The sequence below is a fragment of the Carcharodon carcharias genome, chromosome 6 (assembly GCF_017639515.1).
Source record: "Carcharodon carcharias isolate sCarCar2 chromosome 6, sCarCar2.pri, whole genome shotgun sequence".
NCBI classification, from domain to species: Eukaryota; Metazoa; Chordata; class Chondrichthyes; order Lamniformes; family Lamnidae; genus Carcharodon; species Carcharodon carcharias.
In genome coordinates, this window is record NC_054472.1 from 60,222,431 (window position 1) to 60,510,788 (window position 288,358).

Consider the following 288,358-nt stretch of genomic DNA (forward strand, 5'->3'; position numbering starts at 1 on the left):
GAAAACCCTGAGATATTTTAAAGTTCTGTAAATAAACTGTTTGAATTTAGCACTAGTGTCATCCAAGCATTGTTCTGAGATAAATCAGATGAATAAGATAAACAGCAAACCGGCAAATGTATAACGCCTCTTGCCTTTGTGAAGTGCAAGAGATTGTTCACCCTTTTACAGCATTGGTCCTAGTTTTGTCTGTTGACCCCATGGCTGCTAATCTCTGCTGCAATCTGCATCTAGGCCACCTTTGTCAAGCGAGAGGGTCTCCTGCTGTATCACTGGGAAATGGGACCTTCTGCTGTTGCCAAATGGCCTGGAGGAGAACCTGCCAGAGGGCATTGTTAAAGAAAGGGGCCACCTGTTCTCAGTACTGAGACATGTAACCACTTTTGAATGAAGTGACAGTAGCTGATCAGGATCAGTGGGTGGAGGGAGATGCCAGCAGCTCCAGGGATCCAAGTGTGGCAGGTGGGGAGGAGCTGGCAACAGCTCCAGTTCAAATTCCTATTCTCAGACAGGCAAAATATTGCTGTTGGCTGGCAGGATGTGGATGCTGTCTGGGTGCCATTTAAATAAGGCGCCTGGACCTTCGACCCCATGAGGTACCGATGAGGCCAGCAGCTTCTTGCGCATCCCCACCTCACAATTGGCTGGCTTCTCAACTCTACACAGCTATTGATTGTCTGTGGCCAGTCATCCAGCCTCCAAGCAGAAGTCATGTACACTTCTGGCTCTGCCATTTGGACACTCGCCACTGCATCTATGCAACTAAGTTCTCCCTATGACCCACTGTACCTGTAGGAATCCATTCACTGCAGCAAACCTCATTCTAACTGGCTTCATAGTAGCAAGGTGGACATGGTGGCCCTGGCAAACATGGCATTGGTCACCTGGGGGTGGACACAGTAGATTGTGAAATCCTAAAGATGTCATCTGCAGATCCCTGAAAGGAACCAGAGGTGAAGACTGCAGTTACCTTGACAGCCACAGGCAATACATGTCCAAATGGTCCACTTCGAAGGAAGTCTTATTCCAGGAGGCTGCAGTGATCAGCAATGACTTGCTGAGAAGCTCTGAGCCTCCTGAAGCACAGGTGCTCAGTCCTATCCAGAAAGCTGAATACTCTGTGTTGGGGGTATAACCACCTGTGAGCTGGTGCTCTGTCTTCATCCCCTCTGCCTGTGGAGCAACATGTGGCTGAGGAGAAGGCTGTTGCTACTGACGCTCCTGATACTGTTGGTGTTGCTTTTCCTCTTATTCTTTATTGGTGGTCCAAGGAAGAGCTGAAGAAGCTGCTCCCATGCTGTGAGCAGGCTGACAACTGAGAAGTGCACATCAAAGTCAGAATAAATTAAAGTAGCAGAAATGACCTCCAAAGTCTTGGAAATCGCCTCTTAAGCAGTGGAAGCACATTCTCAGAATGAGTCCTCTGACTTCACATAGGCAAAGAAACAGCGGCCCTGAATCAGTATTTAAATCTTTCTCAGAGATAAAAACAAAAAAACTGCAGATGCTGGAAATCCAAAACAAAAACAGAATTACCTGGAAAAACTCAGCAGGTCTGGCAGCATCGGCGAAGAAGAAAAGAGTTGACGTTTCGAGTCCTCATGACCCTTCCACAGAACTGTTCTGTGGAAGGGTCATGAGGACTCGAATCGTCAACTTTTTTCTTCTCTGCCAATGCTGCCAGACCTGCTGAGTTTTTCCAGGTAATTCTGTTTTTGTTTTAAATCTTTCTCGTCTGTCATTTTCACAGCCCCGCCAATCCCTTGTTGTAATCTTGTTGACACTGGCGAGTTTCAGTCCGCTCGAGAAACTCATGTACTAACTGTTAAAGCCAAAATCTAGGGTTAAATCTTCAATCAGTTGGCTTTATGTATCTTTAAATTCCGGATTGCCTGTGCCACCCAGATTTCCAGGCTACTTAGAAACATGCAGCAGTTAAACTGGGAAATTGGCAGACAGGTGCTGGTTTTCAGACACACTGACATTTTTAAATGTTTTAATCCTGTGCACACATTGACACCTACGCAATCTTCCTCCTGCGCCTCCCCCCACCCCTCCACACAGGAAAAAAATTCCCCCATTGGTTGAGAGTGGATAAATTCAAAAGGTAGCCCAGCTCCTTTTATGTGGAGGTGGGGGTCTGGGCCAAAGAGGGTGGGAGAGGAAGCTGATTGCTGATGTGTGCACTAGACACAGGCCCCCTCTACTCACAGGAGTTAAAATCATAAAACACTGCCGATGATCATCCGGTCATGGCCATCCCAATTTAATCAGGCCTCTGCCTGCTTAGCAGAGGCAGCCTCCACCACTGGCGGTGAGCTGCCTTCTTGAGCCACTGCAATCCATGTGGTAGGTACATGCTGTCAGAATCCCAACAGTTAAATGCGCAGAGTGTGAAAGTGGCGAGTATCCATCCTGCCATTTTAAATACTCGCCTGCCTGTTTGTATATGGTGATCTGTGTAAAAATCAGGACTTTGGTGTATTTCTTCACCGTTCATTAGACAGATACTAGTGACAGAATCAAAATGCAGGTTAACAGTAGCTTAATGTGGAAAGTGTCATTCACAAAAGGTAACAGGCTGGCTGAAGACAATACTGCTGGGGAGAAGATTATTGATGAAGTAAAAGGTTAAACAAGAAAGGCAGGAGAGACCATCAGGTGGGAAAAACAAGAAAAACCCTGATTTTGACATGAGGTGGAGTTTTCAGGGCAGGGGCCAATACTTTCCAGATGTTGGAAGCATGAGAGTTAAGAGGTTTTATAGCCCAGCAGAAACTAGCAAGAAGTGGCAGCTAGCTGATGGGCATGACTGGAGATTGTGGAGGTTCAAGAGCATCTCAAGATCGGGTTGGGGGGGGGGGGCGGGGGGGGGGGGGGGGGGGGGGGGTGGTGGGTGGGGGGGCGAGGTGGAAGGTGGCAGGGTGGGGGGTTGGAGGTGGGGTTAGTGGAGCTACAGGGCACAAAGGCCTAAATGTTTCTTGTGGAGCCTGGGGAAACACCTTTGCTCTTCCGTCCCCACCAGGAAATTATAAAAGTAAAAATTCACTCACTCTTCAAGGCCTCTTCTGGCCCTGGCTTCTCTTCTGACTAGTTTGGCTTTGGAAGAAGCCACAATAAGTTGCCACATAGGCCTCTGGTGATAATTGTAGTCGGGCCCTGATGATGTTATCAGAGCCTGATCTGCATGCTTGAAGTATGGTCCTGATGGATTCCAGTGTGTGTCCCTGTTAGCTGCACAAAAGAGTGGATTTGGTGTTGTTAATCCCCTAGTCTGTCCACCTGCTGGATTTCCACCAGATGGGCAGGGTTAAAATTGGTTTTAAATTCATTTGGAAATGAGAAAAATAACTAGAAAGACTAAGTGGGAACAAGAAGTGAGGTAACAGGAAAAGGAAAGAGACAATTGGACAAAGAACTGATTGAAAAGGGGTAAGGAAACCAGAGAAAAAAGGGTGGAGTGAGAATGGAGGATGCAAATTGAATGAGAACCATCTGGGGTAGAAGGTCAAGGAGCAGGGGATTCTTGGAAGTAAATAGTTTTTCTTGCTTTCAAAGGATGTGGGCGTCACTGGTTACGCCAGCATTTGTTTCCCATCCCTAATTGCTCCTGAGAAGGTGGTGCTGATCTGCCTTCTTGAATCACTGTAGTCCATGTGGTGTAGGTACACTCACTGTGCTGTTAGGAAGGAAGCTCCAGGATTTTGACCCAATGACAGTGAAGAAATGACAATGTAGTTCTAAGTCGGGATAGTGTTTGGCTTGATTGGGCACTTGTAGGTGGTGGTGTTCCCATGGATCTGCTGCTCTTGTCCTTCTAAGTGGTAGAGGCCATGGGTTTGGAAGGCATTGTTGAAGGAGCCTTGGTGAGTTGCTGCAGTGCACCTTGTAGATGGTATACACTGCTGCCACTGTGCATTAGTGTTGGAGGGAGTGAATGTTTAAGGTGATGGATGGGGTGCCAATCAAGTGGACTGCTTTGTCCTGGGTGGTGCCGAGTTTCTTGAGTGTTGTTCGAGCTGCACACATTCAGGCAAGTAGAGAGTATTCCATCACACCTCTGACTTGTGTCGTGTATGTTATGATGATATAAAAGCACCAATTATTAATAAGGGATTGTGCAACCAAATTGTGGGTTCATTTATTAATTCTAGGCACATGTGGACAGAAAGCTTGGGGACATCAGAACTGTGGAGTTGTGTGTCTGTGTGCTGCTCCAGGTTGAAGTGAAACTGAGGCTGGATCACATGACACACTTCCCTTAAAGGCATATTACAACATCCTCCTTTCTTTTTAAAGAGCCTTTCCTCCTTCTAATGAAATATCACTATTTAAAATACATACTCATGTTTAGTTACCAGCACATAAGTGTATAGGGCTGGTGAATTGATGAGTCTCTAAAGCGTAAAGGTAATCTGGTGGTACCTCCAGACCTTGTAATGGTAACCATGTCTAGAGGTTCTTTAATTGCTCACAGCAACCTGTGGGGTTGGCATTCTTGGATGTTGCTCCTTTTTGCATTTGGGAACTTGTCCTAGATGCAATAGGACAGTACGGTGGTTGAGGATCTGGAATGGATCTGATTTGTCTTCAGTTACATCTCACCATTGCATCTTTGTGTGTAATGACTTCATAGGACCTTGGTTCCAAACAAATCTTTGTCACCTTGGCTGGTTGCCACATACCTTCTGTGGGATCCTGAATGCAAGCTTGTCCCAACTGTAAACTTGGCAATTCTGTACGTGCATTTTTATTATGCACGTTGCTCATTTTCTTTTGCAGTTTTAAAAGTTGCTCTGTGGTTTCTGAGAGAATCAGATGGGTAAGGGTAGGTAAACTGGTACTCACTGGTACATCACCTGCTCTGCAGGTAATGGAATAGTTGCACTTAAAGGTGTAATTCTCAGGTGTAACTCTGCAATGTGTAGATCTTGCTTCGTCTGTCTATATTTGAGAATTAGGGATTTCACCATGTGAATCATTCATCCAGCTAGGCTTTTAGGTCTAGGGTAATGAGGAGAAGAAGTCGTGTGATCAACATTCCAATTCTCACACATATCCTAAAGTGGCTTGCTGGTAGATTGTGGACTGTTATTCGTGATGATCTCTCAAGGCATACCAAATATACTGAAAATAGCACTTAGAGTGTGCACGACAGTTGTGTTTGACGTATTGTGCAATTGTCAAATAATTGGGTACTTGGTAAAGTAGCCGACGATGGCGATGACGTCAGTGCCATGGACACAAATGATGTCAGATGCGTTTTGGGACCCAGGATTGGTAGAAACTTCATGCAGAATTGATGGTTCTTTGTGCTGACTTGGCATATGCCCTTGACATGCCTCACACTTCTTGACAATGGCTTCAATGTCACTGTTCATATCTGGTCAATAGACTGTCTCTCTTGTGAGTCTTCTCATCCTATCTGTGCCCATGAATGAGTGATGAAGTTTTGAAGAATATCAGGTCACGAAGACTCCGGTATGATGACCTGCGTGCACTTACATGGTTGATCAGTGGACGGACTTGCGTTCTCCTGCAAGTGTAATGTTGCAGCTCCCTTGAAATTGCCAATTTTGTCGAAACATTCTGGATATTTCAATGTTGGATCATGAACTGAGGTGATCGGAATAGTTTCTGAGGTTGATCTGCCTTGTAATGTCTGACTAATTCCATGGATTGTCACTAGTGTGCGATCACGCATGCTGGTAGACCTGCAATCACAGGGCCTTTAGTCTCTACGATGTAGAACAACTGTGACACCAGGAGAGATTGATTGTACTACCACTCCAGGACTATGGAACCTGCACATGGAATTAGTGAACAGTTGATGATGTGAAACATGTGTTCACTGCTTTTGATCTTGCGGTGCACAGCATCATCACTTTCTGGTTTGTCAGTCACGTCATGTACATGTTTCCAACGGGATACCGGATGGCCATTCTGATTGCTGAAGGTACTCGCTGTGCAGACTGTTTGGATCATTGCTCTTTGTAGCTGCATGGCCTTTGCTCTAGTGCACTACCTCTTCCAATGGCTCTTTCTACCACATGACTTGCAGAATTGATGGAAAGGTGGGCATTTCCTTGGTGCATGCAGAACACCTCACCTTCCACATGGCTTGCTAGGCTTAGATGTTCTAGTAAATGTGTCAACAACTGGAGTTGTGCGTAGGATCTGCAAGTTTCATCACCCTGCGAGGATCACCTTATACTTACATTCATCCTTGAATTGCTCTTCAATGCTATCTGTTTTGGGCTTGTCTAGCAGATCTTTCTGGAATGCTTCCATGGGACTGGAGGTGAACACCAACTAATCAATTCTGTCTGCTAGCTCTGGGTCTAAAAAATCACAGTATGTACCCTTTTCTCTGCAAATGCTGACAAGGTGGTCTATGGATTCTGTAGGCCGTTGTCAAAAGGACATGAACTCTAGTCGTGAATACAGAAGTTTAACCTGATTCTGAAACCGGTCTTCCAAAGTAGTCCATATCCTTTGGGGACCTTTCAGCTCTTCTGCTGTTAATGCTGACTTGTTCAGCCCCTATGGACCTTCATTTTCAATTGCTAGGCATATTTTTATGGCTTGCTTTTCTGGTTCAGACATTCATGATTCAAGAAACCACAACTCCATACGTTATTTAAAGATTTTGAATTTGGATAGTATCCCCAATTATCTCTTCTTTATATTCCAGCTACCAGCCAGAAAAGGCAGAGGAAGAGCTCCAGCCAGCACCACAGCCCCAGCCCCCTGACCTCCTCAGATAAGGATGGAAGACCCAACTGTTGTAGATCCTTCACGCCGTTCAGCTGCACCCTCCACCAGTGCTTTACATGTAAATCGGTGGGTCCTAGTTCTGGAGTAGGCTTTGGTTCACAATTTGGTGGTTACCTCACCAACATTTGTTCAGCAGCAGAGGATGTGTTAGCCGAGGTCTCTGACACTCGAAGGACTACTGGAGGTCATGTCCCTGCAGGGTTCAAGACTATAGGTGAGAATCTGGAATCGGCCCTAAGAGAAATGTTGTAGATGCAGAGACAGGCAGGGGATCATCAGGCAGAGTTGTCAAAGGCCATCACCAGACTTAAACAAAGGATAAAGATGTCCACCTCCATTCTATCTGATGTCATGGCCCTGGCATGTGAGCGCATCAAAATCTTCATGGGAAAAGTAGCGGCCACCATGGACACGCAGGTCCAGCTGAACACACGGTTTCTGCTAAATTTGCGCTTGGACCTGGACTCCATTGCTCTAGCAATGCGTGCATTCCAGCAGTGGCTAGGTGAGAGGGGAATGAGGCAGTTCCGCCCCCCCCCCACCCCGCCCCATGTACCCCTTCTCCTCAAAGAGTCTGGGAGGGGCACTTGGGCATCGAAAGGGAGGAGGGGTGCCTGCCAGAAACCATGGGGCATCCACCCAGGAGTCTGCCACTCCAAATCCCCTCTGCCTGTGGCCCCATCAACTCCAGCAGATCATGCCAAGGAGAGTGCATCTGCTCCAGAGCAGGAGACCCTTAGCAGGCCGGGGCCCTTACAGAATGCTCGACAAAGTCATCTCAAACAACAGGGATAGAGGCTGCCTCTGCCTCTGCCTCTCCTGCAGATATCAGGGTTGCATCTAGATGTAGTGGTAGGGTAAGAAAAATTAAGAAGTTTTGAATGCACAGTGGTGACATGAGTGGTCATTCATTGTATATAATCCACACTATTGTAAATATATTTCTCTTTTATCTCTCCTCAAGTCTCAGGTATTGAATGGCTCATCAATATGATGCAACGTCCCACGTTCATTCAAGGGTACCAAATGATACCACACCTCCCCACACTCCATTTTTATCTCCCACCTTATCCTTCAGTTCCATGGTATCTCATTTAATCTCATCACAGTCAATTGCCTTTATTTCCATATCAGTGGCATAAACAAAGGCACTTCCTTTATGAAAATGATGGCTGGACAATAAACATGTAACCCTTGCATCTTAGGCAGACATTACGTGACCTCATGAGAATTGTACATGATTATCCTGCTGCTGCCGCAATGAAGTCTGTTCTTTGTAGATGTGACCCACGTTGGAGTCTTTCCAGCCAAGCGCACTTTGCAATAGCCTTTATTTTATGACCACAAGGATTTGGTAAAAGTATTATTCATCATCAAGCCGCATAGCTTTCGTGTCTCCCTACAGCATTATTTTGTTTCCATTTTTAAGGCTGAACATTACTCCTTTATTAGCTTCTTCTCTCCCCAGGCATGATCCTGAGTGATGGAAGTTGGTTCCACTTGGTGACATTTGAAATGTCTGCTTGACAGGAATGAATGTGTCGTGTTAGAGGTATGTGCTCATCCTGATGAAGCCATCCAATTACCTGTGAGGATGTTACTTTGCTCCTGGCGTTGCTTCATGGAATCTGTCTGTGAAATCACAGAACATCAATCTATCTGGAATTCATTACATGACTGTGCAATCAGTGACTTTGGGTTCATAGCAATGATTGACCTTTGTGAGATGGACAATGTCAAGGACTGCAATGGTATGAAAGCAATGCTATGACACATTCCCTGAGTGCTCAGCAGTATCTATTAAGTGACTACATTATCACTGCTGTGTCAAAACTGACTGGACCACGAATCTCCCAAATGTCAAGGCAATGCAGGATGTAAACTTGGCAGGCTTCTCATGAATGCAGGGTAATTAGTGTTTGTCAATAATCACACACTGATCCTGCTGAACCACTCTCTGTGAGTACAATGCTAACACAACTTGGAGCTTTGCCTCCATGCTGTTGTGTGACAGATTACTGCATCCTACATCTTGGGGCTCAGTATCAAGATGCGGCCTCGACATTAGTCATGCATGAGAGCTGGCATTTGGAGAGATGGCGATGTCCAGATGCAGCTCTGTCTACAGATGGTGAAGTGATAACCATTGACGGACATTTATCCTCTTACAGCTGCCTTGCTAAGCTGCTATCACACTGGTATGAGTGCATCTATGTGTGCAATTGCGGCTCTGCCTCTTGATGGCTGTATTGCCCACTTACTTGTTTGTGCCATGTTTGAAAGGACTGCGCTATGTGCAGTTGCTTATGGATGTGCACTGGTGGTATGCTTATCCCATTACACAGCAGCCACATGGTCCCTAGAGTACTGCGCCTTCCAAGGATGACCACATCATTAGGATTCAAGGTGATTTATGCTTCATTGTGATCGTTGTGAGATTGATGACCTTTAGTGTGATGTTGAAGATGACAATGAAAGTCTTGTTGTCTCCCCTGCATCGAAGCATGAAGAGAACTGCACTCATATCAACCTGTCTTCACCTTATTCCTCCTGGAATCTTGTAACTATGAGGTTGTCAATGGCAGGTCTTCTGTGTCGTGCCCATGCAGTGGCATCCTCATGTGGCTCATTGAATCTTCAAATCCACCCCTGCAAAGTCCTCCTCTTCCGAGCAGACATATAGCTCCTCCATATCTTGCTGTGGAAAAATATCCCCCCCCCCACCCCAACAACCCTTTTCTGCAGGGTGCAGCAAACAATGCTGATGTGGGATACCCTTTGTGGTGAGTAACAGAGAGCCCCACCTTATCAGTCCAAACATCTGGAATAAATCTTTAGGAGGCCAATAGTCTGCTCTATTAAGGACCTTGCACCTGAATGTACAGCATTGTATCTCTCCTCAGGTGCACGCTTTGGACAACAAATGGCTGTCATTAGCCATGTATTTAGGGGGTACCCCTTATCACTAGGGAGCCAACTTTCTAAGCGCTGAGGGCCCTCAAAGATCTGTGGCACCTACAAGTGATTCAGGGTGTAAGAGTTGTGAGAGCTCTCTGGGTACATGCACAAACATGCATGATCTGCTTTCTGTGGTCACAGATTAGCTGGGCGCTTAGAAAGTGAAATCCGTTTCTTTTAATTAATCCCACAGGCTGCTGCCAGGGAGCTCTCAGGGCCACATGTGTTCAGTCGATGGAGCTCTGCACTTGTGAAAAGCCTGAGACCGTAGAATATCCCACAGCTCTGACAGCCTGGCTTGCTTCATCCATGCAGAACTGCATGTAATGGTGAGCTTTATTGAAAAGGTCACTGGCCACCTCCTTGCATTTAGATGTTGCTGATTGTGAGATTCTTCAGAGCTCCCAAGTGGAGCCCTGGAAAGATCCAGTGGCAAAAAAATTCAGTGCAGCAGTAACCTTAAGAGCAACTGGCATTGGATGCCCTCCAGGTCAATGCGTTGTGCATTCCTCACGAAGAATGTGGCAAATATGAGCGACTACATCCCTAGACAAGTGAAGGCATCTGGCTGTCTTCCCTCTTCCCTCCCATGTTCCACCACCTCCCTTCCCCCCCACCCCCACTGAGTCCTGCCTCTATCTTTCCCCGCCCCACTGGTATTGCCTCCTGTGCCCAGCCTTGGCGCAGTTTCTGATACAAGCACTCAATCTTACAACAACACTCTTAAAGGTGGGTGAAAGCAATGTCTACGTGCCTCAAAGTCATTGATGAACTGAAGCTTGGCAGGTACATGCCACTTATATACAGTCGGAAAACAGGCCATTCTAATTGTCCAATGGCATGGTGCTTAATTTGGAGGGGGGAACGTAATTCTGGCGAGTCAGTCTTTTAATGAGCATTCACGAGATGCAAATAAATGCAAATGTGGTTCCCAACACAGATCAATGGGAAACTCGACCCCCCTTTAACCCGCCATCAAAGCTGGGAGAATAAAATTCCAAACTAATTTCCCACCAGCGGGAAAGTGACTTTTTCCATCATGTCAAATTTTGTGTCCCCACCTGCCATTATTCCCACCACTGGCAGGAAGGGAAAATTCTGCTCATTGAGTTTTCAAGGATACATTATAATTGTAAAAAATACATGATATGAAGCATGCTGGATATCTGCATAACTGCATACCATGCATGTCATACACATCTGCTGCATCTCATAGTATATAAAATGTATGCCATGTTTTCAAATGTCAAACTTGGCAAGTGTACCTCACACTATCTGGATTGGTTTAACTGTCATATTCATATAAGGTTAACTAAACAATGCTGGCTGCTTAGAATATTACTGAACAAGAAGGAAAGTAAATAAGAAATCTAAGTAAATAAGATGCACTGCAAGAATTCAGCAAGGCTCCTTAGACAACACCTTCCAAACCCACGACTACTACCATCTAGAAGGACAAGGGCAGCAGATAGATGGGAAAACCACCACCTGGAAGTTCCCTTCCAAGTCAATCACCATCCTGACTTGGAAATATATCACCGTTCTTTCACTGTCCCTGGGTCAAAATCCTGGAACAGCCTTCCTAACAGCACTGTGGGTGCACCTACACCACGTGGACTGCAGCAGTTCAAGAAGGCAGCTCATCACCAGCTTCTCAAGGGCAACTAGGGATGGGCAATAAATGCTGACCCAGCCAGCGAAGTCCATATCCGTGAATAAATTTTTTAAAAATCTACTGTCCACAGTGAACATGTAGGTAGGAGAATGATTAATGAAGAATCAGCACATAGTTAAGGTCCTTTATGAGAAGTGGGGGAGGGCATTGAAATTGGATCTGATTGTTATGAAATATACTTCATCTTCCTGCTTTAGTAACCCAAGAATAAAATAACAGAATTAAAGTTTTGAATATGGCAAATAAGTTCAAATGTAAATAGTTCCCAAAACGAATATCATTACAAATCCTTAATTTGCTCTTGGGCTTGGGCTTGAATTCTACTTTTGTCCCAAAGCTGGAAATTGCCTAATCTTGATCGCTGCAGATTTCTAATTCATGTTCACAAATGTGTATGTTAGAGGGATGCAACAATAATAATCTTTGCAGTTGCTCTTGTTGGCCTACAATATCAGCATGCATCACGACATTATGTGGCATTCAAACATAAATTTATTAATATCAATGGTGATGTGTCATTAATGAAAAAAATAAATAAGATTAGGTGGGGTGAGAATTTCTTCAAAGTTCTTCTGAGCTTTTGTTGTAACTTCATCAGAAGATCCACAGAAAACCTGAAGAATTAGTGTAAACAGCTGTTATGAGCTATTTATGTCTTTTCTCTTGCAGTTCTGCCAATCTTGCACCGAAATTATGGCAGAAGAATCCAAATACCTTTCTCAATGGGAGAGATTAGGGAGAAAAAATATATTTTACAATCACGTCAATAACTGAAAAAGGGAGTTTATGGATTGATGGTGGGAACAACGAATTCATAAAGCCAAGTACTTGGATCTCCAAGTTAGGGGTGGGGGTGGGGGTGGGGAGGGTGCAATGAGGCCAAAAAGATTGTATAGTATAGATAAATGAGAATAAGAGGATTTAGGGAGTGTAGAAAAAATAAAATTAATGTCATCTTAACAAAGCGTTAAGTAAGTAGTATTGCGAATATTATACTTGTGAGCTCTACATCTTTCAAAGTTATTAAGGGGTGTAATATTTTTACCTTGTATGAGTTATATTGCTTCAATAAGCTTGTATGATCATGGCAGGTGAAATGCATCAGAAATGACCATCCAGATTCCAGACTCCCTGTGTGTAATTCCATATGGAATCTACAAGCATAAAAGAGTAATAACAAAATCACATTTCCCGTTCTCCTGTAAACCAATTTGAAACTAGTTACAGGTGAAGAGCTTACACTGAAATAGGTTTTGAACTGATGTTAAACTTGAAACAGGAAGTGTGTGTTTTGATTTCACAATTTAATTATCCACCTCAGTAACACATATGAACAATTGATATGGACTGACTCCTAATAAATCTGTAATCGGAGCCATGGCCAGCTGTAAATGGGTCTAGGTGTGCACAAAACCACAGAAATGAAAATGTGATACACATCCAAGGCCTGTGTAATGTAAAGAAGAGCTTGTAAAGAGTTTTGTGTGAGCTGTAAAGTGATGACAGATTCACTTCAGCATGGCAAGGGGATTACCTGTTATTTTCTGTGTCTTTTTAAAACAAGGTTTCAAGGAATTAGAAACCTCACAAGCTGTAATCTTTCAAGGTAGAACGCTGTCCATGACAGCTTCAAGTACTTAACTCTTTCTTCCCCGAAGAAACTAGAATTGCCCTTTAGGCCACAATTGAAATGAGCAGTTGCTGCTCTTTTCCAACTGTGATATCGCTATTCTGACTCTAATAATAAAGTACCATAGGGGAACGTCCAGTATGCAATTTAGCACACTGCTCTTTATTTTGGCATAAAGCAAAAAGTTTAGAATGAACAATGTGGGCATAAAGTTTCCCAGGGGTTCACCCGCAGAATTTCACCTCTAAGTTCCTAAAGGCCACATTTAATTCAGGCTTTTTGGTTAGTTTTAGGTTGCTTGATAATTATAGCATAAATTTAAATTGGAGCAACATCAAAACTAGGCAATCAATTATTGAAAAGTCAGGAGGCAGTAGTATTGAAAAGAATTTTGCTGCTATGGAATGAATGTAACACGGCAATCATCAACATCATAATATAGAAGACCTGCTATCTTCCATCTTCTGTTAAGAACTTACCAGTTACAATTTTTAAGTGTGCCCGACAACATTTTTCAGATCATGGAGTAGACAAGCAATCTGCTCTGTGGCCTCAAAAAGTCATGCATTTTGGGTTTTATTTTGCAAATTTGCAAGGTAAAGGCACTGTCTGGGGCAGCACGACATGACGTGGATGAAAAGTTACTAGGATCAACTCCCTATTTGATCTACATTTCAATGATCTCAGCCTGGGAAGCTATTGGGGCAATATAACTGCTTCTGCACTTGCCAACACATGATTACATTATGGGGTCAGATGTGGTTCAGTTAGTAGCATTCTTGCCTCTGAGTCAAAAGGTTGTATGTTCAAGTCCCATTCAAGTGATTTAAGCATAATGTTTAGGCTGGCATTCCAGTGCAGGACTGAGGCAGTGCTGGGCATTCGGAGATGCTACCTTTCAGATGAAACGCTAAACCAATAATCTCTCTGTCCTCTCATATTGGTGCAAAAAATCACATGGTACTATTTCAAAGAAGAGCAGGGAACTCTCCCTCATCAATATTTACCTGTCAGCTAACACCCAGAAACAGATGACCTGATTTTGTTGTGTGCAAATTGGCTGCCTTTTTTCCTACATTACAACCACACTTAAAAGTATTCAATTGGCTGTAAAGTACTTTGGGCAGTCCAGAGGTCATGAAAGGTGAGTCGTAATGTAAATCTTTCTTTCATTAAAACAGGTCAGAGGCTGGGTATCCTGTGGCGAGTAACTCACCTCCTGACTCTCCAAAGCCTGTCCACCATCTACAAGGTAGAAATCAAGTTGTGATGGAATACTCTCCACTTGCCTGGATGAGTGCAGCTCCCACAACACTCAAGAAGTTTGACACCATCCAGGACAAAGCAGCCCGATTGATTGGCACCACATCCACAAACATTCAGACCCTCCACCACCGACCCACAGTAGCAGCAGTGTGTACCATCTACAAGGTGCACTGCAGGAATTTACCAAGGCTGCTTAAAGAGCACCTTCCACACCCACGACCACTACCAGGGCAAGGACAGCAGATAGATGGAACACCACCACCTGGAAATTCCCCTCCAAGTCACTCACCATTCTGACTTGGAAATATATCACCGTTCCTTCACTGTCGCTGGGTCAAAATCCTGGAATCGGCCCCCACCCCCCTAACAGCACTGTGGGTGTATCTACACCACATCAACTGCAGCGGTCAAGAAGGCAGCTCACCACCAGCTTCAGAAGGGAAACTAGGGATAGGCAATAAATACTGGCCCAGCCAGTGAAGCCAACATCCCATAGATAGATAGAAAATCAGAGGCCAGCAAGGGCAGGAGTGGGGCAGCGGGGGAAAAAGTCATGCAAGCTCCCTTGCTCTTGATCACTATTCAAAGGCTCCAGTTGGAAAAGATGTACAGATGCAAAAGCAGTATTAACTTCAAATGTGACTTCCTTGCAATTGAACAAGTGCTGACTAGATTCACACTTTGTTACAAAACTACAATAATTTTCATATTATTGTGGGCTATTGTAAAGTAGGTTTATGGGGTGAGTATGGAGGATTCTGTCTGTGAGTGATTTAATTGAGTTGAAGTCAGCTAGACTGCAAGCTTAAAATTATCAAAAGGAGTTAGGTGTAGAAGGGTACTTGAAATGCTAATGAGTAAATGTGGATGAGGTCTTAGCATATAAAGTGTGAAGGAAATTTGCATTTTTAGATAAGTGAAGGAGTTGTTTTCATTTCAAAGGATGGTAAGAAGCTTACAACTGGCAAGATAAGCAAGGCCAAGCAGTGTGTTTATTTTCCCCAAAAGGAAAGAAGTCATGTTGCCAACATGAAAAATTGTTATAGTGCGGGAAAAGTAAACAAGTACCATTATCAGTGAGAGCAAAGGAGATATCTGCTTTTGTAATTCTAGATGGACTATATCAGTTTACAGTTTGCCACTTGGTATGAAAAATGCATCAGCAACATTTCAAAGACTGGCAAACAAAGAAATTAACAGGACTGAGCCATTGTGCTGTTTATATTGATAACTTGATAGTTTTCAGTCAAATGTGGGAGGAGTACTTACAACACCTGAAAGAAATGTTTGATTGACTGAAGTAAACTGATTTGGTGGTGAACTTGGCTAAGAGTAAGTTTCCAAAAGCACAAGTTACATATCTAGCCCATACCACTGGACATGGTAAGGTGGCTCCAAGAGCTGTGAAAGTAAAAGCCATCATGAATTTCACCATGCCTACAACAAAGCAAGGAGTTTTGAGATTTCTGGGCATGAGTGGACTTTACTGGAAGTTTGTACCAAATTTTAGCAGTGTGATTGCTCCATTGACTGAACTTTTAAAAAGGAGCCATATGTTTCAGAGGACACAGGGGTGTCAGAATGCATTTGACAGTTTAATAGCTGTATTGACTATGACACCAGTTTTGGCAGTCCCTAATTATGCCAAACAGTTTAAGTTGGTAGTTGACACAAATGATGTAGGTATTGGTGCTTTATTGTTGCAAGGTGGTGAAACTAGAATTGAGAAACCAATTGGATACTTTTCACGAAAGCTGAATGTACATCAGAGAAGATATTCAACCATCGAAAAGGAGAGCCTGGGTCTGGTGTTAACATTGGAGCATTTCAGGGTTCACATTGCAAGCAATTCATCTGAAACAATTGACCACAATCCTTTAAAATTTCTGGACAAATTTCAAGACCAAAGTGCAAGAGTCATCAGATGGAAATTATTACTGCAACTGTTTAATTTACAGACTATACATGTGGCTGGATGACTTAACCTAATTGCAGGTGCATTGTCAAGAGTTTGAATCTCAAAAGAAATTGGACACTGGACTGAGATGACCTCTGTTGATAGAAAGGATTTGTAAAAACTGTTATGTTAATATACACACCTAGTAATGTAATAGCTTGTGTATAAATAAGTATAGTAAGTTCTGTAAGATGGGTTGAGAAAATGAAGTCGTCTTTTAAAATTATGATTGTTCATTTTTTCAAAAGGATGGAGGTGTCTCGAAACTATAATAATTTTCATAATATTATTATGGGCTATTGTAAAGTAAGTTTATAGGGGTAAGTATGGATGATTCTGTCTGTATGTAATTTTATTGAGTTGGAGTCAGCTAGACTGCAAGCTTGAAATTATCAAAAGGAGTTAAGTGTAAACAGGTACTTGAAATGCTAATGAGTAAACGTGGATGAGGTCTTAGCATATAAGGTGTGAAAGAAATTTGGATTTTTATATAAGTGGAGTTGTTATCATTTCAAAGGGATGTTTACAACTGGCAAGATAAGCAAAGCCAAGCAGTGTGTTTATTTTTCCCAAAAGGAAAGATGTTATATTGCCAACACGAAAGATTCTTATATCATGGGAAAAGTAAATTTGCAAAGACATATGGAACAATGGAATTTAAAAATTAAAGAGAGAGAAACATATATAAAGAGGAATGAAAGGTTACGTTGGGGGAGGGGGGGGCATATAAGATCTAACAGGAGTGTGTGAAACAGCCTTGAAGAAGCCTCCAGCCATTTCTGCAAAAGTCTGCTGTGTCCAGTAACTAAAGTTGGAGAAAAGCCTTTGGAATTCCACTGTCAAGTGGGTGCTGTGGTAATTTTCTGGCTTGCTTTTTAAATTTAAAATCTATTTTAGACTTCTGCCTTAAAGGGGGTATGTAGTTGGGAGTTAGGTTAATTAAGAATTTTAGGATTCTTTATAGTATTCTTATGTATGTGCTTGAAATCTTTTATTTTGTTAATAAATATTTTAATTTAACTTTTTAAATCTCTAAAGGTCTTAGTTGACTCATTACTTCTGAATTCAATGCACACATCTTCTCATAATAAATACAAATTGCAAAACCATTGTAATAGCATGGCCAAGTTTCCCTTATGGATTTGGTCCACTAGGCACGCATCACCTGCCATGTCATAACAGCTTGATGAATAATCATTTGGGCTTGGTATTGTCATGAACACTTTAATCAAAGAAAATGGCTTATCTTCAAGGCCTAAGAACATTCTAGAAGAATTTGTGTTTTAAAAGACACTGAAGATGCCTTGCTTACAAAGGGATGGTATAACTAGGGTATATATTAACAGCAAGAATGTTGCAATGACAGTTTTGCTTCATGTCAATGCTAAATTTTGCAGTCTTAATCCAGATTTAGGCCCAATCCGATCTAGAATTAAGTTGAATGAGTTTTCATCCTGTAGAGAGTTTTACCCTGAATTTCGGCCATGACCCATGTTCTACATTTCTATGTTTGCCATTGTTTGATTTTTCATTTCATTAAAATGAAAGGGCTGAAAATCCTGGGCTGGTGATTACAAATGCAGAAAACCCTGGCTTACAACATTAACACCACCAGACCAGTTTCATATGAATGCCATTGATATAGTGTAAATGCATCTTTAGCTAGAGCAAAAGCTTTTGATGTAGTTCTTCATCCACTTAATACTTAATTGACCAACTATTAAAAAGATGAAGATCAGAAGCATGTCAATATGCAGCAATTAACATTTATTGCACAAAATGATATAGTCCACTGAACAAAGTATTTATCTCACAACCTATTTGCGAGCGACAAGAGATAACAAGTGACTCTGAGTAATAATGAAATCAGTCTAAACTTTTCCTATTAAGTCAGTCAATATGCACTTTCTCTAAATATAGGTTAAATAGATTTGATCCATCTGTCCGTTTGATCAAAATGCCTGATCTTGCATGTGTGGGTGAGACATCTTTTGTCCTGTATGAAGCTCTCTGCTGGCTTGGTGTTGGCTTGTTGAAGAGTTTTGATTTAGATAATGATGTAGGTAAATTATAAATGTACTTATAAAGGTAAATGTACTTATGATTTTGCTGTACTAGTGCATAGAGGAATCCTTCCTTGGAATAGCTGCAAGGGAGATTTCTGAAACAGTATTTTTATATTACGAGTATCCAACTTGTTTGATTTTAATGCTGGCATATATGATATATGGGATACAGGTAGGTCCATTTCTTTGGAGTCTGTGTGCTGATACGCTAGACTTGCATAGTAATCTCGTAGCTATGCAACTACTGGGGGAGAATTTTATGCTGGTTGGGCGGGCGTGCGCCCGACCCAAACGTGCATAAAATGACTCACGATGACATCAGGCGCGTGTCTCAATGTCATTGCGCACTCGTGTGATGTTTCGGTCGGCGGGCACGCGAGGGAGTCGGAGCCGCACCCACCATTAATTAAGAGGTCAGATAAGGCTCTTGACAACCCAATTGATGGCGATTTAACTTTGCCCATGCGATTTTTCACTTGTCGCACGGGTAAAATTGCAGGCGGGCAGCCCATAATTTGCAAAACCTCATCCACGGACGGGATAAGAAGGCTAAGCAGCATGCCAATGTGAGTAATGAGGGGTTTTAGAGATAGTTTGCTGCTGGTTGCTTATTGGTACTTGGAAGCTTCATCTCTTTTCGGGGCTTCATATTAGCATTTCCATGTTATTTCAGGACTCATTGATGTCACTAAGGCCCCCAGAGGATTCGGACCATGTGGACCCTTCCAGGTATCAGAGAGCCTTCTATTACCCTGGTAATAGGGATTGTGGTCTCCGCTGGAGGCACCTCCTCTGAGGAGAAAGAGAGAGGCAGAAGGGAGAGGAGACCACGTGTTCCAATGTAGTTTCCAGGGGAAGGACCTGTGGGAGGAGAGGCACAGGCATAAGGGGCACAGGGACAGTAGGAAGTGCAAGGTGGAAGGGGCAACAGAAGATGCCACTATCCAGCTACCAGGGTATACAGGCGGCGATGCAGCTATCTCAATATGTCCAACTTGCAATGCTGAAGGAGACTCTGTCTGTCCAGGAAAACCATGACCTCCATTTGTCAGAGGATCAGGCCTGAGATCAGCTCCGACTGTGTGAGTGGACACCCCAAGTCAGTGGCTCTGAAGATCAAAGTGGCCCTCAACTTCTATGCCTCCGGCTCTTTCCAGGGGTCAGTGGGGGATCTGTGTGGAGTCTCCCAATTAGCTGTCCATAGTTGCGTCAAGCTGGTGACAGGCACTCTGTTCATGCGGGTATTGAATTTCCTTCATTTCCATATGGATGAGGCCAGCCAGACTGAGTGAGCCAGAGGCTTTGCAGCAATCGCTGGATTCCCCGTATCCAGGGTGCAATCGACTACATACATGTGGCCATCAAGGTGCCAGCGGGTCAGCCGGGTGCCTTCATCAACAGGAAGGGATTCCACTCCATGAGCGTGCAGATAGTGTGTGGCCACAGGATGTAGATTCTACAAGTCTGTGCAAGGTACCCAGGCAGCTCCCATGACGCTTACATCCTAAGACACTCCCAAGTGCTGGGGCTCTTCAGTACTCCAGCCCGTCTGGATGGATGGCTGCTGGGTGACAGGGGCTATCCCCTCAAAAAGGTGGCTCATGACGCCTCTCTGCCATCCAAGAACAGAGGCGGAGCAGCGGTACAACAGGAGCCACGTCTCCACAAGGGCGGCGGTAAAGAGAACCATAGGTCTTCCCAAGATGCGCTTCCGATGCCTGAACTGTTCAGGGGGTGTACTGTAATACCCCCCAGAGCACGTGTCACTGATCGTGGTTGCATGCTGTGCACTCCACAATCTGGCATTGTTAAGGGAGAATCCACTGGATGAAGAGGATCTTGACACAGCTCCACAGGCCACAGATGATGAATCCAGTAGTGATTCAGAAGAAGACCACTGTGAGGAGAATGCTGAGGGTGTCCCTCCAGGAAGGCAGGGATGCCTTGATCCAATGCTCCTTCAGTAGGAAGCCAAATAAGAGCTACCATCTCATGGCCAGAGCTGCCGCCACCATCCTGGATCACAGAAATAACCCTTTTATTGACCCTCAAGATACATTCAGGGCCCTGCAGTAAAACTTCGAGCCACCCACATCCAGCATTACCTATTGGCTTACCTTGCACCTACGAAACAAATGAAGCATACTCAGGCCAATAACACAAAAGCAAATGTAATCTAATGTTGGGAATCATGGATGATTAAACAGAACAATATCAGTTGTTGATGGTCACACCATTAAAAATGTTTTAAAAAATGGGAGAACAAAAGATCGCCTGTGACCAGTCCGTTGGTGTGCTTACGTTTACGGGTGCTATGTCTAGTGCTCCCTCCACACTGGCACCAGCATTGGAGACAGCCTGCTGACTCTGATGTCTTGTTGGCCTTGATGACCTTGGCGGTCATGCTATAGCCAGTGGAGCATGTGCTGGCCCCACCTGGGAGGGAGCAGCCAGTGCCACAGCTGGCATCTCCCCAGTTGCCGCAGCCTCATCAATTGCCATGGTCACTGGCGGAGGAGCTGCTGCCGTCATCCAGAACACCCCATGCAGAGTCTGCAAAGACGACAGACAGCTCGTGCATCAATATGAGGCCACCTGAGGTCAGTGCCTGTGTGAGGGCTTGCGGGTCTGAGCACAACCCTAGGAACCCCTGATTCTGATCCTGGAGCTGCCTCTCCATGAGAGTTGCCACTGTCTCAATGGTTGAGGCATTGCGCTCAGCCATGGTAGTCAATGCAGTGCTCACGTTCTGCGGGGACTCCTCCACAATGGAGACCATGGTTCGCATCCCCTCATGGATCTCCGCCAGATCCTCCCACACATCTTGCTGGACATCCAGCATTTACTACCTAATGGCTGACTCCAGAGTCTCATCATCAGCCTTCGACTGAGCATTGCCCTAGTCCCCAGCAGTCCTCCAACTGCTGGCGCCCTGGGCACTCTCTGACTCTGTCTGCGCCTCAAGCAAGTGTGAAGTGCCCTCACCAATGTGCACCGAGATACTAGCTGCCAAACTAATGCCCGCCAAGGTGCTGGTATCTGCGTTGGTGCCTGTTTCAGAGACTGGGTGTGACGCAGGTGCTTGGGGAGCATGGTGATCCTCCGGGGTCAGGGGTAGCTCCTGGAGGTCCTGCGCTTAGCTGCTTGGTGGCAGATCTAAGGGAGAAGAAGTACTTGTCATTAGTGTAAGTCACCACACGGTCACTGTGCATGCCAGGCACCCTGGCGAGACAATGGGGATCTGCATCATGGTGTCATTGTCTTTTACTGATCAATGAGGAATCCAGTCTGGAGGCTCCCATCAATGATGAGACTGCCCAAGATTGCTTGCAGCAGCTGAAACTCTCACCTCAGTGCACTGCATTCTTACTTTCATCTGACATCCCAGCCTCACTGCAGCCAGTTGACCAAGGTGCATGGTGCCTTTCAAGCTCCAAGGTCTTTTGCTCGTACCTGGAGAGGATAATGAGGTGTGGGAGCCCTCCGCCAGTCCACGGCCTCTCAATATTATTCAGGGATGTCTTCTCCTGAAAGGACAGAGGAGCATTGATTAGTCCACTCTCTACCTGCAGCGTCATTGCAGCCTGGCCAATCCCAGCTGAGGAACACCTTGAAGGGCAGGTCCGAGTCATGGCCCTCGAGCCATAAGGCACTCAGTCAAAGCAGCCAGGGCTCAGCCCCTTGGCCAGCTCCAGCGTCGTTGACAGTTGGCACTCAGACTCTAACACCCCTGAACTGCATGGAGGATGGCCAGCCCAAAACAATTCAACACACTGACTCATGCCAACATGATACTCACCCTTCCTGAGCGCAGTACCTCACTGAATCACTTCTGGCACTGCACCCAGGTGCACCACAATACGTTGTTGCTGCTCACCCGGGCTGCCACCTCCTCCCATGCCCTCTTTATGAGGTGCAGTGGCCTCCCCCTACCATCTCTAGGAATATCCCTTCTGGCAGCATGTCCTCCAGGAGGGTGGCGAGGCTTCCGTCAGAAAAACAGGGGGCTGAGTGCCCAGCCGACCTCACCTCCTGTCTGCCATCTGCAACTTTGTTTGCAGTCATGTCGTTGTAGCAACTCTGACGCGGGCAGCTGCCCTGGGGCTGCCTGCGCTGTTTTCGAACCGACCGCCTGGTCGCCATTGGATCAGGCAGACAACAGGCCCCCGCCCCTTCTCAGATCTTCTGCAGCTGGCGTTCACGCTGGGCGGGCCTTAATTGGCCCACCAGCCTGAAACGATAGTCATGGCCCTATCACGGGTGGCAGTCAGTTTCCCAAACGCTCCCAGTCACCCCCCCGTCGAGCCAGCCCGACAAGGGCAAAATTCTGCCACTGGATACAATCTTTCTTAATGCCTGAAGAGACCTGTACATCCAAAGTATTTGTTTTCTTGACAGGTTAGGGGACATTTACCCTGAGTTTCATCATTCGCCTTTAATTATACAATCAGTTGCTTTGATTGAGATGTCATTCAGGGCCTTTGATTTTAAATGATTTACTATTGTTCCATTGGGGGACATAACAGAATATGCTCACCGTTTTAAATTCTTAAAAGATACCTTTTCCTTCACCCAGGTTCCAGAAAAAAATGTACTAAACAACAAATGTTTCTCTGGCAACCATACCTGGTACCAATAAACAATCAACCTAAATTAAGGCATGTGAGGAATTTTTTTAAACTTCCTTAAAACAATGCAGTGGCTTCTATGGTGTCACTAAATGCTACATCACCCAAATCAGCAGTAGTTCATTTTGGTGTTTTTTTTATATTCATTCATGAGTTGTGGGCATCTCTGGCAAGGCCGGCATTTCTTGCCCATCCCTAATTGCCCTTGAGAAGATGGTGGTGAGCTGCCTTCTTGAACTGCTGCAGTCCATGTGGTGTAGGTACATCCACAGTCCTGTTAGGGAGGGAGTTCCAGGATTTTGACCCAGCGACAGTGAAGGAATGGCGATATCTTTCCAAGTCAGGATGGTGAGGGAATTGGAGGGGAACTTGCAGATGGTGGTGTTCCCATCTATCTGCTGCCCTTATGCTGGTTCCTGCTCAATCTCCTCATTCTCTACTGATCACATTCCCCTCTGTTCCACTTTTCCTCCTCGCCAAGACCTAAGTTAGTGCTGCTACCAGCAATGTAGCAGCTCAAAATTGAAATTGTATTATCATGTCAATGTCAATGTTAAGAATGCTTTGGGCATATCCATTCCAGTGTAAGGATTATACCCTGTGCTCACTTGATGCCAACAAGTCAGTGCAGTGACTCCAGACCCATAGCAGTGTGGCTGACTCCTGACTGCCCTCTGAAAAGACCTCACAAGTCACTCAGTTCAAAGGCAATTAGAGATGGGCAACAAATATCGGCCTGGCCAGCGACACCCACATCCCATGACAGAATTTTTACAACTCAATATCTTAAAGTATTAATATATACTTCCCATGCCACAAATCAATTGGAAAATTCAAAATTGATGTTGTAAGGTCCATATCTGAAGGTTTGGCAACATATGGCAAAAATAATAGCTCAGATTTTGCTCAAGTGGGGCATATTGTTGCATGCCCTGTTAGTTAAATTACGTTATGCATGTTTAGGTTTTAAAATGTTATGTCCACCAAGTTCCTGAAAGTGTGAGCTGCTAATGGCATGGTGAGGGCAACAGGACATTTGGGATCTTGGTGAACAATAAGACCAATATTGTATTCCCATAAGCAATGAGGTTTGAGAAATAAGCGTGAGAAAGAGATGAAACTAGATGTGTGAATTCCATGTCAATTCCAGTATTGAAATAGAAATAAAGAGAGGTAAAGAAAGAGTGGATTGAGAAAGAGAGAAAAAAAGAGACAGAAATAAAAAGTAAGAAAAAGGTAATTTGGACACTAACTGTTATCCCTCCATCTGTTGGAGGAATACACAGTCCAATTCACAAATGAATAATGGCGATGGAACAGTACCTAGTCAATGCAGTCAGGAGTGGAGGGGAGAGGAAAATCAAAGATTTTTAAATCTCCTGGTACAATTCACAACCTGGAGGAATGAAAATCTATACGTTCGCTATCTGGTCAAGAGAAGTTGATTGGCAGCCATTAACAATGATCAAGGTCATTAAAAGGTATTATGCTATTAATTACTGGTCTTAAATTTCTGTTGTGAGTTTAATGGGCAGCTAACGTACAAATGCAGCAACTTCATCAAGAGTTTAAGTGTGAGTTGCCATTTTTGTGAAACTAGAAACAGTGCAGTGAAAATTAGCCACAACCTGTGTTGTTTTGCTATTCACATGGAATTTCGTCCTCACCACATGTTGGGAATTAAGAACAGCATGCGTTTTTCAGACCCATTATTTTTTCAGCAATTTCTGGCCAGTGAATTAGGCAAATTTTGTATGCTTCTTTTAAAAACTTCTTTTGCCCTAATACCATTCCTAACTCCATCTAGAGGAAGGGGCAATCTTGACTGTAAACCATTAACAATCAGCAAATAGGAAGGGCACCACTTTGGAGCCTCCAGGAGTCAAGACTGGTCTTACTTGCTTTTATTTTTCTTTTCTGCTCCACTCCTGAGGCCACTGACTCATGCTGTGTACAGTTCCATGGTTGCCATTTACTCTCTCGTAAATCATCCCAGTGACAATTCTTCATACGTGAACTAGGCTGTGTGGCTGTAATTTTATTAGCATGCTGAGGAAGCCTCTGCCAGGGCCAAATGAGAGTCTCGAGCGAATGGCAGGACCACGGCAGAGATTTTACTGATGGTGGCCAATTGCGAGGTCACCATATGAGCTCCCTCCAGTTACAAATGGCAGCCAGTCTCTCAAAGCTAGTGACACAATCAGACATCTGTCAGCTTGGCAACCGATAACAGTGGCAGCTGGTGATGCTGCAGAGAAGAGATGGCGCCTTCATGTTGAAGCACCCACGAAGGACGGGTAAGAAACTTTATTACTGTGCCAGGACCAAGCAAGCAGATCCCAGGTACTAAAGGGGTGAACCTTTCAGTGATGGATTTGAAACCATGGGGACTGTAGGGGATGGTGGTGATGTGTGTCAGCTTCACCTCTGCCTTCTGAGCGGTTCGAATCACTCCCGCTCCCTAGGTTCTAGACCTTGGACTTATTTGGGGGTTATGACAAAGTGCAGCAGACAACTGGTTTTGGTGCAAGAAAAAAAACTGAGTTTATTGAAGTCACAAATGAACTTATAACTTTAGGATTACACTGAGATCATACAGACCTACAAAGTACACTTAGTTAAGAATGGGGAACACAAGGCATATCGTGGGAAAATCACGCTACTAATCCCCCTACCCTTGTCCCACCCCCAAAACCTAACTAAATTGAACTAGGAGAGGTCAGGGATCATGCTCACCAATCAGGGTTCCTTGACAGTTCGAAATCCAGCCTGGTAAGCCGGTTGTAGTTTTGGGGTACATTCTTTGTGTCCTCTGGGGCCTGCCATCCCCATGTAGTCTTGGTCTGTGGAATCTGCGAAGGTTCTTCAGTTGGGTGGAGGGCGGGGTTGTGGGTGGTCGATCTTCGTGGAGGGCCGTGGTTGCGGCTTTGTTGTCTTTGGTTGAGCCTGCCACCCCGTGCCTCTCGCCGTGATATTGCCTGCGGGCCTGCAAATCTCCAGATCTCCTCCCTGCTTGGCTCAGCTCCCTGCTTAAACTCGGCCTCAACCACTCCCAACTGCTCACTGCCCTGTGTCAGCTTTCAAAACTGCTCACCCTTCTGTGTCCCTGCTCAAAAAAACTGCCTCCCCTTTGTAACTGTCGGCCCAGTTATACTGTTTTTTTCAAATTTCTTATCTCAATCCAAATCAAGGTTAGTTCTTTGTTTGATTTTGGTGGAGTTCCCCAGGTGATTGTTGTCTCATTGTTTTTAATGCGCTCGCATGATGTTTATCATTGTCTTCCTGCCCCTGTAACCAGTCTTGAACTGAAAGCCATTGTATGTGTGGAGTACTGATGGGTTCGCATAATTGCATTGATTGTTGTCTTCCTGCCTTAGTAGTTAGTAGCGATTATTTATGCAAGATTTTTATGGGTTTTAGTTTTGTGTCTTTCTCTGGGTTGATTGTTTTAAAGGGAAGAATGCATATTCTGTCTCCTCTCGTTGTCTGGTTTCAGGTAAAAGCCCAAAAGTCATATCCTTGTTGATGATGTGAAAAATGTGGGAATTTTGAGAACCCGTCAGACAGCCATTGGCACCAGTGAGCCCATCTGTCGGACATGGAGCCTCCTGGAAGGAAGGATCCCCCTTTGCCCAGAGAATCACTGGGAGGTTGCCTTGATGCACCTGGTGGTTATCTCAAGCAGTAGGGGGCCATTCTGATGTCAGTAAAATTCCAGCGGGGCATAAAATGGCTGTTAATAGACCAGTTAATTAGATTAATTGGCCATCCACCACAGGTTGGTGGGCTGCTCGGCTAGCACTGTTCCCATCTTTTGAAATATCCCGTGGTGGCGGGAAGATGTCCTCCCGATGTCTTCTGCCACCATTTTACCAACCCTCTCATCTCCTAGCCTGTGTGTCAACAGACTATTTGATGAGGGGATAATAGACAAGCTCTAATCTCACCTGAAGTCTATGTGCTTTACATTAGGACTCTATGGTTAAAGCTCTCATTGATTATTCTTTTATTAATTGAGGGAACATTAAGGTCAGCTATAATAGCCAACTGCTGTCCCTGTTGAGATCACCTATCTCAGTGCAGAGTGGAAATCAAATATCTATTCTTTGGCTTTTTCCCTTCTTTGAGGCCTAATGTTCCATAGCCACAATGTATTCTACTCGAATACCAGAGAAATGTGTGCTCTGGACAATGATGCCTTTTCGATGCCAGTAAATGGATGAGACTAGAGAATGAAGCCAGCATTCACTATTTTTTTCATTTAATCAATTACTGACAAAAATTATATCTCCGAAATAATGAACAGCTTTTTAATACAATGAAATATTTCTTGTGTTGAGCTTTGACTTGTGCAGGATATAATTCTGTATGCAGCACTTTGGAAGTTTGCTTCTTATTCAACACCAAATTGCTATAGATTTTGAAACTTTTGAACTGAAACAAACTGTATGTTCACTTAGTGAATAAGGAACTCAAAGGTGTGCATTTATTGGGGTTGTTAACATGCCAGTGATTGTTTGGGTGCAAGGGAAGAATTGCATTCTTAAACAAAGAACAGAGAGGTAGCTTCCATGCTCCATTAGTAGATAAAGAGTAATCACTGTTTTAAATACAATTTCCCCTGATGGGTTAATGGTAAACGTACTGTGCAGTGTTGTATTAAGCCACACAGATCAGATGGTTTGGTCTCAGGCCTGTGTTGGGTTAGATGATCTCAGACAGATTAGCAGTTGGGGTGCTTCATTTGATGTCAGTACCACTGAATTAAGGATGAGAAGAAGTAAGTAGCCAGGGTTCCCATTCAGTTTGCTATCCTGCCTAAAATGTCCATGGATTTCTACAGAGGAAGTATTAGTGTTCAGTTCTTCACCCACAAATGTTGAATAACCTGCCTGTCCTCACTTTTTAAAAAAAGGCTGTGAATGGGGTCTGTGAAAATGTACTTTGGAATTATGCGAAAATCTGCATGTGTTTTTTGACTAAACAAGTTTTCTTTGTTGCCTCCTGTGTTTCCACCTTTTGCTACTCGAGAGGTTACAGTAGCTTTTTTTCATCATAAGCATCAACGGTGTCTCGGTGGGTAGCACTCTTGCCTCAGAGTCCAAAGGTTGTGGGTTCAAGTCAATTTACCGCTGACACTTCAGTACTGTGCTGAGGGAGAGCTATGTAGATGGATATGCAGTCTTTTGAATGAGAGCTTAAAGTGAGGCCCTGTTTGTGCTCACAGCTCAATTTAAGTGATTCCGCAGCACTATTTCTGAATAATCAAAATGACAAAAACACATTATCTGACCATTAACACTTTGCTGTTTGTGGGATCTTGCTGTACACAAATTGGCTGCTCTGTTTTCTGAATTACAGCAGTGACTATGCTTCACAACTACTTCATTGGCTGTGAAGCACTTTGGATGTCCTTTGCTGGTGAAGGGCACCATTTAAGTCTTTCTGTTCTTTTCATTGTGCCCAGTTGGTCCTTCTGATTTGCAACTATAGACAATAAGGGTTAGGAGGCTGGTGTATAACAGGGAGGGGCTGTTACCATTTTATTAATGCTCAGATGGAATAAACTCTGACATGATATACTAACATCAGTATGTAACACTGAGATGATAGCTGATGGACAAAATAGGCTGTTTGTCTATGCTGTAATATTCTATAATTCTTACAGCTCCCATCTGTCTCCCCTTCCTGTGGCGCTCTCCCCATAGTCAGCCTCCAGTGGTCTGCACTGAGCTCACCCCCATATCTGTATTTATTCAGTACACCCCCTCCTTGCCTTTTCTTACATTACACATAATTTACTTATGCTCTTGAATCATTAACTCTACAGTCACAGTCATGCCTGCACTAACCTAACCTTCACACAAAAAACTTCAAACTGGAATTTGTGGATCACAATCAGGATTGTGATCTGATTTTCTTCTCTCTAACTCAGAGATATTGATGTTAGCTTTAGCACCCCACTGCCATCTTGGCTGAGATCAATTAATACAGTATTGACCAAGAATTGGCCTTCCTGAGCTCCATGGGATAGACTTTAGAAATTATGGTCACAGTGTGAATTTTGTCCTCGTGGCCCCAATAATACATTGTGTTTTTCTGTTTGAAGCACTATGGCAGCAGTGTTAATTTGTAAAATCGCCTGTCCATCTCAGAACCATCTTATACAGTGCATTGACTCACTAATCTCTTGAGGAATCACCAAGAAAGATGAGCTTGACTAAAATATGTAATAATGGCTAATATTCATGATTAGGAAATTACTGAAATGTAATAGTTAGGAATGCATCTGTCTATAATATTTTATATCACAATTACCAAAATGGAGCCTGCTGAAACAGGCTTGAGAATGTGTCTGTTTATTGAACTGAGCTTTGTTCCTTCTGGTCTACATGAGTTGAGTTATATAGCACTTGAATAATGAGGGACGAAACAAAGTTAAATAGACCAACAGCAGACAGAAGCACATGAAGTCAGGATTAAAATCAATGTTCTGATTGAGTGATTTCACATCACAGGGATAAATAATCCTGAATTGATTCTATAATGGTGCACTGTGGATTTTTGCTATCAAACTATCAGACTCCCCCTTTCTGAACACCTGGTATACAGTAATATACAGATCATGTTCAGAGTACCATGTTATTTGAGGATACATGAGAGGTTTGTAGAAAGAATTAGTATTCACAGTAATTTAATTGATAGGTATTGAGAACCTACAATGCTGCCAGACCAGTCTTCAGGCTTTCATGCAGCAGAGGTACATGAGCCAACACTTTCTCCATGATCTTTTAGAAAATACCGGCCTAAAGTATATTTTATGACATCTGATGTTTCACATTTTCAGAGAAACAGTCCCCGGACCATCCTAATAGGGGTTCCTCCACTCACTTGCCTGAAATCTTGTGAACACCACAGTCCTTTCGGGTAATGTTCTGCAAAAAAAAGTGTATTAAAAGAGATCTTAGTAAAGAAGGACTTATGAAAAAAGTGGCCACGAAATGTTTACAGATTTTCAATGGCTGAAATGATTGGTCACCAGGACAGCAGCTTTCTGTAGCATTATTTCCAGATACTGGTAGAAAAAAAATGTCCATTTGCTACTCGTGCCATTGACAGCTTCATGTGAAACGTACCAGGCCTGATGCAGACAGGACCCTGGAAATCCTCAATCGCACACTGACAGGATGCTGTGGAACAGAATCAGGCATTTTGTCTTCTGTTGCTGTCATTGGCATTAATTCCTTTTTATTTGCCATGCTGAAATTACCTTTCACCCTACATACCAGTCTGTGGTCATTTCTTTTAGTGACTTGAATAATTAACTGCGTATCTAATGGAATAATTGAACATCCACCTCCAAATAAATCACTATGTGTTTGTTATTTCACAACTTTCCTTTCTTACTCCTTGCCTGTTGAAGATGGTGACATACACCACAGTACAATTCCTTGGGCTATCCTGCGAGAACCAAGGTAAAATGTGGCTCTTGGTGAGCTATTCAACTATAGAAGCATCACTATAGATTCTGGCCCTGTGATTTCCTAATACACACCCACAGACATTCACTTTTAGAAGGAGCCACTGTCTTGTGATTAATTGTTAGGGCAGGAACCTTGACGGATTTTTTGCCCTCCCTAGCTTGGGGACACCAAGGCCAGTTGCAGCACCTCCACTGTTATTCTGATTGAGATCAACTAGTTTAGGATTAAACCACGGATTAAATAAATCACCACTTGTTACATGCAAAACCACACCTTGATAATATATCCCACCAATCTATCATTTTATATATTTATAGTGTGTTGAATGGCTGATGTTGTATCACAGTAAATCAACTATACAAGTGAAGGGAAACTTGTAATTAAAAACAATGGATGAATGTTGGAGGAGGACAGAAATTACAGGTTAATTCTAGTACACACTGTAACATCAGAAGGTGAAAACAACAAGGTCATTTGTTTCAGACAATACAGTGAATACTAAATATGTTGTATAATGTACAGTTTTGGAAATATGGCACAGACACTTCAGAGGAACTTACAAGAAAATATACATTCTTTTAATGAAATCTTCTAAAAATAAGGATAAGCCAATACTCACTGATAAGACAAATTTTGCTTATCTGTGAGGCAACTACTCAAATTAGTCAGTCTTAGGTTCCATAATTTTACTCCATACTTATTCTACTGTACAGATTTATCCTGGTCTGAGTCATATTTTCTAAATACCAAAACAAAAGCAAGTTGAGAAAAGCATCACATAACATTTTTACTGTAGAATATATGTTTTAATATATATGTTTATATATGTGAAATACATTAGGTCATGCGTTCTTTAGAATCTGTTTTCTCTTGCTAATTTTCACTTTGCAGCAATACTGACATTGTCCAATAAATCTGGAATAACAGTGTGATCTGACGCCTGGAGTTAATGCTGTTTGGTGTTTGGGTCTTGACTCTGCACGGTGTATAATGCCAGTGCAATGTCAAGCAACAGTTCAGAGGGTTCATTTGAGGTCCAGGACATTTTTAAAATCTGCTTGGAGTCAATTTAAATCTTGCCTGCAATTTCAAAACGTTTACATTTGGAGAGATCCCTGTGTTTTCAGGTAACCACGAATGTCCAGAGTTGTTGTCTTGACAGAGAAATTGCAGTCGCAGTGAAACCATGTATGTTAGTCTGGACCTCAAAACTGCCGTCACCCATCTCAGTATGATGTAGCTTTCTTCTGTTCAGGGGAAGAAGGAAAAACACATTATAGGGCCAGCTTTGTACTATGCAGAGAATGTAACAAGCATCAATAATGTTGTCTGTTCACTACTCCAGGGTCATCCCTCAGTTTATTTTCCCCCCTAATAACCATCTTTTTCAGCAACCCCTCCCCTGCCGCTTCTGCCCTCATTTCCAACAATTGCAAAGAGCCCATGAACTTCTCTGTTAGAATATTGAAATCATCTATTCAGCTGATTTTGCTATCTTTCTACTTCCCCTTGCCCGCCAAGCCAAACTTTCCTGAAGGTTCTCCTACCCTAACCTCACCTCTCCCTCTAGTTCCTCTTCTATTTTCCCTAATGTCCTCCCAAAGTTCCACGACAGAACTCCTCTTTTGACTCTATTCCCACTAAACTGCTAACCACTCAACTTCCTTGCCCTTATGCTAGCTTATATTGTAAAAAGTTCCTTCTCCCTTTCAAATCTGCCCTTATCAATCTCCAAAAATCCACTCTTTACACCTCTGCCTTGCAAACTAACATCTAATCCCCAAGGATCTCCCTTTATTCTCCAAAGTCATTGTAAGTGTTGTTGCCTCCAAAATCTTCCTTTCTGCCTTCCTTTCCACAACTCTGTTTGAACTTCTGCACACTGGTGTCCACCCCACATTACAGCACTAAAGCAGCTCTAATCAGTCATGAATTGCAGCCACTATGACTGGTGTTTTTATAAACAATCTCTTCTCATTCTTCTTTACTCATTGCAACTTTCAACACAGTTGACCATATTGATAGGGATTGTCTTCAGCTGGCTTTACTCTTGTTTATTCAGTCATAGCCAGGGAATCCTCTGCAATAACCTCTCTTCCCACTGCAATCCTGGAATCCCTCAAGCATTTATCCAGGGCCCCCACCATTTTTCCTCTACTCACTGCTCCTCAGTAACATAATTGAAAGCACTACATCTGATTCCCATAGACTCATGACACTTAATACTCCATCACAAAGGCCACCTACTTCCATCTTTGTAATATCACCTATATTTGGCTGTGTTTCAGCCCAGCTACTTCAGGAGCCCTCATTCATGACTATGTTATCTCTAGATCCAATTATTACATTCCTCTCCTGGCAACCCCCCACCTTCCACACAACATAAACTTGACCTCGTCCAAACTCTGCTGGCAGCATTCTATGGCACACAAGCCGTGTTCACCAGTTACCCCTATGCTTGCTGACTTACATTACACCAATCAACCAGTTTAAAATTCTCACCTTCTTGTTCAATTTCATACATGGCCTTTCCCCTCCTCATTTCTATAACCTATGTAGTCCTATATTCTTTGGATCTCTGCATTCCTCCAACTCTGGCCTCTTGTGCATTCCCCACTTCTGTTGTCCCCACCTTTAGCCTGTGTACCTTCAGCTGTCTAGGCCCTAAGTTCTGTAATTCCCTCCTTAAACCTCCTGGCCTCTTCAGTGTTCTTTTTCCTCCTTTGAGATGCTTTTTAAAACCTATTTCTGGTCATCTGACCCAATATCTCCCACTTTGGCTTGGTGTCAATTTTTGTCTGATTAATCGCCTGGGTGTCACACTTTAGAAAAGATGTGAAGGCATTGGAGGGAGTGCAGCAAAGATTCACGAGAATGGTTCCAGGGCTGAGGAACTTCAGTTATGATGATAGATTGGAGAAGTTAGGACTGTCCTCCTTGGAGAAAAGAAAGCTGAGAGAAGATTTTTTAGAGGTATTCTAAATTATGTGGGTTTGGACAGAGTCGATAGGGAGAAACTGTTCCCACTCATAAAACAGCCACGAGTGAGATGGCACAGCTTTAAAGTAATTGGCAAAAGAAGCTAAAGTGATATGAGAAAAAACTTTTTCATGCATCAAGGGAGTTCACTGTCTGAGAGTGTGGTGGAGGCATGTTCAATCAAAGCATTCAAAAGGGAATTAGATTGTTATTTGAAAAGGAAGAATGTGCAGGGTTAGCAGGCGAAGGTGGGAAAATGGAACCAAGTGATTGCTCATTTAGAGAGCAGATGCAGGCACAATGGGCTGAATGGCTTCTGCATTGTAACAATTCTGTGATTCTGTGATGTGCTTTGGGATGTTTAACTATGTTCAAGATGTTATATAATTGCAGGTCATTGTTGTGGTCTTTTATCCATGATCCTGGCCTGAATCTTTCCTTCAATGTCAGAACCTCTATTTCCAACCCTAATTATACAAAAATTACAAACTTACCTTCCTCTGAATTTCTAGGACAGCCTTTCGATGGAGCATCCTGCAGGACTGTATCAGTGCAGGAACCCTCAGAGGGTACAGTGGAGAGAATTGGCACAGAAATCACATATCCCTTTTTCCAGCACTAGCTGCCGTATTTTGGTAAGTAGAGTTTAAAAGCTTCTTTCAGAAGCTATGGAGAGAAGGTAAGTGGATATGGGGATACGGTGGGTAAGGTATGGGGTAAGGTGGGTAAGGTAAGTGGGTGAGAAGATAGGGTGGGTGAGGGGGTAGGATGGGCAAGGCAAGTTGGTAACAGGATAGAGTTGGTAAGAGGATAGGCAGGTTGGCAGATGCGTAGGTGGTATGTGGGTAGGGTGGAAGGATGGCAGGTGGGTGAGGTGGTAGGGTGACAGATGGGGAGGGTGGCATCATGCAAGTGGGTAGGTGAGGTGGGTTGGGGGTAGTTGGGCCAGGTCAGGTCAAGAGGGGTTGTCAGATTGGTGGCTAGTCAGGTTGGATTGGGGAGGAGTTGAGTGGCAGGGTCTAGTCAGGTCAAATTGGAGAGCCAGGGGTTGATTCAGATGGTGGGGGCTAGTCAGGTTGGATCAGGGGCTAGTTAGGTCAGGTCAGAGGGAAATTTGGCTGGTGGGAGCTAGCCAGGTTGAGTTGGGGACTAGTTGGGTTGGGTTAGGGTGAGTTGAGGAGGGAGTGGGTTTGGAGGGAGTCGGTGGTGAGGGCTAGTCAGGTCGGGTTGGGGGCTAGTCAGGTCAGGTAGGGGAGGAGTTGGGGGGGTCGAGGGGAGTTGAGAGGGGAGTTGGAATGGTGTGAGTGATTGGGGGCAGTCTGGTATATGGTTACCCAGGAGCTAGACTAGGGATTTTCTATCTAACATTTCCTGGTAACTATCCAGGTGAACAAGTCGGAACTGTCCGAGGTCTTTGACCCTAACTCAGAGTTCAAACTGCATGGGCAATTCCCATGGAGTTCTTATGTTGGGACTTCCAAGGGGTCCCAGATATGCCCAGCTTCTGTCCATCCGGAGACCGGAAGAACTGGGCCCGTGGTTATTTGTATCTAGGCATGACCTTTTTTTTGCTATTTGTCATATGCATTGGAGCAAGCTAAAGCATTCACATTCAATCCAAACATAGCACCGTCGACACAAATAGCCCCATTTTGCATTTGTGTGAGTTATTTAACTTTGGAGGACAATGAGTCTACAAGCTTAAATAAAATCAGAAAATGTTGGAAATATTCAGCAGATCTGGCAGAGAGAAACAGGGTTAATGTTTTGAGTTAAACATGACTCTTCAGAACTCCAGCATCCCAGAATTTTGCTTTTTATTTCAGTCCACAAGCTTAATGCTTTACTACCTATAAGATTAAGACTTCTCACACAGGCCCATTTCATATACAGATTCCTCTGGGAGCTATACAATGGTTAAAACTGAATAATTTTGCTGAAGGTATGATGCAGTGTGATCCATTCAAACCTTTAATCTGCTAATCAACTTTCAGATATGACAGTGACGCTGCTCTTAATCAACCCTTTACTTTATAAAGAAAATATTTTATTCGGAATCGAAGGGAGTATACGTTTTAAACAACTGACTCAGCAAATTTCATCTGTCACATGGATTTGCATAGAGTTGTTTAACCGCAGTCAGCTCAGATTTGCTTCCTGTTCTAAACAAGCCCGAATTTGCCCGCAGATAATTAACAGAAAGACAATGAGGATAAACTGGAAAACTTGGGAGGATGAGCTACCAATCGAAATCAATATTATTCAAGAATGAGTGAAGAGAAATGGGTAGATTCTGTATAAGGGAAAATGAAGGAAAATCGAAAAGTGTTGGGAATGTTGAAAAGATAGCAACGTAGGGCGTGGGCAGATTCAGGGCGTCGCTGGCATCAGTGCATGCAAATCGGCTTCAAACATCTCCAGGACTCCCAGGTGACAGCGTCTTCCTGAGAAGGATTAACATCCTGAAAGAGGAACACGCCATAGCATATAGTCCAATAGGAACTACTTCTTCTCGAAAAAGAAGTTATTTTTACTTGATTGCAAATGCTGGTCTGAGGGCACTTCCAATAGTTAGGAAGTTTAATCCTCTCTTAGAGTTGAGTGAAATGTTGACAAGTTAAAATATGACAGAAAGCGAGTTTCCGTTGAGAATCCTTTTTAAAAAAATGTAAAACCAAATTTCACGGAGTCCCATTTTATAAGGAGTATTATTGAAGACTAGAAGTTTGTAAGAAAGCCTGGTGTGTCCTGCATGACATCAGAAGGAAAAAACTTGTCATACTGACACGATACTGAACCGGGGACACAGACTGAGGTACAGGCACCGGCTGTCTCGCCAGGACAAAACTCAGGGAGGTTTCATTGCTCATCCTCCCTCAAATGACAGGTCAGGGTCAGTAACTGGAAAGCTGCAGCGAGTCTGTAACTCTGTAATCACGTTACTCTGGGCAACGAAGGGTTACTGGGGGTATCACAACATACATAATCCCTGATAAGATCAACTCTACTTTTGATAGAGAGGAAAATCAAACGCACGGTTTGAACCTCCGATAGGAGTATTCTTATCGGGAGATGAAACTCTTAATCTCAAAATAGTAAAGGGGCACGATAGTGTAAGTTATATAATTAGAAGTTGCATTTAAACGGGCTCAAATTTATACTTAAATAATTAAGTTGCAAATATTGAATACTTGGCTTTCCCAATTAAAATTCATGCGATGGAGATTTTTAAAGCTGCGTTTTGCACTTGAATTAGAAAAGAGTTAATCAGCTCAGCGGAAAAAGCGAGAGAGAAAAGGTGAACGCTTAAGTTGAGAACAATGCTCCTTTTCTTGTGGCCAAGATCTTCCCCATGAGCAACTGTTGAGACGTGATTTCCACACAGATAACCCGCCAACAGCTCTCTCTCGCTGCAAGCTCGCCCAGCTCTGGCTCTTTCTACTGTCAGCCTGTTCTTTTTTCGGCTTTTAAAAAAAAAACAGAAGTGTGGCGCCCCCTTCCCCTTTCCTGAGAGGGAGCGAAGGGAAAAAGAAAGAGCAAATCAAAAAAAAAGCCAAACAAGTCATTCCGGGAAGGCTGTTTTCTGTGTGCAGAGAGAGAGAGAGAGAAGAGGCCCGATGGCGATGGTCGCAGCCCATTGCTGGTGTGTAAGTGTGTTGTGGGGCGGCGCGAAGGCAAAGGCATGTCCGCTGTTTGTATTCGCGCTGAATGGTGTCTTGGAATGACGTAATGCCTGAAGTCGGGGTCCTGACAAGCGATAACATTTGTGATAAAGGCCGGATTGAGCCAGAGCCCCCTTTCTCTCAGACATATTAAACACACACACGCACAGACATTACACACAGAACCTCCAGTCAGACAGACACAGGCAGCGCGTTTGAACAACCGGCTCAGGCTGCGCCTTCCCCTCTCCTTTCTCTCTCTCTCTCTCTCTGTCTGTCTCCGTCTCTCTCTCTCTCTCCAAAATCTCACTCTGCAAAAAAACTCAGACGGTTCATGGCTCTCACCAAAGCTCCACCATCTTTCCAGCTGCAAAGATTATTGCCATCAAATCAACAGGTAAGAGAGAGAGAGAGAGTAGGCGAAAGCTCGCCCCGAGATTAAAGGAACAAAGATCTCTTACCGATTTTTGATTCTCTTCGCACAGGCTCTGTCTGTCCGTCTGTGTGTGTGTGTGTGTGTGTGAAGGGCAGCTCGCTGGCTTTAGATATTTGTATTTATTGATTAAGGTAATACTTTCAGTTTGGTTCAGTCAACAGATCTCTTTACATTTTTTTCGAAGAAAAGAAAGAGGCAGACTTCTCAGATTTCACATACATTCCCATTTCCCGTATTTGTTGGGTCGGGAGGTCACTCGAGCAGGCATGAGAAATGGTTCCTCGTACGTGACAGTAGCCTCCAGTAGCCTTAAGGGTCAAGTTTAGCAGGAGGAGACGATGATTTCAAGTACGTTCGGGATACTCGCCGGGTTTCGCCTTTTTTATTGTTGTTGTTGTTGTTGTCGTTGCGCTGCCGATTTAGCGGGAAAATGGGAATAAAAGAAATGGATGGCGTTAAAAGTGTCTTTTCAGTTCCAGATGTCAGAGTGAAAGATCCCGTTCTGAATCTATCTGCTGCGCCAGGGAAGTTTGTGAGTGACGTGGCCGAGGTAACACGCTGAAATGCATCTGAGTGGACTATTTCATCCCTATTTGTCCAGATTAAGCGGCGTTTATATAAATATACATACATATTATAAAATGCAGGAGAGTAGAAAGCTCTCCCCCCACCCATTCTCTCCCCCCCCCCCCCCCAAACACTCTTCTGCAGTCTTTCCGACTGTACGAGTCCTTTGCGGCCCATCTGGCGGGACCCGGGAGTAACATGGTTGGAGTAAACTTTTTAAAAAGTTGTGTTAAAAGTGTGTGTGTGTATGCTGAGTTGAGTTGTATCTGTGTCTATGTGGCTAGACACCATCCTCCGGTGGTTTAATTTCTCCAGACAGGGACTGACAGTTTTTTTTTCTCAAAAATCTCGGATGCAATGCCAAGTAAAAGCTTTGAAAGTACAGACAGAAGTAATTGCAGCTTTTGACTTAAAGGGTTGCATTGGCTGACACGGGCAGGATGGGCCGTTTGCGTTTTCTTAGCCACACACAGTAAAATGTGGCACCAGTAAAACCCGGCTTATTATGGCAGTTAGTTTAGGATGTGTCGTTCAGAAGTGCTATTAAAATGTTTCCTGCTGATCGGGGCTGGATGTAGCCGGCGAGTTCTGTTAAAAGCTGTTTTGTGATTGCTGGTGCGTTTCATCTCACTACAACTTTGACACATCTCGCTTTTGTTTTGATTTGCACTTATTCGTCCTAACTGTGGGGATATAAAATTGCTGCATTAGCACGCCGCAATCGCCCCTCACCCCTCCGCCCCTCAGCTCCCCCACACCGGCCCCAGATTTTCAGGCAATAGTTTATTAGCTGTTGGTTTCTATGCTGCGACAAAGTTGGAAATTCGTGGAACTTTTTATTGTTTATTTCTCCCCAAGTGCCACTTAAGATGTTTTGAGCCTCAGAATCCTGATTTACAGGATTTGCAGCTTTCGCTTAATCGGGGAGTTGGACCGAACGGTTCTTGGGTGTTACTGTTTCCACTCGTGCACTTTCTGAAGGCGTTTCATTAGAGTAACTATTGTGTCTGACAAGAACGGCAGATGTAATCACTTAACGAAGCCACTCCAAATGAGTTTTGTCACTCAGAGGTACAAAAGTGTACATGGCACATATGAACAGCAGGGCTAATCCGGTAAAATAACTGTTCAGAGCGTTTCACCATTGACATTAAAGCGTTGATGTCTGATAGAAGCTTTCCAAAAATTTAAAAGGTACCATTTAATGGAGGCCAATGCTGGTGTGGTTTTAAAAAAGAGCTTTCAGTTGTATTTGTGAAACTGGCTTTGAGAAAAATCTCCACTACCTTGAGTGGGCCCGGACTGTTCAGTAATACTGTGTAAAGTGAATGTCACGTTTGCATTCACATGAACTATGAGCCTATTGAAGGCTGATCTCTTTGCAAGTCTTTGTGTCCTTATCACAGGAAATGTTGCGGAAAGCAGTTGTTCAGTCGAGTTCCTAGCACGTGTTGATTAACGATTCTTGTCTCCCAGACGTGATCACTTCTGGCTGAGTTTTCATTTGAAGAGCAAGAGAACGGTCTCAATGGCAAATTCCCAATTACGCCAGAGCACATTACAGCAATAGTATGGCTGTGTTAACAGCATAAATAGATAAGATAGAATAAGAATAGATAGGTGGGTTAGCTTGCAATGATCACTCTGCTATAAGGAATATTGTGTAATTTGATGTTATGATTAATGGCAAGTTTATACAGTGCTTGATCAGATAATGAATACAGGCATCGCTGGGCCAATCTGGCGTGTGTGGAATGAACAAAAACTTGTATTGATTTACCACCAAGATCTGTATTGTACTATATCAGCCCCTTAGCTTCGCAATAATATAAATTAAACCACAATGAAGGGCTGAGATATTGAAATACAGTTGCCAAAATAATATCCTTATGGCGGGTGGAAAATGCAATTTACTTGATCCACTAACAGCCTGACTCTGAATTGCTTGTTGCAGGGACAGCTCTCACACATGTTTGCATCAATAGCTAGGATCACTTTTTTAACATATAATTTTGTTAACATATTTTATATGATTCATAATCACGTGTGTGAATTCCCCTACTAAAATGTACAGTAAATAGCCACACACGTTTTTTTTAATAGCTCTTATGTTTGCATATTTATTGGTAATATCAGTGCATCATGGGGAGGGCGTCGTGTTGTGCGCACTTAATTGCAGTGCACAATGTGGTTGTTTATACTTTGACCATGTGACTGGTTATAATGGCAGTGTCCAGCCCAGAAACAATTTGGGACTTGCTAAAGTTTGCTCACAGAGCCAAACTAGCAATGCGCATGTTCCCCCGAATGGATATGAGCGGATCTGACTATATATTTATTATAATGCCAGTACATCTATAGAGTACATAAAGTAAGCAAGGAGTCTCCAAAGTTAGGGCTGCCCTTGATGGGCATTGGTGGAAAAAAGTTGGTTGTTTTGACTCGAAACGGTGTAAATTTCCACTTAAAATGTCTTGCTGTCATTCTAAACCTGTTGACTTTCAGCCTACAACATCAGTTCCTGGCTCTTACACACTATTGAAGTGAATATTCGTTCAAGTTTAGGCCATCTGGAGAGATTTATTGGCACCAACATAAATAAGAGACACTGGAAAGTTGTGGAATATACACATTTTGGGAGTCAGCGTGGTGGGATAGTCGAAAAGGAAGATTAATTGTTTGAAATGTTCGTTAGATAACAGACCAAGCTCACGGCGACTGGCCTTTTGAAATCTTTGGAAAGTTTTTTTTTGTGTTGTGGTAGTCACAGTCATCTAATAAAACTTATTCAAGCAGATGGTCTGTGACGTTCTTCCAAAGCTGTGCTTTACCGAGTTACCCATTTTATTTGCAGTTTCTGGCTTATTGTCAGGACACGTAATATAGAGAAAAAAAACCCACCCTGGCTGGCTTTTCGTGGCTGATGATTTTATACTTGGGTTGGTAAACGTTCCTCAGCGTTAACTAAATACCATCAGTACTGAGAATTTGCATCAAATATAGTGTCTGCCAAGGAAAGAGCTAACGTTGAAATCCACGTCAGAAGGTAGGCCCGACCAGCACAGACTCGTTGTTTAAAGGTCTTGATTATTTTTTGAACAGCCATTGAGATTGAGGAAGCCTACCTTGTCCCCTCCCTCTTCGGAATGAAGAGTGGTATTATCCACATGTTCCAGTGATTTATTAAACTACTTACTGTGGCTGGAACATGTTAACTACTAGTTACCATAGTTATTGTCACTGAATAGGCACTAGTCGCCGGGAACAGGGAGTCAATTCAAATTTATAGTCAAAGTACTTGCCTATCGGTTTTATTAATTCATTCGAAATAAATAGAAATGCCGACATGCGAAGCCGACATGGGATAAAGCTGTTCATATTCTTAAAGGAAAACAGATCCTTTTAAGTTATTATTTCAGGGGAACGATGGTAAACGGCTCTATTCCTAAAGAAAACCTCCATCCATCTGTCAGTCATCCACATCATTTTGATTTGCTTTGGTCTGTCGGAGGGACACTCTTTTAAGGTCTTTAGAAGTACAGTTTGGAGCACTGCAAGGTATTCTCCTGGAAAGTCGCAGACTTTCCTAAGGGGACTGTTAGTGCTTTAATTCGTTGAAACGAGAATGCGAGGAGGCCGGGCTCCCTGTACTTTCACCGATAGGAACTTTAAGCGAACATTTCATTGCTGTGACAGTTTTCTTTAATATATTTATAGGTCTCTAGCCATTGAGATACAGTGTACGTACACACGCAGACACTACATGTAACTGCAATTACAATTTTCTCAAGGAGATTTAAAGTAAAGCAGATGTATTGTGGGTTTAATTGTTACTGCTGGAGAGATGCAGTGGTGTTTGCTTAAGAACTCCTTTCCCCTCTTCTGTCAAAATTCCACAATAGATTCATCTGTGTAAACTTGGGTGGGTCCGTCCCGAAAACATATCCCTGCAAAACTATGTAAATAACCACAACAAAAGCGTGAATAACTTTTTTTAAAAAAAGAAAACGGATTAGGATGACACGGAAACAGAGCAGTATCTTAGAAGTGTTCATCCACATAAGGGAAAACCGCCTTTGCGCTGCTCCAAGTTTAGCCAGAGAGCTGGGCAGCCTTTCTCTCCAATCTTTTGAGATATTTCAATGACCTTAAGAGAAGCATGTGTTCATCTGTATCTTTCTCTTCCGCACAGATATGGTCCGGAAAAAGAATCCGCCACTGAGAAATCTTGTGAGCCAAGGCGAAAGTGAGAATTGCCAGGTCTCTCAGCCAGAAAGTGCCGTGAACCCGGAGGCTGCAAAAAACTCAGGACTGCCGGATCTCATGCAGGAACACAACAACCAACAAGATGCTTTAGAGTCACTTAACAAGGAGGAACTTTGTCTGCGTGTCGCAGACGTCGCCGGCATCAAAATCGACTTGAAAAGCCCCGCACTGGGCGAAGGGAATGGCTTCAATTATGAAAGCCACAAGAAGGGAGGAAATGTTCCATCCTTCCCGCAAGATGAGGTGACAGACAGAAATATGTCTGCTCTCTCATCTCAGGCTGCTGCTCGAGTCTGCGAGGCCTGGAAGTCTCCTGGTAGATCAGAACCAGATGATGGCGATGGCAGGAGCTGCAGCGTCTCTGGAAACCTCTCGGAATTAAACCACAGAGCTCCAGAGTCACCCCAGAGTGGGCGGGAGAAAGGGCAGCTGCTCGGGGGGGACCCAGCCGACCATCAGAGCTCAAGCCCGGGCTTGGTGCCTTTAGAAAACTCTCAGGTGCTTTCAGATTGCACTGTTGCGCTTGATCAATCCAAAAGTGAAAACCTGACTGATAACCCAGACACGGCGCCCCTGACCCCAGAACTGCAAGACTTCAAGTGCAACATTTGTGGTTATGGCTATTATGGCAACGACCCAACCGACTTGATCAAACATTTCCGCAAATACCACCTCGGGCTGCACAACCGCACCCGCCAAGATGCGGATCTGGATACCAAAATCCTCGCATTGCATAACATGGTGCAGTTCTCCCAGTCCAAAGACTTGCAGAAACTGAGCCGAAACGCGGGCTTGCTTACTGGGATGTTGCAGGATCTGAGTACTCAGCGACCCGCCCTGTTAAATGGGACCTATGATGTGCATGTAGGTATCTCAGCCTAGCTGAGCCCAACCTCCAAGACTTGATACAAACCTTTTCCAGGCAGGTTAGGATCGGGATGCGCTGCCTGGGAGGGTGGTGGAGGCAGGCTCAACTGAGGCTTTCAGAAGAGAATTGGGTCCTTACCTGATAGGGGGCGGGGGGGGGGGGGGGGGGGTGGTGGGTGGGGGTGGCAGTGGAGGTGGAATTGTCTCTTCAGTGGACCAGCACAGACACGACGGGCCTCATGGCCTCCTTTTGTGCTGTAACCATCCTGTGATTCTATGGTATGGCAAGTGGTACAGATAAAACTCTGACTGGGCCGACCTCTTTATAAGGAATATCAATATACCGCAGGGTGGTTGGGGGAAGGGCGAGTCATCAGTACAGTGGGATTTTAGATAATCATTGGAGGTACAATGAAAACATGTGGGGATAATCCAAGTAGAGAACATAGTATGTGGCACAACTGTATTTAGTGTCAATGATATAAAGTATACAGTGACAAAGTCGAACAATATTAATTTCACACCACTGGTTCACTGTGGCTGAAAATACATCTTTTTCTCCCTGTAAAAATATCTTTGTTTTCACCGAATGGTTAGTGTATTTTGAAATCCTACAATTAACTGCAGAAGCCTATCGCCACCCTCGATACGAATTTTGCTAATTGGGATAGATCCTGATCGTTTTCATCTAAAAAGCTATTTACATTTTATTGCAGTAATTTGTTTACTGACTATACAGCTTGCAAATCGGCTCCGAAGGTCGCTGTTAAACGGATCAGACAACATAAACACCATTTCAGTCCATTACTGTTAATGAAAAGCTGTCTCCACTTAATTAATTCATTTTTAATATCAATTTGTCTGTAGTTGCCGCTGAATGCTCACTTCAGGATTCACTGCAGTGAACTAGCTGGTGATGACACTTCTAGAAAGCAACCGAACTTAATCTTTTAGCAATATTATTTAGACGTGTCCGATTCGCACACTTGTCAGTTCAGAGAAAACAATCGTTTTTTCTTTGCTGAGGATTTTTCTCCGAATCTTTGGTTTCTTTTGGCTATTTGGTGCAGTTTCCTAGCTATTACATAGGTTGCTGCATTGCACAGCTACATGTGGAACCGGCAGGACACTAATAACTGAAGAAATCCTAAATAGGAAAGATTAACGGGCAGTTCCTTGTTATTAAACAATATTTTTGAGGCAATTATCTATTTGTTAATTTTTGTGCCGTTTGATGAACACTTTTGAACTAGTTTTAAAGCTATTTCCCCTAAGCCGAACATTTGACCATCTATTTTATCCAATGTTGGAATCAATAATAACTCAGAAAAGAACTCAACATCTAAGGCCTGTGGTAAACTTCAGAATGCAGGGGGAAGAAAGTTTCAGTTTAAAATAAGGAAGTAGCAGAAAAAGAGAGCCTTGTTTATGAAATCTCACTATTGGCATCAAACGTGCACAACAAAAAGACATGCATCGTTAGAGAGTTGGGATATTCAGAAAGCATGAAATAGGCAATTAGATTTTTGAAAAGTTGCTCCGCATAAGTTAAATTGGAGGTCGTTCTCCGCCCCACTCGCCCCCCTGCCATTACCGAGTAGTTACAGTCACCCTGGCCATGTCCGTCTGTACCCCATCACAGTATCATTGAATTAGATTTTTTGAGCCCGTCAGAGTGCAGTTTTAAGTTCAGTCCTTCATCACCGTATTAATAGGCCACACCCAGTGCTTGTAAAATCGGTTCTCAAGATGCTCTTTCTGTAACTAATGACTGCAAACTATTATAAGTCTATGGATGCAGCCAATAGCACCTTTAATCTTCATTAGTTATACCAATGCTTAACTTTTTACGTCAGTAACCTCGACTCCCCACTTTAATTTGTTAACTTGTGCCATTGAAAGGGTTAATAAAAAAGAAATGAAGACCATTTGACCAAAAGGGTAGCTGTGTAGTGCCATTTCGTTCCCCCTTTTCCTACTCTGACTATACAACCGTTGTCACACTTCTATTTTTGATTTCTTATAAACAATGGTAAAGAGATCATGAGAATAGCAGGAAGAATAACGAGGCCGGTTGATGTACGGAAACATCTAAATAAGACAAAAATTGATAATTGGGACTAATAAGCACTCTAAACCAATAGACATTCATGGCGACAGTGTACTGAAACGTTACAGCTTGTCAAACTGTCGGTATCATAAAGTTTACAAATAACAGCGACGGAAGGTGATATTTTCTGGGAAACGGCCACATTGTTGCTGACATCTCAAGTTGCAGAGGAAAGCACATTTGTCTTTTGTTTCCTTTTTTTTCTCCAGGTTACTTTGGGAGGAATGTTCATTGGCATCGGACGCAAAACACCCGACTGTCAGGGGAACACCAAGTATTTCCGGTGCAAATTCTGCAATTTTACATACATGGGCAGTTCTTCGACTGAACTCGAACAGCACTTCGTATCAGCGCATCCCAACAAAGTGAAAAGTGTGCCTTCTGCTCTAGAGTCGGGGAAGGATGCCAACAAACCTGAGAGAAACGCCAGCAAAGGCACCCCCGTGACAGAGCGCCACTTACCTCGTCCAACAGACCCAGAAGACATGGGCAAATGGCAGGACAAGTCCACAATTAAGGCCACGGATGACACCCCCATTGGCTACTCTGTGCCCATCAAATCGGTGGACACCTCCAAACAGAATGGCATGGACGCTACCTGTTACTTCTGGTGTAGGTTTTGCAGCTTCAGCTGCGAGTCCTCGGACACCTTAAAGCTCACGGATCATTATAACAAACAGCACGGGGAGGATCAGCGCACTAGCTATTTTACTAGAGATTTCCCGGACAAAGTTGGCAAGCAGGGGCCCACACTTCACCAGAACGACTCTTCGAAAGAGCGTCAGGCTCTCGGGGCTAATAAATTCGACGGGGAATTCTCGGTTAAAACGGAGAAAGGCACAAGCTCGGCTCGAAAGACAGACGCCACCAAGTCAGCGGAGGAGAGCATGGTCACCAGTTATAACTGCCAGCTGTGCAAATTCAGGTACTCCACCAGTCATGGGCCGGACGTGATCGCTGTGGGACCCCTGCTCCGCCATTACCATTACATTCACAACGTTCACAAATGTACCATTAAACACTGCCAGTACTGCCCCGGGGGACTGTGTGGCCCAGAAAAGCACCTGGGGGACATCACCTACCCGTTCGCTTGCAGGAAAAATAATTGCTCCCACTGCACCCTGTTGCTCTTGCACTCGTCCCACGGGATGGGAGGGAGTGCCAGGGTTAAGCACCAGTGTGATCAGTGCTCATTCACAGTTCACGATGTAGATGTGCTCCTGCAGCATTACGAGACCATGCACAGCTCTCACACCCCGGGCAAGGCTGAGAATGGCCAACAGGGAAGTGACGGGCAAGTGACCAGCGAAGAGGCCGAAGAGCACTGTTGTACCAAATGCGATTTTGTTACTCAAGTAGAGGAAGAGATATTCCGACACTACAGGTAACATTTTAAATGCTCCCCTATCTGATGAGTTGTCTCTGCACTGAACCTAAACTATGACAGGGGGCGGGGGCTTAAAAATTAGTACCGGGAAGAAGAGGTACCCAAAACATGCAAAGTTTAAATAATCTCCCTTTGAAAAACATCAAAACAGAGGAAATCAGATGGATTGTTTTTGGTGATGCTCTATCGTTACTCTGTCATCAGATTATGATAACTAGCTACAGTTCACTAAGATAGCTCGGTGAGTTTTGAAAACATGTCACCAACGCAAACCTTAGTGCATGCTCGGGTATGCAGTGTATGCAAGTTGGCTGCTCCTTAGGCTAGAACTAACCTCGGTTATAACTGAGGTGAATCCATGAAACGCTGTAAAGGTTAGAATGATACTGACTTGCTCTCCTCAATATTGGGCGTTATCTCTTCGTTTGGTCCAACTTCCCTGAAGTCCAACAGATTTTTAAAAAATGTACTTTATCTAACTTTAAAAGTTTGTCAACTTTAAAAAACACACACACATTGTGCGGATTCCTGTTAAAAACGTTGCAAGGAATGGATGTTGCTTTTAACTTAACCCTCAAGTTATCTTTTTGTGTGCCTTAGGAGGGCTCATAATTGCTACAAGTGCCGCCAGTGTAAGTGGAGCGCCCCGGGCACTCAGGCATTACTGGAGCATTTCAACACAGCCCACTGTGCGCTCCCGGAGCCGCCGGCGAGCAGCAGCAGCACCAGCGGTGGTGAGTCCCCACCTCCAGCGGCACCAGCAACCCCCACAGCCGGCACCAGCAACCACAACTCCCTGGGCGGCGAGCAGGAGATGCGGCACCGCACTCCCACCCCGCCTGACAGCGGCAGCAGCAGTAGCAGCCACCCTCCGCCAGCCGCCGAGGAGAAGGAGGGGCGAGGCTGGGCCGACACCTCCAGGGAAGACACGAGGAAGGCAGGCTGGGGCGTCAAGGAGGGCGCGGCGCCGGGGGAGCCGCACAAGGGCAGCCCCTACCCGGCTCAGGCTGCCCTCGGCCTCCTGAGCGCCTCCCCCGGCGGCAGCAGCAGCAGCGGCGGCGGTCAGGAGAGCCACAAGAACAGCCGCAGAGCTGTGGAAGAAACAGATGCAGGGCGGCCGGTCTATGGGATGCAGGCCGCCGACCCCAAGGGCTTCCCAGCTGGGGTGCAGCAGCTCCCGGGGGCAGGAGGAGGAGAGCGGGACAAGCCCCGGGCCCTCACCCCACAATATCCAACAAGCACCGAACTCAACAAGGCGAGGGAGGAGTCACAGACTCTACTGCGGGTAAGGCTGGCTTCGGTTACTCTCAACTTGTTGCTTGTTACCTACATATACACACACACGCACATGAAGATGTAAGTGCATCCCATGAACTGCTTTTAAAATGATACTTCCACAAAGGGACATTATTCGTTCTAATTTATCAAACCCTGAGACACACTGTCAGAACACATTGGTGAGCAGTCTGGAGTGAGGAGCATACTCAATGCCTCTAATTCAGGAACAGAGAAGGTTATTGAACAGCCCCTTCTCAACTGAGATAGGCCGAAGCTGGAATTTTCTTGGTCGACATGGTTCAGTCATTGAAGAACTAACAGATGACCAGAGCAGATTGGATCATCCAATAATTAAGGAGGCCCATCATAAAATCTCAGTTGCTCTAGCTGTGCCCCTTCCCCTGAATTACTCTTTCCACCAAAGTCATAAAATCTCAGTTGCTCTAGCTGTGCCCCTCCCCCTGAATTACTCTTTCCACCAAAGGAGAGGGTGGCTTTCTGTGACACACTTGTTTACTGGCATGGGGAAGGAATAAAATGCACCTTGTAAAGCTAAAGGGGGCACATCATTATTGTATTTTGAAGGGAGATGGGATAACACAAAGTTGCAGTGTTTGTCACAATTTTAATGCATATATTTTTTATTCTTTCATGGAATGTGGGTGTCACTGGCTAGCCTAGCACTTATTGCCCAATGCTAATTGTCCTTGAGAAGGTGCTGGTGAGCTGCCTTCTTGAACCACTGCTCTCCATGTGCTGTAGGTACACCCACAATGCTGCTAAGAAGGGAGTTTCAGGATTTTGAACAAGCAGCAGGGAAGGAACAGCGATATAGTTCGTCAGGATGGTGAGTGACTTAGAGGGGAACTTGCAGATGGTGGTGTTGCCATGCATTGCTATCCTTGTCCTTCTAGTTAGAGGTCACAGGTTTGGAAGGTGCTGTTGAAGAAGCCTTGGTGAGTTGCTACAGTGTACCTTATAGATGGTACACACTGGTGCCACTGTGTCCCGGTGGTGCAGGAAAGAATGTTGAAAGTGGTGGATAGGGTGCCAGTCAAGCAGGTGCTTTGGCCCACATGGTGTCGAGCTTCTTGAGTGTTGTTGGAGCTGCACTCATCCAGGCAAGTGGGGAGTATTCCATCACACTCCTGACGTCCCTTGTGGATGGTGGACAGACTTTGGGGAGTCAGGAGGAGAGTTACTCGTTGCAGGATTCCTAGCTTCTGACCTGCTCTTAGAGCCCTAGTATTTATATATCTGGTCCATTTCAGTTTCTGCTCTATGGTAACCCCCAGAATGTTGATGGTGGGGGATTCAGTGATGGTAATGCCATTGAATGTCATGGGGTGATGGTTAGATTCTCTCTTGTTGGAGATGGTCATTGCCTGGCACTATGATGATGACATTACATGCTTTATTGCAATGATGAAAAGTAAGCCAATAATTACTATTTTGATTGTTCTCTAATTTGTGTAACCTTAAACAAACTGTTATAAATAGCACATTATAGCAACTTCAGGAGCTTCTCACTTAAACATTAAGGACCGGGTGGAGCTAAGTTTTTGGAAGAGGTGGAAGGAAGAAGAGGGGAGCAAAGGCTTCCTTTAATGCACCTACTGTTCCAATGTAATTAAATAAATTTGGTTATTGATAGGGAGAGAAATCATTAACGTTGACAGGAAAGTTATTGTTCGTTTGCCCTCCTGGTGTTTGTGACTTAAACATGTAAGGAATTTTTGAAGATATTTACCTTTTTTTGACTTGGTACATTGTTCATCTCATTATAAAATGATGACGTAGACCAGTATGTGACAACTTGTGTTTATTTGGCACCTTTAACATAGCAAAACGTTCCAAGGCATTTCATAGAAGCAAAATTTGACACTGCACCACATTAAGAAGTATTAGGATGGATGATTAAAAAAACTTGGTCAAGTAATTAAGTTTTAAATAGTATCTTAAAAGAGGAGTGAGATATATAGAGGTGGAGAGGTTTAGGGAGGGAATTCCTGAGCTTCTGGCATTGGCAGCAGAAGGCATGGCCACCGATGGTGAAGTGATTTAAATTGGGGGTGCTCAAGAGGCTACAGTTGGAAAAGTGCAGATATCTTGGAGCTTTGTAAGGCTGGGGGAGATTACAGAGATAGGGAGGGAAGAATTTGGAAACAAAGAATTTTAAAATTGAGGCTTTGCTTAAGTGGGAGTGAATGTAGATAATCAAGCACAAGTGATGAGTGAATAGCATTTGGTGTTTTTGATGAGCTCAATTTCAATTAAGGTAGAAAGTGGGAGACTAGCTAGGAGTGCATTAGAATGGTCAAATCCACAGATAACAAAGGCATGGCAACAAATGAACTGAAGTAGGGTCAGAGTCAGGAGATGTTTTGGAGGTGGAAGCTTACAGTCTTGTTGATGGTGTGGTTGAGTGGTCGAATGCTCACCTTGGGTCAAGTATGACACTAAGGTTATGAACAGTCTCGTTCAACCTCAGTAAGTTGCCATATACAGGTATGGAGTCGGTGGCAAGGGAATGGAGTTTGTGATGGTGATTGAAGACAGTAGTTTCAGTCTTATCAATATTGAATTGGAGGAAATTTCTGCTCATCCAGTACTGGATGTCAGATGAGCAGCCTAATAGTTTTAGAGACAGTGAAGGAGTTAAGAGAAGTGGTAGTGATATATAAGTAAACTTTCAGTAGATTTTCATTTCACTGCAGTTTTTTAGTGTATAATAATGTTCATATATGATGAAAGAGTATATGATCACTTTTCTTGGATCTCTATGTTCTTGATTACTATAACTCACTTTCAACTTTATTGTTCAAAGTAAACAGTTGGATTGTCTTGTGGAAATAACTATTGTGTTGTAAGGTATTCAATATTCTCTGCTGGTAATAGTTATGAGGTCTCAAAACTAATGAGTATAGTCATTTGGTAGTACAGAATTTCAGTATTGCTGAAAGAAAAGATTTTTATTGAAGCTTTTCATCTTGCACCCATCAGGACAATGCGCAAGAAAATACCAATGTCAGGGGAAACAACTTTTTTTTACTGTTTGAGAAGAGAGTGCTGATTTGCAAATGGACTCTGATTTGTAGGGGCATTGCCACGGAAAATGCATAGTTGATTGTGACTGACAGTTAACTGCCAAGCATTGTTTGAAATTTAAACCAGGTAGCTTGACTCTGGTCAAGACATTGTCCTGGGGAATGAACCTGCGAATGGCTGTCACTTATTTTGTTTAGCTGAAACAGGCATGAACTGGAAGCTACATATATTAATACACAGGGCCCTGTTATTTGCAGACAGGAAGAACAGGTACACACATTGCACCCGTTTCAACTGAACAAACTAAGTGATAGCCATTTGCTGGTTCTTTCCCCAGGACAATGCCTTGACTAATCAGAGTCGAGCTGTCTGGTTTAAATTTCACACAAATCTTGGCAGTTAACTGTCAGTTGCAATCAAGTGTGCATTCTCCGTTTGAATGTCTCTACCAATCAGAGTCCACTTGGCAACCAATCAGCACTCTCTTCTCATACAGTATAAATATGTTGATTCCCTTGACATTGGTATTTCCTTGCAAATTGTCTTGATGAGTCCAAGTCGTTCATGAATGCTACCATCAAAAACATACTAAACATAATACAAGCAATTTAAATTAGGCTCATTTGTCTGATGGTAATCTTTATGATGTGCTTCCATTTTCCATTGTTGGGCCAAAGGTTCAGTCACCTGATTCCATTTGACATGGCTTTAAGACAATAATGGTGAACGTAGGTACTATTGAAAGAGACAAAAAGTCTGTACCTTCAGGAACATTTTTTGATCAAGAGCATAACACTATACATTGCAAAATCATTTTTAGCCTAACACAAATCAGTACTATTGATTGTTATTCAAAATTCTCTGATTTTGCAAATACAGGGAAAATGAGAAGTGATTCATTGCGGTAGTCACTTTCAACAGTGATTTGTATTTACTTAAGGTTATTTATGTCTAGACTGGCAACTGTTCGTTTATGATTTCATAAATGTTGCACTGCTCTTTAGTGGATATCAGCAAGAAAATAGTTGATAGTTGTAACTTGTCTCTTTTTTGTTTTGGTTCAGACATGGGCCACCTTGTGAAATTGTGTGCTTAAAAGGTTGTGAAGCATGTGGGGAAAAATGTTCGAAGTGTAAACACTTGAAAGAGGGATCCTCCACTAACATTATTACATATACAGATCAAGGGATTACAAAGATTGCTACTTTTGAATATAGCAAGAATTTTTTTTACTACTTTTAATTTTCTTGAGTATTTTTTGTTGAAATGATATGTGAATTAAAGAGGCAATTTTGAATGATACTGAGCCCAGTGGTATGGTGGGGTGTGATTAGCCTACATAATTGAAACAGCCAACTTCCTGAAGCTTTCTGGAAAAATTATTGTACCAATCAGATGCTCATTCTTTTTCTCCCATCCTTGTGCTCAGGTGAATTTCTTTGCCATTTGTGGTTTCAACAAATGTTTTAAAAATAGGGAGACAAAGCAAAAAGGCTCATTATTTTCTTTTGAAGAGTAGGATTTCGCTGGTGAGACTGAATTGAGAGAAGATTCATTTTTTGTCAGTCTTATATCAGTGAATAGCTTGTTGGATAAACATTCAATTTCAAAATATTCCTTTATTCGTATTTTCTAATTCAGAGAAGTGATGACAAAGTATAAAAGATTGTTCCCCTAGCTTTCTCTCCTTTCCCCTGCCAATGGCGAGCTCTGCTCCCATCTTAGAACCAGATCACTCTAGGCATTAGCAAAGAATCTCACATTGTCCTTAAAAAAAAATGCCATGTGAAATTAGCCAATTTTAATAGTTTAAGATTTTGGTTTAACATTTAGCACGATACCATTGAGAACAGAGACTAAGGGCAAGATTTTAGGTTTTGGATCAGGACCTTGATGGCAGGGTCAAATGGCGTTCCTGATCCCACATGGTGTTGGGAGCAGTCATCTGGTGGTGATTTTCCTTGAACTGGCCAATCTGTGGCAGAGGATGTACTTGTCATTCAATTAAGGATGGTGGGTGGGCTCTCTAAACTGGAGAGCCAATAGGAGGCCCCCTAGGATGGAAAGGGATGCAGCAGCAGAGAAGGGAGAGAGAGAGACTGCCTCCATCTTGAGATGCTCTCTCACCAAATTTGAAAATTTTTGAATTAAAAATTGGCTACATCTATCGGGCCACCATTGTGGGACCCCTCAATAGGGTGGCCTGTGGCCATTTGGCCTTCGATAAGCCTGTTACTTGGCTATCTGCTGGTTTTGGATGGGAAACCCTTCCACCGCCCACGATCCCACTCCGGAAAAACAACTGGGGGCAAGATGGTGTTGGAAAACCAACTGGCACCTCCAAATCATCAGGATGAAAATTCAGCTTTAAATGTTCCTCCTGGATCCTCTTCAGGGATTGTAGTAAAGAAAGAGCTTGCATTTATATAGTGCCTTATTTGTTTGAAAGGATGTGCCTCATGTCTAAATTACTTTTTGAACTGTATTTGTTGACACAGTTTGAGGTTCCTAAGCTCATCACAGCATTGAAAGTCAGAAGAGAAATGAGAGTAGCTAATTTCATCATAGAGGGAGCATTTAACTGAGTATTGCACCAGTGTCTGTGAAATTGAGGTCAATGGGACTTTGATTTCACTTTTTTAAACAAAGATGACAACTCCATCAATACAGCATTCTCTCAGCTCAGAATTGGTGAGTTGGCTTAGTTCTGATAGTTGCTTGAACTCACAACCTTTACTGGAAAATGCAAACGTCATGATGGATTTTTTGCAAATGAACAGGAATGTGATATCCTGTCTGATGAGCAAGATGGTTGTGGTTGCCTCAACTGTCTTCATCAAATGTTTTCCCCCTATCAAAACGTCATAAGTGGGCCCATATTTTGATGATTATAAAATGTTTAGCCACCTCCATAATAGAGCAGTCTATAACAGCATACATGTGATGACTAGTTGAGTTCCGCAGTGTTGGGATCACAACTTTTCACTTTATACATTAATGATCTAGATGAAGGAACTGAGGGCATTCTGGCTAAGTTTGCAGATGATACAAAGATAGGTGGAGGGACAGGTAGTATTGAGGAGGCGGGGAGGCTGCAGAACGATTTGGACAGGTTAGGAGAATGGGCAAAGAAGTGGCAGATAGAATACAACGTGGGGAAGTGTGAGGTCATGCACTTTGGCAAGAAGAATAGAGGCATAGACTATTTTCTTAATGGGGAGAGAATTCAGAAATCTGGAGTGCAAAGGGACTTGGGAGTCCTAGTCCAGGATTTTCTTAAGGTTAACTTGCAGGTTGTGTCAGTAGTTAGGAAAGCAAATGCAATGTTGGCATTTATTTTGAGAGGGCTAGAATATAAAAGCAGGGATGTGCTGCTGAGGCTTTATAAGGCTCTGGTCAGACCACATTTAGAATATTGTGAGCAATTTTGGGCCCCGTATCTCAGGAAGGATGTGCTGGCCCTGGAGAGGGTCCAGAGGAGGTTCACTAGAACGATCCCAGAAATGAAAGTCTTAACATATGAGGAACGTTTGAGGACTCTGGGTCTATACTCGATGGAGTTTAGAAGGATGAGGGGGGATCTGATTGAAACTTACAGAATACTGGAAGGTCTGGATAGATTGGACGTGGGGAAGAAGGTAGGAGAGACTAGGACCTGAGGGCACAGCCTCAGAGTAAAGGGAAGATCTTTTAGAACAGAGATGAGGAGAAACTTCTTTAGCCAGAGAGTGATGAATCTATGGAATTCATTGCCACAGAAGGCTGTGGAGGCCAGGTCATTGAGTGTATTTAAGACTGAGATAGATATGTTCTTGATTGGTAAGGGGATCAAAGGTTACGGGGAGAAGGCGGGAGAATGGGATTGAGAATCTTATCAGCCATGATTGAATGGCGGAGCAGACTCGATGGGCCAAGTGGCCTAATTTCTGCTCCTATGTCTTATGGTCTTATGTGGATCTCTGAAAGACAAAAGACAGGTGACAGATAACATTCATGCCACCATAAATACCAGACAATTACCATCTCCAACATAAAGAAAACAAATAACCTTCCCTTGACCGTTAAATATCATTGCCATTACGGAGAACCTGATCTTTCAACATATTTGTGAGCATCATTGACCAGAAGCTTAACTGGACAAATCATATCAGTGGTCCGGTAAAAAGGGCAGAGGCTGGGAAGAGTGACTGAGCACCTCATTCCCTCAATACTTCTTGAGAATATCATCAACACATTTGCATTGGTTCAAGGAAGAGGCTATTATTACCTTATCAAAGCAACTGGGGATGGGCAGTAGATGCAGCCTCATCACCAGGATGGTCCACACCCTGAAAACAAGTTAAGAAAAATATTTTGCACATAGGAAGGCCCAACAAACAGTGAACCGAAACGAATGGCCAGTTCATTTGTTTTGGCAGAATTAGTTGAGGGAAGAATTTTGATAGATACCGCGTGAGTATTTTGCTCTTTTGATTGTGTCATTGGATCTTTTACAACTATCTGCATAGGCAACAGGACTTTGATTTCATATTTTGTTTAAAAGATGACAACTCCTTCTATACAGCACTTTCTCAGCTCAGAATTGGTGAGTCAGCTTAGTTCTGATAGTTGCAACCTTACTGAACTCACAACCTTACTGGAAAATGCAAACATCATTAAGGATTATTTGCAAATGAACAGGAATGTGATATGCAAAGTGTGTTCTGTAATTTTTACCTGAAGTTAAATATTTCTATATGACGCTGCATAGACAAGTGTTTATTTAAAAAAAAGACAATCAATTCTGTGTTAACACACTGCTTGTCATTAATGATCACTTTCTGTTGGAATGAACAAGCACATTTTTGAAACTTGCTTTACTATTGCGACTTTGGAATTCTTTTTCTGAATTCTGAGGCGGGATCATTGAATATTTGTAAGGCAGAGGTCGATAGATTCCTGTTAGACAAGGGAATCAAAGGTTATTGGGGGTGGATGGGAATCTGGAATTCAAAACACAAACAGATCAGCCATGATCTTACTGAATGGTGGAGCAGGCTCAAAGGCCAAATGGCCTACTTCTGCTCCTATTTCGTACATTCGTATGAGAGAACAGTGATCTTGAGGGAGAATGAATACAGCATGAGTTTGAGCTATCGTATTCCACATGGGGTATATCCTCCATTTCCTTTGACCTCTGAAGGTGTTAAATCACATTAGAATATGGTTCTATTGGTACCAGATACACGCCTGTACCATTGACCGCTATTATATAACTTAGACAGTGAATGATGATAGTTAAGCCTGAATCTGGCTCCACCCAAAATCCACAAGGTGCATTTTATAGAAAATATGAATATAGTAATATTTTGAAATTGGGGTTTCTTGGTAGACAATAGAGTGAGAGCTCTGCTAATTCTCTCCTCCGATGGGAGGAAGCCAGGTTAGCAGTCCGATAATACTAACTAAGAGCAAATGCAGAGGATCAAACCTTGCACCTTCTGGCTCTCTGGCTTAAGTTCCACATTTTGTGTTGCCAGTGGGACAGGAGGGGGTTTCAGGGGGAGGGGGCAGTCACTGGGAAAAGAAGTCCAGTGTTACAGTGACACAAATTTCTCTTGTTTCTCTCAAAGAGTCAATATGTGATGACTGCATTCCTCTGTTTTGTATAGCAGGGACTGACTTTGTGATTGTCAGAATAAGAGAGTGTTAACTGTTTGCTTCCTTTGGGAATTAACACTGCCATGGATGGTAAATGGTGTCTTGCATGACAAAAATTGCATCATCCGTGCTGTTTGTCTCCATGGTGCCTCTTATGGTTTCCTATTCAAGAAGGTTTACATATCATCATTTCACCAACTCTTGGTACTATTTTCTGATGAAATGCAAGGGAGCAAGAATTCCTGTAGCCCAGAGTCAAGCTGTTTTATGAGTGGTCTGATAAAAATTTTAATACACAGATTGTTTGGATCAATTGGAATTGATTCATAAAATATCAATATGTAACAAATTGTTTTTGTTTGGCTTTGTGGTTTCATTGGAACTCCTGTATGAAAGCTTTAATATCTTTGCTTTAAGCTTGATTAGACCTTTGTTTACAGAATATCAAAAACAAAATTATAATAGGTTTGTTTTTGACTGGAAGATCTCAACCCAGGTATACTTGGCATTAATATTTACTGATTTTAAGTGATATATATGCACCTACATACACCAGCAACCTTTTTAATCCAATTAATTAAAAATTTCCATTTTGGCTAAATATATTTGCATTTTGGTTGTGTTCAGGACCATGAAGCCCTCAGTTGAAAGTCACAAAATGTCTTTTGGTTAGCTTTCAAAAGGATGTCGAGAACTTGACTTTGTAGTGTACAAAGGAATAGATGAAATTGCAGATTTTGGGTTCAGATTCCAACAGACCTGTAATTAATTTAACCAGACCTTCATATATACTTCGTGACTGAATTTTTAGTGCAAACCCACCCATGTGTGATGCTTGAAGTGCCAGTATTAAAAAAAGTGTATAAGGATGAAGTCCTTTCAGTTCCAGCCAAGGTATCAGCCTTGGTTCAGTAGTAACACTCTCATCTCTGAGTCAGAAGGCCATGGATTCAAGCCCCACTCCAGGATTTGAGCACATAATCTAGCCTGACATTCCATGTAGTAATGAAGATATGCTAAACTGTCAGAGGTGCTGTCTTTCAGATGAAATGTTAAACTATGATCCCATCTACACCCTTGGGTAATGTTGCACAGCAAAATCTTGTAAGTGACTTCAATAGTCTTGTTTTCCTTGCCTAAGAATGCTTTGGGTGACTGTTCCCATATACTACATATCATGGCACAAAGCTGAAGTTAGTTTGCAATAGTGGAAAATGTGTAGTCGTTTTATCATTCTTCTGGGTGTGGGCATTGCTGGCAGGGTAGCCAATTATTGCCCTTGAGAAGGTGGCAGTGGACCTTTTTTGAACTGCTGCAGTCCTAGTCCTATCCAGCATTTTGATACAATGGAGTGCTTTGCTAAGCCACATCCTAGGTCATTTTAGAATCAACCATGTTGCTGTGGAGCTAAAGTCACATGTAGGTCAGACCAAAGAAAGTTTATTGTTTCTACAGGATATCAGTGAACGTATTTTATTTGCTTTTATTTTTTTCTTTATTCTTTCATGGGATGTGGGTGTCACTAGCAAGGCCAGCGTTTGTTGCCCATCCCTAATTGCCCTTGAACTGAAATGGCTTGACAGCTAAAAGTCGACCACATTGTTGTGGGTCTGAATTCACATGTCGGCCAGACTGGGTAAGGACGGCAGATTTCCTTCCCGAAAGGATGTTTGTGAACCATTTGGGTTTTTGCAACAATCAGTGATAGTTGTAATGGTCCCTGTTATTTAGACTAGCTTTATATTCCAGATTTATTAATTGAATTTTTAAATTTCCCCAGCTGCCATGACATCATGACATTTTGACTGCTTTATGAACACATTTACTGAGAGCAGCCCTGTATCTCCAGATTTTATTTAACTGAACTCAAATTCTCAAACTGCCATGACGTGGCTTGAAGTTGTTCACAGGATTATTTTTACAGGCATCTGGATTACAAGGCCAACAACATAATGGCTACACTACTATACTCCTATAACTGCTCTGTTTTATTTTAGTGTTGCATACAAGCTGATGTTGTATGTGTTTACCTGACAATTGACTGTCTTTGCCTTGGAAAATTGCTGGAGGTTTGGCAGGCAGTGAAGCAATCTGCTGTGTTTCAGCGTCTGAGAATTAAAAGTTCAGTATGAGTGGGGATGGTGATGAAACCTGAAGGGAAAATTTGAATCAGCAGCTGGGATTTTATTCTTTTCCCTTGTGCCCAATTTTATTTTCCAATCCTCAAGGATAAAGTTTGATTACATGTAGACATCATCACTGTTTGCCTGTCTTGTTTCATGACGAAAAGAGAGGCTTGCATTCACATAGTGGCATTCGTGACCTCAGGATGTCCCAAAGTGCTTTCCAGCCAATTGAATATTTTTGAAGTGTGGTGACTGTTGTAATGTTGAAAACACAGTAGCCAATATGCATTCAGCAGGGTTGCACAAACAACAGTGAGGTAATTACCAGATAATCTGTTTGAGTGTTGTTGGTTAATGAATAAATGTTGGCCAGGACACCAGGGAAAACTCATTGCTCTTCTTCAAATAGTAACATAGAATATTTTACACTTGCCTGAGGGGTTAAACAGGCCTCCGTTGAATATCTTATCAGAAGGACTGAACCTCTGACAGTATAGCACTCTCTCAGTACTGCACTAGAGCATCAGGTTAGATTTTGTCCTCAAATCCCTGGAGTAGGTCTTGGACACACAACCTTTTGACTCTGAGACAAGAGTGCAGAATTGAAGGGCATAACTGTAGCTATGCCATAGATATCTTTTTCAAAAGTACCTAAGCAGCAATAGAAAACACTGAATTCACATCAATCAGTAAACTGTGCTGAGTTGCATTTCTGTGAAATACTTCATGGTTCCTTGAAGATGGCTTAGCACCACATCCATTATGTTAGTTTCTGTTGATAGATTTTACATGTGAAATAAGAAAGATCTCATGCAGCCCTTCCATAGGATTGTCAAAATACATTTTATGTTAAAGAACACAAGTCATCTATTGATCAAGTCAGCAGGCATTAATATGAAGAAACATTAATGCATTTCAAAACAACTTGCAAATAAACAATAGAGGGCTAAGCAGTGATTTGAAAACTTAGCTGCATCAATCATTTTAATCATTTCTGTATCTGTTGTAGCACAAGATGCAGCAGAACATTCATTATTATTGCATTATTAAACTGCTGTGTGACACTGCCTCTGAACTGTGCTTAGTAAGGTATAGCATTTGCAGATTATTACAGGTCAGAGTATGGATTGTGAATTTAGTCCTTGTGCAATCTATCCAAGTCCCAACGCATTAGTACATTAATTTTGTTATCAATATCAAATACACTTTTACACATTATGGAGAGTTTTCATATTAAAAGATTGTAAATAAACAATAAATTAAGTAATATGTAGGAAAGAAGTATAGGTGGTGTATAAATGCTGTGGCTATTGGAACTCTTCAGAAGCTGGGTACTCTACGGCGAGTGACTCACCTTCTGACTCCCCAAAGTACCTCCACCACCAAAAGGCACAAATTAGGAGTGTGATGGAATGCTATCCACTTTCCTAGATTGGTGCAGCTGCAACAACATTTTAAGAAACTACCTGTTTACCCAGAACAAAGTAGTCCACTTGCTCAGCATCCAATCCACCAGCTTAAGCATTTACTGTCTCAATCTCTGGTGTACCCTAACTGTTGTATGTACTACCTACCATTTCACAAACCCGCGACCTCCACCAACTAGAAGGACAACGGCTAAAGGTTCATGGGAACACCACCACCTCCTTGTTACCTACCAATTCACCATTCTGACTTGGACATATATAAATATTCCTTCAGCCTGCTGCATTGCAATCCTGGAGCTTCATATCTAACAGCAATATGGAAGCATCTTCACCAAACGGACTGCAGCGGTTCTCAAAGAAGGCTCACCATCACTTTCTCACAGGCAACTGGGAATGGGGCATAAATGCCAGCCTTGCCAGTGACACATATTATGAGAATTCTTTAAAAAAGATACATTACAGTGATACAACTGGTTGGTGCACTAGTGTGTTCCTCCATAATCCCTTGTGTGGTCTCTGCTATATTGCGTAGCTGAACTGCAAAGATGAGGCAAGATGCTTTGGTGGGGGTAGCGGGGGGTGGCCCAGGAGAGGGACATTTGAAGGGTTGGAGCCTGAAATGTATACCAGTTGAATAATTTTTGTCACCTTCCTCCATGTTCCTTGGTGACTAATGTGAGACTAATTGCAAAATGGAGCTCAAGAATCATTTTTTGTTTGAATATTAATTTGCCTTCTAGGTTTAACACGGGAGGTTTCAGGTTGTACTAAAATAACGGGAGGACAATTGTGCAGGGTATTGGCACATTTTATGGCTTCTCAACCTTCCTACAGGACAATTGTAAATGTTGTTTCCAATATTTTAGTGAGTTGGTGGAAGCTGTGCAGACATCTACTTTGAAACATGCTGCAATCTATTCCTGATGATTCAAAATGCTTTCTTTCATTAAAAAATATAAATGATCTAGTAATTTAAAGGAAGTGATGTAAACAACACAGGAAAAGAACACTACAAAAAGAATGAAGTTATTGATAATTCAAATGAAACGACTGTGGATTAGGAGTACCTGCAGTTGAAAGTATGGTAAACCCAAACATTTAACTTTTTAGATTGAATTTTGGTGGTTCAGTAACTGATCAGTGCTAATTTCTGTGTGACTGCCAGGATAACCAGGTTCATAGCACGGATATCATGATGAACAAATTTTTGTACATTGATAGCTGTGGAAATAATTACCATATTTAAACAATTGCTACAATAACATGACTTAGTCGTACCATCTGACTACTTTAAAACAGTTTTCTTTGCTTTTCTGGCTTGAACAAAAGAAACAGACATACACAAAAAATAACTTTAAAAGGCTGATTCAGAGATTTTTTTTCCTTCCTTCCTTAAATACTTTGGCTCGGATTTTGTAGTGGTCATGGTCGAACTGTCTGCCGTCAACCTGTTTGCCATGGTTCATTCATTCGTTCACATGTGCTCTGCCCAAAGGCAGGTCTTTGGCTCAGTGCCTGCTGGTGCCCCATCCTGAGCTGTTTCTTTTTGACAGTTTTTGTCAGTGGTGGTTTGTCATTTCCTTTCACACTCAGGGGCAGAACGAGGAGGTAAGTTCCATGTCTACCTCAGCCGGATTGGGAATCAAACCTGGGCCGTTGCTGTTAGTTTGAACTACGTGCTAGCCATCAAGTCAACTGGGCTGTCCCACCCCTTTGTCATCATTACTCCTCTGAAAGCGGTGGCAACATTTGGAGTCTGCACATGCACAATTCAACAAAGAAATCCAGAAGGTGTTGTCAGTGATTCTGTGTTTCTGTATAGGGTGTGTTACTGAAGTCCCCTAGATTGTACTCAATTGGAAATCATTGAACTGACGAGAGCTTGTCCTCTTACATTACTACTGTTGCTGCAAACACCGTTGAGAAAGTTACACCTTGTTGACTGAGGTGTAATTGAGTTTTGAACAGTATACTAAGTTCACAATTATTGCTGAAAAGCCTTTCCAGCCCAGGGAAACTAATTTTATATTTGTGGAATGTCACATTTTTCCATTATTTTAAAATTCACCTTTTTAAAAAGATATTTCGGCTTCTACCATAATTCCATGAGTTTGTCCCAATAATTTATTGCTCTATCTGGAAAATGTAATTAAAAGGATAAAAGTGCCTTTTACTTCTGGGCTGTTTGCTCTCTAAGACTACTTCAGTGTGATTGGCTGCTTACTGTACGTAGATTATTGCACAGAAACAGGCCATTCAGCCCAGCCAGTCCATTCCGGCATTTATGCTCCACCCGAGTCTCCTCCCATTTTTCTTCCTCCTCAATCTCATATTTAACTTTCTATTCCCCTCTCCCTCATATGCTTGACTAGCTTCATCTTAAATGCAAATATACTATTTGCTTCAACTAGTCCCTGTGGTAACGAGTTTCACATTCTCACCACTCTTTGGGTAAAGAAGTTTCCTCTGAATTCCCTATAGGTGATAGACCTGCTGGTGGATGCCTGCAGATTCCCTTGACTAGGCGCCAAATTCAAACTGATGACTGGAAAGGGAAAATCCATGCCACAGTGATCATTAGGCCTTTAGCTGCAGCTTTCTTCTAGGTCAACAGTGATTGCCATTGCTTCGCTGCTGACTGTGAAATCCAGACCAATATAATTCCGTGCAAATTAAAGTCCTAATTTTGTTTTCATGTTCTCACTGGTGTCCTGGCTTGTGTAAATGTTACAAATGTATAGCCATTTAACCCATGTGTCAAATCTCTGAAGTGGCTCTCTGCTCAGACCTATCGCTCTGCTGTTTCCTCATCATTATAATTTTTTCTTTCCCAAATTTTTTAACAACTTCCTTTTTTTTCCATTTTACAACATCATTTTGGTTTGGGATTTTACCATTTGTTTCAGGTAGGATATATCTTAACTTCAGTTTAATTTCTATCTTCATTTTTTTTTGGTGAATACTTTAAAATAATACCCAGTGGAAATTTTCCTTTGTTCATTTTATCAAAATCTTTCATAATTCTGAGCAGCTCTAAGAGCCTGTCTCTTAATCTACTCTACCCAATGAAAAGAACCCCAGTTTCTAGACTGTGTCCTCCCTCCCAGGTTTTTCCTTAACTAAAACCAACTGGCTATCTCAGGATCAATGAGTGATTGAACCCAAGATCCTCCTTTGTTTGCAAGACTACATTTCACACCACACATTTTGTATTTGCCAATGAGCCATCAGGGGAGCCTGGATAATACCTTTCGCAAAATTGTTTTTTGTTTCTGCTCGACTCGGTTGTTTGTTAATGCTCTTGATGCTGAATGGGATTATTTTGGGTTTCAGTTCCGTACCAAGACTTGAATGCACAATTTAGGCTGACACACCATTTCAGTACTAAAGAAGTGCTGCGTTATTGCAGGTGCCTCCTAGCTGTTCAGGTGGCGTTTGAAGGCACCATGGTGGTATTCAGAGATGAACATGGAAATGAATTGATTAACTGATCCACCATCATTACTAATGTTCATTCGATATAGCTGGGGCAGAATAACTGTTGCATTTGCATGCAAAACTGCAGTCACTACATTCTGAATGTAATTAATTATTAGAATTTTAAAATTTGTTGTGTATTTATTTGTTTTCTGTGAATAAGTGCACATTATATTTTACCTTCTGATATATTTTATGCAGTCAGTGTCCTTTAGGTAGAGTATGCTGTCATACATTTTGCAATCAAGATATAACCTACAAGGCAGTTCAAGCACATTGTGTATGTCACAGCATTTTTTCAATACTTATATTAAAGTTCTTTAAAAAGCAAATTGCCCAGGCAATGCTTGAATTGAACATCTTTTGTACTCTATTGATTAACATCAAAAAATGTTGGTGTCTGTTGCTCAAAGAATGGAGCTGTTTGCAAAAGCCCCCATCATATTGAATCACTTTCATCTGTATCCATTTAGACTGCAGTAACACAGATATATACAAAAGGCAATCCTGTCACATTTGTTTTATTCATTTATATATTCTGCATTGGTTCTGTGTTGTAGAGGAAACTTTGATAAGTGGAGTCAGATCTACTGGGAACTGCTTTTGAGATCTGTGCCTGAAATCATTTTTCTCAATACCTTAACAGCTGTAAAATAGAGTACATTTTCATCCTGTCTAGCCAAGTTAGATTCAAACCCCAGCACCAGAGCGGAAAGAAGAGTGCTGTAACTCATTGCCTCATCCAACCCTTATATCATATCAACTGTGTGCTTTGAAATGTTTTCCAAAACCATCTTTGCTCTATTGAATTTTAACCTTAAATCATTGGACCAGCACAGGCCATGTTCATCAGTTGATCTCCAAGGAGGTATGCAGGCCATGCCTTTGTAACATTGAACCATTTTGAATTTAGCATTCATTTTGATTGTCTCATAAGTGGACATGGAAGGAAGAAGCCTTGCTGCTTTCACGACCTCAGGATGTCCCAGAGATTTACAGTCAAATGAAGCACTTTTTGAAGTGTAGTCACTCTCGTTATGTAAGAAATGCGACCACACAGCAATGTGATCATAAGCAAATAATTTGTTCCTGAGTGATGATGGTTGTGATAAATATTGTTCAGCACAGTGATAATTGTAAAGTTTTTCTTACAATTTTAAGATGTTAAAACCTTTTTTAACATTGGAAAAGGAGGAAGAAGGATGTAGCTCAGTTGTAGTGCCATTTTGTGATACTGCTCTTGTGTCCAGCCATTACCTGCCTGATTACTGTTGATGAATGGAGCAGCGCATCAGATGAAGTTTATGTAAAGGTGAACTTAAATATTCTATGGCATAATTTAAAACTACACAAAATAATTTGAAACTAAAACAACACTTCTGCCCAGTATTTATGATAATGGAAGTCTTGAAGAAGTCAATCTGAAATCCAGAATAGAGGAACCTATATTATACTGAGGCACAAATGTAAAAAGGATCAGATAATATGTACCAAAATATTTGAGTGCTTCTAAATATTATCAGAACCCTTCTATCCTTAAATTTCACTCCAGCTTTATTTTGCAAAATTATACAATTTTTCTTTTCCTTCTAAATCATTTTGCCCCATTCCTTTCAGTGAGGGAGATGTTGTACCTCAGTAGGTTGACTGTACAATTTTTTTTCTCCCACATAATGGAGCTAACTGCTGCAATGAAGCACATTGGAAAAGGCCAGCTGAGAGGTAGGAAGAGTCACAAAGTCCAAAGTACTGATGAATTAGGGTTGTTTGAAGTTAGCAGTACAGGCAAGTTCATGAGATGTCTGCTCATTATTGCTCTTTCTTGCTGGACCTCACTATTATGTCACCTAATATACAAGACAAAATGAAACCTGGGATTTGAATTATAGTCGAAAACTCTGCAGCTAGAGCTGCCAAAACAATTTAAAATGTGTTAAGTTTAGAGTTTTTTTTATTGGAGCAGTTTCTCTGCTTTTGTTTTAAATGAAGCTTTTTTTTTCTGAAGCACATAATTAACTTCAGCATGTTCCGATTTGTTTTCTCTCCAGTTTTTTCTTTGAAAGCAGGGTAATGCTCTGGGGACTGGGGTTTGAATCCCACCATGGCAGATGGTGAAATTTGAATTCAATAAAGATCTGCAGTTAAAAGTCTGATGATGACCACGAAGCCATTACTGATTGTCATAAAAACCCATCTGGTTCACCAATGTCCTTTAAGGAAGGAAATCTGCTGTCCTTACCTGGCCTGGCCTACATGTAACTCCAGAACCCACAGCAATGTGGTTGACTCTTAAATCCCCTATGAACAAGGGCAATTAGGGATGGGCAATAAACACTGGCCTAGCCACCAACGTCCACATCCAGTTTTTCTGAATCAGCTCAACCTCAGGCTAACTTTCTGGGGTCACCGGTCTTTCTAGGATTTTGGATAGCTTTCAGGAAGAAAGGGAGAAATGCAAAAAAAAGTGGAGCCACTGCAGTGGTGTTGTCAAGAGTATGCTATAGTGCAGGCTTGTTGTTTAATATTACTTCTTTATTAGTGAGGGAGCTGTTTGCCTGCCATGTGTCTTATATCAGAGGTCATTGTATACAGGCTGCACCATTTACAAACAAGTTTCATAACAGCATGTTCTATGCATATACAGATTTTTTTCATTTTCTTCTTTCTCAACTTCTGATCAGAACAAATGTTTTTTTTTGAGCTGTTGACCACTGTTATCCATGATCTAAGGTGGCCTTGGACCACTTCTGTCCTGTAGCTGGCTCTGTTATTATCCATTAACGTTCCTTAGGCATTCAACAAAAAACCTCAATGTTTTAATAAGCTGTTGTGACATCTTACTTCAATAACACATATGGTTATGGCTATAGGATTTTCCTTATGTGGTTTTAAACAGTTCCCTTTGTTGTTTGTTTTTTATAATAATGTACTGTATTTTACAGATTACTTTGCTTCAAAGCAAATAGCTATGAACACAGTGATTAACAATAAATGGAAAGTGGATGCGAATCAAATGAATTTTGACTAAAAGCATTTTGATGGGGAGGGAGACAATCTAGCTGTCTTAAATTTGCTCTTGTCTTGGTGTCCTTCAAAATATGATGGAAAGACTCTGGCAGTCTAAACTTGCACTTAATTTTAATTGTGAAAGCAATTTAACTTCACAATTTCAAACTGCAAATAATTTATTTTCAAGTCACAAAATAGCCTTATGCCCTTGCCTACACTATAGAAAGCCTGTTGAGTTTGTACAATGCTGAAAACAGTATCCGAATAGAAGCTCTCACTTGCTCTCATGAAATGGAAAGGAGTGGAGGTGTTGGGTCTGAACAGATTCCAAGTGGAGTCTGAATGACTGACCAATGCAGCCACGTCACTCAATAGCTATTTGATTGCCTCCAGAGAAACCTGTAGGACCTACTTCTGTCTTACCTGAAGTTTCCCCAAAATGCAAGAGAAAGTGACAAAAAGCAGTGATTTATAGCAGTAATATAAGTGTTGGGAACATGCTTGTAGTGAACAAAACTGCCAGGAAATAGAAGGTGGCCTAGTTCTGGAACTTAAAGAAAAACAACAGAATCTTGTGGATAGATTCAGAAAGGACCTAATATGTCACCTTCCCTCAAGAATATCCTGTCCATAGTTTCCAAGAAAGGAATACTTCGCTCCAATTCTTTGGAATTCTTCCCTTAAATCCCTCTGCTTGTCTATCTCAGCCCACCCACCGCCCCCCCCCCCTTTTTTTTTTTGAATGACTTCACCTCTTCAACCAAACTTCTGGTCTTGCCTTTCCCAGCTGCATGTCCGTTTAAGATATGCTTGAGATTTTTTTAAAAAATTGTTAAGGCCATCTAAATTCGAATTAGTTTTGGCAGTGTCATTGCCTTTTTCAAGCTGGAAGGAGGTGGAGAGAAGATCATCACAGTTGATTCCTTGAAGCCTACAACATTTACTTTCTAGCAGTAGTCTCTGAACATCAGTCAGCGGAGAGAACTCTGGATGATGCACTTTTCTCCTTCCTAACCTGGGGAAGTTGAGGCTAATTGTGGTATGTCACAATTGCCCTGGCTAAGACGAGAGAATTCTGCACAGATTAGGGAGCTGCAGTTGAGACTTCCCTGGAGTCTTCCGTACCTGCACACTCCCTGTGTTGCATTTATCGACTGAACCACAAGGCGTGTTTGAATAAAATTGAATTTTATACACTGTGAGCGTAATTCTTTTTGTAAAATGAATGTTTCATTCATACATTTTAAAAAGTGGGAATTATTTCCCGGCCTACCTCCTTCCATCTTGCCTTTGGCCCTTCTGAAATGATAAACTAATCATGTCTCGTGATGCTGCGAGGCTGTTTTCTGTAGCTGGGGTGTCCACAACTGGATGCCATAGTCTCATGATAAGGGGTCAACCATTGAAGACTGAGACAAGGAGAAATTTCTTCACTCAGAGCATTGTGATTCTGGAATTCTCTACCTCAGAGGCTGTGGATGCTCAGTTGTTGTGTAAATTCAAGACTAAGTTGGATAGATTTTTGAACACCAACCTAGTGGCTAGGGCAGAAAAATATGTTGAAGTTCAGCCATGATCTTATTGAATGATCGAGGGCCATATGGCTCACTCCTCCTTCAATTTCTTACCTTGTTACTGGAGCTACTTGAGAGGTAAAGTTAGGTGGTGCTGGAGAAGAAGCATTTGACATCTGCCAGTGTGTTTGAGGGCTTCTGTGTGGTCATTAGAAGGACTGGAATGCATAGTCCATATAGAAAGTATGATTTAATTTAAGTTTCCTTTTTATATAATTTGGCTACTCATTGTTCATGCTCTTCTAATAATGGGACAGTTTTGTTTGGTTATTTTTGTTTGAGTTCATGACAATGGGGCAACCTCATGTCCCCTTGCTGGTCAATTTAAGGAGTTGTGGTGAGGCTGCTGGGGATGGGAGGGATATGTGCAACTTCAGCTCAGCCTCCTCCAATTCCAACCCTGATTAGCTACACTACACATTACTTTGGATTTAAAAGAACGACAAATTGTTTGATATTAGCAGTATCACCACAATGTCTAATTGAGACATGTGGTTGATTTAAAGCAAATTTGATCCAGTTAGAAACAGTTCCAGTCAGAGTCTGGTGTGTTTAGAAAAGGGTTTAGCATTAACAAATCTTATTAAAAATACTAATACCAAAGAACCACTCATATGGATAAAAGAGTCCTGTGATCAGAGGATTTCCCTACGGTTTATACTCAAAGCTGTTAAATCCCTAGTATATTGGCTATTTTTAATCATTAATGTATGAATACTTTAATTGTCCATTCCACTTTCTTTTAAATGTAGACTTTGGCAAGGGACAATTCAATTAATTTACCTGTTTCTTAGCATCTTGAGTGGCAAATGAAATGGTTTCCATTTTGGGCATTTTTGTTTCTGATTAGGTTTGGAGCAATGTGTGCTGCTTTTAATGTTAGAAAAACTTCACTTAGCAAAAACCCACTTCTGAAAACTGCCTGTTTTACACCTTTAACAATCAAAAGTACAAAAATTTTGTTTAAGAAAGGATTCCGATGGAGCCCATGGATGGGCATTACAGAATCACACAGTGCAGAAGAGGCCCTTCGGCCCTTTGAGTCTGCACCGACATGTGAGAAAATTCCAATGTGTATTTACAAAGAGGTTGGGAGATTTATGATAGCACATAGATTAAAGGTTTATAAGTTTTATCAAATTTTAGTTGTAAAATTGCAAGCTTTTTTTTTACATGGAAATGAAAGGATTGAAGCCTGCAATCTATTCCCTCCCTGGAAATTGTCATGGTGCAGCTGTTACCCAATCAGTGCTTAAACACTCAACTTTCATAATTCCATTTTTCCTATTGTTGCTATCTGAAATGGCCTGTAAATGTAAGGCATGTTTGCGTGTAGCCGCATCATTCATAATGATTTGAGTTGAGGACATTTTGTAACCAGATTAGTATAAAAATAGTAACCATGATTTTAATGGGAATAATTTGGAAAATCCTGTCATACTAACTCAGCTAGAAATTTCAGGACTGGATGGATTTTTCTAAAGCATATTTTCATGCATTATGAGGGAATTTTTGTATTAAGTTACTGCTTTAGTATAGCTGCTAACTAAATGAAAACATATGCTGGGACTCATTTATAGATTTGGTTGTGTAATTACACACAACAGGCTTGATGTATCAAGGCAGAACTTGCTTGAAGCTGGGGAACAAAGCAGTTTTCAGTGACGAGGCATAACATTCTCATGTTATAGGAATTTCTGAAGCATTGTTCATTGGCATCACTACTCTGGAGTAGGTAAGGATGAAATAACTTAGTGGAGCAAGGAAAGATTGTGATAACCCAGCCAGAAGTAGGTGAAATCCTGACTCAACTCTCGAGTAACTGGTTACTTACTAGGTCAGTTGACACGTTTAGCCTCAGGGGTTAATATGCTGCCACCACCAATGATCCTAGGACTCCTAAAAGCATGTGAACACAACAGACACACAACAGGCTAGTTAGTGATTAGTTGATTGTTTCTTGGGCACCTTGTACATGTGATTTCTTGGTCCCCAGTGAAAATCAAAGGATCATTAGTCTTATTCATAATATATATTTTTCTCTAAAAATACTTGTATCTTTCTTGAACGATGTAGTTAAAAGTGAAAATCGTGTAACTGGAGTAAATGAATTGCACCAAGTGGCTGAAATGTGTGGCAACTCATTTAGTGTTTCAATATTCATGAGATCTCTAAGTATATCTGAATTCATAAGTACTTGGACACCCTAAATGAATTGGATAAGAAGAGAATCGTTTACAGAGTTGAATGCTCCTGCTAATGATAGTAACTTGTAGAGCTCTGCAATGATTGATTCACAATCTATAATGTTTGCACATTTTGTTGGACTTCCCTTTGAGTAACTTGACATATAGGATGAGGACTTAAGATCTAAAAATAAATTTAAGCTCTATTATCTGTCTTACAGACAGCTGTGAGACGATTTTTAAGTATCTGTTAGATGCTAAATTGGCTATGAAGCCAATGCATGTGCACAAATTTCATATGTGGTGTAATTGTATGGAATACTACACAAGTAATTGGATATATCCCAAGAGATTTTATTTGGTTGATCTTAAGGCTGTTATGCTGGGCCATTAGTGCATAATTATTAGAACTGTGAGGAGAACTCATTAGTGAATTCGAAAATGACTTGGGGTGTGAGAAAATGAGGCACACCTGGCGAGACTGCTACCATTTAGGAGAAAGATATGTAACCTTGTTTGCTACATTTAGTATAAGAGCAGGCTTGTTGGAAAGAATGTTTTTATTCCTTTTGTTTTCAAATGCTATTTAAAAATTCTGATGAGTTAATATTGAAAGCCATTGTTCTTTGCACAGTGTGCGTATCTGAGTGACATTATTGGAAAGTACTGGCAGATTTACCGTTTTCTGTGTGTAGTTGAATACTTGCATTTAATTTTGAGGAACCCAGATAGTGCCTGTACCTGGCCCAGTACTGAATAAAGAAAATGCGATCAAGAATGGTCTTCAGCGTGTTAGCAAAACTGTTGAATTGATGAAATTATACAGCATAATTTATACCTTGAATTGATGACTACTGTCTGATTATGACACAACATCAATAATAAATTAAAAAAACAACTGCTGGGAAGTGGCAACCAGAGAACTGGAGATGATTGAACATTGACAAGTAACTCTAAGGTGCCCTTTGAGAATTCTCTGCATTAATTCATGTAATTGAGCTGGGCCAGGTGTGTTATGAACACAGCTGTTTGGTTTTGAACTATACAGTTGTTAATGACACTATTGCTATCTAGATGAAATGGGGAAAAACAAGCACCACGTTACTTTTTCACCACCCAACAGCAACCCCCCCCCCAAACTCTCCCCACCATGCTGCCTAAATTCACTAATGCTACAGCTTTAACCGTGGTATCTGGAGCATTTATTGACAGTGGTGCAAGCGAGCAGCTGTTATGTTGACTGCGTGTGTTGCTCCTTACTTGGAGGAAGGTGGAGTATTTGAACACAAGTTCACCGGGTTCCAACTCGTCATCAAACTTCTGAAGTTGGAAAAGGTTCAACAGTATAATTGGGTTTCTCTGCTCTTAGAAATGTAAAGGTGCTCCTGCAGACTCCTGAGTTTTTAGAAAATCACACTGGAGCTGACACACAATACTACCAGTGCAAGACTCTGCTAGATGCTTTTTTTCATTTGATGCCAGACTGTTAATTGCTTAGAAATCGTCAGCGAAACTGCATGTTTGTACTGAACATTTAAGTCTGTTACAGTACAAATGCCAAATTTGCAATGTAACTGGATTTTAGTTTCAGAATTTTGCTAAAAGAACATTGTCAGAGTTTGTAACCCTTGTAACTTGTAGCCCTAGTCAAAATGACATAATAACGACAGTATAGAAATAGGATGCTAGGCTCAAAGAGTCAATATTGATTCTTCTCCTTTACATGAGCGATAGTCCTAATCCCATGTGCCCACTCTGTTCGCCTATTCTCCTTATTCCCATTTCCCCCAACCACCTAGTTACCATGCTGACATGGCCCAGTGCTCCTCCTGCTCTCCTGCCTTAACATTACTGGAGGTTTAGTAGAAAGCCCTTTTATACAAGTAAACGGGGTTTCTGCCACAGTTCATCTTCAGTCCCTAACTTTGGTAATGGATTCCATGACATCACAACTCTCTCTTGATTTGTGCTTTTTAAAAAAAATAAGTTGTGCTTGAAAACAGCACTGCTAAACTTTGAAAACCACTGACAGAATTGCACCCGATCAACTATTCAGCACTTTCCTACAATTGCCCACTTGCTTCTCAGTTAAGTTCCCCTCTTTACCTAGTTTCTTCACTCCTTTTTTTTCTCTCTCTTTCTGTTTGCTTCTCTCTTCTTTGTCGTCTTTTGTCCCTTTCCCTTCTCCTGAAGGCCTTTTCTCTTGCAGGGATACGTTTTCTTTCTTTTTCTGTGTCGGAATAATTTTGGATATTCAGATCAGAAGTGGACACACAAATTGTCAATGTTTTTCAAACAGTTGCAGTCAGGTTTTAATTGCATTAGGTGACATTTGAAGGACTATTCTGTATAGCCTGAATATTTGACACACCATTCCAAATATTGAAGATGAAATATTTGTGCATATATTGCAGTTCTGTTTGAACCAAAAAATGCTCTGGTATTCACAATCAATGTGGCATGCTTCCAAATCAGAACAGAATCTACCAGTTGTACAAACAATATGCTTGTAACCTGTTCTGCTATGAAAGACCTATTACCTCACGTACCTCCCAGGTGTGGGGTGAGTTGAAGTCTATCTGAAGAAGGAAAGAATGCTGGTGTGAATTCTTTGGTTGTTGATATCACGTTTGAAAATCATTCAGTGTTGTTATCACGATGCAGACCATTTTCTGATTTGTTGCATTGAGTTATTGTTTTAATCTTACAGCAGAGAGTGATCGGGTCACCAGGCACTGAAAAAAAAATAGCTCCTAGAGTAAGCTAATTTATTCAGTGCCTAGTACCACTTTAATGTTGCTGGGTCATTCCCACAATGTACTAAGTGGGGACGTGTAAGTAAAACTGAGGTCAACACTGAATGTGAACTGAGTTGACACCCTTTAAAACTTCAAGTTATACTTGATGACCACAGCAGCTAACACACGATGTTCAAGAAATCAGGTGCATATTTTAGTTGTGTAAATGTATAACTATATCTTAGTCACTGAAATCTCTACTGCTGCTGTGTTGTCTATTGTTGGACTTGTGTAGTTAGCAGCATAAAATCTGCTGATGTGGCATATTTTCTTTGGCTGCATGTTGCTATATACAATACAAATTAGAGATGTCTAATAGGGGAGGAGTTTCTTCAAACTGATTTGTCATGTTATATTGTTGACTTTTTAAAACTGTATTTATAATTGTCGTTTTGCATTTTATACAAATCCCTATTCAATTTTTTTAAATTGCAGAAGCTTGTTAATTTTGTCTGTCTGTGTCCTTAACACAGTTTCCATTGCTACTCAACTCCTGCCTAGGCTATTAAGACTGCCAGGCTCAATTTCTCCATGTAGTTCCTGTGAATTTTCCAAAATCTATTCTTTATAAGGTCCAAGATCATCTAAAACTTTGCTGTCTCCATCTCATTCTCCTGTTTCCCATTGTTGCTGACCACCACTGTTTCCTAACCCTCAATATGTTGAATTCAAGCACACCCCCCTTTATTTAAAATCTCTCCATTGACTTGTCCCTACCTCTGTAAGCTCCTCCAGGCCTATGTCTCATTCTAAGCAAGCTAGTTTTCTGGTGTTGATGTCCAATATATCTCCCCTTCCCCCTCTCTAGACGTCATCATCTGTGAGAGAAGATCAGCTGCCTTATCTCCGCTGCCTGGAACGCTCTCCCAAACCTGTTTGCCTTTCTACCACCCTTTGTCATAAAGTCTTTCTTTGACAATGACTTGAGTTACCTCCCCAACAGCTCTTCTACTTCTCCCCATTTGTTTCATCCCTGCAAAGCATCTTGGGGTGTTCACATTAAAAGTGGGATAGAATTGCAAATATCCTTGATCATGATGTAGTAATATTATAATACAAGTACAATTATTTTTCTTAGACACTGCATATTGCCTTAAAATAATTTACACATACCTTAATTCCCCCCTCAACCAAAACCAAATTATTTTCCAATTGAGGTTTCTTCTACAGTTTCTGCAACTGTTTTCAGAACCTATCTCTATAATAACAAATATGATATGTTTATAAATGTGCAGTTCATTTTTCAATGCTATTAGACCAGTTGGATTACAAAACCAAAAGCAAAGTGGCCAGGACTATTATCTGCACACTGTTGTTGAAACTTAGACCAGGCCTGAATGGCAAAAGGAGTGGTGATGTAGCATTAATACATGAATGTTCTATCCTTCCACAACGGCCTCAGGCAATGATGAGAAATGACAGTTCTCTACTGTTGCGAGTCTATCTTTTGAACTCCTCCAAGTCACTGACTAATCTTCATATAACTTATGAACAGTGTCACAAGAGATGATCAAGCAATTATCTGGTACATCATTATAAACATTGATTACATTTAAGGGTCATAATTGAGAAATAACCAGATAAATACAGAAGTGACTGTGAATATGTAAAGTGTTATAACTGAGGGACGATAGTTCACCCTGAAAGCTCCAAAACTAGAAAATGGGTGGCGCCCTCTTAAATACCAGAGGCTAGTGGTATGATACATTTTGCATTAAGTTGACTGATCAACTTGTGATTAACGTAGTTGTGTTCAATTAATAAGCTTCTAGAGGGTTTTAAGCTAAAAGCAATCCATTCTAATGAGTCTTTAAAAAATATTTTTTGTAGGCAAAGCAAATTGATTTGAAACTGTTTTGTGATATTTGTCTCTGTAGTAAAGCAATAGACATATCGCTATTACTTCTCCAAGTGACTGCTTATGTGGGATAACACACATTTGACATTGTAGCATGCCCTAGCAATGCATCGAGGGGCTGAACTGATAGGATCAACTAAGAGCAAAACTTGAATAGCTTATCAATGTCATCTCAATCCCAAGATGTGTTATTGCCTTTGTAATGCTACTTAGAATGTGTTACTCTTGTGTGGGCTTATAGTTCTTCAGCTATTTCTTCCCACTTTCAGTTTTCCATTGATTGTTCTTCATTTTCTTTAACCAGTAGGGTCTCTGGTGATCACATGAAGTCTTAGGTTGTGTTATGTTATTAGGCTAGCTGTAGTATTGTACAATATAATTCGGATGGAAAGTTAGTATTGTTTTACTGGGTGATACAGTGAGTATAAGAACCTTGGAATATTTATATTAGCATAGCTGTATCCAGTAGATAACATTTTTTAAAAATTCAATTCAATTTAAGTAAGCTAACACCTCAGGAAGTCTTTCACAACAGTCTTTCTTTAATACTTTAAAGGAGCTTAGTTGATTTTAATGTGTGCCCCTTTGGGAAAAAAAAACTTTAGACACATTTACATTGAGGAATTGGGAGAAAAAGACTTATTTAACATCTTAAAATGTCACTCAAAAGCATCTTGAAGTGTTTCAAATACAATTATTGTGAAGTTACTGTTACACAGGCCATTTTGTGCACAATAAGTTGCCACAAATACCAAGGAGTTAAATAACCTGTTGAGCTGTTTTTAGCTGTGTAGTTTAAGATGACAGTGTTGGCCTGGATGTTAGGAGAACTTCCTGATCTTTTTCCAGTTGTGCAGTGAACATTCATCTAAAGATCTGGAGCAGGCCAATAGGACTTCAGCTTAATTTCTCAATGAAGGTTGGCATTTTCTACAAAGCACTATTCCTTCAATGCTTCACTGGTGTGTTGACCTTAGCCCATAGCTCTAACTTGGAGGCTACCAAAATGAATAAGAGCTGATTTTTGGACGCCATCTGTTTTTCTTGAGGAAGGCAGCAAGCACCATGCGATTAAAAAGAAGTGATGTTAGCACATAGAGTTTGTGCCTAAGTTTATATGTCATTTTCCCAGAATCATAAAATAAATACAAAATCTTATTTTAAGTTTAAACTCTGCTAACCTGCAATCAATGTTCCAATTAAAATTGCATTGTGCGTGTAGTCTGCTTTCTCAATGCAAGGCAGCTTTAAATGTTTTTATAGTGACCACACCACTTGTGGTATTTAACAGGGAATAAGGCTTGTGCAGTACTTCCCAGACCGCTGTGTGCACATAGTTTAACAGGAACATTGCCTGTAGTGTAATCAAACTGCAGACTATATCTCTAATATTATTCCATTGTCACTTCTATGTCATACTGAGGACAGTTTTTCAATCCATCAATCCAACTAAACAAATTGACATAGATGTTTCTAGGAAGCCCGACTGTATACATGCAATTTTAAATAAGTGCATAATATTACTGTAAACAATGGTGTAGAAAAGGTGCAAGTTGGTTGACTGAAGGGTGCAGATGGCAAATATAAGGCTGGAGAAGGTTGCAGGAGGAATGTGAGCATGTGAAAGTTACTGAAGTTGAGGCAAAAGTTTTAAATTAAGTTCATTGGCACTGGCTCATGGCCGTCCAATCACTGAAAACAAGGATATTTGAAAAGTGGGCCAAAATACAAGCAGTTGAGTTTTAGATGAGTCGGAGTTCTAAAAATAGAATTAATTTAATGAAAAGTGGCTAACGCCGTGCATACCTCTCTTAAGGGTTGGATAGCTACAAACCCCTTGGTTAGTAAGCTGAAGAATCTGTAGCACAGGGTGCAAATGAGGTTGAGGTTTGTATGTATTGCTAAATGTCCCCACTTTTGCTACATTAGTACTACTGAGGTGAAACAAGTATCAGATAAATGTATAGAGTGAGCTTGCTGCAGATTTGGGTAGAAAAAGCTTAGAGATAATCTTTTCCCCTTTCTCCAGCACTTTGTTGCACTAACGATGGTATGTTTATTATCGAGTACAGCTGCAGCTTGCAATGCAGCACCAAAGTATTCAAAATGGTATTTTCAGCCAGTAATGCTACCAAAAACATTGATGCTGCATTTCAATGCCCTTTCACAAGGATGGAGGTGGAGTGGTCATGTGTGTGCAATCTCTAATGGATTCTTGGCAAGCCTGCCATAGGAATGAAATTGTGTGCTCCCACAGTTCTTTCCTCCTTTCCGAGGAAATCGTTTTGAAGGGCAAATGTGGCTTCTGTCAATACTGAATTGGAAATCTGTGATCTGCAGGGGGCATTTACCAATTCAGCATTGATGCGTGTAGCATTCCACAATATAATTCAGATGCAATGTCAGTAATTATCTTCCGGCTTCAGCTTCTTCACAAAGATGGGTAATTATTGCATAAAAGAGCTTGAAGAAAGGTAGTTTTCTTACTTACCATTCCTGTATTGTTGCATTTTATACTTTGGAAAAATGCCAGGAGGCACTGATAACTAAGGGAAAATGAGGATAATTGATGCACCTACTCTATATAGGTGAGGTGAACATGAAGTGGAACCTGGGGCACATATGAAATGTGTGATCCTTTATCCAAATACTGACCTACCTGTGAAGGCTGCACATCCAAATATTCTAAATCGTATTTTCTATTCATAAATGTTGAATACCTCAACAAACCTGCTGTGTATTTGCAGTATTTTCTGTTTTTATTTTGATATATAATTATTCAATGAAAACTATACTGCTGTTTATCCATACTGCAGTGTTCTCTCGTCAAAAGTGCTGGTCACAAAATCTGGCCTGTTGTGATGTTCCTAGCATCGCGCAGTGATGGTGAGGCTTGGTGTAAACGATGGAGCCTCAGGAGATCAGGCTCTAATATTTTCTTCACGTTTCAGAAGCTCTTCTATGGTGTCATTATGGCTTTTGAATAATTTTCTTATGGTCCTATGCAATATGACAGGAAGGGGATGATATGTTAGGGCAATGTTAGGATGGAGTGACAGAAAGATACATTTGACTGAACAAATAAACATTCTTATTTGCATGGTTGTAATGTTTCTATGTATGCTGTAAATACTAACGTGCCAATTTAAGCACCCTTTCAACAATTGAACAATTCTATTTATTATATATGAATAATGTATATAATATTTTCAATATTTTGATTGTGCTTTTTTTTTCTTTGGCACCTTAGATTCTGTTACGTTTAGTTCTGAGCTTTTTAAAAAATTTTTCTTGAGATGTTGGAAAAAAACAAATTTATTGCCTGTATCCTAGTTGCTGTTAGAATGTGGTCTTCTGGAACTATTTCAGTCCCTGTGATGAGTGTGCTCCCATGATGGTTTTAAATAGAGACTTGTTTTTGCTGTTGTGTTTTGTAGTCCCTTTTTTCTGAATAACAGCTTGTGAGGCAACTTCAAAGAGTCAACCACACAGAATGGGCTAGTCTAACTAAACCAGATCAGGCAGAAATGGCAGGTTCCCTTTCCTGTAGGACATCTGTAACTACTTGACAACCTTGCAGCTTTCTTGGTCATTTTTCAGTTGCTAGCCCGTGGATTTCTAGATTTATTGAATCCATTTTACAACTTGCCAAAGTGGGATTTGGAGAGGATGTGGTGGAGAGGCTAGGGAGAGAGCCTATCCGTTCTAATGCACTGGCGGTTTTGCAAGAGAAATTGATTTCGCTTATAACAATTGCTTATGTTAAGCTACTGTAAAAAAAAAAAAATTGCATGACATTTGAGTTTTTGGGACGATTCTAGATTAGGATTAAATCATCTGGCAGGAGGAGTGTTTTCCTGAAAAGTTAACACTTTTTTTGGGAATGGCAACACTCCTTTATAGATTACAATGTTTATTTTAAACTTGCTAATAACATCTTACATGCAAAAGCTGCTCTAGATGATCATTTTTGTCAATTTATGGAAAACCACATCTGTAGCTGTTTTTAAAAATCGTTATTTAGGAGCAGGAGTATGCCATTCAGCCCCTTGAGCCCCTTTCACCATTCAGTTAGATCATGATTGATCTATATGTTGACTGCATCTACCTGCCTTGGTTTCTTAACCTTAATATCATTACCTAACAAAGAACTATCGATCTTAGTTTGAAAATTTTCAACTGACCTAGCCTATTTGTGGCACAAGCCTGATATTACTGAGAGTGTTGTCATGGTCCAAATGTTTAACACACTTGCTTCAAAATGCTTTCTCTGCTTTCTTAACAGAGATATAAACTCATTTCATAAAAAGCAGACTGGTGGCTTTATTAAAAGAAAATTTGATGCAGAAGTATTAAACATTCATACAAAACCAACGGTCCTAGTAAATTCTAGGCTATAGTCTGCATCTTTGAAAGGGTTAATGGATTTTATACTTGAATGAGCTTTTGAAAATTACCATATGCTCTTGTATTTCTTATTCCACTTTTAAAATGAGACCAGCTTTTCTGACACATTTTTCTGAAAGTAATTTTTCAAAGCTAGAAGTTAAACTTTGTGCTTAAACTATAAATACAATAGAGCTGCACCGTAACTAAGTTAAAAGCTGTTAAGTAGAATTGCCAAAAATAGTCTACATTTACAATATTTATTTGGTTAGCAGTGACTTGAAGCAATATTAAGTGGTTTTTTTTAAATAGATTCCACATTTTATGAAACTGATCTAGATTTATTTTTTCCATTGAACAAGAGTCTGACTAAAAATGAAGCAATAATCAAATGATAAATTTTGTTTGTTTTTAATAAAACTCTGAAAGTCACACCTGCAGCCAAATAGAACTTGACCACAACAATAGCCCTGTGCACAAAAATGAGTGAGCGAGAGATGAGGTTTTCTGATTTTCAATCCCATTCAGGCTGGTTTGTTCACAAAAGGTGGGATTGAGGGCGCAGGTTTATCAGTTATTGGGGATTGCCAAGCACAGTAATCCATTCAGTGCTCAATCCTTCCAAATTTTCACAGAATGCAACTGTAACACTGTTTGTGTTTTCCAAGACCCGGGTCTAGTTCATTCAAGTGATGTACTGGATTGTCCAAGTGCACAGCTTGCAGTTTGTTGAACAGATCTCAAATCTGAAAAAAGGAAGAGAAATTCTGCTGGTGATTCCACTGAACCAAATGGACAGAACTGCTAGGTGGATATAAAGTTAGCAATAAAGATGTAAAGGTTGTGTTTTTCTATTAAAGGTGACTTAGAAATGCAGGATCATGGAGAAAAAATGTAATGGATGAACTGGAGCACCTGTACAGAATAATACACCTGGAATGATAAAAGCTAATAACAAATACATTTCTTCTCTGAAATACATGACCCGAATGTTGTGTATTTTACATTGCAATTTGTATTACAGGTAAAGCCCCTTGTAAAAGATGATGAGCATTAACTACAGTATTGGTGGAGTAGTAAAATAGCTTCTCTGTGCATCATAATACTGACAGAGCTTCAGTTAATTCATAATACTTTCACAGGCCTCTAAGGGTTACTGATTTGTGTTTTTTTTACATTGGAAAGTCAACCAGTGGTCTTAGTAGACTTACTGACATGAAGGCAGTTAATTCAATTTCAATTCATGTTGTTTAAACTAATTTAATAAGATGTGTTAATACAGAAGCAGAAGATCATTCCTTTTTAACACTCTAAACTTTCTAGTTTGGTTTGCCTGATGCTTATTTTATGATTTGTGTTGTTGGTAAAACTGATTTGAAGGAGCTGTACCCTCCAAAAAAAAAATTGCCAAATGAACATAACTAATAGATGAAAATAAAACTAACAATTAAAACCCCAGAAGTCCTACATTTCAGTTCAAAACAACTTAGAAATACAGAACTGGAAGACTGGTGGAGAATAATGCATCTGGAATGGTTGGAACAAATAAAATATTCCTGATCTAAAATGCATTAATTAGTTTGAGAGGCAAGTATGAAGAGGTAGATTTTGTTTAATATGAACTGATGTATTTGAAACTGAGTACCTTCATGCTTATTGATCTATTACTTGGAAGTTTATTTGGACATTTTTGTGATGGTTAACAAATGTGCGGATGTTGAAATGTGGCATTGGGATGGCAGAAGCTGCAGAACAATCTCTGTTGACTGACTGCTCTAAGAGGATGTTACTGTTTACAATTTCTAACTTCAATTGAGTTAAAATGATGGTGCCACTTAATTCTTTTTCAAAAAATAAAAGATTTTGAGTGAGTAGATGGGGAGACTGCTTTCACTGACACTAGCCAGAGGATACAGATTTAAGTTAATAGGCAAAAATGACAGTGAGTTTTTTTTTAAATCAATGAGTAGCTACAGTCAGGAACACGTTGCCTAAAAGAGTGGTGGAAGCAGAGTCAATAGTAACTTTCAAAATGGGATTAGAGATGTACTTTGAAAGGAAAAATATGGAGGGCTATGGGGAACTAGCAGGGGAGTAGGGCTAATCAGTAGCTCTTTCAGAGAGCTCGTACAGGCACAAAGGGCTGAATAGCCACTTTCTGGGACTGTGATTCTGAAAGACTGTACATTGCAACGAGACTTTTGAACTTATGCCAAAATACAGCAGACTCTCGATACGATGTACTTTTTGGGAAGCAACCAAGTAACATATGCACTGTGAGAGAATTACATTGAGGGTGCACATTATAAGTTATCTCTGGGGTGAACATCACTTTGATATTAATGTTAAGATCTGGTCATACAATTTGGATTTTGAGATTGATTTATTTTTGAAAAGGTAGGCAACCTGACCCAGCCACATATGTCTGTTTGCTGTGTCATGGTTCCCAGCATGTATTGTAACCTGTTAAGTACTAAAACCCCTTGAGAAAGTGTTTCATTATCTCGCCCCCTTACAGAACATTGTAGGATATTAATTTTCAGCAACATCAATACTGTATTCCTCCTTTGTTTAGCAGCAGTATGAACTCTGCTTTCTTTTTAATGTGATTGTGTCTTCTCTTCTCATCACTTTTATAACAGTAATCAGTGACAGCATTCTTTCATTTTAACCATTGTAGAGTTTAAAAAGAGAAAAAAAAACGTTATTGAGATGTATAAAATGTTTTCTTGGGTCATTGTTCAGTGTAGAGTAGATGCAACAATAATTTAGCTTCTCTGCCAATGCTGAATAAACGCCACTACACTGCAGGGTTTGCTAACAGGTTAATTATGACTCTACTTAATTTGAATCAAAAGATTGTGATTTTAATATATTAAATTTAAAAGTCACTGGCTAGAGAATAGTTAATTTATGTACCTGGCATGATGGCATTTGTGAATTGTGACATTTGCAAAGGAAAGTACAGTGCATTCTTTCTACAGTCTGTTCTTGAGATATATATAAAAATCCTTATTTCTATATTAGTGATTTCACAGTAATTCAACAATATCCCCTCACGGTTTACAAGTGTTACAAATATAATACTGAATGCTCCCTGTATAATGCAGGGTTTTGTTTGCACTGGTGAAGCTGTCTATAACTCACCCAGGACTTAGTTTCTCTTGAGTTTGTATGCTCAGCCTCGCCTGTGGCGATAAAAGTTGTATGACATGGAAAGACACATGATATCCTCTGTCTAACTCATGAACAATGAGAACACAGTTTCTGTGGCCATTGTTTGGGTGGAATTTAAAATGGTCGCAAAACACTTTGTGTGACGGTGAGTGCGGTCTGACAATTAATCCACTTGTATCACTCTGTTGTGGTCTTTCAAAAAATATTTTTCCCTGTAGTGTCAACTTTGGAATTGACTGAAGTCAGTAACAAAGAAAAAAACAATAAAAGTTCGACTTTGTGAGTTGGTATCATTTTTCAAAAATTGTGCGTGGTAAATGTCTTTTTTTTTTTCTCCATGCAAAAGACCTTTTCACCTTGTGTACTAGATTTTTAAAAAAATGTGTTTTAATGTGGGTCTGGCAGGCTTGCCTGCTTTAAGGCTGTGGGGCAGACCCGCACAATAGTGAAAAAAAAATCCCCATTTGGAAAGTAGTTTTTGGGCTGATTGCTGTCCGTCTGGTGCTTTTTTAAACCAACCTGAAGTAAGAATTCTGAAAAAGATCCAAAATGTAATCTTTGTAATTTTTTTGTTTTGGGAATATACTTCAGAATTTTACAGAAACCTGACTCATTGCCCAGTTGTAAATCACAAAGATGTCCAATTTTTACTTGTTTTTTTTTACTTGCTCAGAGTCTTATCAAACCATCCATCAACTGTAGAATTATGGATAGCTGGGAGTGATTACAAGGCAATAATCTGATTTGTGCAGTTTAAATGCATCCTATTGTAAAAGAGTGAGATTGGATCATATTCTCAAAATCTTTTCCTGGTATTTTTGTAATGTATACGGTATTCATTTGGATGTGAAGGGAGTGGGTGACATTCAGTTTTTGATCACTTACTGTACTTGTGAATTGGAATGATGCTCATGCAGTATGTCATTTTGGCTCAGTTGATATAATTCTTTCTACAGCTCTTGCGTTTAAGTTCTGCTGCAGCACTTGAACATGCCATCTAAGCTCATGTATGTCGATGTTGCTGGTGAGGTTGGCATTCATTGCCATTGCTAGTTACCCTGATACATTGGTAGTTAACCTTCTTGATATGCTGGTTGTGGTTTGACACAATTGAGTAGTTTGCTAGGCCACCTCAGAAGACATTTGAGATTCAGCCTCATTTGTTTGGGGCCAGGATCACCTGTAGGATGGCAGGTGTCCTTCCCTAAAGGGCACTAGTGAAACAGTCGGGTTGTAGCAACAGTTCGATAGCTTCATGGCCACTTTTACTGACGCCAAAATTTTATTACCAGATTTAAAAAAATGGAAATTGAATTCAAATCTCAAACTACTGTGGTGGGATTTGAATTCTGTTCTCTGGGCTATTGGTCCAAGTCTATTAGTTCAGCCACATAACCGCAACACTACCGTATCTCTTGGTGCATTGTCAATGATGCAGCCAATCCCTTTGCTCTATCATTGGCAGCTGTGCCTTCAGCATTCCGGTTCTGAGCTCTTGAATTTTCTCCTTAAATTCTCCACCAATCTCTTCTCCTGAGACCATCTTTAAAACTCACCCCTTTGGCCAGGTTTTGTCATCTGTCCTAATGTTTTCTCCTTTTGCTTGGTGTCAGTTTTCATCGAATTGTCTGCTATGGGACATTTCCCTTTGTTAAAAGCGCTATATAAATGCATGTCATCATTGTTGTTGTTGTTGCTTTGAAAAGACCAGTCAGCCTGTTCATGTGATTACATCTTATGGCACTCGTTGAAAAAAAGCAGGGAACTCTCAATGTCCTGGGCAGTACCACCAAAAATGATTTGTGGTTTGTGAGACCCGCCTGCTTACAAATTGATTTTTTTACATTTGCCTGCCGAGCAACAGCAATTATTTTAATTCATCGTATGTGAAGATCTTTTGAGATGCCCTTTGGATGTAATGAGGGGCTTTATAAATGCTGAACGATTAACTGAGAAATCTTGTGGCTACAGTCAGAGTTTGTAGCTGGGGGACAGTATTGGAATGGATAGCAAACAGGCCACAAAACAGAAAACATAGGGCTGGATTTTGATTACCGAAGGTACTGAGATTTCTTGACCTGCCAGACCCACCTCGGTAAAAAGTACCCCCAAACACTCCAGAGACTGTCGGGGTAGGAATGGGGGGGGAATAAGGGTGTGGATGCCGGATCGTGTTGGGCCTGCTCAGCTGGAAAAAGAGCTCAGGCGCCATGGAAATGGGGGGTGCTGAGGCAGGCTGATTGGAAGGCCTGCCTTTGTTCTCTGGGGCTTTGTCCCAGCTGTTTTAGAAGTTGTTTGGCCCTCTAGCCCTTACCTTCACACCCCTCATGGCCCTCCATGTCAACCTGATGCCAACTCATGCCACCACTGATCCCCATGGCCTGTCATCTTATACCCATCATGCCTATCCCATAGCTGCTCACCCAGTATCCACCATGGGCAGCCCTTAGCAGCCATATGCAGATGAGAAAAAAATATAAACTTCTACTAATCTAACACAGCTCTCACTCGATAGTGAAAAAAGCTCCCATTCATAAAGCCCATCGAAAGCTTTTAAATTTCCTTAAGTGGTTAATCTCTTATAAAAACAAACAAACTTCTATTTAGACCCCACATCAAAGACAGCTAATCCTTTAATCTACCCTTTAAACAGTTGATTAAACTGTAAACTCAGAATCCCCTGCTGAGATAATTGTAGCTTTTGAACCTCGGCCATAATTGCATAATAATAGCTTTTGGGGAAATGTCCACAAAGAGCTTTATTGAAACTGCATGGCCAGATGCTAATGTTTTTTTGTAACCTATGCCTGTCGATCAAAGCAGTCCAACAGAAGTTTTTTTTAAACTCTGACAACCGCAGCAGCCTGTTTTTTTATAAAGTTTAAAAGCAGGGTATTTAAAAAACTTCAGACCATGCCAGTTATACAACCTATCCAGCCCTCAAGTGTATATATGGCTGTTCCTTCTATTCATGACTCTCACACTGCAGTTTTAGGTCTTTGCAACAGCCCAGTAAGGCCTGTTTGCATTTAACACTTGAGTTCTAACAGACCTGCTGAGTTCAAATTTCCCTCCTGTGTGAATCATGCCCTGCGCCTTTCCCCTAATGGTAAAAATGGGGTCTATCAGAAATGGGGTCAAGACTTCAACATTCGGGTCCTCGGAGTCTTCCCGACTCTGAGAAAATCCGGCTCGTAATTTAAGGCTTAATGGTAGCAGTTGATGCTGGGACCATTGTTGTTCACCATTTACATAAATGATTTGGACTCTGAAACCGAAAGCCTAAAATTAGTATCTGTAGATGACACGAAATTGGGGGATATATACTGAGGGAGGCTGCTACAAAACCCAAGAATATGTTAACAAACTTGCAAAATGGGCGTGTATTGGTAGATCAGTTTGTGTCTTTACATGAAAAGTGGTACACTTTGGTAGGACAACTAAGAAGGCCACCTATTGCTTGCAAAATAAGAGTTTAAATGAGGTATTTGGGGTACAGACCTGTAAATTATTAAAGCAGCAATGCTGTTTAACGAATCCATAAGTGCAAACAGAGCACTGGAAATTCATTTTAGAGAAAGTTTTAAAAACTAACACATTGAAATCTCCACTGCTATAGTAGTCCTTCGCAGTAATATTGTATGATGTGCAGCAGCATAATGTGATTTGTCTGTGGCTCCTTCATTAATGAAGACACCAAATAACATAACTCTCTATAACAAGTCCCTTGCTATTTTGTGCTTTTAAAAAAATATATGGCTCCGAGGAAGGGTATGAGGCATTTTATTAGCATAAATGAAATACGCACATTGCAGGCACATGCTCTTTTCATGAGATGTAACAATGCAAGCTGCATTTAAAAAGCCTGCAGATGAATGGGAGTGAAATTCAAACGATGTGCATTGTTAGAAAATCAATAATTGAAACTATAAAGGGTTTAAAAATAAAAAATAGGCTTTATATTATCCAACAGCTGGGCCAGATGTGTCAAGTGGATGGTTTAAATCATTTTTGCTACTTTGGTACCTATTCCATGCACAGTATCTGGTATTGATTGTGCGACACAGGGTGCAGCAGTACATGAATTATATGCTTCATTTCATTGCGAAGAAAAATGTGCAAGTTGCTTGGTGCTTTAATCTGGTTGTACTTGATGCACAATCTGATCAAACTATTGAAGTGCTCTCCCTCACCTTGTGTGAGTGAAATCTCTGCTCCCTGGAAGAAGGTTCCTCCTTTTTCCTTAGTTAGTGAGCTATACTGTTGTTTAAATGTACTGTCACTTTTTTATGGATTACCTTCATCATGTTCCTGAATCCTGTACATTAGGCAAATAGTTAAATCTGTCATTGTGAAGAAAACGTACACTTTTTCAAATGCTGTGACAGCACATTCTTTGTCAAGCTGACTGATGTATCTGCGGAGCATTGCCCTAAATGTGTATAAAAAGTATTTGAAGTAAGATTTGGCAGGGTATGCAAGAATTGAATCGCTGCCAAATCTTTTTTTTTGCTTTAGTGTTACTCTGTTCTATGACAAATTACAGATGGATTATTGGCTCAGGTTCCATACAGTTCCTTTCTGTCCTTTCTCCACACCCCCCCTGCTTTTACCATTATTTTTTTTCCAGCAGAACTACAGCTGATGGTTATGAACATAGAAGGTATATTATGTTTCATTGTCAATTACAGTTTGGTGCTGTGAGGTTTACTCTGACCCAGCAACTCCTCTTGTTGGTAATAATTCAATGCAGTTGCTACTGGTTTGGTAAGTCCTGCAGTGAGTGCCTGGACCTTCAGAGGCTCTGAAGCACAGAAAGGCTGACAGCTAAACTTGTAACACTAAGCTTACTTTTACCAAGTTGTATTTATTGTTGATTCTAATTAACTTTCCTGAACTGAAAAGTTCACTTCTTTCAAAGTAATTTGTCGTGCAATAGCTTTTTCAGAACCATTTATCATCTTGCCCATGTTGATTAAAGGGTTTTTAAATTTTATTCCTTAAAACGCTTCTTGATAGTCATGTTTGGATATCATCCAGTCTGGTTCAAAGATCTGATATGTGTTCAGAACCACAATTGTCATAATTGATGAGCTAAGTTTCTTTTGCAATGCATTGCATTGTGAATCCTGCTTAAACAAATAATCAAGTAACTTGTCAATAGTCAAGTTCATTTGCAAAAAAGGTTTCGGTAACTTTGCAGTGCTATATGCAAGTGTTGCTCAACCTATTTCTTGTCTGCTGTTTCTTTAGGACTTTGGCTTCTCTTTGCTGTCACTAATGGAATCATGTTTATAGGATGGTTAGAATTTGAAAAATTGAAACCATAGCCTGAGTTGCGAAAGACACAAAGTGTTGTGTGTTATGAGCACAATCCTTCAGTTCCTCATGTGAGGGGTGGGGTCTGGGAATTAAATGCAGAAACCACCACCATCTATATAAGCATTATTCATGAAAGGAGCTGTTTTGTCCAACTGCTGTGCCCAATAAGAATTGGCCAATGAAAACAACAGTTTCTCAATGCTTGACGACCACTTTCAGCACCCCTCCTGTTTTTCATAAAGGGTGGTGCTTCTGCTGAAAAAGGATGCACTTATGGAATGCTGTACAATTGCTACTAATATTAGCGGTTCAAACCCTATATGTTAGGTGTGCCCTAAACCTGAGCACAATAGAGTATAACATGGAATGGCAGTTTACAAAACAGAGTACTGATTTAACAGGCATTTGCAAAATGTTCCTTAATGACTACTGACCATAATTCTGTATTTGAAGCTGCCTTTTTTTAACTGCATAATGGGATTGTGTATATATTTTTCATAGCCTCATTAGCGGATTATGTAAGCCCATTGTTCTGGGTGAAATGGATTGCACACAATATTTGTCTTCTCAATCGGCTGATACAGATAATAAAATATGTACAAGAGTTGTTCTTTTTGTGTGTGAAACCTTCATTGGTTTAAAAAAAACAGTATTTACTTGAATCTCATTCAATTGGCATCATTTGTCTATTGTGTGTGTGTGTGTCAAAATTTGTGTCAACATATATATGCCTAGATTATACATTAAAAATCTGCATGCACTTTCTTCTGTCTGTGCCTTTGTCACACTTTTTTATGTCAACTTTTTTCTGTTGTAAATTCTTGATTCCTTTTTTATTATGGGCTTTGCTTATGCAGACTTCTCACTGTTCCTGCTGCATCTGGACACAGTTTCCAGTAATGAGTCAAATTAAAAAAAAATCAACTACCTTGTTTTTCTTAGTGACCGAAATTCCTAGTGACCAAAATGAAGGTTTAAGTTACATATTTCAGAACAAGGTAATTTAAGTTATCCATTGAATTGTCATTTGTAGCTTTTAATACCTTCATACGATTGAAGGAAATGTGACTTTTCCCAAAAGCTTGGACTTAACTTGATATTTTTGCCCAGAACTGAAATGCTTTAAGCTAGATTTGTGCACTCTGAGCGTATGTAATTTCCATCCAGCTGTATCAACAACAACTTGTATTTATATAGAGCTTTTAATATCATAAAACATCCTAAATTGCTAATATTCTTCTTAAGCTTCTGGTTCTTTCTTCCCATTAGTTTTTCTTAATATAATTTTGAAAAAGAGTTCATATTTTGAATTTTTACTGAGGTGAAATATGATTTCATTTTAAATGGTAATAAATGTGTGTGATAGGATGGAGATAAGTGACACTATTTATTATATAATATAAAAGCAAAATACTGCAGATGCTGGAAATCTGAAACAAAAACAGGAAAAGCTGGAAAAACTCAGCAGGCCTAACAGCATCTGTGGAGAGAAAAACAGAGTTAACGTTTCAAGTTCACATGACTCTTCAGATAATATTTATTATAAGTCTGCTATAACTTTTGTTTTGTGTTCCATAAAATTCAAGATGTATTAAGCCTAGGGAGAGTCAGAGACTGGAATTAGAAGGGGGAAAGAGAGCTTTCCCATAAATTTTAACAAATATTTGACGTGTTGTAATTCAGTATAAGTTAATATTTTACATCCTGCCCGCAAGTTTTCTTCCATTAATTCTGGGCTCTTTCTCACCAGTAGTGTATCTGCCAAGTAGTGTCGTTCCTGCTGTGTGGGTGGCAAACTGCCTTGTCTTGCACGCAACAAAACAGTGCCACATCTTTCACTTTTCCATTGTTGTTTTCCTTCAACTGCTTGATCTATCCCTTTTGTTAGGATTATCCTTGTCCACGGTGCAGTCTTTCCTTGGCTGTTGACCAGTTTCCCATTTTGAACCTCAACTGGTTAGCCCATTCTTAGTCTCTGCTGCACCCTTATCAGTTGCAAATCACTCTTGGCTCGTACTGCTCATCCTATCAGCCACTTGCCATTCTCCGCTTTGTGTACGACCATCAGCCCCTTCTTTGGCTTTGTAGGCCATTATTTCTCAGCAGCGTTCCCTTACTAACTGACAGCTTCTAGTTCAGCCGATTCATCTATGGGATGGTGGTCATGGGGGAGCAGGATCAAAAGGCTTTCTAAGTGTTTTTAATTCGAACTGCTACAACCTGGAGAAGCCTTGACAACTTTCAAAATCCTGATTCTGTAGAGTGGGGCTGGGGGTTCTGAAGGTTTTGTTTTTATTCTTCCAACTATAGTGGACAGGGGCTGTAAGGGGGAGCTTTTTGTATTTACTTTACCTATTGCAGAGGCCAAGGTCCAACCATTTCTCATTGTCTCTTTGTCCTTACCCTTTTTTTTAATCTCCTGCCACCTCCTCCTCTTCCCAGTAGTTTTCACTCCCCTCTTTATCTTTCTATCTGCTTTCTCCCCTCTTCATAATGTTTCGGTAATGGGGCAGGTTGAGAGGAGGTAAAATCAGTTCAATAATCTTAATTCTGATGACTCTTTCATCGTGTGTTCAACGTCTACATGAGGTTCTTCGGGGTTTGTCTGCTTTCCTTAAGTAAGTTACTCAAGACTGTATTTCGTTAAAACCTTCATTTATTTACAGCTCTGTGTACATCTTAGGAGCTCTGGATGAGGTTGGTCTTCACCTCCCTCCAAATTTGTTACTTGTTATATGTCATTACATCATAGTTACATCAGCTTCATATGCTTTTGATGTTAATCCTCCAGCCTATATCTCCACCTGCTCCACCCCCGTCTTTATCCCAACTATATTCATGCACTCCTTTACTCTACAATAACTGTTCAGCAACCTTGTCTGGAATTACAGATGTCGACACTGAGGGAGAATAGGGTTTGGCTGTAATGCTATTCACGCCGGATTGCATGTACAGTCAAGGCTTACGCAAAATAATGGTCATTTGGATGAAGTATTGGAGGCTGCTTTTTGCCTGTTCCTCAGCCAAAAATGAGCACATTTGTGAGACGCGGAGGAAACAGACGAGGAAAAGGAAGGGCAATAAACAACAAAATATCTCAAAAGAAATCCTATAATATTGTATTGTATTATGACAGCTGACAGCTTGTTTTTAAAAAAAAAAAGTCAAGTCTTTTCCAACCTCTAACTGATGTTATGAAACCCAATCCTAAGCTTTTGGTGAAAAGTTCAACTGCCATGCCAAAAATAGGAACAGGAGTAGGCCATTCAGCCTCTCAAGCCTGTTCTACTATTCGGTGAACTCATGGCTGTCTAGATTCTAACTCCTTTATCTACCTTTATATCCAATAAAACCCTTAGTCGGTAAAAGTCGATCTACCTCAGATTTAACATAATTAATTGAGCTAGCATCTACTGCTTAATGGGGAGAGTTCTGCTATTTTGCCACCATTACCAATATATCCTTTCTAAGGTGTGCTGTCCAGAACTGTATCTTAATGGGGCAACAGTTGAATTCAAATAGGCAGAAAGGTGCTGGCCTTATTATGTGGAATAATAAACACTTTCTGCAAATAATTTGTGTGAAATTGATTTGTTTTTTATCTTTAATGATGCAACCTGTTTTAAAATAACTTTTGCACCATGAAGAGGCAACAGGACATTTGACTCAATTTGGTGGTACACCTGATAATTACATCATGATCAGTAACTCATCATCTGGATGGTGGAAGAAGCTATGATACGAATGCCCATTAAGGTGGGATTTCAGCCTGCCCTGCGCATTAATATCAAAAACAAAAACAGAATTACCTGGAAAAACTCAGCAGGTCTGGCAGCATCAGCGGAGAAGAAAAGAGTTGACGTTTCGAGTCCTCATGACCCTTCAACAGAACTGATTGAATATTAGAAGAGGGGTGAAATATAAACTGGTGGGGTTGGGGGTGGAGGGGGAGCGGGGGGAGGGGAGAGAAGTGGGGGGGTGTGGTTGTAGGGACAAGCAAGCAGTGCTAGGAGCAGATAATCAAAAGATGTCACAGACAAAGGAACAAAGAAAAACAGAATTACCTGGAAAAACTCAGCAGGTCTGGCAGCATCGGCGGAGAAGAAAAGAGTTGACGTTTCGAGTCCTCATGACCCTTCAACAGTTTTTCCAGATAATTCTGTTTTTGTTTTGGATTTCCAGCATCCACAGTTTTTTGTTTTTAAAGGAACAAAGAAGTTGTTCTCATCTTCCGACTAGGCACTTTACAGCCTTCTGGACTGAATATTGAATTCAACAACTTTAGATCTTGAACTCCCTCCTCCATTCCCCACCCCCATTCCGTTTCTTCCTCCTTCCTTTTGTTTTTTCTAATAATTTATATAGATTTTTCTTTTCCCACCTATTTCCATTATTTTTAAATCTTGTATGCCCTGCTAGTCTTTCCACCCCACCCCCACTAGAGCTGTACCTTGAGTGACCAGCCATCCATTCTTAATTAGCACATTTGTTTAGATAATATCACCAACTTCAACACCTCTTTGTTCCTTTGTCTGTGACATCTTTTGATTATCTGCTCCTATCACTGCTTGCTTGTCCCTACAACCACACCACCCCCCCCCCACCTTAAACCAGCTTATATTTCACCCCTCTTCTAATATTCAATCAGTTCTGTTGAAGGGTCAAGAGGACTCGAAACGTCAACTCTTTTCTTCTCCACCTGCCAGACCTGCTGAGTTTTTCCAGGTAATTCTGCTTCTGCTTTGGATTTCCAGCATCCGCAGTTTTTTGTTTTTATCTCTGCACACTAATATGTTGTGTTACCACCCTGATGCTTAAAAAAGATGATCTCTTACTCTTATTGTGACAGCTGTTATGGTGCGCAGTTATAATATTACAATTTTGTTTAGAAAAATTGTTTTAGAGGCTATATTTAAAAAAAAAAACCTTTGGACTGAGTTTAAAGGCTGCGTTTCAAAATGGCTCCAAGCTATCAGACTGAATTGTGGATTTCAGACTCTTCAGAGAGGACAAAAGGCAATCCTTAATTGAATAATGGTTCACTATGGTCTCGTCCAGGAGATAACGAAGTTTGATTGGTGCCTCATTGTAAGAATGTCATTTGTGCTTTGGTTAGAACCAAAGCTAAGAACTGGACATGGGAGAAGGGCTGTTGAACCGTTGATGCCTTATTTGGAAGATGACTTGGCATTTTGTACAGGTCACATGATAACAATGGCCATCTGAACTTACTTGTATAAAGCATTGGAAAGGCAGGAAGCTGAAAATCCACAGAGAATCATCTTGAAGAAGCTTCAGCCCAGGGAGTGACAGGCAAAGGCATCTAAGAATAGCTACTGGTCTGCTGGTTAAAGTGACCAGGCATCTAAAAGTGGCATGTCTGCAGAACAGAAGTAAGTAATCTTCTCTCTTTTTAAAACCTGATTCCGCCTACTGAACTCACCTGTTCAAACAACCTTTGGCAATTCAACAGTGGAAGCCATCGCAGCTGCAGAGAAAACTTTACAACCTCAAGACAGTCACTTCTCGACTTCAAAACATCAGGCCTGCACCGATTATGGACTAATCTTGATTTATGTTTATAAGTATCTGTAATTAATCTTTGTGTGTATGTGTGTGTGTGAGTGGCATCATTTTCCTTCAGTAACCTCCAGTGCAAGAGTGTAGAAATAAACTAACCTTTTCTTTTTAAGTAATAAAGGCTTTGCTGCTGGGTTATTTTAAATTGAATTTCTCACTCCATGGGCAAGAAAATACATGCATGCACATACAAATACATTGCTTCCGGGTAACTTTAGGGAAACTGCTTCAAGTGTCTGGGTCACAACCATATTTGGACTGTTTACATTTCGATTCCAGGTTACCTATTGTATTTGAACAGAGACTAAAAAGAGTCATTTGTTCCATCTGCAAAACCTTAAGATATGTGGTACTGATGGATCAGGATCTGGAGGATAGCTTTATGTTCCAATCTGATGACTACTCTGATGATGAGTTTGAAGCTTTTGGAACCATTTTCAGTCAGAAATGCTGAGTAATGCATCATTTAATTGACCACCTCCTCCACCAACTATCTCCATCAATCACAATCATACCTAACTTCGTTGCTTCACGTTATTCTCACATATTTAGCACTGCTGCAAGCCTCACACCCAGATCTTACAAATTGCGCACACTGCCAGCACTTCATTTGTGACAGCTATATTAATCAAATAATTTGCATCACACTCACTGACACACTTGCTCCTCTGTTGCAGGACAAAGTGGCATATAACCAGAGATAGCAACACCTAACTAATGGGGGACAGGCACGGTTGTATGAGGAGATGGCACTTGCCATCATGGGAGTGGCTATGACTGAGATCAGTATCAGCGCTGAAATAATCAAAGATGATATCTTTCCACCTAAACCTTCTCTCATCGCACTTCCCCCCCACCCCCAATCACACAATCTCTTCTGATTTACAACCTACAGGTGGTGAACCTCTTCCTTCCCTCTCCCTTCCCTCTCCCTTTCCTCACCACGACCCAACCCTTGTGCCTTTTTCCTTTCAGGTACCAAAGAACTGCCATCTGACCAAACTGATAGAAGAGAAAGAGACGGAAGAGCAGGAAGATGATAATGAAGAAGAAACACTGCCACTCACTCTGACACTGTCCGTACTTAGAGGCTGGCTTAAAGGCAGAATCTGCACATGATGAGACAGTGGGCATCAGTTGCCTGTCACCACTGCAGAGGGCAAGAGTAATGCAGGTGCTAGCTTGCAAAGGGTGAGGCTGCACATGATTTCTGCTGCAGAGGACTTGAATGAGGACTTTGATGAGGAAACCTACAGAAGAAGATGGGCATTTACACTGAAATGCTCAGTGCATTTCTGATGGGACAGCCCATCCTTTGCAATGTGGAATTGGTGTGCAACTCCCTTAGCACATTTGAGGACTCTGCCATAATGTGCTGTCTGATGGTCGATGTCTCAGTTTCCATTGCAGCACAAGCAGATGCCAACCAGTGCCTGAGTGCTGCTGTGGCACCTCAAACTGAAGCCTTGCAAGATCATGCAACCTCAGACTGTTGCCACACTGCTGAATGGGTCTTGGTGGGGTGTCACCATGATTCAGCAAACTGTCCTCTAATGGATTAATCAGATTGCTGAGATGCCCCCCCTGGGGAATGGTAGTGGTTCAGAGGAACATGAACCTGTTCTCTCAGGATCACAGCATTCATGATCCCATCACTGCAACTTTGCCAGTGCCTTTGCTGTTGCCTCTCAGCTAGCCAGCCCAGACTGCCACCACTCTTGGCAGGATGGTGTAGTTCAAAGCTGGGCTTTGTGGGACAGAACTGCTTGAGGATGTCTCCCCCAGTGAAAGTCAGCAGCCTTACACCAGCCATGCTGCAACCCCTGGGGTAAGACTGCATAAGAGTATTAAGCTAGGCAAACGCATGTGGATGACAGGCATGAAGGGAAGGGAGAAGAGTCATTAGTTTACATTTATAGGCACTGTGACATGATTTGATTTATAAATTTGTTTCAAAATGTCTATTTTGTGGTGACTTTTTAGTTTTGTGGCCAAGTGAATGCTGTGATGGGCAGTATAAGGGGTAAAGTTGAGGTTGTGTTTAATAGATGAGTTGCGCCCAGACAAAATGGGACTGTGTTGGTTATCTCTTCCTTTTTCCTCAGCAGCTCGCCATACAACTGGGGGCAAGGGTTATGCCATCACGATGGCAAGGTTGTGCAACACATAGCAGACCACCACAAATCTTGACATGTGCTGCTGAGTATGGCAAGACTCCTCCAGTGTGGTCCAGGCAGCAGCAGCTTTGATTAGGCCCCCCACCCCAATGGTCTGCATGATCACACTCCTTGTGGTGTTATGGATTTTGTTATATTCCCGCTGCTTGTGCATGTGTGGGATGTGCATTGGAGTCATGAGCAATGCGGTCAATGGATAACTCTTGTTGCCCAATAGCCATCCTCTGGTTTATCATGGTAGCTCAAATGTAGATAACACAGCAGGCTGCCACAGAAAGAAGGCTGCATGAATGTTACAGGATACTGGGCATTGACTTGCAAGATACGTTGTGTATGATCACACACCAGCTGGACATTGAGGGAATGGGAATCCCTTTTGTTTCTGATACATCTCAGAATTGACATGTAGCGCTCACAAAACGATGTAGTGATTGGCACGCTGCGCCATGGGAAAGCCTGCAATCCTTACACAGTAATCTGCTCACTCCTCCTCCCCCTTCTCCCCCCTGGCAAGAGAGAATGAAATCTATTCAGTGGATTCAGAACAGAGTGCTAGTGACCATCCTTTTGCAATAGTGGAAAGCAAATTGTGGGATGCTACAAATATCACCTACTCCAGCCTGGAAGAAGGCAGGTGCATAAAGTTTTTGGCCACCATTGCTTCATGACCACTGGCAATGCCATTCTCACCCTGCTCTGATGCTGCAATTTTGACTGCAGCAGTGAGAACATTTAAGTGAGGATGCCCTTCATGAACTGAAGAAGCCTGACACACTGTTCCTTACTGAGGTTCAGGTAGAATAATTGCCCCCTGAATATGGCTTCCTTGCTGAGAGCCCACCCACCCTACCTCTTTCCTCTTCCAGCAGCTTGTCCTGCTGTCTGTTGCCTCTTCTCACTCTCCCAGCTATGTTGTTGTCCAAAGGGAATGCATAGGACTGCATCCATTTCAGGGAGCCAGTGGTTTGTACAGAATTTTTGAAGTCAGGACAAAGTCCGATAGCATGTGTCACACCACTCCACCTTTGAACAATTCTGGAAACCATCAAGCACTTCTATGATCACAGCAGCAGCCAGTATAAAATCAATCAGCAACTAACCTGAAAGTAGTTGATGATCCCTTTGAATGGTGCTGGTGGTGGCCAGGGAAGGGGGTCCTCCTGCTGAGCACATGTTAAGCTGTGCAAGGTTAAGAGATTGCATTAGCTGATGCTTTAAGTTTCAGAATGGCTGCATGGTGTCTGGTCAGCATTACGTGGTGATTGTTGCCATGATCTGCCTACTCTGCATTCTTCTGGTGCACACACTAACACCCTCGCCAAAAATTTACAAATGCTGCAGAAGCCATTTTGGAGGCAAAAATGGCACTTGTGGCCTCAAAGAAAATGTGCCCTCAGGAGAATTTTGCACTCTTGTTTTTTTTTAATGTCACTAACATTTTAAAATGAAAGTTTTATTTTGAAAGATGTGAAACCATTTTAACATTTTTGGTTCTGGATTTTGTGTGTATTGTATCTCATGTTCTATTTACAACCCTGTCACAATCAGCCATTGACCAGGCCTCTTAATAAACAATCCATTGGCCCTACGAGATTTTTTATATTGTATAAAAATTTTGGAAGAATAATAATAAAAGTTATAAACTGTATTAATGTAGATGTTTTTCTTTTTTGGCTAAAGCTGCTGTTTTATAGTGAGTTAGTTCAAGTATTTGTTATATGATGTTGAACTGTGGGTTTGAAAGTGTGTAAATCATGTCGATGTTGCAGTATATTTTGTGCACACTTCTGATACAGACAATATGGTGATGACGGACTGTACTACTTTGGGGAGATTGGATTAATGCATGTTGCGAATGCGTGCTACATTTACATCTTTGAGCAACAATGAATTTTCCTTTTCAAATATTATTTCACAGTGACCTTTCTCTGCTGAATTTAAAGTTAAACAACTTGTGTGGGTTTTATGGATATATATGAGGTCTTGGCAGAGAGGTATTGATTGAGAATCCTGTCAAAATGACCACTTGTAATAACAATTTAACCTGTTTTTACTGGTGTTGCTGCTGTGCTAGCTGGAACAAATGTTGTTAGAGCACAAAATCCAATTCTCACTACAAAGGCAGATTCAGTATCCAATACTTGTCGCATAGCAGCGGTAGAGCTGTGCTAAAAGCCTTTTTTGTATTTCCAGCCAGATTACTTTATTATCAGAAAAAAAAAACAGAAAATGCTGGAAAGTGCTGGAAACACTCATCCGGTCAGTCAGGACCTGTGGAGACAACACATGGGCTAATGCTTCAGATATAATTCTTCATCAAAAAGTTCTGAGGAAGAGTTTACACCCAAAAAGTTAACTTGCCTGTCCTCTCTCCACAGATCCTGATTGATCTGCTGAGTGTTTCTGGCATTTTTTTGTTTTTCCTTAAGTTTTGCAGCATCTGCAACTTTTTGCTCTTTGACCTCATTTTCAAAGTGCTGTAAACCTGATCAAAGTAGTTAAAAGTGAGGAATGTAAATATGTATTTTATTTTTATATTGTATTTGTATTGAGAGGTGTTTGAACTAGCAAACCAGAATAGAATGATGGGCTTATTCTGTAATTACTCCAAGACATTCCTTTTATTTATGCTGATGACCAGCAACAACATTGTGAGATGGTACCTTGAGTTTTTTTTGTATAGCTTTGCTACTCACTCCTGCTGTTAACAAATAATTTGGGCGCAACCTTGTGCTGTGAAAATACTCTAGAAGTGCTTTGCTCTAGTTTGACCATTTCTCTTGTGGCTTGGTGGTTTGATCATTGCTAATGAATAACAATGAAGCTGCCAAAATCATCCTCAAAGGTTGTTCCGTACACTGGTGACCCATTGATGTCTGATTGGAAAGCTTCTGAAGAATGTGAAGGTTTTTGGTACACCCTGTGCTCAGATTCCACCATGTGTTGGTCACTTGTAGAAATTTGGACACGAACAATGTCAGAAGTTGTCTGCCTGCAAATCAGAATGTTTGTTGAGATTTCAACATAGGAACAGGAGTAGATCATTCAGTTCCTCAAGCCTGTTGCACCATTCAGCTTGATCATGGCTGATCTGTGTCTTAACTCCATTCACCTCTCTTAGGATCATTAGAATAGTTGTAGCACAGGAGGAGGCCATTTGGTCCATTGTATCTGATGGTTCTCTGCAAGAGCAATTTATCTCATGCCATTCCCCTGTTTTTTCTCTAAAGCCTTGTAAATTCTTCCTCTTCAGACATTGATCCAAATCTTTTTTTGAAAGCCATGATTTGAATCTGTCTCCACCACATTCCTTCCCTCCTCCCAGTGTATTCCAGATGCTAATCATTTGCTGTGTAGACGAGCTCTTCCTCATGTCGCTGCTTTGGTCAACCACCTTAAATCAGTGTCCTCTGGTTTTCAATCCTCCCACTAATGGGAATGCTGTCCCCCTATCCACTCTGTCCAGAACCCACATGATTTTTAATACTGCCTTGGTTTTATATCCCTTAATACCCTTCCCTAACAAAATTCTATCATGTCAGATCTGAAATTTTCAATTAATCCAGCTTCAATAACGTTTTGGAGGAAGAGTGTCCCGATTTCCATGACCCTTTCTAAGAACGAATGCTTTCTAAAATCGCCCCTGAATGGTACCGTTCTTATTTAAAAGTTGTGCCCCCTTGCTGTGGACTCGGGCACCAACAAAGCAAGATAATATTTTACTCAACACAAATGGCCATATATGCATGTGTCTAATTACATTATCATGTACAACACCTTAGAAATCAATGCATTTGCCCCCTCCCCACAGGATCTTGCTCTGATAACTTGCTGCACTCATGAATCAATCTTTAAAATAGCTTCCAAAAGATCCCCCTCAAAGAAATCCTAATCTGGGCATTATGTTTTTAAAACTTGAAAGGGGGCTTTTTTAACCATTTAAAACATTTCTATATGTGTGCTTATCACTTCATAAATGTGTTGTGAAAGCTTTCTCTGTCATTGGGAATGTTATCTGGATGATCCCAAGGGTGGGATCTGAGCCTGAGCATGCAGACACTGGCCTCTGGTTAGATTTTCATTACGCACTGAAGTGTAAAATTTACTCTCAATGCCACTGCCACGGAAAGAATGTTAGAAGGTAGAAGGCTTGGACAAAGCTTCGTATGCCCCTTCTCACAAAAGCTGAGTGCAGTTTTGAAATTGATGAGATTTTATGTGTGACAATATGCAGTTGGATGTATTTAGGTTGAAACTTGAAATAATAAATATTAATAAATTCCTAGTGTTAAAAAAAAGCTACTTTGATCTGTAAATATGGTACTTGTATTTTTGGCATTCCACGTTTGGTGATATGTATGAATGCTTCTTTTCTTGCTCCTTTCTATTCTATAATTTCAAGCTTCAAACTCAAGAAGACTTGATTTAAGAAATGGCAGTTAAGACTATGCAACAAGCAAATATTTAAAAAAAAACACTGACCCAGCAGACTTAATCTGGTCCTTCTGCATCATGAACAAGTGACACCTTTGTATTAAGTTGCCGGGACTGCCATTCTTGTTTATCAACCCTCCCGAAGGGAATGTCAGCATGAGAGTTAAGTGTGCAGCTACATCACTGCTTTGCTCCAGTGTTGAAGTGGAGCAGCATGCATATGTTCCTGCACAGATATGCAAATCTTCACTCACCAGTGACAACATCTAACCTGTATCCTGCAATAATAATCAGCTGGTGGAGCAATGTCTCTCTGCTGATACTAAAACAGTTTGATGTTGCTTTGCATTAGTTATACACCTAAAGTTGATCTCCTGGCAAGCATTAAAATGGTAAGCTGTGTCAAGCTTGCAAACTTAATTCTTGTTTTATTGCACATTTTGATCTGAAGCAAAGCTAAAACTGCATCAACAAAAAATTTTGTACTGAACAGGCGTATTGATGAGTAACTATTAAGGCCATTTGATACCTGAACAGGCTGTTTTTGGGCAGTTGAACACAGCATAAGCTGCACCCTACCCTCACAGTAGTACAATGCATAGTAAATGTGTTTAATCATTAATACTGATTTTGGAGAGCATGTGATATACTTTGATCATGGCTTGTAGTAATTGATTATCCTTTTAAATTCTAAAACTGGGTACAAAACCCTCTGTGCATAAAGTGAAGCATTGTGTAATTCGAAAAGGAGCCTGTTATCCTACATTACAGGATTGTGTGTAGATGAGCAGTTCCCTGTGCGCAGCTACAAATGAACATCTGGATTTCATATTAATTCCATGTGTGAAAATGAGATCAGACCAAATAATGAGTAGAATCAATCAGACTGCAGAGGCTGAAAAAAGTGAAATTTGTTAGATAACCCAAACTGGCAGCACCTTCTATGATTTTGACAGCATTTGACTAAATTTAGTCCCTGTTTGTCCCTTAACTGCTAGTTAATTCTGGCCTCCCTTTACTGCACACATTTTCTTTTAATATGCCAGCAACACATTTATCAAATTGCCTTTTCTTGCAGACTGTAATTGTATTAGACAAACAACTGAGCTTGTGGTCTTTTATGCAGGAATGCATTACTTCTTTGTTCCATGCAGTTTTTCCTGAGCTTAGCCTTGGAGCAGTTTTATTGAAGAGACCTGTTTCTGGCTGGGCAATTGAACAGATGCTGATGAACGAAGGAGAAGCAGAATTAATTCTGAAGATTCCTGTGGTTGTAAACAGTAGTTCAGTTGAGTAATTACGCATTCTGAAATATCTGCTGATATGCTGCTGGAATTTGACTGACTGCTTTGAGATCATTTTCAGTGGAAGTGACTTATAACCTATCTTGATGGGATGTGTGGGGTCCACTCATTCCCCTTTTTAATACATATAGTTTGCTAAAGAAACAACCTATATCTAAGTTCAAGAGCATTTATCACCCAGTGTTAATTTGGACATTGAAATGCTACACCTTTTTGTAATCTATTTCTGATTTGCAATACAGAAGCCATGATCCAATATCACTGTTCACATTGTGCACATTGTGTACACTGGAGTCAAACAGAACCGCAGTCATAAAGGAATCACATCAACCAGTGGTTACAGAACATAAGTGACAGCCATTGCATAACTAATGTAGTGAGTGATACCAAGAGCTACGCAAGTCCTTGGTTATTAGTGAAACATAAATCACCTGGCACCTTGCTCATCCCTACTTTTAATTGTTCCACCATTGGTGACTGTGCCTTCATTGGCCTAGGCCTTAATTTCTGGAATTCCTTCCCTAAACCTCTGTGCCGTCTGCCTCTCTTTCTTTCTTCCTTTTAAGATGCCCCTTAAAACCTATATCTTTACCTGTTCTAATATCTTCTTACGTGGCTCAGTGTTAAATTTTGCCTTTATAATGCTCCTGTCAGGTTCCATGAGATGTTTCATTGCCTTAAGGGTGCTATATAAATGCAGGTTGTTACATTTTCTCTATATACAATTAAATGAGCAATAAATTATTTATGAAAGTTTAAAAATTATTTTATCTTTTATCACTCCTTTTAGGTGAACTAGCTGTTCAGGTATTGAGTGCCTGTGTGATAAAGTTCGTTTTGCATCATTATGTTTGTGACTTGATTAATGTCGGTGTTGTTTTTTTCCCTTTGATTTTATCTCTTCCTCTCCTGAAGGTGGTGACCCGTGTTGGGGTACAGTTCTATGGGTATTGGCAAGTCACCTGGGCCATGATCAAATGGGCATTCTCTGAATCTGGACAATGGGCCTGGGATTGTTTTTGATGTGGACGAGGCACCATGCCAAGCTTGATCCTGTTAGGTTACAAAGTTAATGCATGTTTCTGGGAGAGGTTGCTTGATAGTGATCTTTTTCTTTCCCTCCTCTTAGTCCGGGGGCACTGAGGCTAATCATGCCAACTCCACCACAATGCTAGAAGAGATCAGTTAACTCACTATAGACTAAATATCAACCCTGGGTCCTTGCCAATCTGCATGGCTCAGTATCTTGCCATATAGCACCCGATTATAGTTATTTTTATTACTTTTGCGGTTGTGCACACATGACACTTATAAAAGGTCTGGATGATTACTTGTGGGAAGTGTAAAAGCATCACTTTGGACCCTACATCTGTTAATATCTGGATTCATGTATTTAAGCTAGAATACTTATTGACTTGAGAAATGTGATCCTTTTGGGGCGAAAACAATTAGGTTCCTGTGGCCTAAAGGCATGGTGTCAACTTCCACGCCACTTCTTTGTTGGCATGTTATTTCCATAATTTTTGTTGTTTATGGGTCTCCTTTTAGGTTCCAGCTGAGGGCACCCAGCTCTACCTCACCCCCACCTCTCTTGACTCCTCTAAATGTCACCATGTTTATCCAGCATCCAGTACTGGATGAACTGATATTTCCTCCAATTAAATTTTGGGAAGACTGAAGCCACTGGTGCCTGCCACAAACTTCGCTCCACCACCAATTTCATCCCTCTCCCAGCAAATTCTCTGATTCAGCCTCAGAGTATTCACATCCTCAGACCCATATTTGACCTCGAAATGAGCTTTCAACCACACACCCATGCTACCACTAAGACCATCTGTTTCCACCTCTGTGACATTTCTGCTCCTGCTTCTGTTCTTCTGCTGCAGAAACCTTCACCTGTGCCTTTGTTACCACCAGACTTGACTTCTGATGCACAAAGTACTCCCAATGCTGGTATTCTAATGCACCCCTGGCTGGCCTTCCACATTCTTCCATCTGTAACTTGAGGCCATCTAAATCTCTGTTACCCCTGTTCTAACTTGCACCAGATGCTGATCACCAATGACCTCTGTGCTTGCTGACCTATACTGATTCCTGGTTAAACAATACTTCCGTTTTAAATTCTCATCCTTGTTTTCAAATCCCTCCATAGCCTGGCCCCATCTCATCTCTGTAATCTCCTCCAGCCCAACAACCCTCTGAGATATCTGTGCTCCTCCAATTCCAGCCTCTTGAACATCCCCGATTTTAATTGTTCTACCTTTGGTGACTGCTTTCAGCTGCCTAGGCCTAAGCTCTAGAATTCCCGCCTAAACCTCTTAGCCTCTCTATCTCTCTTTCTTCCTTTGAAACACTTCTTAAAACCTACCTTTTTGACCAAGCTTTTGATCTACCTAATAACTCCTTATGTGGTGTCATATTTTGTTTTATAATGCCTCCGTGAAGTGGCTTGGGAGATCTTATTATTTTTAAGGTGCTGTATAAGTACAAGTTGTTGTTTCTGTAATCTTTTGCGTAATGTCTTCAATGCATTGTACATTACAGTTACTTACAGCTAAGTGTCAAAAGCCAACATAGGATTGTGTAACCTACCCAGTTATAGTATGTGAGTCCGATGACTGGGTCGCATTTGTAACTCAGTTGTTGCATTGAGAACCCTACCTTGAGGATATTGTTAGCATTCTGGTCTGAAGGGAGGAAATATGTATTAATGCTGAGTTTGTCAGTATGAAGTGTGGATTAATTTTGCATTGCAAAGTTCAGAAAAAAATTAGAAATATGCTATTGTTTATGTTTACCAGTATTATGTGTGTTAATTCTATCCTTCACCCCCTAGCCAATTGCCCATCATTCTTAATTTCCCAATCGAATGCGGGTGGATAAATGAGGCACAGGGAAGTGGTAGAGCATCGGGATTGGGGGAGCGGGCTGCAGCCTAGACTCACTTCACTTGGAATTAGTCTCTCCTATCTTCCCCCCCACCTTATGGGGCAAGTTTATTTTTTATGTATGCCCCCCAACCTCTTAAAGGTCAACATTATTTTTGCAGAAGTTAGTCCTGATTATTGATGGTGACATTCTCATTCTTAATCATACATTTTAAAACGTTCCCACACTCGAGTCTTGGATGTATTCATGTAATATTTCAAACAGAATCACTAACAATATCCAATTTTTTGATGGAATTTGTGTAAGATTATAATCCAGTTCAAAGAAACTTTTATTCTTGTTCATCACATAGCTATCTCCTTTTTAATTTATTTATTTATTAATTCATTCATGGGATGTGGGTATTGCTGGCAAGCTCAGCATTTATTGCCCACCCTTAACTACCCTCGAGTACAATAGGCCTTGTTAGGCTATTTCAGAGAGCAGTTAAAAGTCAACCATATTGTAGTGGATCAGGAGTCACATATAGGCCAGACTAGGTAACGACAGCAGATTTTCTTTCCTATAAGTAACATTTTTATTATTTTTCAATAAGCTTGAAATACAGGGATTTCAGAAGTAAAATAATTTCTAAGTTTGTCCCTTGTTTTATCCCTACGGTGTTAATGTTCTGACTTTCAAAATTTGCGCACCAATTCCTGATTTTCTGATATGATTTCAACAGCATTTTAAGACGATGCTCTTTAAGGACCAGAGAATTATGATGTACTATGCAGAATAAGATCCAACAGTTTTCTAACAGTAAATTGTCCACTTTACTCATTGCAGGAGACTTAATCACAAAATGCTAGGGAATATCATTGCGGGAAGGGGCTGTGATTTGTTATTGGGAATAATAAATGGACTCTTCATGCAAATTATATAACAATATTACATGTTCAGGTTAAATTAGTTCTTACTAACAATAAACAGGTAGCTGTAACTACGCTCAGAAAAGTGTTTTTAAGATTTCTTTTTGTTCTGTATACTGCTTTCTTTGGAAGACTGCCCTTGGAATGTAGTATTGAAAGGTCACATAAGAAAACACACTGTTGCCCTGGAATGTGTGCATTAGTCTTAGATTATTTCCTATTACCAGATTATCAGTGTGACCATTGGCTCACAAAAGGTTTTCGGAGTATGTTGCTTTGCAACCAGCTCAAACCGTGGGAGAGAAGTACTGCAATAGTTTGAAAGGAGAGTTAGCTGGAGTTGCTATGGTTACTCCTGTTGGAAGGAGTATTGTAAACCGAGGCACTCTTAACTGAGGTGCCACAGTATGGGTCAAGGCTTTGTGCATGAATCTGTATTGTAATTGCTACAGAGCTCTTGTCAGAATTCTACCAAAAAACTGTTTCACTTGTAGGAAAATTAAATAGCAGTAAGCATCTATAAATCTAAAGAACCAGCTATTAGTTGCGTTCAGTAACAAAATTGAGTTTTAACTAACTAGAAATTTAGTTGACTCGTTTGTTGGAAATATACTCATTAATGGATGATTCAACACTCCTGATTAACTAAAAGTGCAGCATTTTCCTTTAAGAAGCTATACTGAAGCCCTGTATTGCCTTTGTCTTTCTCTTTTTCTCTTCGGTCCTGTAGGCACTGGCTCACAGGCGCACAGCAACATTCCGCCTCACCTAAGTTGCCATTCTTCATGTGTGAGCCCGGGATTGTGAAGGTCAGCAGGCCATTTAGCAGCTAGTGGGGACATCCCAGCTTAGCCTTGTCCTGTCCTTATTTATACCACATGCACACTAATCAGTAAGGGCTATGGAAATCGGGGTGGGGGTGGTGGAACCTGGCTAATTTTGTTTCCTTTCAACCTCCCCACCCCGAAGCCCGGAGAGTTTTGATGTCATTTGTCATGACTCTGCTGCTCACCACATGAAAATCAAAGGGGTCAACGCTGACAAGGGATCAAACCTGAAACCCGTCTGTTTCGTATAGTCCAGTTTCACACCCGTGCTGATTTTACTTGGGGCTACTTGAGTCTCTCAAATGTCTGTTTAGGAACCTGCTATAAGCTGGATATTGCTTTAATGATTTTTTTATGGTTTTTCCTTAACGATGTAATATGGTTAATTGCTTCTGCTGGGCAAAGCTATTTTTCAACTGACATTTGCACTGGTTTTACGTGATGGAGACATTTGTGTTTGTATGGGGGAAGGGAATCAGAATTACTGATAAACCTCTGGATTTCTTTTGTGGATGCCAGTTAAAATGAAACTGGTAGTCTTAGCTCTAAAGTGGCTTAAAAATAAACTGCCAGTCACTTCTGAGATCTAATTCTGAATGAACAAGTAGCAATTTGTGGGACGGTTGGGTACAGCGGCGAGCAAAAGGTGCAGAAAATTTTACAGCAAAGATGTTGCATTTGCTGTGACCAGCCTTTTGATGTTTGCTTGCAGCAAGATTAAATGGCATTTGGCATTTCTAAACATGTAGGGCTACCCACTCAAATTTGTATGGCTATAGTTTGTGCAGTCACAGTTTTACAGCTGGTGGTGTAGGTGGAGAGGTTCAGAGGATCATGGGTGATGCAAAGGGCACCAAGTTAAAGCTGTGGAAATCTGTTCCTGCAGTTCAGTTCTCTTGTGTCAAAAGGTTTTTGCCACAAATTTTGGTAGTTCCAGGGTTTCAACTTAAAATTGGTTTGCAGTGTTTTTATCATTCTCCAATTTCCACCAGAGGCTCCAATACGAGTAGGTAAAATTTGTTCCCATCTCATCTCCAACTGAGCTGGGTGACCCACCCACTGCTGATAAGTTGTTACAACATTGCAGTGCTTCACTGGAAATGCACAAAATTATGAATTTTTTATCCCTCATTCAAATTTTAGCATTGGGTACTTGTTACGTTTGCTGTTTTTGATATTTTAACATTTTACAGAAATCTTACATTTCAAATTAGTTAATACGTAATTTTTCTGCACCAGTGGTGAATTGCCTTGAATGAATTGTTGAATTAATAGGCAGCAATGTTGAAATGCCTGGAATTAATTCTTCCCAAATGTTTAATGTAAACAGAAACTGCTGGAAATATGCAGCAGGTCTTTGGAGCGAGAAGCAGGGTTAACGGGTGGTATTTAATGGAGGTGATGGGGGTCTTGCCTGCCGGTTGGAAAGCTGATGAGAGCCCTGCGTTGCAACTTTTCAGGAAGGCCCGTTGCATTAAGTGCCACTCAGGCTTTTAATTGGATGGTGATGGGCTTTAGTTGGGATCAAAGACCCTGGTGGGGGATGGGGGGGGGTGGTGGATGGGGGGGGGTGGTGGATGGGGGGGGGTGGGGGGGATGGGGGGGGGGTGGGGTGGGGTGGGGTGGGGGTGGGGGGTGGGGTGGGTAGGGGGGGTTGGTTGGGGGGGGGTGGGGGTGGAAATGCTGCCCACAGAGCTGCTGGCCAACCTGAGGCCAGCAGCTCTATTGAACCGGGAAGGTGGTGGCGGTGGTGTTCCCAAGTGTCTGCTGCCTTTGCCCTTCTAGGTAGTTGAGGTCATGTGTTTGGAAGGTGCTGCCAAAGGAGGCTTGGTGAGTTGCTGCATTGGGTATTGTCGAGGATGCACACTGCTGTCTCTATGCGCCAGTGGTGGAGGGGGATAATATTTAAGATGGTGTGTCATTCAAGCAAGCTGCTTTCAAGCCTCTTAGTGTGTTGTTGGAGCTGCACTCATCCAAGTAAGTGGAGAGTATTCCATCACACTCCTGACTTGTGCCATGTAGATGGTGGATAGGCTTTGGGGAGTCAGAATATGAGCTACTTGCCTCTCAATTCCTAGCCTCTGACCTGCTGTCATCATCACAGTATATCTATGGCTGGTCCAGTTCAGTTTCTGGTTGATAGTAACCCCCAGGATTTTGATTCAATGAGGGTAATGTTCTTGAACGTCAAGGGGAGATCATGAGATTCTCCCTTGGTGGAGATTGTGTGGCGTGAATGTTACTTGCCACTTGTCAGCCCAAGTCTGAATGATGTCCAGGTCTTGCTCAATTTAGGCATGGACTGTTTCAGTATCTGAGGAATTGCAATTGTACTGAACACTGTGCAATCATCGGCAAACATCCCCACCTCTGACCCTATGGAGGGAAGGTCATTGATGAAGCAGTTGAAGATGATTAGGTCTAGGGCACTACCCTGAAGAACTCCTGCAGCAGTGTCCTCAGGCTGTGATGAGTGGCCTCCAAAAAACTCACTAATTTCTTTTGAGCTTGGTATGACTCCAGCCAGTGGAGAGTTTTTCCCCAGATTCCCATTGACTCCAGTTTTCCCAGAGCTTTTTGATACTACATTCCCAGGGCTTCTTGATACTACACTTGGTCAAATGCTGCCTTTATGTCATGCGCAGTCTCTCTCACCTCACCTCTGGAATTCAGTTCTTTGTATGCGTTTGGGTCAAAGCTATAAATGAGATCTGGAGTCAAGTACCACTGGTGGAACTCAAACTGAGGATTGATGAGCAAGCTATTGCTGACTAAGTGCTGCTTGACAGCATTTGTCGACAACACCTTCCATCCCTTCATTGGCGATTGAGAGTAGACTGCAGCGGTAATTGGCCAGATTGGATTTGCCTTGCTTTTTATGAGTGTGGCATACCTGGACAATTTTTCAAATTGCGGGGTAAATGCCAGTGGTGTAGCTGTAGTGAAACAGCTTGGCCAGATGTGCGACTAATTCTGGAGCACAGGTCTTCAGTAATGCAGCTGGAATGTAGTCAGGGACCATAGCCCTTGCTGTATCCAATACCTTCTTACAGTCCTTGAGTGAATCAAATTGGTGAAGATTGGCAGCTGTGATGCTGGGGACCTCAGGGGATGATAGGGAAGGATCATCCACTCAGCACTTGTGGCTGAAGATTCTTGCAAATGCTTCTTTGCACTGTCATGCTTGTCTGCCCTATCATTGAGGATGGGGATACTTATGGAACCTCCTCTTCCAGTTAGTTTCTCAATTGTCCACCACCATTCACGACTGGATGTGGTAGGGCTCCAGAGTTTTGATGTGATCCATTGATTGTGGGATTGCTTAGCTCTGCCTATCACATGCCGCGTCTGCTGTTTAGCATGCATATGCTGCGCTGTCCCTGGGTTTGATGGACCACACTCCTGCTGCTGACTTCCTTGGCCCCTTCCATCCATGCCTGCTGGTTTGAGAAGCTGAGTTTTTTCTCCCACACTTGGGAAACATCACCTCACTCAGTTCCTCAGATAACTCAGCATGATCTCCAGGTAAGAGTCTGAGATGGTGGGGGAGGGGTGCAGTTTTCCCAGGGTGTCCTTTCCATTGCTTTGGTTGTTGTAGCCTCAGGAATCAATGTGCACTTAGTCATTCCTGTGATCCCTTTCCTTTCACAGATTGCCTGTCATGCTGCCTGCTCTCACTGACCAGAAAACTCAGAACTGGGCAGCTATTGCGATAGATGAGTTAAAGACGAAAGGCAAAGCCCACTTTAATTACAAAATGGCTTCCTGATCCATTACTAGGATCCCCTCGCCTCGCTATTTGCAGATTTTGCTGCTAGACCTGCTGAGTATTTCCAACATTTTGTGGTTTGGTTTCAGGTTTCCAGCTTCCTGCAGTATTTTGCTTTTGCTCTCCCTATATCATTGCTGTATTTTCAGCTTTCCCATTTCCTTTATATATGATTTTCAATCAAGGCAAAAGTTTAAGCTGACGTGACTGCACTAATGGCTCAGCAGGTGAATGCACCGCAGTGTTAGGGTGCGGACCAGGAAAGTGACGGGCAGTGGAAGGCTATCACGATCAGCCTGAGTGATCCTGGACTAAAATCATGAGGGATTCTGCTTCTGCCCAATGACCTTTAATGGAGCATTATGATATGTGAAAGCCAGAAAAGACCAACTGGTGCATCAGTGCGGTGATTGTCTGTGGAACTGTACTCCAACTTAAATGGCTACTTTTAGGAGGGAAAGGTAAAGAAAGCAAGTGTTCTACAATAAAATCAGTCTTGTTTCTAATGATGCATACATACTATTAACTGTAGCATCGGTGTGATTCAGTGCTGCTTTATAGCCAGGCTGCAATTATAGTGTAAGAACAAACTGACTGTGTAGCCAGGGGAGGAATGAGTTTTTCCAAAGGAGGAATTCTGTGTTTAAGTCAGTTTAGGCCTTCATTCTGACTTGTACTCCAACCTTAGCATCAATACAAAACCGTAACTGCCGTGACTGACACTAAATTGGATTGTGAATGCACTGAAAGGTGCCCAAGTGATCAGGTTCAATGTCAACAAAGCTGCCACTTTAAGAAGAATGCTTTGATCCAAAAAGCATAGATTTTTAAAAAAAATTCAGTGATTAGATGAGTAATCTGCTCCCAGTCCTCTTCCGAAAACACAATGGGCCTGAATCTTCCCAGGAGTGGCAGTCATCGTCAATCTGCACTCGCTTTCCTGCTCCGCCTTTCTGGCCGGGACTTCCATTCCCAGCTTCCCCAGAAATGTATGGCATACCTGAAATGGGATTGCTTCTTGGCAATGCTGGATTGTCAGGTGGAAAACAAGCCACAGCCTCGTTTTACAGCACTAGTTGCTGTACTCTGGTAAGGAAAGAATTTAAATGTCCCAAAGCTACTTTGAAAAGCTACAGAGAAGGTAAGGGGTAGGTTGGTAAGGTAAGTGGGTGGGGTGAGTGAAGGAGTAAGGTGTGTAAAGATGTCAGGTGGTGAGGGTAGGGTGGGTGAGGTGGCAGTTGGGTAGCATGGTAGGGTGACAGGGTGGGTTGGGTGACAGGTAGCTGGGGTGGGTAGGGCGGGAGGTAGGTCAGGTTGGGGTTTCAGGTCATGGGGTAGTCAGGTTTGGTTGTTGGGGGTCAGTTGGCAGGGGCTGGTCAGGTTGGGGTGGGGGGGGTCAGGTTGGGTCGGGGTAGTCGGCTTTTTTGGAAAGCTACAAGGAGGGGGTAAGGGGATAGGGTGGGTGAGGTAAGGGGGCAGGATGGCAGCTGGGTAGGATTGTAAGTGGACAGGTGGCAGATAGGTGAGGTGGGTGAATAGACAGGTGGGTTTGGAGGTAGTTGGGTTGGGAGGGATTGGGAATTGTCAGGTCGGTGGGAGGGGAAGGAATCAGATGGTGGGGTCAGGGGCTAGTCAGGGGATCGAGAGGGGAGTAGGGGTTCAGTGTGAGTGATTGGGAGTCTATTGTATAGTTACACGGGAGTTAGACTAGAATTTTTCATTTCCTGGGTAACTATCTAGATAAATAAGTCACAACTGACTTAAATAAGTCTGACTCTAACTCAGAATTAGAGACTTTCTTAAAGTGTCCCAGGGAGCAGGGGAATTGCCCATTGAAAGTTCAAAATTCCTGGGCAATTCCCATGGAGTCAGGGAGTTGGGACTTCTGGGGGGGTTCCTGTAGCACTTCTTCTGGTATACATCCAGAGAATGAAAGACCTGGGTGTTTGTTACAAAGTGAATAAAAGCAAAAGCTGCTATGATTTTCCTCAGTGTTACAGCACTCTTTCACCTAGCCTCATGGGGTGGGGGTTGTGCTGGGTGGGGTGGTGGGTAGGTGGTGGGGGTGGATTTGCAAGTACACTCCATGTGTTGCCTTTTTTGTACTCTTTAGGCTTGAGCTTTCCACCGATCCAAACCACCACACCAGCCCATTAGAAACAATACTAACGTAGACTTCAGTACACAGATAAGTTAAAACAGATTTAAAGGTTGTAACATTCAAAAAGGTTCTGCCTAAAGCTCTTGAACGTGCAGTATCATTCTCACATATTTACAATCTCGAACTATAGTTTAACATGAAATAATCTCTCCTGCACATTGCAAAGATGTTTGAATGAATACTCCACAGGGTTGTTTGTGCTGTTTAGTATAACACAGTAAAAACTAAGCATATATGGAAATAAAAGCAGAAGCCTTTCAGCGGGGACACACGTGGTAAAGAATCATCCCCTATTAGGTACCTGCCAAGGGGAAGAAAATTACAGTTGGTTTGTATTCTTCCCACAAATCAAGTCTGACTTCTCTGGGAACGTGACTTTGTATTCTCACCACGGTGACTTTTCACTTTTTTCCCAGTTTCTATTGTGACTCAAATTGAGATGATAATTTTGTTCGAACTTTTTGTCACAAGGCCCAGCCTATTGTTTATGCGTTATGGCTTACCCTGTATTGCCCAGTTTTTCCAGAAGTGTTTTCTCTCTCTTTGAAAGAATGAGAGGTGCTTTTAAGTCACCAGATTTCACTTTCTGGTAACTGTTATCCTTGTATTTTAGCCAAAATAAATATTTAGTAGTTTTAATTTGAATAGTTTTCCAGAACCTCTTCCAAGCTGAGGTTTGGAAATTTGGCTATGCAGTGTGGATTTTTCGGAAACTAAATGATTTCCTAAAGTCCCAAAATGGCAGGCAGAAAGAACGTGGAGTGCCTACTGCCATATTGGTAAAGGCTAAAAAAAAAACCACGTGCAGTGCCCATGTCTGAAACAGGCATTGTTTCCTTCACATCTCCAAGTAAGGGTCCTTATGTCTGTTTGAGCCATCTACTGCAAGAATAAATCATCCTGGAACAGCTGATACTTGCAAGGTAAGTTTGAAAATATACTTAACTGAATGTGGACCCAGGTGGAGATGAATAAACCTCCTGACCGTATTTTCACTGGGCTGCTGTTCTTCACAATCCATCTTCCAAGACTTGCAGGCCTCTGCTTCAGATTTCCAGTATAACCTGCATTTCCCTATAACTGATAAACTTAGTATTCTGGTTTTTGACTTGTGCATAATTTTGCATGCAACAGACTGATGTTTGGACCAATCTGTCAACTTTCGTACAAGGACAGCAGTTGCTACGTTTAAGTATTCTCTTGGCTTCTCAGATGCATGCCTAGGTCCCTCAGCCCCTACTTAAAAAAAGACTTCTAACCTTGTGGATATCAACTCTTGAGCTTTATTAGTTGTTCTTTCAACTCGCCCACAATGACCTCTACTATAGTCAAATCAAAAAAACTTCCTTTATTTACGATGTTTTGTTATAATCATTACCTTAGACCTTACTTGTTCTTGTACCATTAGTGAGTTGTGGAATTTTTACATATTACACTGCTTCAGATTGTGCAACACCTATTAGTTAAAAAGTGAAAGCTTTTCATTTACCTTTCTACTTGTGTGTTGGTTCAGTTCTCTGATTTAGTCTGTATTTTGGATAGTTCCCAAAATGTTTTTAGCACTCTGTTGTAGGGATTTTTTTTTTAAATAATCAGCTTTTTTGTTCTTACAAGTCATATATAACCTGCTCTTTATTATGTGATTGATTATCTTGTGATTTTGAGGTACATTTTAGTATTGAGTGATCCAGGCACACATGGCCCACAATTTTCTGTACATTGAAATGAATGGACAGAAAATCATGAGCATGATTTGCGTGTCGGGAGGACTGATGTCAGCCATGTACTCCATGCACTTTGTACTTCCTTTGATCAACTACTTAAATTTCTTTCTGCACGCAAAGAAAGCATCTAAGTGGAAACCTACTTTTGTAGGAGGCTGTTATCAGTGGTTTGGACTTAGTAAGATTGTTTAATAGTGTTCCAAACGTTCTGCTTTAGATAATCACATTGAGAAACATATCAGTGTTTTTCAATGTTCTGTTTCACAGGAACTGGCACAGGCTGAAACTTCAGTGAATTGCATAACCCATGTCTTTGTCAGACCACAAATGGTATTTGTAAATGAAAGCCGTGAAGACGAGAACCAGGAGATCGATGTAATACTTAGGGAACGGCAGCAGCTCACCTCAGAAAGCATTTGTTAATGTCCTGTCTGAAATTTCACCAATGGAAACCTTTTTTTTTTAAGTTTAATAATGTTGCGTGAGTCTTGTATCTCTGAAACCTTTGCATGGGGCTTTAGCAGAAGAGGTGTTTCCATCCAAGATCATGATGTCATAGTACATTTGAAAAGGTAGCAGACTTGAAGCTCATGATTGTAAACATGATGCTTATGCTTGAATTAACTCCACACACCAAAGCATTACAGAGAAGTGCCTTATAACTTTGGGAAAAGTTCTTCAGAGTCCAGATGTCTCCAGAGTGGTCCAGCGGCTAGATTTTGCATGTTTTGACTCCACCCCTAAACCTGGCAAACTGTAGGAACTCTGAGTGCCTGTAACTCTGTAAATCTCTGGTTTTGTTAGAATCATAGCATGTTTACACCATAGAAGGAGTCCGTTTGGCCCATCGTGTTTGTGCTGGCTCTCTGCATGAACAAATGAGCTAGTCCCACTTCCCTGCCTTTTCCCTGTAACTTTTGCAATTTTTTTTTCAGATAATTACCCAACCCTTGTCTTAAAACCGCAATTGAATCTGCCTCCATCACACTCAGGCAGAGCATTCTAAACCCTGATCAGTCACTGTGTAAAATCATTTTCTCTCATGTCGTCATTGGTTGTTTTGCCATTCACCTTAAATCCTTTGGTTCTGGACCCTTCCACGAATAGGAACAGTTTCTCCCTATCGACTCTGTCCAGACCCCTCATGATTTTGAGTGCCTCTATCAAATCTCCTCTCAACCTTTCCTTCTCCAAGGAGAACAGCCTGGCTTCTCCAGTCTATCTACGCAACTGAAGTCCCTCATCCTTGGAATCATCTTTGTATATCTTTTCTGTGCCCTCTCTAATGCCTCCTCGTCCATCATAAAATGTGGTGGCCAGAATTGGGCATAGTACTTCAAGTAAGGCTGAATCAGTGCTTTTTAAAGGCTCCCTTGCTTTTGTATTCTATATTTCTATTTATAAAGCCTAGGATCCCATATGCTTTATTAACCACTTTCTTAACATGCCCTGTCACCTTCAATGATCTGTGCACATGTACCCCCATCTCCCTCTGCTTCTGCATGCCTTTTAGAATTGTACCCTTCATTTTATATCACCCCTCCTCATTCTTCCTGGCAAAATGAATCACTTCACACTTCTCTGCATTAAATTTCATATGCCATTTGTCTGCCCTTTCTACCAGCTCTACTATGTCCTCTTGAAGACTGGCGCTTATCCTCCTCACATGCCCTGTCTACTCAAGTGTAAGTTATTCATGTAGATGAAGAAAAGTGGTGATCCTAATATTGACCCTTGGGGTCTTCACTATATACCCTCCCCCAGTCTGAAATATAACCATTCACCACTTCTGTCTCCTGTCACTCAGCCAACTTCACAGCCATGCTATCACTGTGTCTTTTATTCAATGGGCTTTAACCTCGCTGCCAACCCTGTTATGTGACACTTTATCAGACACCTTTTGGAAGCCCATGTACACCTCATCAACTGTTCTGTTACCTCATCAAAATCTCAATCAGGTTAGTTAAACTCTATTTGTCCTTATGAATTCCATGCTGGCTTTCCTTTATTAATCCACATTTCTCCAAGTGATTGGTTGTTAATTTTGTCCCACATTACCATTTCTAAAAGATTCCCCACCACATAGGTTAAATTGACTGGCCTGTAGTTGCTGGACTTACAATTTTGTTCAAAAAAGGATATCAGGGTAACATTTGAAATTCTCCAACCCTCTGGCACCACCCCTGTGGATTGGAAGTTTATGGCCAGATCCTCTGCAAATTCCACCCTTACTTGCCTCAGTATTCTTAGATGCATCTGATCTTGGTGACTTGTTAATTTTTAAGTACTTTCTAACCACCTCATCTTTCAGCATCACTTTCCTTGCTAAAGATAGATGCAAAGTACCTTAATCATGTTCTCTGTCTCCATAGGTAAATCCCCTTTTTGGTCCTTAGTTGGCCCCACCTTTTTAATATTTATATGCCAGTGGAAGACTTTTGGATTACCTTTTATGTGAGCTGCCAGTTTCTTCTCATACTTTCTTTGCCTTTCTGTTTTTTCACTTCCCCTTTGAACTTTGTATATTCAGCCTGGCCCTTACTTGTATTATCGACCTGACATCTATCATATGCACCTTTTCTCTGCTTCACCTTACTCTCAATCCCTTTCATCATCCAGGCTTTGTTTGTCCTGCCTTTCCCCATCATGAAAATATATCTTGACTGTACCAAAACTAACTCCTACTTAAAGGCAGCCTGATGTTCGATTACAGTTTTTCCTTCCAAATCTTCGATTCCAATTTACTTGGGCCAGATCTGTTTTCACTGGATTGAAATTGGCCCTCCCCTATTAATTATTTTTCTCTGGATTGCTCCTTATCCTTTTCCATAGCTAACCTTAAACTTTATGAAACTGTGAGCACTGTCTCTAAATGTTCCCCTGTTTACACTTGATCCACTTGATCTGCCTCATTTCCCTGAACCAGATTCGGCAATGCTTCCTTCCTCATTGGGCTAGAACATACTGATTTAGAAAATTCTCCTGAACACACCTCAAACTCTTGCCCTTCTCGGCCTTTTGCATTATTACTGTAGAAGTCTATTTTAGGATAAAGTTCCTCATGATCACTATTCTATTGTTTTTGCATCTCTCTGTAATTTCCAAGCAAATTTACTCCTTTATATCTTTCCCACTAGTTGATGCCTTTTAGAATGCACCATGTAGTGTAATGCAATCTATATTATTTCTTAGCTCAGACCAAATACATTCTGTTCTTGATCCCTGTAGGACTCTCTCTCTCTCTTTCTCTTCAGCACTGTAGTATTCTCCTTAAGCAATACAGCTACCCTCCACACCATATTTCCTAAACACCTTGTGTCCACGAATATTTAGTAGCCAGTCGGAACCTTTTTTGAGCCAGGTCTTCATTATTGCCATGACATCATATTCCCACATAGCTATGTGCACCTGAAGCTCATCAACCTTATTTACTGTACTCTGCACATTGACAGATGTATGAAGTGAACCTACTTTAGAGTTGTTGCATTTCCTCCTAGTCTGACCCACCTAATACCACCTTATTTCTTATTCTAGTGCTATCTGTTCATCCCAATTCTTTGGGCACCTTGTTTCTCCTCTCTAATGTTATCTCCTGGTTCCTACACCCATGCCAATTTAGTTTAAACCCTCCCCAAATAGCACTAGCAAACCGCCATGCCAGCAGGTTGATCCCAGCTGTATTTAGGTGCACTCCTGCAGAACTGGTCCCAATGTCCCAGGACTCTTTTAAACCTTCCTTCCTGTTGTACTATCTATCCAGCCACTTATTCATCTGCTTTATCCTGTTTTTAAACTCAACAGCGTGTGGCTCTGGAAGTACTCTGGTGATTACAGTCTTTGATGTCCTGCTTCATAGCCTCTTTCCAAGCCCCCTAAAATCTTGCTGCAGGACCTCATGCCTCTTTCTAGCTTTGTTGTTGGTATCAATAGGGACCACAACTGCTGGCAGTGTATGTCCTGCCCTCCCGCCCCTCCTCGGAGAGCTCTGCAGCCTCTCCGTGACATCCTTGACCCTGGGTACCAGAGAGGCAACATACTAGCCTGGATTCATTGTTAAAATATTAGGTGTGCAATTATGCACCAGTCAGTTCATTGTTCCTAATTAGCCTTTAAATGTTCTCATTTATGCATTGTTGCAAATTAGCACAAGGAGTCTGAAAGTGCAACTTAATCAAAGTCTTTTCAAAGACGAGCACTGTATCGGTACAATCATGCTTAGGCAAAACCGAATTCTGACAATCTGTTTCAGTATGTTTGAAGAGATTTGGGCAAAACTTGTGGGATAACTTGAACTGCACTTGTTAAGGAAGCTCAGATTTCATACAGGACGGTTGCAAAGACATTATTAAGCTTTGCAATGTGTTTGAGGGCAAGAAATAACATGAAAACATGATTAAGAATCTATTTTGGGAGGATAGTTACAGTATTTTGATAAAATTATCATCAATACATAGTATTTAACTTTCATAATCTGGTATTGAAATTAAGCAGCTGGCATTATTTTACATAATAAAAAAGAGTTCAACTTCAAACAATGTGTGCAAGGAAGCTGCAATGATTGTTTAAAGTTGTGTTCAGTTTTACAGTTAAGTGTTGTTAGTGTTCATTTTGGTGATGAACAATTTGATAAACATTGTGAAAATATTCTTGGAATGAAGGAGAGCAAGTTGGGGAGCATTTTGGGAGTACTGACCATAAGATCATCAAAATATAGCGGAAGGATAGAAATCGGGGTGAGGGGGTAGTCACACTGAAAGGCAAGGGCAAAAATACTTGATTGGGATGGGGTTGGGGTGTGAGGGAGGGGAAAATTACAGTAAAATAAATCGAAGGAAAAGTTAGTAAATCGTATGATGGGTCAGGTGTACAAAATAATTTAACAGGAGATGAAAAAGATACAAATGAAGAATGTTCAAACAAGGGAACAAAAGTTGGTTTGTCATGGTTAAGTGGTGACTTTTGCTCGCATTTGAAACCTAGAATCAGAACTTAGCAATTTCAAGATGGATAATAAACATGAAAGCCAGGACACAAATGAAGAATTTGCCAATGACCCCAAACTAAGAGCCAGGCAAATTGTGATTGGGACTGAAGGAGCACATAGGTTAAGTGGCCAGTGCAGAAAAATATGAAATAATGTATTTTGAAAGTAAAGAGACTGAAAGCAACTTAAACGGTCAGATTTTATATGGAGCTAAGGGATCTTGGTATGCAAACATGCAGGCTTTTAAAGGTTGAAGTGCAATTACGGCTACAAAGAGGCAACCTGATTCCCTGGTTTTATATCTCCTCTCCCTCCTCCTCCTCCTCCTACAGGTACCATGCCCTGGAGACCATGGGCTCCCATTGGATTGGTCCATGAATATGTTTGGCACAGTACTGCAGTGGTTTGCCTTTGCCTTCTGCAGTATGACTGACCTGGAAACTCTCCCACTCTTACCGCCTGCCATCAGGCATATTGGAAAGATCTACAGGCTGATAATCAGCCTGCTTGACCACATTATGAATGCACCTTCCATAGTCATCAAGTCCTGAAGTGGCACTTGAACTTGGTTGTATATCTAGAAGCATAAAATACAAAAACATGGACATCATAATTTAAGCGCCTCTTTTACAGGCCAAGCATAAAAGCAATGGTTTAGGTGCAGCATGGTTTATTTAGGATATTAACCAAGATGAGTTACAGTTATAAAAGGAGAGACTTGAGAAGATAGTATTTTATTTCACTGGAAATGAGGTACGAGGTGATCTGAGAAAGGCATTGAAGATTAAAAAAAGTTATGATGCAGTAGCTATTGTTTACTTTAGCTCACGAGGAGAGAGCACAAATTTAAGATAATCATGAAGAATTAAAGGGGAATTTAGAATAAAATGTTAACATTTATTAGACTGCTTTGAGGATGTAGCAAACAGGCTAGATAAAGGGGAACCACTAGATGTGGTGTATTTGGATTTCCAAAAGGCATTTGAAAAGGTGCAGCGTAAAAGTTAAGTACACAAGATAGAGCATTGGAGGTGATATATTAGCATGCTTAGAGGACTGGCTAACTAACAGGAAGCAGAGTCTGGATAACTAGATCATTTCCAGAATGGCAAACAGTAACTAGTCGAGTGCCACAGGAATCATTGCTGGGGCTGCAACTATTTACAATCTACGTTATCGACTTGGATGAAACCAAATTGGAGCCGAATTTGCAGACGGTGTAAAGATAAGTAGGAAATCAAGTTGTAGGGAGGATAAAATGAGACTGCAAAGGAATATAGATAGGTTAAGTGAGTAGGCAAAAAATTTGGAAGATGGAGTACAATGTGGGAAAATGTGAGGTGGTCCACTTTGGCAGGAAGAATAGAAAAGAATATTATTTAAATGGAGACTGCAGAAATTTTTTTTACTCATTCGTGGGATGTGGGCGTCGCTGGCATTTATTGCCCATCCCTAATTGCCCTTGAGAAGGTGGTGGTGAGCTGCCTTCTTGAACTGCTGCAGACTGTGTGGTGTTGGTACACCCCCAGTGCTATTAGGGAGGGAGTTTTAGGATTTTGACCCAGTGACAGTGAAGGAACGGTGATATATTTCCAAATCAGGATGGTGAATAGCTTGGAGGGGAACCTCCAGGTGGTGGTAGTGTCCCCATGTGTCTGCTGCTCTTGTGATTCTGGATGATGGTGGCCATGGGTTTGGAAGGTGCTGTCCAAGGAGGCTTGGTGAGTTCCTATGGTGCATCTTGTAGATGGTACACACTGCTGCTACTGCACACCAGTGGTGGAAGAAGCAAATGATTGTGGATGGGGTTCCAATCCAGTGGGGTGCTTTGTCCTGGATGGTGTCAAGCTTCTTGAGTGTTGTTGGAGCCGCACTCATCCGGGCAAGTGGGGAGTATTCCATCATACTTCTGACTTGGGTCTTGTAGATGGTGGACAGGTTTTGGGGAGTCAGGAGCTGAGTTACCAAGAGGTGAGAGGATTCCTAGCCTCTGGCCTGCTCTTGTAGCCCCAGTATTTATACAGCTAGTCCAGTTCAGTTTCTGGTCAATGGTAGCCCCCAGGATGTTGTTGTTGGGGGATTTAGCAATGATAATGTCACTGAATGTCAAGGGGTAATGGTTAGGTTCTCTCTTGTTGCAGATGGTCATTGACTGTGTAGTGCGAATGTTACTTGCCACTTGTCAACCCAAGTCAGGATATTGCCCAGGTCTTGCTGCATTTGTACATGACTACTTCAGGTCAAGTGGTGCTGAGTATTATGCAATCATCAGCGAACAGCCCCACTTCTGACTTTATGATGAAAGGATGATCATTGTTGAAGCAGCTGAAGATAGTTGGGCCTAGGACACCACCCTGAGGAACTCCTGCAGTGATGCCCTGGAACTGAGATGATTGACCTCCAACAACCACAACCATCTTCCTGTGTGCTAGGTATGACTCCAACCAGCGGAGAGTTTACCCCTCAGTGTGGCCTTGATGTCAAGGGCAGTCATTCTCACCTCACCTCAGGAGTTCAGCTCTTTTGTCCAGGTTGTGTCACCAAGTTGACACCTCATTTTTAGGTATGCCTGGTGCTGCTCCTGGCATGTCCTCCTGCACTCTTCAGTGAACCAGGGTTAATCCCCTGGCTTGATGGTAATGGTAGAGTGGGGGATATGCTGGGCCATGAGATTACAGATTGTGTTTAAGTACAATTCTGCTGCTGCTGATGGCCCACAGCGCCTCATGGATGCCCCGTTTTGAATTGCCAGATCTGTTTGAAATCCATCCCATTTAGCACGGTGGTAGTGCCACACAATGTGATAGAGGGTATCCTAAATGTGAAGACGGGACTTGCTAGGCCATTTCAGAGAGCATTTAAGAGTCAACCACTTTGCTGTGGATCTGGAGGCATATGTTGGCCAGGTAAAGGCAGCAGATTTCCTTCCCTAAGAGACATTAGTGAACCAGGTTCATTTTTACGATAATCAACAATGGTTTCATGGTCACCATTCAACTTTTAATTCTAGATTTTTATCGAATCCTAATTCCATCACATGCCTTGGTAGGATTCGAGCTAGGTCCCCAGAACATTACTCTGGGTCTCTGGATTACTAGTCCAGTGACAATACCATGACACCACCGCCTCCCTCACAGAATGAAGGGATCAGGGTGTCCTTGTACAACAGAATGTTGGCCTTTATTGCAAAGGGTTTGGAGTACTAAAATAAGGAAGTCTGCTACAACGTACACGCATTAATGAGACCACATCTAGAGTTAGTGGGTGTGTAGTTTTGGTCACCTTACTTTAGGAGGGACAACATACTTGCATTAGAAGCAGTTCAGAGAAGGTTCACTTGGCTTACTCCTGGGGTGAGGTGTTTGTCTTAGGAGGAAAGGTTGTTCAGGTTGGACTTATACTCATTGGAGTGTAGAAGAATGACAGGTGATCTTATTGAAATACGATTCTGAAGGGATTTGACAGGGTAGATGCTGAGAGGTTGTTTCCTCTCGTGGGGGAATCTAGAACTAGGGGGCACAGTTTAAAAATAGAGGGGTCTCCCATTTAAGATGGAGACGAGGATGAATTTTAGAGGGTCGTTAATGTTTGGAATTCTCTTCCCTAGTCAGCAAAGGAGGCTGGGTCATTGAATATATTCAAGACTAAATTGGACAGAGTTTTGATTGATATGGAAATCAAAGGTCATGGGGCAGGGAGGAGCAGCAGAGGTAGCAAAATGGAATTAAGGCCATAATCAAATCAGCCAGGATCTTATTGACTGGCAGAGCAGACTCGAAAGGCCAAATGACCTACTCCTCCTATTTCTTATGTTCTAAACATTTTTGAAGTTTAGCCTATAATTTTTTTTCAAAGAAATTTATAATTTCTTTAATGTAAAGAACAGTAAAGGGCACAAAGAACTCAGAGTGAATTTAGACTAGGTGGATGGTGGACAGAAAAACTCATGCAGGTGTGATAAACGGTGTCAGAATTACCTGGATTTCCAGCATCCGCAGTTTTTATCTCTGTGATAAACAGTGTGTTTTTATGCTGCATCAATCTATGATTTGGTAAAAATACTGGAAGTCGGGATCAGTTCATCTTCACTGTCTATATCATACTTTATGCCATGTCCTGCATGACTAGCTTTCCTGTGCCCCAATGCCATCCTTTCCTATCTCTGGAAGTTCCTCCTCCCCATACCCTCCTTTCCTATAGCCCTTGTGCATTTACACACACACACACACAGCCCACCATTGATGTCTATGCCTACATTACAGGAGCTGGAATTCCTTCCCTAAACCCTTGTGTCTTTCCATCTCTCTCTCCTCCTTTAGACTACACTTAAAACCCACCTCTTTGATCAAGCTTTTGATCACCCCTTCTGATATCTGCTCCTTTGACTCAGTGCACATTTTCCATACATTTTTGTAAAGTGCCCTGGGAGGTTTTTCTACATTAAAGGCGTTATAAAGATGCAAGTGGTTGTTAGGGTGCCCTTTTCTAATCAGTTAGTTTTATCTGGAGCTTTTGAAGACAGTCTGTCTGCAACTTATGAAGAAAGTTAGTCGAGTTAAGTAATTCCCATAGTTGACTGCAAAATGGGAAAAAAGACACACTAAGATATTAATTATAGTTATTGTTTTAGCTCTTGACTTGCAAATTATTTTTGGCAGTTATCAGTCATGAGCAAAGCTTAACCACTGTTGTAAATGTAATGTTACTTTTGCCACTAAAGTTGAGACCTTCTGTTTAGCTGTCCTCTCTGCTTTGCCCCCTTCCCCTTACCGAAAGAGCCAAACCTACCCCTAGCTACCTCTGCCCCAGCTCTAAACATGAACCTTTCTCTCGTTTCCCTTTGGCCACCCCCCACCCCGTCTCCCCCCAACACCCCATTACCTCTGTGAATTAAGTTTTTTCACAAGGCCCATCTGTTACACACGTTACTTCATTCCCGCTAAACTGCTGGCCACCAAACTTTCCTTCCTGCCCCCACCCCTCACCCCCTGTCAGCTGATACTCCCTCGTCTCAGGTATTACCCCGCCTCTCTGCAAAGTGCAAACCATCAGCATCTCCTCAGAAGAACCCACCGTCAATCCCTTTGTCCTTGTTAGCCACCTTCGCATCTCTAACCTCCCATTCCGCTCCAAAGTCCTTGAACATGTTGCTGCTTCCCAAATCTGTGCCTGCCTTTCACGCAACTCTGTTTGAATCTCTCCAGCTGGATTTCCTCTCCTCCTCAGCACTGAAACAGCCCTAATGAAAACCACAAATGACACCCTCCATGTCTAAACCATGGGGTACTACCCCGTCATGCTTCTCCTGAACTCTCTAATCTTCTTTAGCCCTGAAATCTCCTGGGATTCTCCATTCCTTCTGATTGTGCCCGTTGTGCATCCCTTCCCTTTGCCTTACCATTGGCAGTCATGCCTTCAACCACCGAGGTTCCACAACCTCCTTAAAATCCACATTTTGACCAGCTTCTGGCCATGTCTCCTAATGTTACCACCTTTGGCTCAATGCCTATACTTGTCTGATTATGCTTCTTGGGATGTTTTCTTGTGTTAAAGGTACCGAATAAATGTAAGTTAACATTCTTTTGTTCATGCACTGTTGAGTAAACTTCTTTGGCATTTTAGCTTAAAATAAGGTTTTGTGTGACTGTTACTTTGCTGCTTTCACAGTGGAAAAGATCCTATGCATGTACAGTATAAATTCAGTCAGTGAAGTAATGTTAGGGCAGATTGAAACACTTCTGAGGACATGGGAAGTGAGGGGTCACTTATGAGAATAATCTAAAACTTAGAAGCTAAAAATATATGGAGTAAAAAGAGTAAAGATTAAATTTAAAACACATTATAGTCAAATAGTCTGCTAACACTGACTCGAAGTTCACATATACCCACCTGAGTCAGGTAAGGGAGGCTGGCCAGCATTTTATCGCTGAACAAGAGAATATAGAATTGGGATGAGAGAATGATGAATCCTTTGCTATATTATCCATGTTCTCTTGTTAAACCACTCGGGAAGGAAGTACTTGACAAATAGTAGTTACGTAAAGGTACAACCCAGTTGATTTTGGAAACGAAGAACACAATTTCAAACTCGTAACTAAATAATACGCTGCCATTTAAAAAAACTATCAACATTAAAATTTTCAAAAGCTCGAACAACACATAAAGTAACACATAAATATTTGTGTGTTATTGCAAATAATTTTTCAATGTAACTTTATTTAAATTTTTATTTAAAAAAATTGCATTAACTTCAACTAATACTTTGAGACGTTATCATTGACATCTATATGATTGTAGACCAACAGTGATCAAAATAATAACAGAGTATCTCGTGTCAGATTTCCTTTTAATATTCTGCTTTCAAATTATAAAACTGAATGGAATATTAAAATTATATTTTAAAATGTTCTCATCTTCATCCTTTTATATTGATCTTTAATTACACGATGCACTGATGCCAACATTAGAAAGCCACTGAAAAATAACTTCTGTAATTACAAAGTTAGTTAACAGGTAATTGACCCACTTTAATTGTTTTATTTAAAAACATTCTTTTTTTGCCTGTCACTGTATTCTTACAGCTAATATTGAGGCCCTAAAATAGGTATGGAATCAAATTGTTCGCAAATTAAAATTATTTAATGATTTAATATTTAATTTAGAAAAACATATACTTGCTCTGAAGCTCATTCTTCGAGTTTAGAAAATTGTCTAGTAGAGCTACGTGCGCTGAATTTGTATGTTTATAAAATGATTTAAAAATCAACCAAAAATTGTCACCAGTGCTAGAGCAAGTCACTTTGACTATGATTCTGCGTGATTTTGAGCTCCAAATTTCTGCACGAGGACAGCTGGGAAGACAGTGGGTGCTTTTGAACATGGCTCCTGCAAGGGGTGCAAAATCAAACTGTGCCACTTCTGGGTGACGCCTAGCAACCGCTTCTGAACAGACACTGTTCAACATCGATTGCATTGTGCCTCGATTGAGGAATAGAATGGTATGACCTAGCTGTGGCACCATTAGAATATAAACTTTGAAAAAACCAGAGTAAATTTATTATAACTAAATATTTAAGCACAGGCTATGAACCTTTAGGTGAATAAAGGGAGTATATATAATGTGACTTTTGGGTCCCTTGTTGGAAATTTGAAACTTTAAAGACAGATTGATTTTCATTCACTCAGGGTATGGAGTAAAGACTAGTAAATGAGGTTGAGGTACAGGTCAGTTGTGATTTAGTTAACTGGAGGAACGGGCTGGAGGGCTGAATGGCTTGCTGCTATTTCTCTGTTCTCCTACTCCTATAATCTGCATTACATGTGGACACCAGCAAATTTAGTGTTGGAAATTGAAATGTTAAAAGATTAGAAAAAATGTTGTTTTATCTACACTTCCAAGTACCCACAGACCCTTTCACCATTGTAGACATGTTCCTCAAGCTGGGATCACAGACAACTAATGCCGGTGGTGGATTTGGGAAAAAGGAAGATTTGGGCAGAAGTAGTTAAATATATTCCACTTGAAGAGCAAGTGAAACATCTGCTCCCCTGCCACTATCAATTCCAGTTACTGGTTGCTAGGAAGTACAGAAAATTAGCTTGAGAATGATCTCGCTGTAATTTCTCCCACCATTGTAAAGCAGCTAGCTTCTGTGCGCCACAATAGTGTGATCAGAGTGGAAACTTGCTTTCAGATGCAAACCTTTAGTCTATGATGCTAGACGCTAGAGCTCAAGTATACTGCACTACTTTGGGGGCATTGAATTCCATAGGGGCTGTCCAATCTTCTGCTGTAACTCTGGCGGTGCCTCTGTTGAAACAGGTTAAGAAGATGTCCGCTTCTGCTGTTTCTTTAAGGGTTCCGATGGTCCCTTGCTGAAGTTATGGCAGGAGATTGGGACTTTCCACTGTTTCCCCCCATCCCCCCCACCCCCCCCACCCCCACCAGTCCACCAGCCTAGAAATTCATGATCAAAACGTCACTAAAACATCAATTGCATGTGATGCAGGTCTCGCACAGAATAAATTGAGGATAAATTCCATTCGGATCCAGATGCAAATCAAATTGGGAAGCACACAACAAATACTTTTAACGTTTAATTCAACTCAGAGTTAATAACACTCCTGTTGGAGCTTAGAAATTTACTCATTTAACTTCATAAGATGTTTCCCCCAAAGAGTATTTACATCCTTTTGTTGGAAATGTGAATTTGACGAATTAACTTAAATTTAATTCACTAACTGAAAATGACTTTCACACACTGCCATATTGCTTCACAATATTGGTTCTTCTCTTTAATTTATGCTTAATATTTGCATCAATATGTTTTTGTTTTTATTTCTAAATATGTGTTGTAAAATTATCCTGAGTGGGAAAAAATATATATATATAATTTGTGTTTGTCAGCACACCTTTAATCCAGCCAGGAAGAGATGCCGTTTAGCAAACCGAATACGATGACATGTTGCTTTCGGGCTGAACTTGGGCCTTCTAGACTAGTGTCAGGAATGTTTACATGGCAGTTAATGCCATTTAGGTAAGCCTAAGTCATCTAATTCCATTCCAGATCCCAGTGTAAATAAGTCAGGTCATACACATTGAACATGACTGGGTTAGGAGAAGGAGCTGGGGTTTAGGGCTCTCAATGTTTATTTAATGCTGTCAGGTGATGCTGTGTGTTTGCTGAGCTTTTGGTAAAAGTGAGAAAATGCTCACTTTCCAAGTTTAAATTTGAATTGCAATCAATAAACCTGCCAGTTTATTCCCACCTTAGGAAAATTTTGTTGTGCATAATTGATTTTCAGCTTAGCGGTTTCAAAGGTCCTTTTGTGTGCTGTTGACATTCTTATGATGGCCTACAGCATGCATCCATGTTCTGAGGCCTATTTACCCATGATCTTGCTTTCAGAAAGAAAGAAGTAAAACTCCTGTATGGATTTTTTAGTTCAACCAATATTTTGCTTCCGTTCAGCCACCCTGCTTTACAAACTCTCTGGATCCCTTCAGTTCCCAGTGCTTTTGAATAGGAGCGTCAAATGGTACAACACTGCTGCTTACAGTGCATACAAATGACTTGATGGTGCCAGGGAGCAAAATAAAGCTGTCTAGGTTTTCAGATAGTACCAAATTAGAGAGGGGTGGGGGGTGGGGGGGTTGTTTTGAAGGATGGGTTTTATTTCAAACAATAGGGATAAGTCAAACTGAGTACAAAAGTTGGAAAGATGGGTTAATGGCAAATGGCATTGAATCTGGACAGGTACAAGGGAGTAAGTTTAGGGAGTAAGATTGGGAATGTAAACTAAGGGGCCCTAGGCTACAAGACACAATGCCAAGGATCCAGGAATATTAGTAGATAGCTCACTGAAACCAGCAATGTGGCAGCAGTGGAGAGAGCTAACTAGATTCTGGGATATATAGCTCAGGGGAAGGAACACAAATCCCAGGAGGCAATAATGGGTCTGAGCAATGTATAGATTTGCACAACAAAAACAGAAATGCCTGGAAAAACTCAGCAGGTCTGGCAGCATCGGTGGAAAAGAGCACAGTTGACGTTTCGAGTCCTCATGACCCTTCAACAGAACTAAGTAAAGATAGGAAAGGGATGAAATAAATAAGGGGTAAAATATTTCACCCCTTTCCTATTTTTACTTAGTTCTGTTGAAGGGTCATGAGGACTTGAAACGTCAACTGTGCTCTTTTCCACCGATGCTGCCAGACCTGCTGAGTTTTTCCAGGTATTTCTGTTTTTGTTTTGGATTTCCAGCATCCGTAGTTCTTTGCTTTTATCTCTGTATAGATTTGCACAGCTGGAATGTAAAATTCTGGTCACAGAATCATAGCAAGGACACCCTGGCATTGGAGGCAAGGCAGAAAAGAACAATACAGCTGGCAGTGTTAGTCTGAGCCATGCCAAAGAGCCTGGGATAATTCACTTTGGAAAAGATCAGGTGGCAGTCCAAGTTTCAAGATGTGCAAGGGAAAAATGAATTCTACCCCATTAATAAATTTGAGCTTTCCACAAAATCAGGGACACAGGCTCCAAAACAGAAGAGGAATGTGTATCGGCATTTCAGATGTAACTACTTTTATGCAGAGGGTGGGGCTGATGGCCCAAGGTGGCAACTGAGTAGAGAATGACAGGCTAATAGGATAGATATTTAGAGAAGTAGGTGCGGTTGAGAGATGTCAATTTTTTGCACTGGCTGGATGGATGTCAGAATCTTTACTGATCCTGTTCTTTCTATTGTATTGCAGAGCTGTTTCAGGAAGCAGTTCTGCAATACTGCCTCAAATCCCAAGTGCTCTAGTAACCAACCTGTTTATGTTGTTGGGTGGATTCCACTGCAGTTGTTAATAGTAACAACAAGCACTTGTTTTGAAGTTTTGGTTTGCAACTGTATAGCTGGCAGCCACACCTTCCCCAATGGCTGGGGATGGACCATACAGTTTGGAGAGCCAAAAATGACTTTGTTCGGTGGGGTGTGTCAACTTTTTATGGGTCTTTGAGGGGTATGGAACATCTGTGCACATTCCAACTCCTGATGTTGCTGGCAAACTTCATGACTGCACTGGCCTGCTGTGTTGCCCTGGGTGATGCAAGCCCTTGTTCGATGATGTGTGCATAGTGAGCTTCTCAGGCCAGCAGTGGGCAGCTATTTTGTTTATTTGTGTATAAATCTCCACCTGGCTGACCTGAACTCTGGAGGCAGCGTTGCTTCCTTGACTTTGGCATGCTGGAAAGCTCAACATATAATAATGCATATCAGTAAAAGAAAGACTGGATATCTCCAAATAACCTTAAAAGATTAACATGCTCTTCTGCTGGAGTTTTGAAGAGTAAGAGGTGACTTGATTGAAAGATGAAAGATCCAGCGGGGTCTTGACAGGGTCGATGTGGAGAGGGTGTTTCCTCTTGTGGGAAAATTTGGTACTAGGGGCCACTGTTTAAAAATAAGGCGTTGACCATTTAGGACAGATGAAGAGAATTTTTTTCTGAGAGTTGAGAGTCTTTGGAACTCTCCTTCTCAAAAGGCGGTGGAAACAGAGTCTTTGAATATTTTTAAGGCAGAGGTAGGTAGATTCTTGATGAGCAAAGGGGTGAAAGGTTATCGGGGGTAGGCTAGAATGTGGAGTTGAGGTTACATTCAGATCAGCTGTGATCTTACTGAATGGCAGAGCAGGTAAAAGGCTGGCCTACTCTTCCTAATTTGTATGTTTGCATGTTCTTTTTTTTTAATGCAAAACATAGAAAACCAGCCAAAACTCTGAATGCTCCTTTTAAAAGATAAATGTCCTTTTCCCCCCTACCACCTAATTTCCCCCCTCACAAGCCACTGCCAGGTTAAATGGGTTTGTTGTGGGAGGATCTGTAATGCGGAAGGGGCTAGGATGGATGCTGGTGACATTGTTCGTCATCTCATCTTAGCCCCTCCACTGCCTCTGACTTGCCACCCTGCTTGCTGCCAATCAGCGCTGAATGAGCAGAAAATTCCTCCAATTGAATTTCAGGAAGACTAAAATCATTGTCTTAGGTCCCTACCAAAAACTGTTTCCTGACCACTGACTCCATCCTCCTCTCTAGCCACTGTTTGAGGCTCCTTTTTAGCAGTTTCAGCATTCTGTTTGACCTGGAGCTGAGCTTTTGACCCTGTATCTTCTCCATCACCAATTCCGCTTCCATAATATCAGTTCTTGCTGCCCCTGCCTCAGTTCCTCTGCTGCTGAATCCTTCATCCTTGCACTCGTTACCTCTGGACTTGACTGTTCCAATGCAGTCCCAGCTGGACTTGCACTTTCTACCTTCAATGAATGTGAGCTGATCCAAAACTCTACTGCCTGTGTCTGAACTCCTCTCCATGTCCTGTTCACCCATCACCCCTGTGTCCACCGATTTACACTGGCTCCCCTCTGGCAATACCTCGATTTAAACATTCTCACCCTTGTGATCAAACCACTCCATGACCTTGTTCCGTTCTACCTCTTCTGTAGATACAACCCTTTGAGATACCTCCACTCTCCTACTTCTGTCGTCTTGTGCACCCCTGATTTTCATCACTGCACCATTGACTACCATGTCTTCAGCTCCCTATAGTTCCTAAGCTCTAGAGTTTCAGGAATCGGAGGAGGTTAGTTAGCCTTATAAGCCCAGCTGGGACTCCACCTCGTGGTCTTTGGGTTCTGAGTCATGCAGTGAGTCATGTGACTTGCAAAAACCAGTCTCTTGCTGCCTCCTTTTAAAAAGGAAATTATGCCACCTGATATAGAAGTTCTGTTTTGCCAGTTTCCATAGCAGCTATCCTGCTGAATAGCATTGAAAAATAGTTGGGTTTAGGAAGAAAGAAAAAAAGCAGGTTTTCTTTGTGCTTCAAAATGATTCAGGTATAGAGCAAAACAATTTCATGTGCCATGACCTGCAAGGAAAGCTTTTGTTTGCCGCTGCCAAATGTAGGGTTGTAGTATTAATGGAAATTAAACTATGTTACACGATTATTAATTTGGGCTTTCTTATTCATGTCAGGATTTTTAAGCAGAGAAAGTGTTTTCATTTAGTGTTGGAGATTTGAAAGGTCAATTTTTATCCCTTGTCAAGGCTCTGGGGAATGCCACACCAACAAGACTTTTTGGGAACCTCTGTCTTGTAGGCTTACCGTGTTTCTCATTGGAACAATGATGGTACAACATCAAACTCATGTTGGTGTGTTGAAATGGGTTTTAGATACCTTTGAATTTCTATATTTTTTTTAGAACTTTCTGTTGCTTTTGGTGCTGCACTAATAATGCCTTGGGTCCTGTATGGTGACTCTCTTAAAAGTGTGCGACTTATATATTGATAAGTAGCATTGCAGTTCTGGATCATGACATTAAGAATGCTTAGCCATGACACACTGAATGGAATATGCCATTTTTGCTGGACCATAAGACTCACCAGACCTTGGGATGCACCAGGATTTTAAAGGGAAATGCTTGGGCATAAGACACATGGTCAGTTTAGGTGATTTTCTTTTAGGAGAAATCTGCATCTTATGGTCCAGCAAATGCCTAGTTTGTTCTCCTAAACTGATCTGTAACACAAAAGATAGCGTGCAGCCTTAAATATGCCTGTAAACTTGGCACACTGATTATAATGTTGTACTGTCCGGACTGAAAAACATTTTTATTTGTATATTTATAGATTGTCCTGTTTTGTTGCACATGGGGAATGAAGACTTAGTCCAGAAGACAGGAAATTAGATGGTGGGCTATGAGGAAATTTGGAGTGGGTTGCGTAGACATTCAGTCCCCAATTTAAATTCATGCACTCTGTCCTTATTTTATTTTCCATTACAAATGACCATGTCCACTTTTATGGTGGAAACTGCCCACGTAAGCTTTTCCCATTGAAGTTACACCTTCCCTTCAGTGGAGGAGGATGGATGGTAGAGGAGAGGATATTGGAGTTGAGCAAGTAGTCAATTCAAAGGCAAAGAGGCAGGGGAGGGAGTGATTTTTGTAGCCTAGCGCTCCGCCCCTCCTTTCCATCCAGCCCCTTCCATCTCTTTCTCACTTCTGTCTTCCCTTCATTGTATCCCTTTCCTTTCAGCCTGGTCCTCTTCGTCTCTCTCTGCCCCTTCTTTCCTCCATAATACCACCTTCACCCTTGCTAATATGTTGTGTATTCTGTTTCAATCTTCAATTTGGCTCTCCTTATGGATAACAGTTTATATAATTGCTTATTTGATTTGTGTTTTGTGTGGCTAGTTTCCATTTTTGATGACACCACTTGGACATTAAGTTTCCTGTGTTGCTTTGCCTTCCTATTTTTGGAGGAAGGGTGAGTGGATAGTATTTGATTCAGTGAGTAATTTCAGGCAAGTGCTATGACAAGGGTAGGATCAGATCTGATGAGTAAACCGTCAGAGACCAGTACATTTAGGAATAAGACTGTCACGACATGAAAGCCATTGCAAATAGAAATCAAAGAAATAAGGATCTTTGCTGAATTAAGGTAGGAAACCATATGAAGTTACCCAAAAGATTATATTTACTAGGCATTGAGCGACATTACAGAAGCTAATAAGGTCCCATACAAAAAAGCATTTAGAAAACCACCAAGTATAACCTGACAATGACAGAGTTTGCAGGTCACAGAGATTGGAGTATTAGATCATTGTTCAGAGAAGGGGAAGAGGTGCAAACCATAAAAGGTACAAATAAGAAGAAAGAATTAGCATTTACAAAGCATCTTTCATGACCACAGGACAGCCCGTAGCCAGTGAAATACTTTTCAATTGTAGTCTCTGTTGCAGTACAGACAAATGCTGCAGCCAGTTTGCACACAGCAAGGTCCCACAAACAGCCACAAAATGAATGATCAGATAATGCATAGTGATGTTGAGTTAATTAAGGTATAAATATTTGCCACTAAGCCAAAGGGAACTCCCCTGCTCCTTCTCTTCTAGTGCCATTGGATTTTTTTACATCCAGCTGGAGGGGAAAACGTGATTTGGGCCTAATACCTTGCCCCAGAAATGGCATATGCAACCAGGCAGCGCTGCAGTGTCAGCCGAAGTGATGTGCTTATGTCTCTTGAATGGGGCTCAAACACGTGGCCTAACTTGGGGGGAGGCTCAAGGGCTATCACTGAACTGAGGCTGGCACCGACGAAAGAAGAAACCGGCTGAAGGGCAGGAAACAATGAATACTTGTTAGAGGAGCACTGAACAGGGTGCCTCCAGGCTTGGAGCTGGGACACGACTGTTTCTAATTTATTTAAAATACTTGGACTTAGAAACTCAATCAAAAGTGGTGAAATTTTCATTTGATCATTTGATTTTCATCTGAAATCAGAAGAGGGGTAGTGCAATGATTAGAGAATGAGTTGGGCAAGGAATGCAATCTCAGGTGAAATTTAATGTGGGTGAGTGTAAGTGTTACTTGCAGGAAGGGTAAGCTGATGACAGGTACACCCTATGAATGGTGTTGATTTTAGTGAACACTGAGCCTGAAAGAAGCCCCGGAATCTGAGTCAACTTGATTCTAAATATGACTGACTAATACAGGTCATGCAATTAAAGCAAAAGGATGTTGGACTAAATCATCAAAATAATAGAATATCAATCAGAGGAGTTAAAGGTCAAACATTATTGTGGCAGAGTTAGCCTACACCTTTAATATTCTCTCCAGTGTCTGGTCACAAGAAATGAGAGGCACTTAAGTGCTGGAGTTGGTGCAGAGAAAACATATGAGGCTAACTCCTTGTGGCAAAGGTCTGCATCATGAAATACAATTACAGAAACGTGGGCCCATCAGCTTGGGGAGGAAAAATCTGAGAGGTGATTAGAGGTAGAAAGTGAGGTAAAGATATAGAAAAAGTGAACTTGAAGTATTACATTAAATTAAGCTACAAAGGTAGACCGAGCAGATGTGGGTTTAAACAAGTAAAAAATTATTTTGGGACTGATATCAGGAAATTCTGCTTTGCATTGAGCATGATTAACCTGTGGATTATATTTGCAGACAGAGCAGTAAGGGAGTCAAGAACATTGGGATAATTGAAAAAATTGGATGCCATAGCAGTGGGATGTTAGGGTCTCTCTGGATAGTTGAATTAAGATGAGTCAAATGGCTTTCCTCGTCAGTAATTACCTTGCAATTTTGTAAATGAAAACATCATTTATATATTTAGGAGGCTGCTTCTCATTAACTTTGTGTGAGGGGATTGTTTATTAACTATATGGTAATATTCACCTTGTTTTGCAACAAATATCAGATTAGGTAACTGAATATAAGTCATGTGCAGTCATGTACTTGTGACTCAGCAGACTGGATAGTTCTTGACTTTCAAAGTGGCCAGTTATTGAGATTCTAGAAGCCCTTAAACTGAAGAAGGAAAAAGCCTTAGAAGTCAGTAACATTACTTTCCTCGTTCTGCCCGTCGTATGTTCTATGTACTTTATTTATGCCAAGGCAAGGACGGGTAGGATTTATTCCCACAGACTTTGGGACCTGACATCTAAGTCAAATGGGGGCTTGCACTATGTGTGAGACACTGAGAAATTGGTCAATTGGTGGTCAGAATTTGGGCTTGCTGACTAGTTAAGGATGGTTTGCAGGCTTTTGAAACTGGAGGGGCGAATAGGAGGCCCTCCATCTTAGAAGGATCAGAAGCTTGCCTTCCAGGTAAGAGAGAGAGGATGCTTCAAGATGGAGGTGCCGTGTCTCCAACTTTTTTCACTTTTAAGTTTTTAAAAAAAAAAGATTGAACAGCCAGCCCACCATTGTGAAGGGGAGCACCTCCATAGGGCAAGTGCAACCGCAGCTAAGTCCAGGCTGGGGGGCAGTGGAGGGGGGGAGGGGGAGGGGGGGTGGTGGGGTGCGCCTCAAAGCCTACCTTAAGCACTGGCTCCCTGATGATCTGCCTGGAGGCTGGGAAATTTCCAGTCTGCTTCTGTCAAGAGGCCTTAATGGGCCATTCACTGCACCAGTCCTGCCCCTGCTGAACCTCCACTGAACTCCAGAAAAAAAAGAGCAAGAGTGAGATGGAGCTGCCACTTTGGCTAGTGGTGAGAATTTAGGTGACTGCTTGCCTCGCTGCTTGCCTCCCTACTCACCTTATCAGGGCTGAAAATCCAGCTGTTTTGTTTAAATTTCAGCCAGGTTTTTGGAGGGGAGGGCAAGTGACCTTTAGAATTCTGGAAGAACAGGGGAGATGAATAACATTTTAAACCCTCTTTCAACAAAGTCTTCTACTCCAATACAAAATGGTGGAGGCAAACAATAATCAATGTTTATACTGTTAAGGCTAGGTAGTTATGATACATAAAGTGTGATTTAATGAGGTGCTGTAGTAACTTTAAGGCATGCTGTGCTAGCCTAGTGAAATGAGGTAGGCATATCCTGGGCAGTCCCCATAATTGGGTTCCCAGACATTGAAAATCATTATTATAGGAAAACCATCTCAATCTCATTTCAATAGCAACGTGTTACTTGGACTGAGGGTTGTGGCATTTTCTTCATACCTAACCACCTAACATCACAAGGTTTGCAATTTCGAGTTCAGCAACTTGCTATAATGAGATCATATGTTAATTTAGTTGAGGCTTATGCATCAGGAGTTTCATCTTTGTTTTCCTCTGGAGTGGAAAATGACGTGTGTAAAATCACAGATTCATGAAAAGTAACTATCAATTAGAAGTATGCCTCATTCAATGTTTTGATGTAAATATTCAAGGCTTTTTTTCCCCCACATATCCAGGTACATGGAGAATATTCTTGAGTATTAAGAATTTTTAGATATGTTGTAATGCTGGGAAGAAAAAGTCCAATAAAATGAAAGATGGAAGATCGTAAAATGGGTGTTATCTGGGTTTATCTGAAGTATACAATTAATTTTTTTTTTTACAACACTGCTTACAGATTGAAAGTTTCTGATTGTGTAACCAATGTGATTTTGGATTTGATATTTATACTAATTAATGTGAGTTAAGGAAAATATAAAGCAAATATGCAATGAGTTATTTTTGACAATGAGTCTATTGCATTCTATCTCTTGTCTGACTACTCTGTCTTGCTCCCTTCATTAAATGCATCCCTGGAGATAAACTGGCTTTATATTCCTAATGATTCAGTGTCAGCTACCTTGGGAAATCATATTTCAAGCAATCAAGAATTTGTACAAAGTAATAAGTGAAAGCACTTTTTCAGCTTCTACTAGCCCTGTAAATACCACAGTTCTGTGGATCATTGTGATGGTGAAGTAAAGCTATGTATTTATTGTGGCTCGACTCTAGTGTTGCCTAGTTGTATTGAAGATGTTCCTCGGTGGGACTATAAGGAAAGAATAAAGAAAATATATTAGTGACAAAAGAATTATCATTTAGTATTAGGAATCTGGAAATAAAAAAGCATAAAATCAATTTGAACATAGTTGGTAACGATATTAATGATGGCTACTTACATAATTTTATTTATTTTGGAGACTGTACTTACATGACTTGAAATAATTTTGTTTATTTTCAAACAAGTGGTTTGGCAATCTTGGAAATAAACTCTTTCTTTAGCCAGATAAGTATTAAGCATAAAAAAGATAATTCTTTAAAAGTACTGCATGAATATTCTGTTAAAATTACCCCAATTTTTTTTAATGCACTTACAGTGAAAGTTTATTTCTGCCTAAACTAGGAACCTCAACACAGACTATTTCTCTAGTTTGCTTAAAGGAGGGTGAGGGATAGGTTCCGCCCCACTTTTGGAATTGCAAAGGTCATCGACCTGAAGGAAAAGACAAATAAAATTAGCTTTTTTTTAAAATCAAATGGAAAGTTTTCCAAAATAACCATCTTAAATTTGATTTTAAATGTTTTTTTTCTTGGATTACTCACTGTGGGGAATTATCTTTAAGAAAAAAAATGAGATTAGACAATTTTCAAACAGTAAATAAATGTAAATTCGGAATGAAGCGGCCAGATTTTGACGAGGTTAATGCAAAGCTACAGTCAAGGGCTTTGCTAATTAAAAAAAAAAGGGTTATAATACATGGAAAAAAGCTACACTTGCCACCTGGGTAATTACAACGAACAGCTGAGCATACAGTAAATTAGCTGCAATACACAAAAAAATTGGCTTATAATTTATTATGGTAATTCTTCTGGCAAATTAAACTTCCAGAATATTTGGCATTTCTTATTTATCTTGTGATGCTGAAGAAGTATTTTCTTGCCCCATGGAACGGTAGGCTCCAGCACAGGGGATTTAATGTTCTTGCAGTGGAAAAATATGTTACAAACCTGACCGACGTAACCATCAGAACATGTTGAATGTTGCAGCATAAAAATCATATTACTGAGGCCTTAGCATTCATTTAGAGAGTGAGTATAGAATTGCAAAGTCTTGAAGCCTAATGAATGTTAAAATTAAAAACGGTCCTTGATTGAGTTGAATTTGGATGTACCAGATGTAAATCATGACCAGAATAGCCATATCCCCAGCACGCGTCAAGGATTTACCAATGTAGCAGACAAACCAGTTCAAAGACTGATGCATTTAAGTAATGTGCTAATGGACAGTAGAAATGTTTCATTGTGGGTAAAGATATACCATTTGGAATGCTTCCCAATTTAATTGAAATTTGCTGAGGTAATTTTTATGTGAAATTTGGGATGAATCGATTGGAGCTGAAAAGAACTTCATGCAGGCTAAGAAAAATTAGAACAATTGGAGTAAACTCTCATGATCTTTAAGAAGTTTTTTAAATGCCTTTTTTTTTAAATGCTGCATGTTTTATTCAGTGAAAGGTTCACAAATGATAGGTTCTCCAAAAATCTACATTTCAAGTATTTGCAATTTAGTAGTAGGGAACAACCTAAATGTTATACATTTTGTTCCTGTTGTACACCATTGAGGAGTTTAATTCTGTGATTATTGCTCAACATTCTAAATATACATTTTTGTACAAAACAAGTTGTACTTGAAAATGTCCAGGGCAATCCCTTGCTCTTTATACATCTTATAATCCTTAAGAACATTATATACTGCATTCAACTATTTAAATATTTATGCCACTAAATATAAATCTGCTGCCTTTCATGCTCTGTCATATAACACCCTGGCTCCACTTCGTCCCTTCCATTTTTGTTTTAAATAACTTTTTGAGAAGTTTTGAGACAGCTGCATTGAAACTGCCCTCGCATTATCAGCTTTAGCATGATTCATTGCTATTTTGGCTTCTTTTAGCTATTAATGTTCAAGTGATCGTTCCTGACTTTCAGAAATTAGGATATAAATTTTTTTTTTAAATGTATTCAAATTGTCGGAACATTAGATTTAGTGTGAAACTTCCACTTTTAGAAATTGGCTATTAAACTACCTACCACTGGGCATTAGTTTCATAAAAAAAAAATCAGTCTGCATTGCAATTTTATTTTAGCAAACTGCTGTAGGTTTATTTCATTGATTTTTGTTGGCTAAACGTCAAGTGCCTCAATTGATTGTCTTAATCATTTTGAGCTGCAACTTCTAATGATGGGTGCACTACATACATTGTGGCCAAGTGGTCCGTCATGGCATTTTAACCTGTTATTTTACTTTTTCAAGAACCTGTTCTTGCTTGAATTACAGAATATTGAGAGTACACATGTAAAGCATTATGTTCTGATGGGTAGAGGAATTAGTAACGGTAGTGTATCCCAGCGTTCTGGAAATGAGAACTGTGTTCAGATTTTAATAAAGTAATTAACTGCAAATTCATTCAGTCAACATTTACAGCTAATTTAATTTATACACCATAAACTCTTTCCAGAAAAGCAATATTTTACAATGAAAAATGTTCCCCCTCTTCAGGATCTCAAACTTGCTTAGTAACAGTTATTAATTGACCTTGCCATCTGCCCTTTTTAGACCTATCCTCCATCATCTTCGTAAATATATCATTGAGAATGCTAATTTGTGGCTGGAGAGACAAGTTAACCAATATTGTTCCCTTCCTTCTCTCTTCCCTTCCCCTTGTTTGGTTTATTTGGTTTTGTTCTAAAATTGATCTTATTTTCTGATGTACTGCTAGTCAAATAGCTGAAACATTTGATATCCATTCCACACCTTGTAATTTTAGAAGAAATTATAACAATGTCCTCTCCTTTGTTTTGTTTTCTTGCTTAATTTTTCCTTGCCCTTATTTTTACTTTTTTAAAGAAAAAGTTCCTATATTGCCAGTTGTATTCTTAGATTTGCTAAAGCTGGTTAAACACAATTAATACTGGGCCTGCTGGTTGCCTTTCCATCAGTAATATTGATTTATTTCCAACTTTTAACCTGTGTATGGAAAATAAACAAATTACAAGGCTTCCTCTTAAAGTAGAGAAGATAGTGTTTTGGTATGAATTAGAAATGTAAGTTGCGGTCTGTATGTGTGGTAAGAAATAGGTGGGGTCTTTGTGATCCATCTGTAAAACCTTAATTTTAAAACAAACTATTGAACCACAGCTAAGCATTGGTGTCAGCCTTCCTGATAGGCCTTGGTTGACTTTCGAATATATATTAAATTAATCAGACATGCAAGTCATATTTGCAATTATGATTCCAAAATTCAAACAATTTTTAACAAATAATTGACCCTTGTGATTTACTTTTGTTGCCAAATTTCATACAAAAGAACATTTTATATTAAAATGTTTATCAAAATGATATGCATTTGAGAAGGTATAGGTTGATGGTTGAAACGCATGCAGGTACCTCAGTGCTGGAAGCACATAGCTCTAAGCTGCCTTAAATTAATTAAGAATGTAAAACTTTTAAAAATAAACGTATTCTGAATGATGAAACTCTATAATCATCCTTTCTATAAATAATGATGAGTCTTACTGAACATTGCCATTGAATTGGTGTTTAATGCTTTATTGCAAAGTTAGATCCAGGTATAAATTGCTCTCTCATATACAAAGGATGTAAACCATACTTGCAAATATGGCTTGCATATCAGCTCAATTTAATATATGCTCATAAGTCAACTGATAGTACGTTGAGAAGGGTGAGAGAAAAGGATATTTTTCAAGCATAACTGTATATTAAACTATCACAATGTATGTAAATTGAATCTAAGTGGTGGATTTTTGTGGAGTCTATCTGACTTCTGGATGTGGAAGTCCCGTTCCCATTTCTGGCAGATCTCACTCTTGCCAACAGGGTGACAGAGATCTGAAGCTATTCCAATCCTCAGCCTTTTAAATATGAAAAAAATAAGCTGCAGCTGTCAGTTGGAGTGAAAAAAAAAACAAATGCGCTGCTGGAGTTTATTGATTGACAGGCCATCTGGTGTAGCTCAGAAAAAAAACAATTACCATCTTCCTGTAATGTCAATATATTTCATTGTTAACATTCCCCAAGGGCTGTTACTACAGCTGAACTCATTATGAATATGTGGCTAAGTTTCAAAAGCTCAAAAAACACTTATGAGTGCGGGGTGAGTTCACATTTTGATTGACAGTTTTAAGAGACTAATGATTAGCTGTCTTTGATGTGGTTTCTGAATAGAGGTTTGTTTGTTTTTATAACATGTTGACCATGTGAGAGGATTCAAGTCTTTGAATGAGTTTCGTGAAACTTTTTTTTCATATATTTTTAGAATTTTAATTTTCATTTCATCGCCACATGGCTCCTGAGGTTTGCCCGTCGTGGATACTGGGTGAGTGCCTATGGAGGTGTCATGGGGGTGTATGAAGGCACCGGAGTAGATGCGGGTTTAGGGATGAGGGCTGGAGGGCCCAACAGCCTTTTATAAAACTGGGCTGAAGTCTCAGAAAACTGAGACAGGCCTTCTACGCAGCCTGCCTCAGCACTTGCCTGCCTCGGTGGCTGTCTCGACTCGAGCGTCCTGCTACCACGGTGAAAGTCCAGTCCTTTCTAAGTCTTGCATCTTCAAACAAAAGTAGGGGTTTGCCATTTTTCAGATCGGCAAATTACAGTCACAAGTGACATTTATCATTTGTATGTTTATCACTGCAGTTGTATCAATAAACTGATTTTTACTAATATATCTAAATTTTGAAATTGTATGATCTGCTTACTTTAAAGCTGTGATCCGGAAATTAGTTATTATTAGCAGCACTCGTAGCGATAACATACATGTATATTAAGATCCCAATGTTAGCAAAATCATACATTTAAAAAAAAATTAAAATGCTTTTGTTTCTGAAGGTGGAAGTTTTCTAGGTATATCTCTGCTGCTTAACAAATCAATATTTATAACATGCTTCATTACATTTTAATATTTTATAGCACACATTTCATGTTTGTTACCATCTCCTCGGTCTGCAGTTCATCTCTCTTGTTCTTTAAATTAAACATTCTTGGTGGACGTAAGTAGCACAACAGAATAAAATGCACTTTGGGGAGAAAGCAGAATCCCTCTATAGTGTTGTAAGGCTCAACATCTGGTGGCTGTTGTATGTCAGCTGGAAGTTACATCACTTCCCACAACTCCAACTGCAGGCAACTTTAGTTTGGATTGGAACAATAATAAGTGCTTCTTTCTCTTTTTAGAAATGTGAATGTCCAACAAGAAATAACAAAATCAATTCAAGGCAAGCTATCCAATCTTTTCACCCCCATCCCCAAATGTATTTGGAGCTCATTGAAACGTTTTTAATAACACCCTCTGGTCTGCTTATCGAGTGTAGTTGAGTATGAAACTTCTGATGTGAGGGGGTGTGTTTGAATATTCATCTTGGTGTATGGAAAGTGACCATGTGCTCTTCCTCTGCGGTAGTATACACAAGTTATAGAGCAGTGCCGTTAAAATAAGAAACTGACCTGGAGTCGAGGGCATAACCTCAGTCGGGAATTTTGTCACTGCGTTTGTCCAAGAATGTCCATGTGGCCAGAAATCAGTTTTTTTAAAATTGCAAACAAATCTTTTACTTTTGGAGTAAATAAATATGCAAAATGACAGGTAATTATGGCTTATTCTGTATTTCAAAATGTATTTTGTGTTGTATATGCTGTGTTTCAAATTCATGCTGGTGGTCTTTTGTAAATTCTGTCTTGCAGCAACTCCAGCAACTGTCTAAAATAAGTACAGTATAAATTCTCTTGAATGATAACCCAATTTGCTTATATGAGCAGATCTTAAACTCAATTTCTATTTCAGTCAGCATCAATGCAACCATCTCTTGCTGTATACAATAAAACAAACTGTTAGCTTACAGTACATTGCTGTCTGATCTGCAGGTTTTACAATAGTAAATTTAAATGACTATCTTTGCTTATAAAATTTATATTTTGTTCTTTGAAGTAATGTAAAATATAACATTTGGTCACAAATTAGTTATTGATATTTTATGGGCTTTATTTGGTTCAGGGATGGCTAATCCTATTATTTTGAATTTCTCTTGGCTAACCACCACTGTGGCCTGGGAAGTGGGGGCAGTTACAGATATACTTCCTGTTCCCATCCTCCAGCTAAACTGCTCTTGAGGAAGCTACATGTGAGTATTAAAGTAAAAGCTCTCCTGTCTTTTTTTCCCTACACTCCTGCAGCAAACTGTTTGGCCTTCACTAAGAATCTGTCTGCAGGGGTATGGTGTTCAGACAGTAGACAGTGATCATGGCTACTGCCCACACCGTGACTTTGTACATTAAAGCTCTAAGACAATCCCCCTGTCACAATTCATTGGAGATGCTTTTCTTAAAAACTTGTGATTTCGAGTAACTTTTCTTATCAATCCAAATTTTGTAAGAATGTGGAATATTTTATTTATTGCTGTCCAAAAAATGGACTCACTGTCTCCTCCTGTACTTCCTACTCCCCCTTACCCCCCCCCCCCCGCCCACTAGTATTTTCTCTACCACAAGACAAGTGGATGACCTATTACTGGAGCTGGCTAGTAGAAGATGCAAACGTACTGCAGGTTGAATTTGACTTTGGATTTTTTTCCACTAATTTGTGTACTTGTGCTATAAGGAACATTTTCAGAGGTAAGAAAACATGATTCCAGGGATCATATAAGAACAATATACAGCATAACCTGCCATTTGAGGTAGCGTTTTGCTACACGATACAGAATACAGAAATCCCCAAGTAGGCAGAGAAATATACTGACTACGTTGTGGCCAAACATGTTTCAGTGAAGGTCGAAGTTTTCTGCCTTTCTGGAAACATCTGTTTTGAATCGACCTGTAAAAAGGCACATTCATCTGATTAGTGTTGTTTTGCAGGAGAAAAGAAGGTATTGTGCTTTTTGAGGTTTGGGGGGGTGGGGGTGGGGGGAGGTGGGTAGTTGTGGGGTGGGGGGAGATGGGTAGTGGTGGGGTGGGGGGAGGTGGGTAGTTAGTGGTGGGGTGGGGGGAGGTGGGTAGTGGTGGGGTGGGGGGGGGAAACCATGTTTCAGAATTTAAAAAAATTTGTAGCTCAAATTGTCCCCTTTTTTTTGAAAATTAATGAATACCCTATATCTTTGGTCTTGTCTACAGTTAGTAGATTTTGTTCAGACAACCTTGGGAACGTTGCAAGTACTGTACATTAGATTTTCTAACCTTTTTACTGAAATGGTTGACACGCTAAATGCCAAACTAAGGCTCGTAGTTTATCAGGAGCTGTCCAAATTAGCACAGCTGCACTAGGACCAGGTACCATTTTTCATTGGAAAGGAAGTTTCATTAAAGCGAGGTTCATTTTAAAAACCTTTTACCTTATTGGCAAAGAAGCATTTTTGACTAACTTGCTTCTTTCAATGAGGACAGAAATTGGATAGTATTTTGGACTCTAGTGATGATTGTATTACATTTGACATAACACTCCAGGGAAAAACAGATTAAGATAGACATCATTATCATAAATTCCTTTTAAGATTGGTAGAATTTTTAGTCTTTGTCCTGCAAGTTATTATTGGAATATTTCTTATGGAAATATATGTCAATTGACTAAATTTTATAGACTGTTGAATCCAGTCTATATTTCATATGCCTAAAGTACTTGAAGCTCCCACTGACTGCTGCTGTGTCCCATACACTCACAGGACTTTTTTTTGCTGCAACGGTAACTGAGTTTATCATAGCAAAGAAAATTGCTATTGTATGGACTGTGTTTCAGTTCTTGTTGTGGTAGATCAATTACACAACAGAATTAATTTATCTTCCTTTTTCTTCAAAACAAGAGACTCCCATTTCCTCTTCTGAAATGTAATTTTTTTTTTGTTTGCTGAAGAGATACCGGCAAAGTGATAACATCTGGCTTAAGCGGATCACTGCCAGCTAAAGAATGGTTTCCTCTCTGTGGGCCTGACCAGTGCCTAATGTTGTGCAGATGTGCAGCCAGGCCTGACTGTAAAAGTTATAAACATTGTCATAACATTGTTTGACTTCTCTAGTATTTCCTGTCTTCTGCTTAGCACTTTATTACTCACTGTGGCATGCTGCCAGAAGAATGCGGGAGAGGGGGGTATTAGGCTGGAAAATTAAAACAAGTCCAGAATTCAGACGGTTTCATTTGAGATGTGAACTTTGATAACTCTCAGATGGTGAAATGTAACAGTTTAATTTTATAGAAGGATTTGAAAAGTAAATTTAAGTCGGAGGGGGAAAGAAAACAGTACCAACATGTTTCTCAACCAGGGCTACTGGCTGTAAAGCCTTAGAACAAAAGGGAGGTTTTAGTTAAGGCCAGTTGATTCAGAAGCTGGAAAGACTTTTAAAAACATGTATTCATTTCCTGAAATGTATATAGTTCCTGGGCAGAGAATGAGCCTTTCTTTCTTCACTTCCATGCACTCACTCTGCTGCTCCAGGCTGTGATTAGGCAAGGCAACACAGTAACACATAACGGAGGAAGTAAAAATCCACCCAGGCAACAATAGATCTACTTTTAGAAAAAATCTGAAATAATTGTAAAAAGAGTTTTTCCTTTCTCAATATTGCTTAAAACAAACGGCACACACCAAACTCCAGTGTACACTTTATGGGGGCAGAGCACTACATTCATTGCTTATGATTACATCAATCAGGAAGCAGTAACTCATGAGAGACTTCCCTTAAAAATGAGCTGATGTTAATTGACAGTATGACTGCTTTTAGATTGGTTAGTCTGGTTATTTTAGGCCTTCAAATGCAGTGAATTGAGAAATCAAAGTTCCTAGTTTTACCTTCTGTACCTAATAATATGTTTGCAAATTTGAAGTTGGAGAACATTATGGATAAAGAAGCCTTACTTTTTAAAAATAGATTTTGCCCAGGAGAATAGTGATTTCAGTTGTTGAGCCATAGCTCTGTGGGCCAAAACCTGTTGGATCCTTAAAATTGAGCTGCATGTTGCTTTTGCTGCTTTTCAATACTCATTTTGCTGTGTTTTATGGCCACTGTCAGCTAGACTGGCAGCAGTGCTCCCAGTTCCCCTTTTCCAGTAATGTGGTTTTATTCACCACTGCTCTGCTTCATGGAGACTGCCAAAGTTTAGGGAGTTGCGGGATGGGTGGTTGGGTGGGGTGTGGTGGGGGACTTTGATTCTTCCTCCTCTCACTATTTTCCCCCCTCTCTCTCCTCCCTATTCACCTCAACTGCCTATTTCTTCCCCTCTCACTCCTCCTCCCTCTCCACACAGTCTCTCAATTTGCCTTTCCCCCAGTATCATTCCAAATCTCCCCCGACTGTCTCTCTCTCTCTCTGTCTCTAACCCTCCTCACCACAGCCCCTCCTTATCTCTCATTCTCTGCCTATCTCTCCTTCCTTCACCCCCCTCCCAACCCCTCAACATGGGTCTCTCGCTCACCTCCCCACTGTTTCTCCTTCTCCTAAACGGTCTCTCTCTTCCTCTTTTCCCTCCTGCCCCCCACCAGTCTCTTTCCCCCCTCCTAGTTTCTCTCTCTTTCACTCCCTCCTTTGCCCCTTTGCTCCAGTGTGTCTCCCTCTGTTTCTCTTTCTCATCCCCAGCCTTTCTCTCTCCTCTCTCCCTCTCCAGTCTCCCTGCCCCCCTTCTGTCTCTCTGTCTGTCTGTCTCTCTCTCCCTCTCTCCGTGTCTCTCTCTCTCTCTCTACACACACTCCCTTTCCCTCCAAATCGTGTGTGTGTGTGTCACTTTCCACCCATTGTCTCTCTTTTGACTCTGCAATCGATGAAGACTCACAATGGACCTGTACGTTCTCTGGTGGAGTTCTTTAGTTGCCCAGTGGATTTTTCTTCTGCCCTTCCAACCTCCACATCTGCACTGGAGCTTCTTTTTAGGCAATTTCCAGCTGTGCCTTCAGTTCAGGTGTACTCCAGGCAGGGCAGAATGCTGTTCCATTAATTCTTCAGATTCCAGGGGCCTTTATGACTTTCTCTGGGGTTTTGAGTTCTATCACTAGCTGCGACCAATTTTTAAGGTTGTTAGGTGTCTCACTAAGAGGTCTGGAGGCTTGTGTGGTCGAACATGAACTGTTCATTGTTAACACAACTATATACATATCTCCAAGGTATAGCTTTCTCTAGGTGTGATCTTCATGTCGACTTCTCACACTCTTGTCAACACGCAATCTATTATCATGTGAGTCTCAACATCACAATGCGGGTGGTACTGCCCCCTAGGACCACATTAACATTTGCTATGCTGAACACCCTGTTCCTACATCATCTGAAAAGCAGCACCTCTAACATTGCAGTACTTCACAGTACTGCATTGTCAGCCTGGATTTCGTGCTCAAGTCTCCCAAATATTGCATTCAGTACGAAAGAAAAACATTAGTATGCCTGTTTTCTTTCCCCATGTTAACTCCTGGTGTAGCTGATAATTAACATAGTTTCAGCACTGTTAAATGCACACTGGCTAATCTGCATTAACGTTGGACAAGTCTGTACTCGTAGTTAACACTGGCAGAAGAAATTTTGTTTGCATTCAATTTTATTTGGTTTCTTGTCAACACCTTACTGCGGCAGCTGTTTCTTGCTGATGACTTGACCCTCTCTATTTTTGTATAACGAGTGTTCATGCCAAAATTTCACCTTTGGTGTGAGGATGAAACTTATGCGCAAAGAATGTGCAATAATCACCTTATTGGCTCCAGAGGCTTTGCATTTTGAAGGAATGGTTGTGGCCTTTACACAAGGATTTTTAATGAGCAGTCCACCTGGCACTTCTGTTAACAGGCAACTGCTCACATAACCGGAGTTTTAATGAGCAAACTGATTTATATCAGGAGTTTGGATGGATTGATGTTTTATACTGTTTGGAGCAGTATTTAATTGATTTTGCAGATAATCAGGTAGACAAGTGCCTTTAACAAAAGGAACAGTTACACTTCCCAACTATGTATACCTTTTGTTATGCATGCATGCTTGATATGAGAGCTCATCACGCTCAGTGAAAAATCCACGCCTGCTCTTCTTTTGAAAATAATGGTGTGGCGCTGGCCTGTATTTTACATTTTAATCTCCAGCAGCGACTGTAGGTAACACCTGCTGCTCATGAGCTGAATGGGAAAATTTGTTTTTGATTAAATTTGTACCTGTGCTACCTTATTCTGGTAGGACCATGAAGCAAACGGCCTCTAGAAAGAGAGGGACAGGACTTGGTATCGAAATGAATGGTAGATGAGCCAGACTCTGCACTTCTAAATAAATATATAAAATGCTGGTAATGCTCAGCTGGCCTGGCAGCATCTGCGGAGAGGGAAACAGAGATGATGGGCAGAATTCACTTCCACCCTTGGGAGCAGGCTGGGAGGCATTAGGGAGGGGGCTCGCTGTTGAGTTGGGAGGGGAAGCAGGGGAGTAGAGTGCTCATCGCCTTTCCAGCTCCCTCCGATTCACTTGGGGTGGGGAAGGTTGAGGATGGCCTTCCCACTCGAAGGTAAATTGTGGCCCTTGTGGCCAATTAATGGCCACTGAAGGGTCTCATTTGCTGCCATTGGCATTTTGCCAGCAGCAGGGAACCTAAACCGTGTGGGAAGGCTGCCCAGAGAAAGCTGGCAGCCTCCTTGTGGCCTTGGCTAGGGTCCTTCTGACCAGGTACCTTATGCCCATGTGGCGGGGGTCCTCTCACTGCCAGGGCCGCACTCTCAGCCCCCAACTCCCTCAACAATGATGCTTCCCCACCACCCCCCCCGCAACTTCAGATGTTGCCAGACCTGCTAAGTATTTCTGGCTATTTCAGATTTTGCTTTTGTATTAGTGTTGTAGCAGAATTCTAAGATATCTGGGAAACTCAAATAGAAAACCATATGATTAAATATTTAAATATGTGCAGGGACCATAACTGTCATTAGAGACCACAGGACAAAGTCTAAGAGCTGTGCACTTACTCATACTCCATTCATAGCTATTTTGTAGTGAATCACCAGAGTCCTGGAAAATGAGTTACAACTGAAGCTACAGTTTAGGAATTTTGAAGTACTTATAGTGAAAATGCCCTCATATTAATAACAGAAGATACAGATAAACATTCCATACTCATCCTGATGAGATCCTGTTTCACCCTGTCAGCCAGAACCCTGTTCAGAGCCTACTTCAATCATTTTTCATCTCTCTCTAGCTTTAACCCTGTAGCCCTGATCTAAACTCTGGGTTAGGAGTAATATTGGGTGGGGATGGGGGAAGCGGGGTGGGCACAGAAACGCCCATATATGGCTTCGGTCTGGTCCAGACAAATCTTAAGTCCTTGGACTTATTTAAATGATGTAAGGTGAACTCCTGCCTGAACCTGGTGAGAGTGACAAGGGTGGTCAGTGAATGAAAGTGGGGTTTCAGGCGATGGAAGGTCACTGCTGGGAACCCAAAAATTGTGGGGGAGGTGGGCAAGGGCAAGGAGGTGATTGCAATTGGGGTAGGGGGAAGGCAGACTGCATTAAGGGAGGCTCAAATGTTTCTTGTGAAGCATTCTTGACACACAAGAAAATCTAATACAGACATTTGCAATATTCTCCTGTTAACCTTTTCAGGCCCCACTCCTCCTTACTGCCAGTTTTCACTCGTGGCTCAGTCACTGGGCAGCACTGCCGCAACCAACAATTAACATCAAGTTGGACCCTGAAAGACATCATTGGACACTGATATTTAAGTGTTTGAGAGCTCAGCCTGCCTGCAGTTGGCCTTGACACTGTCAAAATCCCAGGTGTTAAAATGGCGATGGGCACATATGAATTAACGGCTGTAGCACCTGGCTGCTAGTTAACCCTCTGTCTGTTCCATTCCTACCAGCAGGCAAAGTTTAAAAGGGGCCTTTTGTCACCAAATTATTATTAAAATATAAGCATCGGATACTCTGCTGTTTGTTACACTGGTAAAAGACAATTAGCACATTTGCTCAGCCCAGTGGGATCCAGTCAGGAATTCAAAAGAATGTTTAGGCTTCTAACATGGGAAACCAATAGTTAGATGTATTAGTACACATTTACAGAAATCCATGGCATTTAACAATAACAGCTGCCCAGAAAACATGACAAATTGGACAGGATAAAAGAACCATTTAGGTTGTGCTCAGATGAGAATTGAAAGCTCAGACATCTTCCCTCAATTCTGAATGTTGCAAAGTGCTAATCTGCATTTGAAGCCTCCATATTGCAGAATTACTGTAGGAAGCAGTCCTGTCATCACTCCTCTGTTTACATCACATACTGGTTAATCAACAGCAGCCAGTATGTAAGAGATGATGGAACCAAGGTCTCTAACAAGCTAAGTAGAATCTGCTAGTGGGAGTGAGGGTTGGAAAGTATACTTTAAATGTGACACAAACACACTGGCTACTGGATTTATTGGGATATTATCTCATCAATATGAGAAGCCCAGAAAGGGGAAGGGAGAATAGCAAGTAAACTACCTCTCTTTCCTTGTTCCCCTCACCCCCACACTACTACCAAAACCTTAGTAGAATTGTCAGGTTATAACAAGTTGTGCCTCTATAGCTGATTTGTAGGATAATCCTGCTACCATTTGATACGTAAGTGAGGTGTGTAAGACATCAAGGGGTGACTTGATGTGCCATGCTATGCACTACTGAACAAGTTAATTTGTTTGACTTGTAGGATGCCATATTACAGTAGTGTTGCAAAGGTATTAACTTTAGCTATGCATAATAGAATCTAACTTTGACAATTAATACAGAAGAACAACATATGACCTTTTCAAGCTGCTAACAGGCAAATGATGTATGGAAGCCATTCAGGTGCAGCTCCGCTGAATCCAGAACAAATTGGTATTTGTTTAATACCGATGCTTTTACAAGAAACCTTTTCAGTGTGTTTTCAACCAACCTTTGTGATTGTTAAGCAGTGCAAGCTGTTGTCTTTCTATTCTCATCTGAAAAAAAGCACCTTTTTATCCCTGAGTATAATGAACAGAGATAGATGTTAACTGACTCTTCTGTGTCGGAGCACACCATTGAATGTGGTGCAAGACTGAAGAAGCATCCTCAGTGGATAACAGAAAGTGGGCTGAGTTGATCAAGAGGTGCTTTGTTGTTTTCATTTAATTACCTGAAGTCACAACTTGTAATCAGATACAAGGCCATCTGGAAATGAATAATTAACAACTTTTTCTTTCCTGAGTCCAGGACATCCGCTTAAAGTATATTAGAAAGAATAACTCTTTCCCCTTTGACTTTCTGTAAGACTTACTACATCCCTGCTTAGTGTGCTGATAAAGCCTTCTGATACCTGAAGTTATGGAGCAAGAAAGGCATTTGACCTTACTGGTGCTCTTTTTAGTCATTACTCTTTATAATTCGAACATTACTTTTAATTCTTAATTAGGCATTAGATCATATGAATCTTCTGTACATCTGCCTGTCTCTGAAGCTTGTAACAAGCCCACTTATCACACAGATAATGGTTTCCTGACATCTGGTTGATCAAAGGAAGCCATGTTTGACCCCATGAGTCAGTTTCCTTTTTAACTCCTTGATTGCTGATATAAATTTAGTAAGATTCTCAAATACGGTGCTATTCAACATTCATGTTGCCATCACCGGCACAATAATTTAAATCCCTCTTCGCACATCTAATTTATGTAGCTGTGTAAAACATTTGGCACCAGCAGTTGTTGGAATGATAGTTTGTTCATGAATTTGAATCTAAATTCAACCATCAACCAAAAGAATGAAAATTAGGCCCTTGAACTTCTAAATGTGGAAAATACGAAAGTATTGGATCAGTTTGTCTTGAAGCCTCTATCTGAAACTTCTCCACATTGCCTTGCTTCCTTGTGTTTATTTTTCATATTCTGCTCATCCTTGAGCACCACAATTGTTGGCTCACTTGTGAAATGAAGAAATGGATCGAGAGTTATGAGCGGCTCTTTTCGTCTTCCACCCCTTCTGCGTTTTTACTCGTGCCGTTTTAAAGAGAACACACACATTTAGATTAAGATTTAAACATTAGACATGTTAAATTAAAGCTCATTTTGTTCATAAAAATTATGAGCCAAAGGTTCTGAAAGCCTGTAAGGGACATCAAGTTGGCTGCATAAATCATGCTTGTATTTGGAAAGAAATTCCTGTTGTATCCCAACCAAGTACTATCCAATTTAATGGCAATCATGAGATAAGACTTCCTCTGTTCACAGACTGTAGTGAAATCGTAAATGTGAATATGATGTGTTTACGATTTCATTATAAATAGTGAACAAAGGAAGCCTCTCCTTTCATCCCTCTTTTTAACTTAATTTGAAATGCACGCTTAATTGATTTATGATTGTTGATTTATGATTATTGATATATATGCTCTTGGCTGTAACAAACAATAGACTTTTGATTTCATTCTTGCCTCCAGGTAATGCATATAAAGTAGTTTTGCAGTTTCATTCAGAATGGAATGCATATTTCAGTGGAAGCCATTTGTGACTACTTTTCAACTTAGAATATCACGTCCAGCAAATAGAAAAGGAAAACAGAAAATGCAGGAGAAATCAAAAAAGATAGATGGTTTCAGGTAGAATCTTCCTCAGTGCGTATATGGATCGTACTACTCTATCTACAATAGTACATTTATTGCTAGTCATGAATTTAATGGATGACATTCTGAGGACATGATGGAGGTATGCAGCCTCAGCAATGTGTGTGCAGCAGTGCCAACCACAATTAGTGTTGCCAGCCCTCCAGATTGTCCTGGAGTCTGCAGGGATGAAAGATTTGTTTCCTAAACACGGCTGCAAGCAAATCTTAAGGGCATTTAAAAAAAATGTTTTCATTTCATTTTCTTTGGATACTTTATTAATTATAAAAGTATTGGAGAAAAGGGTTTAAAAAAAAAGCTGCTTGTCGGGACAAGATGGTTAGAGATCATGTGATAAAACCTGCAGGAATACTTCCAACCAGAACTGGCAGCCCTAATTTTACAAACTTTGAACCTACATTCCCCAGTGACCATTCAGGACTTGAATTTAAATTAAGTCATAACAGTAGGGCAAGCGGGCATAGGTTGAAGGGCCAGTTTAAGAGTCATGTCATGAAATTTTTGCAGCAATTTACAAGACAGTTGAATGCTGTACGGGACTGCAGGTGGTTGTCAGCCAATAAGCTAAGATGGTCTGAATGGACTTCCTTATCCATACTTACTTAATCATCTTGTGATATACTGAAACTGTGGTTTTGAATTACAAAAAAGTAATGTCTTACAATAGTGCTGTTGCTCAGGGGGTTGCTAGTGGTTGAGCAGTGTTAAAAAGGTTTAACAACTGAAAATGATTCACAGACAAGTATCAATGAAAATGATTCACAGGCCATTTTTATTGAAATATGATGTACTGAGTTTAAATTATGAAATGTATCTTGATTCGAGTTGTAATGCGTGTGAGCTTTTGAGACAAAGCAGACTTCCCTTATTTGAAATATAAATTTCAGTTCAAGAAGTTTGCAAAATAATTGATTGCTGTAATCTCTGAATTTGGGGAAGTTGAGATATATTGTGTGTCCAAGCTTCTATAATTTACACATATTTACAGTATATCTAGTAATGACTATTATTACGTGGCATGATGTGTGACAGAATGTGACAAGGCTGACTCACTGAAATGCAAAGTTCGCAGTCATTACCCTTGAAGTGCAGGATTAATAACTGACAAAGATTGTCAAGATTAAAGAAATAATATATATTAGCTTTTATTGGAATAATTAATTAGCATTTTCAAATCGAGCATTCTGTCATTCTGACTTTAACTGCAAACTTTCTCCATGTTTCTCATGGCTTTAAAAACACTTGAGAAGCTTGACGCCACGAAGAACAAAGCAGCCTACTTGATTGGCACCCCATCCACCACCTTCAACATTCACTCCCTCCACCACTGCAGCAGAGTGACAGCAGTGTGTACAATATACAAGATTCATTGCAGCAACTCACCAAAACTCCTTCAGCATATGCCAAACCCATGACTTCTACCACCTAGAAGGCCAAGGACAGCAGATAGATGGGAGCACCACCATTTGCAAGTCCCCTCCAAGCCACACACCATTCTGACTTGGAACTATATCAGCGTTCCTTTACTGTCCCTGGGTCAAAATCCTGGAACTCTCTTTCTTACACCACATGGAGAGCAACAGTTCAAGAAGGTGGGCTCACCATTATCTTAAGGGCAATTAGGGATGAGCAACAAATTCTAGCCTTGCTAGTGACGTTCATATTCCCCCCCAAAAAGTCCTTCTACTAACCGTGGACACTAATCCACCTGAATCCATAGGGATTTCAGAAACTCTCAAATATGCACCCCACATCTGCATAATGGAATGCCGGCCAGCATTCCAGTGTAGTCCATGTTTGCTTCACGCTTAAGCCCAGCAGTGCTCTTAACCTGAAAAAGGAAATATTTGAAGGTGCCTGTTCAGAATTTGGGTGTCTTGAGTGCCAGGTTTTAAGCAAGAATTTGCTTGATTTGTTGAATCAGATTACTTTCAGCGTTTGTTTCCAAAGCCTGCCTATCTTTTAATTGTTTACAAGCATGACTGATTCACTTCAACGTAAATCAATAGGGAAAGATTTGGAACAAATTGACTGAATTGCGATTCTCCTTTCAGATACAGTGGGGGAAAAAACATCTAACAGGGTGGGGGGAAAAAATGTTCCTACTTGGAAGGAACCTGTCAGTGGCAAAATGTTAACCCCTGGACATTTTACAAGGGTCCAGTTACCTGAGCAATGTTTGTTAATAGTAAGTTCACACCACTAGAGGCCCTCGGTGAGCTATGTAAATAGTTGCGCTTCCTCTGGAGTCAGAGCCCAGGTTCAGAAACACAACAAAATATTTCACAGGCTCTATGGGCTTGGTACAACTTTCTTCCCCAGCAAAAGAAAAGCCACGTGGAATATCTCTTTTTGCATGAAATCTGTGTAAAATTTCAATTCATACATTCACTGAGCATGTTGTTTAGAAGAGTATAAAAATGTCTGGGATGATGAAAGAACATCTATACTCCATCAAAGCTCATCCTTCTGGTACATTAACTCTTCCATTATAGCATGTAATTGTTTTCTGAATAACCCCAATATTTTGGCCTTTAGCTTGCTTCTTAGATTACTCTCAAAACTTGGCACTTTTTAATGGAGATTTTTTTTTCCTGGTGTAACCTGCTCCTCAAAACAATGTTTTTTGCATTAGTTATGGAATTACTCAATAATTTGAATGAAGCAACAAAAATAACATACAAGGTGGGACTTTAGGGGAGAAATTGTCTCTTGTATGCCAATTTTTTGGGTGTGCTCCGGGCTCCCCAACAGCACTATGGGCTACTGGTTGCCCATAGGCCCTCCTGGTTCACTTCATCCACCCCTATCTTGACCGCCCTGCAGAATGTTCCGGCATCAAGGGTTCCCTGCAAGCCTCAGACCATTGTCTTCTGGTGCATATTCACTTCACTAATGCTATTTTGTGTTGTCTTTTCTCTTCCGATTTGGTGCAGTTTTGTTGCTGCTAGCTTCTCTCATCTGATACCTTATCAAATAGCTTCTAGTAGTCCATATCTCATGTAACAAGCTGATAAGTGGCAAGTAACATTCGCGCCACACAACTGCCAGGCAATGACCATCATGGATAAGAGAGAATCCGACCGCTTGACATTCAACAGCATTACCATCACTGAATTCCCCCATCATCAACACCCTGGGAGTCACCGTTGACCAGAAACTGAACTGGACTATCCATATAAATACTGTGTGGCTACAAGAGCAGGTCAGAGGCTGGGAAATCTGGGCGAGTAACTCACCTCCTGACTCCCTAAAACCTTTGCACTATCTTCAAGGCACGAGTCAAGCGTGTGATGGAATACTCTCCACTTGCCTGGATGAGTGCAGCTGCAACAACATTCAAGAAGCTCAGCACCATCCAGGACAAAGCAGCCTGCTTGATTGCCGCCCCATCCACCACCTTAAACATTCCCGCCCTTCACCACTGGACAGGAGACAATCCAGCTGCTCACAGGCAACAGTGCCTTTAAGATGTGTGCATATGTGACTGTGCGGCAATGCAGCGAAACAAATGGGCCGTGCACAGTAAATGGAAATTAGAGGGAACATTGCTTACATTACTTGCTCAGGGCAATTCAGGATGGGAAATAAACATAATAAGAATAAAACAAAATCTGTAGTTATTTAGGTTGGAATTTAATGTCCTCCCATGTGGCAAATTAAGTGGCAGTGTGGGGCATTAATCAGGCGGGTGGTGGGTGGGGAATCTGCCACCTTCTTGCCTCTGCCCCAAATAAGTCGATGGAGGGAAGGCACATGGACGCCCTTCCCTCCTGGCTACCAACTGAGGCCCTTAAGTAGTCAATTAATATCCACGTAAGGGTTTCATCCTGCCTCCACTGATATTCACCCAGCAGCGGGTAGGGTATTTGCCAGGTGAAAAGGTCAAAAGGCAGACCCTGTTATGGGTTTATGGGGGATGGAGTTTGGGAGGGCGTGGGCCAATCGGGTAGGGGGCATTGCTCCCATCAGGAAGGGGTCTGCTGAGTACTGCCCCTGCTGCTTGACCCTCTTCCCTCCCTCCACCCCACCCCCTTCCCGTGACCCCCCCCAACCCCAAGCAGTCACCTGTGGCCTGGGTCCTTCGACGATTCTAAGCCTCAGGTGGGTGCATCACTGGCAGTACCTCTGCTCCCTGGAGGCACTGTGGAGCCTCTAATTGGCCAGCAGCTCTTGGCAGGTGGGACTTCCACCTCAGGAGTCCTTGAACTGGGGGATGGCCTGCTGCTGACCTTTAAGTGCCTGATTGGCACTTAATGCCAGGGGCCTTCCCAAAATGGACAAAGCGGAGCTTTTAGCTCAATACTGTTTCTTACATCATTTGTTGATCATGGATGTTTAAGTGCACAAGTGGAACTTTTCAGAGAATGTACTGGTTTTGTATTGTACCGTAAAACATCTTTGAAGATTTCCCACTATTTGTCTGTTGGCTTACCCATTAACAGTTCAACCCAAGTTATGTTGGGAAATTTTTCATTCTTCGAAGTTTGCCTTGCTTAATTTAAAACCTTAATTAGTCACACACACTCTGCTTCTCAAACATCATGTCAAATTCAGTCATCATATAGTTGCTATTCACAAGATGTTCCCTGATTGTCAGATCGCTCTGCTTCATTGCTCATCTCTAAACCTAGTTTTGCCTTTTCTCTTGTTGCTTTTAAACACCCGGTTCCAGAAAGCTGTCCTGAATATATTTTAGAAGTTCATTTCCTTTACTACTCGAGCTTTTTTGCTTCTCCCAGTCTATGTGAAAACGAAAATCTCCCACTATAACCACATTATTTTGGCCCAGTCTCTGTGTTTATTTATCACTACTGTTTATGGATAACTTCCACCAGTGTCTTGCATCCTTTACTGTCGCTTTGTTCTACCCATCCTGTTCCTATTACCTGATCACCTTACTGAAATCTGTTCTTTTCACTGCTGTAATTATCAATATTGCTATCTCTGCTTCTTTCCCAATTTCCTTTTCCTTTCTAAAGATCCTATAGTCTGGAATATTTAGTTCCCAGTCATTCCCAATGCTCTGTGATGGCCACTATGTCATACCCTTAAGCTAAATTTGTGTTTCTAACTCACTTGTTTTATTTTGTATACTACATGCATTTGTGTATCAAACTTTTCTTTAGTATCTGTGCCCATCCTGCCCTTTTGCCCTGAAGATGTATTTCCTATATTTTTTGATTTATCATGCTTTGGCTGTTGATACTCTTTAAATTGCAATGCAGGCAATTTTGTATGTTTCAATTTTCCATCACTGTTTTATTTTTAACAAATATTTTATTATTACTTCCTTTAACCGTTTCTTTTCCTGGAATATTTATGGTAACTCTATTACTTTTTGTTCTATGGTCTTTGCTCTTATCCCACTTTTATTGTCTTTAGCTTGTTATTATTTCCACCTCGTTATTGGTTTACTTTTCTCACGGTTTCATTGAGGTGAAAAGAGCACAGTTTGTGGCATTGTTTTCATTAGCTTTTAACCGTGTGGTTAAAAGTTAATCATCATGTGAACGAGGGATTACTTATGTAAATTAGGTAATTTATGTTAATTGGTGCCTGGCTTTAAAGATGACAGAATTTGCAGTGTTAAACGTACAAGACTGATACAAGACTGAATTTTTGCTGTTATCCATTCAATCAGTCATAATTAGCCATATCACTATGGAAATCATGAATTGTGTTTCTCCAATTTTGCATGTGTGTTCGCCCTTCAGAGTGAAATTGTGAATGCTGAATGAAACTATTGGGCCTAACTTGCGTGGTTTGCTGGCAATTAAAATTAGGTTTTTGGTAACCAGTTACAGTAACGGTTAAGCTTCAGATCTGACAATGAAGTCAGTCATTGAACATCTGACCTGATTTCTCTTACGTGCGCAACTTATACATACTATAAAGTGCCTCTGTATTACCGGGCTTTCATGGTTCTTTGTGGGCCAGTGACTTCCATGAACTGGCTTCCTGTCTATATCAGAATACTAGTCTATACATTTGTCTCCACGATGTAATATTCTGATCGAGATTGCAAACAAAAAGGACCAACTCTCTGCATTTATTTTCATGGAATAGCCAGCCTTAACCTGATGACAGATTGAAAGACACATGTTATCCCTAGCACATTCTGCCACCAGATCCCCCCAGCTCACACTTTTGATCGCTCAGAGTGCAGCTAACTTAGAAGGCCGAACAATTTATTTGCACTCGGCTACATTCCTATTAAATAACATCCATAATTTGTGTTTTTGTAAGGCTGCTGGTGGGATATAATCGGTGATGTTTGTGTTCTCCAGCTGGAAACATTTAGAGTGTAAATTAAGCATACAAGACAAAGTACCTGGGTAGTGTTTTTCTAAAAGAACCTTAAAAAGGTTTCATCATTGATCACAACTAACCATTGTTTAAAAGAATGAGCTTTTCATTCTGATCAACAGACAGCATTATTATGAGTTTTTACAAGAAGGATCTGGCAGGATTTGAGCGTCTACAGAATTCCCTGTGGAAGCAATGGTCTATGGTTTCTTGTGTTATGGAGCTGTGTGGCAGAGAATTGTGCTAAGCCAACCAGTGACTTATTAAATTGTATATTTAAATGTGAAGTTTGATACCTTTTGAAGTTGCGATTTTGAGTACACATTGCCAAACAGCTGTAAAGTAAGCTAAAGGGTACGCTTTATGAAAAATATGTATTTGTGGTCTATTTTGTTCATTGACATGATTTATATTAGAATGCATCACCGCTTCTGTGTAATGCAATCGTAGTGGAAATTAATATACTCACTTTCTGGTTCTTAGAAAAAGATTAATCAAGCACTTTTCGTGCTTTCTTAAATGTCCCATTTTATCAGAATTGATTTTGATTTTTAATAAGTTTTGTATTATTCTGGTATTTTTCTAAGATGTAAACTTTTTTACTATAATGTAAAAACAATTTGTGGTACTGGGTGTATACTTTTAGCTTTTTGGTTTTGCGTTTTTTAAAGAAAGTACACATGCACCAATGGAAGAAACTGGACAAACAGGCCACCTTCAAAATTGTGGTGGAACACTAGAGGCCGGCAGTGTTGAAATGTTTTTAAAATACAATTGTTTTTACATTTTGTTTTGGCACAGAAATAATTAATGACAGAGCTTGTTTTAGGGCCGAGTTTGTGCTGGCACTGAACACACAAATATGGTCCAGGATCTCAAACCTTCATAGCATGGCTTGTGTCGTGTTCGTCAAGATTTCAAATGCTGATCTTTGTACCTATTTAACAAGTGGGGTGACCCAAGGAAAATAAATCTTTCACTGGTACACACTAGCTTGCTCAATGCAACATCAGAAAAGTTAGTTTTTTTAGATTTGCACCAAAAATGTAAGTTGTTTAAACAGGCAATCATATCGAAGGCTGATGGGAATACTTCATTTGAATTAAAACTCAATGTTCTAAAATTTAGGTTTGAGCAAAGGCAGGTTTTAAGTTCTGATTTTATTTACGTTACACTTGTATTTGATGAGAACTGGAAAGACGATGAGAGAAAATGCTCAAAGACATGCCAGATGTTATCATGTGTAGCTCAGGAAGCACCTGGAACTAATTCTAATGAGACTGACCAGATTTTGGTTATCACTTGGATTGCTAATTTGGGGGTGAGAATCACTGACCACTGTCAAAATTTAATTTTAATATCATGGGCATTTTAGTGAAAATGAGCTAAACCTGAATAGGACCTTTAGCATGGGCTACAACATTTTGGCTGTTGATTGTGTCCTGCATCTATCTTCTTGTGTCTCAAGTTACAAGTTTCAGATTATCTAGAAATCATTTTTTCCAAGTGAAATTCAATGTCACTGGGGTTGCTTTGCTAAATGAATATATGTTGTGTCAAATCTATTCTCCTCTCAGCAGTGTTCGCTATGTGACATGGGACTTTATGGTATGGCCATTTTGAAGCAAGAGTGGTATTTTAAGCATTAAGTCACCTTACACTTGCACCTTGCCAGCTGGGAGTATGGCTAGGTTCCAAGCTAGGATTGTCAATAAGGCTCTTGAACAAGCAGTTGGCTGGGAACTCTGGCATGTGTATCATGCTTGTTACTGCAGTTTGATTTCTGTCCCTGCCTGGAGTCAAATGTTTGAGCAGAAAGGTGTGAAATAAGTGTTATTCCACTGAGCTGAGCCACAATGCGAAATTATAGTTTATCATTGTTAAATTGCATGAAGTGACATGTTAAAGTACCAGACATTAAAGCAATGTTCTAACTTTGCAGATTAACAGGCCATTCACCTCGCTGCAGTTTGTGAGATTTTGCTGGTGCAGAATGGCTGCTTACATTTGCTTACTTGGCAGTCATTGCACTATGTTCACAAAGTCCTCAACAATCAAATGTCAGAAAATGCATAAATGAAAACCTCCCCTTTCCTTCGATCTCCCTGCCATTCCTTGTCTTTACTTGCCCTGCCTTTCATTAAAAAAACATTCTGCTTCCCTACCTTACGACATCAAGAACCAACACGACAGCATAAAAGAAAAAGTTCATGTTTAGATAAATGTGATCAAATGCGTATATTTTAATGGTTCAATGCATCCACGTGATATGTTGTTAATCCATGCAAAGCAGAGGTTCTTGGGATCAGTCCCTTGTGCTGAGTAGTGCAGTGTCAGTGATAGCTCTATGGTAGCTCTCTTGCCTCTGAGTCAGAAGGGCGTGGATTCAAGTTCCATTCCACTGTATATCACCTAGGCTGCCATTTGAGTATAGTCCTGAGGAAATGTTGCATTGTCTAAGGTTCCGCCTTCCACTTGCCCATTCAGGTGGATGTAAATGGCCCCATCGCACTATTTCGAAGAAGAGCAGGGGAGCTCTTCCTGGTGTGTTGACCAATATTTATCCCTTAATGAATATCACTAAAACTGATTATCTGAACTTTGTTCTTGTACTCAAATTGTCTGTCATGTTTCCTGTATTATAACAATGATGACATTTTAAAAGTGCTTCAGTAGCTCTGACACTGAGGTTGTGTAAGACACTGCCTTTCTTTAATTCATCTTGAGCAGGGCCAAAGCTTCAATTGACCTCTATGCCCTTGGGCTAAAGAGGAGAAAATCAGCCATTAAAGCACTCGTGTAAGCCATCCAGCTCTTAAATGTGTTAAAATGCCCCAAAATTAAATAACCTGTTGATGTTGCACCCAGGCTTGTATATAAAAAATCACTTGGATTGTGATATCTAAGGAAGGGATAGTGTCGCTAAAGTCACGTACAAGAACCTTTGAGGGAAGAAGAGGAAATCTTAATTACTTTTTTGAAAAGAAAAGCTGGTACAGTTGTATATTCTACTTAAATATCAAGGCATATGGTTTCTTTTTAAATGCTGGCCCAGCCATCGATGCTCCCATCCCGTGAAATAATTAAAAAAAAAATTCTACTATGCATGTATCTGGAAGGCCCTTTCTATTAAATCAATGAGTCCATGATTTGGTTGATTCAAGAGCCATCTCGGAATCGCAGACATGTCTCCAGCTGGAAAAGCAGGATCATAGAATCTCCCCCGCTTAAGTGTATAAATAGTAGAGGAAGAGAAAAGCAGATGGCGATGGTCAGAGAGTAGATTTTTGCAGCATTCCCTTTTTATTTAGTAAGGCCCCCTTAGCATCAGTACCATTCCAAGTGGGCAGCACCGCTTCCTGCTATCCCTAATGTCATGAAGCCAGCATCAAATATGATTCTTAATTCTTGCAGGATTGTTTTTTATCCTGAGAGGCACCTATTAAGTTTCCAGATTGTGTTTCTGTTCAAACAACCTAAAAACTCACACCAGGAAAATTACCATTCCTCCCCCTCCACCTTTCCCCACCAACAATCGCTGTCTAAGCTCCATTCTTCTCTTCCAAATGCTCCAGATGGGCCAAGCTGGGGATTAGAAAGATAACAGCATTTGTTTCCTTGAGAGAACAAAGTTAATACTCTTAATCACAGTACTTTAAAAGCTGATACGTTCAAGCCACCTTCTTTGCATTGAACTCCGGTGGGTGTGCAATTGTTACATTATTAAATTCTTTAGTTCAGTGTAATTGAGCCAATTGGTGCAGAAGTGTGCAATTACCATAGATACTTTGCTTGCTTGTACTGCCTACTGACTCTAAATATGGCTAGAATTTTAAGGGGTAAATAAGATGCAGCAAAGTTTTTAAATTATCAGTTCGATTTTAGCATCACTTACTGTTTATTTACCTGTGTGGAAATTGACCCATTAGTGTCATTTCCCGTTTTAACTTGCAAGGGTGCTGGAGGCAAAGAACCTCAAGAATCTATGCAGATTAGGGTCTTGGTGCATCAATACAAGCCCCACTTTTTTTTTTACTGGGGCCTGAGTAGGAAAGTTGCTTCAGTTTATCTACCTGATCTACAACAGGTCTGTAAACACGAGAGAAGCACCAGGGTAAATGGACCAGCGACGTTTAAATGAGGCCCGGGCATCAGAATACCTTGAGTCTGAAACATAGCCCAGTGAGCATCTTTTGCACTCATCCTCCTGAATCCCATTCAGGGTTAAAATCAAACCACTTTATTTTCATTACCAGTAAACTAATTTTCAGATTAAATTCTTACAGTGAGTGCATGAAATGTACATCAGATTGACAATGAACCCATCCACCACTACTCTCCTCCGTCTGGCTGAACTTGTTCTCACGCTGAACAATTTCTCCTTCAACTCCTCTCACTTCCTCCAAATAAAAGGTGTGGCTATGGGTACCCGCATGGGCCCCAGCTATGCCTGTCTCTTTATGGGGTATGTGGAACATTCCTTGTTCCAGTCCTACTCCAGCCCCCTTCCACAACTCTTTCTCCGGTACATCGATGATTACTTCGGTGCCGCTTCATGCTCTCGTCGGGACTTGGAAAAATTTATTAATTTTGCTTCCAATCTCCACCCCTCCATCATTTTCACGTGGCCCATCTCTGACACTTCCCTTCCGTTCCTTGACCTCTCTGTCTCAATCTCTGGTGATAGACTGTCCACCAATATCCATTACAAACCCACCGACTCCCACAGCTATCTCGACTACAGCTCCTCACACTCCGCTTCCTGTAAGGACTCCATCCCATTCTCTCAGTTCCTTTGCCTCCGTCGCATCTGTTCCGATGATGCTACCTTCAAAAACAGTTCCTCTGACATGTCCTCCTTCTTCCTTAACCGAGGTTTTCCACCCACGGTCGTTGACAGGGCCCTCAACCGTGTCCGGCCCATCTCCCGCGCATCCGCCCTCACGCCTTCTCCTCCCTCCCAGAAACATGATAGGGTCCCCCTTGTCCTCACTTATCACCCCACCAGCCTCCGCATTCAAAGGATCATCCTCCGCCATTTCCGCCAACTCCAGCATGATGCCACCACCAAACACATCTTCCCTTCACCCCCACTATCGGCATTCCGTAGGGATCGCTCCCTCCGGGACACCCTGGTCCACTCCTCCATCACCCCCTACTCCTCAACCCCCTCCTATGGCACCACCCCATGCCCACGCAAAAGATGCAACACCTGCCCCTTCACTTCCTCTCTCCTCACCGTCCAAGGACCCAAACACTCCTTTCAAGTGAAGCAGCATTTCACTTGCATTTCCCCCAACTTAGTCTACTGCATTCGTTGCTCCCAATGTGGTCTCCTCTACATTGGAGAGACCAAACGTAAACTGGGCGACCGCTTTTCAGAACACCTGCGGTCTGTCCGCAAGAATGACCCAAACCTCCCTGTCGCTTGCCATTTTAACACTCCACCCTGCTCTCTTGCCCACATGTCTGTCCTTGGCTTGCTGCATTGTTCCAGTGAAGCCCAACGCAAACTGGAGGAACAACACCTCATCTTCCAACTAGGACTTTACAGGCCATCCGGACTGAATATTGAATTCAACAACTTTAGGTCGTGAGCTCCCTCCCCCATCCCCACCTCCTTTCTGTTTCCCCCTTCCTTTTCTTTTTTTCCAATAAATTATATAGATTTTCCTTTTCCCACCTATTTCCATTACAAAAAAAAAAATATTTTTTTTACATCTTTTATGCTCTCCCCACCCCCACTAGAGCTATACCTTGAGTGCCCTACCATCCATTCTTAATTAGCACATTCGTTTAGATAATATCACCAACTTTAACTTTAACACCTATGTGTTCTTTTGTACTATTGTTGCTGACATCTTTTGATGATCTGCTTCTATCACTGCTTGTTTGTCCCTACAACCACACCCCCACTCCACCTCTCTCTCTCTCTCTCTCCGCCCCCCATACACACACCTTAAACCAGCTTATATTTCAACTCTTTCTTGGACTCGAACTCAAGTTCTGTCGAAGGGTCATGAGGACTCGAAACGTCAACTCTTTTCTTCTCCGCCGATGCTGCCAGACCTGCTGAGTTTTTCCAGGTAATTCTGTTTTTGTTTTTGTAATGAACTATGATGTATTGTTGCTAATATTTGGATCCCAACTCTTTCTTGTAGCATTATTGCTTTCATTGAGCAGTTCCTACCTAAAAAAGCAATGCTTTCTTCGCAGGAGATCAGCAACTATTTAGATTATTTCTTTTTCTCTTTGAATTTGAATCCCTCTTATTGTATTTTCTTCTCTCAGTTAGCCACCACCACATTGAGTTTAGCTAAGATTTAAAACATGCTGTCTGGAAGACCATCACACAAACCCAAAGTTTGATCACTTGGGATGCTGTTATCACTTGGCTTCTTTCTTTGCTATTAATGAAAATAAAATTGCAGGAATTAGTTCTCAGGTAAATATTTAGTTTGGGACTTAGTTTGGGTACAATTTATAGTGTTATCTGATGGTGTATTTGTGTATGTATATCCGTAAAAAGTAGATATACCCAACTGAAGAAATCTTCACAGCATGACAGCTTTTGCCTAAGCGCACACATTGATATGATGTGTTGTGCCATTAGTTTCATTTGATTTCAATATTCAGTGTTTGATATTCTTTATCTAGACATGATTGTGTTTAAAATTGAAAGCAAGTTGAATGCAATTATTTATCTCTCCAGTTGTTTTGAGGTACATGGAGTCACATATTCTACCAATACTTGTAAAACTCGCAGCGTGTATCATTGAGCAGCACTTGTCCTATCTGCTGAATACAAAAATAGTTACTCATCCTAAATTGACAATTCCCACCCTTTCCCCACAGAGAGCTTGGCTTTCACTCTTTGTTGCATATTCTGGAGCAGATTACTAACACTGCACATCCAGGATTGCCAACACACATCCTGTGGTGAGCTGACCATGCAAATATCAAATTGAATAACTCCTTGCCCAAGAAATGGAAAAAGCATTCAGCAAGTTGATTTCCTAAAATAAGAGCAAAATTGATTGTACAATGTAACTTACCACACGATTACAAAACCATCCAATGCAACAGATTGATGAGCTTCACTTATCATTCTATGCCACGCCCAGTAGCAAAAAATAATATTTATTTAAGCTGATTTTTAGACGGCAAAGTTATTTTTCCCCATACACTTTTGTTTTTTTTTTATCCTTTCATGGGATGTGGGTGTTGCTGGATGGGCCAGCGTTTGTTGCCAATTCCTAATTTGCCTTGAGAAATTGATGACCACCTTGAACCATTGCAATCTGTGCGATGTTGGTATTCCCAGAATGCTGTTAGGCAGGGAACTTCAGGATTTTGACCCAGTGGTAATGAATGGGCAGTGATATATTTCCAAGTCATGATGGTGTATGACTTAGAGAGAAGCTTGCTGGTGGTGTCCTGATGCGCCTGCTACCTTTGTGTTTCTAGGTAGGAGAGGTTGCAGGGTGAGATGTTGTCAAAAGAGCAGTAACAGGTTGCTGCTATGCATTCTTAAAAAGGATAAGAGTAAGCAAAGTGAGCATTGGTCCTCTAGAGAGTGAGAATGGGGAATTAATAATAGAAAATAAGGAAATGGTGGATGCATTGAACAAGTATTTTGCATCTCTCTTCACTGTAGAAGACATGAATAACATCTCAGAAATAATTGTGAATCAAGAGATGAAAGGGATGGAGGAACTTAATTACAATCACCAGGGAAAGGATACTGAGAATGTTATTAGAACTAAAAGCTGACAAGTCCCCTGGTTCTGATGGACTTCATCCTAATTGGTAAAAAGAAGGGGCTGCTGAGATATTAGATGCATTAGTTTTAATTTTCCAAAATTCCCTAGGTTTTGGAAAGATCCAATTAGATTGGAAAATAGCAAATGTGACTCTTTTTGTCAAGAAACGAAGGAGACAGAAGGCAGCAAACTACAGGCCATTTAGCTTAACACCTGTGTAGGGAAATTGCTGGAATCTATTATTAAGGACATTATAGCGGGGTACTTAGAAAATCTCAATACAATCAGGCAGAGCCAACATGGTTTTTTGAAAGGGAAATCACGTTTGAATAATTTAGCGGAGTTCTTTGAGGAAGTAACAAGCAACATGGATGAAGGGGAACTTGTAGATGTGATGTTCTTAGATTTCCAGAAGGCATTTAACAAGGTGCCGCATCAAAGGTTACTACACAAAATAAGAGCTCATGGTGTAGGGGTAACATATTAGCACGGACAGAGGATTGGTTAGCTAACGGGCAGCAGAAAGTAGGGGTAAATGGGTCTTTTTCGGGTTGGCAAGATGTGACGAGTGGAGTGCCACAGGGATCAGTGCTGAGGCCTCAACTATTTACAATTTATATCAATGGCTTGGATGAAGGGACCGAATGTATGGTTGCTAAATTTGCTAATGACTTAAAGATAGGTAGGAAAGTAAGTTGTGAAGAGGACACAAGGAGTCTGCAAGGGGACATATATTAAATGAATGGGTAAAAAATTGACAAATGGAGTATAATTTGGGAAAATATGAACTTATCCACTTTGGCATGAAGAATAGAAAAGCAGCTTATTATTTAAATGCAGAGAGATTGCAGAACTCTTTGGTACAGACGGACCTGGCTGTCCTGGCACTTGAATCAGGAACTGTTACTATGCAGTTACAGCAAATGATTAGGAAGGCAAATGGAGTGTTGTCGTTTATTGCAAAGGGAAAGGAATATATAAGCAGGGATATTTTGCTGCAGTTGCATAGGGCGTTGGTGAGCCCACAACTTGAGTATGCTGTACAGTTTCGGTCTCCTTACGCATTTCAGGGAAGGTTCCCTCAACTGATACCTGGGATTGTTGGGGAACGGGGGGCGGTGTTGCCGGGGGGGAGGCAGTCATGTTATCTTATGAGGAAAGGTTGGACAGGTTGGGCTTGTATGCATTGGAGTTTAGAAGAATGAGAGGTGATCTTATTGAAACAATTAAGATCCTGAGGAGACTTGACATGGTGGATGCTGAGAGAATGTTTCCTCACGTGGGAAAGACTAGAACTAAGGGATGCGGTTTAAAAATAGGGGGTCTCCCATTTAAGATGGAGATGAGAAGAGTTTTTTTCTGAGAGTTGTGAATCTTTGGAACTGTCTTCCTTGAGCAGTGGAGGCAGGGACATTGAATATTTTTAAGGTAGAGGTAGTTAGATTCTTGGCCAACAAGGGAGTCGAAGGTTATTGGGGGTGGGTAGAATGTGGAACTGAGGCCACAATCATATTGAATGACGGAGATTCGAGGGGCCTCCTCCAGGTTTGTATATTCACATGTACCTTTCTTACAGATGATACACACTGCAGCCATGGTGACTGGTGGTGGAGTGGCCGAATGTTTAAGGTGATGCATGGGGTGCCAATCAAGTGGGCTGCCTTGTTCTGGATGGTATTAAGCTTTGAGTGTTGTTGGAGCTGCACTCAGTCAGGCAAATGGAGAATATTCCATTACAATCTTGACTTGTGCATTATGATGGTGGACAGGCTTTAGAGAGACAGGAAGTGAGTTATTCGCCACATAATTTTCAGCCTCTGACCTGCTTTTGTAACCACAGCATTTATGCGGCTGGCCCAGTTAAGTTTCTGGTCGATGGTGACCAGATGTTGGTGGCAGAGAGTTCAGTGATGATACAGTTGAATGGCAAAGGTAGATGATTAGATTCTCTCTTGTTGGAGATGGTCATTGCCTTGTTCTTGTGAGCCACAAAGGTTACTTGCCATATATTAATCCAAGCCTAAATGTTATCCAGGTCTTGCTGCATGTGAGCACAAGCAGCCTCACACGATGGCTCTTCCAACTGAGAAATGGTTAGGGAGAAGAGTACTGTACTGTGTATCCAAGTAGTTGATCTGATAGCCTTTTGTTCTTGTTCAAGTCATTGTTTTGAATGGCAGAACAGACTCTAGACTCTGAATGGCCTAATTTGGCTCCACTATTCCTTCTTGTCAGCTAAAAATCAGTATTGTTGACAGAAGATGTAAAGTAGCTGATTGTGAAAAATGGTTTTTATTTGTTTTCATGACTGATGGAGACATGCTAGTTATGGTCTATTTCATACGCAGTAATAAGAATTTTATTACACTTCACAGCATATCCCATCTATAATACTCATGCACTTGATTATTAGCTCTGTTATTCATTTTAACGAAGAATATTTCTAAAACTAAGGTCCCTTTAATATCCCACATCACGTTGCTGTCTTTTATGCCTTCCTAAAGATGACTGGCTCTCAGCTTAACAATCACTATGATGCTGGTGATATATCATTTAAAGGAAGATGTATCTCAGTCACAAAAACTACTGGTTTCTCCAGTAATTCATGGCATTGTCGTGTAATCTTGGCTTCTATATGTGACAGAAGTAGGAGCAAAACTAATAATATCTCTTCAAATAGTTAATCACTGGACAGAACGGAGAGCAGTTTTACCAATTCATGAGTACACAACAAAAGCAGTGGTGCTCCGAGTCCTTGAATGTAGCAAAGCATCAGGCATGTCCTTCCTCTGTTGCTGGGCAGTCTTTCTGGTGTAGAAATAGTGCCCGTGTGTGGGCTGATGATGTGGCAACTCTGGAAACGTGACTCATTTCCATCATTGCCAAGCCAAAAAAAAAACTGCAACAATGACTAAACATGTAATATGAAAGTTCCAGCCATAGACTATATGCAGATATTTAACACCACACAAAAAAATTTAAGACTTGCTAAAAAAAAAATCCTTGCTGTAGGTATGTGTTTCATTAAAGTAGTTGTGTTTGCACAAGAACTATAAATATCTTGTGGACCAAGCATATGATGGAAAGGCTTCATGTCAGTTTTGCTGCTCTCAACAATCTTGCTCAGCTGTTCTTTCAATGGGGGCCAGTACCTTTAAGAGTTACTTTATTCAGATTTCAACGATGCTACCTAAGGAGTTGAGGTTTATGGGACCTTTGGGGAACTAACTGTTATTGGTGCCTTATTGGTGCATCTTATTTAATTAAACTGGATAAATGATGCCCTTTAAAGTACTGGAAATTCGTTGGATAAAGCAGAAAAAACTACTGCTTCAAATTCCAGTAACCAAATTTATATCCATGTAGAATTAGCTTTCACTTACATTATTATTGCAGGAATAGGATAGCTATAACCAATTATACTTCTACATGCAGAGTACATTAAATACAATGAGGCAAAATTTTGCCTTTGTCCCACAGTGCCCACCCAAAATTACCATTGCTTCTCAGGGTCCCACAGAAATTCTGCCAAGAAATTCTCCAGACCATTTTTGGAGCAGCCAGCAGCGATCTGTTTAAAAAGTTGTTAGTTAGACAGCTCAATGCCTAGTACAACTAGGCATGTAAAGGACAAACTTTATGAATTTATACATGAAAATGGCAATCAGGTCCTACAATCATGTAGGACACCCTGTGTGACTGTGACACAGGTAAACTCCCTTTCCTCATATTTCTTGACCTCCCTACAGCCTTTGACAGAATTAACCATACCATCTTCCTCTAAAGCCTATCCAATGTCATCCAGATGACTGAGATCATTTGTACCTGGTTCCATTCTTATCTATTTAATCATGGCTACAGAATCACTTGCAATGGCTTCTCTCCCTGTTACTGCACCATTACCTCTGGCGCCTCCCAGGGATCCATCCTAGGTCCCCTCCTAGCTCTCATCTTCATACTGCCTCTCAGCGAAATCATCTGATGACAGCATTATTTTTCACATACATACTGACAACAACGAACTCTACCTCACTGCCACCCCTCGACGACTCCGCGTTGCTAAGTTATCAGACTGCTTATCCGACATTCGGTGCAGGATGAGCAGAAATTTCCGCCAATTAAATAGAAGGAAGAATGAAGGCATTGTTTTTGGTCCTTGTTTCAAACTCCAGTCCCTAGCCACTGACTCCATCCCTCTCCTTGGCAACAGTCTGAGATTAAGCCAATCTAGTCGCAACTTTGGTGTCAAATTTGATCCCAAGATGAACTTCTGACTTTATATTCTTGCCATCAATAAGACTGCCTATTTCCATATCCGTAATACCCCTCACCTTTACACCTGTCTCAGCTCATCTGCTGTTGAAACCCTCACTTGTGCCTGTGTTACCTCAGGACTTGACTATTTCAGTGCGCTCCTGGCTGGCCTCCCACATTCTACGCTCCGTAATCTTGAGGTTAACTAAAACTCTGCTGCCACTATCTTAACTTGCAGCCAATTCCATTCCCCTATCGCCCCTGTTCTCAATGACCTACATTGTCTCCCAGGCAAGCAACTTGAATTTAAAATTCTCATCCTTGTTTGCAATTCCCTCCATGGTCTTGCTCCTCCCTATCTCTATAATCTCCTTCAGCACCACAACCCTCTGAGATATCTGTGCTGCTCTAATTCAGGCCTCTTGTGCAATTTTAATTGCTCCACCATTGGTGGTTGTGCCTTCAGTTGCCTTAGCCCCAAGCTCTGGAATACCCCCTCTGCACCTTTTTGCCTGTCTGACTTGCTTTAGTCTTTTAAGCCACTCCTTAAAACCTTCCTGTTTGGCGAAGCTTTTGGTCATCTGACTGAATATCTCATTATGTGGCTCGGTGTCATACTTTTGTTTTAAAATGCTCCTGCGAAGCATTTTGGGACGTATCACTACATTAAAGATGCTTTATAAATAGAAGTTCGTTGTTGTAGGACCCCAATTTGCATATTTTAAAAGCTTCCTGCTTGTTTTGGACACACATTTAAAGGCCTGCCTGAAAATTGGATCAGGCATGGCTTGGATGTGCAAGAGTTGTTCAAATCGCCCACCCAGTTTCTCCTTTGTCACTTACTTGTTTTCCAGGTATGAAACAGGTGATGGCTGTCAATAATCGCCCTGACTTTGGCACCAAGCTAAATTATCTTACAAGGCCTCTCACCTTTGTCAAACACCATTTTGTTATGATGTCTGTGTTTGCTGCTGCTAATAATTTATTTTATCCAAAGCCAATGCTTTGAAAACTGTTTATGCTACAGGAAGCACAAGTTTACCACAGCAGCCAGCGTGGCATTGAGCCTGCCTGAGCTGACAACGCCTCTTTAATATTAGTATAATTTACATTTCATCATTGAAGGTAATTGGGTTTCTGTCATTGGACAACGTATTCATTAAAACACTGCAAAAGAGCTTGTTGAAACTTTTATTGAATCAGATCTTTTAGCCTCCAAACATTTAATATTTGTTCAACTATTTTCTCTTGAAGCTGTTAAGAATTGGTGACCTTTGTCCGCCAGTATCTTTGCTCAAGGGGATTATTCTTCACTTGTGAGTTCAACACTGAGTGCTGGTGAGATATTCATGGAGCACATTGCATCCGGGCCAAAGCTGTCAATTCCTGACATCCATGCATATTTTTTTTGCAAAAGGATAACCAGGAAGCAGCCGGGTGTCATAAACCAAGCATTATTTGTTTTCTTATCCCTCGTTCAAGTGTCTGTGTGTTACTTGGAGCAACCCAGTTACAGCTTGGCTGAGATCAGCTAACTCAGCACAGACTGGATTTTGACTTGAGTTCTTCAGTCTGCATATTTTTGTACTGCATTGCCTGTCACTTTTACCCATCAGGACATTGGAGCAGCTCCATGGCACTTTATTTGGACCAATTTAACCATCATCAAGGAAGGATATACTTGTCTTAGAGGGGGTGCAGTGAGAGTTTGTTAGATTGTGGATAGTGGAGTTCCACAGGGGTCAGTATTGGGACCACAACTTTTCACTTTATACATTAATGATCTAGATGAAGGAACTGAGGGCATTCTGGCTAAGTTTGCAGATGATACAAAGATAGGTGGAGGGACAGGTAGTATTGAGGAGGTGGGGAAGCTGCAGAAGGATTTAGACAGGTTAGGAGAATGGGCAAAGAAGTGACAGATGGAATACAGTGAGGGGAAGTGTGAGGTCATGCACTTTGGTAGGAAGAATAGAGGCATAGATTATTTTCTAAATGGGGAGAGAATTCAGAAATCTGGAGTGCAAAGGGACTTGGGAGTCCTAGTCCAGGATCCTCTTAAGGTTAACTTGCAGGTTGAGTCGGTAGTTAGGAAGGCAAATGCAATTTTGGCATTTATTTTGAGAGGGCTAGAATATAAAAGCAGGGATGTGCTGCTGAGGCTTTATAAGGCTCTGGTCAGACCACTTTTAGAATATTGTGAGCAGTTTTGGGCCCTGTATCTCAAGAAGGATGTGCTAGCCTTGGAGAGGGTCCAGAGGAGGTTCACGAGAACGATCCCGGGAATGAAAGACTTAACATATGAGGAACGTTTGAGAACTCTGGGTCTATACTCGATGGAGTTTAGAAGGATGAGGGGGGCTCTGATTGAAACTTACAGAATACTGAAAGGCCTGGTTAGAGTGGACGTGGGGAAGATGTTTCCATTAGTTGGAGAGACTAGGACCCGAAAGCACAGCCTCAGAGTAAAGGGAAGATCTTTTAGAACAGAGATGAGGAGAAACTTCTTTAGCCAGAGAGTGGTGAATCTATGGACTTCATTGCCACAGAAGGCTGTGGAGGCCAGGTCATTGAGTGTATTTAAGACCGAGATAGATAGGTTCTTGATTTGTAAAGGGATCAAAGGTTACAGGGAGAAGGCAGGAGAATGGGGTTGAGAAACTTATCAGCCATGACTGAATGGCGGAGCAGACTCGAAAGGCCAAATGGCCTAATTTCTGCTCCTATGTCTTATGGTCTTATTGATTCTTGGGATGGGAGGGATATGAGGAAAGTTTGAGTAGAAAAAGTATATACCTTAGGCTTAGAAGAATGAGAGGTGATTTCATTGTCAAGTCCTCTTAGAACCAGCTGCTTCAGAGTAAATGTTGAGATGCTGTTTCTGATTGGAGATTCTAGTATTACAGGGCACATTCTCAGGATAAGGGATCAGCCATTTAGGACTGAGATTGGGAGAAATTTCTTCATTTGGAATTCTCTATCCCAGATGGCTGTGGATACTCAGTCCTTAAGCACTTTCAAGGCTAAGGTGGAATTTTGGACTCTTAAGAGAATCAAAGGCTATGGGGATTGGGCAGAAATGTGGAGTTGAAGTTGAGGATCAGCCATGATCGTATTGAATACTGGAGGAACAGCGAGCGGGCCATTAGGCTTATTCCTGGCTCTTGTTATGTTCTTATGTAAAATCACTTTGAAGGAGGAAAGGTGGAGTTTACCCCTCTGACAAAATATTTAGTTTAAATATTTCAGTTGTCATCATTTTTAGGTAGCCTGTGCCATTTTTTAACCTCTTAATTTTCAAATTTGCTAATTTATTTCTGCATTTCCATTGAAACAGAAATAATTTGCTTTTCATTATATGCCTTGTGGCAGTTCTATATGCTACATATCTAAAATCTAGAGATGGCATTTTGGTGGCCAGAAATGAATGAATTCTCTATCACTATGTTTATGTTATTGCTTTGATAATCCAATCTAAGTTGGAACAGTCTGGAATCCTGCTGTACTTTTTTATAATATAATTTTATATATTCCAGTTTTGCCATTATTGATTTTTCCATCAAATTCTATATGAAGTATTTTGAGATAAAATATACAATTATTTTGTAACATGTTATGTGATTGCAGTTACCTCAGCTAATCTTTTCAGAGTGCAGGTCATCTTAAATCTCAAAAAATCTTGATGTAGCTCCAATCTGTGAAATAGCGAAGAAGATTGTCTGTTATTGAAGATATCAGCTGCTCTCTTGGAATTGATTTTGTCTAGCTGTGTACTTCAGATAAGCTGAAACCCAAATGGAGTGAGTCATTTAATATTAATACAGTACATCTTTTGAACCATTCCAGCTAAGCGATCTAAGTTTAAGAAGGACCATTAAAGGGCCTGGTACACAATGGATTAGACACTGGTCATTTTTGGGGTGTGGGTTTAACTCCGGTTCAGATTGGTAGGTGGGACATTGCCTCTGACTGCCAGCTATAAGGGGCTATACATGAAATGAAGATGCATTGCCTAACATTCATGGGGTAAAGGACTGCTCCACTGCCCCTACTGGTATAGATTGTTCGTTGATAGCCAGGTGAGATATTGCAGAAACCTCATCACTATGTTTGGACTTCCAAAACTGTTACTACTGAAAAGTCAAGGTGTAAAATTTCTATTTGCATCATGTAAAGTATGCATGCTCTCTTGTGGGAATTAATTATGGATACTGTCTGTGCCTGCTGTTTTATCGTTAGGTAGGCAGATTCCACTTTCTCCCATCGAGCACTGATCATTGAGGCATCTACATATGATTGCATAGTTCACCTCGTGCAAGTGGGTCCTTAGTGGAGCCAGTTGACTGCGTTAGTTCAGTGTGGTGGTGTTTCCAGACCCCATGGATACCCTTGCAGGTTTGATGGACTGTTACTGGTATTAGACTTGAGGAACCCTTTTGATCATGGCTGACAAGAGGCTTTGGTTAATGCAAAAACTAACAAGAATCATTTTTGTGGAATTGCTTGGCTCTATGGATGAATGCAGCCCATTGTTGCTACTTCATCTCCCTAATGACTCTCTTGGCCTCACAATATGCTGTATAGTAATCAAGTCTTGCAACAGCCCTTGATTGCATCAAGAAATCTTCCAGTGCCTCTCCCAGTAGCTCCCTTGAGCATCACAGATATATTGATTGGATGGTGCTCTAGATATAGTGATGTGTTTATCATTTTAGTTGCAGAAGCAAGGCAATAATTAATTACATCATCTGTTGGCATGTCCATCTAATGGGCATTCACATAGATCTGGTCCCCACCTTTGTGATCAGTATCCCTCTTGTGGTAGAATGCTTGACTAGATACTTTACAGTGCAGATACCTACAGCCCTTCCAACTTGCCTTTCTATTTTGCAAATGTGCACTTTCCTCTAAGACAGTTTTTAAGTAGCCTTTTGATCAACTCGCGGTCTAAAGTTTCCCAGCGCTATGTCTGAAACTGGAAAGCAAAGCAATATCAAGTTATTAATGGCTACATTGCTGTACTCTGTATTGATGCCATGTATTTTTTGACCTTGGAGAGGAAGAAGAGAGCACTGGTGCTGAATAAATTTACAACACTTATGAAATTCAAAGACTGTCCGATTTTAATCATCTAAATAATGAAAAGTTAGAAAACCGTTCTTCAGGGCCATCCAAAGGTAATGCAACAGCCTGAAGATCCTCTTACGAATGGATATGGATCTGATGGGCCCAGTGCTACTTCCCTTAAAGAATGTCGTTGCCAAAATGAGGTTTGCTGAGCACGACTCAATTTCAGCTATAGATACATCTTAGGCCGATAAGGTTTCTCCATTTTAGTAATGGAGAAGTGTTGCTGTAGGGAATGTGCCATTCTGGGGTTGGGAACCGGTGTCAATCCAATAAAATCTGTGGAAATGAATGGAAATCAGATAATTTCTATAATGGGCGGGTGATCTGCTCCACTGGTCGAATGCCTAATGAGTGAAATGTAAATTACCCCACAGGGAGTCATAACTTTTGAGAGAGTTCCCTCAGGTGTGTTCTAAATAACAGCAAGAACTTTCTTGAGAAGATCTTTTATATTTATACATATATGCGAACGTATGAATTAGGAGAAGGCCACTCGGCACAGTGAGCCTTCTCCATCATTCAATAAGATCATGGTTGATCTGATTGTAACCTCAACTCCAAATTCCCACCTACCCCTGATGACCTTTCACCCCCTTGTTAATCAAGAATCTATCTAGCTCTGCCTTAAAATCAAAGATTCTGCTTCCACTGCCTTTTGAGGAAGAGAATTCCAAAGACTCACAGCCCCCTGAGAGAAAAATACTCTCCTGGGGCAAAATTTTTAGCTCGACGGGCAGGCATGTGCCCGACCCGCTCAAGCGTTAAATGACGTGCGTTGACGTCGGGCGAGCGTCCCAACGCGCAGTCACACAATATTTTGGTCAGCGGGCAAGCTCGGGAATCGACAGTGTGCCCGCTGACAATTATAAAGCCTGTTAAGGCCATTAAAAAGATAATTGACATTTTTTGCCTGCCCACCCAACCTTCCGGTGGTGGGCAGGCAAAAAGGCCAAGCAGCCTTTGCACTTTTTAGGAAACCTCATCCACAGGCGGGATGAGGTTTCGTAAAGTACATAAAATAATTTTAAAATTTGATTAATAACATGCCACTGCTCGTGGCAGAGTCACATGAGGGGACATGTTTTATTACATGATTCATTTCTTTATTTTTTCTGGAAATGCTTTGTCTCCCTGAGAAATTGTTCCTAAGTGAGGGTCGTTAGATCGATTGTGCGGGGAGGTAACTTTCCAGACCTTTTGTTTCTTCTCTTGATTGTTGTTCTTTGCTCCATCGCTCTTAAATGTGATGACAAACATTGGGTTACGATTCAATGATTGTTGGTATCTCTTCAGAACCTCAACGCCTGGCCTTCAAGTGGATAATTATTTTTGAGGCAGTGGTGGTGCACTATTCACTCTAGTGTATCATCACAACCTAACCCAAATGGGCCATCTTGACTCCAGACTATCTGCAGCTTTCAGCAAGGGGCCAGTGGATAGTGATCAGGAGTGCTGGGCCTTCCTTTTGTTTGCTCACACAAGATTGAGAACACAGAATACAACATGTTCTTGCTGCTGATCAATCTTAAATCCAATCACATAGCATAGAACAGAAGTTAAACTTGAACCTTTTAGCTCCATGTGGTTTGGTGTTGCATTACATACCAGGTGCACCACTGAATTGTTGGGAATGATTAAATGATCTATTACATGCATGGTGTTATCGTCACATTCTTGGTGTTCCCCACCCTAGATTTTCTACTTCACGCTCTTCTTATGCATGTATTTTTGTCTTCTGTGACAATTAGGAAGCCCATGGATTATCTCCTTACATCCGACTCTTTCAATCTTTGGTGCACCACTCCCAGCAGCATCATTACTCTTTTCTTCCTCTCCACCCTGAGGACTTGGCCAAATAAAAGAAGGAATAAAGATCAGAATTGACACACCGAATGTGAAAGTTATCTCACCCACCAAGGATCTTTCACACTGACTAAAATGCAAATGCACCAGAATAAGTTTCACTGCTTAGTTGTCAGTGACAATCATTTCGGTGAAGGTCACGTTTGTAGACATGCCTTTCACGTGTAATGTAAGAACACCTTGATGAATTAGTATGCCCTAGTAAATTCAGTCCCTTGCTTAGCTGTCTTTTGCAACATAAACATCGGTCCTTGACTTCTGCAATATCTATTTTAATAATCCGACAAAGCCCGTGGAGTGGTTCAGATGAACATGGCTCAGTTCCTGCAGGTTTAACTTTGCCACTCCCTCCAGCTCATTCTTACCTCACCCCTTCTTCATATTGAGCCAGACAGTCGTGTTGAGTTTGGCTCCTTTGTCCCTTGGCCTGCCCAAGCATAGACTGTAGACACTGTAATTTGACTGTGAATTAGAATTTGATTTCCCAATGATGAGCAGAAAGGAGAAAAAGAAGGAATGACTATAAAATCTGCTGCTTCAGGAAGCAATGTGCAATTACCATGAAGGTCAGAATTCAAGTGAAAAATCATAAAGATGGCACGTCTTTAATTTCCAAAGTGGATACTGTGACTTGATAATTGAAAACATGGAACTACACAAGGCAGAATTATTCACTGGGGGATCAAAATCAGTTTGAGCATTTGCAGTAGTTGAAATTTTATTGAAATACAATTGTTTAGAATGCTGCTGGTATGAAAGAAAATCACCGTAGCCCCAGAGGACCATAGGCTGCTCTCTCATTAGAGAGATGACTGGTGGTGAGTTTAACCTGAGGGTCACCACACTTCAGGCGAGGGGTGTGGATGACAAGGTGGGGCCTTCATGAATGACCTCAGCCGGTAGGGGACTTGAACCCACGCTGTTGGCATCACTCTGCATCACAAACCAGCCGTCCAGCCAACTGAGCTAACTGACCAGGAATTTGTGATGTCAGGTTTTGACTCTTGACTCAACAAATCAAAGATTAGTATTGAGCTCAAAGCAACACCCAACAAACTTGCACCAAATGCACTTTGAGCTGTATAGCCAGTTTCCACCATGTTTGTGGATGTGGTGAAAAGGCAATGAAAGGTTAGAGATTCAGCAAGGATGGAGTTTAGAAATCTCTTTGAGTAAGGCACTTACTGAGAATTGCACACTAAAATTGTGAATGAGGATACAGTAATAAATTATAAAACCATGGCCAGAATTTTTAGCTCGTTGGGTGAGTGAGCGCCCAACCCGAGCTAGCATAAAATGACAGGCAATGGCGTTGGGTGAGCATCCTGACATCATTGTGCATTCACATGATATTTCAGTTGGCAGCGTGCCCGCCAACAAAAAGTCCCAATTGAGTTAAATTTTTCGCTGCCTGTCCAACTTAACGGTTGGTGGGCAGGCGAAAAGGCCAAGTGACGTTTGGATTTTTTAGGAAACCTCATCCATGGGTGGGATGAGGTTTCCAACAGCTATTAAAAATTAAATAAAAAATGTGAACATTTCATTAGTAACATATCCCTGCTCATGAGACTGTGTCACATGAGAGGACATGTTTCTTAACAATTTAAACTCCTTTATTTTCATTTCTTAAGATCTTCATCTCCCTGAGGCACCTCTGTGCACACCTGTGCACATGCGTGAAGTTCCCCGCTCATCGTCCCCCCCCTCCCCTCCCCCTCCCACACACAGCGCGTGTTTCACGCTCGGCGGGCTTGTCACAATTTGAGATCTCATTATGTATATGGCAGTAAAACATGAGGAATCCAGGCTGCTTGTACACTGACTGCTCCCTTTGGGCAGTTCTAACCTGCACTAATTGTGATGATGGATAAAAATGGGAAAATAATGCTTTTCACTTGAATGAACATTTCAGGTTCTGGAAGAAAAGATTAAATTGTATTTTGCCATTGTATTAAGCTCCTTCCAAGGTTGCCTTGTTCCGATTTTAAACCCCGCCCCCATGCCTGACATAAATATGGAGTGAGGTTTAAAATAATAGCAGTGTGGCTTTCACCAAATCACTGCTGCACAGTGCCACTTTCACAGGTGTGTCATGAGCAATACGTGAAGACCTCGTGCTAGGCAGGCCAGGACCTCATTGAGAACCAAAACATCAATCAGACCCTGATGCTATTTTAACTTCATTTTGAGGGGTTGGCACCTGGTGCCAGTTTGCCAGGGAAACCCAGTGCCAATGGGAGAACATACTTAGAAGAACACCCAGCATCCACCAAGTTCCACTTAGCTGAGTGCCGATGACCGTTTCTGTCTATCCCGAACTGTAATCTTGCTGCTCTCGCCTGACTCCCTGTCTGCCAGCTTCCCATCGTTAACCCAAGGCGGGAGTTAGGCCTGATAGATTAAAGCCAGCTTGATATTGGCCCAGTTGACCCCACTTTTGCTGTTTGCCTCAAGTTAAAGTCTTGGCTCCCATCCCCCAAATGTTATTGATCACAATTTTACACCAAATCTAATTTGCAAATTTGCTTCAAATGGACAAACTTTGGGATTTCTGTTTGTTTCACTAGCTCAACCCAAATTTACCAAAATATGACTTTCCCGTAATACTGTGATGTAAATTTATTTCATTTGGATGCTTGTTTCTATGAGCAGAATTTGGCAGGGCCCACTCACCGCGTAACATGACGCGTGGTGGCATTGGGCGTGCGTCCCGACATCGTGATATTTCGTTCGGTAGGCACGTGCCGGGGTCAGCTGCGCGCCCGTCGAAATGTCAACCGCCAATGAAGGCCATTAAGAAATCAATTAAAGCAGCTTAGAAAGCTGCCCATCCAACTTTAAGGTTGGCGGGCAGGCGAAGATCCCAGGCGGCCTTCGCATTTTTCATGGAACCATATCCACAGGCGGGATGAGGTTTCATGAAGTGTTTAAAAATTGAATAAAATTTTTTAAAAATTCATTGACATGTGACACTGTCACATGAGGGGACATATTTTAAAATTTCTTTATTTATATGTTTAAATGCGAAAGAGCGCAGGCCCCAGCTCAGGGAATCCCCTCCCCGCCATCCACACAGGGAGCGCTCAGTGCTTCCGGGTGTGTGTCACACTGGGCGGGCCTTAATTGGCCCGCCCACGTAAAATGGCAGAGCAGACCCGATTAGGGGCGCCAATCAGCTTCGTGTCCACCCCTACACAACACCGCCCCCCACCCCCCCCACCCCGCCTGGCCAGATGAGTGGAAAATTTTGCCCTAAATGCATGCTGTTCCGAATCCAAAATCAGTTGTAAGGGTCATGATTGCTGACACAGTACTCTGACATTAAGCTATCAGAATTGACCATAGACACGTGTCCTAAGCATGTTTCATGATTGGAATGCAAGGCTGACTCAATTGCGGTTTTTCAAAAGGGAATTGGATAATTATCTGGATAAGAAGATATTGTGGAAGACCACAAACTTTGTTGAAGGGCAATGGAGTAAAAGCAGGGGAGTGGGGCTAGGTGAGTTGCCCTTGCAAAGAATGGCACAGACCATGATGGGCCGAATGGCCCCCTTCTGTGCTGTAACTGTTCTATGATAATCGACTATCAGCACTCAGTTATAAGTCAGTTCAGATATTCAGTTTCTTATGACAAAGCATTTATTACGAACAACTATACTTGCTGCATTTGCTAGGCTATGCATGAAAAGACATTAAATCTGTTGATTTGCTGATGTGTGGAAAAATGACTGAAGAGGGTTAGTAAATTTTGAGTAGTAGAAATAATAAAGATAGGCATCAGACCAAATCTGAAACTCAAATTTTCCTAATTTGGCGATTTACAATCTGACGGTGCAGATTATTTTAAACTAAAAAATGCCAATGTCTGTGTGGACAAGGATAAAATGCTTTTCTTTACCCATTGCCTCCATTTTAATTGCTAATGGAAGCTTCACACCTTTTGTGGATCCTTTTGCAGGAATATATTTTGTGAAAGCTAGGTCATGCAGATTTGATACATTTAAAATCTACATTACAATCCGGAAACCTGTATTTGTGCACTGTCCACAAACTTCGCTTTCTGTTGTCATGATTTTTAGGTATGCTTTTTATGTTAACATTTAACATTGAAAATGCCTATGTAATTAGTTACAATGTAACTTCCTTATGTCAACAGGCCTTGGTGACATTGCTTGTAGTCTGCAAGTCACTAGGTGTAGTTGTACCTTCACTGTAGCATGTACCCTCTGACTCAACATGCAAAACAATGTGAGAAATCTAGCATGGTTAATTGGTTTCCTAATGCCGTCGTTAGTAAAAGAGTATATTGCCTTCGAATTATCATTTGTCCATTTGATCACTGGCTAAAGTCTGGCGAGATTATGTGACCATGTGTGATCTGCTCACTGCCGGGGAGCCTAGCAGTGGAGGGGGTATGCCTCTATATGTTCTTGGTATTTGATATGTAACACATTATGATGGAGCTATGTTTTTGGATCATTTTACATTTTACCTAGACTTCTCAGTTGTTGAACCTTTGATCACTCTGCAAAGTGGGTCCTAATTCCATCAGTCTTGGGAAATATCTTCACTAGCTCACAATCTACGTAAATGTTCAGAAATCTACATGGAGCAATAAGCAAAAAATTCCCTGTTAATTATTTTTAAACCAATGGAATTATTCCTAGACTTCAAAAAGATCCATCTTCAGTCCTTGATAAGCGATAGACTTTGTTTTAGTTTTCGATTATTAAACAATATGAACAAGTGAATCTTTACAAAACATCTGTTTACAAAACGTCTGTTCAAAATTCTATCCTCTATCTCCTTAAAGATGAAAATAACAAGGAAGTGTTTTGAATGGAAGTACTTCTATAGATAATTGTTACATGTACAGCAGCACTCTTGGGTCCTTAAAATCTCTCAAACTAGTTAAAATCTACCTGCCTCTCTTTGAAGTAGGGATTGTGGAGTTCAGCGACGCCTGTCCCTTCATAGCTTATCCTATTGAAAAACCTGGCTTTTAAAAAATTCTTTCACGGGATGTGGGCGTCATTGGCAATAGGCCAGCATTTATTGCCCATCCCTATTTGCCTTTGAGAGGGTGGTGGTGAGCTGCCTTCTTGAATCGCTACAGTCCATGTGATGTAGGTACACTCACAGTGCTGTTAGGAAGGGAGTTCCAGGATTCGGACCGAGCGACAGTGAAGCAATGGCGATAAAGTTCTAAGTCAGGATGGTATGTGGCTTAGAGGGCAATTTGCAGGTGGTGTTCCTATGCACCTACTGCCCTTGTCCTTCTAGGTGATGGAGGTTGCAGGTTTGGAAGGTGTTGTCGAAGGAGCTTTGGTGTGTTGCTCCAGTGCACACTGCTGCCATTGTACATCAGTGATGGAGGGTATCAGTGTTTAAGGTGGTGGTTGGGGTACTAATCAAGCAATCTGTTTTGTCCTGATGGCTACAATTTATAACTTTCAGCCTCATTCAAAAATAGCAGTCCATCATATTCAGTTTAAGGAGATAAAGAGGAAGATCAATGAGGTTAGCATAGCTAATGCAGTCTACGTGAATTTTAGCAAAGCTTTTGACAAGGTCCCAGATGGCAAAGTGGTCAGGAAAGTAAAAGTTCTAAAGGTAACTGGAAAGTTGGATCCAAGATTGGCAGGAAGCAAAAGTTAATGTTTGGTGTTTTTGTGGTTGCAAGGCTCTGTGGGGTTCTGCAGGGGTCTATGTTGAGGGCCCTTACCGTCTGTGGTGTTTATCAATGATTTAGATTTAAATGTAGGGGGCTTGAAGCTTGCTGATGATACAGAAAACGGCTGTATGGTTGATAGTGAGGAACAAAGCTGCAGACTGCAGGGAGACATCTGTAGACTGATTTGATGGGCAGAGGAGTGGTAAATGGAATTCAGTCTGGAGAAGTATGAGGTAATGCATTTGGGAGGGCAAACAATACAAAGGAATATTCAATAAATGGGAGGACACTGGGACATGTGTTGGAGAACAGGGACCCAGCATGTCCACAGAACCTCCTTCCCCCATCCATCCTTTAAGGTAACAGAGCAAGGAGATAAGGTAGTTAGGGAGGCATATCGGATATTTACACTCTAGCCTCGGCTAATAAAGCTAAGAGCTGGGAGGTTATGGTGGAATTGTATAAAATGCTAAAATGCTAGTTAGACCACAGCTAGAGTACTGCATACAGTTCTGGCACCACATTACAGGAAGGGTACAGAAGAGATTTGCAAGGATGTTGCCAGGAATGGAGAATTTTAGATATGAGGAAAGATTGGATAGGCTATGGGTGTTTTCTTTCGAACAGAAGAGATTGGGAGGAGATTTAATTAAGGTGTATAAAATTGAGAGGCCTAATTAGTGTGAATAGGAAGAATCTACTTCCATTAGCAGAGAAGTCAATAACTAGGAGGTATAGATTGAAAGTAATGGCAGAAGGATTAGAGAAAAGTTGAGGAGAAATGTTTCTGCACATTGGGTGGAGGACTGAAGCTCATTGCCTGAAAGGGTGATGGAGGCAAAACCCTCATTACATTTAAAGTGCTGTGAACTGCGGAGCTATGGACCAAGAACTGGAAAGTGGGATTAGGCTAGATAACTCTCTTTTGGCTGGCACTGGGCCAAGTAGCTTCCTTCTAAACTATATGTGTTATATGTTTCTATCATTGAAACAATCATGGACACTGCATACATTGAAAATCATTGTTAAATTTTCTTTTAAGCTGGCTACCAGGGAGACGGTAACAACAAACTTCACAACAATGTTTAACAAAATAGGTTATTGCTGCAGATGGCTTTTTAAGACTCTTACATAATATTTTTCATTTTACAAGATAGAACTGCTTCAATTTTGCCAATCTATTTCCCTTTGTTGCCTTGTTTTTAGGATTTGTCATCTCTTTTTCTCCTTTCCCTCTCCTTGTTGCTAACTCCTTCCTTTTTATATCAGTTTTGTTCATTTTTGCTCTAGTTGAGTACATCTCCTTAAATATCCTTTCTCTTTCCCTTCCCTTTCACTGGTGTTCAGTCTGCAGGCTCTGTTGTTCTATGTATTGCTAACACAGGCTAAGCAGCCCAAAAAGACAGGTGTGCATACATTACAAGCGTTGTTTAATATCATAACAGCAGTAGTTGCGTTTCAAGTTTTATTTAAATAATTTAGAAACATATCAAATTAGTACCAAAATGTTACTTTGCATTGCCTCCATTGAGTTATATGTTCAAATTAATTTTAAAAATGTAATACACAATTTAATTGAAACTGGCCGAGAGAGAGAAATGTTTTAAAAAGCTCAATAACTACAACCTTCAGGCCTCACTTTAAAAAAAAAACTCTCACCAAATATTAAGCAAGAGATAAGTACTGCAGATGCTGGAAATCTGAATTTAAGGATGCTGAAAATGCTCAGCAGGTCAGGCAGCATCCGCGGAGAGGGGAAGAGTTAACATTGCATGTCGATGACCTTTCATCAGAACGGGCTCAAGTTCTGATGAAGGGTCACAGAGCTGATCAACTCTGTTTCTCTCTCCACAGATGCAGCCAGACTGCTGAACATTTTCTGTTTTATGCTTAAAAATGAATCTATTTTAGACTCTGCCCGTAAAAAAAAAATTATGGGCAGAATTTTACATCCGGCGAGCGAGTGTGCACCCGACCCAATCGGGCGTAAAATAGCTCACGGTGACGTCAGGCGAGCATCCCAATGTCACCGCGCACTCGCGCGATATGTTGGTCGGCAGACGCGCGCAAGGGTTGGCAGCGCACCCGCCGACAATTAAGAGGCCTATTAAGGCCAGAAATGTATTAATTAAGTGCAATTTTTCGCTGCCTGTCCAACGTTACGGTTGGTCGGCGGACGAATCGGCCAGGCGGCCTTTGGATTTTTGAGGAAACTTCATCCATGGGTGGGATGAGGTTTCCAATATTAATTTAAAAAAAAATGTTTTGACAGAATTTTTATGATCTATATGTTCGTGTGAGGGAGTCTGAAGTGTGGACATGTTTTCCTACATTTCCAACTCTTTACTTCAAGGTTTAAAATTCTTCATCTCCCCGAGGTGGCTCTCTGCCTTCAGGGAGCCTTCGTTGCGCGCTCCCCCCTCCCCACCCCCACCTCAGCAGCGCTGATCATTTTGATGCGTGCTTCGCGGCTGGCTGGCCATTAATTGGCCGGCCAGTGTGAAATCGCGGTCGGGGGGTGATCGCGGGCGGCCGCCTGTTTCCCGGCCACTCCCAGGCCCGCCCACCGCGCCTGCCCGACGACCCGAAAATCCTGCCCTGTGTTTTTTTTCAGCTGAGGCACCCCTTTCAACTTAAAACACCACTTGAAAGGTATTGTTGAGAAAAGTCCCATTGCATTCACATCAGGCACTTCCACAGGATGTCAGAAGCAATTTCTTCCAATGTGCTTGGCATGCAACTCTCCTGTAATCATTGAAAAAATTTAACTTGACCAGTCATGCTCAGGCACTGGCCTCTTCTTTTTAACCAATATTCTAGGCTTTGCCGGGTGCAGCCGCTTCTTCCTCTCCTTAATTTGCAGCGTTATTGGTGGAGGGTACAGCAGAAAATAGGAAAATGAAATAGAAATAAGGAATCCTTGGGATGGAGCCAGCAGGCCCTGAGCGAGCTGCTTGTTTGGAGAAGCAGCTTTCTGCTGTCGAGATCAGCTTGGACGAGACACTGGCAGCTGTTCTGAAGCACACTGATTTGTTTGGAGTGAGATTTGTTGTGGATCTTTGTAACTGGGCTTCTGTGTGATTGTTATGCGAAGTAAACATCAAGCTTCTGACAGCTTGGGCAATAAAGGTAATGAATTGTACGATTCCAAACTGTTCGCAGCTGAATTTTCTGACCATTGAATTTGTGAATCACCGTAACAATTTTACAAAGTGACTGCGGATTTTTTTTGGGTGGGTGGAGGCGGTTCAGTATTGGAGGCCTAAGAGTTAAGAGTTAACAAACTGGAATTGTAAGTCTAATCACAAAAACATCATGGGGATTGGAATCCTGTCTTACTGTCAGTACAAATTGTCATCAATAGAATTGACACTACAGAAAAAAAGAGGAAAAGCTTGCATTCATATTATGCCTTTCACAAACTCAGGGCATCCCAAAGTGCAGTACAACCAATGATGTACTTTTGAATCATAGCCGCTGTTGCAGTGATTTTAATGTGATTGGGAGTAATGGTTTTAGTGGAGGTGAGGGGGTAACATGTCAGTTTCAGAGACCCACAAGGTAACGATTCAGAATAGGGAGTCCAGTCACAGATTATCATGGAGATTGAATTCCTGCTTGACTGCCAAGGAACACTGGCGAATAGCTAGCCTATTAAACATTAGGAATTGAATGTGTACCAACTTCCTTTCCTGATAGCCATGAGGCATGGATGTGCATACATATAGGCCACTTTGGATCAGGCATGCACCATGAGATGTTCCCACTCTGTATTAATGAATTAGATGCATATCCATCCCTCCTGCAAAAGCCAGACAGTATCGATATATTCATGTGCAGTACCATGCCACCATAAGTAGGGCATGTATTTTCTACTAGCACTGACTGTGTCAAGGAATTGGATGTATGCTGTCGCTCCCCTGCCCAGCAGGCATGCTGTGTTTATCTAGAACTAGGCTTTTTATTCATTCACAGGATGTGGGCATCACTGACAAGGCCAACATTTGTTGTCTGTCCCTAATTGACCTTGAGATGCAACTGAGTGGCTTGCTCGGCCATTTTAGAGAGCAGTTAAGAATCGACCACATGCTTTGGGGCTGGAGGCACATAGAGGCCAGACTGGGTAAAGGCACTTCCCTGAACGATTTTAGTGAACCAGCTGGATTTATACAGCAATCCAGTAGTTTCCTCATTACTAAAACTTATTTTTGTTCCGAACATATTTAGTTAACTAAATTTAAATTCTCTAGCTACCATGGTGGGATTTTGACTCATGTTTCTGGATCATTAGTCCAGAGCTCTGGCTCACTGATCCAGTAACATAATCACTATGCTACCATACCCTGGATCAGACCTCGTCTCCATATGACAAATATAGATTTGATGCATATCACAGCCCCACCCAATAGACAAAGTGTACAGACATGAACTGCATACTAACAGCTATTTTACACTGATCTACCATCTAGCCGCCTTCACTATTCAACCTGTGATTGAGTACGCTTAACTCTCTCTCTGATAGCTAGAGAACACAAAACATGCATACTTGCAAAGTTGGCTCAGTGGTAGCACACTTGTCTTCAGAGACAATGTGGAGCGTTGAAACATCATATGTGCTGCCTTTCAGATGAACCAAAGCTCCATCTGTCCTTTTGGGTGGCTGCAACAGAATTCATGAGACTGTCAAAGAAGCAGGGAATTCTGGTGTCCTGGGCAATATTTATCCCTGACCCAGTACTACTAAAGAAACCCAGATCATCTGAGCATTAATCTGTTTGCTGTTGATAGGACCTTGCTGTGTGTAGATTAGCTGTCAAGTTTACCAACATTATAAAATGACAACATTTATCCAGTCACTGGCTATGGAGCACTTTGGGATGGCCTGAGGTTGTGAAAGGTGATATATAAACGTAAATCTTTTTTTATCCATTACTAACCTGTGTAATGTGCAGCCGGCAGTTGCGACGGTAATACTGTTGGTGGCAAGAGCCAGCTGAATTTAACAGCAAAGGAGAGGCATACCCACTGCTTGGTGGCTGACCATTAATGTTAAGAGACAGGTAGTCTTGCAGCTCTAACTTTAGTGAACTCAGGAGTCTGGTGGCTGATATGACTCCTGAATTTAACTGCAATTTTCACACAGTTTAGCATCCAAAACCATTTTGGATCACCATGAGAAGATGGGGTATAGGAAATTAGGGAATGAAAATACCACAACAGTGACTCCACTTCCAAAGTATTTCATTGGAATATTAAGTGCTTTGGGATGTCCTAATGTAGTGAAAGGTTGTATATAAAAGCAAGTCTTTCTTTTTATGATGAAGCTTGCAAAGGGAAATGAAAACGGTTTGCTGAGATAAAGAAGTGGTAATGCCTTGACCATGCCTCCTTGCCCCGTACCCTGCTTTCCCCAGTTTTTTTCCCCCTTTAACTGCACAAAGCCATTCCTCCTTGGTTTTTTATTTCTCTGTTCTGCACTTCAGTCATTTGTGCAACAAAAGTTGAGATTAGATATTAAATTAACCCCTCCCTCCCCTTATTTCTGACCAAAGGTGTGCAACATTTGTTTGAAGGATACAGGATTGTTTCCTCCCTTGAATTTCAATGTATTTCGTATTGACAAGGTCTATTTCAATTGGTTGTTTAATTCATTTCGGGTGATTCATTTGGAATAACTCTGGTGCCTCGAGCCATAATGTGTCAGTGCCCGCACCCATACCCACACCCACACTTAAAAGAACAGAATTCTTCACGATATTTAAAGGAGCAGTGTACTGATATTGTAATTTTCCCACCAACAAACTGCCAAATAAAATTCTATATCTGACCAAAGAAAAAGATCAAAGACCTTTTGTTTAAATTGATTACGCCACTACCCCACATAGAAATGTTAAGAGAATTGCAGTTGAAAGCTCCTGGCTACCTGTAGCTTCTCCATATTTTCCAGTTAACATGAAGTGTATTAGTTTGGCATAGGTGTGACATTTGCTCAGGGTTAGTCCTGCTCCACCAAAGTAACTTTACAGACTAGTTCTGCTGCACATCTGGTGAATTTTCAGTGGTAGAACAGGTGCAAATGGAAGGAAATTCTGGGTTATAATCTCATTCACCTGAGAAAGGTTGGATTTTAAATTTAATTTGTTACATTAAAAATCTGTATTTTCATTATAGAGATCTCCACAGGTGGTTTAATGGATAAATCATAGCATCCTAAAAATCTCAACATATAAAGAGGTGATTTGGCTCACCACACCCCCTCTTGTGTGTTAGTGTTGGCTTCACAATGGAACTATCTCCTCTAATGCTCTATCTCTCCTTTTCCTTACATCCTTTAATATTTTTATTTTTCAGGTTTTTATCTCAAAATATCATGCAAACGATCTTTCAATATTTACTTTCTTCAAAACTTCCATAATTTTGAACGCATCTTTCAGCTCCCTGCCACCACTAACCTCTGATTTACTGAACTTTGACACCAGAACCTGGTTCTAGAATTTAATAGGTATTTATATCAAGCCTGGAACCCTGTCTCCAGTTTTATTGGCATCTTCCACTTGTAATCCTGCATTTAAAGATTTCTGTATTGTATTCTTGGATCTCTCTCTTTCAACCATTCCAATTTTACCATTCCCTTCATCCTCAAAATATATTGAACTGTATTTACCACATAGGTGCCCATTTCACAATCTCTCAATACCCTGCAGTCTTACACATTCATCCCCACAGTTTGTAGCCTTGTTGAAAAATATTGATATTCTTTCCATTGCCAAATCCAAATTATTTTATATATCTAGAGAACACATCAAGTTCCAACACCGTCCTGGAATTGTTTTTAAAATCTGATTTTCTGCATTTTATTCTTTAGGAAGCACTCTATCCGTTTATCGCTAAATTTTTTAGCTTTAGCAATAAGTCTCTCATGTCGCACTTCATCAAATCCAAGTATGCCGCAATCACTGTGTTCCCTTTGACGACCTGCTTGGGAATTTTCAGGAAGAATTTGATTAAGTTAGGCGAATATCACCAGTCTTTCATAAGTAAGTCCGTGTTGACTGTCCCTGATTAGCCCAGATATTTCTAAAGTTTGCTAATATTATCCCTTTCTATAGTCAAGCATTGGTCCTATTACTGACATGAGGCTAACTCTTCTGTAGATACCTGCTTATCCCTTTTCACTTTTTTGAGCAGGAATGTGACATCCATCACCTCTAGCCCTTTGGTTCAGCATCTGTTTCCAAAGAATTCTGGAAAACTGGATGGCGCTTCTATTATTTGATTACTATACTCCCTCTGGGTTTAGTTTCTTGCATCCCATTGCCCTGTTTCACATAGTTTCCTTTGTAATAAGTATATTTATTACTGGTTTCTCCTCTGGTACTCCTGCAGCCTTGGCTTCATCCCCCTTTGATTAAAAAAAAGAATGAAGGGAAAATAACAATTAAGCATTTCAGCCATTCCTTTATACACTATTTAAATGCACCATATGGTATAGTGCTCAGCCATTCAGGCCTGGACTTGACCCTCAGCCACTAATTTTAACTAGGCCAGCAGTTGAGGTAGCACTATTTGTCATGCTGCCTCAGTCTTAAGGGTGCAGCAATGCTTCCTCTTCCCCAGTGCAAACCAGATATATTTATTAAAATGTAGTCATTACTAAACCAGTTTGGACTCCGCTACGATGACTGCAACACAGCAACTTGTATTTATGTAACACTTTTAACACAGTTAAATGTCCTAAGGAGCCTCACAGGAGCATTATCAAACAGGAGTTGACAATGCAATGCACAAGAAGATATTGGGACAGGTGATTGATCACAAGAGGTATATTTTAAGGAGCGTCTTAAAAGTGGAAAAACCTATAGAGGGGTGGAGATGCATAGGGAGAGAATTACAGAGCTTAGGGCCTTGACAGCTGAAGGCACAGCAACCAATGGTGGAGCCATCAAAATTGGGGATGCCCAAGAGATCAAAATTGGAGGTACTCAAATATCAGAGGGTTGTAGGGCTGGAGGAGGTTACGGAGATTGAGGGAGCAGTGATTGAATAGCACCTATCACTGACTGCCAAGACCCACATGAGGAAAAGCCCCTTGGGTAGCGTATTGGAGAGCTACAGCATCTGTGGAACCATACTTCAGCAAGAGTCATTACCTTCAGAAGAATAGGGAGAAAATTGAAGGAGAAGGGGAAAGTATATTTGTCTTATTTTACATCAAAATTCCTTCCAAGAGAGAGAAAATACATCAGATCCTTATTTTTAATAACACATGAAACCAAGAAATAAAAATTGTCCCAGTATTGTGCCTTTCCTTTCCATCACACTTTTGAAAAAATATAAAGAAACATATGAAAAAATCCTTCGGGAATTGAAAATAATTTAAGAGAGACAGAAATCACAAGTCTACAAACTCCAATAGCCAACTAGAGTCCTGACCCATGTCCTTGAAGAGAACAAAACGTGGACCTCACCCAGTATTTACTTAACAGCAACTAGTCTTCGGTTTTTTCACAACTTCCATTTAATACCAAAATAATAATCTGTACTGTGTGGTGTAATGTTTCATTCCTTTTAAAACAGCATATCATCTGAATTCTCATGAGCAACAACATAGAATGTCGGCTAATAATTAAAGTAAGGCTTTCCTTTTTAAAATAAATATTAAGGGTTAGGAATTTAAATTAAACCAACAGACAGCTCACAGTTGAAGCAGTAATCAGTGCTGGACCACCATGCTGCTGGCAGCAGCTCTCTGGTAAGACTCACGGAGGATTGGAGCAGGTTACAGGGGGCTAGATCTAACGGGGTGCTGGGGTCCTTGCACCCTACCCAGTGAAAAAGACCAGGCAAGCTGACCCCTGCTCCGGCGGCTTGCCCGGCAGGGATCCAATGCTCAGAGAGTTTAACTGGTTTAGTGCGGGACTTCCGCCTCCCCAGTTTGTGCAGGAGCTCCCTCCTCGGAGAGCAGCTGGCTAATCAAATGCTGGTGGCTCTCTGGTCCCAATAGCGTCACTGGGAGCGGTGGCCACTACTGGAACTACAACAGTCCCCAACGCTGAGGAACCGGAGTGAAGGATAAGTTTGGGGGCGCAGGGCTGGGGCTAGTAACGGCTGGGACCTTTGGAGTCGGGCAGGGAAAACACCTGCTCCTCTCGCAGTTCCAAAGGGAGGGTTTTTATAAAAAAAAACCTTGCTTTTTAATATGTTGCCTGTAGTTCGGGTGCAGGAGTTGCTGAAGAATTTTAAGTTGGCCAGACTTGACGTGGACCCCAATTCATTGCTGACTAATTTTGGAGTCAGGTCCTTTATTAGGTATTATGCCTAAAATTAGGCTGCACAAATTGAGCTATAGCACCAATAACTGCACAAATTGAATGCAAGCTGTTGCACTCCTAACTTGGTAAAACATGCAACTCTCACTGATCTTTATCCCAAAAGTCTCTCACATGACATTTCAGTAGCTATATCCATTTTATGCTGTTTCACTATGGAGAGAGCTATTTCATAGTCTTTCAGATTACATATCATAGCTAATTAGAGCACATGTAACCCATTAAGATGCAGGAGCTTTGTTATAGCATTAATTGTCCAAACTGCACAAGAATATACTTGCATACTCAACATATTATCAAAATAAAACCTTCAAAAATTACACTTAAATACAACAGTGCACTTGAAGCTTGGTAAAAATAGAGGAAAGCAGAAGCAAAGATGGTCTGATGTAAAATTTCCAAAGAACATCTCTATGATTGAGCAATGGTTTTTTTTTTTAAAAAGTGGGCAAACACTTGGGAGTAATTGAGAAAACCTTATTTAAAAAAAAACAACTCCCTCGTATTTTTAAATAATAAGTCTCACGAATATGTGCCTTTAAGACTAAATATATAGAAGTTAGGTACAATTGCTTTATGATGTGGAACTCAACTAATTAGGAGAGGTCAGTGGCTCAAGTTAATAGAATTGTTTTGTAAATAGTTTTGTATCTGTATTGTAGGGTAATTTTAGTATGTCAATCTTGAATCAGCTGGGGACTTCCTCCACTACCAGAACTGGCAATCTGTAATTGGAAGCAGGCTAGTTATTGAATTTGTCACAGAGCATTCAGGGCAACCAGTTCCCTGTAAGCTGAAATTGAATCCATAATGACTATCAGTGGTAAATCACTTTTTATTAATTTAAAGATTTCTTTCAGGTACCCCCCCCCCCCCGCCCCAAGTTGAAGTTAGGATTTGCAAGATGGAAATGTGGCCACAGTAATTACACGTGTTCTTTAAGTGAATATTGTTAGTGCTGGAAACAATCTCTTCAGTCCATGTGTTATCCATTTCTCTGTCTATCACTGTCTTTACAGTTTAAAATAAGGAGTGTATCATTGGCTGTGAAATCTAGTAACTGAACGTATTTGAGAATAGTACAGAAAACTCCTGTGCCCTTCCTCCAGCATGGTTTCATTAACTGATCTTCAGTATTTAGTTTGTAAACCCTTCTTGTCATAAATAAGTGCTTTGTTTCTGACTGGTTTTTTGCATTGCCTTCCTCTCAAAAGGATATATGGCTCTTTCTGGTATTGTCAACTGTCCAGTTTTGGATTAGCCAGATCTTAGGTTTTTTTGCATTAACTGTAAGGGATGCCAGCTCTGGGGAATGAAACAATTCAAATTTCAGCCTTCTAGTACCCACTAGGTTAGGGACAGCACAGCCAAGTTGCACAGCAGAGCTCCCTTTCGCTTGCGCCAATGGTCTGCCTCTGCTGTAACTCCTCATTCGGCAGTGTATCAATTTTCCATTGCTTAAATCAAGCATCCTTAAGCTTGTCATAGTCCCAGTTAATGCTGAACTAGGGCCAGCTTTACTGGTAGGCCCATGACCGCTAGGAACTGGGTAAAGCCTACCCAGAGCAAGTTCTGTCATTCCATCCCTCTGACCTGGACTGGAACTCCTGTCTCAGAGGTGAAAGACCGGCATCTAACCCACGGCGCCCGCCAGCTTCAGACACCTGGGGCAGGATTTTTAGTTCAGTGGGTGGGTGTGATCGGCAGGTCCGTGATCGGATGGGGAATGGACCGCTGACCACAAGTGGCCCCCTATCACCAATTCAGACTGGCTGACCAATTAACAGCCAGCCAGCATGAAGCGCGCACTAAAGTGCTCAGCGCTGCTGGAGTTGGGGTGGGAGGAGGGCAAGCACTGAAGTCGGCGTGGGCGAGGGCTTACAGAAAGCTCCGGCTGCCTCATGGAGCTAAAGACCTGAATAACCTAAATAACAGTCACAGAAACCAGAAAACCGTGTCCAAGTTTCATAATCAATTAGTCACTTGAAAATGTGGGTAATGAAAATGCTGTCCACAGAAATTTATTTTTATTTTATTTTATCAAGGAAACCTCACCCTGCCTGTAGATGGGGCTTCATGACAAATGGAAAGGCCGCCTGGCCGATTTGCCCACCCGCCAACCATGACGCCGGGTGGGCAACAAAAAAATTTTCGTTAATTGCACTGTTAATGGGCTTAATTGCCCTCTTAATTGTCGGCGGGCGTGCTTCCAAGCTTAGCGTGCGCCCACCGCCCAAAATATCGTGCAAGCACGCAATGACGTCGGGACTCTTGCCTGATGTCATCATGTGCTACTTTACACTTGAGCGGGTCGTGCACGCGCCCACCCGCTCAGCAAAGAATTCTGCCCCTGGTTTTCAATTGTCTGTCAGAAAATATCTGATGTCAAAACTGGACTCTCAAATCAGATTTTAAAAATGGAATTAATTTCTTCAGCAAACTTTCCAAATCAAAAAAAGCAAATATCAAAATTCAAACTGTACCCTGCTTTTATTCTGTCCTCTCAGTTCAATTTTAGACTTGGCCAACATCCATTGGTTCACCAAAGAGATAACTACTCATATCTAAATGAGAACTGTGGGCTGGTATTTTATTTGATTGTATGCTGGGTAGAGACTGTAAAGGAGAATGGGAATGTGATAGGGAAGATAAGAGGAAACTAAGTTGGATAGACAGAGCAAGATAAGCAATCAATCTACCAGGAGAGATCTGTTTATGTACTTCAAGGAGGAGGGAGAAATAGGCCTGTGAGATTAAGGAGCTGGGAGATTGGAGACAATGTGGGGAGGATCACTGGGATAAATAAGATCCATAACAAACTGGAAAACAAAGATTTAGTGTTTGGTAGTAAGTCCATGGTCTAGTGGGAGATAGGAGGAGTCATTGGAGAGTAGGCCCCAGCCAGGCAGAGGTTTTTCAGTCACATAACAAGTGTCCCTCTGTCAGCAGATTTGATGACGCTAGGTTGGAACAACTCATTAACACCTTCTCGTGGGCAATGAGAGATGGTTAATAAATGCTGGCCTTGCCATTGACACCCACATCCTATGAACGAGTTTAGAAAAAAAAGACAGTTCCAAGTTTAGATCAGGGTTGATTAAAGTGAGTGCAGAGGGAGAGTCACAGGAACTGAAGTGGCAACAGTTCTCAATGAAGTGATAGACAGAGGGCACAAAGCCAGAGCTGGCAGGTTCCAAGAGGGTCTGGAGTACAGGTTAGCACTTGGAGTTTGTGGGGTGGGTGAGGGTAGGGATGGGGCCAGCGGGTTGTAGTGCACCTGACCAGAAACATGCACACAAAAGAAGGTGGATATGATAAAAGAGCTTAGCATTATGTTGAATGTGGAATTCAATAAGGTAGAGATGAAACTTGGCTTGCCTGAGGACTGATTGTTAAATATCAAAAAGGAATAGTCAGAGTACAGTGAAAGTGTGGCAATAGATGATATTAGGAGGGAGATGGTTAGAATAAAGGGAAGAAGAGAGATGATATGGATTGTTTGGCATTCAAGAGTCATTTAAGTTTCTGGTGGTTACTGAAGGAAAGAAAGACTTTTTTTGTTAAAGCATTCACTGAGACAAAGGATTATGCAGGACCAAGGAACTGGGCAGTTACGATGTGCATTGAATTGATGCTGTTGAAGAGAGTGGCCGAGAGCATGCACATGATGGCCCTCGGTAGAGTGGCTGAATTCTAGGAAACGAAGTGCCTGGCTGTATCTTGCCTTTTCAGTTCTATTCTCGAGCAACTGTATCTCTGACCTCGAGTGGGGGGAAAAATACCTTATAAATTTAGAATACAAAAGAATAATGAGAATTTTAAAATATGAGGACAAAGCCATTTAAAGGAATAACATGACAGGCTAACAGATTGACACTAATGAAGAACAAGGTAACCCAATATATTTGTGAAAGCTTTTAATTATCCTGGATTTTGCGAATGAGACACCTGCGTATACAATATCCCTTACAAACATGCACCTCTAATTCCCTGTCCCTTGTGAAGGCAATGGTTCTTTTTGCTGGGTCCCTGAATATAAGTCAGGAGCAGAAACACTGGCAGATTTTTCTTTGTCGCCTGTCCTTACTACTGCTGCCCTAACTATCATCACAGACCAGGTACTGAACAATTTTGTTTTAATCTTACTGGCACCACTTCTGTTAGCAAACTTAAGAAAACTGAAAAGCATCAAGAGCACCAATATGCTTGTGAAATCTAAACTGAACAAAAATATTGTTGCATTGCATTATAATCAAACAAAAATGTTACAGAATAATGGTTCATTAGTGTAACATCTGCATGATTTTTTTGAACAAGTTTCTATAAGGTATGGAATTAGTCTACAAAAATCTAGTGTAATTAAAGTAAAAACTAGTGTAGAAAAGTCTGGACGCAAAAACATCTGGAGTCTGAACATCTGACGTTTGACATGATGTTCGACATCTGTTCATATCTTAAAAAATATTGGATTGACATTTCAACATACCATGCTGTAATGTGAAAAGCAAAGATATGTGCTTTAAGGGGAAAAATTAAGGGAGTGAATCATTCACAAACCATTCCCAGGTGAAAGGACTCGATGGCTGGAAACTGATATCCAATATTGTAGCCAGATGTTTTGCAGCACTCACTTCACTATGTCTTGATATTTTCTTCTGGGAAAATGTATTTAAATTAGACAATATCAGAACTCATGTAAAGACCATTTGGAGAGTTGACAAGTCTGCTCAACACCCTGTATCTGAAATTGGTGAGTCAGACATCGATGCATGGTATAAGCTGGACTGTAGCAGACACAGAATACCATTCTACGCACGCTGGACATGCAACCACTTGGGGGTATGGAAAACAACAGGGTCAGACTGAGCAGAATGCCTTTCCTTTGCTCTGCACCCCAGTAAAGACAATGCTGTACCTTGAAACTATGTTTGTGACAGGGAGAAAAATGAGCTTACACAGGGGGAAATCAAAGACAATTGGAGCTTTCTTCTACAGCAGCTGCAGCCAGCTAACAAAACTGCAAAAGCAGAAACTGGCAGAACAAGATATGTATTAGTTTTTGCAGATGGCAGTGCAGACAAGTTGGTAATTGAACAGGAAGTCGCGTACGTGAGGTATTTGATGGGGATAGCCTATTACCTCACTTAGCTGGTCTAATCACTCCCGAGACCCTTACTTCTGTATAATTAGAAATTATTCCATTTTCCCTCCAAGTACTTGACTAAATTATCTAACCGTGTATAGGATGCAAGCCACACAAAGCCATTCTGTTAGAACCAGGTTCTGTATTTTTCTTCAAAACAAAACTCAGAAGGGAAGTTAGTTCTACACTGCCAAGATTATTAGATTATCTTTGTAAAGTAAAAACTTGCTGACGCTTGTCTTTGACGTCCTAAATAATATCACAAAACAGTTTATTTTATTACTATAAGCATTGAACTTATTTCTCCCACAGTAATGATTGCTAATTCACACAAAGGAACAACTTAAAATTCTGCGTGACATGCTTGCTCGATGACTATTGTGCATTATAGACACCACGAATGAGATGTTAATATCCTAAGATATTTCAACAAGTGATTACACAGCAGCTAATATTGTTGCTTGAGCTATGCTAATTTTGTTTTGGCTGGTTGCTATCACAAAGTGTGTAATTAGATCTGTTGGAGTTTTACTGACTGCATTATTTCTACAAAAAGAGGGAGGGGAGAGAGAGCAGGGTCCTCCACAGTCAAGGAAATGTATTTTCCCTACAATTGTCTGTGAGCATGACTAAAGTTTGAGGAAATGTACTTTGTCATAGCAATCATTTGTTAATTAGATTAATAATTACCATGCCAATAACAGGATCTGGTAGTTTATCTATTTAAAAGTTGCATATAAATTGCAACGTAATTCTAATTAAACCTTAAACCTAGTTCAATAAACGTATTGACTATTTCACAATCAGTGACCAGTAGCGGCACAAGCATTTACAGTAAAGGGATTGTGGGTGAAGGGTGTGGATGGTGGGAGGGGAGAAATATTCTTGTTTTGAAAGGGTAATTGTGAGACTGAGTTTTTAATTGTTTATTGCTAACTGAAAATATTTCTAGAATCAAGTTAAATTATTACAGTCATTTCAAGTTTTATGGCTGTGCAGTCTACCAGTGCTCATTGCTTTTGGCTACATTCATTTTCCTTGTATCAATGATTAATGGACAATGTTGAATGTTGGAGTGAGCAGGCATCAGCAAATGCGAGATTGTAATTAGTTTAGCTGACGAGTCCTTCAATGGCACTTGCATCTGGATGGAAAAATTACCCTATAGGGAACTGGCTGCTCACCAGGTTTTTTTTCTGTAATACATTGTGAAACGCCAGATGAATCAAGTGCTTTTTTGTTCCAAGAAACTGCTTGAGTCTTGAAGGCAGAAATATGCCTATAAAAGCCTTCTACTTTGAATATCTCTGAGTACAATTATTAGCATTGTACTCTCTCTGGCTATTTTTGGTGAACACTCCATTTGTAAAGCAAGACCTTCAAAAATTTTAAGTTTTTAGACTGTTTATAATTTTTTTTGACAGTTTATTAACATGTTTTAATTTTTAAAATGTATTTACAGAAATGAGAAGAAAATCCTTCAGTGGAATCCTTTACTATTATAAGACCCATACAAATTTTTGGGAGAATTAGATATGAATTGAAAAAGACACTTTTTCTGCTTTTTGTGAGCAGTGGGATATGTAATGTTAGAAGATTGCAATTCTCAGGCCTGGAATGATTCAGAATAACCCCCATTTATACAATGATACTACAGTTTCATCATTCAGGTTTCTCAGAATTGCTTACCTGCAAAACAACTTGAGGGTATTTTACATCACTTGATGCAGCTGCCTTGTGCTCAGAGTTTTTAATGTTGCACCAAAATGTGAGCACTATTATTGGAAGGTTAATGCTGCTATAATGGACTATCACTAAGTTAAAACCAACTTTCTCTGTCTACTAATTTCTCCCATTTAGAACTGTAAATAACATAAGTAAGCAATTTTTTAAAAAATGGTTCTGTTCCCTTGGCAAAAGAGGAAGAATTGATAAAGGAGATGAACAGAGGTTTGTTCTTGAGAGTTATTGAGTAGGCTTGAACCTGAAATTATTTAAAATTTGCATCTGTATTTCTGGCTCAACTATAATTGTCCTGAAAAATTCAAGCAACCTATTATAATCTAATGAAATATTTGCATAATTTGTTCAATAATAAATTACACTTTTCATGAAATGACGTCCACTATCTGGCATCGTCCAACGGGTGTTGTATACCCTGGAAGGACAGCTTAGCAGGGGCTGTGCAATCGAGTCTTACGAAAATAAGAACCCTTTCTTCTATACATACAGATGATCTGCCTTTGGAAGCAATCAGATGTTATAAATACTTCAACTATGAGAAACCCATTGTTGACCATGCTGTAGTATATCTACATTTAAGATGGAATTCTAAAATTTTTATTTGTGTTTCAATGGTATAGAAGTTTTTGAAGGTATTTTAATAATTTCCACTGTTTCCACAATGCATGTACAGTTTTCATTGCTATTCTGTATATCCCTGTAACTTTGGCTTTTTACTTCATTAGGACTGGGTTGAGATTGTCCAAGTTTATTCCGCTTAGCACCTTATGGTCAGCAGAGGGAAGACATTTTAATTTAGGGTCTATGGAGAGAGAAACAGAGTTAACGTTTTGAGTCTGTATGATCCTTCTTCAGAGCACTGAAGAAGAGTCATACAGACTCAAAACGTTAGCTCTGTTTCTCTCTCCTCAGATGCTGTCAGACCTGCTAAGTTTTTCCAACATTTTCTGTTTTTATTTCAGATTTCCAATATCTGCAGTATTTTGTTTTTATTCTAATTTAGGGATTTAGCAGGGACCTAAAATTATGGTTGCAAAAATGAAAAGGTATTACTTTATTATTGTTTCCCTGGATCTAGAACTCAGTGGTAGGGCAGAATGAAGCCATGATTGATTCACATGTGTATGTACAAAATGATCAGACCACAAATCTTGAACATATTTAAAGAGCAATGGTTTCATTCTTATCTCTATCTGTAAAATCAGGAATATTGAAACAGATGAAAGTCTATAAGAAGCTTTCAAAAAAAAGCTTGCAATATGTTCATAGTAACCAAAATCTTTCAGTGCAGCTTTGTAATGCATAATATACATATATGCAGTATACACTATACTATATAAACACTGTGGCTACAAGAGCAGATTAGAGACTGGATTTTCTATGGTGAGTAACTCACCAGCTGACTCCCCAAAGCCTGTCCACCATCTACAAGGCACAAGTCAAGAGTGTGATGGAATACTCTCCATTTGCCTGGTGAGTACAGCTTCAACAACACTTAAGCTCAACAGCATCCAGAACAAAGCAGCCTGCTTCACTGCCACCCCATCCACCACATTAAACATTCACTCTCTACACCATCGGCTCACCATGGCTACAGTGTGCACCACCTACAGGATGCACTGCAGCTACTCACCAAGGCTTCTTCAACAGCACCTTCAAAATCTGCATCCTTTACTACTTAGAAGAGCAGGAGTAGCATGGTATATAGGAGCACCACAGCCTGTAGGTTCCCTCCAAGTCACACATTATCCTGACATGGAAATATATCACTGCCCATTCACTATCGCTGGATTCAAATTCTGGAATTCGTTCCCTCACAGCACTGAGGGGCTAATATCACCAGCCAGACTTCAGCAGTTCAAGAAAGCGACTTACCACCACCTTCTCTAGGGCAATTAGGGTTAGGCAGTAAATCCTCGTCCTGCCAGCGAAACCTGCATCCCAGGATTGTTGTGCATGTGTCAAATCACTCTGCTCAGTGCAGTTGCTTTATACTTTATGTTCAATATAATGAGGAAAATGTCAGAATGACTGGAAATGGAAATTTATTTGGTATAGAATTGTCATGCAAGTAAAATATTTGGAGCAAACCCCACTTTGTTTAAAGGTAAGCAACAAAAAATTCTAAATAATCATCAATTATGCAATATGATAATGTTAAACTATTGCCATAAGTTAAGCTCCACTGACCCCACAAACCTGCAGAAAGTGATTGAGTTCTGAAACCTGTTTTCAAGCATGTAAAATTCAAATATCTGCTATTATATTTTAAACAAATAAACATTAAAGCATGCTTCTTATCCTAAATTTCCATATTTCATTTTTCCTTAGTAACTGAAACCTACCATGCAGGGGCAAATGAGAAATAGAGGCATTACGGGTGCAGAAGAATGAGTAATGCCTTTCACGCTGTGTAACATTAGCATATTACCATTTTACATGTTCATATGAAATTCCTTCGTCTGCAATTTAAACAGAAGCATTAACCTATTGAAAAAGAGATTAGGCTTTGGCTCAGAGGTGACACTCTGGGCTGAATTTTCCTGATGGGGTCACAATCCAGACACAGCCTGAATTCTGGGTCTGAAAGCTGCAAGTAGTTGTGATGGGATGTTGGTTGCAATCTTTCTGGAGGCAACCAATTAAGGGAGCCTCTCAGGGTACACCATCCAGTTAAGGACGACTGATGGATTTGGGAAGTTGGAGAGTCAGTAGGAAGGCCTGCAGCCCCACTGGGAGAGGTGGGCACTGCAGAGGCAAGCAGGAGACTGCGAGGGTGCCTCAAAATGCTCTCTACTACATTGTGAAAAATTAAAAATCATGCATGACGACAGCCGTCATTTCATCATTGTGTAGGGTTAACAGGGTGGCTTGTGGCTGCGACTGTTGTATCTCAGCGAGTCTGCGCTGGAATGAGTGAGTGTCGATGCCTCCACCTGCCTTCTGCCAGAGGGCGCCTCAAGTTAAATGCCAGGCTCCAGTATCTCCACTGTCGGGAAGATCCCAGCAGTGCCACCCACTTCCCCTCAATCAGCCCATCAATGGGACTAATTGGTGATTAGCAGCTGCTGCTGACTAGCCTCTGTTGTGTCAACCCCACTCCTTGCAGGATCACTCGGATGTAGGAGCACGTCAGGTGGCTGACCCAATATGCTATTTTCCAACTTGGCTCCTGCTCTCACCTTCCAACTTGCCTTGTGGGACCACAAAAAGTCAGTCCTCTTAGAAGGTTGAGAGTTCAAATTCCACTTTAGAAACTTGAGCACATTATTACTACAGTTCAAAAATATGGAATTAGCTGTAAAGTGCTTTAATATGTCCTAAGATCAAGAAAGGCATTATACAAATACAGGTTCGTTCTTCTATTTCTTAAAGTTAAAATTGTGCCTTTAACATGGAGCAGCTCAAAATTTGATACCCTAGAAAAGGATAGGTTCCACGCCTTTGCAGGATGGTCAGGAGAAGTGACCAAAAGTTTGATTGGAAAGGCCTTTAAAATTGGGAAAAGAGTTCGAGAGCAGGAAGGGTTTAGGAAGCAAGTTTGAGAGCAGGGCCAAGACAGCTGAAGGCTTTATCACCAAGAAAAGCTAGAGTCAGGAAACTGGAGGCTGCAGAAAATTGCAGATGTAGAGAGGAGCAATATTAGCCCATGGAGGGATTTGCAAATGAGGATGTGTTATTTAAAATTTGATCTATTAGGGAGCCAGTTTAGGTCATTAAGTACAGATGTGAAAGGCTGGCACATCTCAACAAATGAAAGAATATGGCAGAAGAGCTTGGATCATTTGAGATGAATGGTAAGTGAAGGCTGTGACCTAACAAGGAGGGCATTGGATAAGTCACATCTGATGATGAAAGAGGACTAGGTAAGGAGTCAAGGACATAAGAACATTCGAAATAGGAGCAGAAGTAGGGCATTCAGCCTCTTGAACCTGCTCCACCATTTAATAAGATCATGGTTGATCTGTTTGTGTTTTGAATTCCACAGTCCCATCTATCCCCAGGGAACTTTGATTCTTGCTAGGCAAGGGAAGCAATCTGCCTCCGCCTTAAAGATATTCAGTGATCCCACCTCCACTGCCTTCTGAGGCTGAGTTCCAAAGTCGCACAACCCTCTGAGAGAAAACATTTCTCCTCATTTCTGCCCTAAAAGGGAAATCCCTAATTTTAAAACTGTGCCCCCTAGTTCTCAACTCACCCACAAGAAGAAACATCCTTTCCACATCCACCTTGTCAAGACCGTTCAGGATTTTATCTACTTCAATCAAGTCACCCCTCACTCTTCTCAATGCCAGTGGAAAAAAGCCTGGCCTGTCTAATCTTTCCTCATAAGACAACACGCTCATTCCGGGTATCAATCTAATAAACCTCCTCTGAACCCCCTGCAATACATCCTTCCTTAAATAAGGAGACTAAAACTGCACAATATTCGAGATTTGGTCTCGCCAATGCCCTGTATAACTGAAGCATGACATCCTTATTTTTATGTTCAAATCCCCTCATAATAAAGGATGGCATTCCATTAGCCGCCTTAATAACTTGCTGTACCTACATATTAACTTTTTGTGACTCGTGTACTAGAACACCTAGATCCATCTGTACCTTGGAATTCTGCAGTCATTCTTCATTTAAGTAATACTCTGCTTTTTTTAATTCTCCCTGCCAAAATGAACAACTTCACATTTTCCCACATTATACTCCATCTGTCAGATTCTTGCCCACTCACTCAACCTACCTGTATTTGAATCCACTTTCCAACCAATCAGCACTCTCTGCACGTACAGTATAAATTGTCATTTTCTCCTTTTAGTGGTATTCTTGCGAAGTGTCCTGATGCTCGCAAGACATAAAGCTTAGACATGTCTCTCTTTTCGGCAATACTCAAGTTCTGTATGACCAAGCAACTATTATCTATGTTCGTCTGCAGCCTCCTTATGTCCTCTTCACAACCTACTTCCTACCTATCTTTCTGTCATCTGCAAATTTAGCTACCATGCCTTCGCATCCCTCATCTAAGTCATTTGATATAAATTGTAACAAGTTGAGGCCCAAGACCCCTGCAGGACCCCACTTGTCAGATCCTGCCAATCAGAAAAAGACCCATTTATGCATATTCTTTTTTCTGCCAGCCAGCCAATCTTCTATCCATGCTAATAAGTTACCACCTACACCATGAGCTTTTATTTTCCACAATAACCTTTGATGTGGCATCTTATCAAATGCCTTCTAGAAGCCCACATACAGCCTGTCTACAAGTTCCCATTTATCCACAGCACATGTTACTTCTTAAGAGAACTCCAATAAATTGTTTAAACATGATGCCCCTTTCACAAAGCCAGGCTGACTCTTCCTGATTACCTTCAGTTTTTCCAAGTGCCCAGCTATGACTTCTTTAATGGTCGATTCTAACACCTTCCCCACGACAGATGCCAAACTAACTGGCCTATAGTTTCCTGTTTTCTGCCTCCCTCATTCTTGAATTGAGGGGTTAAATTTGTTACTTTCCAGTCTGATGGAATCTTTGCAGAATCTAGAGAATTTTGAAAAATTAACACCGATGCATCTGCTATCTCATTAGCCACCTCTCTTAAGGCTCTAGGATAGAGTCCATCAGGACCCGGGGACTTGGCAGCGTGCAGCTCCATCAGATTGTTCAGTACCACTTCCCTAGTGTAGGTAATTTCACCAAGTTCCCCTCTCCCTTCCACCTCCTGATTTAAAGCGATTACAGTAATGTTTTATGTATTCTCTGTATTGAAGACAGAAGCAAACTATTTGTTCATTTCATCCACTATTTCCTTATTATCTACTATTAAATCCCCATTGTCACTCTCTAGAGGACCAACACTCACTTTACTTACTCTTTACCTTTTCAGATACCTGTAGAAGCTCGTGCTATCTGTGTTTTGCATTTCTAGCTAGCTTCCTCTCATACTTTAATTTCTTTTTCCTGATTAACCTTTCAGTCATTCTCTGCCATTCTTTATATTCTGACCAATCACCTGACCTGCCACATCTTTGCGCAGTTATATGCTTTTTCCTTAAGTTTGATGCTTTCCTTAACTACCTTAGTTAACCACAGATGGTGGACCCTCCCCTTAGAATTATTCTTCATAGTAAGAATCTATTTATACTGAATATTCTGAAATATCTCCTCAACTGTCCGCCACTGCTTCTGTAGTAATCTGCCCTCTAGCCTGGTATCCCAGTTCACTTCAGCTAACTCAGCTTTCATCCCCTCATAGTTGCTTTTATTTACGAATATAAATACTAGTTCTCCCTTTCAAACTGGATGTAAAATTCAATCATATTGTGGTTGCTGCTACCTAGGGGTGCCTTTACCCTGAGGTCATTAGTTAATCCTGTCATATTATACAATACCAAGTCAAATATAACCTGCTGTCTGGTTGGCTCCAGAACATGCTGCTCTAAGAAACTATCTCGGAAACATTCTATGAAACCCCATCCAGGTTACTACCGCCAAACTGAATTTTCCAGTTTATATGTAGATAAAAATCAGCCATAATTTTTGCCATCCCTTTATCACAAGCACTCAATATTTCTTCTTGTATACTTTGTCCTACATTGTGGTCACTGTTAGGGGGCCTCCAGCCTCACTAGTGACGTCGTTCCCCTATGTTTCCTCATCTCCACCTAAACTGATTCTATATCCTATTCTTCTGAACCAAGTGAATCTCTAGCTATTGCACCAATGCCATCCTTGTCATGCTGCAGCTATGTCTCCATAATTGCTATCAGATCATATTTATTCACCTTAATGTGTATTATCAATTAATTTACTTTGTTATAAATGCTACACACATTCAGATACAGAGCCTTTAGTTTTGTTACCTTTGTAACATCTAGTCTTGACTGTTGGTGTGCTCTTAGTTTTTATTCTCTCTGTCCCTTCCTGCCATTCTCTGACCCTCATTTCCCATATTGCTATTGTGCTCCCCTGCCTTGGCTCAGTTCTTGATTTGCTACCTCTACCCAAGCTTGATCCCTCACCCCTCTTGTTTATCTTAAAGCCCTCTCTCCTTCCCTAGTTATGCAGCTCGCTAGAACACTGGTCCCAGCATGGTTCAGGTATAAACCGTCCCAATGGTACAGCCCCCACTTTCTCCAGTACTGTTGCCAGTGCCCCACGAACCAGAACCCACTTCTCCCACACCAATCTTTGAGCCAAGCATTCGTCTGTCTAATCTTATTTGCCCTATGCCAATTTGCATGTGGCTCTGATAATCCAGAGATTATTACCTTTGAGATTCTGCTTCTTAATTTGGCGCTAAGATCTTCATACTGACTATGCAGAACCTCTTCCCTTATCCTGCCTATGTCGTTGGCACCTACATGGACCACAACAACTGGATCGTCCTCCGCCCACTGGCACCGAACAGGCAACACAGCTGCCTGGACTCTCGCTCTTTGCTGCAGAGAACAGTGTCGATCCCTCTCACCATACTGTCCCCTACTATCACTACATTCCCTTTAACTCTCCTCGCATGAACAGCTTCCTGTACCATGGCCAGTCTGCTCATCCAACCTGCAGACTTCGCTTTCGTCCACACAGGAGCAAGCGTCTTGTATCTGACAATTGCAAAGTCTGAAGCTCCTCCTCTACTGTCTGCTCAGACCCTTTACCTGCCTTACTGACAGTCACATCCTCTTGTCCCTCATTGCTATCCAAAACAGATGACCCTATTCTAAGAGACGTGACCATCTTCTGGAGCAAACTGCCCAGGTATTTTGCCCCTCCCTTGTGTTGCACTGTGTCTGCAGGTTGTCTTCCAGATCAATAATCCTGATCCAGAATTCCTCTAGCTGCTCATACTGCTGCAGACATGTTTGACCTGGATTGCCTAGGCGACCAGAAGTTCCCACCTGTCCCGCCATTGTATTTTTGTTATTTAGTTAATTTAATTTAATTGCTTTCTTAATTAACTTAGACTAATTCCTATGTTTACTACAATTTACTGTGCTTATTAAAAGCTAGTACCAGCTACACTTAAAAGTTGTACATTACCTAATTACAGTTATGTGTTTTAGGTATTTACTTGAATTATTTTATTTTAAAGTTTTGGTTATTTTTATTTATTTTAATTAATAAACCCTACTACTCCGAATAAGTTTTACTGCTGCTATTACAAAAACCTTATTATGAAGAAAACTTTAGTTACCAATAAATTGTACCAGAATTTAAAAGGTAAATCAGCAAAACGAGTAAAATTCTCACCAACCAATCACTTACATAGTTCCCTATGATGTCACACATGATTTTCACCCAAATATGGTTGATCCACTGAGACCCACCCCAGCAGCAGCAGCTCTTTTATCTCCCGCCTCCTTTCACTCCTTCTCGCACTCTTTCATCTCCCGCCTCCTCTCTCGCTCCTTCTCGTGGTGTTTTATCTCCCAGCTCCTCTCTTACTCCCTCTCATGCTCTTTAATCTCCTGGCTCCCCCTAATTCCTTTTTGCGTTCTTTTATCTCCTGGATTGGAGGAATGGTTGTAGCAGAGGTGTTCAATGCTGCAGATGTAGAAATAAGCGATTGATAAAAGGTTAATAACTAAGATATGAGATTTTAAACTCCGTTCTAAGAGGGGCAGGAGGCCAAAGTTGAAACTGGGCAAGCAGCCATGGAGTTGGTTATGTGTTTGTACACGAGCGTCTCACACGGTAGTTCATTCAGTAAGTTGGTTGCTAGTTATATTGAACTATTTAAAATACTTACTCCACACTTGTCACTGACATTTGGGAAACTGTCATTAAAAACCCACAATTTCACTTTTGATGTGAGAGTTATAACTCTTGTATTTGTAATGTGTCCGGCCATTTGTATTATTTAATTACTAAAGATTTGACAAATTGTTAGTAAAAGGTGAAATAGGATACTTTTCTCACCACTATACTTAAAGCATTTAAATTAAATTGCTTTGCCCCTTTTTATATGGCGAACTGCTAAATCAAAATTATTTGAGCTTGGCATAAATAATGAACTTTTTGCAGATATATACCAAATTAATATTATCACCTTGTTGGAATTTGCGTATTGCTATAATGATGCTTTTATGTGATTTCTATGCTTATTCTGTCACGGTTTATTATAACGAGACTCAGTTATTGTGAAGAAGCACAATTAAAAGTGACCTTATTGTGAGCAACTTGTTTCCTCGGTTATTTCTGCCAGAATGGAAACAACACTCTTGTGTTGATTTGTCCTAACTTCACTGATCACATGATATACCTTTGACCTTTTGCTGTTGCAGAGACGAAGAGGCTCTGGAGTCTTCTGTGCCAACTGCCTGACCACAAAGACCTCTCTTTGGCGAAAGAATGCAAACGGTGGATATGTATGCAACGCATGTGGCCTGTACCAGAAGCTGCATTCGGTAGGAAGAACCCATTAGTTGTTTGGGAAAATGTTTGTGAAGATTGTTTCAATTGGCCAGATGTGATATGATTCCATTTGATCAGATCCCACTGCTTTGCCTGCAATTTAATTGCCTTGAAGGAGGCTTCCCACTATGGGTCACCTGAAAATCCGATGTATTTCTTTAAACCCCACCTAAAACTGGCGGAATAGAAATTGTGCATGTGTGTGTTGTCGCATTTAATTAGTTCAAATGAAAATCAGGAAAAGTTGTTTGAATGGAAAAATTCAAAAACACAAACAGAAGTATTTATTGTTGTAAATGTTTTGTGATTTGTCTTTAACACTTCTTAAGCTGTTTTCAGACTAGTATTTCAGTGGTAGCTATTAATTGTGGATTTAGAAGCAGTCAAAAGGTAACAATTTAAGTTTCTGTGACAATGAGGACTAATGGTACTCATCTTGTATACCTCTGCCCACAAAATGAAAGTAATATGTGAACTTCTCTACATAGATATCCATACATAGGATATATGGCAGGGAAACAGGCTATTTGGCCCTATCAGCCCATTCTGGTGTTTGTGCTTTACTCAGGCCTCTTCCCAAATATCATTGTAACCCTTTTTTTCCTTCTCCCTCATATCTAGTCTGCTGTATACTATCTGCGTCTATTATGATTTCCATAGAAACCGATGGTTTTTCAAAGGAAATTCGAAATTCCAGTTAATGGCTGAAAGGATGTCACGGCAAGATTTCCTGTTTTAAGTTGTTTGTTGTAACATATATTTCAAACCACGGAATGGAATAGGCCCCTTCTTATTTTTTGCACAACAGAGAAAACACTTCTCAGGTATACGTTACACTGTCCTTTACAGAGTCATTCAGTACTCCAGGAATCATTCCAAAGTGCTTCTTAGCTCCTGAGTGTTTACTTCTGATCTTTTTCGTTTCCAAACCTGAAACTTCTAACTCCAGAACTGTCTTTCACGGTGAGTTTTTTTGAGATTTCTCCCCCCCTCCACCGCCCCCCATAGAGAATGTGAAGTTATCACCATCGTTTACATAAATACTATCCAAAATATAACAACTTATAACATTTAGTACACTTCAATAACTAACTTACTACATATCATTTAACAAAGAATATTCTCCCACGTGCTGTAACATTTTCCATTAAACAATCCACCCTGACAGCATCATGATGTTTAACCTGTATCAACCAAATGCATGTAATAATTAGGAGCTAAAGCCCACTTTATGTTGATTTTTAAAGTTCTTCCTCTCTATTGAAAATTTATGTCACTGCTAGTGGCTTCATCTTCCAAGATGCATCATAAAATATCTCCCTTTTCATGATGATTAAAGTTCTCAATGTTTCCATGTCCTTGATTCAACAATTGTATCCTTGGTCTGGTTTGATTAACCTTGTCAAGAACAATATTGTTCACTTTTGATAGTTCCTTTGGCTTTTGTGTACTAACAGGTGTAAATGGTAGATGAAGAAGAAATTCTCTGTCAGAATGCATTTTAGCCTCTGGATTCAGCATTTCCTTTATTTTTGAAACCTGACCTTACATTGTTGCCAGGGCGTTCACTTTTTAACTCAGTCTTTGGATTATCCTTCTCTTTCAGAGCAGGTTGTTTAATCACATTTTTTAAAAAAGGTTCAGCTAGCCAACTGTCCGAGTCCTCTTTCTCCTATTTAAATTCAGGCTTACGGCTTGCCTTCACTTCTTTAAGATTCTTGTTGAGATTACTTCGACGTTCTGATAAAAAATAAGCTGATATTCTTTTAATCAGCTTTCACATTCTTTTACATTCTCTCTGTTTTTCACCTTTGCATTCAGAACGAGCTCTGTCCAATTCCTTCTGAGCAAGACTCATAGATTTTTCATTTTGCAACTTTATTTTCCATTCTCGGACTCAAATCTATCCTCAGCTCCACAGTAACAGCATCAGTTAGAGCCAAGTCATTTTGGTTGAAAGGACTGTCTCTCTTTATCCATTAGCCTGGAATTCTGCTGCTGTATTGTGTTTTGACACCTGTGGCTTAGGGTCTGCAGGCAAGTTCAACTCGTTACCAGTTGGTTCGAAGTCTTTAATGTCAATCTGAGGCTTCAGTATCTTTTCAATTTCAGGAGTTTGAACTTTTGATTCCTTGGACACATCTTTAGTCGAAATAATACATTTTATACCAGGATTACAAATAGTCCCTGATTTCTTTAGTATTCTGTCAGTTTCAATGGATTTACCTGCCATCCCTGTAGGTGTCAGCATTCTGTTTCCTGACGGGCCATTCCCTGTCATGAAGTCAATATCATTAAAAGGTAATTTTAGCACCACTTCAACTAAAACAGACTCATATACGATGGAATAGGAAAACTGTTTCCAGCAATACCCTATATCAATATACTTTTATTTAGTGAACTGTCTGGAGAGAAATTCAGGTCTTTTGCCAGGATCAACCTTTGAGCGGACCCTGTAACTCTAAGAATAACAATCTTTTTGGCTCCCCAAAAGAAAAAAAATAGAGCACCCTCAAATATAGGAACTCCCATCATCTTTTATGTCCCAATTTACACCCACTGTAAATACATTAGATCGCATCGGTTTACCACAAACTTCACTCACTGATGCAGCATTTTCTGGAGAAGCACTGGACATGCCCACAGAAGCTACTGTCTTAGCTTTCAATTTCCAGCAGTTGGCTTTCCCATGTCCTGTCTTTTTTTATTCTTTCATGGAATTTGGGCATCGCTGTGTAGGCCAGCATTTGCTGCTCATCTCTAATTGCCCTTGAGAAAGTGGTGGTGAGTTGCCTTCTTGAACTGCTGTACTTGTGGTGTAGGTACATCCACAGTGCTGTTAGGAAGGGAGCTCCAGGATTTTGACCCAATGACAGTGAAGGAACGGCGATATATTTCCAAGTCAGAATGGTATGTGGCTCGGAGGGGAACTTGCAGGTGGTGGTGTTCCCATGCATCTGCAACCCTTGTCCTTCTAGGAGGTAGAGGTCACAGGTTTGAATAGTGCTGTTTGGTGAGTTGCATCTTGTAGATTGTGCACACTGCTGGGGGAGTGAATGTTTAAGGCTTTGTCCAGGATGGTGTTGAGCTTCTTGAGTGTTGTTGGAGCAGTCTTCATTGAGGCAATTGGAGAGTTTTCCATCACACTCCTGGGCTTGTGGATGGCGGACAGACTTTGGGGTGTCAGGAGGTGAGTTACCCATCGCAGAATTCCCAGCCTTTGTCTCGCTTTTGTAGCCATGGCATTTATATGGCTAGTCCAGTTTAGTTTCTGGTCAATGGTAACCCAGGATGTTGTTAGTCAGAGATTCAGCGATAGCAATGTCATTGAAAGTCAAGGGGAGATGGTTGGATTCTGTCTTGTTGGAGATGGCCAGTGCCTGACACTTGCATGGCGCAAATGTTACTTGCCACTAATCTGTCTAAGCCTGAATGTTGTCAGATCTTGCTGCATATGGCCATGGACTGTTTCAGTATTTGAGGAGCCTCCAATAATGCTGAAAATTGTGCAATCGTCAGCAACTGTCCTCACTTCTGACCTTATGATAGAGGAAAGGTTATTGGTGAAGCAACAGAAGGCGGTTGGGCTTTGAACACTGAGGAACACCTGCAGTGATGTCTTGGGACCATCTTCCTTTGTGCTAGATATGGCTCCAACCAATGGAGAAGTTTTCCCCTGATTCCCATTGACTTTGGTTTTGCTGGGGCTCCTTGATGCCACACTCAGTCAAATGCTGCCTTGATGACAAGGGCAGTCATTCTCACCTCACCTTATGGTAAAAGTAACACATTGGTCTCCTGAAATCATATTTATCTCCCAGCCTGTCTCTTTCACAACTCTGAGAAATACCTGTCTTTTCAGTTTTGCCATTCTCCAAATGGTAATTAGCGTTTTTTTCGTTATCAACTCATTTATCTCTCCAGCTTCTCTGTGGGTTTGCAAACAAGGGTCAGCTGCATCCTGTGTGTTTGTGGAATAGTTCATAACTAACAACCAAAACTACAGCTTCCCTTATTTTAGAAACTTTATGGTCTTTGATTTCACACCTGATTCCTGAAGGAATACTGTTTGTAAAATCTTCCAGTAACAATATCTTTCTGAGGTTTTCACGTTTCATTACTCTAAACCATCAATCAAGCATCATTCTTTTCTCTAGCAAATTTCACAAAAGTCTGATTCTGCCTCTTCCCCAGATTTCTAAACTTCTGCCTATAAGCTTCTGGAACAATCTCATAAGCTTTAAGCACAAATGTCTTAACTGTATCATAGTCTGCAAATGTTCATCTGAAATATTTTAATTAACCTCTTATGCTTTCCCTACTAAAATACTTTGTAATAGAATTGTCCAATTTTTTGTGGGCACTAACTTCATAGTAATTTACATTTACATTTCAACTCCTTCCTCACTGAATTTAGGCACCAGGCAAATATTCTTGCCAAACCAAAACCAGGTGTTAAATCTAAATCATTGTCAAGCCTGCCAGCTACTCCTTGTTCACGTAATTGAAACCCATCCAGTTCAAATTTAATGGCTTTCCTTTCTTTTGCAATACAGGGCTTTCCTTTTCTTTTACTCTTTGAAATTCTCTATCTCTTTCCCTATTTGCCTGACTCCAATTCCAGTTGTTTTATTTGCAACTGAATCCCAGTCAACTCGAGCTGTGTTTTATCTGGATTATCTTTTTCTTCTTCAAGGTCAAGTGTTGAGCCAATACTGCAACTATTTCTGCTTTCTTAGCACCTACTTTTAAATCTATTTTCAACTTTTATACCACTGCTTTAAAATTAACCTTGGTTAACTCGAAGATGAGTCCTCTCTTTTGAGGAGAGATATATTCAGCAAAAACCGTAACTATTTAAACTTTTTAACAAATACAGCAAAGGTCATTGTAAAATCTTGCTCATTTAAACTCTGACCAAACCCAGTGTACTCATTTCAGCCTGTGGATTTGAAATCCTATAACGGTTCCCAATTTTGTTACGGTCTCCAAAAAGACTGATAACTTTTAAAAAGAAACTTGAAATTCCAGTAAATAGCTGAAAGGATGGCACAAGATCTCATATTTTAAGACATTTACTGTAACAAACAACTGAAAGCACTATTGACTGAACACTGTGGGGAAACTTATACTTTAAACCACTAAACAGAATACCCTCCTCATTTTTAGCACAAGTGAGAAAAACATACTTTGCTGGTATACATTAAACTGTTCTCTAAGAAGACATTAAGTTTTTCCGAAATCTGTCCAAATTGATTCTTAGCTCCCAAGGGTTTACTTCTGATCTTTCCACTTTCAGGTTGGAAATTTTTTACTCCAGAAATGTCTTTCACGATGCAAGTTTTCCTGGAGACTGCTCCCTCTAGATAAAGTTGGGCAAATCCTCCAGCCATGTTTTGGTCCCCAGAAATTTGGTCTTTCCATTCTGAGCGTGAGTTCTCACCCACATTCCTGAATGGTGAACCACAGCATCATGCTACTTGTAGCTGCTCTCCCTCTCCTGGATCCTGCAAATTGCCTGAGAGTTTCAGGGATATCTTAGAATCCCTTCTCCTCTTGAAGCTCATCTCCATGGCAACGTGAATCATATGGTTCTTGCATCCAGGTGAAATGCTGATTAACGAACCTTGAGAAGCCAACATGCTCACTCTCATCTTGAAAGTAAATGGACAGTTTAAAGCACAACTGTTAACAACCTGATATTCTCAACAATTCTGGGACTTTGGAGAGTCTCAGTCAATCCACTGTTAGCATGCAGTCTGGTGTCATTGTCTCCAAGCGTAAACACCTAGTAAAACAATCTGGGTCCCCTTTAATCTCCAACAATCAAGCCAATCAGGCTTGCTGTTAGGCAGACTTCAGAACAGGTCACATGATCCCTTTCATTTTACCTTAAGTTAAAGACACACTTCCAAAACATAACAAATCTTACAAACCTCATAATTGTAACACTTTAGCCACTGCTTGTGCTAGTGAGTTCCACATTCTCATCACTCTTTGGGTAAAAAAGGTTCTTCTGAATTCCCTGTTGGATTTTTTGGCGACTGTCCTATATTGATGGCCTCTAGTTATACTCTTCCCCACAAGTGAAAACGTTTTCTCTCTATCTACTCTATCAAAACCTTTCCTAATTTTAAAGACCTCTGCGATACAAAGGCTTTGGAAGCAGTCACCTGTATCTTCTCTAAAACCACCTTATGTCTGAGTAGCAAGGTCCATGGCCTGGATTTTCCTCATGCTGTCCTTCCTTGAATTAGGTGGACAACAGTGCATACAGGAAACTATATAAACTGGCAAAGCCGACTAATAGCTGCCTGCTTAATTTCTCTCCCTCTTTCCCTGCAGGGACAAATATTTGCCATCCCTTCCCTGCCCATTGCCTTAAAATGCAAGCAAGGAAACAACTTGGGTTCATGGCTCCTTTCCCTCCAACCTACTTCTCTTACCATTGCAATCAGAGACCATTGAGTGGACTTTAATGGTAGTGGTGGGAATACCCTGAAGTCTTCCAATGAAAGAGCAACATCCAGTAATGGCCTTCACTCCCTCCGTTATGTCCTAATTCCATTTGTGTTGAAATCCCCATTGTCAACTTGGGCCTTCACTGGAAGATTTATTGCAATTGCCGGGGCTCTTCCACCCTCTTAAGTGGCACCCTACCTCTTCTGGTGCTACAGTGTCTGGATTTCCATCAGTACCACTGATAGGTCCAGCCATTTTGGGAAGAGAATTTTCAAATTTAAGCACTAATATACTGGTCCGGATCTTGCATTAATAACGAGGCTATTAGTATTCATATTTATTATGGAGAAAATCCAAAAGCAGCTTTGAGTTTGTATCGTACAGTTAAATGCAGAAATAGGGAAATTGCTGTCTGATTTACACTGCTCTCCCAGAGCTTTGCTACACCAGTATCTCACCAATAGAATTAGCATTAAAATCCATGTAGCAGTATGAAGTTGCTGTACTTGCCCACTGGTTCCCTATTAAACACGACAGAAAAGTTTAGAGGAGGTACATTCAGGTGTAAGTGATTTTATTTTTAATGGCATGATCAGTTATGATTATTGCCAAATAACCTCACTTGGCACTGATAATTTAATTAAACAAGTGTTAAGTTTTATTCTTTCAGAATTTATTCTGTGTTGGAGATTTAAAAAAACTAAAAATGTTTTTTTAAACTTAGTCTTTGTGACTCTGTCTTATTCTTTCTTAATCCAAACTTTTGTTATTTTGCTTTCTGTGCAAGATTTTACAATGAATGAAATATTCTAATTTACAGTTCCTGGTTTAGACTCTGTGCGGCTCACTGAGGATTCTTCAATCCAGTTGGTTGAAGAGCCATTCTGACTCTTGCCATGCTGATACAAGCCATTGATCTCCAGTAGAGGGCGCCATGCTGAATGTTGATACTCAAACGCCCATGAAGCGTTGTAGGTGGCTGTCAGTGTGAGGACCGTCAAGTGCTGTTCCCTCGCTTCTGACCCTAAAACCTGGGTCAATAAACCTTGAAGGCAGAATCTATTTATTCCACATATCATTGGTACCTGATGGGCTACATACAGAACTAGATTCTGTCCATTATCCAGTTCCTGGAAGAGCACCAACAGGTACATTTGAGTAATGGGTGGTAACAAAAAATGACCCCGCAACCATCTAGTTGTAAGACACATGTTCCACTTATCTGGACTGGCTTTATTTAAGTTTTGGCATTTACATTTCATAATGTATTGTCTGCAGCTGGAAATAATAACTTGGCAATAGCAGTGATCATCATTAATGTCTAAGAATTTTATGCCCAGTTGTTAGCAATTGACTATTGGGAAGAATGGCAGTGGTTGACACTTGGAGTGAGATTTTATTAGGCTGTAAAGCAACATTTCATGTGACAGTTTTTCTATTGGCTGTGATATTGAACATAAGTCAAAAATGACAAAAGCCACTCAATCTACGAAAGCGCATATTCCACTGATGTTCTAACTCCCTACGTTTCACATTGAAATGCTTTTGAAGCCCAATAATGTTTGTGACCCTGCAATTCTGGGAGCTAAAAAGAACAGCGAGTGGTCACCTTGTGGAGGCAGATCCAACTCTGTTAGGATTTTATCCTGTGGAAGAAACTCAGACTGCTGGTGGGGTGGAAGTAACATGTGCATGTCTTCCTTGTGCAGTCCCCTCTCTACATCAAAGGTAATGCCTCATGCAATTCCTGGGTACCCTAGGTGTACCTTTGTAAGGTTCAATGGAATTTACCAGCTGAAAGCAGCCATGAGTCCAGTTAGGGCCTTGGAAAGGCCCCAAGCTGTACAGGAAGGAGGTAACTCTTTCGAGTACAAACACGTTTCCATCTGTTCCTATTCAGATGAAATTACATTGTTTCACAATTTGCCATGGTGAGATTTGAACTCTTGATCTTGGGGTTACAAGCCCAGTACCATAACCACTTGGCTATTTAGGCCAAGCTACAGGAAGGAGGTAATCAAACCCAGAGGGGGACAATTATCTTCCCCATTTGACTGCTAGGATATAAAAACAGAACCTTTTCCTTTTCAATGTGTCAAGGACCTCCTGCTCTCTTGTGAGAGTGGCATGGTGCTGTTCCAATTTCCCACACTTGTCGGAATGCGCACCTCTGCACCCTTATAGCCATGTTCAGCCCGCTTTGACAATAATGATCATGTGCCCAAAATTTGAGACCAGGTCTACAATGGCTGGGTGTCCATTTCTGCCACAATTCCATTGACATAGAAAGTCTTCTAGAACTTCAGGACCTACTGCCTTGCCTGACAGATTATTCTAGACATTTTTCACCCTTTTCATAAAGAGGCTTCTTCAGATATCTGTGCTTAATTTTTCATTACTTTGTACTTTGAGCTTTAATCCTATGATCCTGCTTTAACTGGTACTGGTTTTGATCAATGGAATTGTGTTTTTTAAATTTTAACCAACTGATTTCTTTGCCTTGCCCCATCCTTTGCTCTATTTCATGCCAAATTTTCTGAAATATCTCTGGTTTCAGCCTATAAATTTTAATTTGATGCCAGCGATAAGGGGACTGTGGTATCCAGCCACAGTGAAATCATCAAGCAGGTTGATCAGCCAGTCAGATTGAAGGATTCTCACAGACTGCAAGCCAGGAATTAAAAAGCTTAGATTATCATTCACTTTTTAAACATTCCATAGAAAGTGAAATAAAGATTGGGGCATGCACATGGGGTTAAGGTAGAAGTTGAAATATCATTGATGAGCTTTAAAAAAATAACTTTTATTGTTTTAAAAATCATGGAATTTTTAAATGTTAAAAGGGAATGATGCTCCATAACTGTAAATTTCATTTTTCAGGATCAGAGAATTGATAATAATTAAGGCTTAATATGCAGTTAAAAACTCACATTACAAGGTGTAACATTTTGAGAACAGTTCTTAAAAAGTGAAAGTTAATGTCAAATTACTGGTTCTATATTGATTGTATCTGCTAAGACTGCAACAGAACACCCTGTGGAGAGCAGAGTGTCACTAACAGCATCTTCCATATATCCATGTTCAATTGCGCATGTGTGGACAGCAAAAGTTGCTGTCAGTTTTGCAGAGTAATGACAACGAATGCTAACAGTTTCACCATAATTACAGCTGCAAGTTCCGGATCACTGTGTCATTTATTTTCATTAGTAAACACAATTGGTTACACAATGGAAGCCGTGCAACTATATATTTGTGTTAAAAACAAAAAAACTGCGGATGCTGGAAATCCAAAACAAAAACAGAATTACCTGGAAAAACTCAGCAGGTCTGGCAGCACTCGAAACGTCAACTATATATTTGTGTATTGGGAGTGTCCTCACTTACAGCAGTACAGAAAAATTAGATTGAAACATTTATATCGCTGTTTACTTGCCTTATTGCATCTCTGTTTTGCTTGCTTCTCTCTGATGTCTTTCTCTCTTTCCTTCTCATTTATCCTTGCCTTTATTTTGCTTCTCCTTTCTTCTTCTTCTTCCCTTCCTTGGCGTCATGCTAGTCTACCAGTCTAACCAAAGCAATTCCGAGCAAAATGACCTCACACGATTCTGTTTTTCCTCGGGGCAGCTACCAGAACTCTCATCGGCATTTCAGTGTTGCCGTCAGTAAGAACTGATTGTTGAACCTGAAAAGAACAACACTGAGACACATTTAATAACTAAGCTGTCTTTATGGATGTTACTGCCAAATTTCCGCAATTGCAGTAAAATGGTTATACTGCATTTTGTGACCTTGGTTCTGATGAAGTGACCTGTATATCATACAATAAGCAATCACTATGTGTGTAGCAATTACAAAGAAAGCACTCCAGTTAAAAAAAACTAGGCTTATCTGTTTGAAATATTGTCACACATTAGCAATGAAATATTATCTGATGGCTGTTCTAGGTGTGAGATGATAGAAGGAAGAAAAGTCTAACTTGTGAAGATTCTGCCACTCGCTTTTTCTAGCATCCTCCCCTGAAGGCACTCACTTGGATGGTGTATGTTTTATAGAGACTGTCAGGGCTCTGTCCTCTCACCAAGGTTTTGTTCTTCTTGTGTTAGCCTGAGCATCAAGGCCTAAGCTTTCCAGGTATTTGCTGGCAGTGAGGAACCTCGCCTGCTGCCAGTACAATTCGGAAAGCCTCAGGTGCAGTGACTCTGATTTTCCATCCATTGTATCCCATGAATGAAAAATTGTGGACAATGTACCTGTGACTTCCTGAATTACATTGGCAGCAGGAAAAGCTTCTCTCAACCAATATGCAGTCATTCATAATATTTAGACCGAAGTGTTATTAAACTATTCCTCCATGGGAGGCATCATGACTAAGGCTGATCTTGTTCTCACCTGATGTCGACTTACATGACGTCCCGGCATTTGGCATTGGATAGCGATTTGGAGCAAGCCTTCTCCTGAGCCCAGAGCCAACCAAAACATTAGAAAGTGCTTCATTAAGAGAAATATATCGGTAGCCATATGACCTTCAAAATACTACAGCATAAAAATGACACCAAATTAAGTTAGAACAGCACTGCATTCTTCATAGATTCTTTGTAGATGTATGAACATATATTTTTCCATTGGATAATGCAGTGGCTTTCATTTCAACAGCAGCAACACTTTGTATTTATAAAGCACCTCTAACTTAATGAAAGCATCCTAAGGTGTTTCTCAGGAGCATCAAAGACAAAGCTTGACACCAAATCACACAAGAGAATCAGGCCAGATGACCAAAATCTCATCAAGAGGCAGACTCAAAGGAGTGTCTCAAAGAGGGAAAGCGAGGTAGAGAGGGTACTGCAAGCCTGGGGCTCAGCGACCAAAGCCTGGGATGCGCAGGAGGATTAGAATTAGAGAAGCACAAATATCCTGAAGGGCTTCAAGGCCAGAGGAGACCATGGAGACATGGAAGGGCGAGGCCATGGAGGGACCAGAAAACGAGGCCAAGAACTTTAAAATCAAGACATTGCTTGACCAGGAGCCAGCGTAGGTCAGAGAGCACAGGGATGATGGGAAATGGCACATACTGCAGGTTAAGACTTGGGCAACAGAGTTTTGGATGACCTCATGTTTACGGAGGGTAGAATGTGGGTGACCAGCCAGACGTGTGTTGGAATATTCAAGTCCAAAGGTAACAGAGCTATGAATGAGGGTTTCAGTAGCAGATGAGCTGAACCAACCGAGACCTATTTACAAAAGCTGCATCACAAACAAAGGATGACTTCCTTTTGCACATGATAAACCAAATATCATAAGACATGCTCGTTGATTTTCATATTCTAAAGACTAACATTTGTATGTTAAATATGGAATAGACTTGTATACTATGACAAGCCGTGCCAGTGGAGGCATTGCGATGAGGTAGCATACACGTTTCAGGATGATAGACATCCAGCTCAAGCTGCATTTGCCCCCTGACTCCTGCAGACCAATTAAAATTGGCCGTTTAAGCAGGCCAACCAATATGTTTTTGTACATTGCCAACCTGGAGGACTGTTCCCCCAATATTGAAAGAAGCATAGAAGTCGCAGTTGATGCCAATAATTTGAATCCATTGTAGAATGTAAATGGTTGAAGCTTGAAATTTCAGCACTAGAGCAGTTCCACACTGTAAAATGGTTTAAGTAATTCATTGAAGCAAATTATTATTTTGTTAGGAAGTGAAACTCGTGTATCCGTTTCGTGGAATGCAAACAGCTAGGATAACAATTTGCAAAAAAGGTAACATTGATGATTAATAATCTGAGTGGGACTCTTTCGCAACATTTGAAATTTCGCTGAAATTTTAAGCTTCAACCATTTACATTCTACAGTGGATTCAAAATATTGGCATCAACTGCGACTTCTATGCTTCTTTCAGTATCGGGGAAAAGTCCTCCAGGTTGGCAATGTACAAAAACACATTGGCTGGCCTGCTTAAACGGCCAGCATGAGAAACCACTAGCACAGTGCATTATAATTAGCCTTGCGTTCTATCCACCTTCCCTGTCTAGTAATGCACCCACAAAGCCGTCACTCAATCTGCTCAGATCTCCACAAGTACCTGTCCTTCCCCATTCACCTCCGAGCAGCTTCTTCTCTGACCTTGCTTCCCCCACAAGCCTCTTTTTGCAAATGGCCAGGTGTCTTCATAGGTAAAATGCTTTTGGGAGGACTAAGAAGTAAAATATATGTTTTAAACCTTGTAACAGGCTCAGCCAGTTCTCTAGTGCCAGTGCTTGTGTAACCATCTTGAATATATCTACCCTCTCTCATCAAGCTCTTAGTAATATGAAGTAGTGCAGCATATTGATTCAGTGAAGGTCTCAGGGATGTATTATTCACATTAAATATGCAACCAAACAAAATAGCTGATGGGCTAACTAGCACTGATGATCCCAACAGATTTTCTCCCCTCCATGCAGGTCCTGAGACACACACTGAAGACATTTATTTGCACAATGTGAAATTACATCGTTAAAGGTTTACTGGTCTTTTCTTGAGTTCACACAAGCAGATAGTAATCACTTAAACGATGGTTAAAAGTTTAGTATTTCATTGCAGAAACAAAAGCAAACGAGTGATATGATACTGCTGAGACATTATTTGCTCTTGCACATGGAGCACATGATGGATTAGTTATTGGATTTGTTTTCCTGCTGGTCACAGCACATACGGACAGAAGGTAAAATTGATTACAGCTAGCGGTTTCTGCAGGTCATAGAAAATAGTTAGCTGATATACACAACTCAACAATGCAGACAGAGTGCATAGTTCAGAAAGGTTTTGCTATATGTTGATTGATTGTTACAGTTGCACATCTCACTGATCGTCGAGGGTCTCAAACTGTTCAGTGGGTCAAGAAATTCATCCACTTACCGGAGTAGAGTAGATCAAATGTGGCATGTGACATGCCTAACTGCCTAGAGTACGGAAAACATTGTCTCCTTAGTCTGGCTACTTATACTTAGATATTGGGTGGGTAAAAGCCCTCTCCAGTTTGTAGGGGATAGAAGCTGCACTTACAATAACGGCTAACAATGCTGAACCCAGACTTAAAATTCCATGTTAACAGTGACCATTGCCAATGAATATATGCACTCCATCTACAGTACGCATATGAATATAGGCTCCTGAATTCTTCAGAAATGGACACTACATTATAGCCCTGCCCACTAATCCATGTGATTAACTAAGCTCTGCTCTGGGAATGGGACCTTTACCATACTTGGGACAGGATGGATGACTAGTGACTAACCTAACTGAAAACCAAGAAAATCAGAGCAAAATTATGCTGTACTGACCTAACATAGGAGCCTCAGCAAAAAACTGCCTGACTTTGCATCTCTCCGCATTGTTATTGGACTGTTCAGAAGGTACACATTCCCTCAGAGGTTAGTTATCTGCTTCCTCTTTTGCATTTTGGGATCTATAATGAAACCAATGGCTACTCTCAGGCTCAACATATCAGAACCAAAACTGCCATCAGGTGGGGACAGTGAAATTTCCCAAGGAAGCTTCCAGTTTCTCCTTGGCACACGCCGCTGACAAAGTGGGGTGCAGCTAGAAGATATCCCTTTGCCACCAAACCCGCTACCATCTTCCAGGAAGCAGCAGTAAGTAGAGTGGCCTGGAGGGAAATCCTTCTGTGGCCTGGGGCCTGCCACCATTTACCTGTAGGGGGTGGGTTGAAGGAGGGAGCAGGCTTTCTATTTAAATTAATGCTCCTGCTGCAGACACCATCTAATACATATGTGGGTCATAAACGTAGAGGCTGTCACTGTTACACATACTACTGCCCACACTGGTACAGTAGACTCATTGGGCTGTGTTTTCCCAACCCTGTGATGGCAAGCTTGGAGTCGGTGGGGGCAGGGGGACAGGAAAATAGGAGCTGCATCAGGGTGACTCCCAACATATTTCTCACCCATGGGGAAGATTCCCAAAGATGGGCAGGGACCAGAATCAGCTGCCTACACCACCGAGGCAGATCATCAAGTAAGCTGATTCCGGACCCAATTAGGGGAGATTTTGTGGGCATCTCGTCACTAGCGGAGCAGCTGCCCCCTCTGCATGCAGAAACCACCAGCTCAATGGAGATGATCTCCCTGCAGCTCGCCAGGGAGGTTATTAGAACCAGAGGCACTGGGCCCCAAAGAGTGAGCCACTGGCTCAAACAATACACTGAGGGGTTTCCCCTCTACTTTAGGCCCCTAATAATTTTAACTTTCCAAGTGTTCCTTTGAGAGCACCTCTATGTTGAAGGCACCCTGACGGTTCCTCCCTGCCTTAGCATCTCCCACCTCTCCTGATGGGACTGCCAAGGCTCCAGAGATACCGATCCTCTTATTGGGCCAGCAACATGGAGAGTCCAGAGATGTCCTGAAGAGGATGGAGAGAGTAGAGGAAGTAACTTAGGAAGTGGCCTCCAGGAAGATTGTGCCATCGAATGTGCTGCCAGTAATCATGACCTCAGGACGTCCACTTTGTCCCACTGTCGGGGTCCCAAAGCCTGTGGGAAATTCCAGCCCACTGTTTGTGAACAGCACTTCAACTTTGATTCACCCAATAATTCTGCATTTCTAGGGTCTATGTTGTCCATTCTTGGCAGACAGCTGTCCCTTCGGCTGAAGCTGTCTTAGTGCATCTGCAGCCGTTTTATAGACAGCTGTTTGCTGTGAAGTTTAAAGAATGTTCTTCACCACTGTAGATTAGAGTGCTCACAGTCACTATATGAGCCATGGGTGAAAATACAACTAATGCTACACCTTCAGTAATGCAAATTATTGATTTTCTTTCTTCAGAAAAGCAGATAATTAAACTGCATCTTGCTAATCTGTTTTCTATTACATCAGAATTCTGGTTCTGACCTTGCACGTCCTTTGTTCATTGTTACAAATCCATCTATTTATTTGTCTGGTTACCTCATGCTGATACAATGCTTTTTTCAACAAACAGCAGCAAGTATGAACTTATACTATTTTATACAAAAAATGTGTTTGGAAGCAATTATATAGATGTAAAATTCTCTTGTTTTTGGGACTTGAATGAACTTGTCTTCTCTGTTTTCCCCAAAGTGAGACATGGATATACTCCTATTTCAGTCCTCACAATCAATTAGTCTACATAGAGTTAGAATTTAATTTTAAATAGCATAAGTTGTACAAGTGTAAGTTAAGATCTACCTGTTTTTGTTTGTTTCTAGACTCCAAGGCCTTTAAACATTATAAAGCAGAGTAATGGGGAACAGATAATTCGAAGACGGACAAGGAAGCGTCTTAACCCGGAAGTACTCCAGCCAGATCAAGTCAATAAACAGCAGAGAGCGAGCAATGAGGAACAACTAAATGACAGCTCACTAGAAAGGAAATCGGAGGAGCACTCTTCAGAGAGTCAGCAGCGGGAGCAGCAGCAGTCTAATCTGAGCAAACTTGATCTATATGGTTCAGTGAATAAGTCCCATCAGGGCCAATCTGCATTGGTGGTTGGCCAGACTGTAGATCTTCACAGAAGGATGCAGCCACTGCACGTTCAAGTAAAGAGCCCTCAGGAAAGCAGCGTAGACCCAGGAAATTGTTTGCCTGTATCAGAAGGGAAAGGAAGTTCAGAACGAGGAAGTCCTATTGAAAAATACCTTAGACCTACAAAGCACCCAAATTACTCGCCTCCAGGAAGCCCTATTGAAAAATACCAGTATCCTTTGTTTGGATTTCAGTTTGTGCATAGTGATTTACAAAATGAAGCTGATTGGCTGAGGTTCTGGAGTAAATATAAATTGTCTGTCGCTGGGAATCCACACTACCATGTGTCTGGCCTACCAAATCCTTGCCAAAACTTTGTGCCTTATCCTGCCTTTAACCTGCCTCCGACTTTCTCATCCATTGGCTCTGATAATGACATTCCTTTAGATCTGGCAACAAAACATTCCAGATCAGGACCAGCTGCAAATGGTGCCGCAAAGGACAAAGTTAATGCATCGGTAACCACAATGGAGGAGAGCGTAGAAAATGTGGTAAAACCTCCGGACAAAGTTGACCGAGGCACACAAGATGAATCACTGACGAAGTGTGTTCATTGCAGCATTCTCTTTATGGATGAAGTGATGTATGCTTTGCATATGAGTTGCCATGGTGAAAGCGGACCTTTCCAGTGTAGCATATGCCAGCATTTCTGTACAGACAAGTATGACTTTATGACACACATTCAGAGGGGCCTGCATAGAAATGTGCAATCTGATAAAAATTGCAAACCTAAGGAATAGAACTTTTAGTACTGTAACACAATGAGTACATGTTGCATTTTAGAATTTGGGAGAACAATCAGAATATTATTTTTCTAAAAAAGAGTAAATGTAAAACATTTGAAAATGATGGTGCCTGACACATTGTATAATTTTTTTCTATAAAGTATGCAACAAAAATATTGCATTATGCTTTAGAGTCAGAATACTGATTCTTTTCTAGCTGTTTACATGTGCAAATGTAGCAAAATAAGTGATGAAGCACCTATTTCTATTTCTTTAGATTTTTTCTTTCACCTAGTAGCCCTGAATACCAACATGAAATAAATATGGTTGTTGCTAATGCAAAGTATGGATGAAAAGTAGCTGAACATATTTTCATGCTTAAATAGGGGGAAAAGAGGGTAGCACTATGCATTCCACTTAATATTAATGTACCTTGTGTTATCTATCAAAGCTCTTAATTCATATTGTTAAGCTTGAAAAGACTATATGCACATTTGTTAATTGCTTTTCAATATTATGTTTCAAGTGAAACAGTTTGAAAGTTGATGGTTCTTATCAAGTGATGTTGGAATCGCTGTTTACTGTTGACTTAGTTTATTGCATTTTCCAGTGGCATCATACATCAGTCTTATAATGAAAAACAGTCTTGTTTCCGTGCAGAGGCAGTGTTTCCAGGAGCTGAAAAAAAAATCAAATAATTCTAGGAATATGAAAATGAATCATGGCTTTTACAGTTTCATTCTGGTTTCCAAGTCTTACAATATTATTCAATGTCTTTAAAAAGATCCAAATCCTGAGGAAAGCAAAAGGAGCCACTGCCTCTGTCTTTAAAGCAACTGGGACATGTTCCTGACTTTCATCATGCATGTAATTTTGTGATGTTTATTTCTTTGTTTTATCACACCTACACATTCTTTCTGTATCTTCCATGAAAACTATTTCAGACAGAAATGAGGTCATTTACATCTAAACTTGAATAATAAAGTTTTACCAAAAGTATTAAGTGAAGTTTACTGGCATGGTGAACGAGCCGCTCCCCTACCCTTTTGTTCTGTTTACAATTTTGGTCACTTTAAAATTACTTTGAGTTTTGTCTGTAAACAGTGAAATAATTCCTAGACAACTTAAGTATGGACACATTTACTTGGAAAATACAAACCTGTTTTAGCGGACGATTTTACCAATTAATCGTCTGGAACTGAAATGTGTGTAACAGATAAGCTTATGATGTTCAGATCTTCAACAGCAATAAACTCCCTGTTTCAAGGTGCTAGTGCAGTCAATACCCTATCAATTTTACAAGCACTTCCATATTCTCTGAAGCACTGCAGTAGGTGTTTGAGCAGGTTAGAACTTCATTGTTGCCTGGAGGCCTGCATTTATTATTATTCTCTGCTGTCAATATTCTGGTTTAGACTGGTTATTTTTGTAAAACTCCTGTAAGTAAGATTCAACACTTTTATGATATGTGACAACCAAAGGTTTTGTGGCAGGAACAGATCAGCAGCTTTTCAAAAGTCTCATTAGTGCAGTCACGACTGAGCCTACATGCAGCAGAATCCACAGCAGCCACCATTAGCACTACATGAAGAAGAATGTTGTTGACAGATGGTGACAATAAGCAGATTTTCCAGGGCTAGGCAGGCTATCCGTCATAGGGTAACTAAGCACTCATGAAAACTGTCGTACATAGGTTCTGATACTTGGGACTGCCTTTGTAACTGTTTTGTTTATAAGATATTCTTTCTTATTTTTGTTTGGCTTATTGACGCTTTCGTATCATTCCAGGGCCCTTGTCCCTATGGAAGGTTACGTATTGTTTTCCACAGTGTGCTGTATATAGCTGATCATTACAGAAATCATGTATCATTAGATAAATGGGTTTTGACTCACTACTGATTTCTCATGTCCATCTTAACATACACCAACAATAATACTTACATATATTTTAAGGTACTTAAAGATTCTTACAGTGGTTGTTGTATTTAGTTGAAATATTCAGAAATAAAGTAAATAAGAATTTGGCGCATATTCCCCTGACCCCTTCCATAAATATTAATGAATACTTTGTGAAGGATGGAGGAGTTAATTGAAGAAAATATTTTTTTAATAAATAGATTTTTGTCTTTGAAACCTAGCACACTGTACTACCAAAATTATTTGACTGCTTGTTTATTTTTATATTCCACTCACTGGTAAGTTATGCTGACCTGTGGTAGGAAGGTGGCACTATAGCTTTAGAAGTTGGGCACATGTTGATTCTTTAGCCTTTACTATGGTCAACATAAAGATTTTATAATGGACTTTTTCCTCGGTTTCAAAAAGTGGGAACTCTGTCAAAGCTGGCTTTCAGATTGCAGTGTGGGAAGGTGTTGGTTGCAATTAAGTTAGGGTTACTATAAATTATTTTTACAAGCAGTGCTTTCGGCATTAACATTTTCAATTAATTAGAAGTGTGCGACAATGGCTCGGCCTCAGGATTGAGTGTTAATCTTAAAAATGCTACAATATTGATACAGCTAATAAGCATGTTAAATTTGGAACAGTGGGTGCACTTGTTTATGCTGCTTCTCAAGGCAAACATAGTAGGTGTCAAAACCATTCAAGCACCAAAGAACTTTATTGCATTCATTTTTTTAATTCCACAATGGCAGAACTGTGAACAAATCCTGGCTATTTCCAGAGGAAAAGATTAAAGTAACACTAGAGAAGAACTGAGAGCCATCTTATAACTCTTAATTTGTAAATGAAATGCGAGTGGGCCAAACAATGGCAAATAAAATTTAATACATACAAGTGAAAAGTAGGAAGAAAAAATGGATGATGCATTGCTCTTAATTAGTAGATTGGAATAGCTAAGAAGCCTTTGTAGGCTCACCCTATCCAAGCATTTCAGAGCAGCCCTCATCAAAGCTAATAGAATGTTAAACTACATGGCCAAAAACAGTAGTGTATAATATAGAGGACTTTGTGATCAAGCTATATATCACTTTAGTCAGAACGCATCTTGAATACTACGTCCACTTCTACTCACTGAGGAATGAAAGAGACAGTCAAGCCCTGGAGGCAATACAGAGAAAAGTGATGAAGCTGAGCCCACAAATCAAGGGTCTGAGGTATAAGTTGAGACTGGAGAGACACTGGGCTTTTTGGCCTGTCTGAGAGCCATTCTTATAGAGAGACATAAGATAGTAAATAGCATAGAAAAGGTAAATCCAGGATACTGCTTTAAAAACAGTAGCAATGGAGCAAGGAGGCACCGGTTCAAACTAGCAAGAGCTGATATCAGGGAACTCATCTTCACAAAGAATGATTAACGTATGGAATGAGCTTACAGACAGAGTGAAGGTGCTGAAAATTGAGGAATGATTTAAAAAGCAAATAAATGCAACAATGGTTGCACTCTAGAATAGTTCTAAGTGAAGAAATTAAGATGTGCTGAATGACTTTCCTCATCCATAAGATGTTTATGAATTTGCTTCTAAAGTGACACAGTTTATCAATAAATGTAATGTTGCAATTATTAGGTAGTTAAGTACTAATTTGTTTATCTGTCCTGTTTCAATAATCATTGGGCTTTATACGAATAGTAAATGTGTGATTTTGCACATCAGATTTTGGTTTACTGATTACTAGTGATTCAAACTGAGTCAGCAACACTCGTGTCAGTATCCATGAAATTATTTTTTGAAGTCTTCAATCAAAGCTGAATATACGAGCCTGCGAAGAGCTGACATTGTCATTTGCAAAATTTACTGCATCACAGAGTCCCTTGACGAGTAGCTTTTCCAAACTGTGATTAATAATTTCAAGGACTTGCATGTTATCAAGCATTTTTAAGGTTGAGCTTGAAGAGGTTGCAAGACTTTTTAGAAAAGAGATGTTGAAGTAAGTTAAAAAGTTTCAGCAGGATGAAGTTATAATCTGATCTTGTGTATTGCTATACGAGAAGAGAAATGGTTTTCTATGACCTCAATTGATCCTCATTCTGTACAGCTTGAAAATTCAGGTTATGTTCCCATAATTCCCATATTACTTTTAAAACTCTGCGAATAAGCAGGGTCTGCCCTTAACACTGACAGTGATCACTTTATCTCACCCTTACATTTGGTCATTAATTTCCTGCAGATCTTCATTTATACCTATGTCTTTGTAAGTTTGGCATAATTATTTGACTGCTCAATGATGCTTTTCATTTTGCATTAGTCCATTAGCTTCAGATCATGGCTTCCCTAAAAACCATCTGACATGGTCTTTCAGAACCGAAGAAATATTTGCATGCTTATCCTGATGCATCATCAGTGCTCTTGGCGCTGTTGAACCTATTCATTCTTCATTCAGAATCGTCTTCTGTTGAAATTAAGATGTAATGGACCTCTGCTTCCTAGGTAACCTCCTCATCTGTCTATTTTGAAGATACTGAATGGAAAATATTTTCAGTTCAGATACAGGTCCAATTTTCCTTGTTTCTTCAAATCCCTGTTATATCTGTTTGGGTTTCTTTATTGGTATTAAAGAAAAACCAATCTATCAAATTTTTAATAATACCCTTGGTGTGTGTTGCTATGAAATGCACAAAGAGTGTGGGAATGACTGACTTCTGGATCCACAATGGTAATTCAGATGGCAGCACCTGATTACAAAAGGCTTATCACCAGTCACTCCCAGGTCAGATAATGTCATTGTACAGGTGAGTAGAGAATATCTTTGTTAACTTCACTGAGTTAAATGAAGTGGTGGGGGAAGAATTGTATTTAGAACTAGGAACATTTCTGGACATTTATAGTTTAATGTAACTTTTTCATCTTCATTTGTGTCAAAAATTGTGCCTTTTTAAAGGATCTGAGACTTTGATTACTTTCATGCCTGTAGAGGTCTCGATGAGTAGAGAGTAATGGTTTGGAGTTGGATTGTCATATTCAGTGGAAGTATCTGAAATTCAGATATAGAATGTTTTCAAGTAGTAAAATGGATCCATCACAAACACAATGGGCAGAATTTTCTGTTCCACCCGTGGTGGGAATCATGATGGGCAGGGGCACTAAAGTTGCCGTGATGGAAAAAGTCAGTTTCCTGCCTGTAGAAAATTAGTTTGGAATTTTGTTTTCCCAACTTTGGTGGATTAAAGGCAGGTTGAGTTTCCCACTGATCTATGTCAGGAACCTCATTTGCATCACATGATTGCTCATTAAAAGTCCAACTTGCTGGCATTACGCTCTCCCTCCAGTGGATAATTAGAATGGTCTGTTTCCTGGCTGTGTGTACCTGGCTGTGTGCACCTGGTTAGCTTTGCTTCAATGACTTGGATGTCTGTAGACGCTGCTTTCGCCTACCTTTAAGAGTGTTGCTGCAAGATATTGGGTATGTGTATCACAAGCTGCACCAAGACTGGGCACGGCAAGCAAGATCAGTGGCGATGGGGTAGGTGGAGGCAGTACCTGGGTGAGGGGGTGGGGGAGCGTGTGGAATACAGGATGGGAGGAGGGAGATGGAGGCAGAACAAGGAGGGAAAACGAGATGGGAGGGAGAAGATAGGACAAGAGGGTGGTCAAGGAACAGAGTGGAGTAGTGAAAGACTGTCCTGGAGCAAGTGTTATAAGACTATCCAAGGAAGAGTAAGAGACCATCCTGAGGCTGAGGCTACGCTGCTGAGGGCATAATGAAGAGACCATTCTGGGGCTGTGCAGGGGATGGTCATGCACAGTATGGTGTGCAGGTTGTGGTCAGCCACCTAAGGAATTTGATCCTGGGAGTTTGAATCATTGTATTGTGAGACACAGAGCACCGTAACATTCAGGGGAGGCATCTGGATCATATAAGTCGGTAGCTGAAAAGTCATGGGGTGATATAAGATGGTCTCATGAGGAGGACCTGAAAAGTAAGGGTGCATGTGGGCCTTGGGAAGGAGGGGGATCGGGTCAAAAGGCATGGGAACATCAACATTAAAGGGTTAGGGAGGAGAACAGGAACATTCACATGGAAAATGATGGGGTCAAGGGTAACGGGAAGGGTGGAAAGTACTGGGAGAAGGGGAATTAGGAGGTGTGAGTATGTAAGAAATGGGAGAAACATGGAGGGTGATAGGGAGAGGTTGGAAGCTGGTCTCCCGGATGAAAGCAGCACCATGTTCGCTTTCACTTAAGAATGACGCCATTTGAAAGAAGCTAGAAAAAAAAATCGACTAAGAAGAGGTCTGTGGGCATGTGGGAGGAGTTCACAGCAACCTTTGGTCGATTGAAAGGCACCCTATTACTCTCCTGCTCAAACCATGGAGAGCATGGCTCAGCTGTGTGCTGGACTCAAGGGTCTAATGCACAATGGATGAGCTCGGCTACTTTACTAATGTTGTGCATTCAGGCAAGAAACCATTAAGTTTTGGTGCTGTGGCGCATTTGATCTTAATTGGCATCTGATCCTTACAGAGGCATGTCAGAATGGAATTAGGGTCAAAGGATCTAGGGCCTCCATGTACCCAGTGCACTGTCCTGGCATTCAACTCTCCATGCTTGCAGTCATGACAAAGTGCAAGGATCAGGTATCGATAGTTGTTGCCAAGGCCACTGGTGGACAACCACCAGAAGTCTGACTGTGGGTTATAAGATTTGGGTCTTTTGACCCTTGTTGCGAATGCCCAGTCACATCTGAGGGGAAAGCTCAGCCACCTGTTGTCCTCCAGGGTGATATCATTCTGCACAGGGTGGCTTTGGTATGCCATGTACAGACTGAGGGCAAGCCAAAAGCTAGAAACGTATGGAGGGAGACAATTCAAGGGGAATTACCATTGATTGCTCAATTTTTTCTGTTCACAGATACAAGCAGGAGTAGAGAATGCAGGCTGCAGGCAACATTATGATTATGATAGAATGAGGAGAAGAAAGGCTTGTCGCCAATTGGCACAGCTGAGGTTAGACCTGAGGAACAAGAGCCAGCGGGATCCCAGGGCGTCCCAGATGCTGGCGACAAGGGACCAAATTCACAAAGACATTTTGTGCAACCAAAGGTTGACAAGATGGAGCTCAGACATGGAGATGAGTGAAAGACAGTGTTGCAGGCACCTTCATTTGCCTAGGGATGTGGTAGCTCATATTTGCCACATTCTCCGTGACGAATTCATGCCACAAAGACTTGGGAGGGCATCCACTGCCATTTGCTCTGAAGTTACCACCCCACTGAACTTTTTTGCCGGCAGATTCTTCCAGGGGTCCTCTAGGGACATTTGCAAATCTCTCAAATTGACAACAAGGGAGGTAACAATGCCCTTTTCAGTATAGCTCACCATTATGTGCTGTTCCGCATGGATGAAGCAAGCCAGGCTGCTAGAGCTGTGGGATTTGCTGCGATCTCAGGATTATTGCAAGTGCAGGGTGTCATTGACTACACACATGTGGCCTTGAGAGCTCCCTGGCATCAGCCTGTGGGATTCATAAATTGAAAAGGCTTTTACTCTCTGAATGTTCAGCTAATTTGTGATCACAGAAAGCAGATCCAGCATGTTTGTGCTAGATACCTAGGGAACACACACAACTCGTACATTTTGAGTCACTCCCAGGTGCCAGAAAGATTTGAGGAACCTTGGCACTTAGAGGGTTGGCCCCTTAGTGATAAATACCCCAAGAAACCATGGTTAATGACACCCATTCATCGACCACAGAGCACATCTGAGGAGAAATACAATGCTGCATGTTCAGCCACAAGATCCTTCATCGGGCAGTCTATTGGCCTCTCAAAGGTATGTTTCCAATGTTTGGATTAGTCAAGGGGCCTCTCTATACTCACTGTAGCGAGTATCCCGCACCATCGTTGTTTGCTGTGCCCTGCACAGCCTTGTGCTGCAAATGGGCGATGAGTTGCCAGAGGGAGACATGGAGGAGCCAGATGTCTCCTCGGATGAGGAGATTTGGAAGAGGATGAATCTGAAGAGAATGAGGGTTCAGATGAGCCACCTGAAAATGCTATTACATGGGCACAACGTGGCAGACATGCCTGTGACAACCTCATAGTTACAAGATTCCATGAGAAATATGGTGAAGGCAAGATTTCACGATCAAAATTCCCTTCAAGCTTTGATGCAGGGGACGCAACAAAATCTTAATTCTCAGCATCAACATATCGCAAAAGGTCATCAGTCTCACAATGATCATGGAGGCAGCATAAGTCATCTTCAACCCTAACAATGAGCTCATATTTAGAAGGCACAGTAGCCTAGGGAATATGTGGCTATTGTGGAATGTGTTAAGCACCTTACCAGTGCCCCTCCTTTAGCAACTGCACATAGTGCAATCCTTTCAACCATGGTGTCAGCAAGTCAGTGGACATGTCATCCTTCAAGCAGCTGAAATGCCTTTGCACGCATAGATGCACTCATGCCAGTGTGACAGCAGCTTAGCAAGGTGGCGCTAACAGGAAAAATGTTTGTCAATGGTTAGCGCTGGACCTTCTCAAAAGGGAGCAACATCCAGACAGCACCATCTCTCCAAACACCAGCTCTTGCACATGAAAAATGCAGAGGCCTCATCTTCTGAAACCAAAGATGCCATCAGACATTAGGACACAGCAGCATGTTAATCAACAGCATGCACCCAAAGCTGTGAGTTATGTTCACATTGTCTTCCTGGAGAGTGGCTCAGCAGGACCATCGTTTGATTATTTACAAACACTCATGAACCTGCATTTGTCAGAAGTTTGCCAAGTCTACGCCCTGCACTGCCTTGGCATTAGGTAGAAACGTGACCCAGTCAGGATTGACATGGCTGTCAATGACAATTCTTCTCTTCATAGGACCTGCTGAGCACTCAGGTGATGTGCCAAAGCAACACTTTCACATCATTATAGTCCTCAACATTGTACATCTCAAACCAATCCTCTCTACCTACCCTAAGTCAATGAGTGCACAGTCATGCAATGAATTCCATATTGAGTTGCATAATGTGCCTTTGCAGAAGGATTCTGTAAAGCACCACTAGGCAGCCGTTCAGGAGCAAAGTAAGATCCTCACAGGTAAATAGATGGCTTCATCAAGATAAGTGCATACCTCTGACATCATGCACTCATTCCCCTCAGTGTAAATGTCACAGAGTGGAACCAACTTCAATTGCTCAGTGTCCTGCATGGGGAGAGTGAGACCTAAGAAAGGAATATTGTCCAGCCTTAAGCATGGAGATAGAAACAAGCTGCAAGGAGGCATGAATGGCTATGGTGTTTGACAATGAATACTACTTTCCCAAAAACTCAGTCATAAAATAAACGTCATTGCAAAGTACAACTGGGAGAAAAGATCAACATTGCTGACGACAAATACATATTACATCCACAAGCTACAGACTTCAGTGCAACAGCATCAGGATAATCACTAACCTTGATGACTCATTCTCCTGAGACCAAATAATGTCTACCTGAGATCCAATGGTTACACGTTTATTGTCCATCCATCATTTCTACAAAGGAAGTGCCTTTGTTCGTGTTGCAGATGTGAGAATAAAGGCGATTCACTGTGATGAGACTGAGTGAGACTTAATGGAACTGAGGAACAAGATGGGAGAAAATTGGGGAGGGTTTATTCTATACCCTTGAATGAATGCAGGACCTTGCATCACATCAATTAGTCGTTAATTACCTGGGACTTGGAAAGGGATAAATGCAAACTATATTTACAATAGTGCAGATTATATACAGTGAATGAACACTGATGCCACCATTGTGCCTTCAAAATTTCTTAGTTTTTCTGTCTACTGCTACATTTAGGTGCAGCCCTGACATCTGCAGCAGAGGTGGAGGCAGTCTGTTGACAGCTATGCCCTGTTGCCTGAGAGAACTTTGGCAGGCATCTTCTGGTGGCCTGAGGCCTGGAGGGTGCCAGTAAGGGTCTTCTGTTCTGGGACAGGCGCAGCGTCCTCGGTCTGACTTGCTGGATTTAATGGGTTCACAGGCATAAGGGATATGGAGCAGCAAGACACACTTGGAGTATCCTGGGCAGATGCCCCTGGAGTGCCTGGCTGGCTCTCCTCCTCCCTTTGGGTGCCAAGGACCCCTCCCTGACTCCTTGAGGAAAAGGGAGGTAGGGGTGCCCCATCTCTCTCTCTCTTGCCTAGCTACTGCTAGAATGCCCCCATGGCTAGAGAGATGGTGTGCAGGGTCTCCTAGGTGGCAGCCACCCTTCCCATGGAGACTTCAATGCACTTGCATGCCGGAGCCATGACATGAGACAGAACAAGGATGGGCTCCTTTGTTCCAGTCTGGTCATGGCCTCTGAGAACCCTGCTTGCTGTTCCCCTGCCTGTCTCTGCTGCTCCAACATTTCTCTCCGAGCCGATTTCAGAGGCTCTTCATCAGATTCTGACTCAGCAGGGGGCTTGTCTCCAGCAGCCCTCAGAGTGTCAGAGACCTCAGTTGCCACTGCCTCCACCTGCTGTGGACATGTGTTGATGAGGTAACCACCAGATTGTGAACCTGAGCCTACTCTAGAATTAGGATCCACCGAAGCACATGTATCTGTGCTGGTGTATGGTGCAGGTGAATGCAGTGACTGGTCTTCATGGATGGTTCTTCTGCCTCCTCATCTGAGGTAGTTTGGGGGCTGGAGCTGAGGTGCTTGCTGGAGCTCTTCCTCTGCCTTTTTTCACTTGTAGCTGGAATAGAAGGAAAAGAGATAATCAGTGCTTGACCAGGCAGGCTCCAACATTATAAGTCATTCTCAATCATTTTCCACATATTATTGATATGTACTGGATGGACCCTCACTGGTTTGTTGGGGGAAGCTGATCTTGCCTTCTGGACAGGAACAATCTCTGTCCTCACCAGTGAGCTCTACCACCTGCTTCCATGGGAGAAGAGTGTCCTCAGCTCAGGGGTCCCACCTCCAGCCTTTGCTCTCTCCCTTCTGTTGAGGGAAATCTTGTCCTGCATAAAGATAAATGGATTTACTGTGGGCACTATGGATGAAAGACCATTTCAGAAGCGAGCATGCCTGTTGTTTCAGTTGAGCCCTTCCCAGTAAGAGATTACGACACGGTTTGTGCAGAATCTTACATGAGATGGTGAGCTTAAAGTGGCTGGCAGACCTACAGTGCTGATGCCCCACCTGTGACACCCCTGTGGGTTCTACCCCTTAAACTGCCTGATGCCCTTAAGCAGGTGTGAGTTTGCAGTGAAGTTTTACTTGCCCTGGTGGAGGGGAGCAGGTCATTCATTCTTTTCTAGCGCTGCAGAGCGATCCTCTTCTGTTGGCCACAGGCACTGATCTATCTGGTGACCTGCCAGGTTGATGTGGTCAGGTGAGAGTACCTCCTGCTCCCATCCCTCGGAAAGGGGAACTCCCGCCTTTCCTGGATGGCCTAGAGGAGAATCCCCAGGGAGACATTGCTTAACCTTGGAGTGGAGAGTTTTGTTCTTTTGGGCACCAAGGTGAAGCAGAAGTTTACACCACACCTTGCCTGCAGAGAGTGAATGCCTGTGCGAGTGCAATTTAAATATAGCGCCAGGGCCTTTGAGCCCATGAGGTAATCGCGGATTGGACGAATCTCTGCCCGTCCCGCCATGAGATTCAGCAAGCTCCTCGATGCATAACTGATGAGCTGAGAAGTGGAAAACCAGGCCACCCAGCAGGAATCACACCGACTTTTCCGCCCACCACTGCAGTCTCCAGAATAGAAAATTCCGCTCTAGATGTAGATATTTACATCATACACAGCAGATAACCATCCTGTCTTTCAAAGATGGGCTTCATTAGTTATTATCTCTCAATACTAGGAGAATGGAAATTGGAATGTAAAAGAAAATTCCGCTAGCCAGAAGATTCCAGTTCATTATCAAGATGAGAATTACTTAGCTGAAAATTAAAGTTCTCAGCACCTTAAGCTTCAGTATTCAGGTTCTAAATAGGAATCTTAATTCAAGTTTCTGTCACCTTTTAGGGCATAATAGATTGAACATCACAACTGCCAGTTTAGCTTGTGTACAATGAAAATGGGTTTAGAAGAATCTTGTGAATATCTTGTAGGTTCAAATCCTGGTGGAGATTTGACTTCTTATAGCATTTGATTGTTTCCATTACACTTTGCACAAGCAATTAAACTTTCCTCTCGCTACAATATACCTGCTTCTGTCGTTATTCTGTTTAACCAGTTTGGCTGCAGAGCATAATAACCACAACAACTTGTGACTGAATATCAAATTCTATTTTCATTGCTTGGAATTCCAGTGTTTTTACCAGTATTTGGGGATTGTGCTCCGCCATTCTTTTAATTCTTTTGACGGAAGTGGAAACCCAGCAGCTTTGGCCATAATATACAACAACTTGGTATTCCCTGCAAAGGAGAGCTACTGCTTTATGGTGACTAAGTCAAATTCCATTTTTATTAACTTGGATTTAGGATTTTTTTCCAGTATTTTTGTGAATTGCTTTCTATCTTTCCCTCAGTTTTCTCATAAAAACCTGTGTTCTTGTTAATAAGTGTTTAAAACCTGTTTTACTCCCTATAATTCCTTGTGCAACATGCAACAATTGATGCCAAGATTTTTAGCTGAGTAAAGGTGGGTGTAGAATGTCAATCAAAATTCGCTTTGTTGCATGGGTATAGAATTATATTTTTGTATTTAGCGTAGATTACTTTTTATGCGCATCATAGACTTTCGTAGATTGAATTTTGAAAAGCAATTTACTTTTATTAAGAATGTCAGTGAGTTACCTTTCTAGAAGGAATTCAAACGTATGTCTGTAAGTTGCCAGAAGAGGCTTTAGCCCACAAGTCTGTAACTTCTGGAGAAAAAAATAGTTCCTCCCAATAGCACACAGGGAGGCTATTGGAATATCTTGTAACCAAATACTTCCAAATGTATGATAAAACAGTTGCGAGTTGCACCATGCCAATCCAAAATTATGGAAATCTCTAAGCAGTGCTTAGTCACAATGTTATATTTCAACAAAATTACACTATTTCTACTTTTAAAATAAATCAATGCCTTAACTATTGAAAGGATGACCTTAGATAAAAACCTGTTTGAAATTTCCCCCCACCCAAACCCCCCCCAACACACCTTAAACCAGCTTATATTTCACCCCTTCCTTGGATTCACCTAGTTCTGTTGATGGGTCATGAGGACTCGAAACGTCAACTCTTTTCTTCTCTGCCGATGCTGCCAGACCTGCTGAGTTTTTCCAGGTAATTCTGTTTTTGTTGTGAAAGGATGACCTTATCTATTTATCTATTTTTGGATTTTTTCTTTTTTAAGAACAAGATAAAAGTACAAAAGTGAGTGTGTCCAGAACCTGCAAGATGAGTATTGCACATTGGAATTATTGATGTTTCTGAATTGTGTGTTAAGTACAATTGCTGCAACATTTAGCTGTTGTGCCTGGTTTTTCAGGGCTTGCCGTTTTACCTTCAACCTGGTGACCCTGGTACCTGCACACTTTTCAGGTGATAGCCCCACCTTACGCCGTCATTTTGGTGAGGGTATCCGCATCTGCACGGGGAATATCAGCTGGCAGTATGCAGAATTGGCATGTGGTGATGCCAATTGTCATGTAACACTGATTTGACACTGGAGCTGTCATTTTGGAGCCCTGTCTTAACCTCACACAGTTGAATAATGCATTTGAAGGAACCACCCACCAGTGCTGTTTGAAGGGATCATCAGCTACTGTCAAATTTATTGCTGATGAATCCTACTGATTCATGCTGTGTTGTGGAAGTCTTTGGATTTTGTAGTTGTTTAAAGTTGCTGAACTCTGCAGGCAGTGGCGTGGCATATGCTGTAGGACTTTGTCCTGACGTCAAGGATTTGCAATAGAACACTTGCTCCCAGATATGGATACAATAGTTTCCATTCAGACTACAGCATTACAGGGAGAATTAGTGGAGGTAACAAAGAGTAGTACAATCTGATGGAAGAGGAGGAGAGGGGCGGAATGGCTCTCAGCAGGAATCCACATCCACCCAGGGTGTTCAAGGAGCAATCTTCCAATCCAAACTCAGTGAACAATGGTGTAGTCGATGCCTTAACCACTATGGATGTCCTCACTGCAATCAGCCTCCTGTTACAACCACCTCAAAGCAGGGAAAAGACAGCATTGCCACTGGCTATGGAAGTGGCCGTAAACTTTCATACAGCTGGTTCCTTCCAGACTGTAGCAGATGTTGGCAGCTTCTCCCAGTTTGCCATTCACTGTCACATAAGGGATGTCATTGACACTGCATTCCTCAAGAGCCAAGTGCATTTCAATCTCTTTTGCCAGAGACAAGCAGATGGAGCAAGCACACAGCTTCATGAGTGCATCCTTCCACATGGTGCAGGATACCATTGACTATGCATGTTGTTTTCAAGGTGCTACCTATCAACTCTGAGATATGCTGCAATTGGAAGGGATTCCACAACACCAATCCAGCAGGTGTCCTCTTGCATTTAATATACACAGGTCAATGTTGGTAATCTGGTAGCCTGAGCTTCCATTATAGCACTTAGAAGTCAGGTCATTTGTGTTGTTTTGGAAGCTGAGCCTCAAATATCAGAAGCTGTGTCTTGGTTGGGTCTGCAAATGTGCTGGAAAGGATGAGCTCCATGTTCTTTGCAAAGCCCTATGCAAGTTTGGTGGTAAACTTCATACTCCATAACTGTGCCGTCAGGTTTTCTGGCAGAACTTGTGTTTGCTTCACCCTCCAGCAAGCTGGCACCTATTCTACCCTTGCCCCATGTCTGAGCTGCAGGCCATTTCTGTCCGGTGTCTCACCATGTGCAGATCCTGCCTCTAAACTATCTACTAATGTACGTGCAGTGTTAGTATCTGAGTTGGTGGCTGTGAGTATGAGAGTGAGTGATGGTCTTTTGTCTTCCTGCACTTTCACTTCTTGCTCTTGCATCACTGCCTGATCAGAATGGCATAAGGGTAGGATTGTGGAGAAGGGAAAGTATAAAGCAAGAGGTGCATACTGATACCGTAAGGAACTTGTAAATTGGAAGAGATTGTTGGATGAGGAGGAAGTGGAATGTAGGCTGGAGGATTAGATACAAGGATACCTGTACAGTCATCCTTAATGTATCCAGTCATTGGCTATGGCCTCAGTCAAGGCTACTCCAACAATGGCAAGCACCGTCTCCTCTCTTGGGGTATTGCCAGTTGGGATCTGCTGCTGCTAGTTATGCCATACCTTGTCCTGCAAGAGGGAGGGAACTTTGTCAGTAACTGTGGCACAATGTGTTTGGGCACTATGACTTCATAATTGAATAGCTGTCAATGTATGAGAGATGTGGGTGTGAGGCTTACAGTAGTGCTAAGTGTGTGAGCATGAGATGAAGCTATGAGTGTTAGTTATGAGTGTGATTGGAGATTGTTGGTGGGTGGGTGAGTGATGGGTGCAGCGCATTAAGCAGTGCATAAGGCTAGTGATGCACTTGGAGTGTGACATTTGAAAATGCATCCATTGACCTTGACCATTCGTGTGAGGTTGTTTGAACCTCTTGTGGCACTGCACCAAGGTCATCAGGGCTACATTCCTGATGTTGAGCACCACAGCGACTTAGTCCCACTGCCTTCACAAAATTTGTCTGTAGGGCCTCTTGACTCGCTGTGGATAGAGAATATCTCCCCTCACCACCTCCTGAACCAATGTCTCCGATACAGTGAGGAAAACCTTGGAGCATGTTTTCTGCTATGCTGTGCCATTCTTGTATCTTTCCTTTGTCAAAATCACTTTTTGAATGACTTCCAACACTTGCTTCAGCCAAAATACATTTCACTTAAAACCAGGCTGTCCTTTAAAGCCGTGCAGGCTAGCTTGAACCCCTGCTACTCTCTCTCAAATTAACAAATCCTGCTCAGGTGTGCAGCCACTCAACAGCACAGTCAGCACTGATTGCAGACGACAATTACTTAAATTAATAGATAGCAGGAAGTTTACACACTGCCTGCATCAGAAGCAATGGGCCTGGGTTAATTGTGCATTGCACTCTCTGCGTCCACTATCCATGGGGGCTATCAAATTTCACAGCCAATGCATTTTGGAGTCTTGAGACAACTTTAAATTTCAAAGTGCCCTTTGTGATTTTAGAATATTACTGAGAAGTGAGACATGTTGTTAATGCTTTTCATCTTGTACCCATCAGGATAAACACAAGCATGCCAAATTTCAAACAATCTCAAAAATGTATATTGCAAGAGAAAATGGGGTTCTTGGTTCTTGGGGTTCTCAAACTTGAATAATTCATTAAAAAATATATTTATGTTTTAACTTTCTTTATGTATGGTGCGTCTGTATCAGACCCACTTTAAAAATCACCCCATTGCTTTCTCCGTGGCAACGCTTCTGCCAGAGTTGATTTACCAACCAATCCACGCCCTTTTCTCCTGTAGTATAAATTATGGTGATCATTTGATATTTGGCATTCTTCCGTTTGTCCTCATGAGTGCAAGATGGAAAGCTTCAAGAATATGTCTTCTTCCAGCAGTATTCAAGTTCTGTACTACTAATGCTGCTAAATATAACTTTATGTTAAACTACCTTCTCCCCATTGATAACAGTGTAGTGCATTTTCACACCTCTCTTCAGATATGTAATGCATGCTTATAATTGAGCAGATTAGCAGGAAAGCTTAAATGGATTTAGATTTAGCAGTCATGTCTAGGAGCTTGAAGATTGCAGTTATTAGTCTGCAAGTCATAGTCTGGGAATGAACCATCTTGCACTCCCTAATTAGGTGCGGGTGGCTGTTAGTCAAGATCTTGACAAATTTGTTTTACTTCAGCTTCACAGAATATATGGTCTTTTCACAACAGTGCAATGTTTCATAACATTCAGGCTCATGCCATGTGTTTCAAAGGAGCTATTTATCTTAAGAAAATATACAATCAAACTATAATAATTCATTAAAAATTTTTTGTTTTTAAAAAAATGTTTTAGCTTTCCTTATCTATGATGTGTCTGTATCAGACCCACTTTAAAAAGCAGGGGTAGAATCTTACCGCCTTCGTCTCTGAGGCAACAACCGGTCCATTTCTGGATCGTGACCCTGACTTCTTCACTAATTGGCTTTGCAGTTGTTCTTACCCAGAGCCAACCAATTAATAGGCCACATCTGGGTTTGCCAATTAAGGGAAGAGGGTGGAGGAGGTGTCTAATACAGTGTGAAGGATCTCTACTTAAAGGGACCCTGATAACACTCACAATGGCAACACTGTCTGGAATGATTCACTCACTGTGAGACAGAAGAGAGGAAGAAAATGGATGGAAAATGTGGAAAGTCTGCACCCTGTTCACGGAAGCATCCCTGGAGGTAATTCTGGAAGCAGTCCTGGCATTCAGAGAAGTCTTTATTCCAGAGAACAGCAGAACAAAGCCAGCTAGCCTCACCAAACAGGCTTGGCTTGAAGTTGCAGAGGCAGTGAGCAACTGGAGTGTGGTGCTAAGGATGTGGATTCAGCACCACAAACATTTCTTGCACCCGCTCTCTCTCACCTCCCCAGCAGTCTACTGCACACCTATCATCTGAGCCACACATTCTGCTCCCACACACATTCCTTTCTCCCTAGGCTCCTCCTCAAGTCCCCATCTCAACAGACTTCACTAATACTCCCCCTTAATGTGCTGACCTAATGCTCCCCATCCCACTGCTACCTGCCCCCTCCACCCTTTCAAATGCCTAACCCCCATCCTTAGCAATCACTTAACCCCTCACAGGCTTACCTCTCTGCCTTTTCTCATGCAGGAGGAGAAAGCCAACAACTTTTAAGTGAGACAGATAAGTTGGGGGGTGGAGCTACATTCATACCTGTACCCTTTACTGTGCATGTATAAATAGTTCTAATAGTTGATAAAGACTTCTTTAAGACATATAGTTCTGTAACCAATTGGGGCTCTTCTCAAGATATGCTCAGGTCACGGCCCTTGCTCTCAGCCCCTCTGACAGAGATGCACATGCTCTCTCCTTCTGCAATGACTAAGTTAGCAGGAGGGCAATCTTTAGTGGGGCCTTCCTGGGCTCCAAAACCAAGAGATCATCCATCATGGGCATCTCAGGCGTCAAAGCAAGTGAACGAGAAGCCTGCCTCCAACTCTGCTGAAGTTACAGGAGTAGCACCATGTAGAAGTAATAGAAAGAGGATGCTGAAACAGTATTAGCTGCACAAATAGAAGCACTTGGGTGTTATTTATTACATATTACTGTCACATGGATTATGTTTCTTTTAACGAAGGCTTGAATTTATGTGACCTGATAATTGCCCGGCATCATTTGCGGGGGTCTTAATGGGATGAGTGTAATGCTGCACACACTATACTCAGCTAAAGTATGCCTGGATAAGGGCATTGTGAACTTCTTGGAGACGCGGGTGTATGGCTACACTTACCAACGGCACTTCAAGATGTTTTTGCACCTCCTTTTCCAATGGCTTGCTTTATTGTGGCCCTGGTGGAATGCAGTTCTTGTTATACTTCCCTGTGGTTGGGGTCCTCTCTGACGCCAGCTTGACTGTGTATCCCTTGTCCCCCAAACTGCAGATGATTTCTGGTGGAGAGAAAAGCTGTGGAACTTGAGACTGGCAAAGGATGAATACATCATGCCCACTCCCTGTAAACTTGGCATACACTTGCTTAATCATCTTGCGCTGTTCACATACCAGCTGCACATTGAAGGGGTGGAAACCCTCCTGATTAACAATTACAGCTGGCCAGTCTGATGGCCCATTGATCACCACATGTATAGTCTAACATTCTCCAGATCTGTGAAAATTCAGAAAGGGAGGTGAAGCAGTCAGCCTTCTATTTGCCTGGCTACATCCATCCCAAAGTTAATATGGTTCAAAGTCCTTGCAAACAATACATCTGTGACCTAATGCAGTTGTGGGCTGCAGATTATAAGATCCTGGTCCTTGGAATGAACCAGATGCAAATTGGTGCCAGGAAGATATAATAATTTTCATAATGTTATTAGAATTTATTGCAAAGTAGAATAATAGTGGGATCTCTGTGTGTGTGTGTGTGTGTGTGTGTGTGTGTGTGTGTGTGTGTGTGTGTGTGTGTGTGTGTGTGTGTGTGTGTGTGTGTGTGTGTGTGTGTGTGTGTGTGTGTGTGTGTGTGTGTGTGTGTGTGTGTGTGTGTGTGTGTGTTTTAAACTGAATTAAAGACAGCTGGCCTGAAGGCTTTGATGTAAAAAGAGAAGTTATGTTTAAAATTCTCAATGGGTAAACATGGGTGAAGTTTTAGAATGTGAGGTATAAAGGGAACATTTGCAATTTTAAACAAACCAGAGTATCTTGATTTCAAAAGAAGGGGTGAAATGTTACACCTAGCCAGAAGAAGTTAAGAAACAGTGGGCTGAATTTTTCCATCGGTGAGAAGGGGGCGGGGCTCGCTCGCCAATGGGGGATGATGTTGGGGGGAGTCCCCCGAAGTCATCCCGCCCCACTTAAATCTTCAGCAAGGCGGGGGCACAGCGCAATCAGCTGTCCACCTGTTGACCTGTCAATGGCTAATTGAGGCCATTGACAGGATAATTAAAACAATTAAAGGACCTGCCTGTCCAACCTTAAGGCTGGCGGGCAGGCCAGGAGCCCCAGTGGACTTCTGAAAAAACATGAAACCTCATCCACCAGTGGGATGAGGTTTCACGTTGGTTTTAAAAACGTTTATTAAAGTTTTTGTGCAATTTATTAACATGTCCCATTTCGTGTGTGTTTATTTTTCCTAAAGATTACTGGTAAAATTAGAACTATGATAGATTTTTATTATTTATTTTATTCATTCATTGGTTGAGAGCTTCACTGGCTGGGCCAGCATTATTACCAATCCCTAGTTGCCATTGAGAAGGTGGTGGTGAGCTGCTTCTTGAACCGCTGCAGTCCATGAGGTGTAGGTACACCCATAATGCTGTTAGGAAGGGAGCTCCAGGAACAGTGAAGGAACGGTGATATATTTCCAAGTCAGGATGGTGAGTGACCTGGTAGCGAACTTCTAGGTGGTGATGTTCCCGTCTACCTGCTGCCCTTGCCCTTCTGGATGGTGGTGGCCGTGGGTTTAGAAGGTGCTGTCAAAGGAGCCTTGGTGAATGTCTGTAGTGCACCTTGTAGGTGGTACACACTGCTGCTACTGTGCATTGGTGGTGGAGGGAGTGAATGTTTGTGAATTTGGTGCCAATCAAGCAGGCTGCTTTGTCCTGGACAATGTCAAGCTTCGAGAGGGAAAGCCCAATGACATAGTAAAATAACGGGAATTTGCATTCAAATGGGAAAATGTGTATAAAGGTGTAAGGACAGGCATTTTAAGATCTAACACAAGTGTGAAAAGCCTTCAGCATCTAAGCCTCAAGCTGCTGTCTATAAGGAACTAAAGCTAAGAAAAACTCACCTTGAATTCGACTGCCAGGCATATCGTGTTACTTTCCCTGGATCTTTTAAAATATATGTGTCTTACTTTTGCCTTAACAGAGGTGTAACTGGGAGTTAGATTAAATAGGGGAGCTAGGAGTTATCATAGTCGTAATTTGTAGACCGATGTATGTGATTAAAATAATTTCTATTATTAATAAATGTTTAATTTAGTTTCGTAAAAACCCTCTCAGTCTCAGTGTATTTATTACTGCACGCATTTCGAAATAAATATACAATTTGCAAAACAGTTGTGGCAGTTGTTTCAAGTTTCCTTTTGAGATTTGAGCAGCTCAGCATTTACCATCAGCTGTGCCATAACACTGGGCTGTGTTCACCTTGACCACCACAGGCTATGGTTGACCACCTGCTCCAGTTGACCTGGTTCTCCTTCCAAGTGGTTGACAAGTCTGAGAGCTTGAGCTGTCAGAGGCACTGTTGCTGAGTGAGGTTGCAGAAGCTGACCTTTGACCTGTAGATCCTGTGCTGAGGGTATTGCCGCCTTCTTGGTGCTGTCCTACAGCCATCCCATCTGATCTGTTCTGTTTCAAATGGCTGTGGAGAATGTTGCTGGTGCTGGTCCTCTTAAGAGTTGCTGCCCCTGTAGCAGGGCTGAAGGACACCACCTCCTCCTCAGTGTTCTAAACAACTTCCAATATGTGGTCTCGCAGCACTGTGCAAAGTCGCACACTTCAAGGGAACTTTCCTCCGAAGTGTCCAAGGCACAAAAATCATTTGGTGCTAATTTGCCGTCACCTCACAGAATCATTTATTTTAATCTGAAGGAACTATTCATGTCAGCGCAAGCCTCTATTTCTTAATGGGGCAAAAATGAATTAAAAAATCCATGTTAAAATGTAAAGAACAGAAGAAACAAATACTCCCCTTTATATGTAGCACCTTTCAGAAGGTCCCAAAGTGCTACTTTTGAAGTGTAGGCACTGTTGTAATTTAGAATCTAACCATCACCCCTTGACATTCAGTGGCATTACCATCACTGAATCCCCCACTATCAACATCCTGGGGTTACCTTTGACTAGAAATTGAACTGGACTAGCCACATAAATACTATGACTACAAGAGCAGGTCAGAGGCTTGGAATCCTACAATGAGTAACTCACCTCCTGAGCCCCCAAAGCCTGTCCACCATCTACAAGGCACAAGTTGGGAATGTGATGGAATACTCTCAACTTGCCTGGATGACTACAGCTCCAACAACACTCAAGGAGTTTGACACAATCCAAGACAAAGCAGTCTGCTTGATTGACACCCCACGCACAAATATTCACTCCCTCCACTATCAACACACAGTAGCAGTGGTGTGTACCATCTACAAGATGCACAACAGAAACTCACCAAGGCTCCTTAGGCAGCACCTTCCAAAACCATGACTGCTACCATCTAGACGGACAAGGGCAGCAGATACATGGGAGCACCACCACCTCGAAGTTCCCCTTCAAGTCACCCACCATCCTGACTTGCAAATAAATCGCTGTTTCTTCACTGTTGCTGGTTCAAAATCTTGGAACTCCATCACCTCCCCTCCCATAGCACTGTGGGCATACCCACACCACATGGACAGCAGCAGTTTCAGAAGGCAGTTGACCACCACTTTCTCAAGTGCAATTAGGGATGAGAGATAAATGCTGGCTTAGCCAGCGAAGCCCACACCCCATAAATTAATAAAAACAATTCCGGTCTCTTGAACATTTCTCCACCAACGGTGGTCATGCCATCAGCTGCCTAGGCCCTAAGCTGTAGAATTCTGTTCCTAAACCTCTCCGACTACCTCCCTTTTCTCCTTCAAGATGCTCCTCTTTGATCAAGTTTTTGGCCATCTGACCTCATACTGTTTTGTGGCTCAGAGTCTAATTTTTGTTTCATAGCGCTACAGTGAAACACCTTGGGATGTTTTATTACGTTAAATGAATGAAAATATGAATATGGGCTGTTATTGCAATTGACAATGATATATTGATATTTAGCTTATCTACTTATCTAATTTTAATTAATTGTTGTTCAACTGTTTGCTTGTATCTATTCTGAAGTGTTTCTTTTCCATCCTTTTAAGTCTCTTTGAAATGCACAATATTCCCTGGCAGAGGGGGAGTCAAGCAAACTTGTTGCCCAGCATCTTTCAGGTTGAGAATAGAAATGGCTCAGGAAGATTTGCCCACCTCCACCTTTACAATGAGGAAATGCCTCACTTTGGCCCAGTTCTTCCCCTGAGCAGCCAAGATTGCCAGCTCACCATTTGGAGCATTATGGCCTTGTGCCCAGAACTTACCAGTCAATAGAAGAGTACATTGGAGCATTAGTGCGTCATAAAAAAGCAACTATTTAAATTTTGTTGTACTTTCATGAATTGTCATTTTAAATTCTACTTTTTAAAACAATGTGCTCATTAACCTTGGTATATAAGCATTCATTTCCTTTGTTCATCTCATTTTAATTGATTTGTGTTCAGCCTTACATATTATATCTACTTTATGTTTGTTTCTGAATAATTTTCAGAGATTCAGACATATGTTTTGATTCTCTTCATCAGTTCCCATTGGAAAATAAGTTTTAGTCTGTCAGAATATTATTCCCTAAGTTACACTATACAACTTCTGCCTGATTAATCATCAATAAAATTATGCGTGACTAGTATAGCTGTCAGAATGAGAATCTGTTACTTCAAACGAGCAACATCATCTGCAATAGAAAAAGGTTCTGCTCATCAACTGCATCCCTGTTTCGGTGCTCCCCAATTTCCAAGCGTGCACAAAGAGACAGTTTTGTTATGAATTGTGACCAAGAATATGAATTCTCAGAAACTAAATACATAGGCACATTTAGAACATCAAATATTGAGAAAAATTGGTTCATGTAGCACCACTTCAAGGGGTGTCATGTAGACTTTGCTGATTCCCCAAAGACTGCTGCAGCCCTGCTACCTGTGCAGGTCGTGCAGCATTCTTCAATGATATCGATGAGGAAAACCACATGGGCCATGTGGATAGCGGCCCACAGTGCTGTCTTCCCTCAGGAAATCAATGCAGTCTGTGTAGTCCGCTACCTGATCAAATTTGCTGAGTTCAGATGAAAGGTCATCAAACTGAAACATTAACCTTTTTTCTTTCCACAGATACTGCAAGATCTGCTGTGCTGGCGGTATTTTTTGTTTTTGTTTCAGATTTCCGCATCCACAGTATTTCTCTATTGTTTTAATATCTTTAAAACTCCATTTTTTTTCTTTATTCTTTCATGGGATGTGGGTGTCGCTGGCAAAGCCTGCATTTATTGCTGATCCCTATTTGCCCTTGAACTGAGTGGCTTGCTTGACCATTTCAGGGGTATTTTAGAGTCAACCATATTGCTGTGGGTCTGGAGTCACATGTAGGCCAAACCAGGCAAGGATGGCAGATTTCCTTCTCTCAGGAACATTAGTGAACCAGATGGGTTTTTACAACAATCGATGATAGCTTCGTAGTCACCATTACAGGGACTAGCTTTCAATTCCAGATTTATTAATTGAACTGAAATTCCACCAACTGCCTTGGTGGGATTTGTACCTGTGTCCCTGAACAATAGCCTGGGCCACTGGATTACTTACCACCACACCACCACCTCCTCTTTTCCCCTAAGTAAGATGGTATTAATGCCCCGGCTTAGTGCAGTAAATTTTTACAAATAAATTGATTTGTCTCCATTCTCACTTTGGATAAGTATTTCAGTGAGGATGAAGAGTTGTTTCCATACCACAAGCCACGCCTATACCTGGATAACAGCTTTTAAAAAACAGCAGGCATGAATCCAATTAATGACAAAAGAGAGAGATATTGTTGTTACCTATAGCAATCTACTCTGTGCATCACCAACACACAGTAGCTAAATGAATAAGGAACATTTAGTTACAATATGCCTGTAGGTATGTACGTACACAATGTGCTCCTGTGAATAGGTAGTCTTGGCATTCTGCATAAGCATATTGGGAAAGTTCTTCACTGACAATGCATGATATGTGCTTTATCCTTAATGTAATGTTCTATTTGGACAGCAATCGGTATTAACTAATGGAAATAATAGGCCTGCATTTTTAAGGTAGTGCTGGAACACAAGCTTCTTTCACAGAGGTTTGCACGTCAAAGGCATTCACAACTAGTATGGATTTTTTTTTAAAGCATTTTGTGAAGTTTTTATATGATCACAGTGAATGAGTGTTCCTGACTGAGATGATGGTGGCATAACATTTATAAAGTGAATCATTCTCTCCACCTGAGCATTGATGTGTAGGGGAAAAATCTAGTTTAATGTTTTGACAAAAGCAGGATAAGATTTTAAAATACTGCCATCTCTCCAGGTGCAGTTTACATGAAGGATTTTGCTTAGCCGAGAGTACATTGGTGCAATTTTGGAAATTCTAGTAGATATTGAAAATTGTGGCAGGGGTACATATCATTTATCTGTGTTCTCTGACCAGCAGTGTAATGTGAAGCATCCTGTGCCCTTTTTAATATTTACAGATCCAACTCTGAAAATTACACTTTGCAAATAATTTGGGCCATGATTCCTTGGGGCGGGGAAGAGGACTCTATTGTGATGTTATAATGAAATAGGCACCAATCACTCATAAGGGATTGTGTAAACATGTTATGGGTTCATTTATTTAGACTAGGCACAAAGGGACATTTATACCTGGATAGAAAGCTTGAAGACATCAGCTTTGTGTGTGTGGCTCTGTTCAAAAGCAAAAATGAAACTCAGACTGGATCCCATGACACATTTCCCTTCTAGTGCTGCCATGCTGCTATCCCTTAAAGGCATATTACAACAGACACAACTTTAACGGATTACCACTGGACAGCAAAGAAGTTGATGTTGAACCTAAATCATCCAGGCTTCTTCCCAGGAATGCTGCATCCAAAACTCTGTCCGTTTGGTCTTCCATCTACCCCACATGCAATCATCTTCTGGGGAATTCCGGTTATTCTAGGCCCATCACCAGGCTTGCCACCCTCAGAGCCGCAAGAAAGGAAGAACTGGTGTTTATATACAAGCACCTTTCATGTCCTCAGGACATCATAAAGCACTTCACAGCCAGAGGAAGTCCTTTGAAGTGTAGTCACTGTTGTGACAGCAACCACAAGAGCAATTTTACCTACACTGTGGTCCCATAAAGAGCAATGGGATAAATAATGAGATTTTTGAATTCCCTACCTCAAAGGCCTTTGCTCAGTATTGAGTATCTTCAAGACAGACATCAATAGATTCTTGGACAAAGTGGGAATCAAGGAATTTGGGATTAGGGTGTGCAGGTAGAATTGATGCAAAAGTTCAGCCAGGATCTTATGGGATGGTGGAGCAGGCTTGAGGGGCCTTATGACCTACTACTTCTTCTATTTCTTATGGTACGTTCAAACAATCTGTCTTAGTGATGGTGGTTGAGGGATAAATATTGACCAGGACATCAGAGAGAACTTCTCTGCTCTTCTTTGAATAGTGGCATGGGGTTTTTTAAGCCAAAACTGAGAGGGGGTTTGCTCAGTAAGTGTCATCCTAGATTATGCACTCAAATGTCTGAAGTAAGCTATTCTGATCTGGGCAAGATTGCTACCACTGAGCTAACGCTGTCACTTTTCATATGCACTGAGAACATGGGTTCAATGCTAGACTCTCCTAAGGCCCCAAAATGTTGTGGTAATGACCCCTGGTTCTTGATTTACTAGCAGAAACTTGGAAGATATCTTTGTATTTTTAGAGGCAATGGGCATTTCCTAGAAAGTAAAATGTGCCTAATTTTAGTCTTGTGGGTCTAGGTCAATGGCCTGGAGAGTTAGAAGTGTAGCAGAGTGTCATTCATTTCCCTTGTGTTAACAGAAACTCCATTCTCCAAACATTAAGCCTAACATATGTTCTATTCCAAACGCTTTTTATTTTCTGTATCTGTAGCTGCAGCATTTAGGAATCTCTACAGTAACTGATAATGAAGTAAATTATTTAGCCTCCTAGACACAATGGGTCTCAGTCTGTGTATGTTTTCAGCTCATACACTGGAATAATGAAAACAAAACAATAGTTCACGGTAGTAAGTTACTGGAACACTGGAATAGCTTTATTCCTGCTATTAAACTTTGAAAATAAACAATTTCAAAATATTTGGATTACTTTACACCTTAGTTCCACTTTCCCTATTGTTTAACTCCTGTTTCTTGATTTCTACATATTCTAATTCTTAAAATTCAATTTCATTTGAATTTCACATTTTCCCCATCCAATCTATATTTTTTTACACTTCATTCATTGAAATTAATTTTTGCTTAGCTTTACCTTTCTCCTGCTCTCCTTTCCATTTGCAGATAGCAAACAGCAATTGTCTTTTTGGTTTGGGTTGCCTAATATCCATCTCTGTTATGACACAGCAGTTGGTACAGCTGAGTTATTTAAACATCCCAGAGGGAAACTTCAGAGCTCTGAAGAAGGGCCATACGGACTCAAAACATTAACTCTGTCTCTCTCTCCACAGATACTGCTAGACCTACTGAGTTTTTCCAGCAGCTTCTGTTTTTGCTACAATGTAACAACGAATTCAGACATTTACTCATTGTTTAATCTGAAAGTTGGAAAGACAATGAAAGTAAATTGCAGGCCTGTTGGAATGGAAGTGGACATGGGAGCTTCCAATACAGTAATTGGGGAACGCATCTTCAGATATCTGAATAAAGGTAAACATTAATTAAGTTTAGAAGAAACAGCTGCCAAGCTAGGAACATATAAGGGTGAAGCTATTCAAGTAAAAGTCATAAGCTGAGTAATAGTCCATTTTGGAAGCCAATTGGCAAAGCTACCAGTGTTGGTATTGAGAGGCAGAGGACCAAGCCATCTAGGGCAAAATTGGCTAAGGGAAATTGGCTACTGAGATTCCAAAAGGAAGCTGGAAGCATTCCTGTTTTGAAAAAGGGTAAGGACTCAACAACCTGAAGAAATGCAGGCTGTCTTAAGCCAAACCCTGGAAGAACAGCAGAAGAAACTCAGACCCTGCTTGATGATAAAGTTCAAGACGAGCTGAGCAATCTTCATAGGGAAAAGGAAAACCTGATGAAAGACCTTCACAGACTACAGGATTCCCTCAGGTCAAAGTTTGTACCTTTGGAAAATATGAAGAGAAACAAAAAGAGTTCAGCACCTCTCTAAACAAACTGAAGAATGAGTTGGCAGACTAGACACAATAATGTTCAATTTTCCAGGGAGCAGCAAACAAATACAAAAAAGAGACAGAACAGCTGAAGAATTAGTTAAATGAAGCCAAAGAGGCTTTGGAAGCAAAATCGGAGAAGGTTCCAAGAAACAGACAGATAATGAAATTTGGGAGACTCAGCCACTGAGCTCAAACAAATTGAGCTTGCATTTGAGAGAAGCCTGGCCAAAAGTGAAGTCAAAACGAAGGCTGAGATTAAAGTCTGTGCTAGAAAGAAGGTGGCATGTAGAAAGAAGATACAGAAATACCTATAGGGCCTTTAATTTTGACAGCATATGAATACACTTTCACATATAGGCCTGGCAATCAAATCACAAACACCGATGCCCTTAGTCGTTTGCCTTTACAAGAACATGGTGAGCATGTCCCAGTTCCACAGGAACTTGTTTTGCTGTTAAATTTTAAAGATTCCTCGCTGGTATGCGCTCGACAGATCAGAGACTAGACAAGTCAGGACCCAGTGCTATCTCAGGTATGAGAACAAATGCTGCATGGTCACAGGAGCCTGTATCTGACAAATGAAACCATACTTCAACAAAAGACATGAAATAGCCAGCCAAGATGACATCTGATTGTGGAGAGCACGAGTGATGAGTGATAATTCCTCCAAAGGGAAGGGAGCCACTTTTAATTGAATCACCCAGTGCCCATCCAGAAATTTCCCGAATGAAGACCATTGCACACAGTTATCTATGGTGGCCTCTGATGGATGGTGAAATAGAGAGTTTTGTAAAGCACTGTGTACAATGTCAGCAATTGCAAAAGTTGCCAGTGACAGCTCCATTACACCCATGGCAGTGACCAGGTAGACCCTGGGTGCGGTTACACATTGACTATATTGGACCTTTCCTGGGAACAATGTTTCTGCTCATTGTTGATGCCCATTCAAAATGTTTGGAAGTATTTGAGGTGAAGTCACCAACGTTGGCTACTACAATTGAGAAATTACGACAGAGTTTTGCCATTCATGGACTACCAGAAGTATTTGTTTCCGATAACGGCATGGCATTTACGAGTGCTGAGTTTCAACAGTTTATCAGCCTCAACAGTATCACTCTTGAAAACTGCACCATTCCACCATTCCTCAAATGGACTGTCTGAAAAGGTGGTTCAAATATTCAAGTCAGGCATGAAAAAGCTGACTGGCAATTCCTTGGCAACTAAGCTGGCACACTTTGGTTTTCATTACAGGACTGCCCCTCGCACAACAACAGGTGTCACACCTGCGGACTTATTGTTGAAACACCATCTCAGGACGAGATTGAGCTTAATAATGGCGAATTTAGAGGGGAAGGTGGAAAGGAGTCAGGCAAGCCAGAAAACCAGACACGACTGGCATAGTCACAAGAGGAAATTTACCGCGGAAGAGCCAGTATACGTGAAAAACTTTGGGAAAAGACCAAAGTGGTTAACAGGTGAAATAAGTGCGGTGGCTGGATCACTATCTTACCACGTGGAGGTGGAAGGCCAGATCATTCGTAAACATGAATCATTTAAGGAAGAGAGAGACAAATCACCAAGATTTAGTTCCACCAGTGACCATGACTGGGTCTGAGTTTCCTGTTGAGGATACTCAACCCAGGACTAACATGTCTGATGTTCCTGTAAGAGTTGAGGATAGAGAACTGCAAGTGCCCACTGAAGCATCTGATGTTCAGGCAACTTCGGAAAAGGAGGTTCCTGATGAAGAATCTGACGTTGTGGAGCTGCGATGCTTCACATGTATCAGGAAACCACCTGAAAGACTGAACTTGTAAATTCCTTACCCAGTGTAATTGTTATGTTGTCTTGAAAAATATATACTTGTAAATATAACATGTATAGCTGAATTAAAGGGGGAGGAACGTTGTAATTATGGCCTTATTTAGTGTGCAATGTACCTGTAAGAATAATACTTGTTAAGGAAGATCACATGATCTGTAGGAACCAATAGGAGAGTAGCGTGGGCTACCTCAGCAGTCAGTTTAGAGATAGAGTTGGAGTTGAAAGCACACGTGTAGTTTCTGCTGAGTGTATTGTAAATAAACTTAATGTTTCCAACCAAGAGGTGTCTGCGGATCAACTCTATCATTAATAGCACAACTCGGCCACCCTACAGCAATCTCATTTTGTACCCCAATGGCAGCCATCATTTGCCACATTGGTAATTGCAGAAAATGGTGTCCAGGGCCCTTAGCATGTGAAAATAAGACGCTCCACTTAGCCCATTCATCCCCTCTTCAGGACTTAATTGAAAGTTGCTGGTTGCAACACAACTGTCCAAAATTGAAATCTTCTTCACTGGCAAGATGCCTAGAACACTTAGCAGGCAGCTGCAGATTGCCAGCCTCATGTAAATATTGTTTTCCAAAAGCATACTTTTCATAACATTTCTAAAATGCATTACATGACCATTCAACGATGGCATCGCATAAGGTGCAAACCAAACCAGTTTCTTCCAATACTGTATGTTACTCACAACATTTACAATTGTGGTTAATATATACAATATTCATTACATGTCAAACATACAGCCCAGGGAGTTTACTACTATTGTCCTACCATTGGAGCTATATGGCTGCTGTGAATCTTCAAAAGACTGTTCTGATCCTACATTATCTCTGACCTGTCACTGTGATGAGCAAATGACTTAGTTATATCATCCTTGTTTCAGCCTAGGGAAGGGATAGATTTGAATAAATTGACCACTTCTGAAATAATATAGTACTTGATCAGTGAAGGCAGTGTGGGCAGACTCATTAGCCCTGAACACTGTAAACAAGTGAAATGAATAATTGTCTCTAATGTATTTTAATCATATAGAGCTATGCAATAACTGATGCTTTGGCCGGAACACTGACTTTCTGGCATTGACTCCACATCTCAAGATATTAACGGCAGCTTGCAAAGTAGAGGCTAAGTCTCATTATCCAAGTTAATTGAGATGCTGGCATATTACTGAGCAGGTTCCAAGTCATCATGGTCATCTCTCCAGGTAGGGACTGCTGATTTCAGTATTAAAATTCATCTAATCTGCTGAAACACTGTTGGATCCAATGCCCTTTGGTTTGTTGGGGCTAAAGGATCCAGGTCGCACATTTGTTCCGGGGTGACTGTGTTGGTACAGAGACAGAGAATGTCAGGGGATTGTTATTAGAATAAACACATGCTGTTTATTTACAAATTAAACTCAGCAGCTACATGCCTGTCTCCTTCCCTGGTACATCAATGACTGTTTCGGTGCCACTCATGCTCTCGTCTGGATCTGGAAAAATTTATTAATTTTGCTTCCAATTTCCACCCCTCCATCATTTTCACTGACACTTCGGTTCCATTCCTTGACCTCTCAGTCTCAATTTCTGGTGATAGACTACCTCGACTACAGCTCCTCACACCCCGCTTCCTGTAAGGAATGTAAGGACTGCATCCCATTCTCTCAGTTCCTTCGCCTCCATCACATCTGTTCTGATGATGCCACTTTCCAAGACAGTTCCTCTGACATGTCTTGCTTCTTCCTTAACCGAGGTTTATATCCCATGGTGTTTGACAGGGACCTCAACCATGTCCAGCCCATCTCCCGTGCATCCGCCCTCACACCTTCCTCTCCCTCCCAGAACCATGATAGGGTCCCCCTTGTCCTCACTTATCACTCACCAGCCTCCGCGTACAAAGGATCATCTTCCACCATTTCCGCCAACTCCAGCCATGATGCCACCACCAAACATATCTTCCCTTCACCCCCCCCCCACCCCCGGCGGCTTTCCGTAGGGATCGTTCCCTCCGGGATGCCCTGGTCCACTCCTCCATCACCCCCTACACCTCAACCCCCTCCCACAGCACCTTCCCATGCAACCCCAGAAGGTGCAACACCTGCCACTTTACGTCCCCCCTCCTCACCGTCCAAGGGCCCAAACGCTCCTTTCAAGTGAAGCAGCGCTTCACTTGCACTTCCCTCAATTTAGTCTACTACATTCGCTGCTCCCAATGTGGTCTCCTCTATGTTGGAGAGACCAAACGCAAACTGGATGACTGCTTTGCCGAACATCTTCGGTCTGTCCGCAAGTATGATCCAGACCTCCCTGTTGCTTGCCATTTCAACACACCACCCTGCTCTCATGCCCACATGTCCGTCCTTGGCCTGCTGCAATGTTCCAGTGAAGCTCAACGCAAACTGGAGGAACAGCACCTCATCTTCCGACTAGGCCCTTTACAGCCTCCCGGACTTAATATTGAGTTCAACAATTTCAGATCATGAACTCTCTCCTCCATCCCCACCCACTTTCCGATCCCCCTTTTTCCAATAAGTTCCTTAATTCTGATAAAGTGTCATTCAGACTCGAAAGATCAACTGTATTCCTTTCCGCAGATGCTGTCATACCTGCTGAGTTTTTCCAGGTATTTTTGTTTCTGTTTCAGCAGCTACATTTGTGTGCTCACAACTGAAAACTCTGTCTTCACTCTTCGGTGTCTAACTCAAGACTCTCCCACAGAGAGGTAGCCCATGCGACTCTGCTATTGGGCATTAAAATCATGTGATCTTACATTACAACACTTGTCTTAAAGGTATATTACATATCAGATGACTACATCCCCCCCGCCTTTACTGAAAAATACATTTTACACTTTTTAACGTATCAAGTTATTTACACATCAATAATTTACAAAGTCAGTCTCTCTGGGGGTTTCCTTAAGTGTGTAGAATGTCTGAGTTCTACAGCTTCTGAAGTTTGATTTGAAACTTCCTGAGCATCTGGTTCTTCAGTAGGTCACTGTAAATCTGTTTCTTCAACTCTTTCAGGTACAGTCGGCCCTTTAAACACATTTGTACTCAGTTGAGTTCTTTCAACAGGAGATGTTGATTCAGTCTTGAACACTGGTGGAATCATCTCTGGGTATTTGGTTTCTCCTCTTCGTATGTGACCCACATGTTTGCTAATTACTCGAGCTTTAACTTTCACATTGTAGGAAAGAGGTTACTGCACTTACCTCACTGAACAACCATGCCTGGTCCATCTCTAAAATTTTTCACAAACACTTTCTCTCCTAAATTAAGTGTTCTGTCCTAACTGTGATAATCGTGTCCCATTTTCTGACTTTGCAGCACTCTTTCTACCTCCCCCCCCCACCCCCCCCGGCAAGTTTGGCATAATTAGGCTCAGTCTTGATTGGAGATGGTGCTTCATCAACAAGTCCACTGGTATGACATCTGTTGTCAAATGAGGGGTGGTCCTGTAATGGAAAAGAAATTGTGCTAATTTAGTCGCTATCGAATCTCCACACAATTTCCTCATACCGGGTTTGGAGGCCTGAACTGCCCTCTCAGCGTGTCCATTTGAAGAAGGGTGGTGTGGAGATGTTTCCACATAAACAATACCGTTGAGGCTTGTAAATTGGTTAAATTCAGCACTTGTGAATACTGTTCCATTTTCTGATACTAGCACTTCAAGTAGTCCATTAATTGTGAAATTTTGTTGTAGCTTGTCTATCCTCGCTGAAGTTGTGGGTGACCTCACTTCGCATAAGTCCATCCATTTTGAATGAGCATCTATGATAAGTAGAAACATTGTTCCCATAAAAGTTCCTGCATAGTCGATACGTACTCGTACCCATGGCCTTCCTGACCACTCCCAGGTGTGTAAATGGGGCTGCTTTAATGGCTTCCGCTTTTTCTTCAAGTGGATGAATACCCTTGTGAATGTACCTTGTGACCGAGGTAAGTTACCTCTTTTGCCTGGAATGTGCACTTTTCCTTTTTCAATCTCACTCCCACCTGCGAAGAACATTTCAGAACTTCTTCCAAGTTCATCAAATGTTCAGTTTCAGTGAGTCCAGTCATGAGGATATCATCCAAATAAACTACAACATGGGGCAATCCCTGGAGTAAATTTTCCATGGTTCTTTGGAATATGATGAAAGAAGCAGATACGCCGAAAGGCAAATGGGTGTATTGGTATTTATGATGACAAACTTGCAGAATGCCTTCGCTAATTCCAACTGTTGGTAGGCATGACTCAAATCTAACCTCGTGTAAGCCGATCCACCTGCCAATTTAGCGTATCAATCTTCAATTTTAGGTATGGTATGTCTATCCAATTTTGCAACTTTATTGACTGTTAATTTAGAGCCCCCACATATTTAAATGCTTCAGTCAGGTTTGAGAACAGGTACAATTGGTGCTGCCCACTCTGAAAATTGTCCTGGTTGTATCACTCCCAGTTTTTCTAACCTATCCAGTTCTGCATCTACCATCTACTTTTTCCCACATTGCATAAGGTACTGGCCTTGCCTTCATGAATCTTGGTGTTGCCGCAGGATCGACATGAATCTTTGCTTGCAGCCCCTCAATTTTTCCAAGCTCTTCCTTGAAAACTGAGGCATATTTTTGTAGTAGCTCTGAAAGCCCAATGGTTCTCAGTTGGAAGATTTCTGTCCATTTCAATTTCATTTCCTTCAGCCAGTTCTGTCCAAGGAGACTGGATCCTTCGCTTGCCACTACCATCAAGGGTAATCTCACTGTTTGAACTCTGTAATCAACTGTGATGTTACATATGCCCTTGACCTGTATTCTTCTCCCGTGTAAGTTCTTAATTTGTCATTAGTTTCTTCTAAATTCAGTTTACGTTCTCCATGGATCAGGTATTTAAAAGTATGCTCTCTGATTACCGTAGTAGCTGCACCGGTATCCACCTCCATTCTGATAGGCATCTCATTCATTCTCATGGTTACATAGGATCTGTTCTTCCTATCTTTAAATTATATGGTGAATAGATATCAACATCTATTACTTCAAGCTTTTCAATGCTATTTATCTCTTTGAGTTTTTGCTTTTGTCTGCAAGACTGCCTGATTCTTTCTTTACAATGTCTCATGAGATGTCCATATTGATGGCTGAAGAAACATTCGATCTTTTTAAAATGTGGTTCATTACAAAGTTAGCTGCTTCCACCTCTGTTACTATTATGCCATGTTTTTGCTGCTAAGTTATCCCTTTTAATTTGTCTGCTAGCAGTGGCTGCTTCCTGCTTCTGAGTTACGCTTTGCATTTTCACGCTCTTTTTGGTTGAGGTTTCCCGCCCAATGTGGAGGACGCTGCCATTTTGTGCTCCTTGTATGGCGTCTGAGTCTTGCACTGCACCTTCCATTGCCAGAGAGATTTCCAATGCCTTCTGAAAATCTAAATTTATTTCAGTCAGTAATCTCTTCTGAATCGCATTTTCCTTTATACTGCACACCAAACGATCTCTTAGCATATCATGGATAAATGTACCGAACTCACAATATTCAGTTAATTGCTTTAGACTTGCCATATAACAAGCAACTGTCTCCTCCTCAGCTCTAATTATTGAATTAAACTTAAACCATTGCACCATCACCGATGGCTTGGGCTGGTAATGATTCTTTACAGTGTTCACTAAGTCATCAAAACTTTTCGAGTCTGGGACGCTGGGCGCCAACAGGTTTTGGATTAGTCCGTATATCTTGCTCCCACATATGGACAGAAGGATCGCACGCCTCTTCTCCTCCCCCGTGATGTCGTTCACTTGGAAGAAGACAGTGAGATCATAGTGAGACCAGTCATCCGAGGTTGAGTCGAAAGGCTCCACTCTTCCAAATTGCAGCATGGTCTGAGGGGATTGCTTCGACGATCAGGAAGGAAATTTTATTTTACTTACAACTACCCTGTGAGGTACAGCTCAATTTTGCTTCTTCTGATTTCCTTTGTACTTCTTCGCTTTTTTACCTAATTTTTTCCATGGCTTTTTGTGCTTTTACTCTTGTCACCAGTTTGTTGGATCCAGTGTGCTTTGATTTGTTGGGGCTAAAGGATCTGGGTCGCAAACTTGTTCCGGGGTGACCGAGTTGGTATAGAGACAGAGAACATCAGGGGATCATTGTTAGAATAAACACATGCTGCTTATTTACAAACTAAACTCAGCAGCTAGACTTGTGTGCTCACAACTCAAAATTCTGTCTTCACTCTTCAGTGTCTAACTCAAGACTCTCCCACACAGGTAGCTGCGCTACTCTGCTATTGGGTATTAAGATCATGTGACCTTACATTACAACACTTGTCTTAAAGGTATAGATTATCAGATTACTACAAACACCCACAATCAGTTTTATTGAAACTCTAGAAGTTCTTAAAAAGAACAGAAATTGGATGAACTTAAAAGATGCTTGATAGAAAATTGTCAAACGTTTTTGAGTTTTGTGAAATATTCAACCTAATGATGTAAATTGTGTTCAAAACCCATCTTTACATTTTTTAAAATCAGTTACGGGATGTGGGCTTTGTTGGCTAGGTCAGCATTTATTGCCTATCCCTAGTTGCCCTTGAGAAGGTGGTGCTGAGCTGCCTTCTTGAACCTCTGCAGTCCATGTGGCGTAGGTACGTACATCCATAGTTCTCTTAGGAAGGGAGTTCCAGGATTTTGACCCAGTGACAGTGAAGGAATGGCAATATCCTTGCACATAAAGCAATAAAAATATCATTACTAACCTGGCATTTCTCCCTTCACAGTGGCAAAGACAATTATTTACAAAGTAAACAAAAGCCATGGTTGATTAAGCTGCTTGTTCCTTTCACATGTTGCATATTTGAATAATGTTTAGAATTGTTTGATACATTTTTAATGCCTTTGCTTATCTAAACAGTGTTAAAACTATGGTTAACCCAAACTGTTATTATGTTAGAAAAGAGAAGACTAATTGCTCACCTAATAGAGGTCTTTAATATTATGCAGGAGTTAGATAGGTGTACAGAAGGTGTATACACTTAAAGTCCAAAATTATCATAAATATATGATAGCCATTAATAAACCCAATACGGAATTGAGGAGAAACTTCCTTACCCAGAGAGTGGTTAGAAAGTTGGACTTGCTACCACACAGAGTAGTTGAGGCAAATATTTTAGGTACAAGTACGATGAAGCTGGATTAATACATGATGGGGAAAGGAATAGAAGAATGTGCTAATGGGATTGTATGAGTAGATTGGGAGGGGGTTCATGTGGTGCAAAGACACTAGCATAGATCTGTTGGGCTAAATGGTCTGTTTTTGTGATGTATTTAACATAATGCATATTTAGCTCCTGTGGCAGAAGTATTATGCTCTTATTGAGCATACCAGTTGAGGAATGGAAACTTGGATGTTGCTGTAGTATTTACCCATTGTGTCTTGCATACCGAAAAGTGGCATTTTCAAAAACTCTGGAAAATGTTTTTTTTTAATCATTTTTGGTACTATTAGGTCTGCTTCTCCACAGATCAATAGCCAAACAAAGTCAATGCTTGTTGCTAGTCGTTTGACAGGAATGTACTCACATGATGTTGCACCCTTTCGCCAATGCAGCACATATGAATCCTCTTTGTAAGCCTCCTCAAGTGCTGTACACCAGGTAGAAACAAGACAAGGTAAATTTTCCTATAGAGGGAAAGAATTCTGTCAGTATCTTCATGTATGGGTGTTCTGGTGTGTAGGCATTATTCATCCCAGATGCAGCATCACCAATGAGGCTGCCCTTTGTTGATTTCCCCCTTTTTCCAGGAAAACAATTGAAGAGGAATGGGAAACCTATTTTATGGCAAATCTGAAATGGAGAAGGGGAAGACTTTGAAAGACAGATAGTAAAGTAGTTGACACAGTGCCGACTGTGATACAGATCACTCCCTGGTGTGCACCAGGGTTAGAATGCAATGCTTGAAACTTTTCCATTCAAAGCAGAAAGGCTGCCCTCATATCAATGTCATCCATACTGCCTACCCAGGTAAGAACCAATAGTTACTCGGCTCGATTGAACGGGTGCTGTCCGGAATTCCCACACAGAGTGCAGAAGCGAAATGGAACATACTTCGAGACACCACCTACAATGTTGCACTCTTAACATATGGGAAGCAAGAGTGGAAAAATTGCTGACAGGTTTGAGGCTAAAATCACTGTAATGGAATCTGTCATTGAAGCCTTGTGATTTGCTCTCATTAAGTACAAGAGAGATTTAAGTAAGAAGACTCTGGATTCACAAAAAGCTGCTTGAAGTAAAGTCTAGCAGATTGCTAAGTGCTGCACCAATGACTACAGGTTAGAACTTTGCCAAAGTATCCAGATGTCCTTCGACACCAAGAATACTAGGGGCATTTATGATGGGATCAAAAAGGCAACAGGTCCATCAGCAAAGAAAACAGCTCCATTGAGAACAAAGGCAGTGGAGGTTATCACTGACTGCAAAAGATCATTGGAGAGATGGGTGGAACACTCCCTTGAGTTGTACACTAGGGAGAACATTGTCACTGAGGAAGCTCCAGATACCATAGAATGCCTGCCTGATAGCAGAGCTGGATATCGAATCCAGAGTGGGGGCACTTAGCAAAGCTATTGACTCACTTGCCTTGGGCAAAGTTCCTGGTGGTGATGCTATACCGCTTGAGCTCATCAAGCACAGGAAACTTGCACTTCTGCAGCTCCTGCACAAACTTCTCTGTCTCTGTTGGATGGAAAAGTCAGTGCCTCAGGATATAGGTGGTACAAAGATTGTGACCCCGTACAAGAACAAGGGCAACCACATCGATTGCAACAACTACCGAGACATCTCCCTGTTGAGCATTGTGAAAAAAGTAATTGCCCATTTGTCAGACTGCAAATCCTGGGTGAGCGCAGCTATCCTGAATCCCAGTGTAGCTTCAGAACTGGAAGATCTACAATTGACATGATCTCTCTGTCCAGCAGCTGCAAAAGAAATACTGTGACCAGGTGAGCAGAGGTGATCTATTTAAGCTGCTGAAGAAAATTGGCTGCTAACCGACGCTGCTCAATGTAACCTCATCTTTCCATGACGATATGATGGGTAAGGTCAGCTATGGTGGGGCAACATTGGAACCCTTTGAGATATGCAGGGAGGTCAAACAGGGTTGTGTTCTGGTGCCGACACTCTTTGACATTTTCGTCTATTTGCTGCTGTCGTCTGCCTTCAGTTCATCTACAGTGGGTGTCTACTTACATACTGGAGCTGACAGAAAGTTGTTCTGTCTTGCCCGTCTAAGATCCAAGACACAAGTGTGCCAAGTCCTCATCAGAGAGTTGCTCCATGCTGATGATGCCACAGTGCCATTCCATACCAAGCAATACCTTCAGTGGCAAATGAACAGACTGTAAAGAGTTTGGTTTGACCATCAGCATCAGGAAGACAAATGTCATGCTCCAGGATGCTGCTGTATTGCCACCTATCAGCATTGAAGATGTGACGCTTGATGTTGTTGATAGCTTCACATATCTTGGCTCCATAATCAGCAGGAATCTGCCACTTGATGTTAAAATCAACACATGCATTACAAAAGCTGCAACTGTTTTGTCAATCTAATTAAGAGAGTGTGGACTCAACAGCAACCTGACTGAGAACACCAAATTACGAGTCTACCAAACCTGTGTCTTTAGTGCATTCCTCTATAAACCTGGTGTACACCTGGACAAAATATTGTTACAGGCTGGGGAAGGAGGCAAAACTGAACTTCTTTATTTTCTCACCATCTGTCCATAAGCAGAGATGGTTTAGTTTTCGAAATAGGTTGTGGCACGTTTCTCCAAACCCTCTATTTGTGAGGTCAATTTTTAAAGTGGCTCGCAGCAACCTCTCTATAGGGTTAAATCAGTAGTATAGTTTATTCATACATTCAAACCCAGGAATGATCACAACTTCATACACACAAGCACACAATAGAGCAATAGGAAAGAGGAGTTTTTACAACAATTAATAACTTAAAAGAAAAAGCACCATAGATGTGGATATCAGTTCACGAGATTGCCAGCGTCCAGAAAGTCAGAGTCCAGTGAGGGTTTCTTCATAGAGGAGCTACAGTTCAGCTAGTTGAAGTATTTTACAGAATTCCTTCAAATTTGATGGTGACATAACGAGATGAGGTTGTTATACAGAGATTTGGCAGGCGATGGCAGGAATCTTCCAGAGAATCGGGCTTCGAGAAGGCTTAGATTTGATGCAGACTGTTGGTCAACCTGGAGTCTTGCTGTGGTGTTTGCAAGCTGGAGTTCAAACAACAGACATCTGCAAGTCTGGAAATGTAATATTAAAACTTTCCAAAGGCCAGAGGCTTAGATCTTGTGATATTGCCCATTAATGAGTCAGCTACAGGCTAATAAGCAGTTTCTATGTCTCTGGTCAAAATCCATAATTCACCTTGGGAGATAAATGGTGGCTTTTAGCATCCCTGCAGATATAATGAGCTTTAATGGCTTTCCCTTTGTTATAGTCCAGGCTGGGGAGACAAGTTGTCTGCTGGACCCTGGTTTCATTGATTGTGATGTATCCTCATAATGAGAGGTGTGAGATTCCACTAGAATGAGGGCTGAGCTTTAGTCCTGTAACTGCAGTTGGAAACTTCCAGAAACTGTAGCCAACATGTGAATTGTGTGACCTGTAGCAACCATCTTTTGGTTCAGCAAAGTCAATTTTTTATATAAACAAAAATGTAAGGCTTGATATAACAGTTATGATCTCTTTCATGTCTTGGGGACATGACAGTATGCTGGCAGGAGAAAAGGCTGAATAGCTTCCACCTTCGCTGTTTCAGACGTATCCCAGGCATCTCTTGGCAGGACAAGGTCAGCAACTTAGAGGCCCTAGAGTGTGCTAATTGCATCAGCATACACTCATTGCTAAGCCAAAGACATTTGTGCTGGCTTGGCCATGTTGACAACCTTATATGCAAAAACCTTTTATATGGTGAAATGACCACTGTTCATGACCTGCTGGACGTCCATACCCCCATTACAATGACACCTACAATTGAGCTATGAAGATGGTGGACATTGACATAGAGAACTGAGAGTCGGTCTGTAACAAGTTGCAAAAAAATATTTTGGATTGGGGAGAGTGGATTTTAGTAAAATAAGGCAGGATTTGGCCAAGGTAGACTGGAAATAGTTACTTGTGGGGAAATCTACAGAGGAACAGTGGGAGGTGTTCAAAAAAGGAAATGGGGAAGATGCAGGCTCAATGTGTTCCCTCTAGGGTGATAGGAAGGAGTAACAAGCCTAGAGAACCATGGATGACCAGAGATATTCAGGTTACGATGAGAAGGAAAAGAGAGGCTTTTAGCAGGTACAAGGGAAGCAAATCAACAGAGGCATTAGTGGGGTACAGAAAGTGCAGGGTGGAGCTTAAGAAAGCAATCAGGACAGCTAAGAGGGGAAATGAGAAAGCTCTGGCTGGTAAAAGTAGAGAAAATCCCAAGATATTCTATAAGTATATCAATGGGAAGAGGATAACCAGGGAAAGAGTAGGGCCCATAAGGGACCAATGGGGCAATCTATGGGTGGAGCCAGAGGACATCGCTAGAGTGTTGAATGAATACTTCACATTTGTCTTCACCCAAGAGATTGAGGATGAAGGTATCGAACTCGGGGAGAGAGACTGTGAGGTTCTTAAGCAAATTGATATAGGGAGTGACAAGGTGTTGGCAAAAGTGGACAAATCTCCAGGTCCAGATGATTTGTGTCCCAGACTGCTGAGGGAGGCAAGGGAGGAGATTGCAGGGGCTTTGACCAAAATTTTTAATTCCTCTCTGGCCACGGGGGAGGTGCCAGAGGACTGGAGAACAGCTAATGTGGTTCCTCTACTTAAGAAGCGTTGTAGAGATAAGCCAAGGGACTACAGGCCGGTGAGTCTCGCGTCAGTGGTAGGGAAACTATTGGAGAAAATTCTGAAGGAAAGAATCTCTCTCCACTTGGAGAGGCAAGGTTTGATCAGGGATAGTCAGCATGGCTTTGTCTGAGGGAGGTCATGCCTAACAAACTTGATTGAATTTTTTGAGGAGGTGACTAGGTATGTTGATGAGGGTAGTGCAGTTGATGTAGTTTATATGGATTTCAGCAAAGCCTTTGACAAGGACCCACTTGGGAGACTTATGAAGAAGGTAAATGCACATGGGATATAGGGTAATCTGATAAGGTGGATTCAAAATTGGCTTAGTTGTAGGAGGCAGAGGATGATGACAGAAGGATGCTTTAGTGACTGGAAGCCAGTGTCCAGTGGCGTACCACAGGGATCTGTGCTCGGTCCCCTATTACTTGTCATTTATATAAATGACATAGATGAATATGTGGGGGTTAGGATTAGTAAGTTTGCGGATGACACAAAGATTGGCCGGGTGGTTAACAGTGAGGTTGAGCGTCTTGGGCTACAGGAAGATAAAGACAGGATGGTCAAATGGGCAGATAAGTGGCAGATGGAATTTAACCCTGAAAAGTGTGAGATGATACACTTTGGGAGGATAATTTGACAAGGAAGTATTCAATGAACGGCATGACACTAGGAACTTCTGAGGAACAAAGGGACCTTGGAGTCTGTGTCCATAGATCTCTGAAGGCAGAGGGGCATGTTAATGGGGTGGTGAAAAAGGCATATGGGACATTTGCCTTTATCAATCGAGGCATAGATTACAAAAGTAGGGAGGTCATGTTGGAGTTGTATAGAACCTTGGTGAGGTCACAGCTGGAGTACTGTGTGCAGTTCTGGTCGCCACATTACAGGAAGGATGTGATTGCACTGGAGGGGGTGCAGAGGAGGTTCACCAGAATGTTGCCTGGGATGAAACGTTTAAGTTATGAAGAGAAGTTGGATAGACTTGGGTTGTTTTCGTTGGAGCAGAGAAGACTGAGGGGCGACCTGATCGAGGTGTACAAGATTATGAGGGGTATGGATAGGGTGGATAGGGAGCAGCTGTTCCCCTTATTTGAAGGGTCAGTCACGAGGGGACATAAGTTCAAGTTGAGGGGCAGGAGGTTTAGGGGGTTGAGGAAAAACCTTTTTACCCAGAGGGTGGTGATGGTCTGGAATGCACTGCCTGGGAGGGTGGTGGAGGCGGGTTGCCTCACATCCTTTAAAAAGTACCTGGATGAGCACTTGGCATGTCATAGTATTCAAGGCCAAGTGCTGGTAAATGGGATTAGGTAGGTAGGTCAGGAGCTTCTAATGTGTCGGTGCAGACTCAATGGGCCGAAGGGCCTCTTCTGCACTGTGATTCTGTGAAATGTAAAGCTCAGCTGCTAAGGAGAGAGCCCAGCGTAAATAGAGGCCAGCAAATGTTGCACCTTCTCAGCCCACAATTTTCATCGGCAGCAAATGTGGCAGAGACTTCAGAGCCAAACCAGATAATGTTTACCACAGAGCTGGCCACCAAAGTGCAAACCATCAGCTTATGAGATAGAAGGCTGCCAGATAAAGGGAGAAGGGGAACTCAGTGAAAGATAAATAGTAATGTACTTGATCACATCAAAGAAATGTAACTGTGGTAGAGAAATGAGGATTCTACAAACCGATGTTTGAGTCTTGGACTTAGTTCCATCTGATGCCCAGTACCTAACAACTTTGAACAACAAATCACATGGACATAATAGCATGTGACTTGTTGGCTATAAAGTGCTTTGGGACATCCTCTGGTCATGAAAGGTGCTATATAAAGCAAGACTTTCTTTCTTTTTATAATTCCTGCTGAGCATCAATTCAGCAATGAGGGCAGAAGAAGGGACATATGGCATCACAAGCCATGACTGTCTTATTTAATGTGACCCTTGTAAGTGTACTGCAAATATGAGTAAATTGGAATAATTTTCTTAAAGTTACCAACAATCGTGGTTTGCAGACTGTGATGCCTAGTTTACGGAGTGCGTGGCATATTTTGCTGAATTCCAAACTATTAACCTTTAACTGACTCTTGTTATATTCACTGTGAGGCAAAGCAATTATCTGATAAAAGGGGAATAATGGCCGCAAAAATTGTAACACTAATGCAAAGGTACTGATGAAACTAGCTAGACAAATGTGGTCAAACAAACTGTCCACTTGATAAACAACCTTGCCAGTAGATGAGCAATATGACTCTCTTGAATTCTTTGAAAAGCAAGGGCAGAATTCTCCCCGGCTGGGTTCAATGGAGAGCGGGGGTTAGAATTCAGTGGGAGGTCCAAAAATTGGTTTCACACTGGCATGAAATGATGGCAAAATCTTCCCATAGTGCCTGCCATGGCCGGCATTAAACTGATTTGCATCATGCTAATGGGATGCAAGTGAAGGACCAACTGGAATTGCCCCCCATCCCATGCTCAATCGTACGCAATGCCAGTGTGAAATCATGCCGTTTCTAGAACATGTCTGGACCTATGTGGTGTTCAAAAGCCAAGACTTACCTTAAGAAGTCCTTGGGCAGTTCACAGAGATCTGAGGAGAAGATGGAGTCCTCCAGTGACCAGACCCTGGCACACCATGTGCAGCACTGGGTGGGTGGAGCTTCAACCATGTAGATCGTCTCCGTGAAGCAGCTTCCATGAGATGGTTGTTCTTGGCGCAGCTACTTCACCCAGGGATTGGACCTCCTTCCAGGGACTTCGCCATGGCTTCAGACCTTCCTCTAGGGACCACACTATGGGATCAGATTGTTCAGCTGCAGGTGCAAGGCAGCAGGAGGCACCGTTGGCTGGTGAGAGTTTGTTGGGGTGGGGGGGGCGGAGGGGCGGGGGCAGTTAAAAGAAGGAATTAAGAAGTGGTGTGGGGTTCAGGCCTAGAGGGGGGCGAGGGCAGTTGGGGGTGCTAGGGAAAGGGTATTTGAGGAGCCTTGCAAGGCGACAGATGGAATGGAGCGGGAGGGTGGGAGGGGCTGTGGTGGGTTCCGAGTTGGGGCTCGGGGCTATCTGCACACCTGAAGGGGCATGGGGGGGTATCAAGGCTTGAACTGACATGGAGGGGTGTCGAGGTGTAAAGGAGTTCACAGGGAGGGGTCGGTGGAATTAATTGTGGACCCCTGGGGGGCAAACTGTGGGCAGCTGTGGTTGGAGGGAATGGTGATGGTTACAGGGCACAAAGGAATCTGGTAGGGTGGGAGGGTGAGGGTGCAACAATGTTGCGTGAAGGGGTGCTGAGGGTCTGTGTTGGGGATGCAGAGGCGCACCCAGGGGTTGAGCAGATGTGGTGGGCAGGAAAGTCAGTGGTGAAGGGGGTGGGATTCTCGGGGAGGAAGGGTACGTGGACATTGATTTGAGCTTTGTTGAAGGAGGGAGAGGGTTGAAAGGTAACAGTGGGGAGGTTGAAAGTTGTGTCGTGGGTCAGTGGTTATGGGATATAGAGTGTGGGTGACTGGAGAAGTGGAAACGGTGTCAGAGTGCAAGAAAATGCAACAACCACCTCGAGATGCTGCGTGGGAGTTGGGCCAGTGGTGGGCGGAGAGCCAGGTCATCCCAACTGGACAGCTGAAAGGGAATCCCAGCATGTAGCATTGACAATGGTAGGGATCTGGGGCACATTAGACGTTGAAAGATAAAGGCTCAGTGCGTGTGGGATAGTTCTTGCACATGGGTCTCAAGGGCACTGCCATATACCCTTGACTCCCAGAAGATGCCTTTTTCCAGGTGGCTGGGTGTCCGCAGGCAGAGAAGGGGTTGGGGGTCATGATTGGTAATCTTAGGGGCAACACTGAAACAAGACAGTCGACATTACTGAAGTGACAGTGACAATATTTACAAAAGTTCTCTGATTGTGACATCCAGTTGTTCACCCATGCAACCAGCTGTGATTTAATATTTTTTGATTTTCTTTGGCCTGCTACTTTTAAGTGCTCCCTGGACATCTGCACAGGGCTGGAGGCAGCCTCTTGACCACTTGGCCCTCTTGCTTTGGATGACTTTAGCGGGCATCCTCTGGAGACCCGAGTCCTGGTGGATGAGTTGCTCCGTCTGCGGTGACAGAGGCTGAGTTTGAAGGGGTCACAGGCAAAGGGGATTTGGAAGGGCTGGACAACCTCTGAGATTCCTGAGTGGATGTCCAAGATGTGGTCACCTGCCATTCCTCCTCCCTCTGTGTGCCTGAAGGCCCTTGTCTGACTGCTTGAGGAGAAGGGGCACGTGGAGGAGGTTGAGGCGCCCCATCCCCCACTCACCTGCCAACTGCAGAAGCTCCCCCATGGCTACCATACTGGAATGCAGGTCTGCGTGCATCTCCAACAGAATCTGCTGGACTGGGGGCTCCATGGAGTCTGTCATCCTCCTCATGTGGAGCTCAATACGTACACAGCTCAACAACACTTCATCAGCCAGCAGGTGGACAGCCTCCTCCGTCTCACATGCCACCCTGTTGGGAGCCTCCAACCCCTCTGCCTGATGTTCCCCACCTCTTGCTGACTCTCCACCATCAGTTAGAAGATTCCTGAGGCCCGTTATCAGATCTGGATTCACAGATGCCTCTTCCCGAACACTCCTTTGAGTGCCGGTGAGCTCAGTTGACGCTGCCTCCTCTTGCTGTGGACATGTATCGTGTGGTGACCACCAGAGTGAGAGACCCTTCCTAAACTGGAGCTCATGCCTACCGAGGTGTGTCTGAGCTGGTGGAGGGTGCAGGTGTCTGTTGTGATGCCTCTACAGTTGCACATCTCTCTTCCTGCGTTCTCTCCTCACTGCTCTCTGGATTTGGACTTGTGCTGAAGCCTAACTGGGCTTCTCCTGGCTCGGGCCTTGCCCTCTTCCTGGTGGCACCTGTAAGTGAGAGAGGAGAGAGCGAGTGACAGTATGAGCTGCCTTCAACATGGAGGCACCCTTGGCCCTGAGGTTTCTTTTCCATGCATGAATCCTTATTGGGTAGAGACCCAAATCCAATCTCCCCACCTGCAATGGCCTGGTCCTGCTCCACACCTGCCAGCTGGGCTGCCCTCTCCTCAAACCCTGTCAGGGCCTTCAGATGTGGGCGTCCCCCTCCTGTCTTGTCTCGCTGGTTGTGGCTTAATTTATCCTGCTCAAAAACAACAGAGAAGGTGGGGTTAAGAGGAACTGTATGTTGCACCCATTCGTGCATCGCAATTTCACGTTCATTTCTCATGCTTCCACTCTTAGACATAACCCATTGGGTTATGTGGCTTGGCATTAATGCTCTGCTTGTTGTCCAGAAGGATTCTGGGCCAGCACCCTCCAGAGCGCTGAGCCCATCCACATACAAGGAAAAGATTCAGGGAGGCATATTATTTGCGGAGGTTGTTGGTGCCCTCGGCGCCTAAGCGTCCCCCACCCATTCCCCAAACTCCCTCTTCCATGCAGCATTGAGCTCTCTGTAAGGAAGGGTGAAGGAGGCATGGAGGTCACCCCACCACAGAGTGGATGGATTGCAGTGGGACTATGAGACACGACCTTATGCCATTGTCACTGAGGCTCATGTGCCCTGACATTCATTAGTTTCATTGCGGTTAGTGTGAGCAGCTGAAGCTTCGCTTACCCCAGGGAAGTGGATGAGGATGTCCATCCTGTTCCGGCATTGGAGGGCTGACCTGTGCTTGACCACCTGGGCACTGACAGCATCAGTGACCTGCATCCATGCTGGGTTAGATTCTCTGCTCCACCTCCTCCCCCCATCAGCCAGGTAAAGAATGCTCCTACTGACCTCCACCTGGTTGAGGAGGATACACAGGAATGTGTCACTAAACTTAGAAGTTGGAGCTCCCTTACCCCTTCCTGCCATCTCTATAGGCCTTGTCAGTAAGTTGGATGTCTGAGGGCCTTTTAAATATGACGCCTGGATATGACAGCGGGGTGTGCGCCATCCAGCCCAATCCACCGCATGAGATGTCGGGAAACCTCTGACTGTACAATTAATGACGCTGGGGTTGGAAGGTACACGGGATTTCCCATTGGCCTCCACGCTCCAATGCCATCCCTCCCATGAAGCGCAGGTCACAACTGAACGCAGAAGTGTAGATGTGGCCTCGACAGCATTTTCTGCACTTGCAACCTGACCTCCCTTTTCCCACATTCTATTCCTCAGCTAATAAAGGCAAGTCTGGCTTCGACCTTGTCAAACGCCTTATGTTCCTGTTCTGCTACCTTAACGGGTCTGCCCAGCAAGATCCCTGCAATCGTCGTGACTTCCCACGGTCCGACCATTACTCATGTGTTCTTGCTTGTCTTGCCCAAGTGCTTAACCGAACACTTATCCACATAACATTCCATGTGGCATTCCTTAGGCTATCTGACCAGCCTGTCTGTATGCGTGTGTAAAGTTTGGGCCTCCACTTGACTATTTACCACCCCACTAATGTTCGTCTCCTTATGTTCCTGAAGGGTGAGTGACTTATGAGGCTGGGGGGGAAAGGGATGAAAGGTGTTGGTGACTGACCGCTAACTGATCCACTGTCCTTGTTGTTAATTTCAGCATCACCACCGCAGGCTGCCACCAACACATCCAGAGCCCCCTCTCCACACCTGAGGGCCAAGACTTGCAACTTGCAACACATCCTTTCAGCGAGCCAGGCACCAGCGCAGCGGCAAACACTTCAGGGGGGATTATAACGTCGGCTAGTGTCCCGGGGCACAGTGGATAGGGCACTTCACAATCACTGGAGGAGATGGCACGGACAGAGAGTGCCGATGGTGCCAGCAGCTGGAGGACTGCAGGTAACCAGGCACATGTTGAGTCTGGCAGTGATGATGTGCCTCTGGAGATGTCAGCCATGCAGCAACTGCAGGACAAGTGGCAGGATGCGTGGGAGCATCTGGCAGGGTTGCATGAGGCTGTGATTCAGTTGGCCTCTGTGGTGGAGGAGTCCAGGCAGAGTGTCAGTGAAGGCATGAACCTCAGGACAGAGAGATTGGCGACACTCATGGAGAGGGGCTTCAATCGGATTGAGACTCTTCTGATTGGGTTACGCTCTGACCTGCAAGCCCTCACAGCGCTAATGGCCACAGTTGGTCATTCTCAATGTGGGAGATGCTGTGGGCACCAAGTGTCACTGCTTGGTGTCCATCCATCTGCGGTGAGCAGGGAGGTCCAATGTGACCTCTCCTCGGTGCAGCAGCTGCCTATTGTCGCTGCGAGCTCCTCTCAGGGTGCTCCGGATGAGGGTAGCAGCTCCTCCGCTCCTCTGCCAGTGACCGTTGCATCCATTGAGGCTGTGACAACTGGGGAGGTGCCAGTCCTAGAACTAGCCACACCCTCCCAGGCGAGGCCAGCACAATCACTGGAGGAGATGGCACGGACAGAGAGTGCCGATGGTGCCAGCAGCTGGAGGACTGCAGGTAACCAGACACATGTTGAGTCTGGCAGTGATGATGTGCCTCTGGAGATGTCAGCCATGCAGCAACTGCAGGACAAGTGGCAGGATGCGTGGGAGCATCTGGCAGGGTTGCATGAGGCTGTGATTCAGTTGGCCTCTGTGGGTTCCAGGGGCCAGAGGACGGCTGCCAAGGTCATTGAGGCCAACACGACAGCAGAGTCAGCAGGCTGTCTCACAAGCCACTCCGAGCGATGGGGTGGCACCTAGACGTAGCACCCTCAAATGTAAGCATAAAGCGCGTTAGGCACTCCATGGGTTTGTCACTTGTGATTTTGTGTTGGCCCGAGATTAGGGAAAATATAATTATGTATGTCTGAGCAATGTTTGTGGTTTAGTTTGATGGGAATAAAGTCCACTTTTCTGACCACAGCTGAGGGTGTTTCCTTTGTGCTGCATTTGTATGTTTCACTGACATCTCATGAGTATTTGAGAGAACATTGATGTACTAAGCCCTTAGTTGCAGCTGATGAGGTGGAAGATGTTGCACCTAAGAGCCACACGTGGAAGCGCCAGGCAATGCTGGTCCTACTGATCGATGTGTGTGGAGCTTGCTGAAGGTTCGTTGGATTAAAGTTTCCTGGATGTCCCTGCCTCCTTTATGTAGTAGCGGGTCGACGTGCTGCCCCTCATCATCGCCCTGTGCTTCCTCATCCTCTGAGCCACTGTTGGATTCATCATGTGCAGCCACATCCACTGTGTCAAGGTCTTCATCGTCAACTGCAGCACCCCTTTCCAGCGCAAGATTGTGGAGAGCGCAGCATGCTCCCACTATCACAGACGCAATCTGAGGGGTACTGGAGTGTGCCCCCTGAGTGGTCCAGGCAACGGAAGCGCATCTTGAGAAGACCAATGGCTCTCTCTACCACAGCCCTTGTGGAGCCATGGCTCCTATTGTAGCGCTGCTCAGCTTCTGTTCTTGGATGGCGAAGCGGCATCATGAGTCACCTTCTGAGGGGATAGCCCTTGTCACCCAGCAGCCAACCATCCAGCCGGGCTGGAGCACTGAAGAGCCCCGGCACCTGGGAGTATCTGGGGATGTAGGCATCGTGGGAGCTGCCCCGGATACCTTACACAGACTTGTAGAATCTGCATCCTGTGATCACACACTATCTGCATGTTCATGGAGTGGAAGACCTTCCTGTTGATGAAGGCACCGGGCTCACCTGCTGGCGCCTTGATGGCCACATGTGTACAGTCTATAGCACCCTGGACGTGGGGGAAGCCAGCAATGGCCACGAAGCCTCTGGCTCATTGTGTCTGACTTACCTGGTCACAGCGGAAGTGGATTAAGGTCAATGCCCATCTGAACAGAGCGTCTGTAACCTGCTTGACACAAGTGTGTACAGCTGATTGGGAGACACCGCAAAGATCACCCACTGAGCCCCGGAAGGAGCCAGGTTCATAGAAGTGGAGGGAAACTGTGACCTTCAGAGCTGCTGGCATGGGGTGTCCACCCACACAGTTAGGGGAGATCTCAGGGCCAAACATTTGACAGATATAGTTGACTGTCTCCCTTAACAGTCGGAGCCTCCTTAGGCATGGTACCTTAGTCATACTGAAGTAGCTGCTTCGCCGCCTGTATACCCTGGCAGCAGGATAGTGGCGTCCTCTGTGGCCCCTTCCACCTTGGACAACCTCTTGGTCCTGCACCCCTTGTGCCTGCGCCTGGCATCCCAATGTTGCCTCCCCTGGAGGCTAATTGTCCACTCCTGGCCTCCTCCTTATTCTATCCCTCCCTTCCTCCTCAGAGGAGCTGCCTCCAGTGGAGATGTCAGAACCCATACCCAGGCTAAATGGAGGCCTCCGGAAAGCTGCAGGCCCGATAAAAGTTACTGTCTGCAGACTGCTGAGCTGAAGCTTCAAAGTGCAGAGAAAGCTATTGTAAATTGATCTGAACTGCTCACAATCACACAGGCAAGCTTAAAACACTTTCTGCATTAAATACTTCAGAAAAAACATGAACAACCCCTCTGAGCCCACATTTCCCGCCCATGGATGGGGTTTGTTAAAAAAATCAGTTACCCGCTTGCCCGTTGGGCCCGTGCACCGAGGCAAAGATCGCACGGACTCCTCAAAATCAGCTTCAATTGCTGAGTTAAGGACCTTAACAAGGCCTTTAATTAATGGCAGGCGTGCGTTGCACTATTGAGCGCACCCGCCCACGTAAATATCGTGATGCTGCCTGCTAACTTCGGGACGCTCGCATGACATCAGCGTGCGACATTTTAAGCGCTGACGTGCGTGCTCTGCCACCGGCATGTCAGCCATAAAATTCTGCCCAGTGTCTTTTGAGCTCAGAGCAGAGGAATCATTGAAGATAATCCAGTGGTCAGAAGATGGCCAAAGACTGCACAACTGTTTGAAGAATACCCAACTATCTGAAAATTGCCTCGCTGTTAGAGAACTTGAAGCAACCACAACCACACTGCCAACTTGATTGCAATTTCTGCTCAGCGATCAAATGGGATACTATTACTTTAATCTCCAGTATTGGTGTGGGAGCCTAATGTTGTTTAGACCTCTATTATTATAATTGTTCTCTAATTTCATGATACTTTTACATGTTTGATTTACCTGTGTGTAAATCAAACATTAATTACCATTTGGCATCTGTTACAGGTCTGAATCTGTTACAGCCTTCCTTTTTAAGGGTTGACACTTTCAGTGAAATTGGAAATCGCAGTAGAAAATTTGGCAAGTTGGGGGATTCAGTGTGATGGAACGATGGCCCATTTCTGGCCCCGACACCTCCTACCATCGAAAATTAAGGAAAAGTTTGAGATGAAGAAAGAAGAATGTCTCAAAGTGGTCTCTAACCAATGAAGCACCTTTGAAGTGAAGTCACTGTTGCAATGTAGAAAAAGTGGCAGCCAATTTACACACAACAATTGGAAACAGCAATGAGTTAGTGGCCAGAGAAGCTTTCTTAGTGTGTTGGTTAAGAGATAAATATTGACCAAGAAACGGGGGACAACTCCTATGCTGTACTTCAAAATATTGCCAACGAACCCTTGATGTCCAGCTCGGAGAGCTGAAAAAGTTTTTGCATGTCTCTCATTCAAAAGAAAGCACCTCTTACAGGGCAGCACTCCCTCTGTACTGCACTGGAGCGTCAGCCTAGATCTGGTGCTTGTCTCTGGAATTTGATATAGTGCCATGTGTCTGTTACTAGATGTTGCTGATATATTATTGATCTAACATGTATTAAATGAGGCAATGGCATAAAATTGGCGCTGCAATGAATATTTAAAATAAACGGTAGTTGAAAGACCTGTGGAGCCAGTTAAGGTGACTTGCCTCTGCCCTTAAGTGAACTTTATTACTGCTAGGAACACCAGCAATCTAATTTACTTTAGCTAATGTATTTAAAAGGTCACACATTTCATTATAATGAAATATATCTATAACGACAGTTGCAAATGAACTGTAAAAGAATAAGGTTTTTGACTAGAGTGTGAAATAAATGAATGGGGAAAATGTTAATCAGTGCAAGAGAAGGAAGTTAGAGTCACAAATAGAAAACCAATTTTAATTTTGAGGGATATGTATGATTGCATATTATAATTAACATGTTTCATTTTTTTAGAGAAACTAATCTGTTCAATGGAATTATATGTATTTGGCAGAACAAGAATGTTCAGATAGATATCAGCTTGGTTCAGTTGGAAGGATTTAGCTTTAAAACAGAAGATTGTGTTAGAAATAACTGCAAACACTGGAGGCTTTTTATTTTGTCTGCTGTTGGCAGCTGCCTTCCATATCACCACACCCCCCCCCATCCCCCATCCACATCCAACCATTTTGCTAGGGCACCCTGATGCCAAGCTAAGACAAATACCGCCTTAATGTTGGTGGTAGCTACTCTCTTCTGTCCTCTGGCATGCAGCTCTCATATCCATTTCTGCATCAATGTTATTGGGGTTGTGGGTGTTGGAGGCCAATCATTACAGCCCTAGGACATTGTTGCAGACATCAGGAAAGCACTATCAGTCCATTCAGTTCCTTCATCAATGACTTCCCTCCATAATAAGGTCAGAACTGGGACTGCTCCCTGATGATTCCAGAATTTGGCTCCATTCACATTTCTTGTAATAATGAAACCACTGATGAAAATTTAGTTAGAGCAATGACATCCAGGCTTGGATTGACTAGAGTCGAGGAATATTTTTCTGCTATGTGTCTCAGGCAATGAACATCTTAAACATACAAAACTTGGTGGTTCTTCCAGAATTCCAATGATATAATCATCACTGACTCACTCATTAGTATCTTGGTGGGGGTCACCATTAGTCAGGAAGTTAATTTGACCAGTCACGCAAACATTTCAGAAAATGGCTTACCTGTTGACTTTGCATGTAGCTTCAAAATTAAGTCAGGATTATGATGGATAATCCACCACTCACCTGGATGGTTGTAGTTACAACAAAGCTTGAGAATCTTAACACCATCCAGAACAGAGCACTTTCTTGATTAATATCCCTGCCTCTGGACTCAAAATCTTGCTGTCTGTCACTAGTGCTCTTTGGCCCCAATATATGCAATTTATAGTATGCAACTCACCAAGGTTACTTGAACAGCAGATTCCCCTAACTTCTAGCTCTCTGAGGATGAGAACGACAATGTCAAGACAGCACCATCAGCTCCAAGTGCCTTATATCACTGTTTCTTCATTATTGTTGATTTACTATTTTGAAATTCCCTACTTACCACCATCACAGGGGCGGCAACTACCAAGAGCAAGGTTTTCAGGTTGGCAGGAGGGCATGATTGGTGCGTCTGGGAGCGGCTGGGGAAGGGACCGCCGACCGTGATCAGCTCCCAACCGTGGCTTCACGCTGGATGGCCAATTAACCGCCAGCCAGCATGAAGTGCATGCTGAAATGCTCAGCGCTGCCGGGGTGGGGGCGGGAGGAGGGCAGACGCTGACGTAAGCATGGGCGAGCATAGAATGAAAGATCTCTGAAGGCAAAGAGCTGCCTCAGGGAGCTGAAGGCTTCAAAATGATTAAATAAAGATTTTAAAATCAGAACAAAAACGCCCAAGCATTACAAACTGTCACCTGAACCTATATTATAAAAATGCTGTCCATGGATTTTTATTTTTTTTAAATGTAATAATGGAAACCTCATGCCGCCCTTGGATGAGGCCTCATGGAAAATGCAAAGGCCACCTGGCCGATTCGCCCATCCGCCAACCAGGACAGTCCACGAAAAATCGGGGGTAATTACAACTTTACTGGGCTTAATTGCCCTCTTAATTATTGGCAGGCGTGCTTCCGGCTTTTGCGTGCACCCACCAGCTGGAATATTGGGCGGGTGTGGGGAGATGTCGGAACACTTGCCTGATGTCATCATGCGTTATCTTATGCTTGAGCGGGTCTGGTGTGCGCCCACAAGCTGACCTGAAAATTCTGCCCCATAAGAGTGGGTTTGGTTGGAGCAGAAGAACCAACATCACTTTCTCAATGCAAGTATGGCTGAGCAATAAATACAAACTTACCAGCATTTCCTGCATCCTAAGAAGGAATACACTCATTGCTGTTTTATGAAACCTCATCTACAAAATGCTCCTGTACTTACCATTGCAACCATAACTTTAAGATGAGGTGAATTTGATGTGATGGACTTTGGGACATTCTGTGTCCTGATGAGGTACTACATCAAAGAATGCTTGATCTTTTTTTTCAAACAAGCCAACTACCACCAGCACTGTTAGATATTGGTCTCAATTTTGGTCATGGATTGTCATTAGCTCGAGCAAAGAAAATCCCATGAATTAAATAATTAAAGCCACAGCTTATTAAACATAACTGTTTGCAAAACGCTCTTGTATCCTGTTTGTAAAGATTTTTCATTCACTTTCTATTTTTTTCAAAAAGACCTGTCCCACCAGTTCCATTTAATTAACTTCTACAAAGTGAAACTATACAACAGTCTACTAACTATTTATTGTACATTAACTAATCATTCCCAGTCCTATCGTCCAGCCTAAAGGCTGCATTCCTCCGATGCAACCCACATACATACATACATGGTGACATCATCCTTCTGTTCAGGTAGTTGAGAAGGGTATACGTGGCAGCAAGAGTACTCACGTCTTTTGGCAGTATGTGATTGAGGGCATACTGAATAAACCCACTTTTCATTTTTGGAAGCAATGGTATGAAGAGTGAAGCTTGGCAGATCCGTGTGCTGTTCCAAATTGTTGTCCTGTAAGCAATGCGTCCACTTTGTTCCCCTCAGCCCTGGGAATCTCAGTCCCTCTTTAATTTAATTACCAAATCTCTTCTTCATTACAAATTTAATTATCAGTTTGGGCTAATAAGATTCACATTCTCATGAATAAATGTGGTTTGTGGCCCACGAGTTGATTTATTCCATAAATATTGCTTAAAAGGAATGATAATAGGACTTCCCTTCACAAATACAGCAGGCATCTGCTTATGTATCTGGATAGACCACTTCCCTTAAGGGGAATCCAAAGAAATATATCAGGCCCTAGTCTCAAAAATGTGGCATAAGATTACTCATTATGGCGATGCAGTTATTATAGGTAAGATTATTTATAAATATATATATATATATATATATATATATATATAAACAACAACCATTACATCACTGCTTAGAAATTGCTATTAGCGACATTAATGGAGGAACATTAAACAGTCAGATTACAAACCATTGTCTGCTACTTTAATACAAATATTAATAATTAAAATAGTTTCAGCAATCAATATGCGTGCAAGAATCTCATAACCTATCAGAAAAAAACATTATTTTAAGAGGCAATATTTTTCAACCTAGTGGAGGCATTGATAGTTTAATGGTCTGTTTCCATAAGGACTGTTACAATTCAGGCTGTTCTGAAAATTTTACTTGTGCTCACCACAAAAGAAAATTTCCATTGTCAGGCCCACAAGACCAACATTATTTTTGAATATAATTTGAAATTTTGGGAGAGAATCTGCTTACCTCAAAATAGTCTCAATTTGGAAAGGTTCCCAAGTAAAAACAAAAACTTCTCTCTATATTTGTATTGTTACAATCTCCGTAGAGCCCAGGAACACTTAAAAAGAGATATGAATTTCCCAGTGACAGATGGAAAGAACCACAGAACATTTCACATTTTAAGACTTTTACTGTAACAAGCAATCTAAAATCAACCTAGACTAAACATTACTTAATGGGCAACTAATACATCAAACTAAAGAAAATATACTCCTCTATTAACTAACTAACTCTACTGAAAATACCGCCTATTTCTATGTTATACCACTCTCAACAGATATATATCCTTATTGGTTATGTTCTTCTGGCTTTCTGGCAGACTCCCTGCCTGCCATACCAGGGCAAGTCTTCCAGTTTCCTTTGAAAGTCCCTTCGCTCAGTCTTCTATGTATCCTTGAATTGACTTCCAGCCACAAGGTCCACACTGGTGTCTCTTTACTACTTACATCTCCAAAAGTTCCGTCTATTTCGTCATCTTCTTTTAAAATAGAAAACCAAATCTCGCAAGCATCCTGCCCTCACAGTTTTGGCTTCTCTGCCTCTTCACCCAGCAGCCTCTTTTTCTCTCTCAATGGGTCTCTGAGCCTGAGAATCTGTGAACAGAAAGACCAGCTACCCCTCTTTTGTGTCAAGGTGTGAAAACTGGCATTTGATTTTCTATAGGTTTAGGCCTGGGCCTCCTTCCCCATGACAACCAAATCACCTATGCCTGTCTCTAGAGTTTTGAGTGATCATAACCGTCTCCACAGGACACTCTATTTTACCTTAAATTGAAGGGAACATTGTAAAATATAACCATTTTATAAAGTCTTGTGTTCATAATGGTATGTTTCTTCCTTCCATGGCACTCATTAGTTACAAGGCATGCTTTATTGGAAGCCATTATCGTAGGATGCCACCTTGCCCAAATAGGTTTCTTGGACTAAAGTGTTAAATTGTTGCTTATTTTAAATTTAGAAGAATGGCTATCAGTGGAACAGTTATTCTGAGTGGGCTAAAGTTAACTTGAGGATCTATGTACCAGAAAAATGACAGCTACTGCCTTAGAATGAAGTCCAAAGATTTCTGGACTGTGTATTGGAGGCAAAAATAGATGAAAAACAAGATGAGGTATCAGAATAACAAAAATAACTGATTACAATTGTCCACTAATCTATTAAAGGTCTGATCAGGGAAATTGTAGTCAACAGAGGTCTAAAAACCAACAGTTTAATTCACAATACTAAGCAAAATATTTAGCCCTAATTTTTATTTCTTTAAAATCTCTAACGACATAAGAATATAAGAAATAGGAGCATGAGTAGGACATTCCAAGAGGAGTGTGGGACATAATCTACAAGAATATATATCTGTTGAGGGTGTAGTATGACATAGAAATAAGCCATATTTTCAATGGAGCTAGTTAGTTAATAGAGAAGTAGCTTTCTTTAGTTTGGTTGCCTATGAGTAGGCCATTCAGCCCCTCAAGCATGCCCTGCCATTCAGTAGATCATGGCTGATACTGAATGGCGTTAACTCAACTTTCCTGCCTGCCCCCACACCCCACCCCCATAACCCTTGACTCCCTTGTTGATCAAAAATATGCCTCACTCATTCTTGAATCTATTCAATGACCCAGCCTCCACTGCTTGCTGGGGAAGAGAATTCCAAACACTAACAACCCTCTGAGAGAAGAAATTTCTCCTCATTTCAGCCTTAAATGGGAGGTGCCTTATTTTTAAACTGTGCCTCCTAGTCCTAGATTCCCCCGTGAGAGGAACCATCCTCTCACCATCTACCCTGTCAAGCCCCTTTCAATAAACTCACCTCTTACTCTTTTGAACTCTAAAGAGTATAGGCGCAACCCGCTCAACCTTACCTCATAAGACAACCTCTTCACTCCAGGAATCAGCCTAGTGAACCTTCTCTAAAATGTTTCTATGCAAGCTTCTCCTTCCTTGAGTAAGGTGATAAAAATTCTCAGTGACTAATACACTAGGTGTGGTCTCACCAATTCCCTGTACAGTTGTAGCAAGACTTCCCTACTTATGTACTCAATCCCCCTTGCAAGAAAGACCAAAAATCCATTTGCCTTCCAAATTACTTGCTGTACCTGCATCCTAACTTTTTATGATTCATGTATGAGAACACCCAGATCCACCTGTACAGCAGCATTCTGCAGTTTGTCTGCCTTTAAATAATATTATGCTTTTCTATTATTCCTGCCAAAGTGAACAACCTCACTTTTTCCCATATTATGCTCCATCTACCAATTTTTTTCCCACTCAATTAGCTATACATATTATTTTCCAGAACCTTTGTATCCTCCTCACAACTTGCTTTCCTACCTATTTTGTATCAGCATCAAATTTGGCCATAATACAGTCAGTCCCTTCATCAAAGTCATTAATACTTATTATAAATAGTTGAGGCCCCAGCACTGAGCCCCTTGACACTCCATAATTACAGTTTTCCAAGTTGAAAATGAGCCAGATATCCCATCTCTCTGATTCCTGTTAGTTAGCCAATCCTCTATCCAGGCTAATATATCACCCTCAACCCCATGAGCACTCATATTGTGTTGTAACCTTTTATATGGCACCTTATCGAATGCCATTTGGAAATACAAATACACTGCATTTGCTGGTTCCTCTTTATCCACCCTGCTTTATACATTCTCAAGAAACTCTAATAAATTTCTCAAATATAATTTCCCTTTCGCAAAACCATATTGACTCTGCCTGGTGATATAATTTTCTAAATGTCCTGCCACTACTTCCTTAACAATGGACTCTAGCATTTTCCCTACGACAGATGTTAGGCCAGCTGGCCTACAGTTTCTTGCTTTTTTTCCTTTCTTGAATTTTATATTTGTTCTTTTCCATTTCACTGAGACCTTTCCAGAATCTAGGGAATTTTGGAAGATTACCACCAATGCATCCAGAATCTCTGCCGCAACTTCTTTTAAGACCCTAGCATGTGGGCCATCTGATACAGGAGACTTGTCACTTTTTTGTCACATTAGTTTTCCTCATTCCCTTTCTCTTGTAATCATGATTGTTTTAAGTTCTTCCCTCCCTTTTGCCTCTTGATTTTCTACTATTCTCGGGTTGCTTCTACAGTCCTTCTACTGTGAAGGCAGATACAAAATATTTGTTCAAAACTTTTGCAATTTCCTTGCTCCCATTATTAATTCCCTTGTTTCATCCCAGGGACAAACACTTATTTCAGCTCCTTTTTTTCATTTTTATATACTTGTAAGAACTTTTACTATCTGTTTTATATTTTTCATTGGTTTTCTCTCATCCTCTAATTTTTTCCTTTTTTTTTCAGTCATCCTTTGCTGGTTTCTAAAACTTTTCCAATCTTCTGGCCTACCACTAATGGTTAGAACACTGTAAGCCTATTTTTTCAATTTGATATCATCCTTAACTTCCATGAATGGTGAACCCTTCTTATAGAGTCTTTCTTTCTTTCTCAATGGAATATATCGTTAAGAGTTATCTACTTAAATGTCTGCCATTGCTTCACTACTGTCTTACCTTTTAACCTATTTTCACAGTTCACTTTAGCCAATTCTGACTTCATGCCCTTGTAATTGCCTTTATTGAAGTCCAAGGGCAGAATTTTGCCCTTGTCGGGTGGGCTCGGTGGGAGCAGCCAGGAAGTTGACCACCACCCGTGATCAAGGCCTGAAGGCGATTTCACGCTGGTGTGCCAATTAAGGCATGCCCAGCATGAAACGTGAGCAGCCTGTGCGGGGTGGGGGCGAGGGGGCGTTAGTGTGAGTGGGGCAAGCGCGAATTTCACGCATTCATGCGAGTGAGCGCTTCATAATCTCCCTGAGGCATGGAGCTGCCTCAGGGAGATGAAGAATTTTCAAAAAAAAATAAAGAAATGAAAAATGTAATAAAACATATCCCCTCATGTGACTCGGTCACATGAGCAGGGACATGTTATTAATTAAATTTTATATTTTTTATTTGATTTTTATTTGCTTTAGGAAACCCCATCCTGCCCATGGATGAGGTTTCCTAAAAAGTGCAAAGGCCGCTTGGCCTTGTCGCCTGCCTGCCAGTTGTAATGTTGAATGGGCAGCAAGAAACTTAAGTTATTAACCTTGTTAATGGCCTCAACAGGCCTTTTAATTGTCGGTGTATGTGCTGCTGACTCTGGCACACAGCTACCGACTGAACAATTGCACGACTGTGCATTTACGTTGGGATGCTCGATCGGCATCAAAGTGCAAATGTTACGCTCGAGCAGGTTGGCGAGTGCCTGCTCGCCAAGCTAGAAACCTTGCCCTAAGACTCTAGTTTTCGACCTACATATCTCACCCGCAAACTTAGTTAAATTCTACCATGTTACGACCACTCTTACCTATGGATCCTTTAAGGTCATTAATTAATCTTGTCTCATGACACATTACTGGGTCTCATATAGCCTGCTCCTGGTTGGTTCCAGAATGTATTGTTCTAAGAAACTGTTTCAAATACACTATGAAATTATTTTCAAGGCTACTTTTGCGAATTTGATTTGTCCCATCTATATGAAGATTAAATTCATCCACAATTATTGCAGTCCTTTCTTCCAAGCCCCAATTAGTTCTTGAGTTATACTCAGTCCTATAGAGTATCTGTTGTTGAGGTGCCTGTAAACCTCTCCCACCAGTGATTTCCTTTCTTTGCTATTTATCTCCAACCAAACTGATTCTACATCTTGATTTTCTGAACCAAGATCATTTCTCATAATTTTACTGATCTCATCCTTTATTAATAGAATTACCTGTTATAATCCTCATGGGGAAAATGTAAAGCAATATAATCCAATTTACCAGATGACTGCCAAATGAAAAGATTACCAACAGGATTCCACTTTCCAAAGCTTTTACTTTAACCAAAATCAGAACCAATGCAAATTACGTACGAGTTAACAGCCAAATGATACTTCAAATAAAAAGGTAAATTTCATGTTAAATAGTTAATGCAACAAAGATGCATCTTTCATAACCACAAGCCTTTTCATCAACCCCCCACTCCATACGCACAAATGTAGCAACATGTAGCTGCACAGTTGTACAATATGCTGTTCTTTATTCACACAGGGTAGGTCAGGAGTCTTTGAGTTTCATGGGTATGATTAACATCAGCAAAATATACTTCTATGAATCCTCTTTCCATCGGGTCATGACAATCCTGATTAGAAAACTACATTGAGTTCCTATTCAACTGACCAACAATAATACAGTTTGGTCACTTCTGGGAAATCTCCAGCTCGTTAACATCTCAGGGTTATTCACACAGCTTTCTAGATTTTAGACTATTTTGGCCAGCTTGCACATTGCCTTCAAGAGTTCCTGTTTCCTTTTCTGCCAGACAGAGAAACTGGACTCTTCCTGAGAGAAACTTGCTTATTCTCTTCACAAGAATTCTTTATGTTCTCCTCTGTCTCTGTTTGATTTCTCTTTGTGTGTCAGTATCTGTCCGCTGATCACCTTCAGCCCCCAACTTCTCTGCTTGTAGCTCTTCTTTCTGTCTGCCAGTCACACAATTTCTTGATAAACTTCCTTCCTGTTGGTATTGCTTCCAGGTCAAGGGTCGCCATGTACAAGATTATCCAATAAAATTACAATTCACCTCTTGACAATTGATGCAAATTCTTAAAAGTCCTTTTCAAACATTATTAAAAACAATTAGAAATTCCACAGAGCTTTTAAAGAAATTGCAAATTTTCCTTGCTTTACTGTTTCTGGGTCAAAGGTCATTACTACCACACCTCTTTTTCCTCTCTTTTCCCATAGCATCAATTAGCCTTGAATATTTAGGTCCCAGCCTTGGTCACCTTGTAACTAAGTCTCTGTTATGGCTATAATATCATACTCACTCACTTCTATTTGTGCTATCAATTCATCCATCTTGTCACAAATGCTGCAAGCATTCTGATAAAAAAGCTGTGAATTCTGTCTTTTTACCATATGTCCCTACTCTAACTGTATTTGCTGGTGTAGTCTTATGTTTGTATGCTCTATGACTCCCTGTCAAACTCTAGTTACCATTAGCCGTATCACTACCCTGTGTGATTGCTTTGTCCTTTAACTTTCTAAGTCTCCACTCAAGTGAACACCACTCCTCCCCCCCCCCCCCGCCCCCCCACCACCCAACTCTCTGTTAAAGTACTTACAGCCAGTTGGTGATGCAGGAGTCCAGAAGCCAATTTTTTACTTGCTCTTAGATTTAAACCACAGATTGAGACAGTACAAGTAAATAGCTCCTAACTCTAGAGCCCACCGCCACAGTCAATAAATGTCTCTTTATTTGTGCACAGCACATTCATTGAGTGCCCCTGCCTTCATTTATACAATTAACGCTATTTAATTTAAACCCCTCTCTACAGCCCTAGTTATGCGATTTACCAGGAGTCTGGTGCCAGTAGAGTTCAGGAGAAGACAGTCCCCAACGGTGCAGCTCCCTCTTTCCCCGGAATTGGTGCCAATGTCCCATGAATCAAAACCCATTTCTCCCACACCATTCTTTGAGCCATGCATTCAACTCTCTGACCTTATTTGCCAATTTGCTCCTGGCTCAAATAGTAAACCAAAGATTATTACCTTTGTTGTTCTATGTTGGCTACAGCCCAGATTATTGTTTTATTTTGGTATAGAAGGCGCTTTAAAGCTTTATTCTTCTCTGTCCTTGTCATGTTTTGACTCTAACTCCCTGGAGATTAGAATACCATCCATCTGGCAGACAACCTATGAAAGCTTTCCAAGAGTATTGAGATATGCCTCTGGAAATGCTATGAATCTGAGAAGATACCAAATGAAACTAACTGAAATGGAAACCTTAAAAGAGTGAGTTGCATGTGGACCAGACTACTGTAACAAAGTGAGGTGCCAGTTTCCAAAGATTTTAACTAATTTTGATATAAATGCTACACTTCTGAGTCCTTTCTCTCACACACATACTCACTTAATTTGGTCAGTTCCACACAAAATTCACACTTAGCCATTTGATTTTGAGGTTATAACTTTTTCCATGCACTTTTTATAAGATATTCTCTACTCTTGGTATGGCTGCATTGTGGTCATTTTTTCGACACTTTAGTTGGAGTAGAATAGGGATGGATATGGGGAAAAGTGTTGCATTAGTGTTGCAAATTTCAGGCTGGCCTTCGATATTCTCTTGGGTTCAGTGATATTAGTTA

The 288,358-nt window shown here is 41.6% G+C and overlaps 1 protein-coding gene and 1 long non-coding RNA gene across 6 annotated transcripts; one reads left to right on the forward strand and one right to left on the reverse strand.

Moving 5' to 3' along the window:
- Positions 1–31,225: 31,225 nt before the first annotated feature.
- On the reverse strand, positions 31,226–37,727 carry LOC121279106. Its single transcript, XR_005943328.1, has 2 exons — positions 37,544–37,727; positions 31,226–31,688 (listed from the first exon to the last, which is right to left on the reverse strand). It is a non-coding gene; the product is annotated as an uncharacterized LOC121279106 (long non-coding RNA).
- trps1 (trichorhinophalangeal syndrome I) lies at positions 35,929–226,501 on the forward strand. Of its 5 annotated transcripts, XM_041190042.1 has the most exons (7): positions 37,703–37,866; positions 37,992–38,068; positions 42,278–43,215; positions 45,538–46,712; positions 47,316–48,000; positions 208,644–208,766; positions 224,462–226,501. In XM_041190042.1, the coding sequence occupies exons 3-7, from the start codon at positions 42,280–42,282 to the stop codon at positions 225,515–225,517; spliced, it is 3,975 nt and encodes a 1,324-aa protein (XP_041045976.1). In that variant the 5' UTR covers positions 37,703–37,866; positions 37,992–38,068; positions 42,278–42,279; the 3' UTR covers positions 225,518–226,501. The 5 variants fall into 5 exon arrangements, with proteins under 5 accessions (XP_041045974.1, XP_041045977.1, XP_041045975.1 ...); XM_041190040.1 differs by lacking the exons at positions 37,703–37,866; positions 37,992–38,068 and adding an exon at positions 35,929–36,307; XM_041190043.1 differs by lacking the exons at positions 37,703–37,866; positions 37,992–38,068 and adding an exon at positions 36,749–37,067.
- Positions 226,502–288,358: the final 61,857 nt, after the last annotated feature.

What these genes read in the sequence shown, in the direction of transcription:
- trps1 (XM_041190039.1), top strand. An exon ending in GAGATATTCCGACACTACAG is followed by an intron (nt 46,713 to 47,315) that starts GTAACATTTTAA and finishes TGTGTGCCTTAG; the next exon opens with GAGGGCTCATAATTGCTACA. An exon ending in TGTACCAGAAGCTGCATTCG is followed by an intron (nt 208,767 to 224,461) that starts GTAGGAAGAACC and finishes GTTTGTTTCTAG; the next exon opens with ACTCCAAGGCCTTTAAACAT.